This window comes from Furipterus horrens, unplaced genomic scaffold (assembly GCF_987537825.1).
Source record: "Furipterus horrens unplaced genomic scaffold, mFurHor1.1.pri manual_scaffold_12, whole genome shotgun sequence".
NCBI lineage: Eukaryota > Metazoa > Chordata > Mammalia > Chiroptera > Furipteridae > Furipterus > Furipterus horrens.
Window position 1 is genome coordinate 86190470 of NW_028327182.1, and position 288358 is coordinate 86478827.

Here is a 288358-nt window from a genome sequence, read left to right on the forward strand (position 1 = left end):
TCCAGCCTGAGAGGCCATCAGTTTATTTTCAGTTGTAGTGTATAGACTTTTTCTTTTCTCTTCCTTACCTGTTTTGTTACCTCTGTTTCATTAAAGGTTGATGCAGGTCCTGAGAGATATGAATGGAAGTAAAGAGGACACAAACTTAAAAAAAAAAAATCAGTTTGTTTCATGTCCTTGTTTCACTGACAAATGCTCTCTGTCATGGCAAACATCCAAAATGATTATTCATTTATGGGCTATTTGTGGGAGAGTTGGGGACCTTCACATCACGAACTATTTCCATTTACATGGACTGTGTACTCACTCTCTGCTGCTGTTTGGAGATGTCCCTCAGCTTTTGTCACTTGTCGATGTCAGGAGATCAGGCTTTCTACAGAAGTCACCCGTCTGTGTTACCTTTTCCTCTATTTTATGACTATAAGTTACATAAAATTGATAGCGATGCGAATGATTCATGTCCATAGAAATGCCAGCTGCGTTCAGCACAATGCAACTGATTATTGCCCTCTGGCTTGTGGCCAGTTTTGCATCTATTAAGAAAATGAATTTTAAAATTCCTGATGGGCTTATTCATTTGTTCTTTGGGTTATTTTTTAAACCAGTGTGACTACTTACTGATTCCCTCATTAGCAAATGAGCTAAAATCTTTGATAAGTGTATATTTTATTGAGGTATGATTTTACCTTTCTTTCTTTAATGTAATGATAGAACATTTCTTTTCCAGCATCTCCTTGTGCCAGCAGGAAGCCCTCTGTGGTGAGGGCTTTTCCCAGAAGACTGACTTAGTCGCATCTGTCGTCTTCCTTGAGGCCCATGGGAGTTCATCCATCCTTCACCCACCGGAAGGCAAGTGACAGCTGGCCATCACTCCTACTCTTTCTTCTCGTTCTGTTGCTCAGAACAGCTCCAGACAGGCATGGGCCAGGGAGATAGCTTCACCCCTTTGCTGTTCTTGAAGGCATGCATGATTTCCCAAGCTCTTTTTTATTATTATTTTCATTATTATTTAATCACCATATATCCCCCTCTCCCTGCAATCACCACACTGTGGTCCATGTCCATGAGTCCTTTTGCCTTTTTTTGCTCTATCCCTCCACCCCCTATCCTCCCGCTCACCAACAGCTGTCGCCCTGCTCTCTATCTATGAGTCTGTCTCTATTTTGCTTCTTAGTTCAGTTTGTTCATTAGCTTCCACATAGGAGTGAAATCATATGGTATGTCAGTCTTTCTCTGACTGACTTCTTTCACTTAGTACAGTGTTCTCCAGGTCCATCCATGCTGTTGCAAAGGGTAAAAACTTCTTTTTTATGGGAAAGTAGTATTCCATTGTGTAAGTGTCCCATAGCTGTATTATCCACTTGTCTATCGGTGGACACTTGGGCTGCTTCCATATCTTTGCGATTGTATATAATGCTGTCACGCTCTTTTATATTTTATCTTTTTTATCCAAGTTCTTTATTTTGGGTCCTTCTTGCATGACTTAAGGATATTAGAGAAATGATGCTTCTCCCTTCTCTCATGGAGAGGAAAGCAGACACATTGCAGTATTGTCTATACTTTAGATATTCCTGCAATTACCCCGCCTCAGCCCCCTGCTCCAATTACTTAGTCTACTCTTTGACTGGTTTTCTGGGATGGGCCGCTGACTGTGGCCGAATGAATTTTCTGGGAAGCAAGCTTTGATGGAAAGAGTAGCATGCAAGTGTTGTTAGTATTGATTTCAACATCTGTGGCAAAGGAAGCAGGGTATGGGACAGCTCAGTCTAGCTGTCATGCGGCCACAGCAAAGGCCTCAGCAGGTCCCTTGGAGCTCTGACTCTGGAAAGGCCATTTAGGGCTGTTTCAGTTTGATGCAGAGCGCGGTCCCTTTTCAATATTTCATCAGTAATTTTCCTCCATATATTATTGGATTGAATTTCCCTTTCTCCTAAATGTAATCTGAGGGAATATATATCTATAACAATGTACGATTACAAAAGCAAAAAATAAAAACTTATTTAATACTTTACAAGTGTGTTGGGCTTTTCATAGTATTTGGAATTATGGCTTTTTTTTTTTTTTTCTTTATCGTTTGCTTGAAGTAGTACTTCTTGGCTATTATCATAATGGAAATGAATGTTTTTTTAAAAAGTATAGGAAAGTTTTTCTACAACAAAACTGATATATGTATCCTTCTGCAAGGGCATCAGGCATCACTTTTATGGTCTAGAAGTAATACTATAATGTTTTTAATGTTTACAAATAGTGAAAAAAAGTCATAGAGATTTGAATCAGGGAATAACAGATTATCTGACTACTGGTTTTCCGTATCTTCAAAGTTGGATTTATCTTCATTTACCTTTTAACAAGAGAATATTGTCAAAGACTGCCTTTTTATTCTCATATATCTTTAACAAAAGCCTTTCAAGATCTAATAAAAGAAAATAAAATAAAAGGTGCTCTGGGAAAAATGTTTTAAATATATAAAGAAAGCATAGTATGAAGTAGCAATGGAATGACAGCATTGCTAGATCTATATATTATTAATAACGTAAAACTGTCACACTTCTGCAGAGTCTCCAGTCCTATAGCCTTAGCCCAGAAGCTGGCTGAGCTCTTGTAATGGGGAAATGATGATCCAGTTTCAAAACAATTTTTATGTAATATATAATTTTATATATTTGTCATAAATAACATCTGTCAAATATTTACAAGCAGGTATAGAAGGCTTTGTGACTATCAAAAAGGCAGTGAGATGAGAGAATCAGAATTTAAACTGGCTGGGTAAAAAAAAAAAAGAAAAATTCTTAGGATAAATTAGAAAGTCTTTAATTTAAAAAGAATTAAGTTACCTGAGTATGCGCTGGACAGGTGGCTAGAGAGCCTTTTTTTTTTTTTTTTGCACAATAATGTGAGTGGTTTATGTAAGCGGGCAGCATCTCTGTAGTACCACGCACTGCTGACAATCCACAGCCGCAGTTGCTGAGGTATTCTTCAGTACGATGCTTTCTGTAAGGAAACGTTTCTCTGGTTCAGTGATTGGGAGGCCCTGCAAAATCTATCTCCATCTTGAAGTTATTCAATATGCATTAAAGGCTTTAACAAGTAAAGAAATATGCGTGAATTTTCTTTTACAGTGTCTTCTGTGGTTACTGTTGTTATTGCTCTTCGGTTTTGTGGGTTTTTTTTTTTTTGTTTTGTTTTGTTTTTGTCCTTATGACTTTATTTCCACACTCTTGTTTATATTTTGTGGAAATAGTGTTCAATGAAACATACATTTGGAAACACTGATTCAATGTAATACATAATTGCATTAAGAGACATACCTGTATGATAAGAAGTGAATAAATATTATCTTCTTCTGCAGGCTGGTTCCTTACAGAAAAATTAATGGAAGAAATTGCATATTTGCAGAAGATTCTCACTTATGAAAAATAAAAGGCATACTATTGTAGAAGAAATAAAGGACCAGTTCACCTTCTGAATGCAATTATTTCAATCTGGCATTAACTTTGGTAGATGTTTTGATGTTTTAAAATATAATTTATTTACCAATATTTTCCCAGGTAATTTTTCTTGTAAAATAAATAATGTTATTACAATAGCAAAAACCTTCTATTTGAATGAGAGACAAAGTTATCACATTTGACTATAATTTTTACTAAATATTTTAATTTACATTTACTTAAAAAATTTCAGTGTAACGTACATTTAAAAATTACAATATATTACATGTATATATTTCTAATCAAATAAAACATATTTATAAAAGAATATATACATTATTTAGAAATTTAATAGAATGTAAATTTTATCATAACAATAAAGAACTAGAGTGATATTTTAAATTAAATTTTACATTATTATATATTTGGAAAATATGCTTATATACCTTAAAATTATATAGAGACATTAACTAAACAGATAAAAATTATATTGTCTCAGAAAATGTTATGTGGTCAAAATTTATTTTTTTATCATCCAAAATAAGTGACAATTATTAATTTTTTATTTAGATACCAAAATTCCAGTTTATTAAATGGTAATCTGTATGGTTGATAAATTTAAAATGAATCATGCTTTAAAAAATGGTAAGGCTTTGAAATAGGAGGTTAAAAATGAAACAAAGTAATACCACTAATGAAGAAAAAATATATGGTGTGATTCCAGCACATACTTAATATAGGCAATGTGTTTTTCTGCGAGCCAGACTTGTAATCACAAAATTCATAGACTTTCATTGATCTTTGTGTAGAGTTAACACACTGCTTCTAAATTTCTCAAAGGAATCTAAGGGCATGTGTGGTAGCTCATGTAAATTTTGGGTAACCATAATTATATTCTAAAAAGTTTCTTATATATTTTTGAATAGTCACAAAGTAATTTCTGTGAAAAACCATATAGTTGTGTTCATATCAGTGGTCCAATTTTGAAATGAAAATACAGCATATCTTTATCAGTGTAGGATCAAAATAAGATGCAACTAATGGGCTTTTCTGTGCTTAAGCAATTACTAAGGGAATTCTACTTAAAATTTATTCCAAAACTATTTAGAAAAATGCAATATTTTATTTTAGAAAGCAGTTTTGTTTTGTTGTTGTTAGTATTTGCAAATAAATTTGGGTGTTTTAGGTTAAGACCATTTTGTTGGATTTCTTGGGTAAAGAAAAACATCTCAATTATGCCTTAATTAATTTGATAACTGTATATGAAAAAAAATACAGAAAATTGAATGAAAACTATTAGGTACCAGATTATTATTAGCTTAAATACATCTTCAGATTCAGACATGCCAACTCATTCAAACAGTGAATGACTAAACTCTCAGCCATCTACTTTTCTTTCTGTTTGTTGATTTTTGAGATGGAATGAGAAAGTAAGCCTGTGGAAATTGTATTATTTTGAAGCATATCATCTGCCTCTTAGATATTATTCAACTTGTCGAAAACATTATAGAAGGCATTATATTTGCTATTAATGTCTCTCAGTTAAAAGTAAATTATGCATTTTTGTGAGAATAATTGCCTTTAATCCTTGACTTTTTTTGTAATTCATTTGCCTTTAATATTCAAAATATAATAGAGTTCCTGTAATTCATTCCCACTTTTGAATACTGATTGTGTTTTATAGACAATGGCTGATCATTCTTCTGAGGTAAGTAGTCACCTGAATTCCCTCTGACTATCAATTTGCACACATTACAAAATTTAAAGGTATGGGAGGACAGAAGCTAAACCCAATTCCCTATAACTCAGAACAAGTATTTGCCATTGCACAGAATGAATGAAATATATTGCCCCACACTAGCAGAACAATTTAACACACTTTTGCAGATGAAATGCCAATTTTCTTTACATTTTCATCGCAGCTTCTTATATTTGAAAATATGTGGCTGAACTATATAAGAAACATACATTTTAGACAAAGTAGCCACCACATTGAAATGTTGCTCTAATGTATCTTGCATCTCATCTTCTAGAGTTTATTACAATAATTATTTTATACTGGGAAAAACTTTTAACAGTTTTTGCTATTATTACATAATTACATTAATCCAGTTAGATCAATTTTACTTCAACTCTTAGGAGTGTGAAAAGTAGAATATAACCATATATAGGTATTTACTAAAGAAGAAGTAACATTTTGAATATGAATAACAAAAAAAAAAAACCAGAAAAATAAAGTGGGGGAAATAAGTTATATTAGTTTTATTTCCACTTCCTGATTTTCAAGGGGATGAATGACCTTTCAGCCTTGTGATTATGATCTGAATATGGACAGGTGATTATCCTAGGTCACTTAACAAAATGACTAACTCAAAATGAATGATCAAATAACACTGAAATGTTAGTTCTCAGAAGAAATGTGTATGCTTTTTCCACATCTTATTGTACAACACCAGAAAAGGTACTAAACAAAGCCTTTGTGACTTGAAATTATAAGATTTTCTTCCTAAAGTGTTTATCACGTGGAAGACTCACCCTGTCACTGTCTCATTGCTAGAGAATATTTGTGTTTATTTGGTTGTACATACCCACTCAGGGAGTGGTGAAACTATAGTAGGTCAGTAGCGTTTAAAGCCGTGTGGGAAGTGCCCGGATCAGTCTAGTGCTGAGAGCCTGGGAATCTATTTTGAGTGTCACCATTGAACTGAACTGATTCACCTGTTAAAGCAGAGAGTTACTGTACTGCAAATGGTCATCACCTCTAAAGTTGCTAATACTGTATTAGATACTGGTCCTCTGACTTCATTGTTTTTCTGTTTCAATTGTTTAATTAATAGGTATTTATCACCAGCATTTTTCTATGGTAATTATGTTAAGATAATGATGCAGCATAATAACAAGATGTATTCAAGGAAACAAGGTGCCTGTGCACTTTTTTAAAAGTCACAGAATCGAAAGTTTCTGAGTTGAAAAATTATCTGGTCCAAAACTCCCTATATAATTTGTGGAATACAGTTGAAGTTGAATATTGGAACTTCCAAGTACTATTCTGTATTTAAGCCAATCAATATGTTTGCTCATGAAGATTTACCAGACTGTACTCTGGGGGTACTCCAAAGAAGAAAACATTAGGATGTTCAGTTTTAAAAGAATACTGTATCTAAACTACTACCCCACTTATGTGATTCCAATATTTCTTAGGAACACAGGACCAGAGTATAGATTCATAATTTAGTGTGCTCAGTAATAAATGTTTTTAAAATGCCTCAGAGCAATTCAAGATACAAAGAATGATAATTTATTATTTATTCATTATAGATTTGTAGGATGGAAAATATCTTGTGTAACTAACCAAGAAAATCTAGCAAATTTATGTTAGGACTATACCTAAAATATTCTAGAATAATGTAGGAACACTGACTTAACAAATTCATTACAGAGACAAATAAAACTGCTTTACCTTTTTGATTTTTAGATTTTATAAATCTATCATGTAATAATATTCAGGTTAATTTCACAGCTAACTCATTCTAATATTCACATCAGAGGAAAAACAACTAATAAGTCATTTGACATAACGCGAACAACACCGAGGCTACTAGCATTTTGTAAGGGACAAAATCCAGAGTAAATATGGCTTCCTGGTAGAATGTGATTGCACAGTGAATTAATATGCTTTTTTCAGAACATCAAGCTTCTTGTTTCTTATTATTAGAATACCATTCTGAGATTTAGCTTTAGGAGGGAGTATTTCATAGTAAAAAACTTCTTGTAGCTGCTGGGTAATGTGTCTTATTCACACTCAAACAAGCATAATTCCCCACATGCAGCTGGGAGATCAAAAAAAACAAAAAAAAAAAACCAGGAATAAAGGACTGTGTTAAAAAAGATTCCATTTTGTTCCAGAGGCCAATAATGGAACCTCATATATGATTATGATTAAAATTGTGATTTCAGTTTATCACTAAGAATTCAGGTATAGATTGAACTGCAGTGAATGTTTGTTCTTGCTTCATATTTAAACTACAGCATTATTGCTGTCATTGAAGCCTAATGTAATTTTCCTAGTCATTGTCGCCATGGATATTTTCCTAATTGACACCTTGGTATACAAGTTGGGGTTGATACACACCCTACTGCGCAACACCAGAAAATGTACTAAACAAAGCCTTTGTGACTTGAAATTATAAGATTTTCTTTCTAAAGTATTTATCATAAGGAAGACTTGCCCTGTCACTATCTCATTGCTTATTTTCTTCAGAGAACTTTTCACATTATGACATTATCTTATTTACTTATTTTTGCATTGTTAGTGGTCTGCATTCCCCAGCCAGCCCAGAAGCTCTCCAAGAGTCACGGCCTTCTCTGTCTCTGAGTGAACACTGTTTGTTTATCAGTGATTAGAATGTAAAATAGTGGCTGACATAGAGATACTTGTTACCATTTATTAAATAAATGAGCAAATGAATTCATTAAAATCTAATAAACAAAAAAGTGTAATAGACTGATTTACTTAAGCTTTCCAAACACAGCTTTCTTGTTTATAAAACAGGGATGAATTAATCCAAAAGAGAGTTGAGATTATAATTTTAAAAGTAATACAAACTGTCTTAATTCAGTACAGAATTAACAATATATGGTTAACCCGATGTTACTTCATTTATCAGTAGACATCAAGTAAAATTGTTATCCAGAGCTTAGCTAATTACATAACCCAGATAATTCCATTATGTATTTTTAATTACATAATGGACCATGACTTTCCACTGTTATTACTTATTCCTTCAATTCAGTAAATTGCTCTATTTGTTATTTACTTCCACATAGCATAGAATTAAACACTAAAATTTTTAAAGAACAAGATACCACTAATGTATTTTAAAATATTTTGTATTTAACTCCATTTTGTATAATTCAGGAAACTGGCCCATCCTTGAGTAGAATTTCCTTGAGATCAACTCACTACTAAAATAGAGCAGATGCATTAAAATTAATCACTCCAGAACCTTTGCTATAACTAATGACATGCCACTCTTCCTGGAGAGCTCGAATTTAGTTCTAAAATCATTCTATTCTCAATACAATGTTTCATATTGGTAGCTCTTTTCAATTGGTCAGGCTTGGCTTGCATGATGAAACCCATGTGAAATCCAAGATAAAGTTTCAACCTCTCCTTTGATTAAGTTTATGCAGATTACTAAATTACATTCAAAGCAACTCAGGAATTAGAATCTGATTTTTTGGTTTTTAATTTACTGATACCCTTTTTAAAAAATCAAGTCCATTTTATTTAGGGGAATTATAATACTTCAGAATAGATCATGGATCACAGCAAAAATAATTTATAGACATCAAAAGTAAAATGCAAAAGAAAACTTATATTAATTCTTTTAACATTTTGCTTTGAAGTTTTAATTATTATTTAATAAATTTCCATTTTTATATTAGTGCTTTCCTTTGAAGCTGTGACTTATGAAGTTTATTTTTTTCTGAGCTCTCAGATTATCTTTCAACAGTGATTTCATATAGTGTGCTATTTATTCAAAACATAGTGGAATGCCACCGTCAGTTACAAATTCATGACAACCTATAAGATTCTAATTGGGTAATCAGATTGACCTAATAAAAAAGTACTATGTCTCTCTAGATTTTTGGTTAGGTATTTCTTTGGTTTTATATTTCTTTAAAATATATTTTAAAATAAAATTAATTGAGAACAATAGGTAAGTTTCTTCATGATGCTCCAAATAATTCATAAACTTCTATCAAGTTGTAAACAGAAAGAAAACACTGAGTTCATATTACTAAAGTATAAATGCTGTGGAGTTTTATCAAGATGTTTCATCGATAATATTTTGCAAATTATTACACTCCTACATTACTTAATAAATTCATCTATAGATATTTTTATATAAAAAATAAAAATTGTATAATAAGAGAAACTATGTATTATATACTAAATATACTATATATTTGAAAAATATCTGGCAAGTTTTCAAATGCTTATGTTTTAGACACTTAGAGTTAGATTATTCATATTTTAATGGTTTATAATCATGGATCAATTAAGAATCTCATATGTTGCAACATACTAAGCAATTTCAACATCTTGTCTTCTATAATTATTGTTTGTAGATAAAAACATTTTTAAATAAAATTATTTTAAGGCACATTTTTTTACTGATCCATAGATAAATATTAAAGCAATAAATATTTTAGATTTAACATAAAATATTTCTATATTATGAAGTGATATATTATTTTTCTCAAATAATGTAGCTATGCCATTTCCCTTTGCATATTTGGCTTTCAGGAAAAGTAATTGTACCTTTAATATTCAACATAGTAACTAGTTTTATTTTACTGATAAACCTTTTGGTTTCTTCATTTTTCTCTAGGGACTTCCTTTAATGTAATTCCATTTTTTTTTGTTTTACAGTACTCTGTATTGTAAGAAATCTAATATTCTTTCTGGAAACAGGTGATATATTAAAAATAAACAATTAGTACTTAGAAAACCTGACTAAAACAGCTAAAATTATATCTGTAAAAGTAATTAAATCTTATATTTAACTATAACACATAAGATACTAAGCATTCTTTCTAAACAAAGTCAACATATTCATTTTATTTTTAAAATTTATAACCACAACTGGAATAAAATGAGTGAATTGGCTGTTTCTGAGGACAAATTTAATATATATTTGCAAGATTCAATTAAATCTTTCTTTCATTACAGTCTTTCTCCTTTGAGTATCAATGGTACTTCTTTGATGAAAAATTGGGGCAGCAATTTATATTTTCAATAATTCAAGTAATTCCTTTTTTTGACTAAGAATAATTTTTTACTAGCAGAGCATATATGATTTTTAAAATCACTAGTGAATACTATAAAGCAAAATTTTTCCATTAGTATAAATCTTACTTTCATGGCAAGTATTATTTCTTATTGAGGAAAATAAAAATCTAAGGAAAATGTGTCTTCCCTATAAAATTTTTCATGTGACAAAAGGAGGGTAATCTACCTGATAGTTAGAAGAAGCTGCAGCAACATTTGCAGTTCACATAAGTGCCATTTTCTGTTCTAACAGTGATAGGTCAAAGCTTTGAAAAAACTAATATAATGTTGCATTGGAATTTTCTGGCTTATACCCACCCCAGTTTCTACTGTCTAATACGTGTGTTTAATAAGAAAAAAGTTTACCAAGAAGCAGGCGTTGCAATGGTTGGTAAGTGGTCTGAGGTCCTGTTGGGAATATGTATGCATGTGTCTGGATGCTTATTGGAACAATTCCAAACTTTGTTAGAGATTAAGGTCATATTATATATATATATATATATATATATATATATATATATATATATGTGTGTTTTATTTTTTTTCCCAAAATAAGTACATTCATTTCTTTTCTATTTAGAATTAACATTTGATAGCTCTTGTGAGAAGTGTTTATGATTCTGATTTTGTTTGCTTTTTTCCTACTAATAACTAGTTTAGTATATATTGATATTTGGGCAGTAAATAAAGAAAACAATAATAGTCTTAAAAAAAAACAGCTCACAATGGATACTGCTGCTGATTTGGAAACTCTGAAGAATAATGTCATTTTCAAAATGTGTGAGATACTGGACTGGGAATTCTACCTCCAAAAGGTAATGAAGTATAAGATATAGTCTTGAACTGTGCTGGTTCTTGATTATTGAAAGTAACAAGGAAATGGAGAAAAACAACATCATAAAAGTAAATACCAATTAATTTACAGTTGAATGGGTATGTGTATTTATGTGTGATGATATGTCTGTACAGAGGGGTGTGGTTGAGCAAATGTCATTTGTCTAGTGTTATCCCCAAAATAAAGTCATAGTTAAACCATTAGCTAATCATCTGATAAAAATATAGTGACTGACTTTTAAATCCCTTAGTTTCATTGGTCATATATCTAAAAGGAGCATATGTTCAGTTTTTCATAAGAGAAGTCTCTTTATCAAGAATAAATATATAAATTAAACTAAAATTTTAAAGTATACTGTATATCTTAACAGAGTGGATATTTAAAACAGGTAATTGAAAAATGTCTGTATTCACTACTAATACTCATTCCCCTCCTCTACAAACTATTTTCAATAAAATAAATGAAATAATAGCATATGAGTTTTGATCCTCTTGTTTTGACTATCACATTTAATCATGGTATCACAGTAGCACCAAAATTAGGACAAAATACAAGAATTACAGGAGAGATTTTAAATTAGATGAGCGCATTGCATGCTTCAAAGGTGTCATTTTCCAACTGCCAAACTTTGCTGCATTTTCTCCCAAAAGAAATATAACCCCCACCACCCCAAATTAAACAAAAGATACAATAGACTGATTTTTGAATAGATATGTTATCTACAGTTTATGGAACTGATAGTCTATTTAAATAGAAAAAGGTAGATTTTACATAAATAAAGCAAGATTGAGTACAAAAGCACAGCTTTTGTAATTTTGGTAATATTGCAATTTTACAAACATATTGCATAGTATGTGTAAGAAAATAGTTCCATTTGTCATATATATACAAGAGAACATTTACATGAAAATTACAAAACAAAATAAATGAGTAGTGGACCTGGTTTAAAGAATTGTATAAATAACGAGACACTCAAACTCAAAATTACACATCTCCATTGTTAGTGAATGTCCTTGCACATCATTAACCCTGTTTGGCTTTTATTTATAAATATTCAAACAAATGAGATTTAAGACTGCCAAAACAAAAAGAATCACAGTTCATTAGACCTCATTTCCTTTAATGTTTTTCATCGACTTCTCGAAGATTGGAACTGCTTCAATCAACACATAAGAAATAGCCCTGTGGTTCTAAAAGTATTTCAAATTAATTATATTCTCTAAAGAATTTTTTAGCAAGCAATGAAAGTGTAAACTTAGCTGAGTAAATCCATCCTGGGCCCATCTGGGAATATAGTCTTTACCTACTGGTTTTATGAATATTAAGGATTTTATTATGAATGTATAAAAGCTATGTGGACTACACTATGAAAGATTTTCTTCTAACACAAAAGCATCAATTAATCATCTACTGCTCAGAATCCAGCAAGGGGGATGTTTACTACTTCATGTTATAATTATAAGCCCTCCTATTCATTTGAATAAATTAGTAGAAACAGCAGTGTTTTAGAGTTAAATATAATAGAAATCCCAGTCTTTGGTCTCGGACATTTAAACAACTAATGAACTGCAGTATAGAACAATATAAATAACAGTGTTCAATGAGTTCATTCATTAGTTTATGATTGTTTCAAAAGAATAAAAGTACAATATTATTTTACTTTATAATAATGATACTTTGCAATAATCATTACTGTAATATACAAGAGTACATAGAGAAAATAATTTCTCCAAGTATCTTTAAATATTGTCACATGAGCAGTTCTAATTAGACCAAAGCTATTGAAAGAATAGGGTGACAAGACCACATTAATATGAAACTCAAATGTGAATTTTGCTTTGATGGCTGTATAGAGAATCTGGCCATTAAATATCTGCAACTACAATATTTAATATTTTGATATTGACATGATCTGCTATAAAATTTGGTCAATTTCAATGTATTAAACACTCTCTGGCCCTCTAACTATTGCTGCCTCATACAGAGATACCATTTTAGCAATGGCATAACTTATTAGGAGTTTTATTGTTTTAAATGACAATTTTGTAAGATGAGGCACTATCAAATTAAGTAATTCAGATGCCAGAATACAAAGGAACTTTGAATGGCATAACCTATTATTAAAAATTCAGCAACTGACCTTTGTGATCAAGTTACCTTTTCTTTAAAAAAACCAATGCTCTTCATTTGATGGACTAAATAATAATAGAAATATCAATAAGGTACTAATATTTGGTAAATATTTCTATTAATTTCCTACATAGTCATTTTTAATAATATCCAAATACATTCTTTTCCTTTTTAATGTCAACCAAATTACTGAAACCTGTGGACAAAGTATTATTTTCTAAAAGGGACATTAATGTTCAAATGGAAAGAGCAAGAAAGGGATACAGAAAAAGGAGTAGGAAGTGGGATGCTGGGAAGATTTGCATGTCAACATTTATAAGTAACAAGCCGCGACAGAGGAGATTAATAATGCTAGTTCAGACTGGGCTACCTAACTCAAGACTGATGAGTCATAAGTGAAGCAATGAAATTTAAAAATAAAAACAACCAAAACGTCTTCCAGTTTGACACATACCTCACAGAGATAAGTAAGCTCTGGCCAAGTTAGTTAATTATATTTCTTTAGGTCACAAGAGTAGGTAGGGGCAGCAGCAGAATTGAAACTCCTGGCTCCATTTTCAGAGATTTGGGCTACTGAACTCTAAAAGATTTTCTGGTTAATGTAAAATCTGGAGCATTATTGTAAGTTCTTTATTATATAATCTTGTACCAGATTACAAAGCTTATGGTTGATAATAAAACAAGATAAAAGGGCAAAGACGTATAGGGAAGACATTTTAGACATTGAGGGGAAAAAACATGAAATTTGGAAGTGTGTATTTTTCAGAAGTATCTTACTGACATATTCTGAAAGAATAAACTATTTGCCATCTTTGCTGCTCTGCTTTTAACCCTATCGCTGAACTCAAATACTTCTCAGTTACTCGTTCCTACCTAAAGATTTCAGTGCTAAGAGTAGTCTGTTCTCCTCCTTCCTTCCTCCTTTCTCGCCTGCTTGAATTCTTCCCTTTCCCATTCCCGCCTTCTCCAGCTAAACTGAAAGCAAAATTTAGGGTTCCTGTACTGCAGTTAAAGACCTTTCTTTCTGAGTTTGATTTAAATAAGGTGAAATTTGCATCTAAATAAACTGCACTATATTTATAGATGTCGTGATGTAAAATCGGTACTGTTAACACAGGTAATGAATCTGTTTGGGTAGTCTGCAAGGAAGGGGCTGCTGCGTTGTTAAGAAATTAAAGACTTTTAGGAGCAATCTTTCATGTCTTCAGTAGAAGCTCAAACTCCAAGAGGCTCAAACTCCAAGGCTGGGACTATTCTTAGATGCTAAGAAACCTAAAGCATCCCGTCAGGTATTTTAAAACGATTATTTAGTATTTGATCGAAAAGCCATCTGTATCACAATTTTTTTTTTTTTTACTAAATTGAACAGCTATTTTTACATCACTTAGACACAGTCTCAATCTCTTAACATACATTTCTTTTCATTGTTTCTAAGATGTTTCAGAATATATCTGAATTCAAAATTTGACAGCCCTCCCTAGATTTGGCTTTTATACGTTTTTGTCTCCTTGCTCTTTTTCATATTTTCTCCTCTTATGACATATAATTTAAGTTCTCAGTGGCCCCTTCCACCTCTTAGAATATTTGCTTTTGGAATTAGAACATGTTACAGCTGAAAGGACTTTCTGGAGACCATTCGATTCAATACTTTTGTTGCAAAGTAGAGTCAAGTGAAGCCTGGAGATATTCTCAGACTGCCCAAATCAGCTCACTGAGTACTTGAAGACAGAGCTGAGATTAGAAACACAGCTAATTACTAATAAAAAAAAATTATTCCCATTTGATTACAAAACTTACTAATTGTTTAAATTTAGAGATGTTTTGATCTTTAAATATGACAAATTAATATATGTTTTTCTAAAAAGTCCATAACAACAATTAGCATCCATAATTTCTCAAAACTTCTTGTTATACTTTGTATTAGTATTTTGCAAAAAACAATGCAAGGATTTCTCACGTTAAATCCTCATGTTTTAACTTAAATAAGTTGAACTCTTGTGTTATGGTATGACTTTTAAGCAATTGCATGTCTTAATTTTTATTCCAATATTGATTTAAATTTTTATATAAGCCCAAACACACATTCTATATTAAAAGTAATAAAACTGTACTAACTTTTTGACTCTTCTGCTAAATATAGGATGCACTTAATGAAATGGAGCTTTTTCCATTATTCGATATGATGGATTACCCAAACCATGTTACTGACATTACCTAATTTTCCTACCTGCACTACCCGAATAACTCAAACAGGTTCCAATCTCCCACTTCAACCTGTGCTGTAGAGGCCTGAACTCCAAAGTTTCCATAGTCATGACCCCCAAAATGAAGCTTCCTAGTAACAGTGCCCATTGGAGGGCAGAGGAAGATTGACTGACATGTGAAAATTAAGGACTTACCTTATAGTAATCAAGTCATTTTCCCATAATAGAAAATGTTTAAACAATTTTACATTCTTGGGTTCTGTAAGTTTCAAAACAATTCTGAGTTAAGGAGTGCTGTGATAAACAAATCTACAGTATTCTGGAATTATTTATTAGAAGAAAATTTACAAAAATAAGCAGTGGAGAATGGAAGGAACTATGATTTCTGGTAGTAGGGTAGTTTAACAGTCTGAGCAAAGGAACTAAATATTAAGAGTTGACAGAAAAAAAAAATCCTTAAAATGTAAATCTAATGGAGTAAAGACATTTTCAACACTTGTTAACATTTTATTTTTTTTTTTTTTACTTTGAGAAGGAATTTTGAATTTAATTTTTACTGTCCCTAAATCTTAATCTCCAATAAAAATACATAGATATGATTCTGAAGATGATATTCTGATGGAAAGTGAATCCATTCTTAGCATTATGCATCACATTAGTATTTATTTGAGAGGATGTTTGAGTTTCAGCAGACAGCGTCAAGTATAAAGTGAATGGAGCAAACAAATATTATACTATCAGAACGTAGGTGTAACGTATAGCATGTGGATTCTGCACCATCTGTATTTCCCTTTTAATCCTATCTTCCGTTGCAATAAATTAGGTATTTTGTTAAAAGTAAATACGTCACATGCAATAGCCAAGTAAATACTACATAAGGCCATTCTGATCTGACAAATGACAGCATAATGGCATTTTGTTAATTCTGGAAAGATTATATTGCTGAGTGCGTTCAAAATTACCTAATGTACAAAATTCTAGACTTAGTAGACAAAGAGTAACAACACATTGATTTTAAAGAAACACAACTCAGAGTGGGATTCTATCTTGTTTTGTTTTGTTAAAAATCATGTACTGAGTTAAATTTTTTAGTAAAGCAAGCATTACATAATGCTTTAAACTTTTAAAATTGGGGGGGGGGGACGTTTCCATCCAAAAAGATGAGTGGAAAATTGTGCTTTCAGACTGTAGTATTAGTTTTCTTACAGGGTTAATTACGCATTTCCTCTTGCCATTGGATACCGGGAATATCATCTATGTGATGGATGTGCAGTTCATATCCAGGTCCTGCAAAAATCTAAAACTGTGTGCTTCACTTCATGTAGCAAAGGCACCTATGTTATTCTCCCTTTTGAGCAAAAGTCATGATCCAGTTTTCCTGCTGAAGGTGAGTTTCCACTGTTCCGTCAGCCACACGGCTGTGCTGAGCAGTTCGGTAAACCACAGGAGAAGGCGGACGCAAATCCCTGCTTACGCCAGAAGCAGTCGCTCCGTGGGCCGTTTGAAGCAGCTCTGGGCTGATCGATCGCAAGGGAAACCGAGCAGAACTGTGAAGCAGACAGACAGGAACAAAGGCTACTGTGGTGTGAGGAGGAATCAGTCCCTTCAGCTCCACAAGCAGATGTTGCTGCTGGACTGACAGGTGGAACCCACTCCCGCTGGAGAGAGGTACAGTTTGCCACTGGGGCACACACACAGCTCGTACACTGTCTGTCGCGCGTGGGAAGAGCTGGGTGAAGACGAGAAAGAGCCGGTCGGCAGATTTCCCAGCCGAATTGTGTCCGCGTTCAAAAATATCTAGGGGGAAAAATTGCATTTTAATTCACTTTAGCAGGCCCCGTTCCTCAGAGCTTTCCAGCATGGCCCAATAAGAAAGGCTATACGACAAACAATTGTATTGGTTTAGCTGCCATGCTTTGTTGAACAAACAAATTACATTCCTACGGCGCAGCGCAAAAGCTCTACAGCCATCTTCTCCTCCGACACATGGAGAATTCTGATGCAAAGGCCTTGATCTGAAAAAGCAATATTATACAATCTGCTTGAGAAGTCAACCCAGCTACTCAAACACCACAGAAAACTCATGGTTTTGACAGAGCATCTCATTTTAATTTTTTAATCACGCCTAGTTTAAAGAATATACAAGGCACTTCGAAGTTTCTACTGTCACGGACCCCCGAATGAAGCTTCCACACATCTGTAATAGTGTGCATGGGGGGATGGGAGGTCTTCATGGAGGTGACATTACTGAAGGGGTGGGAAATTAATTTAAAAAATATGACTGTAGCTTTGTTTTTTAAAATAGTCATAAAATCATGTTGACAGACTTAAAGATATACCGAGCAGGTAATCTGCAGGATTAACAAAACATAACTGATATAACCAGGTTCAAAGTCTCCATGAAACATATTACTCAAACTCAACGCCTACTGTGCTGTATCCTCTAACTTGCAAGATGGTTCACTTATTCCAAATCATGGACTTAACACTTTTAGGGACAGTGATCACATGATTTTGACATGCATGGAGAAAGATCCAAAAACAGACAAAGTGGGTCATGAACTTGAATGAGCAAATCAAACAAACAAAAAACAAACACCAAAACAAACAAAAACTCTCTCTAGACATTCCTCTATTCTATTGTTACGTAGTAGATTATTGCCTAAGGACATCTTTAAATTGACAGAAGAATCAGAGGAGATACCATTTCTGACCTATTTATCCTCATCCAAGTTTTATTTATTTCTTACTAGAACTCTTGAAATAACTGCCTGACTGTCCCACACAACTGCCAATCATATTTTCCTGTAGTCTATTTTACGTATTGTTAGAGTAAACTGTTAAGCAATGCAAATCAAGTCACATGACCCCAGAGCTCAAAATTCCCTAATGGTCTCCACTGCGCTTAACATGAATCATGATTCCTTTCCATGGTTGACAAGCCCTACAAGACCTGGCCTTTCTCTCTAACATCATTCCCTATAATTCTTCTTGCTCCAGCTCTTACATTTCCTCAGATATACCAAAAGAACTCTGGCCTTATGGCATTTATATTCCTTATTTTTTTAGCCTGAAATACTTCTCTGCAGATATATATATATATATACAAATGGGGGTAGATATTAACTAGGTGGTTAGAGAAAAGGCATGGAGGGAGATTTCCACTGCCAGCCTCTTCCATACTCTTAAAATTTTGAAACACGGTAGTAACTAATTGCCTATGCAAGTGAGCCAGAAGAAGGATTCATATACTATGGTCATGTATAATTTAATTTGGATGTGAGCATGTTTGTTCAAGCGTCTGCTATATGGTCACCCTCTCACAAAGGACTTTCCTAGTTTTCCTACTAAAATAACACTAATCCATTCATTAATTTCTCCTTGATTATTTTACTTTTCTTTATAGTAACCAACTCTTCTTCACATTTATTGTATTCATTCATTTATTGTGCTTCTTTCACACAAGTAAGATCTATGAGGGCAGAATCTGTCTTTGGTTCATGGTTATAGAACAGTTGGTAGAACTGTGGTGGTACATGTTGTGTAAAATAAAATTCTTCCTTCACCTTGGACATGTCTCTCCACTCTTGGGTACAAATGTTACCCTCCACCAAAGTCCCTTCATCTGCTCTATCCTGCAGAGACCTTTCCCTGATGCTCCAAGAGGGAAAGACTCTGTATTTGGTTCTCCTGTAGCACCTTATTCTTATTAATATCTTATTTTGCTAATATTTTGCATATTATTTTATAATCATATTTATGCCTTATATTTCCATGAAGGTAGAATCACACCTAAGTATTTTTATAATGCCATAGTGTTTGACACTGCACATACAGCATCCACATAATACAAACAGTTGTTGAATAAATGAATAGATTGTAAAATAAATGAATGATTACCTTTATCAACAGTAGTCAAAGTTAAGAAAGCATCTTCACTCTTGGGTTAAGTGAGAGGAAAGTAAGGAGAAAAAAGGCCTTCTGTTTTCATTATTTTAAGAAAACATTTTTTTTTTTTTTTTACTGATTTGAAAGTTAGAAGTCCACAAAACCAGTAAAAGAAAATAATACATTTTTGGGTCTAGATGCTGGCCCTCTTTTCTCCTGGCTCTGTTTCCATGTTGAGGGACATCAATGGGTGTAACTCAGTGTTACACACTCTGGGTTCTTCGCTCATGTCTCCGCAGGGGAGGAGAGAAGAAGCCTCCTCTTCCTGAGTGTGAGAGCGAGTTTGAGAGAGGAACTGGGCTTGCAGAACTCCTTCCATTTCCTCACTTCTTTTTAGGAGCCAGCATGCTTGCAGAGCAGACATTCTTAAGTTTCAAAAATATTACAGGGGCAAGGCCTGGGTCTGTGGGATTTAGGTCTGCATATTTGGGGGTGAGTTCTCTGAAGAAATGATAGGTGTTGGTGTTTTGCCCAAGCAGCCTTGAGACACAGATGATCAACAGCAGGACACGGGAAGCAGAACACGCGGATCAGGAGGCTCACATGGGATCGAGGAAAGGACAAGGTACTGGGAATGGTTGACTATTAGGAAGCACAGAGAGAAATATTGCGGGTGAGCCATGGCAGTTTGCAGAGGCTTGCATCGCTCATTTTTATAGTTTGCAACTAATTGTCTTTGCATTGGTGTGGCCTGAGGGAATAAGTGTGGAGAGTAGCCATTGTGACACAGGTAGGGTGAACAGGTGGCAGCCTTGGGTAGCAAGCACCAATGTAGAGACCTCTTCGATGGCATTAACCTTGAATCTCATGCCGTGTGACCCGCTACAGCTTAGCTACAGCATGGGCCTCCATCTCTCCTAGCCATTTAGTGGCTGCCGTCACAGTATTTAGCCAAATGACAATACTTGATTCCATAAACTTCTATACCCAAACTGTAGCTTCCACTACATGAGGAAGGCGGATTTTATTAATGGGTACCTGAAAATGAACAGGGCCATTAAAAAGATAAAATGATACTTTCTTGGCTTGGGATGGAAACTGTCATGAGGTAAAAAGGGCTGATATACATCGACTCTTTCCAACCCAGCACTGCTCAGCCTCTCCAGGCCACTATAGCTTGCTGGGCTGGCTCTTTCTGTCTGCTAAAGCAGTGACGTCATACTCCTCATTTTCCAACTTCTAAAATTGGTCTTTCTATTCTATATTGTCCTATAAACCATACAATCCATTTGTTCTGGAAACTCTTCCTGGCACTCAAAATCACACCCCTGAGGTTTTAACTCATGGCTCATTGTCTTCTTTTCCCCACGAATTCATATACCGAATCTTACCTGTTGAAATGAGACCTATCACTATAGGAAAAAACCTTAATCACTTAGCAAAATAAAATTTGTTTACCCCTTCCTCTGTGATGTGGCATATGTTATGTTATTGCTTTGCATTTACTATTATACCGCCTTCAGTGGCCTTCTTACAATTATGATTCATGTTGTTTACAGAGCTACACTGGAATTCCTTGCAACATTATGTCAAAAATAACTGAATCTTCTGCAGTGTAAAATTTTGTGTGTAATTTCATTCTCACACATTTCGTTCATTATTGTGGTTACCTCAGTGTTATCCCTGTTCTGATTTTAACTAGTTTAAACCCTGTCTAAAGGTAAACTTTACATCTTTCTATATTGTTTAGTAAATGGTCAATCTGCCTTTCTGTGGCATGGTCGTTGAAACAAATAGAAAGATTTTATATCATTTCACATTTCTTTTTTGGAAAATTACATGTTTTTATTCTAAAATAAAGTGCTGTGCTTTTCTATATTTTTGTTTTATTAATATAAAAGCAACCATGGCTGAAAACATCTGGATATGATTTATTTATAGCATAAGCCTCAATTCACAATTAAATGACAACCTGTAATTGAATCCAAGGAATCTGCTGATCCTTTGAATAAAAGAACATCAGTAAAGTGGTGCGTAAGTAGGAGCAGAACAGAGATATATATGCACCAATATTTATTATGGAGTGATTCACTATGAATAATTTGAATGAACTGATTAGCATGATAAAAGCAACTCTTTAAAGAGGATATGAGATATTTAGAAAGGTTTTTGTCTTGCTGTGGAAGACCATCTATTATATGTAGTCTGTAATAGTAGTGGAAAGAAACTCTAAAAGGTGATATGAACATGTTTTTTAAATATTCTAAAGCATATTTGTAGATCATTTAACTTTTATTATCCACTGAGATGCTAATGTGGTCCTGAACATGATTTAGTTATAAAAAATGAGTCAAAATATATAATTAAAACTTATCTTGAATCAGCAACTGAGATAATGGCATATAGTTAAAAAAGAATGTCTCCCTTTGATTCTATTAACTTATGCTCTCATCTTTACATCTGAAGAGGAATAAAATGCTCCTGGAAATCTCTTCAATTAGCCTTCCATTCTTTTTTTCTCAATTCAAACTTTGTAAGCTCATAATAAAAAATAAATAAGCACACAAGGGAAGAAAATACTGAAGGAATTAATTGGTATAAACAGCAACACAAAAGATTAGAACTTCAAGGATTTTGAGAATTAAAACAAAAGTATACAGAATAGAGTATGTATTATGCATAAGGCTTTGAAATAATTAAGGTAGAATTAAAAACAAACAAACAAAAAAACAACTACCAAGATGACTGGGCATATTTGAAAAAAACAACAGATGAAAATCTTAGACATGAATAACATCATTACCAAAATTAAAAGCTCAATATAAGTATTAAATATGACATTAGATGCTGAAGAGGAATCTGGGCATGGAGACCAGAATAAATAAGCAGAGAGAGGCCCAGGTAGACAATGAAATAGAAAGTAAGGAGATTTAAGGCACCTGGAGGGCAAGACAATGAAAAGTATAGCATTTCTAGAGACTTCTAGAAAAAGGCCACAGAGAAAGTGGGGGGGAGATAATAGGTGAAGACATCTGCTAAGCAGTTTTGAGAATGGACAAAAATGTGACTACCGATACAACAATCACAATGTGTAAATGAAAAGTAAATGAAATAAATGTGTCTATTGCATTAGCATCCATGAGAGGAAGAACAAAGACAAAGGGTTTTTGGTTTTTAAAGGCATGGCAATAGACTTAAAGGAGGTTCTTGAGGGAAATAAAGTGAATGGAAGAAAATTAAGGCTAAGTAGTAAAATAACCTTTTGGTTTCCTTTTGAAAAGTATAGGCACTATTTTTACAGAAACAAATATCCAAGGTAATTTTTGGAAGAACAAAATAGAATTTTGAAAGCAAAGATTAATTTATCCTTGATATTACCTTGACATTTATTAAATTGTCTCACTCATGAGTGAATATCTTTCAGTAGAAAATAAGTAGAGCTTTGACTTAAGAAAATAAAATCAGGTTTACTAAATTTCCTATTCAAGAAGTAGTCATATATTCATAGTGAAGTTCACGTATGAGGCAGTTCTCTCTGTGTCACCTGGAACCACGTGCATATGCTTTGGGAGGAAGGATTCTTACCAGGAAGGAGCCACACGCTAGCCCTGGGAACTCACCTCCCCCTCTGTGGACTGCAAATGGAGCTCCTTCCTGCAGGTGGCCTTGAAGTCTCCTGCAGCAGCGCGCACCTGGACGCCTCGAGGAGCTTCCATTATCAAGGACCTGGTTGGTGATTCAAGCCTAAGGGAAGAATAAAAGAATCCTTAGAGTAAAAAAAAAAAAAAAAGAATTGTGACAAACTAAAAGATATCATCAGTCAACTAAAAACAAAGAAGCAGGTGGCTGTAAATTAAAATCCTTGCCATTTCAAAATACAGAGGGGGAGCAGAGTGATGTTTAAAATGATTTTTGATAATTTATTTTTTGCTCTTTAGAAAACTATTTGCTGGCAACAATTACTTACTCTCATTTGTATAATGATTTACTAAGTCTCTTATGTTGCTTCCCTTCACAATGCACATGAAAAGTAGGTCATCATGGTTACTTGTTTAAAGCTTTTATATATACATTTTCATATTAACGGTGGAGTTTTAATAAATAAATTTCCACATGGAGCATGTAAGTCTCCTTCACTAAAGAGTCCCTGCCTTGCGAAGATGAGAGAACTTTAATGAAAATCGTGAAATTTGTGAACTACCAGGCACGCACAGTAAACATTTTGTAAGCTTGAAAATTTTCAAAGTCCTCTTTATGCTTCTAGAAATTAATTAAAACAAAGAAATAAGGCATTTCCTCCATCAACTGACTTCTACCACTCGAGGAAAATGTCCGCAGAGTAAATGACGTTAGTCTGAAGAAGAAAAGTTAAAGGAGGGCTGATATACAAGTACAGATGTGATTAGAGGTTGGCTACATAAAATTTGAGAACAGAAGTGTTTAAGATAGTTGTGTCTGCAAAAAAAAAAAAGGAGCTGAGACACAGTTTCAAATGCTCTTCAAATAATAAACTAGAGAGAAGAACCAAAGGAGGCAGAATAAAGAAAACAGAACACGGGAGTAAAAAAGCACTCGTGTAAGGAGAGGTTTTACCCCTGAATCAGTGTCTTTGGGTAAGTGTTCTGCTCTGGGGCTGCAGTGGCCACAGGAATTCAGAGCAAGGGTCCCCTGAGGACCACATTCTCCATCACTCAGAGCAAGGAGCTTACTTTGAGGCAATAGACCCAAAGCTGTTTTTCAGAAAGACCCACATTGAACAGTGTGATCAGCTCTCTCTCTCTCAGTAATGAAATTCAAAGTGATATTGAAGGACTTGAGTCAGCATTTAGAAAAAATGATTTGGATACATTCAAATCACTTTTATCCCCCCACTCACAAAACCAACTTTGAAACGTTTATCTCTATGTGCCTCTTGGGTATCTTTATAAAATTGCTGGTGGGAGTGAGGGAGTGTAAGTTTTTGAATATAAATAATTTTAAAACTCTGTATTTTGTTGTTTTTAAAACAAAAATCACACATTTTTGAAGAATATTTGAAAATTTAAAAAAAAAATCACTCATTTTTTTTTTCGTTCATAAACCTTATACTTACTTTGACATGGTATCAAATTTCAAAACCTGAATGGTAAAATGTATATTTTAAATTAATTTCTCCAGATACACCTCCAAATCTGCACCACATTGAATAGTATATTTGTGACCACTACTATTTCCATCTCTTAATTATCCATAACATAAAATGTAATTCTTTAAGTTTGGAAATGATTCAACCATTTAGACAAAAGTCGCTTAAAAAGTTAAAATGGATTAAAGTTCTAAAACAGATTATAAATCTGACATTCATGGAAATGCAACTCAGTGATCTTATAAGTGGGAGGAAAAGCAGTTACTTTATCAAATAATTGATATGAGTTAGTTTTAGTTTGTTCCTGAGAATAAGGGGTTGCAGTGTTTGCTCATATATTTATTAGTAAAATATCCATATTAAATGTGCACATTTTTACACCATATTTCTACCATGTTTGACATTTGGGATTAGAGCATTATAATATATAAAGGATTTCAGGTCTCTTGAGTTTTTCCATTCTCATCTTTATGAATTATTTAATCAGAAAATTTTTATTATATTCAGGAATCCATGGCCACTGTAGCCACAGAATAGAGCGCTTTGCCAACAGACTGAGGATTCATCTGCAAAGAGGCGGCAAAGGTTGAGAGCTGGCTTGACCTGGGTCCAGGAAAGTCAGCTAGCAGCAGTAAGCCTCGGTTTTATCATCTCAAAATTGACAATTATGATGTTTTCTTGTTTGTGAGAAATTTCTTAAAAGAATTAGGGAAATAAGTATGTGGTGGAATTGTATTTTGAAATATTAATGGAATTTTCTCTCCTGTCCCATTCCTTTGGCAACCCCTTATTTCCCATTCACTACTCTGTATCCTTGCCACACACAAGTAGTGGTTGGTGATAGAATAGCAAAGGTGATAAAGATTCTTTGAGTTTCCTAATGTTACAGATATTTTGAGTTTTAAAAAACACTAACCATTTAATGTGTTGAAAATGATTCAGGACATAAAAAAGCATACCAGAAGAAAACCGTAAAGAATATTAATGGCATGTAGGGATACTTTAAAAAAAAGATTTTATTGATTTATTTTTAGAGATCAGGGAAGGGAGGGAGAAAGAGAGGGAGAGAAACACCTATGTGGGAGAACAACATCTAAATGGGAGAGAAACATCACCGGTTGCCTCTCGTAGGCACCCTGAACCAGGGATCGGACCTGTCACCCAGGCATGTGCCCTGACTGGGAATCAAACTTGCAACCTTTTGCTTTGTGGAATGATGCCCAACCAACTAAGCCACACCGGTCAGGACATGGATACTTTTAAAGTATATAATTCCTGTTGCTAAATTATCATATGAATATGAATATTATATTATTTAATGTCTGTATTTTACAATTATTTCAGGGAGAAAGATATATCAAAAAGACATCTGATAGTCTTTACCTGAAAATTCAAATATTTGAGATATTCTTGGATAAAAATAAACTCATACATGCATCATGTCATAAAACTGCCAGTATTTCAAAAAGTAATAAAAATATGTAATAAAACTCCAATAAGAATCTTAGTAGAATCTCTTGAAAGTTAAAACATTATGTCAAAATATTTGAGAAATAAAAGTACATATGGCAAGTAACACTTTTAAAACATAAAGGTAAAGTGGGAGATTTTTCATTTAAAATTAGAACTTAATATACAGTTATTTTAATAATATTAAATTAGAAATTAAAATTAGGTCAATGGAACACAACAGACTCTAAAATAAAGGATGAGAAACATCCAACAAATGCAGCAAATGTTTGGGTTGGAAAATATCAGGTTATTTAGTAAATATTAATAAATAATGCTTAATAAATTGACTGGCCATGCTGAAGAAAATAACATTAGATCCTTCACAAACTCTACAGGAATAACTTCCAGCTTCATTTATTCAAAATATAAAAATTTACAAGGAAATCAGACTCGAATATACAACAGAAAATTAGAAGAAAATTCAGAACATAATTTCCCATTTTATTTATTCAGAGTATAAAACTATAAAATATGAATGTGTTCATTTTGAAAGATTAAATTCACAGCAATGAATTTCAGACTAGTTTTCATAATGAGTACTCAAAGATTAGACAGCAGAGAAGGATTGCCTTGAACTCTAGTCACCCTACCTGTTTTTCCCAAGTGATCCTGTTTTTATGGAGTTTACATAGCAAAGGTGCAGTAAGATTTCATTTTGAAGGTGTTTTGCAATTCTCAAGTTTGAAAATGAGAGGCCTAGGTCTTAGCAGAATTCTCAACATTCTGAGAAAAGAATGCAGACTTCTTTAAAGTAAGTCCTAAGATGCCATTGCTAAATAGAAACTTAAGTAGAACTTAAGCATCGCATATCTTGTCCTTGCTAAATACTCAACACAGTGCCAGAGAAATAGTAGGCACTCATGAATTATTTGAGATTTCAATGATGGCATGAATGGAGAATTGAACAGAAAAGTGTGTCAAGATAAAAAGTATCAGTGCAAACTGACTTGAACATATAAGAAAGTACGCTGTCATCATTTTAGGGTACATCGAGTTTTCTTTAGATGCAAATGACATTGTTTTTGCTTCCCCCATTTTTATTGTTTTCTGCTCACTAACACGAGTCATTATGGTTTCTTCCTTCAAATCAGAGCAAACAAATCTCTAGGTCAGTTATCTTTCTGTGTTCCTAAGTTTTTGATCTAAAACAAACTTTTCAAAATGCTAATTTCTTACTAACTCTAGATAGATATATAAATACATATGAAGAATAAAAAAATGCAAGGAAAGAAAGAAGAAAGAGGGAGGGAAAATGGGGAGGAGAGAGAGGAAGGGAGAGGAGAAAATTTCCACTTAATTACTCTTTACTCATAGGTAGAAAAATAGCAGCAAAGTATTCTATCCCTTTATTGACAAAATGTCTCAGGGAACAATCCTTAACTGCTTAATAACAGTAGCTTTTCCTTGAACGCAGAAATTATGTGAATTAGCATGAAGTATTTCCACAGAGTAATTTGAAGCTTGCAAACCTCAACATTTCAGTTTTAAATTATATTCATACAAGAATGGAAATGATGAGAAGATGCCAATTACATCATTAAATATTAACTCATTTACTGATTTCAAGTCAACATTCTTGTTTTATTCTTGGAGGAGTTAATGGAACTTGGACTCAGACAAACTCTGGGCAATGGGCATTATATAATGGATTACATCACTTCTCAGCATGGAGTGCAGAAACTCTATAGAACTGTAATAATTTACTAATAAATCACCTTAATAAAAAAGGAAGAACATTCATATGAGTTATTTCAGGCAAAAATGCCATTATCCCCTTACTGATCATTCAGCATTCATTTTTGAGCTTTTTAAAACACATAGGTCCCTCTTGAAAGCCAATATCACCTTATGTAAAAAATTTTTTTTAAATCTACATGTTTAGGTTTAAAATGAACATGGAAACTAGCACAGATCTTGGCACATTTTAAGCACTCATCAAACTTTTGTTAAATAAATAAATTAAAGAAAGCTACTACATTTCCACACCAAACTATTACCTCTACTCTACAGCGAACTCCTGGAATGTTCCTTTCGAAAGCCTTTTATTTTTGACAAAAACAAAATCGAAGACAACATGGTTACTTACTCCGCCAGTTACCGTTTTATTTACTTGGCCAACCATTTCACCTTGTTGATTAGAATTAGGTGTCAGCTACAAGTACTGTTATTGCCCGGAAAGGACAATTGTCAGCAAAACTAGTAAAAAGCTCAGACGCCTTGATTTTAATCTTCAGTACACCAATAAATAATTGACTACCACCATCATTACTGTGCTCTGCTTCTGTTTCAGTTTTTGAATTTAGATTAATAACACTCATCTGGGAGTTGCAATCTGCTTTTAGCACCAGCAGATAAGCCTAGCTTAGTTCAGTGTTTAAATAATTGATGAATAATTGTAAAATTAAAAACTAGAAGCACTTACATACTAACTATGATTTTATCCACATTCACACTTATAAATTTTGATTCATGTCAGCAAGATAATTAAAATAGCAGTTGGTTCTTATTCCTCTTTTGGCAATATACTATTCCTAATAAAAAAATCATAAAATGAGTACATAATTACTACAATGTTAGATGTAACAAATGTTTCCTTTAAATCTTAGTAATTTAAACTTTTCATTGAGTGAGTCACTGAACTCTAATATTTGTATTAAAAGACAGTTTAAAAATGATTAGGATCAGCGTAAATTACATGTGCCTTAACAGCGTGACAACATGTGCTGCCACATTCTTTGTATTACATGCACTCAGTAGTGTCCTCATTATTCGGTTTTTCTAAACTTCAGTAACTCAGTTTAACACGTTTGTATCAGACGCTTCTCTATGTGGGACGCAGTGCTGGCTGCTGCAGCATTAAGGATAAGCAAGGAAGCTGCAGATCCGATTCTGATGGAGAACACAGCTTGTTAGGTGGTGAGGGATAAAATTAGCAATTACACAGAAATGTAAAGTTCCCGAGAGAGTCATAAATCAAGACTGTAACACACTATGAGGCACTAATTACATATATTTTTCAACCCTTTTAAATCCTTGGGGTTTTGCTGTAGAGTAAATAATTATGTTTATCTTATGAAAAAAAAGTCCTTGATCACAGGAAGAGAAGCACCTTCTGTTATTTTTCACTAGCTTATGTGAATCTGGGTTATTCTACTAGTGAGAAACAGACTCTTTAGGACATTTTATCATAAAACTATGAAGGGCTGCAAATTTTACACTTTTAAAAGTGTCTTTCTTTGGTGTTAACAAATTTCATCTTTATTTTTCTATTTTCATTTGAGCAGGTTTTCCATTCATCAAAATGGGAAAGGCTAAACTTGATATTTATGAAATAAATGTTTTTTTTTTGCTTACTATTTTGATTGTGTTTTCTAGTACAAAGACTCTCTCAGGTTGATATTTTGATTCAAATTTAAATATGATTTTAATATTTGACTTATTTTAAAAATATCAATATTATTGCCTTTTTAATGTCACAAGTGCATTTTAGAATATAATTTACCTATCTAAAACTAATTGCATAAAACATTTTAATGAATATAATATTGTATTAGTTTGAGGTATATGATATATTTTATATATATATATATATATATAGGCCCCTGGCTGGTTTGGCTCAGTGGATTGAGCGTCGGCCTGCGAGCTAAGTGTCGCTGGTTCCATCTTCCAGTCGGCACATCAGAGAAGGAAAACTCTGATTCCAAAAAACCTCCGCTGCCTTGCGGCATACCTCTTCAGGGGAAAGGCTAAGGGAGTAAACCCCGACAGAAAATCCGGAGCCGGAGTCCCTAAGGCGGTTTGACGTTGTAGTCAACACCGGCAACTCCTGCGGCGCACCTGAAGCCAAGCTGTATTGACTCCGTCTTTCCCTTGGATCCTTCAGCTGCGAAGAGAGGGGGGGTCTGCTGCATGGGCAACAGCAGACCCTCCATATCACCCTGCCCAGGCTCTGTAGCTTCAGCTTCACTGGAGAGGACACTCCAGCGTCATCGCAAGATGTCGATTCAACACGAGAGGAGACAGATACCGTGTCACTCCCGAGTCGGTCTGCACAGCCATTCTCAGCGGTGCAGATAGACTCTTAAGAAGCTACACCATCGTCTCTCGAGACGGACGGCTGCCGACGATATATATAGGATAAGAACACATTTTCTTGTCCATCTAATACTTGACTATCCACCATGTAACAGAAAATGTTAATTATTTATACAGGTATGTAGCATATTCTCTATTTTAGTTCTTTATATAACAAGGTTGAGCAACAGTCATGAAAACAGTGATACAGGCATAAGAGCCAGGACTTACCTGAGGTCTTGGGAAGGTTCTGCTCTGATATGAGGTGTCTCAACAGAGTGCCCAAATACTGCTCCTTCAGTGCCTGAGGGTAACATGAATCCCAAGTCAATATAAGCAAGTGGACAGATACATTGATATTCATTTCTATTTTTATGGGCCAAAATATGCTTCCAAAAATGGGATAACTGAAAACAAAAATACAGAAAATAAGGGGAAAACTGAAAAAAGAATTTAAGATAGTGCAGGGCCAAGGAGGTCAAATCTAAATGTCACTATGTTGACCACTTTTAAGATGATCTTATTTATAAAAATTCAGACTGAATTAGAGTTTTTATCCTTTTACCCAAGAACAAGACCCATCTCCTTCCCCTTTTTTATTTCCCAAGTAAGCGAATTTGAGGGAAGAATACGTCACAATACACAGTTCTGTGTTAATACAAGCAGAGCATGAATGGAAATGTGAAGGGTGAGCTCCAGGGTAGTATAGGTCTTATTGGCCTTTAGCATTTCTCCCACAGAAGCTCCCACCTTTGATGAGAGTGATGACTGAACAACGGAGAACTGGGCATCTTACTTTGACCTCACTGGAAGTAAGGCTCTACCTAAGACCGTGAACTGCTTGACTTCATTTCATTAGAGTTGACTTCATATGAGCTCATAGTCATCTGACGAAGTCATGCACTCCAACACTTTCTTTGGGCAACTGAAGCTTTCATTTATTAATGCAATTTGATTTTCCACGTTTCCAGAGCTTTCCCATAAGTTAACACAGAGCAAAATAAAATGACTTTCCTTTTCAAGAATTAAGTGTAAAACACATTTCTTTAAAGAAGATGATGAAGACAAAGTCTCTTTTTATTTTCTTCTGTAATGTCACATAAATGTTTCAGATAATTTCTTTTAGAATAAACTTTATTTTCTTTTGATTTAATCTTCAAATATCTTGGTGTAAGAGTGTTATGCCTGCTTCATCAATGGCCTCAACACTAGCTTAATAATACAATGCAAGTGAAAAGTAAAAATTTTAAACTTATCAAATAAAGCTGCTTCTGCTTATGGTGAAGAACAATATAAATATATTGATCAATAAGCAAAGGAGAAGTTGCCACTAGGAAATGAAAGCTAATGTTTAAATGCCTTGAAAATAAGTGATTATTTCAGGAAATACACTAAAATCACCAGGTGACCACTCTACATGTAACAACAATGCATATCTCGATCCTGAAGCACAAAAGGAAGGTTTTTTTCCAAAGACTATAATATGGTTTCATCTATATTATGGTTCAAAGGGTACATTTATAAGGGTCTGCTGCAGTAAATTTTAAGATTACTGAACTTTGTTTATAAGCTAGAAATCTATTGGTATTTTTTTTTTTTTTTTTTTTTTACTTCTTACTGGCTTTTCAGTGGTTTCTTTTCTTTTTTTCCCCTCAAAAGGGGATTTGTAGGGTATATGTTATTACATGAGAAACTACTACAAAACTACTTAAGTAGTTTATTCTCTTGATATTTTTAAGATATTTATTTGTGAGTGAAAAATTCTTAGAGATAAATCTTTGATAGTAAAGTGATAGTTTTATATAACACTTGAATTTCATGATTATGGTGGGAGGTTGGCATTTGAAACAACATTCCAAGATATAAATTTTCATATCTCAAGGAGAGACTCTCTTGGTATTTAAAAAATAAGATATAACTTCCAAAAAGGATAGTGTCCATGTGTAAAGTTCAAATATTAATTTTCACTGTTCTATGATTTTGAAAACTTCTAAGACAAGATGGCAGAACTATAATTAAAGTAGAGCAGCAATATTTAATTTCAAACATAAAATGACACACATAGTCATTCAGCGCAGAATGTATCAGTGAAAGTAAAAGCATGATGGCAGCAAAAGGTTAATTTACCAAGGAGGACTGGAAACTCATAGAGGTCTCAATTCTCACTCTCAATATAGAAAATTGTTGGTGATTTAAAAAAATTTATTCTTGAGGGAATAAATATATAATCACACCTCTTAAAGGGTTAAATTGAAAACTGAATAAAATAAGAAATATTTCGCTAAGTGTAGGCCTCCAGATAATGAGAAAATTACTCTCATCCTTTCTATTTTTGTCCCAGAGTGAGCCAAAGGGTAAAAATTAATAAACAAAAATGATAATCACAGAATGAATCAGTGAAGGAGGATAAAAACCATCTGAGCCAGGCACATAAAAAATCAAAAGTAAAAAGATATATGTCCCATGACTTGGGAAATGTCACACTATTAATAGGGCAAAGACTTAGCAATTAAAAAATATAGGACACTGAATTAATTTTAATTTCAGGTAAACACTAAATCATTTTAGCATAAATATCTAATATTTGAAGGAAACATTTTTATACTAAAAATGATTAGTTTTTTATCTGAAATTCAAAATTAACTTAATCATTAGTCAAAATTAATTTGGTACAATGAGTACTGATCTGACATTCTCACTTTAGGAAAAGAAAAAAATGTGTGATTTGTCTCACATTGTAAGTTATAGAAACCATGGAAACCATAAAGGAAGAGAATTAAAAAGACAAAATGGAACATAACAGACAATTATTAATATGCATATTTAAGCTTATTGACTAAATGAATATTTATTTTTATTAACGTTGTAAGGGTTTATTCCAAAGAACACAGTGCACAATTATGATTGATTGTATAGATGCTAAAGGATATTTCAGATAACTTAATGTGAGAGTGACGCTATAAAACTTAGGGAAAACATAGATTGTTAACTTTCATAATGGTTGGGGAAAATGAGGCAAGCAAGGTTCTGGGTCAAACATTATCTCAATCATGTGATAATTTCTGGCTTCAGAATAAAAGAATAAGGATGACAGTTTACTTTGCTGGAGAGAAGAAAGAGTATATACTGAATGTGTTTCTATTTTATATTTAAAGACAGTATAAGATATAAGCTAGGATGTTATTCTTTACAAATGCTTAACCTAAATGTCACCCCACGAGACATAAAAAAAATTATTAAAATTAAGTATATGAGGGGGGATGCCCCCCAAAATCAGAATAAACTTCTGGAGGGTGGGTCCCTGGTAGTACAGGCTTCCCCCACTTGGTGAGTGTTCTAGGAACCCATCTGTCCAGCTGGCATTGTTGTGAGAGGCTGTGTTTGGTTTCAGTGAAATTTTTTTGAAGACTCTTTCATTGAGTTTGCCCATTTTATGATGGGTGAGATTTACAAGTGCACTTACCTACAATGTGCTGAGTGTTCAACAGTATTTGACCAAAAATAGCATTGTCCTCCTGTTCCACCCTCCCTGTTCACCTGATCTTGCCCCAAGCGACTTTTTATGTTTTCCCAGATCAAAAAAAGTCCTCAAAGGGAAATATTTTGCTGATGTGGAAGAGGTGAAACTAAAAACATCAGAAGCACTGAAGTCAATGAGTTCAAAACTGTTTTGAGCAGTGGAAAAACCACCTCTACAGGTGTATTGCATCAAATGGAGAGTACTTTGAAGGTGACTGAAGTTTAAACATGTAAGAATAAATACACAATTTTTAATAAATAAATTCTGGGTTTTCTGGGTCCCCCTCTCAGATATATTCTTCCTAAGTGGCTATGTATGCTGTAAATGCTATACTCTAAAATATTCATTATGAACCCGTTGGCGTCCATATATCTTTAGGAAAACCATTTGCCTCAGAACAGGCAGTGTTAGAAATGAATATTAAAAACACTTGGTATTTCCAAGTTCTTTTTTAACTTATTGTAACTGAAAAAGAAAAAAAAAAATCTGTGAAATGTAGCATCTCTCCAGCCGCCAGCTTCATGAACTCTACTGCAGTTAATTTCAAGTAAAATTTTATATTATTGGCTTCGTGTGGAAGAACTTAAAATCAGTAATACACATGGAAGCCAAGAAAAGATCCCTCTGTGCTTTGAAATATTAGTTTTACATAAATTATCTCACTTTTTCTCACAGACCCTTTTTTTGTTGTTGCAAGATGGTTTATTTGTGTGGAAGGCTGCCCCTGTGTTTTCAATTCCCCATTTCCCTCTGTCCCCTGGTGGAAAAAGTCCGACCATGTCCTCGGCAAGGCCAAAAACAAAAGCCAGTGTCCAGAGTTTCTGCTTAAGGCTGTGCTTAGTCCTACAGCATGCACACAGGCTGCCACATGGCCCAGGTAGCTCACATGCTCCCAGGTGAGAGTGGGTGAATAAATGGGCGAGTCTGCATCACTAGTGAGAGAGAGAGAGAGAGAGAGAGAGAGAGAAAGCTCTCTCACACACCTCTTAAATACAAGTACGTAAGTGATATATTGTTTACATCTGAAAAAATGAGAAAGCTCTAATCAGATAAATTAAATACCTCATCGATGAGATTAGAATCTTGGCCTCCAGCTTTTCATATGTGTACACTGTGTGCTTTGAAATGAGCAGACTTAGGAAGCAACCCTGCTTTCTCATTCCTACTGTAGGGACCTTCAGAAGTTACTTAATAACTCCCAATGTCAATTTCTTCAGCTACAAATATAAATAGTAACACCAACCTTACAGTTTAAATTAGATTGTTCTTAAATAAAATATAAATATATCCTGGTTCATTCTAAGAATTCAGTTTCTCAATTTCCCCCCTCTCTCAGTTTTCTTTATGAAAATCAGCCACAGAAGTCACACACATTGTGTGTGTAGAGTTAATGGCTTGACATGGGTTCACTCATTAATACATGAAAGCTCTATTCCCAAAGGGTCATAGCCTCATGCTGAATTTTGAAATCTGAAATTTAGACAACGTAAGAGATTCTTGAATGTCAAGTAGTAAATACATTTTATTAAATAAGCCTCTATTCAGTAAACCAAGGAATTCCCCAATACAGCTGCTCAGGTGTCAGATAAGATGAATCAATTCTCAAATAAGTTCTGTGAAAAGAGCGTTTTTCTGAATAAAATATTCTGCCCAGTATAATCTTAATTGATCCTTATCGTAATGTTTAAAAAATATTGAGAAAGTATGAACACCAAAAAAGCTCTGACTTTTCTGTGTTGTATACAGATTAGGCCTCTGCGTAGGATATGGTAGAAATGTATCATTTCAATTACTGGACTTAGGGAAACAGTCCTTACTCTACCAGGGTTTTACTTTCCTTCAATATCACTTTTTTCCCCCCTCCAATTATTCCTCTATTCACCGTCAAATAATGTTCCAAACACAAAGCTGACTGTGTAATTCTCACTTAAAATACTTAAAGTATCCAGTTGTCTATAGAGGTCAAGACTACATTTCTTGGTAGGACTTAATAACCTCTTAGCAGTTTTATGCATTTTATACTTAAGTGAAAATAAAACTCTTGCAGATTGAAATGTTCGAGGATTGTCTGAGTATTACTGCTCAGCATACAGCTCACTCTTCCTCCCTTTTGATGGACATCTCTGTTCATTCTTCAGGATCTGATTCTACAGTATTTTCTCTGTGAAACATACCATGTGTCCTTATTGCAGTGCGTACCTGTGTTCAGCTTTCCCAGCTTGGTAAAAATTACTGGCACAACATTTATCACAATATGATATGATAAAGCTTTAGAGCCATACCTAGTAAATATGAGTTAGTTCATCAAACTCAAGGATTCTGTCTACACCAATTTGTATACTTAGTACTACTCTTGGATTCTGATAATTGAGGTCAGCAAACAAAAAACAGAAAGAATGGGAATGAAGGAATTAATAAAAGCAGAATACATTTAAAAGTATTGTTTTATAATTTAAATGTAAAACATGCTGTTTCTGTTTCTTGGTATATTGTTTAACACTTTAACACAAATCAACTTATTCTTTCCTGAGGGTGATGATGTGAATTTATTGAAACTTTTATTATAAACCCAGTCAATGTTAATTTTTCTAGTAAAATAGGGACACAATGTTGTTAAATTGTTCCTTCTGGTGAAAAACAAACCACCACGTCATTCATTTGAGACTGGAGAATAAGAGGCCAAGATTTTTGAAAAATATTTCAAAATCTGTTTTTACGTTTCCTTCAACATTTTTCATAATTATAAACACATCTCAAGGCATTTACTCTGAGATGCCAGATCATGTTCTCTACTAGGGGTTTCAGAGGATAAAAAGAGATAATGAAAAAGATACTTGCTGATCATATGGAACATGCATGAGAATAAATCTATTTTTTCAAGATGAAGATTATTTAAAAATCGTTTGAACTAATAAAGAAAATTAGACTTAAATTTAAAAGTATTAGAATGACACAGAGTCCCTTCTTGCTTATATTTTTTAACCTTCAGGTAGCTTGTATTTTACTAGCATTTTTTCTCAGTTTTCTAGGGGCAAAGAGTTCTTCATTTGTTCATTTTTTAATGTCTTTTGGTAAAGCAAAAATAAATGAAAATAAATTATTTTCAAATAGAATAAATATGTGGCTTGATAAAAACTCCATCTAGGAAAGATACGTAAATAACTCCAATTTCCAATTTCCACTTCTAGAAAAATTATAATGGTTAAGCAGAGATTTCTTCACTCTGAGGATATATATTTCCAGGAAATAATAAAAATCTAAGGTCTATAATCACCGAGGTAGTTATTTTCTTCACGACTTTCATGATTACTAAAGGACTAAGAAGAAATACACACCTGAGGCCTTTAGAAAATCCTAAATGGAAAAGTGCCACTAAGAACATATCTTAGGCAAACATAATCATACAATCCTATTGTTATGTATTTATTGAAAAGCAGGTGTATTTGAGTTGATTTATCACTATCTTATAAACATTCAAACAGAAATTGAAATTTGAAAATATGAAATAACTTAAGTAAACTACCTATCCTGCTAATTTTTTTACAGATTTCATAAGAGATTAATTCAAGATGAACTTTATAAAGTTAATAAGATGAGATTCCTAGATGAATTATCTGTTTATCACATTTAAATTGTCTTTTAATGCTTTGATAACACTTAACCTAGTATGTATTTTGTTTTGAGGTTTGGATACTGTACTTAACATATGGATAGTATAGCTCATACTTGTTTTGCTTCTTTAAGGTTGCATTCATTGTTATGCATATTTTCTGGATAACCCTTTCATTTATAAACTCCATCATTACTCAATCCATATGCAATATAAGCTTTTCTGATTATTGTGGAAACTCAATTCTAAAAATCTGACAGTTGCACATAAACTCAGATTTCTTTGGGAGAATAAAAGAATACCTTAATCCTGCCTCTTTTGTCTTATTTTATTCTGTAGTTCTTCACCCCTATTTAGATTTCTGAAAAGCAGTAAGATGGGCTTTCTATAGCTATTAATCACAGGCATGAAGATTGTTTTCATTACCAGATGGAATGCAAGAATAGGAACTTAGCTCAGCAACGCTTTTATTTCTTAATTATTTTTTCCCATTAAGACTTTTGATACATTGCCACCAAAATTCTTTCTATGGAAACATAAATCAGTAGGAAAGATGTTCAAAGAGTTGGTACCTGATTGTGCTCAGTGTCCACAGATACTACCATTTTTTGTTGATCTGTCAGAGACTTCCTAAAATATTTTTTCATTGTGTAAAAGTAAAACAAAGTTGTATGTTCAAAAGATGCTAATTATATAAGTAATTTTATAAGTCTGAGCTATAGGGTTAATATATAAAAATCAACATGTGAACACAGCTGAGACCTTTAACATGGTATCTTATTAAACACAATCAGTTTGACTTTTCTTCTCATTTCAGGATATCTAACTGATTCTAAAACATCAATTTTTGGAGCATCTCTGCAGATGCGGACAAAGTCAGAATCTGGAATCTTTGTACATTCAACATTACCTTTAAATGTGTGTTTTTGCCCATTTAGTAATAACAGATTTTTATAAAAATTCAGGTGAGAAATAAGTCTCAAAAACCTAGCCTCTATTAAGAGGATAGTGCGACAACAGAGAGAGAGTCTACATTGGAACGAGTCAGGGACGCAGACATCAGAAAGCACGAGGGATATGATTGCGGGAGAAGGGGTGGGCTGGGTGGGGGAGAGAAATGGGGGAAAAATGAGACAACTGTAATTGAAAAACCAAAAAACAAAAATAAAATAAATAAATAAATAAATAAAAATAATAAAATAAAATATATAATTAAAAAAAAAAAAGAAAAGAACGCACGTGTCAACGCCCAAATAAATCCCCTGCACCCTTTAGTTTTATGATATATTTTTTTAACCTCTTGTTCCAGATTGGTCCTGTGAATCCACTGTTCCGACTGATAAACAAAGAGAGCTCTATTTATTGGTGTTTGTTGTCTACCCACAAGAGAATTGGTATCATTACTTTTAATTACTTCAAGAAAATGGCAGGTTTTCACCAGAACGAACCTCCGCTTTCTTCTCCAATGACTTTTCTTCCCAGCTGTGATTGCCATGAACATCTTTCTAGCATCTTTAGAGCAATTCTAAGTGGAGTAAGTCATCACAGCTTTGTACAAATCCTAACTGGCCCAAGCATCCAGTTTTCAAGCAAGTGCAGGGATCTTCAAAGCGCTTGTGTTATCATGTCCCCCTGTATTTTATGTGTATGATCTGTTTTTGTGCCAAATCTACTATCTTACAAGACGGTGGCCCTCTGAGCACAAACAAAATGCTTCTGAGCTTACATTAGCCTTTTGATGTAAATGGTTCTGTGCTGAAAATTTGTGAGTAGTGTACAACAGAGTAATCAAGATTGTACTTTCATATTTCTGGAATCCCATGATATACTCAACAAATATCTCACCATGGACTGGTTAAGCAAGTATGCAGTATTTTTGAGATAAACTGTCCATCTCTCCCCAAGAAAGCATAAGTTGGGACACAAATGTATACATCTGTGAGTGGTGTGTGTGTGTGCATGTGTGTGTGAATGTAGATGATGGTATCTCACTGGGGAGTACCTGATTCAGATGTTTTAGTTCATGACTACTGTCAATATTTTCCCGCCACCCCATCAAATTTCAGTCTAATAGAACTTGTCTAGGGAACTGAAAAAGAGAAAAGATAATGCCCTAATATATCAAGGATACTCTCAATGCCCAATTAGACAGGGATTACACAAGATAGGAATTTAAAGGCTTACATTTATTCATGGGTATAGATACCAAAATCCTAAAGAAAATATTTAGGATTTTGCAACCAACAATACTTTAAAAATATTGGGAACATCTGTTTAAGATTCATCATGGGAATATAACTTTGATTTAACAGCAGAAAATTAATAAATTCTCTAGAGTTATATATTAATGGAGTACATTACATAGTCATATCAAAGGTTGTAGACAATCATTCCAGAAGTTCAAGACTATTTCATGATTAATAACAGCAACAAAAATGATCCCTTTTTAGAAAAACAGGAATGGGAATGAATTTATTCCCACTGATATGCGTCATCTACAACAAAACCGACAGCATCCTCAAACTTATTGGTGATGCGTTAAAACATTTCACTTGGGAACATCAACAGGACAAAGGTGCTATGTGGTTTACCTTTAGGTAAGGATTACTACTTCAGTTCCACTCATGACTTGTCTTACAACATGGTAGTAAGGGCATGAAAAATGCAGATATATGAAGAGCAGATTCTTTAGGAAGGTAGTAACAAAATTACCATACTTTCCACAAATAATGTTTTTTTTTTAATAGAAAATCTAAAAGATACTTAGAGATAATTTAATAAAATTCAAAAGAGAATTACTTTGACTTAAATTTCAAAAATTTCTGTGAACCCTTTCTAGATTGAATTATTAATTTTAATCAAAAGACATTAAAGCAATTTTAAATATAATAGGAGTATAATGGGATCATAAATAAGAAGTTCTTCACCTTTTTCTCCCCATCCTTAGCCAGGCAATGAAAGAAAAATACCATATGATATCACCTAATATAGGAAACTAATAAACAAACAAACGAGCAAAATTGAACCAGAGGCATGGAAACAAGGAGCAGACTAATAGTTATCAGGAAAGAGTTGGGGAGAGAGAGGAGGGGGAGAAGTAGGAGAAGAGTTAGGAAAGGAACTAGTATAAATAACCCATGGACATGGACAACGAGGTGGGACTGACTGTGGGAGAAGGGGTGGGAGGGGTGGACTGGGTGTGGGGGGAGCAATGGGGGAAAATGTGCAACAACTGTAATAGAAAGACAATTAAAAACAAACAAACAAAAAAACCAACCCTTTATAGTACCCCTCCCCCAAATCTTAACCTAAAGTTTTTAATATCCCCAAAACCTTGAATAAATTAATGTAATCTCAGATACCCAATGATATTTTCATGGAAACTGACAAGCTGATTCTAAGTCTGTACAGAAGCATACTGGACTAAGAATAATAAGAAAATTTCAAATCCTTCCAAAATCCGAGTGAGCAGATTTCCCCTACCAGATAACAGACCTTATGATAAAGTTGCAGTTACTATGTCAGTGTGACTGTGAAATGGAGTGAGATAAACCCATAGCGTAAAAGAAGGCCCCAGAAACAGACCAAAAGACTTACATCCACATGGAACCTAGATTTATGACAGTCACTATTGATTATAAGTGGTAAACAAATGATGGTAAAAATAAAATTGTATTTACCACCATACAAAAATCAGTTTCAGCTGGATTAAAAAATATGATGGGTAAAATAAAAAATATGTAGAAGATAACATAGAAGAATATCTTGTTGAATTCAGATGATGGGAGTTCTCATATAGTAAAAATTGATAGATTTGATATATAGAAATAAAAAAATATTGTTCAACAAACTACAACATAAGTTAAAAGGCAAAACCTTGACTTTGGAGAAGATATTTGTAACACATATAACTGACAAAGACTGATTTCCAAATATATAAAGAAGTTTTAAAAGTAGTCAGAAAAAGATAAACAAATCAAACAAAAATGATTAAGATCTTCAAGAGACACCTCACAAAAGGACCATAAATAGCCAATAAGCATTTGAAAAAAAAGTTCAATATATTAGTAATCAAAATAAAGCAAATTAAAATTCACAATGTGGTACAAAGTTAAATACTGGTTTTGCAGAAACTTTAATATCAAAATAATATTTCTTGTGGAGAGATAAGGATAAATTTTTAAAATAAAAATATACAAAGCTTTAAAAAACAATTGATAACTTTGACTGTTAATATAAAAATTTTCTTAACAATATAAGATACATAAGCAAAGTTAGAAACAAAAACTAAATATGTGCACAAAATCTACAGCAAATATAAATGACAAACAAATACTATCCATAAAATATAAGGAACTCCTATAACTCAATAAGAAAATCACAAACAACACATTAAAAAAAAGGACAAAAAATGTGAATGGGTAATTCACAGAAAAAGAAACCTGTGTAGTCAATGCAATAATAATAACAATACAAAAGCTCTGCATCATTACAAATCCAGACACTATAAATAAAAACAAAAATAATTTTATTTGAATCTTTTCTAGTGACCAAGATATTAGAAAAGTCAACCTGTCATTTGGTTTGTATATCTTCACAGCTGAGATAAACTGCTATTCACTATTTTCCACTTTAGGTTCAAACAAATAAATGTCATTATGTGGGAGCTTTGAAAGCTACTGCTTTAAAGTATTATCAGACTTATAGAAAGATCATTTATTCACTGAACAAAAAAATAATTTTTTGAAGTAATCAATTGTTTTAGACAGCTGCTTTAAAATACGTTATGTTTTACCAAATTTCATGCTTGTTTCAAAACATAAAGATTCTGTTTTATCATTGTTGTTAAGGTGACTAAAATCCTACACAGAATACGAAAATAAAATTCAGGATCAAAGTTAGAATATTTAAAGTTTTCTATTTAGTTAAATTATTGTGTGGCAACATTTACTTCTTCAGCTCACTACACAAACTATCGGAAAGTATGTAGCTTTTCTGTTAGAGTAACACTAGAGATGACACATGATATAACAGAAAACTTGACTTCCAGGTCAATTTATTGTCTTACTAGCAATGTGGCAATGGATACATCATTTAACTTTTTGAAATCTTTATATATATATATATATATAATTAAAACCTATGTGTTCTGTTCTTTTCATGGGGTGGTGTAAGATTTTTAAAAGATTACTATCTATATCTATCACCTGCATCTCTCTATATCTGTATATTACACTATAATGTGTGCTCATGATTGCTTAGCATCATTGATATGTGTCAAGTCAATTTAAAGGCAATGATCTTTGGTGGTTCAACAATATGGAAAGTTTCATTTATTTCTGATGAGAGGGAAAATAATAAATATTTCTGGGGTTCTTATACTTTAAACAAACAATTCAATTTCAAGGAAATTATCCTAAAGCTTAGTGATCTACATGCACAAAAATGTAGTTGCCAGAAAGGAGTCGATGACGGCTTTGTTCAGGTTTATTAGCTGTAACCCAAATTTCCCATGATGGAGAATTAATGAATAAACTACTGTGACAACAAAATATAATACTTTTAGCCAGTTAAAATCTTACAAAACACTACTACATGGCATAAAGGAAAAATTAATATTAGGTACCATTAAGCTATGCATAAATATCTATGTTGTTAAAGAGTCTCATCTTCACTGGTCACATGTCACTTGGCAGCCTACTTTTCAAGCTGTAGTCACCTTCTTTTTCTCTCCCCTGGTTTCTAGGCTCTGTTCTTTCTCCTGCATCCCCATTACAAACTCAAACATAATGCTTACTATGCAGAAGTAGTCAGGAGACATTATCTCATCCTAAAGGTTTCCATTTTAACACATAAAAGAACTTTTATTAAAAAGTGATCCAGGCATTTGAACACAACATACACAATTCTTCTTAAAAAGGAGCAATAGCTCAATGAGATGTCATCTTAAATAAAAGTATTTCACCTCCTTTAGAAAGAAATGACTTTTTAAGTTAATATTATCGAAAGATAAATCAGACTGTCTTGAGAGGTTCTGAGATTTTAGTCACCAAGTATTTAAGGGAGACCAACCATATTGCAAAGATAAAATAGAGATGATTCAAACGTGGTTGGAAAGTAGAATAATTAAAATCTAAGATTTTAAAGATGAGATTCCATGATAATTATTTCATACAGGGGTTGGCAAAAGTAGGTTCACAGTAATAATACAAGTAAATAATAATACAAGAATAAACTGTGTTTTGGGTACTCACACCTATACACCTACTTTTGCCCCATCCCTGTATATTAAAGAAGTGATGAGTACATAGACTGGCTTCTGAAAGGCTATTTTGATCCACTTGTTTTAAAGACCAGAACAACAAGGGTTATTATCAATAATTACTAAAAAATAATTTACTTGATTTCTCACTTAAAACCTTAAAGAGTCTAAGCAGTGAAACCTAAGTTATTCACCAAGGCTGTATGGGTTTTGGATTTGGATGTGGGGAAAGTAGTGATGTTAAAAGACTTGTCAGGTAAATAAGAAACTAATCATATAAGTGAGCAATATACTTAATAAAGAAGGATTGGCAACATTTATATTATAATTACATTATCCTGACACATCTTCCTCAGTTTTCTATGCATGTCATGAGATTAATAGCTCGTGTCCAGAATCATGATCCAAATCAATATATTTTATTTTCTGAATAAAATGGGCAGATGTCTTTGTCTCATGTCTGAATCCAGCCACAGATGTGGTGGCAGCTCTGAGGCACCTCAGACTAACAGTCACTACATCCCACTTGAAGCGTGTGATGAGCCCCTCTCTCTGCTTCTCAGAGTCCCAGGAAGCATGCTCAGCAAGCACCCAAGAATCATCCCAAAATGCTTTGCCAAGGAATTAACATGGCTGAGCCTACCTTCGATCAATGGGGCAAAGAGCTGATGATGAATAAACATACCAGCTTCATGCCTTTCAGTTGGACAGTTATGAGCATCATGTGACTGATGGCCACATTCTGAAGAGGAAAATACTTTGCCCTAATTCTAAGTCATTTGTATGGTTTTCTTTCATACATAACATCACTGAGTCTTAGATGAACCTGTAAGGAGATCGGAAACTAACAGATGAAGAGACTGAGAACACTACTCCTTCCACCCCTCCTAGAGATAATGATAATCATGGCTAACATTTATTGAACACTAAAACTACTCCAGTCATGTATTAAGCACTGGAAAACAATATCAACTAATATGATTCTCACAGTAAAACACAGAGCAATTAAAAAAATAATATCCCCATTTCACAGATGATAGAATGAAAGCACAGGGGGAATAAATAACTTGTCCAGAGGTATTCAGCATGGAGATGTCCCAGAATTAGAAAAAGTATAAATTAATTATGCTCTGAGTACAAACATGCTCCTTCATAGTTTCGTTTTCTTTTTTCTTTTACTACCAAATCTGAATTCAAGAAATTATAAAACCTATGCTCACTATTCTAATCTTTCTGGAACTCTCAATTTAGTGAGTAAAAATGTCTGATGAAATTGACCAATTACCAATTAGTGCAGTAGTAGTAGAAAAATCCTCTTCCTGTCCTGCCCCTCACCCCCAAAATCCACATCCTAAATCTATAAATATGTTACCTTAAAGCAAAGGAGAATTTAGATGACATATAGAAGATTCCTACTCTGATTACTTTAAAATAGGGAAATTGTCCCAGATTATCCACAAGGGTCCAAAATAATCGCAAGGATCATTAAAAATAAAAGAGGGAGGCAAAGAGGGAGAACCAGAGACATGATAGCACGAGACAGACAAGGCCTACTAGTGCTGGCTCTGAGGTGAAGTTAAAGGAGCAGAAGTCAAGGAATGTCAAGGGTCTCTAGAAGTTGCAAAGGGCAAGAAAATGGATTCTCCCAGGAAAGAACAGAGCCAGGCAAATGCCTTGATTTCAGCCCTGTGAAACCTTTTCAGATTTCCAACTTCCAAAACTATAGATGTCAAATTTGTATTGTCTTAAACCACTACATTTGTGGTAATGGCCATAACAAGAGAAATTAATGCAACGAGTCAGTAATTAGAAAATGTAGGCAACCCATTCAAACTTGTATTATTCTTTTCCTTTTTCCTCTGTATCTCTCTTCTTCCTGACCTACCTTTGTAGCGAAGCGAACGATTATTCTGCTTATCATTTATGGGAACACAGACTCTACCCACTTGTGCAGAGCACGCTTACAGAAAACTCCACAGGTAAAATTAGAAATAAAATTTATTTTGACATACTCTAGGTAAGGTCCTTTGAAAGACAAAGGTCAGCCTGATAAATGAATTTAAAACTAAAACTGTTCTTCCTTAAATTTCAATAGGCCTTTAAAATTGCAGACCGAGATTATATTACTGTTTTTCCCAAAGTGATTATAGCAGCAATCATTTATTTCAGTCTTTCCCTTGACATTATTGGCACATCCTAAGCTTTCAATTTACCTAGCTAACATGAAGACAGAGAGGCTACTCCAGGAGCTCTCTATAATGCAGTTGAGAAAGTCAGATAAATAGCATTTAAGTACACTCATTCCTTTTCACCTCTAACTTTTTCCAGCCTTCTCAATAACTCTGCTTGAAATAATGACTAGCTATTAATAAATAAGATCCCAGGGGCTCTGCTTCATGTTATAGGAATGCTTATCCTGGATCTCAATGTGTTATATACACATGCATGTATTGACACAAACAAAGTAGAAATGAGGCTGGACTATAGGGAAGAGATACAGATTTACTTTCTGGAAGGAAGGAAGGAAGGAAGGAAGGAAGGAAGGGAGGAAGGAAGGAAGAAAAGAAAGATGGATGGAGGGGAGGGAGGGAGGCAAGAAGGGAGGAAGGAAGGAAAAAGAAAATAAGTTTCCTGTTGATCTGCTGTCAGCCTCTTTGGTCATCCTTCTGCGTCTATAATTATAGGCCTTTGACCCATAAATGGAGATGAAGATACTTGACTGGTTTTTACCCTCAACACAATACAACACAATTATTTGTTTTTAACTTAGTTTCACACAGACTTTTAGCCATCCAGCTCTGAAATATCGTCTCCATCTCCAAATTCACCTCAGCCATTAATCTTCTGGACTTGATGTTTGTTTGTTATTTCCTTGGTATTTCAATGTCAGAATTCCTCTACTTATTTTCACTTGACTCCTTTCATTCAGCACTAGACATTCTGAGTTGCCTAAAAGTAATTTTCCACTTTAATTCTCTAGTACTCAATTCTTGACATCAAGCATTCCGCATTATAAAGGGATGGAAAACTCAGTGAGTTGACTGATGTAACTCGTGTGTATGTTGAAAAGAAATAAGAAAAGTACCATATTAAACTTTTTAAGAACCTGATACTAGAAGTGAGGTTTCAGTTTGATGAAGATGACAATAGGGAGTAAAGATATCGTCTTGATTTCCTGAATGACATGACAGCAACCATTTTCAGAAAATAAGTATGTCACAATTAACTGCACAGGAGTCTTCTGCAATAAGTATCTGCCTGTGTCTGAACTTTGATGTGAGAATATGTTACATGACAAGAGGGATTTCACGGATGTTATTAGGGTTACTAATTGGGTAACCTTAAAACAGAGAGATTATCCTGGATTATCCAAGTATCTGGATCATGTAATAAGGCAATGTGATCATAAGCTATTGAAAGCAGATAACTTCTTTCCAGCTGTTGGCAGAAAGGAAATAAAAGAGATGTAACAGTAGAGGATATCAGGGAGATTTGAATAATGAGGGCGACCTGACCCAGTGTTCCTGGAGGCAGGGCACTTGGGAAGCCTGAGAAGGAATATGGGTAACCTCCAGGAGCAAATGCCAGCCCCTGGCTGATGGCCAGCAAGCAAACAAAAAAACTCAACGTGGCTTCATGCACCATATTCTATAAGTAATGCATTTTTTGAACTTCATGATGATAGATAAGAAACCAGACAATTCATTTTACACAATGGCAAGATAAATGATGTCTTTGGGATATATTAGGAATTTCAGTCCCACAGCTGAAAGAAAAATTTTAAACATCGATGGAAAAATTTAAAGCCACTGTACAGAGATGTGATTTCAATGTGCCACCCTCTGTTTCGAACAGGCTGTGCTCTTTTAAGACATTTTTTCCACTTTTGTTATACAATTATATTTCAAGTTTTGCTTTAACAAAACTAGGAAACATTTAAATGATAGCTTTAAAAAAGAAGTCATGGAGAGGAAGGTCAGTAAGGCCTAGTTTATTATTTATACACTTCAATACCTGCAATCAGTTATTACCTGGGGATTCGCAGGGAAGATAGAGGGGAACTAATTTTCAGTGTCTCCAAAATTTTAACCTCAGTAAGTTTAAAAGGCAACTAGAAAACTAGGCGAGTGAGTTGAGTGATTTACTCTAGTCTATGAACTTGAAATGCCACCCTAGAGTAAACTAATGATTGCACAGTACTTTCCTCAGCACCTCATCTAATCATGTTTCTTCGAGTGCTACCCGGACCAAGGAGCCTCATCCTGCCGGCTGAAAGTACCACATTCCCGGCACTCAGACAGGCGGCAGGGACAATGCACCCACATAATAGAAAGCTTGATTCCAAAGCTGACCGTTCACTTCGTGCCGATTTAACAGACAAGAACAGGATGTGGAAGACTAATAAAAACAAACCAGAGACTATTGATTTAAACCCAGAAACATGGTGCTTAATTTAAAAGACAGCTCTTCAGAAAATCCTTTGTCCTGCTGTCAAACAAGCGTTGGGACTTGTCTCTCCCTCCAATCGCTCAGTTAGAACAGGGACGACGGCGTGTCGCGCTCGGTTTTTAAGCGAGCACGAGGGCACAGGGTGCGTGCGTGCTGGGATTTATTATTCTTCCTGATTGCCACTTTTAATTTCTAATGCCTGAAAAAAACAGGTAAAGCCTTTCTCCTCATACATTTAGCTCTGTTTTCCTTTTTTCTCAAAGGCGGAAAAGAGAGGTTTAAGGCCAACTGATAGCTTTTAATTTAACGTTAAGTTATCCTACAGGGCTAACGTCACTTTATCAAAGCAGATGACTCATACATGCATTTTGTTTTCTAGGTGAACATATTACTTGGAATACAAATTACAGTTGATCGATCTGCCTGAAAACACTAATTTTAAGACTCTTCTGAGTGTAAAGGTTTCTATCTTTGATTTCTTTACTCGGTCTCAAAAGATATCTTTAAGTGATGTATGTCATTGGCCAATATTACAGGATACAAAAATGCAAATAAAGTTTTCAAGTATGCATATGTGCACTAACCTGTAAAACTTCCATATATCCAAGAATACAGAGAGGGCCATGGTAAGGTCAAATACATGTATTCAAATTAAGATTTAAGTAAATAATTACTGAGCAAGTCAGGTAACATCAAGAACGAAAACTTACGAAGTTTAAGCCAACGCTTGCTCATCATGGTGATGAGGGACTGAGGGGTGGTGCCGTTCTGATAATCATTTGCCATCTTACTTTTATTCCCCTGAACACTGGGGGGCATTTAAATGCATCAGGGAAATTCCTGCTACTTTTTAGGTAGAATAAATGTTAAGTATCCTGAGCGATACTAAGTCTAATGAATAATTTTCATCCTAAATGATTTTGCCTCAGGTGTATAGCCATACTTTACATAAAAGCATCCACTTCTGTCATCCTGAAAGAGAAGTCCATGCACAAAAGCATATTGTTCATAAAGTACAAAGCTAGGGAGAGGATCTGTTTTCATTTGTATGAATATTCCTTAAATAGAAAAAGTTTGTCCCACAGATTTAAAATTCCAGAATAAATTTCACACAGATCTCTTGTCGCAGGCAGCTTTAAAGTCTCGTCAGCACAGCTAACTAATTATTAATACACGAAGCACCCTGGAGTCAATGTTTCTCTGTAGTGCGTGTCAGATACTTCAAGCACCGCTTTTAAGTACATGCGGGGTTACTAATCAATCCCGTTCTCCTGCGTTGCATGCTACGTGATGCCCAATGTTCTCCCCGAAGCATGTAAAATTCGAAATTACATTTGCCTCCGATATTTTTGTTTTTCCTTATTTTGGAAGTGTCACAGGAAGGGACAGAGCTAATATAAGTCAGCACGCAACATTCTGGTAAAGGAGTAAGGACTGGGCAGGAGTTTGAGGGTGCGTGTGTATGGGTGTGGGTTTGTGTCTGCGAGAAACAGAAGCGTGACTGGATACTGGGCAGTGGGAATTCGAATCAGGTAAAATGCTCCCTGCTTTGCATGCACTTGATAACAATGTGGCGCCACTTGTGTGTGGACCCAGGTTAAAGCGAGTCTATTTGTCACAGGCACGCTCATCCTTCCTTCCATCCGAAGTGCTATGCTTCAACCCCTTACAAACGTATGCTTGGATTCAGCAAATATGACCTCGAAATTACATCATTTTATTGCTTTGGATCTTCTGGAATCATAAGGTACATATATCTATTGTAAAACAGATTGATTTTCTGAGATAATTGGAAAATATAGATCAAGAGTATATAAAGAGTCATCTTAAAGTTCTGTGTATATTTTTGAGATAGAGAGAGAAACAGAAAAAGAGAACCAGTGTGAGACTAAATATATTTATCTATCCATCTCTACATATACCGACACACACACATATCTGTATGTATACAGATATACATGGTAGAGATGGATAAATACATTTAGTCCATGCATATGTCACACACATTCACACTTGCAAAGAGGAGGAGAGAGAGGGGAAATAAATGTACACGTTAGCAGAGATAACCGGCCTAAGGCAATTAACTGAAAAGCAGAAAATCTTAGATTTTTTTCCAGGAGGTACAGTCTCCCCTGACTTACTAGCCCAAATTAACAGCAGGATACCCAGAAAAAATTGAGTGTCCACCTAACTCAAGAAAAAAAAAATTAAAAAACTAGTTAATGTCTCTAACTTTGTGAAGAGAGCACTTCAGTGCAATTGCTATAAGTCACGGTAACATAAAGACCAGAGAAAGTTAAAATTCCATGAAACCTAAAAGCTATCAAGAGCTTTAGAACTTCCCTTCACTTACAAATACAAAGTACCCCATGGGAATATCTGAATATTGATCAAATAATTTGGGGGCCATTGTGTGATATCCTAAATGCTATCTCAGGGCTATGTTGGTAGCAAAAGCTGATAACCAGGAGCTACTACCAAGGTTCACAGACTGTTAAATATTGAAATTGCATCTGCCCAATCCCCCTGAGTGCATTTCCATCCTCATCCTCCACTTTTCCACCAACCAGCGACTCAAATGTTAGCACGGAGGGCCCTCAAGTCAATGTCCTTGCTGATTTGTCTGTGTTCTCTGAGAACCATGATCCTCATGCCTTTTTTATTTTTTTTTTGTTCCCCCAATCTCAGGATTTAAAAAAGTCAATCTGGTGAAGTTTTGCCTCCTTTCCTGACCTTTCCAAGGGGTTTTAAGAAGAAAAGGGAAATGAGCAGCTCAGCAGTCACAGTGACCACCCCCAAACACCAGCCCCCCATGTTACAGGCTCCAGCTGGCGTGCAAGATGCTCTCACATAAGGTAGGAGGACGTGGTTGTCAGTATGGATGGTGATGGTGGGTTATGACTAAGCCCAGGGATCCCATTGAGGATCCCCATTCAGCAACCCTTGTTGGATTTCATTGTCTTTTTTGAAATGCACTCTGGCACTCATATCTGGAACATTGACAATATTAATTGTATTTTTATTAATAAGAATAAAGAACTAACCTTTATAATGTTCATTATGTGTGGCAAACATTCTAAACATACACATGCACACATGGGTATGCAGGTGTGTGCACACACACAAATGTAATTGAACACTAAATTTATCATTGTCATTTAGATGAAAGAAAGAATATTGGAGGCGAAGAGAACTGATTTAAAATCTTGAATAGCAGAGGCAGGATTCATGGAGAGCAGAGGCCAATTACCATGCTAACTCTTCTCGCATGGCCCAGAGAAATCAGTTGTTCCTAACTAGAAATGATAGATACCCCATGAGCTGTTCTCAATTTCAGATTTGGGAAACACTAAGTCAAGCATATTTCATCTTTACTTTTCCTAAAAATAGCGTAGGCCTTTTTGACTGTTTAAAAATATATATTTCAATAACACATATTATTGTTGTAAATCAAATAATTCAATAGAAATTATGCTTACAACTGTCTTTATAAAATTCTTCCCCATGCCCGAACATGCCTTTGACTTTCTTTTTGTTTTTGTCCTTGCTTTTTATTTTCAGATGTTGATTGACTTATGAACCTACTATTAGAATAATGACTTTAAAAACTTTTAAGTAATATGTAATTAACACTTTTTCTTGATTTATATATTTTGAAGACAATTATGAGCCCTTAAAGAACAAGAATTTAGTTTATAACCTTTCCCCTTATCTCTTTTAAAGTTGGTATTTATATTTTAGTCTTTCTCTTGCTGATCTTTTACTTTTAAATAGTATCTCTAAATTTTATTTGTCTATCACCTTCAGATAGCTCTACTGTTTGACCTACACTTTCTCTCCCACCATCCATACCCACTTTCATGGCCCTGTCCCCTCACCCCCGAGACTCACACCTTCACTTATGTGTAAAGGCTAATATTTCCATGCACTTCAGCACCCACAACTGGTGCCTTCTGTCTGAAGCCTGTTGGATAATCAAATGTTGAGATACCATGATATCACGTGAGACTCAATTTTAGACACGGGGACCACACATCTCATAAAGTAGCTTTTTTTTTTTTCAGTTGCATATTCTTTCAAGAGGTAAACAACGTTCCAAGACCTCAATCTACAGTACCTGTAACTTTCAGCTTTTCAGCCCCAATGGTGATCTCATCTTCGTCTGCAGAAAACAGCACCCTGCCATCTTCGCTCGCTCTCACTTCAAATCTTTTACACTGAGCTTCCACAGCATCAGCTCCTACGGTCAGAGGAAAGGTTTAAAAATGAAACCAGTACGCAGGAAACCATTATTATGTATGTTCTTTAGAAAGGCAAGAGAAATACATATGTTATGTAGTTTATCTCTGCAGTACGTTTCTTAATTCTCATACTTTTCAGGAGGCTGGTTGGGTAGAATATTGCTGGGCTGGGATGGCTGGACAGACACCTGACATCTAAATGTCTGACAAGAGTACTAAACATGTTCGTGGGCTTAGCCAGTTCAAAACTCTGTGTATACACAAGGAGAGACAATGCCTCCTTTGTTGGTTGCAGCCTGAAGAGGGGGCATCCAACCTGCTGCATCTCAATAAATACTTGTGGACTGCTGACTCCCAGCTTGTCTCTCTACAAGCAGATCATAGTGCCCATACCTGCCACATCACACGGTACTTATAAGCATTACTCAGGTATGAACCTTTAGTTACTCTACATTTAGAGTAACTAAATATGTAGATTCTGACATTGAATTTTGTTCACCCTTGACTATCACTGGATCTGAATCCATTTTACAATTTTAGTGCTCCCCAGTGTGTCTTCTAATCAATACTTTTCTTGACCTATAAAATATAATATTAAATTAATACAATTAAATCCATTTCCATTTTTTGGGGATAATTTTGTATATTAATACATCCATAAAGTACAAAGCCAGCTCCATATTTGGAAGACATAATTAATTTGAGAATTTGGAGGGCTTCGGTAAAAAGATCAAACAGGCCTAGGGGGTGAGGAATTGTTATTTCCATAACATTCATTTCTTTTCACAGATGGATCTGTATCTTCCCCTCATGTTCATATTTGTAACATCCATCTTCTGCTATCTACCTACATCAGAAACTCTTGTAAAGCTCAATCCAGCCCAGTCAGGGACCTAGGCATATCACACTCTGTGTATACATCTTTTCATTTATTTTTGCATATGCTATAAACTTCATTTTTGTGTCTGCTCAAAATTCCTATGTTGTACTTAGGAGGTGGGGCCTTTAGGAGGTCATGAGGTCATGAGGGTGGAGCACTCACGAATGGGATTAGTATCTTTATAAAAGGGTACAAGTAATCTCTCTCTGTCTCTGTCTCTGTCTCTGTCTCTCTCTGTCTCTCTCTCTCTCTGTCTGCAATCTGCCAAGTCAGGACACAAAAGGTTCACTGTCTGTGAGCCAGTAAAGAGCCTATCATGAGACACTGGATCTGCAGGCCCCTGGATGTTGGGCTTCCCAGACTCCAGAACTGTGAGAAACACATTCATGTTGTTTAAGCCACCCAGCCTATGGAATTTTGTCATAGCAGCCTTGACTGACTAAGAAATGTATTGTCATTATTTGTTAAATATACGCCCCTCTGGAATTCAAAACATGAGATCCTCTTTGTATTCCAAAATATCCTCTGAATTTAAAATTGTGTCTAGTTCTAGTGAGCACTTAGTAGAAGAATGTTAAATGATTAAATTCTAGACTTAAACTTTCTTTCCCTCTCCTTAGTCCTCATCCCCACCTCAGCCCTCCTGCCAGTCCTAGTTCCCCAGCTTCATGGCCTCAGTGACTTAGGCCTTGACATCACCTTAACTTCTGAGGAACACTTAAGAGAAAGAAAAAGTTCATCCCAAACCCTGATAACATGTGGAATAGTTCTCTGAAAATAAGGTGTATATTTTTCTTATATTCTGTAACTACGTACATGTTTTTAGGTCAAAAAAGAACATTTGAAAAACGGCTAAGACAATGTTATGTCAGATAAAACTAGTGTTAACCTCATGTGCTATCATGTAAAAACAGCATGAATTACATTTTAAAATTAGTTTTCTTTAATCAAAGAATTTCCCTTATGGAATTTAATGACAATATTAGAAAAACCATGAAAGACATAATAGTCATTGCATTTTGTCTTGCAAAAATTACTTCAGCAGCCTGTAAACAGTTGAGTGTTTTCTTCTAATTAGGGTGTAATTATGCTATATTGTTCTTTTAATCATTGAACAGAGTGCTACAACTGGATGATGTTTCAAAAACTGTTTGAGGCTGATGTATTGATAAATGTGAATTCTGAGTTTTCAGGCCTCAAAGATCTCAGGCATAAATTAAATATGAATTGCCTGAAAGATATTGTAGATATTTTATGCAAAAAACCTTAACATATGCATTATGTTGCTTCCTTCAAATATACTTAACCATTGGGTGAATTGATCTGCACAATATCCCACTGACTTTAATGATACTGAAGTGAGTTAGATCACTACACAGTACAAACACACACATACATACTCAAACAATATATGAGGTCTGTCCAGGAAAAGTTCTACCATTGTCAATACAGTGAAAACAGTTTGTGTGACATCGATGTAACCTGGCAGTGAAGGAAAGTGGACTGGAATGTGCATGTGTGAACAATGATGACTTCACTGTACTAGTTTGTGGGGCTAGTAGACTCCACTGAGTGATCATGTGTACTGTGTGGTTGTTGCATTCAAAATGACTGAATGAGAAGAACAACACATATGCAACTAATTTTGCGTTCAGCTTTAGCATTCCTCTGGGGAAACTATTTGAATGATTCAGAAGGCTGAAGCCATGGGCAACTGGTGACTGGCAGCTTTGTCACTACAATGCTTCCACACGCATCACATCTTGTGTGGAGTTTCTTGGCAAAACATCAAATCACCTAGAGGACTCAGCCCTCCTATAGCACAGATTTGGCGTCCTGCAATTTCTGACTTTTCCCAAAACTAAAAATCTCCTTTGAAAGGGAAGAGATTGAAGACCATCAACAAGATTCAGGAAAATACAATGGCGCAGCTGATTGTGATTGGGAGAACTGTGTGAAGTCCCAAGGTGCCTACTTTGAAGAGGAACTGAGGTGTCATTGTCCTATGTACTATGTTTCTTGTATCTCGTATTTTCTTCAACAAATGTTTCTATTTTTCTTATTACATGGTTGGATACTTTCTGGACAGACCTCGTATATACATACTAGCAAAACTTTTCTTGGCATAACATTTATTATCATTATATAAGAGATAATTTATTAACATTAAAATGCTATATTGTGTGCCATAAACTATTAGTGTCTCATATAGGAAGGTGATTTGAAAGCTTAATTCATTAAATTTATATAAGCAAAGCAAGTAAGAAAATTCACTTGGAATAGAAGAGATGCATCTAGGTCATAAATAAATGCATGCCGAATCATCTAACTAAAAAAAAAAAAAATATATATATATATATATATATATATATATATACACAAATTATTACCGCAGACTACACTTCATTGAAGATATTAGTTTAATTACAAAGGGCAAAATTGCAAGCAATTAGCAATGCATTGATAATAAATAAACACTTTAAATCAGAATAATTTTGAATATATCGTGCTTCTGTGCATAGCTTTTATCTGCAAATGAAAAAGTTAATATATGTAATTGAGCATATATTGCATTGTTGTCAATATTTATGTCTTAAGTTAGTATATGAGGCTATATGAAACTAAACTCATTATATCCTAACATGGCTTGTGTTGCTATTCTGTTTTGCATGTTCCTGGCATCACGTGTTCTCTAGGATAGGTCCACTCAGGATCCAGTCATAGAGAGGGGAGGTGACATTAAGTTTAATTGTATGACAGCCCCTGAGGCCTCCAGCATTGCCAGAGAGGACAATCTGCCTGAGGACTCTGGGCAAGTCCTATATTTCATTAGTTATCCTAAACACCAACTCGTTAACTAAAATATCAAAACTAAATGTGTCCTTAGGTATATCTCTGAGGAAATTTATGTCAACAATTTCAAAATCAAAGAAAGATCAGTCAGGGACAGAACCAGTGAGAACCAGCGGGAAAATGAGAGAAAATATGTAGGTAAAATAAAGATTCCATAAAAGGATTGAAGAGTTTCATAATTCTCTAATCTTTTTTTTAGTTCATCGCTCATTTCATGTTCTATACATTCTTCAAAAGGAAGCACACCAACATACCAACTACATAATTTCTTGTTCTCAGAGACTGTCCCATTGCCTTTTAAACCATCTGCATTTCTATAGGTCATAGCCAATAGCCAAAGGCATGTTTGATGGCAAGTAGAGAGGCTCTAACAATTTATCTACTGTCTTCTTTTCTATATATGTTAAATCAGTCAAACACATGAACTGGAAAATGTTCTTTAATAAAAATCTGCAAAGGAGCTAAAACAATATATTACCATGGGTCTTCTGGTATGATTTAGTACTGATTCAAAGCAAACAAGGCAAAGATCAAAATGAGTATGTCTGATTATCCCTCGTGTGTTTTCCTCAAGCATATCATGATGGATTTTTTTGTCTATATAACTCCAATGTTATATGTCTGTCAGTACTTTCCAGGTCTTGGAAAAGATGATTAGAAATTCTCATGAGAAAAATAAAACCAAGATTCAATACACTCAACTAAATTCAGTGTTCTGAAATTCCAGATTTAGGATCATCATGGGCGAAAAAACAAAACAAAGTTTGAAACAAGAAAGAAGCTGCTTTTATGAAATATAGATATCAATAAGCACTGTATTCATTTCACACTGTGTGTGTCATTAAAAACTCACGTGTGACGTGCGCTCTGTACTCGGGGAGAAGAGAAGCAGAATGAGGGAGACGTCGCAAGGGCCAGGATGGAGGGCCTGTCTGGAACTTGAATTTCTCATAGGGTCCTGCCTGAGATCAATGTCACCCCAGTTCCGCAAACTGCGCATGCGCACACTCACACGCAAACGCACACATGTACACACACAGAAAGTGTCTTATGCTTTCACATTGAAGGAGGAGATGTTCTTCCCCCAGCAAGTCAGGTAGCTACAGGAACTCTGAGGTTACATCTTCCTGTATCCCTACCTGAGGTTTCCAACCCATGTCTAGACGAATGCATAATAGTTCCTCAATAAAAGTCTGTTTTTTTAAACTGAAATGAATTCCACTTTTCATCATTTGTACTTTGTGCCTTATTTTTCACTCCCTTGTCTGTCTATACTACCCTTAGGATTACATGCTATTGGTCTTCATCATTCTTTTCTAAAAGTTATGAAAAACTTACACATATAAAGATTATATAGTGGTAGCAACCACTCAGAAAGTTATAATTACCAACATAGATGTAATCTTCAGTGTAACCTTTCCTTAATCATATGTCCCCTCTCACTTGGGTGAGCTCCATATTTCAATATCATCTTAAAATGAGTTTGTATCACTCCCATTTTATTACTTTGCTACTTATGTATATATCTTTGAAACATTTTTTAAGTCCGGCATATTTCGAGTTTTATATATATATATATATTCAAGCACACACACACACACACACACACACACACACACACTCTTGTATTTTTTAGTAACTAGGCTTTTTTCACACAGTATTAAATGTTAGATTCATCTGTTTCAATACAGGTAGCTGTGGTTTCCTTGTGTTCACTATTTTATTCTGTTATATGCATGTATCACAAGTCAATTGTCCATTTTCCACTGATAATCTTTTAGGTTGTTTCTGGCATATCAGAATAAGTAACAATGATGCTGTAAATGTTTTTGTGTAAGAATCTTTCTATGCTTGGGTAAACTTTTTCTAGGGTTTACACCTAGGTGTAAGATAGTAGAGAATATACACCAAATGTAGTAGATAATACGAAACTGCTCTCTAAACTGGTTGTATCAATTTACATTTCTACCAGAGAATCGGAGTTCCTGCAGCTCCTCCTCTTTGCAAACACTCAGTGTTATCAGACTTTGTCATTTTTTCTAACCTGAGTGTATAGGAGCTATGCCACTATAGTTTCAATTTACAATTTCCCAATTACTGTTAGAAAAAGTATGCCACTGCTTTTCAGTCTTACTGACAATATACTCCTCACAGCCACTCCATAGAGGCAAGTGGGGCTGATTCACTTTCTAGAAGTTGACCGCTTCTTATTGACTGAATCAATTAATTCGTGTGTAAACACGTGACAAACACTCTCCTGATTCTGGCTTTAAATTTTGAAAGGGGCACAGTCTTCTTTTCAGATCACAGGCACTGACCGTGGTATAAACTTGAGCCTTTTAAATCTAGCTCCCATGTGGAAAAACTGTCTGAGAAAGAGAAGGACGGAGAGACACTCCTGAATAATTACTCAACCAACTGGATGCAGTCAGAGACAAACTAATCTACGCCTGAACTTTCCAATTATATGAATCAATAAATGACTCACTCACCACACCCATGTTGAACAGTTCATAAATTTGGATTTGGATTTATTTTAGTTGCACTTTTACTCTTTCTTTTTGTTATGATTTTATGCATTTGTTCATTCTAATATATTTTATGTACATCTCTTCTAAATAATATGTAATACGACTTGTTTAGATGTGATAGTATAATTAACTAATGTATTCAACTAATAATGTAATCTCGTAAGTGCCAATTAATTATCAGTTCCCTGATACCACTATTTTCAAAAACATACAACTTTGACAATTAATTTATCATTTAAAGATCACACTGAAAGTCATCTTCACAGTACATGTATTTAGTTTTTTAATGTAAGAGAACTTACACAGAAGCCATTCTAGAGAACTGCATTCTTGACAACACTATTAGAAAGTCACAATCTCTCTACAGAGTAACTCAATATTTTTACTTATACTGCCTTTTGCTCTGTAATAATAATATTTCAGGTGTTCGTGTTAACACATATTTTACATTGAAATTGTTTCATATTTCCACTTAATAACTGTCAGCCTTATTGTCTTGTCTATGAACTTATGCAAGATAATATATTTAAATGGAATGATATCAATAATTACATTTTCAGTACAAATGGGGAAACACTAAACACTACAGTAAAGTTTTTATAATATTGTCCACAGTAGATTTCAATCATCAGTGGGAGAAGCGATCCTCGAAGAGACTAAGAGGACTGATGGACCAAATGGAAACCTTCTTTAGAGACTCAACTCAAATGAGATATTGCTTGTGTTAATACTTAGATATTAGTATTCAGTTTTGATTATAAGAGTACTGACTTTCAGAAGAATTTTAACTTTCATCATGTAAATCAATAAACTTTTTCTTTTGCAGTTTTTTTTTGTACAGTATACTCTGGGAGACCTTCTCCACACAAGATCAGATAGCTCTTCTAATATATATATATATATATATATATATATATACATATATATATATATATATTGCATTATTTGTTTAAAATTTCCAATAAAACTGTTACATTACTTCATGGTCAATTCATTGTTTTATGGTAAAATGATGTAGAGATTTAACTCTTGCTACTAAACTGTTAAAAATTAAGTCAATCTCATTTGTTTAGTAATTCCCCTTCTCGTCCTCATTGATTTGAAAGGATGTATTTATCATATTGAATTACTGTAGATACATGGTAACTTGCTTAGTTTTCTATCCTATTCCTTTTATTGCTTTTGGTTTTATAAAATCATAAATTGTATTAGTTATTGTGCCTATAATATTCTATGTTACACACATTAAAATTCTCTTGGCTTCTCATCATACTATTTTAGAAATAGTTTATCAAGTTGTAAAATACCATTAGGATTTTCCTTTGAATTACTTTACCTTTGTAAGTTAATATGGGGAAAAACTGATAACTTTAGTAAGATATATATTCTAGAGTTCAAATTTTTAAAGTGAATTTTCAATAAATAACAATGTAAAACAATACAATTAGTAGAAGGCATTATTCACTATTCATTTTTATGTTCATATAAAACATTCACATCTAGAATGGATTATTGCTACCGGAATTAATGAGCTGTTGGAATGTCAGAGACAGATATAAAATATTACTGTCCTATCAGGGCCAGATGTTACAGGTAATTTAATTGTGATTATTGTCCGGCTGCAGTCCTGTGTATGTCATGACATGTGGAAGCACCTGCCTACATTGAGAAATCAAGTGATACCACTTAATAACCTTAAGATGCTAGAATTAAATGTTACCTTGAGTGATCACCATCCAATAAAAACTATGGTATGTCTGGTGGTTTCCCTATTAAGGCAATAATACTGCTATTACTATTAATAATGGCAGCTAGCACATCTGTAATGCTTAATATGTGCTAAGAACATCATTTACATCAAAATAGTCCAACAAGGCAAGTATTATCATTATGCCCATTTTACAGCTCTGAAACTCAGACACAGAGAGGCTAGCTTACTTGCCCAGATCACACATTTGGTAAATGCTTGCATGAGAATCAACTCCTGTTTATTCTCCAGAGTTCCTGCCTTTCACTCAGAGGCTTTTCTGCTTCCCGGGGCACTTAGAACTGATGCTGAACTCCCAGAAGCAGCTGGGTCCCTGAGAGCCTCCTAGGAGGACAAACTGAGGCTCAATTTCAGGGCTTTAAAGGTCAGTTCCCCTCCCCAGTCTTATCTTTACACCTTCTTCATTCTACTTGTATTCCCCTCAGAATCCCTCTACTATATACTTTCTGCACCCAGCTGGTCATCTGCTTCCAGGAATCCCAAAGGAAGACATGTTAAATACACCTTTGTCTTCTAGACACACCCTCCTTATTGTACACATTCATCAACTTATTGGCAATTTACATCACAAAGCATATCTTTAATACCACTGTGCCACTCGGAGTTGAGACTTTTAAAGTGATTCTTCATAACAAAACACTGTCCAAAGTTTTTGTATTTACACTGAAAACAGTACAATATAGACCCAGCTAGTTTTTCAAGCTTAAAACTAGTTCCTCCACATGCAAACTGCTTGTCCTAACAAAGTAGATGATTATTCAATTGAATTAAGTAAATGTTGCTTTAATACATCTAGAAATATATTTACAAGGGGATGGAAAGACCAAGGACAAAAGAGACCCTTGGTCACACTGAAGTAAGTTTTAGTGTTCTCCCTGTCAGCAGGTAAGACAGCACTAGGGACTATGTAAGTATAAAAGTGGTGGCAGGTGCAGAGGAAATAGCTCTAGCTCTGCAGCCAGAGGGACGCAGAAATAGTGAGCTGGAAAAGAATGTATACTGACTAATCACGCCTTCCGTGGCTTTATGCCAAAGCTCACATTCTATTTAGTATGTGTTATATATCTTTGTGTTGCTTGAAATTTATCCATATGTGAAAGCTCAAGTATGCTGAATAATATTTCTTTACTTTGAATGTGTCCACTATACATAAATAATAAAGAAAAACATAAATTCAGGTCTATTGATGTTCTGACATGGAAAAGCTTTTATTATGTTACCATAAAAATTAAAAAATGACCAAGAGGAAAGAGGCATGATAAGAGAGAAAAAGGAACAAGGCCAGAAAACCCATTTAAGATCATAATCATTATTAAATCATTTTCAATATCACATGATGTTCTTGCTTTGAAACACTTATTAGAATCCTTTTCAGAACTGTTTATTCTTGTTATTTACAGCATAAACCTACTAACGCTTTCCTTAATTTGTTAAATTTTCTACACGTAAGAAAATTCTTGGTATATTTTGAAAAGGCACATTTGGTATTGATCATTTTCTGCACTCAGCCAGTGGCCTTCTGGCTTCCCCTGGAGATGAAATCAGCCTGGCAGCCTCCCTTCCTTTTATATTCTAAACACTCTCTCCTTGAAAATTCCTTACCCCTAAGAACCATAAACTTTACACAATGGAGTCTGTTTCATTTTCAACACTTTTACAGTGTTTACATTCATCTGGTCCCTTTGTTACCGATGTGATTTTGACAAATGAATACCAAAGCTAATTCCTATTTTCACTGAGCTTTAAGGTGGTTATCCAAAAGCAGAGGTGACCTATTTCATGCAGCATTCAATGGGCGGTTCCAAATGATCAGTTGATTGTGGGTGAGGAACCAGAAACAGGAGCTGCGTTCTGAAGGGAGGCTGATTAGCTTCATTATTATTTTTTTAAGCCTCTGTGTGATCTTGTTAACTTCACAGGAAACAAGCAGACTCTTTCAGAGTGGCCTTTGCATTTTATATTCCCAGCAGCGGCGTGCATGCGAGTTCCAGGCGCTCTCATCCATTCTAGCACATGGTGCTGCCAGTGTCTTTTATTTTAGTAATTGTGGTTTTTACTGTTTATGATTTCTCGGAGCTTTTAATGTGAAAACATGTATAATTGATGTCTTAGTGTATATCATTGAAGGCTTTATTCTCCAGATATAATACCGAAGGCTTTATTTCCCACAATGCTCTGGTGTAGCTTAGATTGTGGGTACATTTAATGATTCGGTGAGAAGTAAAAATTGAGTGAGAAATGAGGCTACAGGTGAAGAAAAATGGGGACTAAATCATGAGGACTCAGGAAGAGAGAGTATGGGGAAAGTAAGCTTATTTTTTAGAGCCACATACCCCTTAGTCCCCCCAAATAACGTGCATCATGACAGGTGTGTGAGCTATTTCCAGTAGTCTTTGCAGAATAATACAAAATGGAAAAAAACAATGTAAAATTAGAAATGAGAGATTTTTTTTCTAAATATTGTAACATGAGAGAAGTTGGGTTTTAAATATTATGAGACATTAACATATATTAATTTCTCAGAGGGGTTGAAGGAGAACAGAATATGAAACTGGCATTAATCTGACATGTTTGGGAACATTTAGAAAAGAAAGCAGGAAGCAATGACCTCAGCTGAAAGATTTCAAACAAGATATGTCAAATTGGGTCAATATGTGAGGGAAGGTATAGGATTCAATATTCTTGATTTTAGGGAAATATATGACAAAACATTTAAGTATAATATGTTGCAAGTAAGTTCAGAGCTGATTAAATACTTTTATCGAGTAATTCAGATGAAAGTACTGACAGTAATTTGAAGGTAGTCTTAAGAAATTTGGTAATGCTTTTAGGGAGTCTGTTCTCAGGAGTCCAGCAAATACCTGGAATCAAGAATTGCTCTTGTTCATCCCCCCCACCCCCCCACCTATACTCAATTTTCTATTCCCGCTATTCCCACTGTGCTTTATTTTTCTGATGTATGCATTATCTGACTTGGAATTTCTCCAAAACTACACACAAGAACAGACACATACTCCAAAGTGAAATTTGAGAAAGAAGCTAATGTAGGTAATAGAACCAGACTATCATACATAATGGTTCCCACAGTTTATCTCCCTTGTATGCAGTGACCAGGCCATTAGTACTGTTCTTCAGTAGTCTGGCCTCAGATGCAGCCTCATCCAGGGCTCCTAAAACCAAAGTAAATAATCTTCTGTGTGCATATGGAACTCTAAGTTGTATTTAGCTTTCTACCACCAGATGTTTTCAGATAATTAGTCCCATAACCTTACATTTGTGAACAGTATGCCCCATTAAGCAAATTTCCAAAGACAAGTTTTTTATTAAGGCCAACGAAAAATTGCATGTTCAATAAGTCAATTATATGTGAAACTCAAATGCACCTGCATTTCTGAGGTCCCTCAAATGGAACCTCATTAAAAACAAAGCTTGGTTCAGTGTAAAAACTATAGACTCATTAATTTCAAGTAAGTCATATAGCTATAGTGCTAACTAAATATCTAAAATATAAAGTAAAAAAACACTCATGTTATTTTTTACTTTATTTTACTTTTACACTCTGTAGTTTATTATTTTTATTTAATTACAAACCTCTCACCATTAAAATTTAAACACTGAGCTATTGCCATAGCATATTTTTAACAATTTTATGCAATCACAGAATTAACAAAATAGCTATTTGTCTCTTTAGTGCTTTCCTTAGTATTATAATGTTAGAAATAGATAACAGGCTCCTATATCATATTTATTGAAAAAACGATATTATCTCCTTTTATCACCATTCAAAGAGATGAAGTGGCGGAGGTAACGCTCAGATGGGAGAGTATGGCACCTTTATAATATATCTTAATAGAATCACCATTTTTCATTCCTAAATGCTCAAGACCAGATTTATTTCTTTGACAACTAAAGGCATCACTACCAAAGCCATATTTTGAAATAGATATTTTGCCTGGGAGAAAGGACATTCAAAGGTATTTTCCTATCAATCAAAGCACTCGTATCCCTGACAATTTTAGCAGATTAGCTACCTGTGGTCCTGAGATGTGGAGTCCAACACCTTGTAGGCATGGTCTCTGGGACCATACGCCAGTGTGCTATTATGTGGGACTGGCCTCGCAGAACCGCGCTCATTGATCCCCGGAGAGGGCACGGGGTCCCTGATAGAGGCAGGAAGACAGACGCCAGCAAGGGCTGGAAGTGACCCAGCCAAGCCACCTACTTCAGAATTTGGTGCAGGTGCTCCAGGGAGAAAAATCCTCAGTGCTCCTTGATCCTGTACTCCTGACTCTACACATACTTCAGAATTTAATTAAATATTTGAGAGAGAGCATTTGTTTTGTTTTCAAGATAATAACAAACAGTAACTAACACCAACAAGGTAGTGTAATGACTCAGGATGTTATGACGATGACATGAAATAAAACATCTGTCATAAAACTTTCCAAAACTTGTTCATTATTGTCTTTCCTTCAGACACTGTAACTCTCATTATACCTGCGTACACCAATGTAGGGTCCTAATTACTAAGAATTCTACCCTCCTGTTTTCCTAAATGGAATAATTAATATGAATTTAATTAACAGTAGTTTAATTAATATGAATAAATAAATTAACTGATGTTAACAATGAACCCTCAAAATCAACAATGCATTTATTTAATCATTTAACATACATGTGTAAAATTAAACCTAAGTGTTTTGTTGATCTACTCTCCAAGATTTACACAGGCTCTTTTGCATAAAATATTCATTCCTATTAAGTGGTCCCAGACCACTACAGTTTTCATTCTTCTAACTTAAAAAAATGAGTCCATGTCAAAAACCATAAATTTTTGGTACGTGAGAATAATCTTGTAACCTTCTATTTTTTTAAATGTTCTACACCATCTGTAGTCAATTAAGCAGTTCCCAGGTGTTCACAGTAGTAATTGCTTTAATGCAAGATTACATGTCACTTTAGGGGTCTTTAAATATTTATTATAATTCCTCATCTACATTTTCTCCATTTATTTAAGAACAAAACATGCTCATGTTCAGTATTTACAAAAATAAGATGATTGGGCTTGTTGAATTATTTTATGTATAAAATTTCATTATAAGAAATTTATTCAAGGTGGCTAACATGTTGAAGGGCAATCATTTTGATGAAATTAACATTCATATTTTTAAAAACTACTCATGGTAGTTTGTCTTTTCTATTACATAAAATATAATGTTATTGGAAAATAAAAGATAATTATCCCAATGATATTGTGGGACAGATCACCATAAATTTGGCAATTCAAATTACTATAGATTTAATTTTTAGTATTATTAGTTTTATGAAAAAAAAAATGTATGTCAAAACTACATAATTTTCATATGCACTGCCCTAAAGAAATGACTTTTAGTCTGTATATCACATTGTAGAAGTTTCTGAAGAGAAGTCTGTATATCACATTGTAGAAGTTTCTGAAGAGAATATGATAAACTTCACAAAAATGGTGTATAATTGACACTTTTCCCATATTATTTGATGAAAATATCCTGAAAAATATGATATGCTATCAACACAACATATAACACCTAAAATCACACATCATTTTTGTCACTTATATAAAAAGGAATGCCCTGCTAATACAGTCATTATCAATTAAAAAATAGAAAATTTAACCTGGATAATAATTCTGACATGTGTTTAAGAAAGTTCTTGCTTTTTCTTTAAGAAATCTGACCTCTTAGGACCTTGTACTTTCTTTAACAGCTTCTCAACAACCTCATTCCTCTCTTCCAGCTTTATTCTAAGAAGAATATTTTGTATGAAGAAAGCTTAAATTCATTAACTTCCTATGAAAAATTGGAGTGTTAGGTGTCATGGGGAGAAGGAGTATTGTGGTATTAACAGAAGTTTAACATAAAGCTTAGAATTTTATAAGTGCACAAAAAATCTATCAATTGATTTTCTAACCACCAAAAATCTAAAAATGTTTATATTTAATTTTGAGTGAGCTGTCCTATGTATAAAATATTTTTCTTTACATTTATTAATTTAGAAATAATCTGGTTTTATAGTCTCAGTTAGGATTAACATGGCAGGTCTGTTCAGGCCTTCAGTTACACATGTCCCTTTTAAATTTAATCAGCGGGAGGGTAGGCTTGTATGAAAAAATTAGAAAGACAGGATATACAAAGGGAATGGATATTTACTTTGCTGACTAGTAATATACAGAATTTTGGGGAAAAATGATACAGGTAGCTACTGATAAGGGATATTTTTTCCCTTATATAATGGGAATAAAATGTAGACAGATAATTTAGTCTGTCACACTTTTCTAGTGGAAATGGGTAGATATAGCGTAGAAATTAGAATAGTCTTATTTAGAAAATGAAGAATAAATACATTTATTTTCCATAAATATTAGTCCAGTTTTGGAAGCGCATTTTTAAATATTGCAAAATAGTATCATGTTCATGTTTTAATCGAGACTATTCCTCTAAACAAAAGCTGAAAGAAATTAAAAAGCAGCAAGAGAAGCTTAAGACAACTAACTACTTTATGTCAATACAACTAAAATTAAAGCTCTTAAAATACATTGCTTGAAATCATCCTATATTCTCTTCAACTTCTACCTAAAGAAATATTTATCCTGATATGATTAAAAAGTTTTCTACCTGCCAGACACACTTACTGTGAAGTGCAACAGCGTTGTAATCCAACGTATGTTCATCAACTATCACAGAGATGCATCGGAGAGAGAGTCATTGTAGGACTTCTAAGTAATAGCAATGTATTTCTCGGTAAAGTGATATAATCGTTATAATCACCATAATCAAAATAATAACATATTTGTAATATAATTGTCTACCACTTGAGATACTGAAATTGCCCTAATTCTTATAAAGATTATTCTAAATAAGTGTCCTTATTTCTGCTTTAGAGATGAAAAAACTGACTCTCCAAGAGATAAATTATTTTTTGGTGCCCCAGATGGTTTGACTCCAGATGTGAGCACTTTGTTTCTTCCATACACCCCCTTTTCTACATCTTTCTTTGTTCTCTGTATGTTTATTGAAAAATCCGAAGCAATGAAGAGATGGAGGTCACCAACTGTAGACCCCTGTGACTAGGACATTAAATGGTTTTTAGTTTAAGCATCAATGGATTGAGTAGATTTCCACTCACAGAAATAAGCTGCTACATCATTAGCTTAATGATTTACTTCCATTTAAAGTTAAGCATAACCTTTCCCCTCTGCCCACCCTTTCTTGCTGTGACTTCATTCTTCTTTTTCTCCCTCATTTGGCAAATATTGATACTCTATTAAAATCGGTCTAGAGCAGTGGTTGAATATATAATGATGATACTATTATTCTTTATATTTCCTTCTGGAGAGAATACAACAAAATGCAAATGATATTTGATTACACCCTATATAATTCAACAGCTGCTTTGCTCCACAAGCAATAGTCATGTAGCTATTGCATTACAGAGGACACTGGGATATGTTTTTTTTGTGTGTGTTTAATTTATACTGAGGTATTTCCACTAGGGACCTTTTCATTTTTTAATCAGGAACAGAATGTAGAAGAAACTTTTATCTATCTAAAATCTTCTCAACATTAAGAAAATTATTACATGAAAAATCTGCCTGTTCCTGTTGTTTGAACATAACAATAATGAAATGGACTGGTCATTTAAATTGAGTGCCTGGTGCTTCTGAGCAGTTCTGTATCTATAGAAATATTTCTTTTCTCTAATTTTGAACACATTTGCATATATTTCTATGTATCACAGAATATTTTCCAGTTATAGTAATAATAGGTACCTACTGACAAACTCTTACACTTTACAGATGTAAAGTAAAATTTAATTATTATAAATAAAATATAACTATCTTTTTGGAAATATATGCTAAAATATAGTTCCACTTTTGGGTTCATTAAAATGAATAGCGTATCAAAAAAGTATTTCATATACTTACAAAGGAAGTAGACAGAATCAAACTCATGTTTATAAATCTCACACTTAAATGTTATTTTTGTGTTGTTTAATTAGAAATATTGGAAACATACATCTGCATTAAAATGATGATAAGCTTATTAATAAAAGGGTAACTCAGTCCTCAAAATTTTGACTTACAATTTGTAATATACTTTCATACACACACATACACAAACACAAAATACCAATAATTGGTAGGCAATTTTCCCACAGAAAATGTATTCACTTTTGGAATTTTAGCAATTATACACAAAATAAAACCTTTATATTACCTTAAATAATTAGAGTTGACTTTTAATTTGCCTTTCTTCTTATAAAAATTAAGTCAAATGACTTCTTACAAAAATTGAGTCAAATAATCTAGCCATTAATATGAATCTCTAAATTAAAATTTTACAATATGATAAAACACTAATATTCTATTATTAACTTATAATGATAAATTCTAAAGCCTATAAGCCTTAAATTTTAGATAATTCAACATTAAATTTATAAGTAATATTATAGTCAACTATTATGTCATTTCTGATTTATATAAGCTGATATTAATATTTATTAGTAAATTATTTGCCTAACATAAAGAATACATAGACAGCATAATTCAGTCCCATAATAACACATCGAGAACAGAAATAACTACCAAACAGAGGAAACCTGAACTAACCTCATGACAAATCAAATCATATGTGAGGTAATTGGTCTGTATAGGATGTCTAGTTATATATTAGATAAATGATATACATTTGCAATTCCCAATTTAAATGGAGTAAGATGGTACGAGCAATTTTATCCCAAAACACTCACCTACTGTCAGCTGTCCAGTTAACTGCCCCATGTGATTTCTTGCATTCACTGTTACATTCCTGTCAGACTGTAAGACCAGTGGACTATCCTGGGAAACATGTATAAAATAAAGAAATCAAATAAAAATAGGAATATAGTCAAAACTTAATATATAAAATTATATTCAATATTTTTGGGTATTATCAAAATTGCATTTCTCTGTCTTATACTGGTTGACTAATATAAAGAATATGAGTGCTTTATAATGACTACAGGAACAGGAATGTTTCTACGTTGGTAAATGGGCATTAACTACTGGATGTAAGCATTTCCAACTTTACTGATTACTGAACATCGCAGGTGTAATAGCCTCTCCCCTTTTCTCCTCCCAATGGCACAAATGCCTGCTTTTAGAGATGTAGTAGCCCTTATCCAACTGAGAACATCCTTTTCGAAGATGAACTTGCAACTTAGAGATCTCAGCTTACATGTTAACTCCTCAAAATTGCTTCTCCTGGGAACTAAAACTATAGGTTCGTTCAACTCCCATACTCCCAGTATCCATTTATTTTGTTCAAAACACTTATCATAAGACAAACTTACTTTGCTCATTTCTGTGTTCACTTTTTCATTTCAATTTGTTTCTGTTTCAAGAAAAACTTTCCACGGGACAGGGACCATGGCAGTCACGTGTACACAATTACATCCCCACTAGTTAGCATACTGCTGAAGGGAAGCATTTATGGAGTGCCTACTGAATGGACAGGTCAATCCTCATGACATACTAATAAAATGCTGCCTTATCTACCCCATGTAAAAGTTCTTTATAAATCATAGAATCATTTAACTAAAAGGATATATAGAATATAAGACTTTTGGGAATTCTTCTTCAGCATTTATAACCTTCGTTGATGTATCACTGCCTAAGGAACTGATACATTAGGCTTTTTCCCCCACTTGTTTCCGACAAGTAACTTACAACTGGCTACATTATCATTTTTATGATAAAAAACATAAGCAGCCTGATTATTTACGAACTGTCTATTCACTCATTCATTCAACAAATATTTACTGAACCTCACTGGGTATGATATAGTCCTAGAAGCTTGAAACACTTTGGTGTTCAAAGTGGAACAATACCTACCTTTATTTCAATATTCTAAAAATATCTCCCAATACTATCCTCACCATCAAGACGGTATATCACTTCTGTGTCAATATAAATATACAAGTGCTTTCATATATATGCCATATAAAAATTCTTTTGAGCTTAGCATCTGGAATTTGTGATTTTGATATACATAGACAGATCTATAGGCTTGTTTCTAAAGCTCTTTGTGCCCCTTCTGGTAGCTACAAAGCACTGGGCAGACATATACACACAAGCACACACACATTTTTCTCTTAAAAGTGTGCTTTGCTAATATACCTAAACTTAGACTTGAGTTTTAAAAATAATTTTTTCACATTTTAAGGATTATATTTATTCTGGAAATGAGGCATAATTATACAAATACCACTAGAGTAAAACTTCATTCCCTGCCTGTCTCTCATCACAACTCACTTCTTTTTGCGACACATCCAGTTACGCCTGCAGTTTTAAAAAATCTAATTGCTTTTCCATGGACATGTCTTTGCTTTGGGTATTCATCTTTGAAGCTATCTGAAGTATTTTAAATATATTTCATCATTCATTTTGAGTAATATGTTCAAATTCTGTTTACAATATGTCAATAAAATATATGATAAAAATGATAGCAACTCTTTCAATCGTGTAAAAAAGGATAATCTTAAACTATTTATAAATCTGATAACAAAGACATTTTTAGGTAAAAATCAGTACCAAGAAAGTACCTCTGACCCAAAAAGATGGACATTTAAGAATGTTTTATATCTTCATTCTTGTGTTCATTTCTCAAAAGGTCTTTATATAAGAAAATCACTTCTACTAATAAATCATAGGTTTCTACTCTGTTCTTTGTATTCTCTCTTCATGTTCCTTTATATTATATTTCTGTGTCACAAAACTTGGAAAGCTAGTCTAGCTTCAGATAGTAAAACAAATATAACAGTACTCCCTTCCACTTATTTTTGCTGAGAACATAACGGGGAGAAAATTATTTGGTGGTATTATCTCTAGGAGTAGGAATAAAACATATGTTTTTGTAAAGGTGAGTAGGTGACATCTTATTATGGACAATGTAGTAGTATAAATATGCTTTTTTTTTTTCCCTTGGAGGAAGAAAAGCTTCATGTCTAGATTCAAATATCTTCCTCCAAGCCAGGAAATCCTCCGCCAGCAGGACTTTCGTATCTTCTGGAGTGGACATGTATCTTGGCTGTGACTCCAGGAAATATATCTGCCTTTTTATGATACTCTTATGACAAAGCAGGTAGGAGACCCAGGGAGAGAGGCAATGGTACTATTAAATGGGTCTGGAAAACCTGCTTACATTTCCTTCACACATGCATTCGTTCACTGAGGATCTGGCTGTAATTTTGTTAATGGTCATGGAAAAGTAATGCAAAATGTTCTCATTGCAATGCCTTTGGGTTAGGCTGTGCAACTGACTAAGAAGGAAAAATGATTCTTTGTATTTCTGTTGGGTCTGCCTTGGTTTATCACACTGACTGAGCACCTATGGTGTGTCTAACTCTTTGCCAGTCAGCGGGTGTAGAACACAAACGAGACAAACTTTCTTCTCTTACCGGCGTTCATACACTAGTAAGCCAGACACACAGTCACCCAGATAAACAACAAACACAACAAACCAGAGAATGTCACGGTAACAAGCTGCTGTGATAGACACTTCTCTAAAAAACCGTAAGTTATATTGATGGGAAAATGTGTATATATGTGTATAAGGTGGTGTGTGTATACCACACTTCAGGTTCCTAGATTCATTCTCTTGATATTAACTATTAAATTATAGTAGGAATAGTTGTCGAAGCAGCAGCTAACATTTGCTGGCACTTAATCAGTGCCAGATCCTGTTCTAAATACTTTACATGTATGAGCTCATTTATTTATGATGCTTTTTGTAAAATTACCTGTGATTAAAATCAAGAAAGAAAGTGGCTGCAAGGCTGACAGTGGGCCCTGACTGATCCCAAATGAGTGCCAAATGCTGGCTGCTTGGCTTAGCCAGTCACACATCTCTCTGTACAATGATTTATTCATCTGTAAACAGGGTAATAATATATACTTTGTGTGGGTATTTTAAGTGAAATAATGAGATTATATATAATGTCCAGATGAGTGCCTAGCCTTTGCTAAGGGCACTGTTAATGTTTCCTTTTATTAATTATTCCCCAATGTATTTCCAGTACCCTGCTAATGATAGTACTGGCTCCTATCCTTACCGTTTTACAGTGAATACACATCAGCAAGGAAAGTATAAATCAGTTACTGTAAATTGTACAGCTAATAAATAACAGAGGATGTACTCAAACCCAGAAATCTGGGTCTAGAATCTCCCCTGTCAAACATTATGACACTGTCTCTCTGGCTGGTGATTAATTTCTAGGCTAACATGGCAAATCAAAATCTGAACATAAATAAAAAATATGGGAACAAAACACAATTTAAAATTGCTTGAAACATTCCAACCTCTAAGAAATATCTGATACACACACTGCCTGACCGAGTAAGATAGGACCTCCAGATCATCACCACCCAGGGGCTCATTTTGCTTCCTTGGCTTCCAGAGGAAGGAGTTGCTCCTGAAGTGCCCAGGGCACACGTGTTTCAGGACAGAGCCCGTCTGAGAGCTTCCTTAATTGCCAACCTGAACGAGACCATAAACTAATGATCCATATTGTTTAGTGGAGACGGTATATATCATTTCTGAAATGAATGCAATTTTACCTGAGTTTTACCAGGTATGCTCCCTCATTCTCACTGTCAGTAATTACACCATGTTGCAATAAACCTACATTATCTCTAAATTTTCTGTCTTCCTTTTCCTCAATATCGAATCAGCTGTGTCAGAAATGTTTCTTAAATACACCTTTTCCTGTGTTTCTTGTGACCACTATCCTATAATAGATTGGTAACTCACATCAAAATAACCACTTCTTCCTTAAATTGATATTCTTTATATCAACTTATATTTGTTAATTAAAAAAGTACTGCCATGCTTACATTACAGCAAAACAAAATATGTATTGATTCTTCATTCCAGCATGAAAAAAAGTCACATTCTTATCATCTAAGGCACTTTATAATGTCATGCCATTCGGCCTTCGTAGCTCCATTTCATACCCCTTCACCGTGCAAGAGCTACCTACACTTGCGTGCTTCTGAAAATATGCCACTTCCGTGTATTCTCTTCTTCTGTTCCCTGTGCCCGAAATCAATATCCACTTCTCCATCAGCAGGCAAAACTGGAGGTATATTTAAAGTCTCAGCTCACAGTACGTCCTCTGTGAAGCTCTCCTGCTTCTCCCAAGTTAAAATTCACCTCCCACGCTCCTGTGCCTCACTCAGTTGGGGTTGATGACAAGACCTGTCACAGAATTTTTTTGCCTGTTTTTTTTTGTTTATACCGTTTATTAGACTGGACTGTCCCAAAATCAGTGTGTTGTCATTTTCTTTTACACATACATACTTTTGAAAGTATAATTGGTACCATGCTTGGTACCGAGTTCATGTTCAATAGATGTCTGTTGAGTAAATGAACTGAACCTTACGCATGTATAACAATACACTCAGGCTACATGTGTTCACCTGGATTTATGTTCAGATCACATAGAATTTACCAGGCTCTTGTGACTTTTTTCCCCAGAGTAAGGTTAAAAAAAAAAGTTTTAAGTGGAACAAATTATATCACATTATGATTTGATTTATATTCAAGGCAGATACTTTATTCCTTTCCTGAACGTCTGACCCACTTAAGAAGTTGCAAAACAGGTAATTTTTAAAATCCTTTGGTTAATAAAACGATTACTTGAAATTTTGTTTCCTGCAGAATGAAAATTATTTAATTGTTGAAATACATACTTTAAAAGGCATCAGAGTACTGACCACAAAGGGGAATACATCTAGGGCTGTGAAATGGACCCTGCCACATTCTCAGCATCCACATTTTAACTGGAAGGTGAAGTGGCGCAGGGGAAAGAAACTTGTCCATCAGTCGCCTTTTCTCTACTTCTACTCTGAACAATTTTTTGAGAATTTCCTCACTTTGTTCTATTTTTTGTTATAAATTAACTTTTCATGGAAGTTACTGCTAAGAACAGATTCTGAGAATGTTCTGACTTCTGACTGCCCTGTGGCTCTTCCCTGGCCCTTTCAAGCTCTGTAGTAAACGCAGTCGTGCAGGCATACTCTGCCTGAGGCCCTCCTTATCCTGATTACTGTCCGTGACTGCTCTCCAGAGCAATGCAGGTGGCAAGGCTGCGCGTGTGGCATTCTATTTACAAGGAATCTGTGGCAATCTGGTACTTCCTGGAGGAATCATAATACTCCAACTCAACCTTGAACCATGGGTAGGCTTAGGAAATTATTGCTTCTTGAATTAATATTTTAAAAGGGAAAAGTACTATCTTTACCTAAAGTAATAAAGATCCAGATCAATAAAAGTCCACTATTGTTTTAGTCAGATACATAAAATTCCCAGAATTGTTTCTTGTTCTTTCAGATGACATTGGCAGCATCAGGGACACTGTCCCCTTCTACCACCCCCTTACTGGATGCTTTTGTGCCTTCCAGCAACCCCTTCAATCTTTCTTCAGGCTGCCCTTGCCCTCAGCCTAGTTGGAGGGTGCTCAACTGCTCACAAATTCTGGGACTCTGCTCATTATGGGGGCCTGGTTGAGGTATGCCTCAAATAATAGGGTAAAGGAGACCAGCTGTTGCTTTAGAGAGAATACATAAATTGTATCTGACTCTGGTGGACAGAAAAAAGCTTTATAGTTTATGTAAATATCTTTGTTTTATCCAGTGTGCATGCCCTGAAAAAAACAAATGAAAAATTCTCTTACATCATTTATTTATATGGAACAAAGAGCTAATTAAGTCTTCTAGAAATGGAACTATCCAATAGGGAGTTGGTAAATATTCCTGACCAAACACAGTAGAGGCCTTTTCTTCTTATTTTCTAATAAAATGCTAGAGTGTGCCAGGTATGTATTTGTGTATAAAATAGATTTCATGTTACATGACTGCAAAGGATGTGGATGTGGATGAATATAAAGTTAAGCAGGCAACTAAGCCTCAGATAATATTTTACTTTCCTTGAAATTGGTACTGGAGAAAGGATATGAAGCCCGTGGACTCTAAAATTAAAAAAAATCACAATATATTTTTAAAACATCATCTTTCTCAAATCAGATGTATAGAAATGTCTATGTTGAGGTAGGAAAAAGGGACAGGGAACTTAAAAGAAAAATCCCTTATTGCATTATTTTTCATAGGAATACCTTCATTTATAAATGTTTCTACTAGTGGGAAAAAAAATCTCCTTTTTGTTTGTTTTAAAATCTGGTTGGCTAATCAAAGGCTTAAATTTTCTGAAAATATTACAGTCAACATTTTTAGTTTAGGATATTTGTAGGCCTGGAGTATGTAAGCCTGCAATGTGCTGTCTTTTCAGTCTGAGGCCCCAGGGTGTCCTAGAACCACCTATAGAGAGAAACTGACTCTGCATATCTGCATAGATCTGAGCTATTAGTCCTACCAACACCATCAGAATATGAAGTGAGACAGAGATTATTTTTGTATTTGAGTTAACGCCTATGATACCAGAACTGTTTGCTACAGAAGTTTGCCTGTTCTGATAGAATACCCTTCCTTCTCCTCTAAAAGGAGCTGAATAGCCTAGTGTTTCTGGCCACCCAAGGCCCCCTCATGGAGATCCCTGTATAAATCTGTCCTCCGGCATTAGATTTTTTTCATACTTCTCTTCATTAATAATCATGCTGACATTTCTCATAACACTGTTCTACTTTCTTGAAGATCATTGTTAAATTAAGAGATTGAGCTGTGAAATGATATACTTAGAGGTGATGATATTTAACACTGTTTTTTTTTTCCCTCTCAGGAATGTTAATTAAATAGGCTTTATCTAGAGCAGAGGTCAGCTGATTTTATCTTAAAGGACAGATAATACATATTTTTGGCTTTATTGGCCATGCAGTTTTGTCACAACTATTCAACCCTGCTTTAGTATCTCATGAGCAGTCACAAGCAAGACTTTGTATTAAAATAAAAATTTACTTTAAAAAAGGAAGCCAGTTGCAAACATGGTTTGCTGACTTATGATCCAGAGAATGAATCTCTAATGGATTCCAGATCTCAAAGCTATAGCAATTATGCACCCAATATTTTTCAAAATAATGCTAATATTACATAATCATTTTACTTTTTGAATAACTTTAAAATAATAATACATATATATAGTGTTAACTTTACATATATTTTACTATAAGAATTCATATAAAAAAGGATTTCATTATGATAAATCTGGAAAATTTCTGTGTAACATTCTGCCTAGGCTCTTTTGTAATTTCAGAATATGATGATTCTTATCTTTTTTCAATTTTAGAAAATGATCATTTATTCAGTAATACCTCAACTTTACACTTTTCTTCCCATATGGAATTTACATTAGTTATGTGATATATCTTCTTCTTTTCTATCTCTCTGCATCCTTAACTCTCATATTTTGCATACTCCCATGTCTCTCTGCATATGCTGGTTTAGGGCTTCAGTTTTCATGTGCATAATTCTCTCCAGCTCAGTTATGTTAAATTATCCATTGAGTTATCAATTCATTGTTATACTTTTTATAACAAAATATTTTTGGTTATTTTTCACATATGACTAGTCAAATATATTAGAATTATTGCTATTTTTACTTTCCTTGTAGGATCCTACTATATTATATCCACTATTTTATACATAGTATTTTAATATTCTGCATCTGAAAATTCCAGTCACTGAGATAAATAAATGAACCTTGTTTCTGTTGCAGTTCACTTGTGCTAGCCCATTTTTTGGTTCTTTCTTTTTGTTGTTTATTGATTTAGCTCATAGTTAATATGCAGTGATTTCCAGGAGCGAAGATTTAAAAAGAGTGACTTTGCCTGTGCTCCTGCTAGGCGCTGGAGGACAGTGCACATCTGGGAAGATAACATGGATACAAAAGGGCAGGCCAAGGTTCCCAAATTCTCGAAGGGTACAGCAATGGCTTTATTGTTTGGCTGGCTATGAACTTCCATGGCTTCAGATTATAGGTATTGTCCATTGTCACTAGGAACATTCTGATTTCAACTTTCACATCCTTCTATTTTTCCAACTCACTGTTTTCTATTTATTTTGGACTTATGGTTTCTTCTCTAGTTTTTGTTAATTTAAAATTTAATTAAATGCATCTTTTGGTAATTTATGGCACATCTAGGCCTTCAGTGGGATTTTATTCCAGAATAAAGAGTGTGTAAATTTACTAAAAGCTGAAGTCCTCATTATATATACCATTTTAACATAAAAATGAACTTATTATCCCTCATAAATATATAAAAGAAGATTAAAGTGTCAATATAAAGGTTGAAGAGAAATAAATGGAAAATAAACTATGCTCATTTTAGGACAAATTAGTACCTAGAAACATATTATCAGATCCTTCTAAAAAAGTCTGTGTGTGTGTGTGTGCACACATATAAATTGCTAGAGTAGAGGTGAATTCATAAATGCCTGTGTCATATTGCTATATAATAATTGCATAGCACTTGTTCTGTTTGGTTTCTATTTAATGCCATTCTTAAAAATAGGTTTAATTACTAAAATTTTCAGAAAGACTAGTGGATTTCTTACATGAAGAAAGTAATCTTTATATGTATCCAGAGCTGATCAAGCGTTTTCATAAAATGTTACTGTCACAGAGGAAAAAAATAAGTTGTTTTACAAAACAAGTTATCTATTTCTTAAAACTGTAGAAATAGTTAGGGATTTCCAAATGTAATAAATGAACTAACTTAATATTAGTAAATATTGGATTTAAGGGATTTATCTGTTACAGCACGGAATTAGTAATACTTGAGAAATCAGTGAACACTCTCCTAGCTGATAAATTAAGATTTTTCAATTTTTTTATGCATAAAAAGTATTACAGCATTTCTCAATTGTTCTGTTTTCCATAAAAAAATAAGCCACCTGAAGAGCAAATACACAGAGGAAGAAAACATTAAGTATTTATGTTTTTATTAAAACAATAATTCTTATAAGCCCTGGCTGGTTTAGCTCAGTGGATTGAGCGTCGGCCTGCGAGCTAAGTGTCGCTGGTTCGATCTTCCAGTCAGGGCACATCAGAGAAGGAAAACTCTGACTCCAAAAAACCTCCGCTGCCTTGCGGCATACCTCTTCAGGGGAAAGGCTAAGGGAGTAAACCCCGACAGAAAATCCGGAGCCGGAGTCCCTAAGGCGGTTTGACGTTGTAGTCAACACCGGCAACTCCTGCGGCGCACCTGAAGCCAAGCTGTATTGACTCCGTCTTTCCCTTGGACCCTTCAGCTGCGAAGAGAGGGGGGGTCTGCTGCATGGGCAACAGCAGACCCTCCATATTACCCTGCCCAGGCTCTGTAGCTTCAGCGTCATCGCAAGATGTCGATTCAACATGGGAGGAGACAGATACCATGTCACTCCCGAGTCGGACTGCACAGCCATTCTCGGCGGTGCAGATAGACTCTTAAGAAGCTACACCATCGTCTCTCGAGACGGACGGCTGCCAACAACAACAACAATTCTTATAAAAATATTAAGTGTGTTATAAACTTAAACACAATGTGAAACTGGGCACGAAGATGTATAATCAGAATCAAAGGCCTTTTAAACTATGAGAAAGAAATGTTTCTGAGCACACAAAATGTTGCTTGTTGGCAACAAGCTTGTTGCTGGAGTTGAATCCCAAATTTTACTTTGACATTCTCAGCAGTTAAAGGAAATTAAAAAATGTTATAAAATTTTCATTGCCTGATAAAAGCAAGCAAAGAAATTTATAGGGGGAAATATTTCCCCCTATTACTAGCATTTAATCTCCTCTCTGTGAGAAGTTTAAATATGTTCACTTAAAGTATTTGTGTCCCAATTGAGGCAAAGCAAACATTTCACCTCACTGACTGCCCCGAGGCCTGCCTGACCCAAAGCTTTTGGGAGTCAAAGGTCAAACACTAAGGAAGGAGTCTGAATTCCTGCTTGTGTCAAAAAGTAGGTGAAGCTGGAGAAATACATGAATGAAAAAATTAACAATGTTAAAAAACAGATTTTAAAAATTAGATACAGCTGTTAAATTTTGCTTTATCTCCTCCTATTTGTATATAATAAAATATATATCCATGTGATTTCCATTAATGATTTATATGAATAACATACAAAAGGAAACTTTTTATATTTCATCTATTCTGCTGAACATATTTAGAAGTAGAATGACTGTATATATATACCATTTTTGAAAGTGAAAGATAGAATTTAGTCTTTTTATCTGTGAAAGGAATTTGTAATGCCTGCTAGTAAACTCAATTAGGTACATCTTCAATTTTTCAATAAACAACTAGTCAGAAAGCAAATAACTTGCAAAATATTGTCACTCGGCCATTAGAGTTATTATGTTTCTCTTGTTGGGGAGCGGGTCTAAAAGGCTTTCTAAAGCAAATTAAATGATTGTTTATTATATCTGTTATTCTCTCCCGAAAATATACATTGTTTAACTCACTATTCTTTGAAATGCATTGAAGTTGGTAGATAGTTGAAGGATGAGAGATATGTAAGATGCTTTTATTTGCCCTAAATATATCTTATCGTGGCTTTCTTTGCTTTTCTATTATATGATTCTCATTGAATCGATGCATTCAGTCTCGATGGAGGTGGCAAACCTAAGCTCTCTAAGTGGAGCTTGTCTGCACCGTTGTACAAGACACCTGAGCTCAGAACATCTCTGCTCTCTATATAACTTGCTTCATGCTTAACCTAGCGGCCCTCGTATACCTATGTCTCACCATGAGTTCCTGAAACCGTTTTTGAATCTCTCTCTCTCTCTCTTTCCTTTTGGGACTCCTTGAAGGATTTTAAATCTTAAAACAATGCCGCTTATATAAACAAAATCCATATTTATATGAAGAAGACCTCACTTAGTTTTCATCAACTCATAAGACTCTCCATTGAATGAGAATCCCTTATAAGTTTCCGCACTACCAAGTTAACCTTACAAACTACCTCATTTCTCATCCACATACATCCACTCAAAACAAATCTGAATTATCATCTTTCAAGGCTTACTAGAAGCTTTGCCATCAACTATCTGATATTGACTATTGCTATTGTCTCAGCTGAGAAATATTTATATGAGATTCTTTGAAAGATATATTCTTCTGGCTACTTTATATGTGTGGATCAAGTGAGACATATAGAAAATATTACTCCTTCATTAATCCTTCTCAAAAATTAAATTTTATTGACCTCCATTTAAAAATATTTCTCATAATTTTTTATGCATGATGTAATATAAAGCCCCAATAAACGTTGCTGCTTTTACTCTAAAGCTATTTAAAACATTACCTACTATTTCATTCCATGATCTCCTTATGAAACAGCAGCTTTTTTCTTTGGCAATGTTACTAAGAAGAGCTTTGTTTTCTTTAATTAACTGGTTATATTCCTTCATTTTAGAAATTAACATCATGTACCCAATTATGTTTCTTTCCCCTCTTTCTTCTTGAAGTCAAAGTAGAAGCTGAAGGATAAAAAGTATGTGAGGATGAGGTTTTGTTTTTTTCCTGATCTTGCCCTACTTGTATTCTAAGTTTTTTTGTTCAGCATTTGTTGCTATTTTTGTTTTTGTTTTGCTATATTTTTGTGCATTGTTTTTGTCATTTTCACTATGGTTTCTAGAATAAGTATAAATTATCTTAATATGCACATTTAATTAGCATGACATAATAAATGTTGTGACCATTTAAATTGATATCAGGTGACTAAAAGTCTAAATATAAGTATACTACTTAAAAATTCAAGATCAGTAAATGAATAATTTGCTTCAATATATTTTAAATAATAAACTGACAGAAATATGTTGAAATTAGAACTTTGCAGACATTTTCGTTGAAGCTATGGTTTTAACTATAAAACAATCAAAATGATAATGTGTTTTTTAAAAGAATTACAATTACTAGGTCAATTTAGATTTTTAGGAAAATTACTTTATAGCCTAGCAGAGAATATGGATATTAATCATATGCACATCTTAAGATAATTTAAACAAAATATTACTGTTTCCACATATTAAGATGAAAATGGACATAATTAAAAAGCAAGTGTGTTCTTGTGAGAAAGAAGATAAAAGTTTTTTTTTTCAATTCAGAGTTTTCCCTAGACACCAAAATTATACCATTAATCACTAGGTTGGAAGATTTTATTAAAGATATGGAGCAGTGCCTTCGTCCTCTGTACACATGCCCAATACGAGGTCTGTTCAGAAGGTGTCCAGCCATGTAATATGAAAAATAGAAGCATTTACAGAAGATACAAGATGCAAGAAACATAGTACAGGACATAGTACATAGGACAATGACTTCTCAGTCCCTTCAAAGTAGACTCCTTGGGACCTCAGGCTTCTCGGGACCTCGTATAGTTCTCACAATCACCATTAGCTTCCCCATCATATTTTCCTGAACTTCATCAATGGTTTGAAATCTATTCCCTGTCAAAGGTGAGTTTAGCTTTGGGAAAGGCCAGAAGTCACAGGGCAGCAAATCTGGGCTGTAAGGGGGCTGAGTCACCTGGGTGATTTGATGTTTTACCTAAAAACTCTGCAGGATATGAGATGCATGAGTGGATGTGTTGTTGTCATGAAGCTTCCAACCCCCAGTTGCCCATAGCTGTGGCCTTCTGAATCACTGAAATAGTTTCCACAGAGGAAATTTTGCTTAGCGCAAAATTTGATGTAGATTCATTCCTTTACTCAGTCAGTCATTTTGAATGTGACGGTCACATAGTACACATACTCCCTCAGTAGCGTCTACCGCCCCCACTGACTAGTACAGTGAAGTTGTCATTGTTCATGCATGCGCATTCCAGTCCGCCCTCTTTGGCTGCCAGGTTACATCTATGTCATGCAAACTGTCTTCATTATATTAACAATGGCTTGATTTTTTCCAGACACCCCCAATCTCTTGGAATCCTCTGACTGATTATTCATTAGAAAAAAGTAAAAAAAAACACTGAAAAAATAATTCAGAACCTGAGAGTAGCTCTAGAAATGCACTTGACATTTTGAATGAGCCAAGGTTCACAGGTTACAGGCTAACAATAAGTTCATAGGTTATAGGTACTATAAGCTAATGGACAGGATAAAAAGAAATATAATGGAAGACTTCTCGAATACAAAAAATGCTAAAATTATATTGACTTATAAAATCCACATTCAAAATTCATCTCTATACTATGTTGGTGAGCTCTTATACAGTGCATTCAATATGATAATATAAAATTTTCACTGGGTTAATGTGATATTTTTATGATTTGATTAGTTTACCTGCAAGCAGGAAAAACAGGCATTAAAGTACAGTTTGAACATGCTGAGATAGTTGAGGAAAACTTTTATGATCTTCAAGTGTGAAAATTATGTGCAGCTTGGTAGAAATAAATGAGAAATAGGGGAGTTCATAGAAATTATTGCAACATGTCCTTGCCTTCTTTATGCTGGCAACCTAACTTCTAGAAATCAATAGACATCCTAAATTATATAGCATAATGCAAAGGCAGAGAGCAGCTTTTTCACCTCACAAAATGTTCAATAAGCAGTTTAACCATCATCATGACATACATACACTTGGCTGCATCTTTGTGTCTGATTTCAGAGCGCCCTAAAACCTTACCTTCTATCCTTTAGTCACTTATCTCATGAAAAGACATTTAGCCTATGCAACCTCCAGCATATGATTTGAAATACTATATTTTACAATGCAAGTGCAATTTTCAATTTGTCATAGGCTGTTCCAATCATACTATATGGAAAAAATTTAATATCTACTGCGTTTATTAAAAGGGGCATAGGAAAAGAAATGGCTCCAGAGAAACATGGAATAAAAAGGTAAATTATGTTCCTCTTGAAAAAGCAACCGCATTTTTGCACAAAGAAATCATTTCATTAAATTCTTAAGCCATCGGAAACTATGCCCAAGCAAAATGACATTGCCTCGCTCTTCTTTAACACATAGTTTACATGAAACTAGTAAAACTGTGCTTAGTAAACTTTAGAAAAAAACAGAAGTTCCTTCTCTAAACACCTGAATTCAATAAAGGCAAATAACTACATTTTTTTGGACTGAAGGTCTATAATAAGTTTACTTTCTTAATGATTTTTACTGACATACTATTTTATTAACTTCTATAGAACAATGCAAAGCCAATTTGCTCCTTTGGATCAATGTCAGGTATAAACTGACTATTTGAGCTAACTGGATGTTTTATAGTCATTCTTAAATTTACTTCTCAATATATTGACCAAAGTATAATGTTGCGAATACCAATTTAGCAATTTAAAGCTAAATGAAAAGAGTGATCAAGCCATTTTCAAGTTGAATATTCACATTAGGCTAGAGTAACAGTCTCCACAAATTACCCAATAAATTAATTATTCTGGTTTAGAGGGGTAGAGACTCTTTCTTTAGGCTGAAAAAATAATCTTTTAAAAGTCAACTGAGAATTTTAAGACCATCAGAGGATCTAAACTCAAAAGAAAAATAAAAGTAGTGTAAAAACATCACTGAACTTTCAAGGTAAAAATATTACTGAAAGATTTGGTATTGTTAGATAAACACACTGAAAAATAAAGGGGGAAATTAATGATGACCTATTAATCAATTTAAACATGACAAAAGATGCACTCAGAGAGAGAACAGGATATAGTTTATGAGATCATTTAATTTGTGACTGCATTAATCCTTGGATGATCCTATGGTTATCAATTAGTAAAAGACTGCACTGAATACCATTAAGTCAGTTTTGTACTAAATAAACCTTAAGTCTGTAGAGTCATTAGTAATTAAAAAATATAGTAATAGGCTAAAATGAAAAACTTTATTAACAAGCTTAAATGTTATGAAAAGACACACGGTTTAATAGGTAATCTGTTCTTTGCCTCACAATCAGTTTTGTAGCCCCCCATCTCCTGCTCAGCACTGTTCAGTAGAGCTTTCTGTGATAACGGGAGTGGACTGCGTTAACCAATAGAGTATCCACCAGTCAGAGGTATCTGTTTAGCACTTGAAATAGAAACCAATTTTAAAGTTTATTTAATATTAATGAATTTAAATTTAATATCTGCATTTGGTTTGTAGCTATTGTATTGGAAAACTTAGATATATAGATCTGTTCAGTCCCATTAAAGTATCCTCTATAAAAATTCATTCCCTCTCATTTCTATATTCAACTTTCAGAACATATGCTTTCAAGTGTACATGGCTTTAAGTAACTTCTTACATTTAGCCTTTTGCCTTTTTATTGTATTTAAATGTTAAAGTTTCAAAAGCCTTCAATAAATAATACATATATTATTGCCACTATCAAAGCTATACCACAATATGTGAAGACAAATCTATAATTTTTAAAAACTTTGAAAAACTTAGTCAAAAGAAGTTTCAAACAATGTTTCAGAAAAAAAGAAGTACACACACAAAGCTTTCTAAATTAGAATAATTAAAATGTGAGAAGTGTAATCTTATACCCTTAAGTACTCACTATGTCACAACAGCTAAACAAACAAAACCAAAATTGAGAAGTCTTTTATCATCGTCTTTTATATGATCACTTATATGCATTTGTGGTTTTTTACATAAAATTTGTTTTTTCTTAAATTTTAAACTAAGTAAGCACTTTGGGAAGAATGAGAAGATAATAACTTTTGGAATTGCTTCATAATAAAACATGATTTTTTGCTTTAGTTTTTATTTCATTTCTATGTTTTTGTGTATAATGAAAGTAGAGGTATTCTTAAACACTATCTAGTAAAAAAAATACATTTTAAAGCTTTCCTTAAACCAATTCTAGAATGCAAATGAAAGTATAGTAGTTTATGAAACATAAAAAACCTAGAAGAGTTTGGTACTATATTTCAAGTCTATGAAAAAACTTAAAACTCATTAAAACTACCATTGTAAAGATTTGTATTTTGGTAAGTCTGTGTCCTATTTCTAACAATGTCCCCAAGACAAGAAAAGGATATTTCTTTTCATGTCAATTTCTCAGTGCTAGCAATTTAAGATAAGCCCAATCATTCCTTCCTTATTCAAAAGCATTAAAAATGTCTATTTTTAAAATTCAGTCTGTTAAAAAGAATCTCATTCCAAGTAGCACTTTTTTTATAAAAATTCTTTTATTACCATTTAGTCCCCTGGTATCCTCCTTCCACCAGCAAACACCACACTGCTGTCCGTGTCTGTGAGTCCTTTTTCCTTTTTGTTCTATCCTTCCACCCCGTCCCCTCCCCACCATAGCTGTCATCTGCTCTCCATCTAGGAGCCTGTCCCTATTTTGCTTGTTAGTTCAGTTTGTTCATTAGATTCCACATATGAGTGAAATTATGTGGCCTTTGTCTTTCTCTGACTGGCTTATTTCACTCAACATAATGCTCTCCAGGTCCATCCACACTGTCACAAAGGGTAGAAATTTCTCCTTTTTTAATGGCCGAGTAGTATCCATTGTGTAAATATCTCATAGTTATTTTACTCACTCATTGACTGAAGGACACTTGGGCTGCTTCCATATCTTGGTGATTGTAAATAAAGCTGCAATGAACATAGGGGTGCTTTTCTTATATTCTTTCGAATTAGTGTTTTGGGTTCCTTTGGCTATATTCCATGAAATGGAATTGCTGAGTCAAAAGGTAGATCCATTTTTAACTTTTTGATGTATCTCCATACTGCTTTCCACAGTGGTTGCACCAGTCTGCATTTCCAGCAACAGTGCAAAAGGGTTCCCCTTTCTCCACATCCTGGCCAGCACTTGTTTGTTGATTTATTGATCATAGCCATTCTTACAGGAGTGAGACCATATCTCATTGTGGTTTTAATTTGCATCTTTCTGATGATTAGTGACGTTGAGCATCTTTTCATATGTCTATTGGTCTCACGTGTGTCCTCTTTGGAGAAGTGTCTATTCAGGTCCTTTGCCTATTTTCTAATTGGGTTGTTTGTTTTTTTGGTGTTGAGATTTGAAAGTACCTTATAAATTTTGGATATTAACCCCTTACCAGGTGTATTGGCAAATATGTTCTCCCATTCAGTGGTTGTCTTTTTATTTTGTTTATTATTTGCTTTGCTGTGCAAGAAATTTTTAGTTTGATGTAGTCCCATTTGTTTATTTTTCTTTTGTTTCCCTTGTCTGGGGAGATATATCTGATAAAAAATTTCTATGGACAGTGTCTGAGGTTTTTCTGCCAATGTTTTCTTCTAGGATTTTTATGGTTTGGGGTCTAACACATGTTTTTGATGTATTTTGAATTTATTCTTGTATGTGGTGTAAGAGGGTGGTCTAGTTGCCTTTTTCTGCATGTACATGTCCAACTTTCCGAACACCATTTATTGAATAAACTATCTTTATCCCACTGTACCTGCTTGCTTCCACTGTAGAATATTAATTGACTCTAAAGGTGTGGCTTTATTTCTGGGCTCTCTATTCTGTTCCATTGATCTATGTATATGTTTCGATTACTATGGCCTTGTAGTATAGTTTGATATTAGGTAGCATAATTCCTTCTACTTTGTTCTTATTTCTCAGGATTGCTGTTGCTGGGCAATGCTTTTTGTGGTTCTGTATAAATTTTTGAAATATTTGTTTTAGTTCTGTGAAATACACCATTGGAATCTTGATAAGTATTGCATTGAATCTATAGATTGCTTTGGGTAGTGTGGACATTTTAATGATGTTAATTATTCTTATCCATGAACACATTATGTGCTTCCACTTATTTGTACCTTTTTAAATTTCTTCTTCAGTGTCTTATAATTTCCCATGTGCAGGTCTTTCACATCCTTGGTTAGGTTTATTCCTAGGTATTTTATTCTTTTTGAAGCAATTGTGAATGGGATCATTTTCTTAATTTCCCTTTCTGTTAGTTTGTTATTGGTATATTAAAATGCAACTGATATTAATTTTTTATTCTGCTATTTTGCTAAATTCATTTATCAGTTCTAGTAGTTTCTTGGTAGAATCTTGGGGTTCTCTATGTACATTATCATGTCATCTGCAGATAAAGACATTTTTACTTCTTCTTTTCCAATTTGGATGCCCTTTATTTCTTCTTCTTGTGTGACTACTGTGGTTAGGACTTCCAGTACCATATTCAATAAGAGAGGTGAAAGAGAACATCCCTATATTGTTCATGATCTTAAAGGGGAACACTTGTGGTTTTTGTCTGTTGAGCATGATGCTGGCAGCAGTTCTGTCATATATGGCCTTTATTATGTTTAGGTATGTTCCCTCTATTTCCCCTTTGCTGAGCATTTTTATTGTAAATGGGTGTTGTACTTTTATTAAATGCTTTTCAGCATCTATTGATATGTCATGTGATTTTTGTCTTTCATTTTGTTTATGTGGTGTATTACGTTTATTGATTTGCAAATATTATACCATCTTTGCATCGCTGGGAGGAATCTTACTTGATCATATTGTATGAGTTTTTTAATGTGTTGCTGGATCTGGTTTGCCAATATTTTGTTTAGCATTTTAGTGTCTATTTTCATCAACAATACTGACCTACAGTTTTCTTGTTGTGTCTTTACCTGGTTTTGGAATTAGAATAATACTGGCCTCATAGAAAGAGTTTGGGAGTCTTCCCTCTTCTTGAGTTTTTTTGGAATAGTTTGAGAAGGATAGGGATTATCTCTTTCCTAAATGTTTGATAAAATTCACCTTGAAGCCATCCAGCCCAAGGATTTTGTGTGCCAGGAATTTTTTGATTACTGCTTCAATTTCACTAGTTGTTATTGGTCTCTTCAGGCTTTCTGCTTCTTCTTGATTCAGTTTTGGAAGATTCTGTTTCTAGAAATTTTTCCATTTCACCCAGGTTGTCAGATTTCTTGGTGTATAGTTGTTTGTAGTAATTTCTTACAACCCTTTGTATTTCTGTAGTATCAGTTGTAATTTCTCCTCTTTTGTTTCTGATTGAATTACTTGGGTCCTCTCTCTCTCTCTCTCTCTCTCTCTCTCTCTCTCTCTCATGAGTCTGGTTAAAGGCTCATCAATTTCATTTATATTTTCAAAGAAACAGGTACTGGATTTATTGATCCTTTGAATTGTTCTTTTAATGTATATGCCATTTAATTCTGCTCTGTTCTTATTACCTACCTTCTACTCACTCTGGGCTTTGTTCATTGCTCGTCTAGTTCTTGTAGCTGTAGGGTTAGGTTGTTTATTGGAGATTCTTTGATCCTTTTTAGGTAGGCCTGTAGTGCTATGAACTTTCCTCTCAGGACTGCCTTCGCTGTGTCCCATAGGTTTTGCACTGTTGTGTGTTCATTTTCATTTGTTTCCAAAGGAAAAATAAAATAAATTATGAGCCAACATCAGAAAGACAGATGTGGCATAGACCAGTAATCACATGAGAGCCCTGGGATCTGTTACTGAAGCCACACAAAGTGGAGGATGGGAGCTAATGTAAGACACAGAACATGAAGACCTAGGCCAGGCTTCTTTCACTGACAATATATGTGACTTGTGAAAAGGGGCTGAGGAAAAAAAAAAGGAATTTAAATTCAGTCTTTATAAGTTGTAAGGCTAGTGAAGCTTGTCACTTTATGCTTGTGTTCTGCTTTATCTTATGATATTTTTGTTTTATTACTTAATTTGGAATTTAATGAGTATGTTAGAAAATAGCCTCTTTAGCTTTTTCAACTTACCAGGTAACTTTCATATTTTTTGATATATCATGAATCAAAGAAATATCCTTGACAATATGCATATTTGAGTATGTGTGTTTAGGAAGTTGACAATCCTGGTACTGATCAGTACTGAAATGACACTGCAAGTCATAAGATGATAAAAGGCCTCAAAATAAAGATCAATACTCAATAACTCCACTGGGAAAGATCATTGAAGCATGAGCAGTGGTATTTATGTCTTATTCATCCAGTCTGTCAATGGTGCTACTGTTGTGTATTGAAGGATGAGGTTCTGCTATGACATTTTAACAGGAGAAGCAAACACCGAACTGGAAATACTGATGTGGTATGGGCAGTTTGAATTACAGAAGCCATTTCCATTGTTTATGGCTTAGAGCTTATCCATTGTTAATAACATCTAGTCTCATGATGGTGTTATACCTAATAAATTTTCTGGTATTCACTAGTTACTGTAATGAGAGGTTTTTCTGTTGCTACAGTTTCAGTTCTGCTGCTCTACTTTGGAATGATGGGATTGTAAAGATGACACCTTTGTGAAAACCATTACTCCTTGGTACAGTAAGAAGGTTGGGTTCATTGATTTACAATGTTTCCATTTTAATTCTTGCATACACTTGAGTCCTCATAGCTTGTTTTTACATACTCAATTTGTATTTATATCATATTCTCTGCAAGAAGTATAGTTTTTTAAATTCATTTTTCTTAAACTGTTAGGACAATTAAATTCCATCTATTAAAAGTTGATCAAATCTAGCATTTAAAAAATTAACATACAATGGTTTATTTATATAAAATAAAATTATAGCCTAATTTAATTTTATTAGAAAATTCCTGGAAAATATATTTATAGATCATATTTTTTCAGATTTACTAAATTCCAGTTGTAGTATTTACTATGGTCCTTTGAAATGTTTAAAAATGAAATATGATAAAAATGAAAACACAAAAATACAATACTGGGTTTGATGTAGTCAATAATAAAGATATCACACACACATGCACACACATATCTATATTGTATTTAACTTCGTTTTGTATAATTCTTACATATGACTTTCCATATTTCAAGTTAAAATCTCACTGGCTTTGAAATAGATAATACTTGTTAGATTTACTATAGTTCAGTAGAAAGCTATTATATTCACTGACGACTTGCAGGTAGTTTTTTTATAAGGCATTTTTTTGCCTAAGAATCAAAGTTAGTAAGGATATTTTAATAAGTCTTGGTTATACCATATTTGTAAACCCCTAAATTGTATAATTGGCTTCTCAATTATTATAACAAAGATAAATACATTTTTATTTACAGTGGTATATATATGTTTTTAGAATATGGAGAAGTTGTTAGAACAAAGATTATTAAACTAATATTGTATGCACATTTTAATTTGTTAGTTTTGTATTGCTCATTTGTTTAACAGTAGTTATGTAATTAAATATTCTTGAACATTAAACTCTCATATAAATGCTTGAAGCATATTAAATTATGTATTAGGTTGCAACATTTGAGTATAACCTATAGGGAAGAATATTCATAATTAACTCAAATGTATCTTTTTATTTCAAATCTTAATTATGTACCTTAAGTTTAGTTACAGATTTGTATAATTTATACCCAGTGAATAGAAAATAAAAAGAATAAAATAAAAATAGGTATTAAAAATAATAATCACTCATAACCTAATGCTATAAGCACAGTGCTAATCATCTCATTTTAAATATTTTCCATGAATATAAAGTCAGAGATTTTATGATTTTTTTCATAAATACGGGTTTAATTTACATTAGAATCAGTTTAAGATTTTACCACAGAATTATATTATAAGCATTTTCACACTTAGCTCAAATATATTTTATGGCAATACATTTATTTATTGAATAATTCCAATGTTGAATATTAAGGGGTTTCTATTTTTGCTGTTAGAAGTATTTCTGTTACAAATATTATTATACTATAATCATTATGTAAATATTTCTTTAGGATAAATTTTCAGGAATAACACAGTATTAGTTCACTTATCTTCATGTTACTTTTAAATTTTTTTATTTAAAATTGTTTTCAATTACAGTTTATATTTAATATTATTTTGTTTTAGTTTTAGGTATACAGCATAGTGGTTAGATAACACTGGGGAACACAATTTTCATTGAGTTAGATCTGACACTTGTTTTTGACTAACTTTTGACATCTGAATCCAAAAATGACCCCAGTTTTTCTCTATCACATCAGCTTTTTAAGGTACAGGATACCCTCCATTTGTCCCAAAAATCATACAAAATATACATACAGAAGAAAATGAAGAGAGAATTACCTGAATATACTGTTTATTTAGAGTTATTTTATTCAGATATGCTATATATTGTCACTGTAAGTCAAATTGTGGACAAGTAGTCAAGTTCTGCTACCAAACATCCACATTAAGGTATATTATCTTTTCAAACGACAGGCTAAGAAATGCCAGAATGAGATACTTGAAACAGTCTCTTTCAGTAGGCAAAGCTTTAACAAATTGCTTCATGAGACCCAGTTTTATGTGCAGAGGTGGGAATATAATGTTCTTTCTGCCAACAATTGGGTCATGTAGAATGTTTGGATCATCAGGTTTGAGGTCAGATCTTGAAGGCCAATTCGACTCTACCTGATGCTTCTCATGACCTCTGCTGTACCACATACACAGAAAACAGGGATACTTGGTGTATCCACACTGCTGACCAAGAAGGAAGCAGACCATTTTAAGGTCAACACGGATGATCCAATCCAATTGTGCTTGTGATATTTCAACAGATCAATGACTCTCTTTATATCTTCATATTCTTCACAAAAACAAACTGAATGGCCAAATGGGACAGCACCAAATAAATTGCCATACTGAAGGAGGACACACTTCAAGCTCCGCTTTGAGCTGTCGATGAACAGCCACCATTCAGTTGTGTTATACACTGCAATTCCCAATCCCTCCATTAAACCATCTATGTTATGGCAATACACAAAGCCACCATCACTTCAAAGGTATTGCAGAAATGCTCTGGCTGCTGTGGCTCAGTGGACTGAGCATCGGCCTTTGAGCCAAGTGTCGCTAGTTCGATTCCCAGTCAGGGCACATGACTAGGTTGCACGTCAGGTCCCCAGTTGGGGGCGTGAGTGAGAGGCAACCACACAGTGATGTTTCTTTCCCTCTCTTTCTCCTTTGCCTTCTCTCTAAAAATAAAATAAATAAACAAACAAATGAATAAATTATTTAAAAAAAAAGTACTGCAGAAATGCACTTTCTCTTGATCCAAAGTAAGATGCCTTTGCTCCTTTTTCAAGCAAGTTTTTCTCATGCAGTCTTGATGCTAGGAGTTCTGAAGCCTTTTTGGATAGTCCCAAATCTTGTGCTACATCATTCAACTCATGCTGATCAAATAAATCCCTTACGAACAGAGTCATCTTCAATTTCAAAATCTTCATCATTGCTGTCACTTAGTTTTTCACCTATTTTTTGAAAGAGAGTAGTTCAATGAAAACTGGCACTGGGATTTCAGCTGAATGAGGCATTGGCTGTGTGGCTGATGGTAGACTAGGAGATTCTATTTTACATTTACTTTTCTTGTTATATCCTGACGTTTTCACTACACAAAAGTAACAGACACTTGAATGATCTCTGGTCTCTCGCCAAACCCTAGGTATACCAAATGGCAATTGATCACGTGTTACCTTTGTCCACATCTGTAAACTCTCGACACACTGCTTGCACACCTTGTCAGGGGTCCCAAGACTTATCTTGATCACCAAGTTTTACTTTAAAATATGCAAAATAGGCTTGCCTGATGAATGTGCTGATGTTTGTCCTTTGGGAATGGTGAAACTGCCACAGATATAACAAAATGAATCAGGGTTGTTTAGGCACTTACAATGAGAAACAGCAGAGGCAGACATGATCTGAAGGAAATGAAATAAGTATGGATGTAAATAAAAAAATCAATTCTGCTAACTCTTGTATACAGACAAGAACTCGGACTACACTTCGGAATACAATTCATTCTATAGAGTGGCACACAGCCTCTCACCACACTGTCTCATGTGTAACTGAATAGCTTAGACAAGTAGGAACCCGTCGCTGGTTCTCCAAGGTCGTCCCCCACCCCTCCCCACTCAAGGGAGGTTTGCTCTCAGCCAATAGGGGAGCACTAGGGCTTCCCTCCATCCAGGCTTAATCCAGCCTTGAGTTATTGTATTACGATAAGCTGTACAGAAAAAAACTTGACATGATAGAAGAAAACTACCTTCAGTTTTGAAATCAGAATGCCTGTTTAAGTCTAAAACAGCTGAAAAATCAAGCTCAACAGGAATTATGTTAAAAATTGTTCCCCTGTGTAATCACATACTTTACAAAGTGCTCCCTCTGATATTTTCGGTTCCCACTTGGCACCATGTGCAGCTACTACAATATTATTGATTGCATTCCCTCTGCTGTACTTTACATCCCCATGACTATTTTTTTAAGGACCATCGTTACTTCTCAATCCTTCCCCCTCTTTGTACCTCGTCTCCCAATCCCCTGTTCTTTGGCAACCATATCTAATCTAGGTGTTCCATTAGAAATCTCTGCAGACCTCAGAAGAAAATGCTGAGCTATGATATATTCACATTGTTCATAAGGTGAAGGTTCTGATATACCCTCCCTGGCATAACAGCACATTCAGTTTCCACCTACTTTTAGTTTATCTCCAGGACCCAGATTGCCTTTGAATCATTGATCTCTCTGACAGATTTTTTTTTTCTTTTTTCTTTTCCGAAGCGTTCCTACCATTTTACACTCTGAAAAGCAATGTCTGAGAGTTTCAATAGCTCTATGTTCTCATCAATACTTGGTATGGTTAGTCTTTTTTATTTTAGCCATTATAATAAGTATATAGGAGCATTTATTATAGTTTTAATTTTCATTTCCTTAATGCTTAAAATATTGAACATTTTTTTCATGACAGAGAAATTTCTGATGATACTGGAGAAAGTTCTTTAAGTCAAAAATTCTGGAGGACAGGTGCTATGCCATGTGAACTTGGCCATCCCCAGTGACTGTGCAGATCAGGTCAAATGAATAGGTCATCTGACTGGGGACAGTCCCCTGGTGTCAGCAGAGGTTTAACTAGGTCAGCAATCTTCAAACATTTTTGCTTAGTTATACCCTGAAATAATTGCGAAAAAAGAATGTAGTCTGTCATAAAGATTTATTTAACATTTAACTAACAGGAAAAGAAAAATAGGAAATATTTTATAAGGTAGAATAAAATAAAGATTGGCTATAGGTGGAATATTTGATGAATATTTAATGACATGATTTTTAAAAGTGTGTTTTTATTGAAATAAAAAATAAATCTGAAAAACGTAAAATTTTTTGCATGTGGATCTTTTTCCAAAGTATTTTGAAAAAAAAATCGATAAACCTGAGAATTATTCTAGTTACAACTTAAAGCTAACCTATATTGATTCCATTTTTCTGAATCGGGAACATCCTAATAGAAGCCAAGCCTCAGGCTAAACAAAAGTAAGTATAACAAGGGAAAAGAGAGGAGGCCAAATAGGTGAAGGTATCTTTATCAACTGATTTAAACTGTTTCCCTAAAACAGTATTTCAGAGTACCCATTTGGTTACTGTCTGGGGAGGACAGTGAACACTCCTGCGCATTGCGTCAGCTAAGGTTGGGTATATGAGGACCGTGATGTTCTTCAGTAAAGTGGGAATAAAAGGTGACCATGAATGTAGGCTTTGTATAGTGGTATCATGAGAAATCACATATGGATGCCAACTATTCAATAATTGAAAATATTCTTTGCATATTCCCAGTATTGTGTATACCCAAGTTTGAAAACTTTTAGATGAGATTAATTTCATTTGCTACTGATTGATTAATATGATGTGCTCCATCCGAACTTTAACATATGATAATAAGGTTTTCTCCATGAAGACATATAGAAAATTTCATATCCAGTTAATTTACAAAAACTGCACTTTGAGCAAGGTGCCTCATTTAACTGACACAACATAGTAATATTGCTCTACCAGAGGTAACTTCTGGAATCACTATTTTGACTTAAGTATTGGAGGAAAGCTGAGATTCATGCTCCTTTTACAGCACAGCTTCTTCTCTAACTTCTGACACGTTTGCCAGATCTGTGGATTGTGAATCTGATTGGTTTTCTGCTGAGGATGAAGCACACAGATCAGCCTGCCTACCAGGGGTTAGATATCCTGACTTGCTCTTTCAAGCATAAAACTCCTTTTTTTCCCTCTTAGAACCTCACCATCCTGAATTGCATCGGCTTTAGGGCGTTTTCGCTGCCTGGTGACACACGAACAGTCGCTGCCACTAGCATCCATCCTAGTTTGCAACTCTTTAAATCTGACATTGAGAAGACAAAGTTAAACTTTTCCATTTTCATTTTTCTTAAGTATAGGGTTGACGTAATTCCCATGGGTCCACGGAGAACTTTTGATGTGCTTCATGATTTAATTCACTTACTTAAACTTTAAATGAAATTGTGACAGCCGAGTTATATAAGTTTCATTTTTAAGTAGATTGGCCATATGTCACAGTTTGCCTGTGACAGTCCAAATTTGCACTCTTTTTCTGCATAAGCACCAGGGTTTTGGTAAAGTTTTAATAACTGGTTCCCCAGAAAAGAAAGCCCTGATTTGTAGCATTTGGTGATTTCTGTGGAGAAAATGATCCTTCCTTGGCTGATTACAAGCTACCAACCTGACACCATTTACCTTGGAGTTGGAATGAATGCACACACTCTTCTTCCTTTCCAGCTTTACAGAGGCAAAATGGACAGAATTTAGTGTATTTAACATGTACAACGTGATGAGTTTATATATATATATATATATATATATATATAAAAGAAGAAAAAAATGCCCCAGATTAAAATAATTAGCACATCCATCACCTCACAAGGTTACTTGCTTTTTTTTGGTTGTTGTTTGAGAATGCTTAAGATTTACTCTCTTGGAAAATTTTGATTATACAACAGAGTAATGTGAGCTATAGTCACCCTGATATATATTAGATCCTCAGAGCTTATCCACCTTACAACTCAAATTCATTACACTTTTATCAACCCTTTTCCATCTGCCCCACTCTCCCTCTAGCCCCTGACAATTACTCTCTGTTGCGTTGGGCTTGACTTTATGTCATTGTTTTTAGATTTCACCTATAAATGATACTGTATAGTATTTGTATTTATTTTTCTAGCTTTTTATGTTTAGCATAGCACCCTCTGGATTCATCTACATTGTCACCAATGGAAGGAATTTCCTTCTTTCGTAAGGGTGATTCATCTACATTGTCACCAATGGAAGGAATTTCCTTCTTTCGTAAGGGTGTGTGTACATTTTAAAAATCCATTCCTCTGTGGCAGGACACTTAGGTTGTTTCCCTGTCTTGGCTTATATGGATAACGAGGCAATCAACACAGAGGTGGAACTCTCTCTTTGAGCTAATGATTTTGTTTCCTTTGAATGTACACCCAGAAGTGAGACATGGCAATTCTACTTTTAACTTTTTAAAAAACCTCCATATCTTTTCAATTTGGCTGTGCCAACTTACATTCCCACTAACAGTGTTCAAGAGTTCTCTTTTCTCCACATTCTTGCCAACACTTATTATCTCTGGTCTTTTTGATGGTAGCCATTCTAACAGGTGTGATATGGTATCTTATTGTGGTTTTGACTTGCATTTCTCTGGTGATCAGTGATATTGAGTATCTTTTCACGTATTCGTTGGCCATTTGTATGCTATCTTTGAAAAAATGCTCAGGTCCTTTGCTCATCTTTTAACTGAATTATTTTGTTTTGCTTTTGAGTTTCTTTTACATTTTGGATATTAATCCCTTATTGAATATATGATTTGCAAATATTTTCTCCCATTCCACAAGTTGCCTTTTCATTGTGTTGATGATTTCCCTTGCAGTACAGAAGTGTTTTAGCTTGACGTAGTAGCATTTGTTTACTTTTGCTTCTGTTGCCTTTGCTTTTAATGTCAAATCCAAAAAAGTCTCACCAAGACCTGTCACAAAAAATTATCCTCCGTGTTTTCTTCTAGCAGTTTCACAATTTCAGGTCTTATGTTCTAATTTTTAATTCATACTGAATTGATTTTTGTTCATGGTGTGAAATAGGAGTCTGATTTCATTCTTTTTCATGTAACTATTCAATTTCCTCAATACCATTTATAGATGATACTATTATTTTTCTTTGCATATTATTGGTCCTCCTGTCAAATACTTGTTGACTGCATATGGCTGGGCTTATTTGAAGGCTCTCTGTTCTGTATTGATATATGTGTCTGTTTTTATTATAACATCATATTCTTTTAATTACTAGTACTTCGTAATATAATTTGAAATCAGGAAATGTGAGGCTTCTAGTTTTGTTCTTTTTACTCAAAAGTGTTTTAACTATTCAGTTTTTTTTGTGTGTGTGTGGTTCCATGTGCACTTTTGGAATGTCTTTTTATTGCTGTAAAAAATGTGCAATCATCTCTTAAAGTCCTTAGGAGTAGGCTCCCACACACCACCGTAGCAGTGGGATACCCTTTCAAATTTTAACATGTACTAGTATGGAGAAAAATTATATTCAACCTAATTTTAAACTACCAGTTGTCTTTGAGGCACTAAGTAAGACTCTAAATGCATTTCAAAATATTAATATTTCATTCATAATATTGGTGAAGAGCCTGCTGTAACCTTAGCTTTGACCTATGTTGGAAGAAACTAAGGTAGAAATCAAATTTTACATATGAATAATTATATTTTTACTTGAACCAAAGATCATATATAATAATTTTTATTACAGAAATCAGTTGGATTAGTTCTTAAATGAAGAAGATGATAACAATCTATTTTTCCTCTCTACAACAACTTATATATATTAGTGTCAAATTAAAATTAAACAAAGTTTACATTTAAGTAAAATGAGTGATATAACATTTTCAAAATTTACTCTTGGAATTTTTTTTCATCTAAGTCTCATAATGAAAAACTTTTCCTTGCCAACAATATTAAGGATGTTATTTTAAATAGGTACAATATATTTTAAAGAAATACATAATTAAAAAAAGGAATAGAAAATGTTTCCTCCTCTGTGTAATTCTTCTTAGTTGCTCAGTCCTAGGCTTGGTGTTTATATTTTAATGACAACAAATCACAGCACCTTGAAAATAACTTAATATTTCCTTCCTTTATATTCCCTTAAAATGTCTCTGGCTTTGCACTAAAGAAGTCCTCTCTTACTGTTCCTGCAATGACACTCATGCCACACATATCTTACACACAAAGAGCCCTGAGACAGGCATCCAATGCCATTCCTTGCACTCACCAGGGCATTCCAAGAAATTGGTGCTCACAAAACTTCCTAGTGAGGGTTCCCAACTCACATAGTGACATTTAAATGTGAATTTTAAATGTTATCAATCATAATGTTGATCTATACTATCATACTACTTCCAATCCTTATGTTTAAAGATTTAGAATATTTAGATATTCTGTCCTGAATCCTCAGCCAAGAAAATCCAAAGGGATGAGATAACATACATTATAATTTTCTATCATGTGTGCTGGTAAATGGTTTCAGTATTTGTCCTTAACAAAGAAAAGAAACACAGAGAATATTGAATGCTACCTGAATACTAAATATAAAAACTAATGAACATTGTAATAACCTCTCAAGGGATGTAGAACAAAACATTATATTTAATATTTTATTTCAGCTCACAACCCTATATCTTAGAAATTTGAAAGCTGTCAAATTCTTCTGTTATTTTACATGAAAGATGGGATGATTCTGAGCAAACATACCTGCATATTTCTTACAAGCAAACACTGAGACAGATGGCCTTGTCTCCTGATGGCATTTTTTAGAAACAGGTATCAAGGGGCAATTCTTCAGAGTATTTGTCTTTCTTCTATTAACTCTTCTTTCAAATATACTCTAATATTTATTTTTTTTAGATTTTATTTGCATATGTTGTATAGAATTTTAAGCACATAATTTCTTAAACTATTATTGTTGTTTTAATTTGTCATAAAGTAAATCTTTTTTCAAAAATTTGACAGAAAAAGGCATTAAACATAATAGAAAAAGGAGTTCATTAGATTATCTTTCAGCATTTTAAAATTTGTGATTAATTCTGCACAAGAGAAAGAGTTGGTTTATACAACTATTTCATCTTACCAAGATGCATATCTGTTTAACTTCCAATGGACTTTAGAAACATTTGATGAGACCAAATAAAATTTGTTTTTAGAGTACATGGTAAGTTATAAAAGATGAAAAAACTCTGTATACTATTGTTCCTTTTACCTTTAGTGTTATCAAGAGAATCTAGTCTTCTCTTAGTTTCAAAACATGTTATTATATATGACAATCTCCTTCAAAATATATTCCAAATGTACTTTTATTTTTAGTGATGTTCATCTGGAGATCTACCAAATGTTTATTTCAGCAATCTCAAATATGTCCTTTCTTTATACTTTTCATTTTTTATAAAAATGTACTGTATGATTTTTTCTATTTATGCTTTTCAGGCATTCATATAATGCATATCATTATATAAACAGCAGCAAGGCAATAATAATAATAAAAATAATAATACATCGGTCTGCGAGCCAAGTGTCGCTGGTTCGATTCCTAGTCAGGGCACATAACTAGGTTGCACGTCAGGTCCCCAGTTGGGGGCGCAAGTGAGAGGCAACCACACAGTGATGTTTCTCTTCCGCTTTTTCTCCTTTACCTTCTCTCTAAAAATAAAATAAACGTCGTCGTCGTCGGCAGCCGTCCGTCTCGAGAGACGATGGTGTAGCTTCTTAAGAGTCTATCTGCACCGCCGAGAATGGCTGTGCAGTCCGACTCGGGAGTGACACGGTATCTGTCTCCGCCCGTGTTGAATCGACATCTTGCGATGGCGCTGGAGTGTCCTCTCCAGTGAAGCTGAAGCTACAGAGCCTGGGCAGGGTGATATGGAGGGTCTGCTGTTGCCCATGCAGCAGACCCCCCCTCTCTTCGCAGCTGAAGGGTCCAAGGGAAAGACGGAGTCAATACAGCTTGGCTTCAGGTGCGCCGCAGGAGTTGCCGGTGTTGACTACAACGTCAAACCGCCTTAGGGACTCCGGCTCCGGATTTTCTGTCGGGGTTTACTCCCTTAGCCTTTCCCCTGAAGAGGTATGCCGCAAGGCAGCGGAGGTTTTTTGGAGTCAGAGTTTTCCTTCTCTGAATATAGTCAATAATACTGTAAAAAACGGTGTATGGTGTCAGATGGGTCCTAGACTTAATGGGCATGATTGCTTCATAAGGTATAAAAATGTTTTAATCAGTATGTTGTGCACCTGAAACTAAGATAATATTGTATGTCAACTGTAATTGAACAATAAAATAAAAGTAAAAATGGAGGCCCCAAATTGATCTGCTCCCTAGACTTTTGGTAGCTCACACTATCATTTCAGATTTGCATATTCATTACCATCTTATAAACAAATGAAACATATCAGAGTCAAATTATTCATTTTCTGAACTCAGAATTTTAGAATTGAATATAAGACATCACAGAGATCAGACTGCTTAACTCCTATATACATGTGAGGGCACAGAGAAATGGGGTGGGGTGACCATGAACCCTCAGTAACACAGGTCAGGGCTAACGTCTAGTTCTCCTGACTCACAGTCAAATTTCAGTAAACTTACCAAGGTCAAATATTCAAACATTTTTAAACTACAAGATTTCTAATCATTAGGAAAGTCAAATGTAAACCCATCAAGTTTACGTTCTAACCCACTCAATAAAACAACCTCTTCTTTATCATGTTGGATGAGATTTAGTCAAAGTCCAATGAAATTTTCAGGATACTCTCAGAAAAGTAGAAGTTCCCTTTGTAATAATGAATGCACTTATTCTACTGTACTACTCAGAAGTCTCAATCCTTCCCTCTTCTTCCTCACCTGGGGCTTGCTGATACTCACTACTTTTTCCTGAAGATGAGATGTCTTTCCATGCTCTCTGACTACTCAGAACTTCTACTCTTCCTATTCTTTCTCCACAGTATCAGAAAATGGGGGAGAAAAACAAAGAAAGAAATAGGGAGCAATGTTACTTCACTAATACTGTCCTGGGCTGGAGTTGGCACTTCGGGCCCATGGCAGGTGCTTATATCATCTTCCTTGTACTTTGGGGGGAAACTTTTCTTTGATTCAGTGGAGACACCCCCCCCCCCCAACTGCTGGGGATCCCTTCTTGCAGAACCCTTTATGAAGTGGAATACTTTTTCAGCTGGTAACTTAAGACTGTCTTCTTATCGCTGGGAATCCTGGGACCCACCTCTGTTCAGGCTACTTTATCCCTATTGATGATAAAGATGACCCCCAGCAAGCTCTCACTCACAGATCAACATACGGTTTAGGGGAACAATCAGCAAACTTTGTCTGCCAAATTCTGGGAGTGAAAGCCATTCAATGTGCCAACCCATCACCTTTAAAATCTCACAGGCCTGAGTTAAACACTGGTCCACTATGCATCCCAAGTTCTATGGTCATATAACACATCCCCCAATGGGAGCCCCCTCCTGTGCTAGAGGGGAGATGTTTCTCACTTGGGGAACAGCAGAGCACATATACATGGGAAGCTCTCTAAAATTCCTCTTCTTTACATAAAATCCTATATCTATGTATCCTCAGTTTCCTGGGTATGATGAGCAGTATAAATTATTTTCCTATGCTTCTTTGGCAAGTTCTATGTGACAGGCCATTCATCACTTTGGAATGAGTGTGTATTTTCTTGGAGTCTCAACTGAGACTGTGATTAAAACAATTCCATTTAGTCATCTTGTCATAGATTCCAGAGAACATATACTGTTCTTTTTATGTATTTATGTATTTGTTTATTTATTTATTTGCATTTCCAGTGCTTATTTCAGTGACTGAAACTTAGCAGGTATTCAATAACTGCTTGACTAATTATTGAAGAGACTGTTAATTTAGATCCTGCACCGTGTGTTCTCAGAAAGAAACACGTAATTCTTATTTTCTCCTATTAGTTCAACAAAACATTTTTCACCAAGTCTTAATTTCATACATTTTCTATTAATGAAAATGTTGACCCACTCCACCTTTTCTTTATCCACTGATACTTCCTTTTCCTTCTAATCAATATTTTATACCATCTTCAAGGTTAATACTCTGAAAATTCCAATTTCATAATTTTATTCTATCCCATTACCCTGCCTTCCATTTAACACACTTCTGTTTTACTCTCACACATTGAAGAGGGTCCAAATTCTCCAAAATGACACAACCAACTTTTTTCAATGTGACACGTAACTCCTCATTACAGACTTGGATCATCTACCATGTCTATCCTCTTGAATTTCAACCATACTCAACTACAGAGAGATTACGGATTGCATCATGTTTTCATAATTTCCAACTTTTGAAAATATATGTATTTTTCTTTGCAAGAAATACCTTTCTCTCTTGTTTATCTGGTGAACTTCAAGTTACAGGGCAAATAATATTTTACAGCTCCATTCAGAAATGCTCACTTCCTCATTTCTGCTAAATCCAGACCATATGTTATCAATGCATATTTCACTCGATATTACTTGTTTACATATCTGTCTTTTCAACTTGACTGAAAAGTAGTTTCTTTATTATAATTAACCAATAAATAAGAGATTTCAAAAGGCAATAAATTAAAAGTTGTTAAATTGCTAGTGTGCTGGTGGGAGAGAAAAATCATAATAAGCTTTTCCTCTAAATACAAATGGGGGGGGATGTAATGGATGGATGAACTGTGTAAATTACGTACTATTTATTAGCTCCATTATTTTCAAACAGTTTAATAGTCACTAAAATATTACAACATCTAAGTGCTCTGATTCTCCCTACTCAGACCTCAAAATAGTTTAGTCAAACTAAGACTACAGTGAGCAAAGTGGCCTTAACGGTAAAGTATGCACAGAATCAGTCTCTGGAGTGTGTTAGGATTCTCCTGATCCACTGCTCATAGTTATTGAGCAATTCATGTGCAACTACAAAGTTCTTAAAAGAGAATGAAAGATTGTGACATAGTGATAAACTTGCAGAGATTTCTGTATTTCCTAGACAGCAATTTTCAAAGCAGCATGCATTCTGCAAATGAACTAGGTATCTATTGGTATAATCTTCCCAGTGTGATGCTGAATCTCTTACATACAGCAGGGTTATTAGGCTGCTACCAGAAGCAAACCCCTATTAAAACTGAGTTCTGCTGAGATCTATCTCCACATGAGACTTTGTGTTCGTGATGTACTCAGAATATGCACAAGCCTCTGAGAAATACCCTTAATAATCCATAAGGTAGTGTAAATTCTCAGCCCACAAAAATAGGGAAATTGCTGTCATAAACTTTTAGAATGCCATGTATCTCCTCTGATAAATTGATGTCTGAAGAAAATGGCTCTAATTCTCAGTCTAGACATTTAATGAAGACATGTCTCTTTAAACTGAAATAATAGGAATATATTACTTCACTTCTGTTCTTGGTGTGAAATTTAATCTAATTACTTACCTTAGGTTGAATTCCCTAGCAATCAGAGTCTGAGGTAAAAGATCATGTGCTACCATTTTATGAAGGAGTTCAATCAGTCCTTGGAGATTAAGAGACAGGGGAGTAAAAGTCACTAGGCATAGAATGAAGAAGAATATATATATACTGAAAAGAGCTACCTAGATGGCCACTGGTAATGATCCATCATCAGAGAAGCTTTATGAGTAATTATATCTGAGGACAGTCCGTCTGTCAGAGGCAGTACCTATCTGGTTCCCTATCCCCTACTGATCTGAGGCTATGCCATAGTTATTTACTCTCCCCCCCCCCCCACCCCCAGACGCACACAAGGTCTGTGATACCAGGTTCCTTTAGGCCACTGCTAAGGAAACTAGAGCTCCAATAGAACCAGATAAGTCAAGTTCACAGTGATCTTTTGCTGGTAAATGCCAAGCATGGGGTTTCATGATGTCATATAAGAACAGTCGCAGCAGAAACTGGGCTGTGTAACTGGAAATGAATTCAACCCATTGCTAAGGACTGTCCAACAGTAAGGCAGACAAATGCATGGAGCCAAGCAGAAGCATAAACAGAATCCTTTACCTATATCTCCTGCCTTTTCCCAACACCAATGTGTAAAAGCCAGTGTTGCCTGAGATCTATCTAACTGCCTTAGATGGCTGGTTTCTTCATTTGTTTGTTCATGTTTGCTTGCTTCAGAGGAAGCAATTGTGTATCAGTTTTGAGTTGACCAATTATGACTAAACAGGTACTCAGCTTCCAGTTTAAGCAAAAAATCACTCTTGCACTGTTCCAAACAAGGAAACAAGCAAAATGAGTCACTGGAGTCAGAGAGCATCTCAGTGTCACCTCGTCATCAGAGCACCGGCCTGACTCAAGTCAGGGACAGTTAATGGACTAAAAACAATGGCCAAGGGAGAAGGGTGCAAAGTAGACCATCCCAACCTGATGAACCATTTCAAAGGGAGAGCACGCTTCCTAATGTTAATGATATTTGTCCGCTATGAGCATCTTTTTAGTCCAAATAATAAAATTTCTTTTCTTAATGACAAATGGTTGCTGTGATAAGTAATTGTTCACTTTGAGGGAAATAATCAATGCCAGCCTGTGTAGGGGATCATGTGCCATTTGGGGGACGTTTGGTGAGAATGACAATGATGTTGAAGAGCTCACCTCAGGGTCTCTAATGGAACTGAGAATCCATCATAGACATGTGCACTATTCAGGTTTTAATCTGAAGAGGCGCTTGGCTAGCCCACTAAATAAACAGCAGCATGATATGTTTTCCTTTTAGCTTCTGATCATCAAACCACAGCTACCTAATTCATTTTTGAAAATGCAAATTCAAGTACCTGATTGTTTAAACAGTATGGCTTTTGAGACAAAAGAAAACAGATGTGAGTATGTTCTATTCTTTTTTCTTCCAAGACCAATTTTTTTTTAATAAACAGGAAACAGAAAGGGTGAAAGGGTTATTTTTTTAACTTATAAAGGAAAAATTCAGAATGTTTTATTCTAAATGCTAGCACTTAGATTAAATACAGACTCAAGAGTATTTACTTGTTTTAAGTTTATTTTTAGTCTTTTAAAATATATTACACATGAGTGCTATATTATCTAAACATCTTCTGACTATGGCTAATTTTGAGATGCATTAGTCTGAAACTTTATGTTCCATATTGCTCTCCAATCTGATATAAAGACTGGTGGTAACTTGATATACATTAGGAAACAATGGGGAAGAAACAGGTATTAAATAATATAATGTTCAGGTTTTTTTTTTTTTTTGTTCTATATTTAAATGGTCCCATTGTCCCAATAATAAAAATATAACATGTTTATCATAGAAACTTTAGAAAAAGAACAAAAATAGCAGAAAAACTAAAGAGAACCCTAAATTCTTACCCCTGGAAAAAAATCACTGTATAAATTGGGGACATGTATGTACAAATACATAGGTAGTCAGATCACATGAATTTTTCTTTTTACTCCATATCTCAACTTTTTGTTATTATTTTTTCTTTTTCAATCATGTCTGATGACTTTTAGAAGACTCTGTAGACCTGGCCTTTTGCCTTTAGGCTTAGGGATCAACTATTACAGCTCACTTGACAAACTCTGCCCATTGCTTGTTTTACTATATTGCACAAATAAATAACAGTTTTTTCATCTTTAAGTAGTTTTAAAAAATCAAGGGAACTGTCTTTGGACCCAGCAATCCCACTTCTGGGAACATATCCTAAGATCCAGACACATCAATCAGAAAGAATATATGCACACATATATTCATAGCAACACTATTCACAACAGCCAGGATCTGGGAACAGCCCAAGTGCCCATCAGTAGATGCGGAGAACACTGTGGCACATTTACGCAATGGAATACTGTGAAGCTGTGTAAAAGAAATAATTCTTACCTTTTGCAACAACATGTATGAAACTGGAGATCATTATACTAAGTGAAACAAGCCAGTCAGAGAAAGACAAAGACAATATGTATGTGGAATCTAATGAGCAAAGTAAAATGATGAACAAAATAGAACATGGATACATGGAACAAACTGATGTATGTCAGAGGGGAGGCACAGGGGAAGGTATAGATAAAAGGAGGCACAGAGATTAGCCAAAGAATATCTATGCATGACTGTTGGCCACAGACAACGGTGTGGTGAAGGCCAGGGGCAGGGGCTAAGGGCTGGGTAGAGGTAGGAAAAGAGGGAAAAAATGGAGAACATCTGTAATAGTGCCAACAATAAAAAATCAAAGAGTAATATTTTATGGCATGTGAAAACTATAATTTCCTGAGATGAAATTTTATTGGAACATAACCATGTCATTTGACAACTGTATTACTGTGTTTTTTCAGTTATGAGATTCACAAACCTGTCTTGTTTCTGGAACCTCTCCTGGTTGATTTTTCAGAGAGTACCAGTAGCCTGTATTGGTTCATCATTCAATTAAAAATTGTACATATATATTTTAACTTAAAAATATTGAATAATTATTGGTATCAAAAATTCCTTTGTTTTTGCTAACATTTTATTCTAGAAACTTTAAAATGTCTACATAAAATCTTACAGCCATAAAATCAACATTAATGCTTATTGTAACAATGTCTTTGTAGTAAATGTTAAACTAATATTTATAGTATTTTAAGTGTATAGGTAATAATAATCTAAACTTTCACTGATCATCTGAAAAGGAACTGAAGAACAGCTTTGCTTATTTTTAATAAGTGATATATTTTATAAGAAGGTCAATTTATTCTCTTATTTCTATACATCACTACACAATTATTCTCCAAATTTCAATAAAGTCCAACTTCATGTTCTGATTTCAGACCTGCGAATGCTATATGCATGCTATAAAAATAACAGTAACTACTTCTATGACCAGTGCATTGAAATTTCCAGGGCATGTTGCATACAGATACAAACAAATGGTTCAAAAGCTACAAAGTATAACATGTTATTTTTTTCATGTGGAAATATTAAAAAACTATTTATATGAGTTCACCTTTGGTTTTCATCAAGAATTTAGTTAAAGATCATTACTAAAACGTACACTTATAAATTTTAGAAAACATTAAAAATTTTAGGATTCATCTGTATAGTGCTTTTTAAAACCTCTACTATAGACAACAGCTGTTCAAAAGTTACAGGTTCCAGCAATATAAATGCAAATTTTGAATTCTGCAGAAAATTTTTTTCTAGATTTGACTTCTTTTTACCTCATTGTATATCAAAGAGAACAAAAATACGAGTAGATGATTCCACAAATCTCTTCATTTCTTTACAATAAAAATAAATTTGAATCTACTTTATTAACAAAAAAAGAAAGAAAAGATACATGAAGACTTTTTTTACTATGGCATACATTATCATACCACAACATTAGATAAAGTTACCTTCACTGTATAAGCACTGGCAACATATTTTAACCCACATAGATGACAGAAGGTCTATCTTACTGCCTGCAAAGGAAATTTACAGCCTAACTAACATTCATTGTGATATTTAATAACTGAAATTTCAGAATTAATAAGCCAGTCAGAGAAAGACAAATACCATATGACTTCACTCATATTTGGAATCTAATGAACAAACTGAACTAACAAGCAAAATAGAAATAGACTTTTAGATAGACAACAGGATGACAGCTAAGTGGGGGAGGGTAGGGGTAAGAGGGATTTATCAGAAAGTATAAAGGACTCATGGACATGGACAATAGTGTGGTGATTACAAGGGTGTAAGGGTTAAAAGGGCACTAAGTGGTAATGAAAAATACAATAAAAAGAATAAAAAGAAAATAAAATGAAATAAAAGAAAAAGAGAACTTCTGGGAAGGAAGCCAGGATTCAAACCAATGATTAGGAACATAAGGAAGAGATCAACATTCATCAGAACAAAAAGAAGAAACAAGAATTCAAAAAAAATGGGGATAGGCTTAGGAACCTCTGTGACATCTCCAATCATGCCAACATCCAAACCATAGGGATGCCAGAAGGAGAAGAGGAAGAGCAAGAAGTTGAAAAGTTATTTGAAAAAATAACAAAAGAAAACTTCCCTCATTTGGCAAAGGAAATAGACATGTAAGTCCAGAAAGTATAGAGAGTCCCAAACAAGTTGTACCCAAAGAGGACCATACCAAGACACATCATAATTAAAATGCCAAAGATTAAAGATAAAGAGAGAATCTTAAAAGGAGTAAGTGAAAAGCACACAGTGCCTTACAAAGGAGTTCTCATAAGACTCTCAGCTGATTTCTCAAAAGAAACTTTGCAAGTAAAAGGGACTGGCAAGAAGTACTCAAAGTGATGGAAAGCAAGGATCTACAACCTAGATTACTCTATCCAGAAAAGTTATCATTTGGAATGGAAGGGCAGATAAAGTGCTTCCCAGACAAGGTAAAGCTAAAGGAGTTCATCACCACTGAGACATCATTACAGGAAATGTTAAAGAGGCTTCCTAAAGAAAAAGAAGAAAATCAAAACTATGAACATTAAAAAGGCAACAAATTCACAACTACCTAATTCACAACTGAATCTAAAAAGAAAGAAAGAAAAGCCTAAGCAAACAACCAGAACAGGAACAGACTCATAGATATGGAGATCATTTGGAGGGTTATCAGCTGAGAGGCAGAAGGAGAAATGGGGAAATGGTGCAGAGATTAAGAAGTATAATTGGTAGGAACAAAATAGACAGCAGGATGTTAAGAACAGCATAGGAAATGGAGAAGCCAAAGAACTTACACGCATAAATCATGGCCATGAACTAAGGGGGGTGACTGCTGGAGGGAATGGGAGTATTGGGTGAGGGGGTAAGGGAGAACAAATTGGGACAATTGTAATAGCATAATCAATAAAATATACTTTAAAAAAAGAAAAAAATATTTTTGTTATTTTTAATTGGAATGTTCATGTCATACTCAATTTTCTCTAATCTTTCCTCAGAGAAAATTAACAGTAACTAGTTTTCATTGAAAACTCATTCTTTAAATCAACCCGTTAATAACATTGATCTTGATTCTAAATGAACTATGTCTAAATATAAAAATTAATCAGCTTTGGGGCTTTGCTTTACTCCTTTTCCTTTTGTCAATGTCTTTGTAAATAGTGGAAATCAAACACAGACTTCTTTCTGAGCCATATAATTTGGGATTTTGTTCAAATGAAATTACTTGAATTAGGGAGTAGTTAATCTAATCTATCAGGCAAACAACTACATACACAGTCTTCCATCAGTGTTAACTATAACATGATGCTATGGATGATAACTGGGAATTGTTCTATTTTGAACCCATATAAATGAACAGTCTGTGTGTTATGACATAAAAAACATGGAAAACATCATATTAAGGATCACAGTTTCAAAGATAGGTAGGGATATATAGCTGTGTAATGTAATTTCTATTATAGCATAGTAAGAATCAGAATGATTAAATGTTTCTGTAATATCAAGGAAAGATTTAATTCTTTTATATAACTCTACTTACTATATTCTCTTTAAAATGAAGTAATGTTGCTATCACTGAATTTTCTAAGGGACTGGACTAAATGCAATTTCATTGTTAATATTATATCCATATGAAATATGACTCTAAGAAAAATATTGCTTTGACTTCTTTTAATACTTTTGTTACTGAACCCTTAAATCTCAAATCTCTAAGTGTCTTAATGGCACTTCAGACTGTACATATTGTTTTCTTCAATATTAGAAAACAACATCAGCAATCATTATTACTGTTAATTCCTTTGTGTTTGAAAAAGTTTGTGTGCAATTGAGTTTAAACATCTTTCTAACAAGAAAATTATGTCTTTACACTTCTGTTTCTATTAATAATTTCACCCTTTCTTCAGTGCTCTTAATCCATATGTTTTGACTTCTTCACTAAAGTTGTATCAAACATGATTTGCTTGGCCAGATATCATATACATGGAGGCAAGATTGAGAAGATGAGAAAGTGTATAAGAACAGAGAATGACATAAATTAATGTAAAAAATAAAAGTGGTTCTTATATTTTTATAATTATATCCCACTTTAAATGAAAACAATGTTATTCCAGATCACACAAAGTTTTCTTCTGCTACTGTGTATATTTTGCCAACTATTACAAATTTAGAGACTTTATGTGCTTTTTATTACTCTAATGAGAAATAAGATTTTGCAGTCATATTTTTGGGATAAAGTCCTAGTTTTATCGTTTTGTAAAATGAATCTATTCAAGATATTAATTTAAAGTAGAGAAACCATGAGGCAATTTTCTACTTAGTATAATTTGCATGAATATACATACCTCATTTTTATTATTAGGTGAGATAACAAATTCATATACTATTAATAATAATTTACTTCATAAGTTCTTATGTACCAGGGAATATCTCAAAGTGCTTTATCATGTTATTTAAAATAATTAATATGCAGTCTACCACTATTTCTTCCATTCTTCCCCACTATTTTGAGTTTTTAATGTTATTTTTAATTTTATGCAATATTTTATCCACTAAGGTAGATTATTAACTTTTTCATATCAAAAACCTTTGAGAATTCAATGAAAAGTATTGTTTCACAACACCTCAAAACCAAGTGGGACTCATATATTTATAGGCTACTTAGAGAGCCATAAAATCTAAACACTAGGTAAATGGAAACAAGATAACCATGGTCAACTCTCTCAACAAGAACATGCATTAAAAAAAAAAAAAAAAATTCAAACCCTGGCTGCTGTGGCTCAGTGGATTGAGTGTCGGCCTGTGAGCCAAGTGTCGCTGGTTTAATTCCCAGTCAGGGCACATGACTAGGTTGCACGTCAGGTCCCCAGTTGGGGGCGCGAGTGAGAGGCAACCACACAGTGACGTTTCTCTCCCTCTCTTTCTCCCTTCTCCTATCTCTAAAAATAAGTAAGTAAATAAATAAATAAACAAATAAATAAAAAAAATTCTTTTTTGCTTTAGAAACATATAATCTGAGAGAGCAGCAATGACTCTTAGGGTCAATCCAGCACACACAGAAGGGAATTGTGATATGACACTTTATTACAATAAAAATGAATATGCTTTCAAGAAATATGTGTATATATATCTGGGAGTATTGAGATATTAATCAGGATTGTCTTGAGTCATAAAAGTATTTTTACATCTCAAATTTAACAATTTCTCTTCTTTGCAACTGTTCTTTATTTCTAAAAGTCACCAACCTCTGCCTACAAACATTGGTATTACTAGATGTACAATGGGAGACCCCAAGAAACTGGAATTTATTCATGAAAAATTGTGTATTTATTCTTACATGTTTAAACTTCAGTCACCTTCAAAGTATTACCCATTTGATGCAATACACCTATAGAGATGGTTTTTCCACGGCTTAAAACAGTTTTTGAATTTGCTGATTTTGATGTCTTTTAGTGCTTTTGCCATTTTTTTGTTTCAACTCTTCCACATCAGCAAAACATTTTTCTTTGAGGACTTTTTTCATCCAGGGAAACAAACAAGCAAAAGTCACTCGGGTGAAATTCAGTAAATAAGGAGTTTGGGGTATGGAGGTCAAGCCTTTTTTTGGTCAAAAACTGCTGAACACTCAGCATGGTACGAGTAGGTGAACTTGTAAATCACCCATCATGAAATGGGCTAGTGTGTTGAAAGAACCTTCAAAAACATTCACTGAAGTCGAACGCAGCCTCTCACAACGACAGCTGCTACACTGATCAGATGGATCCCTAGAACACTGACGTAGCGGGGGAAGCCTGTACTACAAGGAGCCCACCCTCCAGAAGATAATTGTGTTTTTTGGGGGTCCCCCCTCGTACTCAGCTTAGTCTACATTAAACCAGTCTTAAGCCGTATTGGTTCTGGTTAAAGAGAGTCAACAGTCTTTTTTTCCTTCCATACTATCAAAACAAGGAATTCAGTAAATGTCAATTTTTACATCAATTATGTGAAGGATCAAAACAAACTCTTATGCACTGAACATTCTTCAGAATACTGTTCTCCTTTGCTTTAATTGAATTCTGATTAGCTCCTAAGGATATTAATCCCCTAGTATCTCTCTAAAAGCTATCGATACTCAGATACCATGTAGCTCAGATTCAGAAAGCGCACTGTATATCTGCTTCATATGCACACTATCATTCCTTTTTCTCCTAAAAACCATATGTTTTTGAGAATACTGTCATCAATTTATTCTGTTCCTTTCCTGGCCTCATTTATGTCATTGTAACCATGCCTTGGTCATTCCTCCTATGATTCCTTTTTCTCCTCCTCCCCCTTTTTGCCTCCTCCTTCTCTTCTCCCACACACACATACTCGTATTCAGGAATATTTCATAAACCAGCTCACTCTTGCCCTCTGTGTTCCTGTGAGCATTCTTGGTGTTCGGAACACTTAGTGTCTCATTGACTTTACCTCTTCACTTACACTTACTTTTCCTCAATTCTTCCTCAGCCACTAGCCTCTATGGTCACATAATGAACCACATTCAAAATTGTGAATGAAGACTCCCATCCCTTAATCATCCCCATCTCCCTTGCTCTGGTCCCCCTACGGCAATATTTCGTTTCACCTCATCAAGACCTCCAATCCTTTGAATGGCCCATCTCTTCCGACCCAGTCATCATTTCTGACCATGCTTCCTTTCGTTTCAAACCCATTTCCCTAGTTCATCACTATAGCCACTCACTTTTAAAATGCTGCTCCTGCTTTTGGTGAGTGAATACTTAGCTTATATTTCTCTGTGCCTTTCTCCACATAACTGAGAATTGCTGTAAATAGTTACACAGACAAGGAGGCTGATATCGGTTCACAATGACCCAGTCTCAGGCAGAGCCTCGACGTTACCAGTAGTAATTCTACTAAGTGTCCTCAGAAAGCCCTATTTCCCATTCTGCTCAATTTATTTTTAACCTTTTTTACTTTCAGAAACTGTCTATCTCTTTTCCTCTATCTTCACTCTCTCAGCATATAACTATAAGTCCTCTTTAAGGCAATTCAAGAGATGAGCGTTCTTAAGTTTTTCTTATTCAGCAGATTGTCTTCCTACTCAGAAAAATGCTAAGTCAACCACACGTGCTTGGATACCTTCCCTCTGATCTTCTCTAAAATTGTTCCCTGTATAAATAAAGATCGCTTTTCCGGAACCACCTGAGAGTACCTTGAGTATAGCATGTTCCTTTGTGCTAAATACTTAAGTGTGTATTTAAAATACAACAACAACATTCTCTTATATAACCATGGCACAATTCTCAAGTTCAGGATTTTTAACATTGCTTACATGCAATTATCTAACACAAGAATCAGCAAACTCTTTTGCAGAAGCCCAGAGAGGAAGTATTTAAAGGTCTGAGTGCCAGATGGTCTCTGTCACAGCTACTCAGCTCTGCTGTAGGAGCGCAACACTCAAATACCTCAACCAGTGAGTATGGCTGTGACTCACTGCAACTTTATTTACAAAAATAAGTAGCAGGCCCAGATAAACCACAGTCTGTATTCTAAAATTGTGGAAGGTGCAGCTTCTAAAAGGACTAAATGGTAGTGGAAAACACAAAAAATGAAAAATAAAAAAAATAAAGTCGTCAAATAAAAGCTAAAGTTTTCAAAATACTTTTTCTTGTTTATAATCTTTTTTGCTTATTTTCTTTTATTTTTTCAACTTCTGTTTTAGATATCTTGAAGTGTTTTTAGCCACATATAAGTTAAGAATTGCTAAATCTTCCTCTTGAATTAACCACTTTATTATTAAGACATGTCTTATTTCTACTAATATTATTCTTATGCTAAAGTTGAATTTGACTGATTTTTTAAATCCTCACCCAAGGACATATTTATTGATAATGGAGAGAAAGGAAAGGAGAAAGAAAAAGAGGGAGAGCAAGAGGGAGACAGAGAGACATTGATCAGTTGCCTCCTGTATGTGCCCTGAACGAGGATTGAACCCTCAACCTAGGAATGTGCCCTGATATGGGATTGACCCCACAACCTTTTGGTGTATGGGATGATGCTCCAACCAACTGAGCCACACAACCAGGGCATAATTTGTCCAATTTTAATATAGGTATAGTGATGTATTATATTATTATGTGCATTGTGTATCCTTTTCCTCTTTTAGTTTTCAGATTATCCATGTCTTTAGATTCAAAGTGTTGATGCTTTCTGCTCACTCTAATACTGAGATCCTCTGTATATCTTTCCCTTTTTTTATGTTAGGCAGATAAAATGGGAGACTTATTACATCAATCCTTTCAGAAGTTGATTTGGGTCAAGCTTGGGCTTCTTTTTCAAGAGAGCTTTCTGTATTTGAGGTATTAGTTGCTTCACTAATACAAATGAGATTAAAATATTCTTTAAATTGTTGTATATGTGAACAATAAATAAACAAAAAACAGTTTGTATCTTGGTTTCAGGATAATAATATTTTATATTCAACATGCCTCTAACTTATAAATTCTAACTTTGGAGTATCTCCCTTTTTTTGAAGTTACATGGTAACTCTTAGTATGCACATTTTCCCAACTCTCTCTATATTATAAGATTCAAAAAAATCTTGGCTACATGAAAATTATTTATCATAAGCATTTTGGGGGTATATATCGAGTGAGCCCTAACTTTGCTGGGCTTTTCCCACATACCAAGAGCAGGAACTGCATTCTAGGCCCTCATTTTCTCTGTAAAGGTACCAGCTGCTGCAATAACACACTCAGGCAGAAAAAGGAGATACTATTAAGCTTTTTCAATATTCTGTCCATATCAATATGTAACAGTCACTAAAATATTTAGTCACTTAGTACTGTTCTTGAGGCAAATTGCTGTAAAAAGGCAACAAGTAAGTTGGGGGAAAATGATCTTTTGGGGTTACTGTGAATTCTAACTACAGAGTGGATTGAGAGGTGCAGAGTTAGACCTCACAGAAGCAGACTTCGCAGCAGTGACAGTTTCTCTGAAATAAGAATAATTCTACTTGACATCAATTTATTTTATTGAAAACCTCTAGATATTCAATGTAATATCTCTGCCACAAAATCCATTTGACTAAATGTTAGAAAAGTAAAAATACACATTGAGGTGGATAATTTAAAAGTTCAGAGGAAAGAAACTGATTTTAATATTTTTAAAATGTATGTTTCATGTGTACTTCACACATTGTTTTTAAGTTACAACATTATTTTGTTGTTCATCTGTGTATCTATCAGAATCCTATTCCTAAATAAAATCTAAGTCACTTAAAGGCTTGACAAGTATCTAATGACTGTTTTTCAGTGTGTAAAATCTAAATTCTTGGTTCAGGTTTACAAGGACAACCAAGATGATCCCAGACTTTCTAGTCAGTCATGTTTGAACTTCTTACTCTGACCACTTGCTCAAGCTCACCCTCTGATTAGTACACATCTTTTATCTACCTATCACCTATCCATCATCTATCATTTATCATCATACAAGACCCACATCAAAGGCAATTAATCTCATGAGATATTCAAAGGCCACTTTTGTCTGAGATAGTGAGGGAAATGAAAATATCTTAAATATAAAATAAAACAACCTATTTAAAATTTCCAAATATATTCTGGAACCAGTTTCTACAAGGAATAATATACCTCAATGTATTCTCAAATAAGCTAAAGGGCAAAGTCATAATTTAAAAAATTACATAAGGGAAACTAATTACACATAGCTAAAACATATAAATAGCATAAATACAAAGAATAGATTTAATTTTAAAATAAAATATAACTCTTCACATCTCTCCAAAAATGAAATATCAAGATAGCAGTTTTATATATTACAAAGAAACAAAGAACATGGATTTATTACAAAACTAATCTCTCTCTCCTTCTCTCTTTCTCTCTCTCTCTCTCTCTCTCTCACACACACACACACACACACACACACACAAGCACTGACTACTCATAGGCTAGGAGTCCTCTATAATAAACTCCAAATACTATGTAGAAAATCATACATTGCTTCAATGAACAATGAGTCAGTGGATTCATAGACATGTCAAATTAAAATTATGTGCTGCAAATATATATTTTTGTTACAACTTACAACTGAATGATTCTAAAAAATTTCCAAAGAAGTAAAACCCATCAACAATGACATCAGGAAACATCAGCCTTCTTGACTGTCAGTGGAAATAATGGATAACCAATTACATTAAGTAGCAAGACATTAATCAATATATATTTTTACTCTAAAAATACAAAAGTATTGCATCATGGTCATTTCATTATTGACTCAATCATTTAAAGTAATTAAAGTAATGTTAGAAAAATTTATTTTTAGTACTAGAATAATAATGGAGTTGCATTTTATCTACATGAATTAGAAATTATTTCCTTAGTTGCCAAATATTTATTTTTTCCTAAAATAAATAAAATGAAGACATTACTAAGACAGAAAAAATATCATTTACACTCCAATTAATATTTATTCTTTTCCTAATTTATTCTTAGTATTTCTCTGAGACACTATAAGGCGAATGATGATTCTTACAGTCAACTATCATTTGAGCATAGTTTTACATGTTAAAGGAATGATAATATCATAAAATTTCCTATAAATAATGCCACAATCTCATTTTCAAATGGTATTAATGTGGGTGTTTGTAGTCCAGAAAAAACTAAACTATATATACCAGATATAGCTCTACACCCCATTGCTATGGCCATACATCCCCTCTTGTGATTTTTTTTCATTTCCTGAGAAAATGGCCAAACTAATAAATGTTCTCTGTGGCTACAATTTTAAAGTTTAGGTTGTTTTAACAGTGTAACATGAACACTGTAACCATTCAATTATAATTCCAGAAATAGCACACTTATCTCACATTAATTATGGATATAATTTGGTTGTATTATAACAGTAAAAAATTGCTTGATATAGAAAATTAAAAGATCAAAATTTAGAGATTTGTAGCCTTGCTAAAATTATCAGTTAATAATAACTTAGAGAAGTTAGACCATGGTGATTACATCAAAGCTGTAATTCACTTAATCAAGTATTGAGACCAACGGCACTTACAAAGCATTATAATAATGTATCCTAGCTTAGGGAGCTTTATTATGTAAAGATTCTAGATAAAATCTATTGAACATATATCTTACTTTCACTGGTATTTATCTGAATATAATATGAAGCCAAGCTATAAATCTTCATAGGGCATTCAACATTAACAACTAATCTACCAATATTGCTATCAGAAGAACAATATAATCACATAAAACAAAGAGATGAGTAATGTTTAGCATTATAGATGCCTCATAAGTCACAGTAATGCACATAAATTACATTTGTTGATATGGTCACAGCACCTGATATTTTTCATATTTGCCTTTCTTCTTTTAATTATAGGAAAGATTCTGTGCCCCAATACTAAAACTTTCAAACAACTCAGAGCAGGTTTTTCATACCTTCAAAAGCCATTGTTTTTGAGTTGCTTAAAAACGAAGCCCTGCTAGCCCTGACTGGTGTGGCTCAGTTGGTTGGGCGTCATCCTGCAAAGCAAAAGGTCATTGGTCTGCAGGCTGGTCCTGTTGGGGGACTTGTGAGACTTTTGGGGAATGTGTGAGACCAGCTGATGTTTCTTTCACACACTGATGTTCCTCTCCCTTTATTCCTCCCTCCTTTTCTCTGTCTCTAAGAAAAGAACATAAAATCATAAAAAAAAAAAAAAAAACCCAAAAGTTCTGCTATAGCCATAAAATAGCAAAAACTAAAAATTCTATCAATTTTAAGTGAAAAAATAATATGTGTGTTATTAAGTTTAACTAACAAATGTTTACTTCTTTTTAAATAAAGGCCTAAGTACATAATTCAGTCTTTCATGGAAAGTGCTACTCATCAACTATAAGATGGGAAAGTGTTACACAGTTTCTAAGACAAGAAGTAATGATAGCCTTTGTGGCAGCCTGCGAAGTGTCCACAGACCCCTGCCATTACTCCATGCCCCTTTGCAAAATGACTTTCCTGTTCAACCATCAGGAGGGAGAGCTGATGTTCAGCCTTGTGACTTGTATTGGCTAATGGGCCATTAACAAATCTGCCACAAGCAGAAGCTTGAGCAGCATTTGCACATTGAGGTTGCTGCTGGGGGTCATTTTGTCACCATGTTCTCAAGCTGGGACCAGCCTCCTGCAGGATTCAAGATTACATGGGGGCTATCTCAGTCATTACAGCCAGGGAGACACGACTGTGAGAACCCTTCAGATTATTCAGCTCCAGGGCAGTTAGTACACTGCCTGGTTAATGCACAAAATTGACAGGAATAATTAATGTTTATGGTTTAAATTTTGAGCAAAAGTACTTTTTTTATATTTTGCAGCAAAAGATAGCTAAGTCAATCTTCATATATTGCTTTTAAGCAATTAAATTAATTTTCATAACTATCATCACAACAAAAATAGTTAACAGAACAATAGGACTTAAGCAAAATGATCAGTGAAATATGATAACATTACAGTATAACATAAAAGGCTTAATTAATCAAAAATAATAGTTTATGTAATTCCCCATAGGGACTATGTCTATTAATATAAAAAATTTTGAAATAACCAAGGTTAGACGTTTAATGGACTATTCAGCTACTGAAACATCATTCCAAATAAAATGTAAAGCACTGAGACAATATTAGAATTAATTTCTCTGCAAAAGCCTTTCCCTGTATTGGATGATCTCCCATGGTTGCTCTTCAATAAACTGTTAATCTGGCGTGGTCAGGATATTTTGAATCTATCTTTCTGATTCAGCCTTTGATGAACAAAATAAGTTGACAACATGGTGTAAATGTAGTAGGTTGAGTGGAACGCAACATGAGATGCTCATTGCGAGCGTGACAGTGGCACGGTGTTATAGCGACACACACAAAAAAAGCAAAAAAAGTGCATGCATTTACATAACTTAGGTGAAATTTCTCTTTTTCTACTTAAAATGAAATTTTAAAATGCTAATTTAAAGTATCAGATTCAAATTAAATTTAGAAAAAAATCGAGGAGAAATAAAAAAAGAAAAAAGAAAAACAGTATTAAAAGGAGCACTCCACTTTTTCCTCTTCCACAAGTCCCAGAGGATAAAAGGCAGGAATTCACTTCACAAACAGCTCCTAGCAAAGAAATGAAATGACAGACAATTGCTAATTACACATAAAATTTATTTAAGGGAAATATTTGTACTGATTTACGTTTTAAGAAATGAGAGAAATATAAAGAGAGAAAATATTTTAAACAAATATTTCATCAGGAAAAAAGGATATGGCTAAAATAACTTTTACTTAACAAAACTGGGACATAGAAATGAAACGGTGAATTTAGGACATACAAAAGATATGGCCTTTAAATTACTGTTCTTCTTATTGTCTTCTTCCTTATATCCCAGTCATTCAATTTCTAAATTAATACTTTAGTAACCTGGTGAAAGACTAGAACTACATAATTAAGCTTCAGAGTGGTGTCAGAGTTGAAGAAACAATTCAGCCACACAAAATAAATTTTTACAATACAGAACATGTATTTGCATATTAAAATCAAATGAAAATATCTAAATATAATTTTTTCTGGTCTTATCCGCTTCTATAGAATATGACAAATATCTTCAGCAGTTCCCAGATTTTCTCACCCTCTCTTTTTCTCCTTTCCTGAACTGTATAGGTCAATCTAATTTTTCTTTGGCAAAAATAACTCTTTCCTCTTTGGGTCTGTAAAAAGAAAAAAGAAAGGAAATTATAGGATTCTCTTGGCCCTGAGGGACAGAGCATTAAAACGAGGGCCCTGGACTGAGTTAATATTTTCATCCTGTGATGCATACTTGTAATAATTTAAAGACACAAAAGTACCTAAATTAAAGTTGTAATGTAGGGGAAAAAGAATTCAACAGTGACAGAAACTTGTGGTCAGACAATCCGAGTCCCCTGGAAATCCATTTATTTTTTATAGCTATAATTGGGTCATCCATGGGACATAGAACAAGGATTGAAGCTATTTGTAAAGCATCCTCAAGAATCAACTAGAAAACTGTTGGAACTTATCAACAGAGGGTAAAGTTCTAAGATATGAATTTCTTAAGTTAAATCTGTGATAAACATTACATAATTTGTCAGAGATGCACTTAGAAGTAAGCTCTGATTTATGGAAGGCTGCTTACTGCTTCAAAGGAGATTTTAATAGCCACGGAGATGCAAAATTAAGAGGAAGAACATATACCTTCTGAAATGAATAAAGGAAACTTTATTAAAATTAAGGTCTAGAAGTCCTGAAAGCTGAGCTCTCAGGCACTACTACCCACTGTATTTGCAGACTCCAGCAGAAAGAAGTATATTTTGTCCTCCCCAACAGAAAGAAGTCTACTTTCCTACTCCAGCAGAAGGAAGAATTTTCTCCTCCTTCAGCAACAGCTCAGCCAATGAGAAACTGCTAGAACTCGGTCAATAAGAAACCATTACCACCCTGAACTTTCCACTTCCCTCCAATGGACTTTCATCCAAAGCAGCCCCTCCCAGCTTCCCCTTTTTCTTTATAGAGGAACTTTCCTTTGTTCTCTGGACAGGCCTCTGGTTCGCTGAAGCTCACATGTCCCAAATTGCAATTCCTGCGTTTACAAATGAGCAAATTTTTGCAGGCAAAATAATGGGCTCTTTTATGTTTAAAATTGACAACCCTAAATGCTTCAGGTGTTTTATTAATGTAAAGGGAAATCAGAGAAGTGTGGTGGGCATATGTGAACAGGCAAAATCATGACTATAATAAATTCTGTGCTTTACAGGGAGGAGGAAGTTTATTATGATAAAGTATTAATTAAAATGCTGTTATAGTATTTGTGATGAATTTCATTGTGATAGTTCTACTCTGTTTTCTAAACAGTGATTCTTATAAACTATTTTCTTGCTTACAAAAATGGATCTAATTTGAAATTCCAATTCCAATTCCAATCATTCTTCAAAGCCCAGCTGAAATTCTTTCACATGGAGGCATACCATCAGCTTGATTCACGACTTCTGATGTAGCGTGGAAGACCCAATCTAAAGTTAAAATAATCTCACTAAGATTACTGTCCATGCTCAGTTCCAAGGCCTGAACTCTGAGGACAAAGTTATAAATAAATAAATAAATAAATAAATAAATAAATAAATAAATAAAAATAAAAAAATTTAATGTATAAACAAATCAAAGGCATTTCGTCAAGAAACACGACAGTCATAGGAAAAGAAGGCACATCATGTTGTGGCTCAAGTAGCACTCTGGTGTGCCCAGCGTGTGTGACTTTTGGTGCCTGTGACTAACACAGGAGGCAGGTGATGAGCCAGCTCCATTTATAGTGGGAACATCAAAATAAATCCTAAAGCTCTGAAAACTCAAAGCTAGATCTTCTGTTCTAGGGCATGCCGTAAGAACTACTGTGTCTCTTTACAAATATAAAATTAGTATGACTACTTTGTCTTATGCAAGTTAAGGCAATTTTAGGATCTAATATTGGTAAAAACTGGTGAAACAAACATAAAAGGTAGGTGTAACAGAGTCACCTATTTCGTTTGTTTCATGTAGCATAGAAACATCTCTTTGGGTGGTTTTAATTTCTATTTTTGAATACACCAACCATCCATTTTTTCAGTAAAGTAAACCTATACTGAGATGTATGCACTTATATTGGAATACTGTGAAGAGTTAAATTGTTTTCACTGAGCTTTTCCACCCATTAGGCACAGTTGTAGAAAGTGATGAAAACGTGATTGCAGCTTTCATGGAATTTACACCTTTCGCACTTTGTCCTTTGAAATTCAAATAAAATGTTTCACATTCCCTTTAAATGTACTATTTCTATGATACCTGAGAGAAGAGAAAATATTTGGCCATAAATTTATTGAATGAGCTATTTGAGTTGCTCATCGCTAGGGCAGTGTTTTCCAAGTCAAACACACTGCAGGGTCATTAAGTCAATTTAGTGGATTGCAAATATATATGACGCCTCCCAAACGGAATTTATTCTTACATGTTTAAACCTGTCAAGACGTTTTTTCCACTGCTCAAATCAGTTCTTGAACTTGTTAATTTTGTTGCCTTTTAGTGCTTTCACTGTTTTTTCGTTTCACCCCTCCCACATCAGCAAAGCGTTTCTCTTTGAGAACTTTTTTCACCCAGGGAAGCAAAAAAGGTCTCACCTCCATTTGTCTCTATGTTAAATACTGTATATCCTTGTTTCGTTTTCCCTGCAATAGATTGTCAAAAAAATAAAAATAAAAATTGTAATACCATACAGAACAGCAACCGGAACAAATGGGCGCTTTCCTTTCGTGCTCGGTGTGCTATCTCATTAAATTGAACATGTTTTCTGGGAAAGGAATAAGTAAGTGTAGGGCTATGTGTATACCTGTGTTTGGATGTGTGCATGCGTGTGTGTTCTGGAGGAGAAAGAGAAGAAACTACAGGTAATTTGTTGACATTCTTGTTTATAAAAGCCATTAAATACAGGGCAACGAGGGATTCCTCACTTCAGCAGTGTCTTAGAGAAGACGGGAGTGAGGAGGCCCTAGTGTAATCTCTAGAAAAAATACACAGTAAGGCAGAACTCCTGGAGCCTCCATACAGTTTTGGAGTTCTTTTTTTTTTTTTTAATTTGATTTTAAATCCTAGGTATTTTATCTTTACAACTAATTCCACCTACACTTATATATTTAGCAACTTCAAACAGTCTCCTAGTTTAATGAGGATTTCCTACCATGGTATAATTATTTTTTTCTCATTTCTAAACAAAGTCTGCTGTGTGCAAACTATATACATACTTCTCCTAAGGGTCCAGCCCAACACATATGTAGAAATATAGATTTTTCTGGAGAATTATTTTAAAGATTAATTTGGAAAGTCTCATGCATTGCTAAAGAGCAATGAATGAACCTGGCACAATTTCAACTGTAGTCACAGTCTTTCGACTTCTAGGTTGTTATAAACTTTAAAAAGTGGAATCTAAGAAAAGAGATTATTTCATAGCAGCATATAATATGTATCCATACACTACTTTTGCCCATACCCCAGGAAGAAGAAAAAAGAGTGTTAATGTATTTCTGAGAAATCTAATTCAAATAAACTAATATGGGTGGAGGAAAGAGGGTGGTAAAATAGATAGTATGGAAAAGTCTACCACGAATGAAAAACTGCAGATGCCATGGGAGATATTGTACAGAGGCAGACAGGCCCACTAAGACCCAGAGATTTAAAATAGTCCATGCCTGGTTAGCAGATGCCATTTCATTGCACTTCGGATGAGAGAGAAGTGTTATATTCTATCTCCCAACAACGTCTCTTGTAAAACAAACAGAGTAGTTAGACTTTAACTCCTCTACCTCAAATTGTGATATATCAGGAGTATTTCATGCTAGGTAAAGGAAGTGCTTTCAGTTTTAGGGTTAAACAAATTTAATTTAATAAAACTGAAGATCCAAGACAGTAAAATAACAAGATTTACAAGGAGACTTTGGACCTAAGGAAAATTCTGAGATCAGAAGAGCATCCTAGAAATGATAGTTACTTGTATTCAGATGAAGAATATAGAGCTTAAAATAATTGGATAAATTATTATAGCTGTGGAGGACAAAGATGATCCAACACAAGAATTATTGCTTTCTCAAAGGTAAAGATTCAACAGATGGAACTGAAAGATATTGAATGATATAATAGAGAATTTTTCCCTAAAGGGCAAAAAGGTATCAGATATCCAGACAGAACATTCATGTCACCAAGAAGAGAAAAGTGAAAAGGATCAGGCTGCCTTTAGACACTTTATGGCAATATTATTGCCAGTATTTAATAGGATAGTGTATTAACAGGAAAAGAAGGGATGAACCATTCATAGTATTCCCCGGAAAGAATAAATAAAACAGACCTATTTAGCATGAAATACTTCAGTGGTTAACAAACATGAAAGCAAACAAACAAAAAACTAATGAACAGTGAATTACAAGTAAGGAGGAATGATTTGAATAACGAACTCGGTCACAGAGAAGCCTTGATATAATACTGGTGGTGAACACTGCAGCTGCCACCTATATGTGGAATTAAGATCAAAGTGCCAAGGCAATTAATGTTGCAGAACAGAATGCAATTAGTATGAACTCTGGCAAAGTTAAAAATAATATAATCGTCCGAAAAAGTGAAAATGAAGAAGGGTGAGGACAAATTGGAGAGGAGCTAATCACCTCAAATGGCACTGCAGGGAGTTAATGAACACTGTCTGCAACTGACACATACAGCTAAGGCATCCAGCTTCTTAATGGGATTCATAAACTTTTATTCTTAACGTAGGGACAAGCTTTAAAAAAATTCTTGTTGTGAAGAAAAATTATTTAAGTTCAGCAATTCTTTTTAATGTATTTCAGATTACATTTCTTCTACTAAATTAGTGTTATTAGAAATAGCATGTTTATATCTCTACATACTTATCTTTTTGTTTGTGCAGATGTACAAACATGTAACTGTGATGGTATTCAATGTATATTAACAGGTTTTTTTCTGAGTGTAAAGATTTTGGGTGATTTGCATTTTTTTAACTTGAATAAGGACATTACAATAAAATAATCAATTTCACTTGTATTAAACACCTACATGCAATACAAAATGCTAATGATGAAATGATTATAGAAGCCTGCACATATCTCTTTGTATGAATTTGTTTGTGTGGGAGGGATACACCTGCAAAGAGATTTATATGGGAGAAATGTACCTGAAAAAGACAGGATCAGGAGCTTAGCATGTTGTGTAACCAGGAATGAGGTTTGCTGAGCTTGTCTGACCCGTGGCTTTGTGTCTGAACTCTCTAAAGAAGTGCTGTTTACACACAGTAATAAACTGGCTGTAGCCAAGAACTGAGTTAGCATCCCAGCTCTGATATTGGGCAAAGGGGCTGGGCATGAAGGAGAGAGCAGAGGCTTCCTCAGCTCTGCTAACACAGGAATCGTAAAGAAGACAAACACCTTTGCTTTGCTGGGGTGTTATTGAAATTGGAATTATCTGGTGGTAACTCCCTGGCACAATTATCAATCTGTTATGCCGGGTGCTGGGATCTGAGGGCAGTGGGGAACTACTGCTGTAACGAAGGATTTTTGAACAGTAAATAGTAAGGAAGAAAGCTGTTTAACTAAATCAGGTGAAGTTACGTAATGCTTAAAGAAGTCCTAGAGATCTATGTGATGCAAAATTTCTGGTAAGGATCAGTGAAATGTGGCTAATTTAACTCCCTAGTACTCTGCACCCGTGAAACCCTGTGAAACATATTCATGTTACATTGAAAACAAAAAAGCCTGGGGATTAACATGTCCTAATCCCCTGCTATTTCAAAAATATTGACCTAATATTAGACCATGTGCATTGAAGATTGATTCAGATCATTATCATGTACTTAAGGTTGCCCCAAATCCCATATCCTTAAGTATTCCTCTTCTTTGAAGAAAACTATATCTAATTTCACAAATGTTTACTGAATGCTTAATCCTGGAAAATAATGTGTTAGTTTTGAAAGATGCATTGAATGCTAAGATATTTCAAACATACAATATGGTTTTCCAGGTAATGATAAGAATGATCCATTAGAAAAATTAGATTTTTTTAAAGGAGAAGAAGGGAGTAAATTCTAGTAGGTAATAATAGAACTTCAAATATAAGTTTAGTGGTGGGAGAAGGGCCAGTTAGCTTGTAGACCATAGAAACAGCCCCTGGTTTATTAGGTTGAGCCTGGAAGCGTGTGTTGGTGGGCAACTTCATTTTCTGACAAACAGAAACCTCTCTCATCCCATTTCCATGTGTAGGATTAAGTTCGTACACAACCAGAAGGTGACTCTAAATAAAACATTTATTGATTACAGAATGGAGTACTAGCTAAACATAAAGAAGGCAACCCGCCAGAATCAGTGCAAGAAAATGCACAAACCCATGCATGCGCGCACACACATGAGTACACACACACATACATACAGTACATCAAAACCGCCTAGAAAAAAATCTTTACAAATCAAAATTGTTGTACATAGTAGTATTCTCCTCAGCTTAATTGGATCTTTGTAAATGTCTTTACAACTTAATAAATTCGCTTGCCTTAGACCTACAGAAACTTTGACATTTTATCATAAAAATATCTGAATACAGAAAAATGTATCACAAGGCTGACATGCACAACAGAATTTTTGAATTTGAAATCTCATGTCTACTAGTATTGCTGAATTTCTTTATATTCTTTCGTAAGCTAAGAATTAAGTATATTGATAAGTTTCTACCAAACTCACTTTATTAATGGGAAAACGAAGGCTCAGGGAAATCGTGGCTGGCTTTTTAAACAGCGAAGAGGCCGTAGGGCATTCATGAACAAGAGATCCTAATGTGGGGACTGCTTATGAGAGATACCTTTTTCTCTTTAGGGTAACTATTTATTTTTGTAGTGTGCATGCAGAGAAATTTTCAAGAAGTAAATGGGTCTCTTTTTTCTAGTCTCAAGCCACAGCTCCTGCCTGAGTTCGGATGGAACGTGCCTCCTGCCTGTGCTGAGCCATGCACTTCAGCATTACCTAGAGGCAAATGGTGATAGGCAGGCACGTGGGGAGGACAAGCAGAAGGACTGGAGAGGTCAAAGGCCACATAGAGATTTCAGTCAATACAGTGGTTTTTAGAAATGCTGGGGAGCTGAGGTTGCAAACTTGCCCAGGACAAATGTTAGTAAGCGTGACTCCCTGACCTCACACTTTAATGTTATACAATCAGTGGGTTCTTTCTTATTAGGTCAATAGATGGAGTAAACATTCACCCCATTTCCCTAGGAGAATCCTAGCTCATACTCATAGTTGTGGTCTCAAAACTCTTCCAGCTGAGAAGGTAAGTTCTGTCTTTCCCTAAATTGTATTCCCAGGCAGCCACTGCCATTTGGGCTAAAATGGATGCATTTTCAAAGAAGTTCCTGCCTGTGATGACTCTTACCATCTTGCCATGCTAAGTAATTTCCTGATTTCCTTGTACAAGTTTGCATTTTTTCAAATATTAAATTGTTTAAGAGGGCCCAACGCAAGATGAAATCAGTAAATTACTGTGAGTGGTAGTGACTTTCAGTTACAGGGAAGACACTAACATGTGTAAGCAGGTTATTTTTCAATTTTAATAAAAAATAAAACAAAAAATGCCAATCAATTTTTAACTTATATGTTTAATTAGTTTTATAGTTAATCATGTAAGGTTAGGTATTCATACATGTGCCTATTGTGTTATTTGTCTGATCAAAATCCAGAAAATAATCTCAGTATAAAATGTCTAGTACCCAGAGAAGCAGTCAATATAGTTATTAGTAAAACTTAGCAAGTTCACATATAACATACAATATAAAGTTAATTATCCTAATTAAAATTTTATATAAAAGAATCCTCTGTTCTCTTTTCACTTTGATATTTAAGAAAAAGATGGCTTTGAAGCAAATGATCAAATTATGTCTTACTATGTAAATCATTTGCTAAGATATTATTATATCCGTGATATTGAAACATAATTCTCATTTAAAAAGGACTTGCATATTTATGAAATAAGGATAGCAATCTTCCCACATTTTACATAACACGCTTCCAATTTTTTCTGTCCTAATACATTTATTTCCACGCCTACACACATATCCCAGGGGAATGCCTCCTGAATCTAAAATATTCCTGTTAGATTTTGATGTACCCAAGAATACTTACTACTTTCTGAGAGGTAATACACTTAAGCCAAAATGAACACTAAGTTATAATTTTTTTTTAATTTTAACATGCTGCTAAGTGATAAAACACACATAGCACACACACAGTTGAAAGGATAATAGCCTTACTTTGTTTCAATAATGTTCATTCAGAAATAAATTTAATTTCTTTACTGAGATTCATTGTAATGCCTTAGAAAATGCATGTCCATTAAAACTAAGAAGATTTATAATATATCAAACTAAAATCATTTATTCAAGTCAATGCTTCCAGCAAAAAGTACTCAAGGTATACCAAATGCCCCTTTTGGAATTACTGTAAGTGTGTATTTTTAAGTTCCACTGAAAACAGAGGGCACATTTTATGGACTAACAAACATAACACGGCAGTTTAATTCAAAATTGTTCTCTAATTTGTTAGTTTAAAACTAACCCTCACTCTGTTTTTCTGTTATTTTCTTGTTTTGATTTCTTCCAGTAAGTCTTTAGCGTAAGGAAACTTAAATACATACTGAAGAGATAAGGGGGTGCTATCCTCCTATTTCAAGCTAAAACATCACCTCTACATTATCTTTTACAGGTAAGCCAAAGCCGGTATCACATACCTTTCGGGAATGAATTTCTTTCACATACAATGGAAGTAGAAACTCAGATATACCTTCAAGTCGGACTCCCTTCTTGGTGACTCTCAGATTTCCCATACCATCCTACAAGCAATGAAATATAGTTCACTTTTAGGTTAATTGGAGAATGAATAACTGGCCATAATTTTATTAGGCCTAAATTGAGAAAACAGTAAGCTCAAGTCAGTGAGGATTTAAGGAAAATGAGAGATTGAATCTACTTAATGAATGATTGCAGCAATTTGCATGCATAGAGAGGGGTCTGTTTAAAATGAACAGGATAAGAGGAGTACAGAGGACTTGGTATCTCCTCCCAGCTCTATCGAAGGCTAGGATTTATCTTGAATAAATCCTGTGATTTCTTCATGCACCAGCCAGTTTAACTATTTATTAGGTATAATGATACTTGTTACCTCACTATTGGGAACAACTTTATTAGCAGAGCTCTAATAATATTTTTACGTTACACTTATAAGCATATTTCTACAACATTCAAACAGTCGCATTTGTATAATTTCAATAAGTAATTAATGATTGACTTGTATAGGTAAGCATGGTGTTTGAGTATTCAAACAGTGAGTAAAGCTTATGTCCTCTCTTTTAGAAAATAATACTTTATGAGGAGGGTAAAACAAGTACACAGATAATGTTTATGAGACAGAGTAAAATAAACAAAAATGTAAGAATGGAATGCTAATTGGAATTAAGAAAAAGAGATTTCAAATCAGGCAATGTAGTATACAGTATCTCATGGAAGAAACGGACTATATGATAAAGGCCTTCAGAATATGGAATTTCAACAGGAACTCTCCATAGAGGGAGGGCCAAAATGAACATCTTGGTAACACATAGGAAATAACGAGGCTGTCCAGTCTGGATAATGAATGAAAGATGGTGAAAGAATACTGCTGGGATTATGTTTTGAAGCCAGAGAAAGGAAAACCTTAAATGCAAAGCTGAGGCGTCTGCACTCCCTTCAGCCTCCAGGATGAGAAACATAAGAAGTTCTTGAATAGCTCAAGCTATCAGTGTTTCAGCTTTAAGATTAATCTGGCAGAAATCCTATGTGGGGCTAAGTGACAGAGCATCAGTTAATAATGCACAGCTTGGCGAGAAGGGTGAGCAGCGAGGTGGGAAAACAAGTTACAGGGCCGGGTGACTAACTTTATCTGGAGAGACTGAAAAGGGAGCACTTACAATTAATCCAGGAGTTCACCGCTCTGGCTAAATAAGGAAATACAGTGGTTTTTACACTGGGATCCTGAAATTTGTTGGCTCAATAGCAAAAATAAGTTCTGTTTTGGACTTCCTAACTTGGAGGTGTCATTGAAAAATTCAGGTGTTTATTCATAAACCATCACGTCTGTAGGAAGTAGGTTGGGTCATGCCAACTACTTACGGCATGCTTGAATCCATCATGACGGATGAGCAAATGCCATGTGGAAAGATATATATATATATATATATAACTGAGGAGAAACTTTTAGATAATGAGTTGGTCTGTGGGTGGAAAAGAATTATTTTATACATTCTGGGAAGCTGTTATCATTGGAATAAGAAGAAAGCTAAGCAATTACAATGACCTCAGTCCTGAATGCCCTCCAAAAGAAAGCCAATCAAGTAGCATAAACACATGTTCAGTAAGAATTAAAAGACTTTTAAATTAGACAAAGAGAAGACTATTAAAGAGAGAAGTTTTTATATGTTGAGGTGTCAATCTTCTCATCAAAGGAGAAGGTAAGAGATTTTGTTGAATTGAACTGGGGATAGGAGGAAAGAATTCAACTCTTGAGGCTCCAACTTAAGCTGATGCTGGAAATGCGTAATAGGGAACTGACTACAGATAAAAAAATACATAAATATGAGAAATGTAAGCATCACTAGATGCTGATTCTGATGAGAAAACAGTCTACTTTTGTTGGGATGACCTCTCACCCTGGTTTCTTTGAGACGGAGCTGTTATACCAGTCTTGTAATATCCTGTTCACTTTCAAAAGTGAAAAGTGTCTCTGATTTAGACATTCACTACATAGTCACCAATAGACTGGCTCTGAATAGTGTGGCTTTGCAGCATTCTACCTATCTAGGATCACATAAAGGCAGAATTAAGTATGAGATTCAAAACTGGGACTGTGCTAGGCAGAAATGGCAGGAAGTCATGAGGATATGATGTCCTAAAGTAGCAAAAATGATGCCCCTGAAATATCTGGCCATTATTTTCTTGTTGGATAGGGACAAGTAAAGCCAGAACAGCAGTGTTGGGCTGCAAAATAGTATAGGGTCAAAGAATGATCACTGATAATAAATTAAGGATCAAGATCAACAGGGGTTAAGAAATGTGATATATGCTGACAGCTTCATCACCAGAAATCGGAGCTTCGGATGATGAGATCTTGATCGCGAGAGAAGTTCCAGATTGGAGGAGGCTTACAAAACATGGAACCGGGGGTGGCGGAAGTAAAGTGGGGACAGGATTCTCTATCATTCAGGAAGCTGGTAAGATTAGAACATATAGAGGACACGTGACTTTAAAGTATTACATTTTCTCAGAGGAATTTTCTTTTCTAAATCTCACACAGTGACTGTTCATATATTTTTTTAAATGCCTGTCGGAAGAAGTGTTCTGAAGTAGACTTCATGAAGTTGCTATGGAAACACCTAATGCAACAAACACATGGAAGTTTAAAAACTTCTATCATAAACATAATCCCCAGTTCAATATTAATCTTAAACATTATTTTCATAGCCCTGGCTGGTGTGGCTCAGTGGATTGAGCACCGGCCTGTGAACTGAAGGGTCACTGGTTCAATTCCCAGTCAGGGCACATGCCTGGGCTGCGGGCAAGGTCCCCAGTTGGGGGTGAGTGGGAGGCAACCAATCCACATATCTTTCACACACTGATAGTTTTCTCCCCCTCTTTCTCCCTCCCTTCCCCTCTCTCTAAAAGTAAATAAATAAAATATTTTAAAAATTATTTTCATGAATGGATTATAATTAAAAGAATTAGACACCTAAAGTTAAGTGTGATAATACTTATGTTATATGTATATCTAATTTTGGAAGGTTTTGAATCTTAAGCTCAGTGGTTTCTTATATTTTCTATATAACATATTTTTGAGCATGTCAATATTTATATTTCCTTTAAATTAGATGAAATACAAGTCCCCTGTATAAATGTAGAACTGTTATTAAAGTACTGTGCTGTGAATTTAACTTTACTCCAACATGTTCATTTTTTCCACCTTTTATTTCCTCTGTTTTGAATTAAAAAATAAATATTCAACTTTGTCCATGTCATAACCAGATGGTTATAAAATACATAAAGCTATATAACATATATCCATCCAGTATATAATCAACCTGATCCTCACATTCATAGACCAAGTCCACTAATAATTTATGAAATGATGAAATAATGTGGTTTTTCTTTTGCAGGAGCATTAGAAAGTGAATTTATTCCTAATTCACTATATTCTTGGTTCCTTCAACATCTAAAAGGGAGAAAGTAATTTCTGAATTTACTATTAAGAATAACATTGTCAAAATGTCAGAAAGCAACAGAATCTAGTGTGTTTATGTCCCAGGACTGAATCTGGACTCTGCCACCTTCCTGTATTAGCTTGAACTACTTAACTAAACTTTTTATGCCTTTTGTCATCTGAAAAAGGAATAAGATCAGAACTTATGTGTTTGCTGCAAGGACTACATGAAGATTAGAGAGCTTAAAGTAATTCCTGACTTATGTAGTGGTACTCAATAGTTTTAACCATTATTAACATTTTATTAAAATGATTTAAAATGTCATCTCATATCATTATAAAAATTCATATTGTTTATTTTCAGAGGGATTATCTTTGAACGTCAACACTCTACATCAACTTTATTATCACTAACTTACCATGCTTTTATTTATCATCTAGTAATCTCATAATCATTTACTTTTGACAAACGGTTTAGTGTTTTAGAAAAGAATGTGGAACCAGACAGATTGGATTTGAAACTTGACTATTATCTGTTAACTGTTGATTTTGGCATGTTGTTTAATCTATTTAAATCTAAATTGATTCTCTACAATCATCAGGAAATAATAGTATTCCTCACAGGGCTGTTGTAATAACTTAACAATGCAAACAGTTGATTACTAGATCTGACATATTTTTGATAATTATTCTCTTTAGTTGTTTATTTAAATTAATACTTCAATATAAAATATAATTAACCTCTAATCAACATGTGTGGTTTATATTGAATTTATTGGGGTGAATTTGTTAATAAAATTACATAGGTTCCAAGTGTACAATTCTACAATACATCATCTGCATATTGCATTGTGTTCGCCACCTAAACTCAAGTCTCCTTTTGTCACTGTTTATTCCCTCTTTACCCTTTACCCTCCTCTGCCTGCCCCCACCCACTTTTCCCACTGGTAATCATCACTCTGTTGTCTGCCTCTTTGAAGGGGTTTTTTTTTTTTTTCTTTGCTTAATCAAGTCACCTTTTCCACCCAGCCTCCCAACCATTACTCTGCTCTGACAACCGTCAGTCTATTCTCTGTATCTGAGTCTAACATATGTTTTTTAATCAATTTCTCCCTTTTTCTTTTCTTTTTTTTCCCATTCCCTATGGCACTATTAAAATTCAAGACCACTTCATTTTCAACCTGGTAATTGCCTCCAAACTTGCACTCTTTAGAGTGCAAGATAACATTTGTCCCACTGTTGGTCTAATGAAGTTCTCTTTATTCTTGCTCAAAAACCCATCACATCACCTCAGCCCTGAGATTTTAGATATATGTACTTTATTTTGAATGTTCAGTATGCTTTCTAATCTATTATAAGCAATGTCATTTCCACACTGAGGGGAAGGAACAAAGAACAATCTCCTCTATTGTAGCCCCTCTTTCTTTAGAAAAAAATTTCAAGATCCTTGAAATGTCTCATATAATCCTTCACTTTTCAGATTTTTTGCTCCTTTCTCATTATTACCCATCCTTTACACCCACTACACCGCTAGCATTTCTCCAGAAAGCGTTTATTTCACCATTAAATTTCTTAATTGCTGTACCTTATTTGCTTGAACTGATCTATTCCCACCTCTCCTTGATGTTGTTACCCATCAGTCAAGGTCCAGTGCAAAGAAAGCCATGGTTTATATCATACTCAGAAATAACATTTTCTATAACAAATGCTATATTTGTTTTTCTCACAACATGTATCATATTCTTATTATAGTCATAGCTGGGCATTCATTTTTATCTCTTCCTAAAAGTATATAATTTTATTTATCTATGTATTTACTCCCTCTTCCAGCATAGTCCTTCCAATAGCAGATTTTATGAAGTATATGGTCATTAAATATTTGGTTATTTAACTGATCACTAGAATTTCTATCTTTACTTGATAAAAAGTAAAAAAAGAATTAAACTGATATCTTTGTAAAAATCATGTTACCAAAATTCATAGAATTTGCCTTTAGAAACTGCAAGCAATATTTATTGTAATTGTCATGCATTTGATTTTTTGAACAAGGTGGACAATGCTTTATTAAGAAATATTTTTTGAAATTTATTATGGAAGACCAACTTTAAAATAAATCATAGCTATGAATGTAATGAAAAGAATGTTGATAGCCATACCATTTTAAATGTAAAATATGCACTCATTACTTTTCAATGATCTGCCCCAGTTTACTCTGTCCTCACTTGCATAAGGTTCTTTATTACCTTTAGCTGCCTGGTAGGTATTAGAAGGGTTACTTAAATGGTGGCTATGCTCAGGATTAGAATTATTCTATGGTAGGCAAATGTTTAATTGTCAGGGTAATGAGAGTGTTGACATGGAGTTGAGAAAACAATTTTTAAATGATGTCATCATTAAATTATATAGAATATCTGGTGTGTAATTATTTAAAAGAAAATGTTTCAAGAAAGTTGAAAGAATCCAGTAGTCAGGAGAAAATTAAATATAAATTTTATATATTGTTTCTGGTTAAAACCAAAAGTTAATTTCTTCCAAGTTACTAGCATCATATATTTTAAAAGAAATTGAATAAGGAAAAAAGGTAAATAAAGATTTCTATGGTTTTGATCATCTAATATACATTCTATACTTCAGTTTACATTAGGAAATGACCCTAAAGAGGCAATTTAGTGACAAGTGGAGCCTACCTAGTGGTTATTTGTGAAACCTTGGTAAGTAAATATTTTAATAAAATTTTTAAAAGTGCTAAAATAGGTGTTAGATTGTTTAAATGTAATTGCAAGTCATTTTATTTTTCTTGTTTATTCTTTAAGATATTGTAAATAAATGGAAAATCCATTTAATTTCCAACTCCTAATTTGGAAAAAATAAATTCTTTTAAAAATATCTAAGCATTTTCTCTTTCTTACCTGTTTCACTCTAATGATATTTATAATTTATCATGAGCTGTTTTCCCTGAAGTATAAGAGAAAGAACAAACAAAAGTATAAGTTTTCAGCCAGTTTTATGTGTGTTTTTATTATGTTGTTTGCTGTAAGTCTGTACTTTATTTTCATTTTAATTAGCCTTTCTTATTGCTGCCTATTATTAGAATATTAATTTTATAGTGATAACAATTGATACACCTATATATTTGACCCCTAATGCTTACATAGAAATATTTTTATAGATTTTTGTTAATAAGATAACTTTTATCATCTAGAGCATGAATTTTTACCTTTTTCTTAGCTAATATGATTTAAAGTTTCATAATTTATATATCACCAATTGCCAGAGCTGTGAAAAGATTTTAAGTGTATTCTTATATTGAATAAGATAATAAACACTGCACTTTGTATCATTTATTTGTTTTGGTATTCTATTAACTATGTGGATAATTTTTAAAAGTATAATAAAATAAAATTTAATGTTTTCCAAAATTTTCTCTAGTTAAAGCGTAACTTTCTGACAAATATTTTCTTCTTTTTCTAACAATCCACATATACTAGTTTCACAAAATGTATGTAATTGCTTAATAACAAAATCATCAGAATGAAAATATGCTGAAGCAAAGTGAAATAAAAAACAAGAATGTATTAAACTGACATGGTAGATATGATCACAATCATTCAGTAAAGAGTGAAAAAAATGGATGCCTTCAGTAAGTCTGATGAGACTATATATAAGGGATCAGCAAAAATATAAGCCTTATAAATAAGATTATACGTAAGCAACCAGCAAATGTTTATTTGAAGTAAACATTCACTTAAAAAAACGGAGAACAGATCATGGCTTTTCAATCCTGCAGGACCATTTGTAATACCTATTCACTTTATGTTCAGTACCCTTGAAAAAAATGTTTTCCCACAGGAATTACTGTCAGGAAAACCATGTTTGTGACCCAGCCCAATAGGCTGATATTAATTGTGTAAAACAACTTTAAATGTGCATGGAAACGCCGGCATTGTGCAGCTTTGACTTGACATTAAAGTTACACCTTAATAACGTGATAAGCCAGTGTGGCAGGAGACAGAGTCTTGCTAATAAAGAGTGCTGTAGGAAAACTAAGTGCGCCATTAAAAACAGATCATGTTTTTCAGTGGTAAATGTGACAACTGAAAAAACCCCAGGGATCTAACTGAAGACAATTATAAATAATAAATTAATGATAATGCTCTGTACCCTATAGACTGCCATCCACAAATGAGTGGCTGAGGAACATCCATAGTTTAATATTTGTAACAAGAGTATAAAGCCTGAAGGTTCATTATTAGCATACCTGTCTTTCTCAAATGTTTTTAATAGGTCACCAGGGTTATAATAAATCTAGTAAAAAATGTTCAGTTTTCAAGTAAATTTAGAAAGCTGGTACATGGTATATTCCCACTCAGAGATATATAATGCATGTTAGCATCCCAAATACTCTAGACGTCTAGAGTAAAGAAACCTATTTACTGTGTTCAGTAGAATTCTCCAGATATTTTGCCCAGTGAGTCCCGTACTCACTCCCCTGAATACATTGTGGAAAAACTGGATTAATCATTTGTATTTTACAAACTCTGTAGGAATACTTACTAAAAAGGAGGTGCATGGTTCAGCATGGAGGTTCTTAAAGAGTTAAAAGCTACTGTGTCTCCACAAATAGTGTTAGAGAGACTATGTACAGTACCACTAAATTCTGTTTATAATTTGATTTCCCAGCTATCTTTAAATACTGGAGAGAATATGCCGAACATTGCTAGACATCTGTTCTGCTTCATGGACATAACTTCTTATTGTCAGTAAGAACTGAGAAAGGGAGGTAATGCCAAGCTCTGGTTTTGCATATGATATCTGTCAGTTGTTATAATCGTAATTTAACTCCTAAAAGGGGGATTACTTATTGCCTTGAACAGAATCACATTTCTGGATCTGTAAATTAAGGATAAGACTTGAAGGTATCATCATTCTGCATAGGTAGTTCACATGTAAGGTCTTATCTAAGAAGTCTTTCTAAAGTCTCAAAACAACATTTTCAATTTCCACCCTAACTGTTATAAAATTAAGCATACTAGCTTGATTCAGAGAGCACTTCAGTAGAGAAAATGGCATATCAAAACAACTCTGTGAAATAGGTACTCTGTTGTCCTCATTTTAATTAAAATACCACAAAAAATAAATAAATAAAAGAGAGAGAGGCTTTAAGTGGACTTTATGCAGCTCATAAGTTAGCCTTAAGTCTAGTCAACCTAGGCAACTGTTGAGATACAAAATGTAAGTTCAATTTATTTTATTAGGTAATTCCTGTAGAAAATTCTAATATCTTAATGATTTCTTCTGGTTACTTTGTATATCTTCTTTCTCAAATGTTTTTCATTCTTTAACTTTTAAAATTTCCTTCTCTAACTGACTTCATTTACTAGTACCTACTTCTCTTTGGGCTCAGGTCCGCATCATAATATTCTTTAAAAAGTTTCTGGTATGACAAAACTCTTGATTCCAAATGATTATAAAATTGACCCTGGAAATGAAGCCCCTCAGAACAAATTATTGATATTTGTACAGTCTTAGACCATTTTAAAGGCATCTCAAAACAATATTACGTGAAAATAAAAATTCAGCATTTCACATTCTTTGTACGAGCTGTTTTTAATTATTCTCATCTTATCAGACTAAATTGTGTGTGTGTGTGTGTGTGTGTGTGTGTGTGTGTGTGTGTATGTGTGTGTGTACTTCAATGCATGTGTCCTGGCATGTGTGTACTTAGAAGAGGGGAGTTGCACAGGAGGAGTAGGTAAAATGAACTTGTTGAACTTGAAATTGCAGCTATCCTGCTAGTCAGGAACTTAGGGGATATTAGGTATATGTCATTAGAAACAGGACAGCTATGTCACGAAGACACAGGTGAGCAAGCTGATTTTCTCTGTGGGACTAGGCAGTGGGACTACTGATAAGAATGTTCTGACTTTGGGTTGTCCTGTGGTTCACAGATCTTCTAATCCCCATGGCACTGTGGCATGCCCAATACTGAGTTTATTAAGTTGCAGCATTGGGCTTCTTAAAATAAAGTAGTCTCTTGGGTTTTTAATATCTGAAGGTTCTTATCATTATCAAGGAGAACCTTTCATACAAAAATGCAATGGATCAGCTCTCAGCCAGATCTTAAAAGATTCTATTTGCTTCCTTAAAGGACACTCTAGATTTCCATCTATTTCACCCTTAAATTTTAAGGATGATTTTTTTTTTTTCCCTAAAGCATGTAGTCTAGAATCTCTTCTTTAATATAAGTACCATTTTGGGTACTAGTAACAACCATCCATTTGGAAAATATTTAAATGGCTTTCCTACATTTTAGCTATTCTACTTTATTATAGTTCCAAATGGCATCCTTGCCAAGATTTTTTGTCGTATCAAAGACAGACCTCAGCCTGTAATGGGATCCCTTTCTTTCTCCTTTCACTAACCCCTTCTCAGCAGCGTGGTTCCCACAGAAACTGCCATTTCGTTACCTGGTTCTGACATGCTTAAAATCCAGACTATTCAAGCAAGAGTTGATAACTAAACCCAGGTCAGTCAATCAAATCATTCTAATATAACTTGAACTCAAAACAAAGAACCACCAATTAAACAATTTCTCTTTGAATGTAAAACTGAAGTTATTTAGAGAAAGCCAGACTATGCGTCGGATAAGAGAGAGCAGAGAGGATAAAGGAGGCCAATTGCACTCAGCAAGCATACCGCTGTCTAGTCTTTCCTAAGGCGCAGGTTCTTGGCTGTCCTTCCTGAATCGTATCGTGTTTTTAACTCTTCTTTCAGTGTGATGGTACTGCAAACTCTCTCTCTTTCTGTCGCTCTCGTTTTTTCTCTCTCCTTTTCCATTGCATGGAAAAGCAATCTCCCATGTTAAGTAACACATGACCTAGATATTCATGGTAGATAGTGGAAGGTGGGGCCATACATCTCGGAAGTAGATATGCTTGAGTGGATAAACTGCTTAAGGGCCAGAAAACCCACAGGGGTACAAGACCTTCCTGTCAGACTTTGACAGTAAATAGACAAGTGTAGTTGCCTTATCCCGAGTCCCCTCAGAAATAAGGATTTTGGTCATTTAATTAGTAAGGCACCAAACCTAACAGAAGACAGGTCCCATTTCAATTTACGACTTTCCAATGGTGAAAAACAGTGAGCTGTGGACCCACAACTGTAAACTTACTTCTTCTCTACCCTCTATATTAATAGATTGTTTTATAAAAAAATTTTAAAATGCCTTGCAATGAAATTCTGGAACTAATTAATATTACTTAAAATTCTCATTTAACTTCTGTTTACTGACCAATTCTTAATACTTATATATATAAATAGTTTTTTCATGAAATAACATAAATATTATACACAATGTTATATCCAAATAATAAAACTTCTTTTCTCAAAAGCTGACGTAATTGAGTTGTAAGCATCTGGATTTATTCCAAGTTATCTGTAGTACTACATTGATAACAAAAATATTTGATGAATACTTTAAAAAATTACAGATATATTTCTATTTCGATTTTGCAAGATAGCATTCCACTGTTTACAAATAAAGCATTTGTCCTAACACTGTCCTTGAATCAAAATATGTGGTTATTATATCTAATTTATGATGTCAATCCCTTCAATTTTTATTGCAAATTTTATTCATTCCAAAGTTTTGTATACTTTGTTGGTTTATAAGCTACAAGCAGATGTTTTGCTATAATCATGTCAGGAATGCAACATAATTTATATATTCAATCAGCAGTAAAACAAGAATGGATTTTTTATTTGTACTAACAAACTCCAAGTCTATATTCTTTGTTTTCTTGATTCCAAATCAACTTATAATATAATTGCTAAGAAGAGTAACTAGAAGCTATAATTATTAGAAATAGTAACTATATTGAATGTCAAGAATAGTCTGATTTTTATTTGTGCAGGTAAAGTACACAAACCTAAAAAACAGAGAATTTCATTTATTTTTCAACAAAAAAATTGATGTATTTATTTGACTTCTATGCAGATTTTCTGAATCTGTAGGTGAATCACTTTAATATCTTGGTAAAGTCATTTAATCTAAGATTTAATTTAATACTTTATAGAATTCAATATTCATATATGTTCATTCTACTTGACAAATTTGATAAAAAGATAAAATTGGATATCATTATCAAAGAGTTTTGGAAACTATTGAACACTATAAAGGCTTATAAAAATAATAAAATCACTAACAAGGATTATTAATTAAATTACTCTTTGGAAGCTCTGGGCCAAGCAGCCAAAGTCTTGCATATTTAGTGAAGCCAGTTGAGGGAGGACTGGCGAAAGGTACATATTATATCTAAGAGTGAAAAAGAGGACATTGCCTGACTCCAGTGTCAGAGTTTCTCTCCCTTGACACTCGAGAAACTCTGAGGGTGTCACTAATTCTATATAATATACATAACATACATAACATATAATACCTTAAATATTAATATTATGTATATTACCTGAAATCCTTCACAAGCAACTAGTGTTTGTTAATAGAGTAATATAGTTAACAATATGAGTGAGCTATCAAAATTTTCTAGATACTGGAAGAAAATTAACAGACTATAAAGAAAAATAAAGATAAACTGCAATATTGTATATTAAGAAAAAGAAAATAACATAAGAAAATATCAATAAAATTAGAGGGTTAACTGCAGTGAATTCAAGAAAAAAAGTTTTATTTATCAGAGCATATGATATAAAAATATGGATGTTCCTGATGATGGGATATAATCAACTTTTTTTTCTCACAGAAATAAAGACAATCTGTGAAAAAATATTTGCATACTTATTAAAGCAAACTAACATAAGGCATAATTTTGAGCATTTGACAGAGTTTGTAAAACTTATTTGTTTATAATATTTTGAATACTTTTTTAAGTCGCACAATATTAATAAAATAGCATGGTTAATACAAATATACATGCCCAAAACCACTTGGTTTTGAATAAAAATTAACTATGTAAGTATAATAGTTTCCTCTATATTGCATTGAAATATTTAGGTTTGATCTAGAGACAATATAAACAAACACAAAATAAATATTGTACACTTTATCAACCCATATGTAATGTACTACTCAGCAGAAATGGGGAGATGAAGAATAAGTTAAGAAATAAATAAAATTAAAATTTTAGTGAATGCTTCATATTGCCTAGTAGGATATAAAGTACTGTTTAAAGTTGATGAATCAAGAAATAAGTATACAATTTACAGCTTTGGAGGTCAGTACTAGATAGTTTCCTGAGGTCAGTAATATCACATTCGTGCTAGTATTATATCTCTTTATATATCATATAATTACATTATAACTATGTTATAAATGTGACATATTTATTATAGAACCTATGGTCTAATCACTAGTAAATAACATAGAAGAAGTTTCCAAATGAGGGCAATAATCAACATTTATATCCATTACTTCAGACTCAAAGTCTCTGTAGAGTGTCCGAATGATGATTTCAGACTTCAACCTAATCCCTGTTTTAGCTCTAGAAATGATAGGTAATGACCTATCATTACTTTCATGCCTGTACTTATATAATATTTTTAATTTCCTCTGTTTATGCATTGAAATACATTACTTCATTCAAGGAAAAACATATCAATTAAGCTTGTTTAATATTTACCCTTCTTAAAATGCCATATGGGTTTGTGATATCAGTTCTAAAGGAGAAAATACATGTTACTTAAAGCCAAACAGATTCATTTCTTTCCTCGGAGTGTGATTTGTGTCTATAAGAGGATACAAGTCAGTGAAGGTTTACAACCCCCTTGACCGTATCTTTGTGTAATCGCTGAGAGAATGTAACTGACCTGCTTTGCTCAGACCACTGAGGACTTTGCATTTCTCCCATGAGCCCAATTTGTTTTTGAAGTAGCTATAGTTAAATTTTAATATGTTTGGTAAGTGGTTTTTTGTTACGAGTGTTACAGCACTCTTTCTTATACAGAAACATATCACTTCTTACACAGTACTAAGGATGTTGAAAGCAATCTCGGCAACTTTACCCATTGGCTAATCTGAGCAGCTATACTAGTGATGGCATTGAATACATTTAGTCAAGTAATTTCTATACTTTCAAAGACAGAGATATTCCCAATTAACATAAACATAATTGCAACAGCATAACTCTTGATATTAGCAGCTTGATTACCACATTTTCCTCCTCAGTGTTACTAAGGTGGATTCTAATAGAAAGTAATAAAAATAAAAATAGATGTTCAATTCAATTCATAAGAACCTAGGCCGTGTTACAAACTACCAGTGTGTACTATATCATTTAATATTTTAAAGAATGTAAACATTAAAGTCAAAACATGTAAATGATATCACCTAAATAATAAAGATAAAAAGTAGTAGAGACATTTGAATTTAAACCTCTTTAAATCCAAATACTGTGCAATTAACTGAGATGCTATATTGTATGAAGAAAATGACAATAACAAATATTAAATTCACAAAACAAGACACTATTCATCATTTGAATTAATCAAGATCTCATTATTTCTTAACTGCATTGGGTTCAACTGTCTGTATCAGACATTTGAGAATCAAAGGAGGATTTTACATATGCACACACACACAAAATTACACACATGAATCTATATTATTTATTTGAAGTGAAAGTTAACATAAATAAGAAAGAGTTAGACAACAGATGATGGCTTTTATGTCTGTATTTGATATAATGCTCTAGTGAAATTTCACAACAATAATCTTATTACTCCATTTTTATGTGTAGTTTTCTTTAAAGCCACTCTGATAACTCATAACTCATTATGATTTTAGTTTGCATTACCCTGGTAGCTAATGATGTTGAAAATTTTCTTCATGTGCTATTTTCCATTGGCACATCCTCTTTGATACAACAGCTCTTCATTTATTTTGTCCATTTAAAATGAATTGTTTACTTGTTATTTTGAAAATTATTTATATGTCCTATATACTAGGCTTTAATCAAACATGTGGTTTTAATATATTTTAGCCCACTCTGTGGTTTGTCTTATCATTCTTTTAACAGGGCAAAAGTTTCCAATTTTGGTAAAATCCAATTTAATATTGTTTTTCTGTTATAGATTATGTATTTAATGTCAAATCTAGTCTTATATCCCAAAGATACTATGCTTTTTTCCTAATGTTTTAAAGTTGTACAGTTAATATTTAAGTCCATGATCTATATTGATCTAATGTGTATATAGTGTGAGACTTGGGTGGAAGTTTGTTTTTGTGCCTATTAATGTCCAATTGCTCTGGCACAATTTTTGAATATGATGTCCTTTCTTCATTAAATTGCTTTTGTAGCTTTATAAAAATCAGTTGAGGATATTCATGTGGGTCTGTGTAGGGTTCTCTGTTCTTTCCATTGTTCTGTTTCCCTCTAGATTACTATAGTTATAGAGTAAGACAATATCTAGTAGGGTGATTTTTCCTACTCTAGTTTTTAAGATTGCTTAGCTAGTCTAGGGTCTGTGCCTTTCTATACAAATATTAGAATAGCCTATCTATATTTGCAAAGAGTCTTGATTGGATTTTTCATAGAAATTGCATTAAGCTTATAGATCAATAGAGCTTGCTCATGAGAGACATGAAAACTTAACGTTTCAATGCAATTCCTTTTAATGTATATATAAAACACTTTGTTTACATGTCTGGTATAATACCTACAACCTTTATATAGACTATTTTCTGATGTTCTATTATTACCAATGGAGCATTTTCTTTTCTACAGTGTCTCAAAGAGAGCCCTGTATTCTTGCTTCTCAGAGCTGGTTCAAAGGCCAAACAAAAAAAATTTATAGTCTACATCTTCTAATCTTTGTAACTAAAAAAACACCACATAGACACATTTTATTTCAGGAATCATTCTTTCTCAGTGTGAATTAACTGAACTTCTGAGTTTTTTGAGTTTATTTCCTAGCTTTATTATTTTGAATATCCCTGTTCTGAGCTTGTCCCTCATGTAGCTGAACAGTTGTTTATTTTGCTAAATTGTTGTTTTATTTTTTTAGTTTATGTCCTTTTGTAGTCAGACTTTTAGAGCTCAAAGTCTTCTCCCATTGACTATTTACATTTTCTTATTTTAAAATGTAACTTAAGAGATATACACAATTCCTTGAGCATACAAATTATACATAAAACTACTGTAATATTAAGAAAATGTTTTTTTGAGTCTGGCCAAGATGGAGGCATAGGGAGACAGGTTTTGTCTCCTTGCACAACCATAAGAAGGATTACATCCACCTTGAAACAAAAAACAAGCAGCACTGCCAGAAAATAAAACTGCATGGAAGTCTAACAAACAAAGATTTAAATTACTACCTACCCAGATGGGTGGGAGAGGCAGAGCCAGAGAGCCAGGTGGAGAGGATGTGGTGTGCTGGCAGCAGCAGCAGCAGCAGAGGCTCTGGTGGCAAGGCAGTGGCTGTGGCCAGCGGGCAAACAATGGATCACATATTATAAAAGTGAGGAGGGACACCTGGGGAGTGATCTCAACCCCAGGCCAGACCTGGCAGCTCACCATGATTCCAGCACCAGGAAAATAAAGCCTCATTGCTTATGGCTGTGAAAACCAGTGAGAATTGGGGCGATGGAAGAAACTGCCATCTCTCAGGTGAGTCTGTTTAGAGGGCCTCCATGGTCCTAGAGTGCATAAAAACCTACCCACTCTTGGAACCTTCACCAGGACAACAGCTAGAAGGGTGCCAGTCACATACAGGAAGTGGGAAAAGTTACTGGAAAAGGAGAAAGTGCTGAACAAGTCATAGTGTTCCTTCTCTGACCCCTCCCCCACATACAGCACCACAAAGTGGTGAAACAAGTCGCCCTGTACTAATACCTAAGGCTCTGCCCCTTACAACACAGCAGGTGCTACAACTCTACCTAAGACACAGGCAAGCACAGGAGGCTGTCAAGTTGAGGAGAGAGAGAAGTATGGCCCAAAGAAAGGAGTAGTTCAAGGCTCTAGAGGAAGAACTAAGCGAGGAGGAGATAGCCAACCTAACAGACACAGTTCAAAACACTGCTGATAACAATGCTCACAGAAGTGATTGAGTATGGGAAATGTACAATGGAAGAAGTGAAGGCTACACTAAGTGACATGAAGAAAAATTCACAGAAAACCAGTAGTGAAGGGAAAGAAGCTAGAGTTCAAATCAATGTATTGCAATATAAGGGAGAAATAAACAGTCAACCAGCACAGAGTGAATAAATGGGAGTTGAAATAAACAAGGAGAAGATTACAAACTTCTGGGACAACTTTAAAGATAACAACATCTGAATCATAGGGGTGCCAGAAGAGGAAGGACAAGAAATTTAAAACATATTTGAAAAAACAATGAGAGAAAATTTCCCTAATTTGGTGAAGGAAATAGACATACAAGTCCAGGAACCACAGAGTCCAAAGAGGACCACACCAAGTCACATCATAATTAAAATGCTAAACATTAAATATAAAGAGAGAATCTTAAAAGCAGCAAGAGAAAAGCAGAGAGTTCCCGTAAGACTATCAGTTGAGCTCTCAAAAGAAACTTTGTAGGCAATAAGGGAGTGGAAAGAAGTAATCAAAGTGATGAGAAGTAAGGACCTGCAACCTAGATTACTTTATCCAACAAATTCATCATTTAGAATGGAAGGGCAGATAAAGTGTTTCCCAGACAAGGTAAAGCTAAAAGACTTCAGCACCGCCAAGCCCTTTTTATATGAAATGTTAAAGGGACATATTTAAGCAAAAGATCAAAAGTATGAACAGTAAAATGACAACAAACTCACAATTATCAACAAATCAATCTAAAAAACAAAAACAAACAAACTAGAAGCAGAACAGAATTATAGAAATGGAGATCCTATGGAGGGTTATCAGCAAGGAGGGAAAGGAGGGGAATGGTGGGAAAGGTTCAGGGATTAAGAAGCACAATTGGTTGGTACAAAATAGACAGGGAGACGTTAAGAATAGTAAAGGAAATGGAGAAGCCAAAGAACTTATATGCACGGCCCATGGACATGAACTAAGGCGGGACTGCTGGAGAGAGGGCAGGTATGAGGTGGAGGGGGGCAAAGGGGAAAAATGGGACAACTGTAATAGCATAATCAATAACATATACTTAATAATGAAAATAAATTTTAAAATATTTTGGCATAACTCATTATATGTTGTACAACATGGTAAAATGTGAGTTTTTGAAATGATTTTATGAGTTAAAAAATTTTCATATATAGCTCAATTTGTTGGTGCCAATTTTGCATGTTATCTTCAAGGCTTCCTTCAAGGTGACAGTCTGGAGAAAGGAGATAATGTGATAAACTCTTCCGATCTGTAGGCTAAATGCAAAAGCATTTCTTTATGACCTTCCCACCGCCATCAGACTAAAGACATCTGAAAACATCAATGTGGCTGACAGCTGACAGGTTTTACCTTTGAAGTAGAATGGTTCTGTAATGACAATATGAAATATGTGAGAGCCCTCAGACCTTAGTCACTGGCAGTCTGTACACTGTGAATGTCCAGAGCTAGTCAATAGGAGAAAAATACTGACTTTCAGGCTGAGACTAAACTCCTAACAGTGACGATCTAGAGGTGACATCTTTCACATCCCGAAGTTATAATACAGCACTTTTTAATTGTGGGCCTGTTGCAAGCAAGACTTTGGTGTTTTATTTTGTCCCCACACATAACTAGCAGAGACATGCAGTTAGCACACAAGGGTATTTGTAGCCAGATAGCATCATTTTTTTTTTTCTTTTTCTGGTTTTCTTCCCTGCAAGCAAGTTTACTTTTAGCAATAAAAAACATGTGATAATTTGGTGCTTTTAACAAATTTCACCTTACCAATTGGCTAACCAAAAGTAGAAAGCACCTAATCACGCGTTCGTTTTTTCCTCAGCTAACAGTGACTGCGCGATTGTTGGGTGCCAGCCTGCGGCACAAGGTATTAAGTGTGCACAGGACTCACCTGCAAATGGCACCACGGATTCTGCTTATTCTCATTCTGAACACTTCCCGTCAGCAAACATCTAGATTTATCCGGTGCTCTAACTCCATGGACGCCATGTTTCCAATACTCTTCATGGCTGACAGATACATCTGCTCTTTAATTATTGTTTATTTAGGAAACTCTTATTCAGGTTACCTGCCACCATTCCTCTTTTTATTTTTCTTTTTGAAATTCAGTGCTGGATTGAGAGAATCACACTCCTAAATTTACGGCATGCTATCACCAGCCAACAGGATTTCCCCCTGTAAGCATAATCTCTTCTTTTCCCAGTCCATGGACACTAACTTATTGTCTGCAAATTCTTACAACACAGAAAGCACAGGTTTTTGTGTAAATGTGTGTTATAATTCATCACACACATCCTTCTTAAGCTTGCTCTTAATATCACTCCACATTATTTTGTGTGCAAATACGTTAGTACCTTTAGTATATTATACAGTTCTGTAAAAATACCAACATATTTTATCTAAATATTCCCATTTATGGACTGATGGGCTGTTTTTCACTGCCTTCTAACACAGACATTGTTACACTCACTCTGAAATTTTTTCTGGCTTATATTCATAAAATAGTGATGCTGGGTCATGGGGGATACACTGTAAAGTCGTATTCTTTGTCACGTTGAATATGTGCTCTCTGTTCTTCAGGTTAGTTCTGCCGGTTTTGATTCTTAGCATCGATGCATAAATGTTTTTATATTTTACTACCCCTCCATGACATTTTTTTTTTCTAAGCCTTTCAAACTGACAGATGTAAACTGTCATCTCATTGCTTTATTTAGCTTTTTTGATCACTTGAGGGGCTGTGTGCCTCATTATGTTTTCATTAGATATATAGGCTTTTACCTCAATTTCTAGTTTGTAGGAGTTTAGTATATTTCAGATTCTAATCTCTTGTCAGTTTTGATATGACATTTTCCCCACCTGTCAACCATCTGTTAACTTTGGTGCTCTTCATTGAAGAATTGCTTAAAATTCATCGAGTCTAAACTAAATATAAAATATATGATTCTTTGGAATCTTGTTTAAGAAGTTTTTTTTCCACCCGATTATCATGAAATACTGCATGTTTTACTCCCTTAGGCCTCAATTTTAATCTTTCAACCTTAGTTTATGCCTATTTGGCCTTCATCATTTTATATGGTAAAAAGTAGAGATGTAACATGAATTTTTCAATGTTGCAAGCCACTTTCTTACCTCTTTCTTCTAAATAACATACATATCTTTTCCATTCTACTTTATCATATATGTTTTAGTGTTTTTTATATACTCTAAATATCAGGTAGTATAAATACCTTCTCGATTTTTAATTCAAACTGGTCTTACCAGTAAGAGATTTTATACTTTAATATACATTTTAGAATTGCATTGAATTTCTCAAAAACATACATTCTCTTAACATCCTCCTGCTCCATTTTGGCCATTTCACTAACAAATAATTATTTTTGTCAAATAATCTTTAAATAGTGTACACAAAACGCTCTGCATTTTGCTTTATCCATTGAACAATGCCTTCGACCGCTCTAAACCCTCTAAATTAATTGACAAAGTTTTCATATATTTCTGTATATTGTTTGATTTGATTTGCTAGTATATCATGCAGAAACTTCTGCCTTAATATCCAGAAAGCAACTTTGCAATTGAATTTATGATGACATTTGTCACAAATTTTGGCAGCAATGTTATACTGGTCTCACGAAATAAATGGAAATTGTTTCTATGACTGTTAGTCCCTGAAAGAGTTTCTCTAAGTTGGTGTCATTTCTCACTTAAATATTTGGAGAAATTCACTAGGAAGTCTATCTGAGAAGGTTAAAAATAACATTAACTTTTAAATAGGTAATCATTTATCTTTCTTTAATTGCAGTTTACTTAGATTTGTATACTTTTGTCATTTTTGTAACTGCTGTTTTATCATGTTCATTTTATCTAAGCTGTCAAATTTATTGACATGATACTTAATAAAATCATCATATATCACCTTTTCTCTTTATGCTCATATTGATTGCCACATTTGATACCTGATATTAAAATTTTGAGATTTCCCTATTTCTTAACTAATATTGATGAGTTGTCAACTTAATTAATCTTTTCAAAGAACCAACTTCTGGCTTTGTTGACTTTCTGCATTGTCTATGCATATATATATGCACATATGTGCATATACATATGTATATTTTTTCCTGAACCATTTTATACTGAGTTGAAAGATGGTATTCCTTTGCCCCTATATAACTCAACATGATTCCTAAAAACAAGGTAATTATTTACATAGGTATATAACTACAATTATCTGAATCAGAAAATCAACATTGATAAAAATATAATTATTATCTAATCTACAAACTTGCATTAAGATTTTGCCACTTGTCTGAACATCATAGTTCATAGCCTTGCTTCTTCCCCAAATCTAAAATAATCATTTATAATCAATTGCCAATTATAGTCATATCTTTTAATCTGGAATAGTTCCAGCACTTCCTTTTTTATTTCATGCATCGATATTTTGAAGAGGACAGGTTAGTTTGTAATCTTTCCCATAACTAAGATGTGTCTCCTTCTCCCAGGATTAGAGTCAGATTACATACTTAGCAGGAATACACAGAAGCACGGTAGTTATTCTCAGTGAATCTTAATGTTTACTGAATACACGTGCTATTTTAGTGCTAACTTTGACCATTAGGTTTCCCCACTGCAGTGATTACACATTTTAATCAATCTTTCAAGGAGATATTCTGAGACTGTATAAATATCCTGTTATTTCTCAAACTTTCACTAGTGAGCTTTTTCACCTATTGATGATTCTTGCCTAATTGCCAAACTGTGAAATTAACTCTCTTACTCCTCTGTATTCCTTAGTTTGTGTTCCACTGTATGAAAGTGTTTCTTTCTCCAGCTTGTATTTATTTATGTGACTCTGGACTCATAAATTCCTACTTTATTTCATAGGTTATAACAGTCATATCATTATTTACTTTGATGTTCAAATTTTTCCAGATTAGGTGCTTGTAGTTGGATTCTTTGTCTTTTTGACAGGTTTCAATAATTCTGCTTTTTTGGCACAAGAAGACATTTCATAGTCACCTTGTACTTTCTTTGTCCAGGCTGTAAGAACAGCTACTTTTACTGAAAATCACATGAAGACTATCTGAGTGCTGGGTGTGCTCATTGCAACCAGCCCATCCATGCAGTGGACAGAAAAAGAAATAGATGTTTATACACATGAATACATACTTTGTGTGTGTGTAAAGAGGGAGAGAAAGGCATACACACACACACACACACACATATATATATATATATATATATATATATATATAGAGAGAGAGAGAGAGAGAGAGAGAGAGAGAGAGAGAGAGAATAATACTACTTCACTTTTGTGGTATGCCTGGCAAACCATATTACCTGACTGTGATCATGACGGAAGGCAGATGAATCCCAAAATATTGAAATGTTGGAACTTGGGTGAAGAATTCCTGGGTGTTCTTTGTACTTTATTCTTTTTTTTTAAATGTGTTTTATTGATTACAGTGTTACATTTGTTCCAATTTCCCTTCCCTCTGGTCCCCTCCACCCAATGGCCCCCCTCCCTCCCCTTGTCCCCCCCCCTTTTAGTCCATGTCCATTGGTTGTACATATAGTTCTTCTCAACCTCTCTCTGTCTATTCCATTCCCTCCTACGATGTTTCTTAATTTCTATACCATCTCCCTCCCTCTCCACCTTCCCATTCCCTGTTGACCTCCCCCAATATGCTCCCCTTACCTATAGTTCTTTTTCCACTCTCATTGCCTGTTTAGTTTGCCTTTGTTTCAGTTCCCTAGCTTCTGTTGTTGTTTCTTGTGATGCAGTTTTCATTTTAGTGTTCATAGTTTTGATCCTCCTTTTTCTAAACCAGTCCCTTTAACATCTCATATAACAGTGGTTTGGATCTAATGAACTCTTTCAGTTTTGTTTTGTCCTGGAAACACTTTCTCTGCCCTTCTATTCTGAATGACAGCTTCACTGGATAAAGTATTTGTGGCTGTAGGTTTTGGATTTTCATTGCTTTGAATATTTCTTGCCAGTCCCTTCTTGCCTGCAGGGTCTCCCTTGAGAAGTCAGCTGATAGTCTAATTGGGGCCCCTTTGTACATGATTCTTTTCTTCTCTCTTGCTGCTTTTAAGATTCTCTATCTTTAACTTTTGACATTTTGATTATAATGTGTCTTGGAGTGGTTCTCCCTGGGTCCAGTTGTTTTGGAACTCTCTGTGCTTCCTGGACCTGTCAGTCTGTTTCCTTCCCCAAGTTTGGGAAGTTCTGCTTTATTATATTTTCACTTAATTTTTCAATTTCTAGTTCTTTTTCTTCACCCTCTGGCAATCCAATAACTCGTATATTCAATCTCTTATAGCTGTCCCAGAAGTTTCTGACCCTCTCATCATTTTCCTTGCTTCCCGTTTCCTCTCTCTGCACTGGTTGACTGTTTGTTCCTTCTCTATGTTCTGGTTTGTTGATTTGAACTCTGGATTTTATTTCCTCACCATCTGTCCTGTATGTGGTTTTGTTCCTTTCATTATGAGTGTTTTTCAATTCTTTCTCATCCTTTTCCAGATCTTTTGTTAATTCTGTAAGCCACCTGATAACAATGGCCCTGAACTGAGCCTCTGACAGGTTTCTTATTTGTTTATCTGTCAGGTTCTTCATCTGTTGCCTGGTGAGCTGCGCCACTGGGATTTCTGTAGTTGTCTGCCTCACTTTGACACATGCGTTTTGTTTTCTTGGGCCAGCTATAGGGGGCAGTGCCTGTGTACTCCTCACAACCCAGCGACCTGTGTCGATCCGCAACCTTTTTCGCCGCGCTGTGGCCCTTTGTTGTCACAACCCAGCGACCGGTGGCGATCTGCAACCTATTTCGCAGTGCTGTGGCGCTTTGTGTGGGGGTGGGGGTCCAAGATGGATTCACACAGTTATTCCGCTAGGAGACCGGGATCCGTCCTCCCGCCCTCTGGGCCTCACTGTTCGAGGTGATGCGGTGGCTGCTTTTCCCAGCGTTGGGGTCGCGAGCTGCCGGGGTTAGACTGCAGCTGAGACTGTTCTCCCCGCCGCTGTCCCTGGTGCTGCCGCAAACAGCTCCGCCCCCTTTCGCTCTTCTTACCTGCCCAAAGGGCACCGCTGGTTTATAATTTTGTATGTTGGGCTTCCGTGTAGTTTTATTTTCTGGAATTTCTAGTTATCTTTTGTTTTGAAGTAGCTGTGTTCCTCTCTAGCTGTAGAGGGAGGCCGAGCATGTCCATCTAAGCCTCCATCTTGGCTGGAAGTCTGTACTTTATTCTTATGAAAGTTTGGAAGTATGAATCTAAGTTTCTTTTTCAAAATGGCTATCTATCTTTGTAATACCTGCATGATTCATTATTAAAACCTAATTTCCCACTGAGATTTTATATGCCACTTCCACTTTCATCATATAATGAATTTTCACACACACACACACACACACACACACATACACACACACACATACACACATATGTAGTCTATATTTCTCAACTTTTTATGTCATTACATTTTCTATTCATTCATTGTTATCCCTTGTAATTATATATAATGTGTTTTAACATCTAGTAGGACAATTTTCCCTTTAGACTTAATTTTCAATAATATGTGAATTTTTCTTGCATGCTTATTTTAACAAATTAACTTTACTAACATTTTGTTCAGTTCCATAAAAATGTCTGTTAAAATTTTTCTTGAGGTTCCATTGAATTTATAAATTAAGTCAGGATTAGTTCAGGTCTAATTTTGTGTCTTTAAGGAGCACTGAAAGTGTTCTACATATACCTTTTTTATATTTCTTATTTATTCATAAGTATTGTATCTTCATTATTATTATAAATGACATGTGAACTTGTATTAGTTATCTACCTATTTAGGGTGTAAGTTGTTCACTAAAAATTGTTATGCCAATATATCCCAGCTCACATACTCATCTTAAAATATTGACACTCATTTCCATGGAGGAGGCTTTCCTTCCCTTTGACTAGATGTACCTACAACTATGTCAGAAGTGATCCTATGTGTCTTCGTACACACAGGTTCTGCCTGAGACTGAGACTCTCAGAATACAAAACTTCAGACATCTGCATGGCAGGAATCCAGTGTTTCAGATTTTCACCATGTTGGAGAGACTATATGATGGGGTCACTGAGAAATAGAGAGATAGGAGGAGCTCATCTTTGTTAGGTTATTAGCAAAAATACCTCCATTATTTACCAAATGAGTAATCTGCTGACTTCAGGGATAAGGTATGTAGATAATGACAGAGAAAGAATTTGGGATAGAGGTAGAGAAAGATATACATCTGTGTGTGTGTGTGTAAATCTATGTATATATTCATCTTAACTATCCATTAAAACCTATTTTGAAGAGTCTCTTTTTTTTCTGAAATAGGTATTTAATATTGCCAAATCTTTTTCAGATCTCTCTTTTCTCCTTACCTAGTCTTCAATCAACCCTGCATTCCTAGAATAAGCTCTACTTGGTTATGGTGTGTTTTTTCTATTAATGTTTTATGATTCTATTTAATAACAACTTAGTATTTTTGTACAAATATTCATAATGATATCCATATATACTTTTAAAAACTAGTTTACTTCTATTAAAAGTATAAGTGCAAACTATTATAATGTATCTAGTGTGGTTTGATGGCTTTCAAATATTAAAATACATCATTAAATATTGAGTATTTGGCTCAGGATTACTAAAATATATATATTTTGTTGACTACAAAGCAGTAATATTAACCTTTTTAAATGTCATGAACCCATCTAATCACAAATTAATTTATCTAAACCATTTAAACCTTTTTCTCAACCAAGTTTTATCTTTAGTTTCATGTGAGATCTCTAACAGTAAACAATGAGAGCAAAAGTAACTGGCTATAATTTAGGAACCTTAAACTATAGATTATAGATTTTATCACTCACTCAAATTACTAAATTGGGGAATATACTTGAGTCAGTTAGCTATCTTGGCTTTATTTTATTAATAGTAAGCACTCATTGTAAAGGCACCATAGGCTAGTGGTTAAAACCAGATTTTGGAGTCACATGATACTTGCTCTGCATCATAGTTCAATCACTAAATGGGCATGTCATGTCACACAATTCAACTATCGTATCTCAATTATTTAATCATATACTTGGTAGGGCTATTTTAAAATTAAATCAAATAGTACACAGAAAGCATCTCACAGTGTCATATATATGGAAACCCTAAAACACTATTGTTACAAGAGAAAAAAAGGCAAAATGAAAAATCTCAAAATGTATTGCATTGGTTGAATTAATTATTTTTAAATTTAGACCTTAATGACTGTAGGTAAAATTTATGAGTAGTACATTGATCTAAATACGTTTCAATATTTTTTGAGAAGAAAGGTTACTTTGGACTCAGGGAATTAGTTCTGATCTGTTCAAAACAGGTATGATGTTTGAAACTAATAAAAAAGACAACTAAAGATAAAAAGCATGAAGAAAAGTTCAGAAAATATTCCTTAAGATGTAGGCCAGGCTTCAAATCTAAATTGCTGACATATTTTTGCCTTCATACACAATTAAGGAACATTACAGGGTAATTCAGAGGTAGTTCAGCTCCCACAGTTGTGGCCAAAATACTCATTTCAGAGCTCTGTGGGGAGTTAAAAAGACCTTTAGTGCTAATGAGGTGACAAGTTTGACACAAGAGCTGGCATAAAGGAGAAGAAAGGAGCATTTTTTAAATGGCAAGAGTAAATTGGCATAGAAACACAAACTTCTCATTCTCTGAAAGTCAAAAGAATTCTAGAGCTTAGTAGACGAAGACACCCCTAATCAAGTGGCTATTAAATACAAGGAGTTGCCAAGTCAGTCGTCTGTATTTCTCAATTAAATAGTCAGTAGTATATGACTAATCAATTTTTTCATACATAAAATGACTACTGAAACTCAGACATTTTGACAAGCACAACAGTAAAATTCATTCAATTATGTTAAGTTTCTGAAGCAAAAAGATTATACATAATTGATGAAATTCTAAATATGAAACATATAAACTTCTGAGAATTTATATGATTTAATGAAGACAAACAGATTTAAATTATCTGATTGTTTTACCAAAGATTTCTTTTCATAACTAATCTAAAATACCCTCTAATTATATGTATATTAAAATATGAGAATTTATTTATTAAATTCTTATACAATTAATTTAAAAAGAATATCTTGGAAACTCAATTAGACAGCAGTGATATAAGTAGAGTTCTTGACTTTTTCTGCTTATTAAGTAATAAATTTGTAGCTCAGGTTAACATATAGTGCAGTGGACCCAAAAGGGCCCACATACTAAACCTGACAAGTTCAGGGAGCCCTGTGTGGTGGCCTTCCAAACTGAGAGATATAATGTAACCACATTGGAGGGTCTGAAATTAAAACTTCCTAGTTTAGGAGTCCAGGCAGGTAGTCAGGTCATAAGCCGGTATCAGGCTTTACCTTAACTGAGCCTGTCTATTGTCTTTTTTGCAATTTAGATAACACATTTTTGAAATACTAATTTCTTTTATCCAGACCCCTCAGGGCACAATCTCCCACCAGAGCAGAGACCACAAAACCCCTGTTTTATACCCACCAATGTAAAAGAAGTATGCATCTAGTATTCTTTCCACTTTTTATCCAGTCCCAGAAATTTCCCTGTTTGCTTTCTCCCGCCTCCTTAATCTATCGCCAGGGGGTTTCATGTAGCCCCTTATGCACCCTCCTTTGACTGGAATGTATAAAATAAGGTGTAAAACTGCCATCCTCTGAATCATTTTCTCAATCCCTTGAGCTTCTGTTTCTGTTTCCCAGTAATAGTTGTCGGTTTGGCTCAAATAAACTCATAAACATTCTTACAGGTTTGGACATTTCTTACCTCAACAGCATCCACTGAATATATATATATATGTAATTGGTAAAACTCATTTTTATTGACAAAGTTAAAAAAATTTAAATTACCTAATACAAATATAGTTGGTATTTGTCATAACAGATATTTGATACACATGTAATACAGAAGTTCCACAGAATGAGAAACTTCAGAGTACATGTCTGATCACTTTTGCTACTGACAATCACGAATATATTGTTCCACAGAGGTCATAAATTAAACACACAAATAGATAATTTAGCATTGAAAAGGAGATGTACTTTTATATTTTGGGATTCTTCTTACTCTTTTGTTTCATATAAAATACCTTTAAAAAGTTAAAGACATAACATTTATCCCAGAGAGTAGGAACTTTGAGGAAATCTCAGGCATTTATCAGATTTGGAACTAAAAGTTAACTCTACAAAGAATCTAGATGACTACAAAAGAATATTATTTACTGTAACATATTTTTTGGAACAACTAGTGACTAAGACTCCTGAAAAAGAGATGAGGAAAGGTATCAGATTCATTAAAAAGGCTTTGTTAGATAAAACTTTCAAGGGAAAATAAAAGGATGATTATTTCACAAAGATACAAAATAAGAAATGACAAAGGAAAAATAAGTATTCGAACAACCACAAATTTATAAATAGGAAATTATTCTAAAGAGCCTTATGTAAATACATTTGAAAAGTTAGATGAAATATATAATTTCCTTGAAAAGCACAGTTTATGAAAATTAACTTCAGTAGAAATAGAGAATTTAGACCAATTTCCACAGAAGAAATAAAGATAAAATACCCCAGGCCTTGACTGTTTTACACAGGAACCTTCCAGGACTTCAAAAATAGTTAGTTTGCACCTAATGCTACACATATTGTTCCAAGCATGGAAACTGAGAAACAAATGTCAAATTCTTTTTAGCAAAAAATATAATATGAATACCTAACTTAGATAAAGGTATAACCACCCCATCCCCCCAAAAAGGAAAGAAAATTTCAAAACAGTATTGCCTGTGAATAGCAGGTAAGCACTCTAAATAAAATTTTAGCAACCAGAATTCAGTATCACATTAAGAAAATAATATATAAGCAGGTAGGATTTATTTAATTAATGAAATGTTTGTTAAATACTTAAAAACTCTTGATATAATATGTTAAGTAGACTTTAAAAACATTTTTACAGACTTAAAAGCCTTTGAAAAACCTATTTGTTTCTTTAAAATCACCTAAAAATAAAAATTAATGGGTACTTTTTTAAAAAAAGACACAATATATTTACCTTAATCCTTTGCCCAGTATTCAATGAAGAATAAATGAAGACTTTACATTAATATTTTAAAAAGGCAGGTATGCACACATTTCCACTACCATTTATAATTCATCTGAAGCTATCAGTCAATGCAAGCAGAACCAAATCAACTACAGTCTTAAGAACTAGGAAATAGATACTAAACCTCATTCTCTGTGCCATAGATATGATTATATACCTAGGAAACCCTGCAGAATCAATGAAAAAAACTTGCCATTTTAAGTTCAAAAGAAAATAATTTGGTAAGGTAGAAGGAGAACATGGATTTACAGACATCAAAAGTCTTCACAGGTTACACAAAAATAACTAGATAGTGGATATCAAATACTTAACAATAAAAATAAACTTTAAAACTGCAAAACCTCTATGAGGAAAACTGGAACGTAGTCCTCTAAGCCACAGGCATATCTTGAACAAACGGAAAGACATCCTCCGCTCTCAGGATAACTAAATATCATAAAGATGGCAGATGGTCTTGTGATAACTTATAAAATTTATAAAATCCCAATAAAAATGCACTATTTGGAGCCCAATCACTTCGATGCTATGTTTATATGAACAAATGAGCATGCATTAATAGCTAGGCAAATGCTGTAAGAGAAAAGCTGCAAGGGAGAGCTGTCCTGCCCTACCAGATATAAAGATATTATAACTAGAATGTTGTTTTAATCTTCAACTCAAATAATGTTGATATTTCTAATCTCATCAGCCATTTGCATGTTCTCTTCCACAAGTCCCTCATGTTCTTTAATTGGGACATGAGAATTTTCCTTATTAATATATGCAAGCTTTATATATTACATTAACATTTTATGTGCCAATTCATTGTGACTATCTTTCCAGTCTGTGGTTCACAGTTACTGTGTCACTGATAATGTCAAATTGACCTTTGCTTTCTCCCATCATTTTCATGTTTTTTTTAAAAGGCTTTCTTCAATCATTATCAGATAATCACCTATATTTTTCTATGACATTTGGATATCATCTTACTTTTAACTCTAATCCATCTAGAATTTATTTTTAGAGTATAATATGATGAACTGTTATCAAAATATATTTTCCAAGTAGCTAATCAATTTTTGCATTTTAATGTATTAAATAATTTATCAATTCTTTATTTATTTTGTTTGCATTTTACTTTAATTGAAGAACTACAGCCATGGAAATTCAAACAATAAAGAAATGCACACTGCAAAATGTAAATCTACCCTTCCTGCTCTCAATTCCAATCCCCAGAAGTAACCACTTTAAACATTTTAGTGTGTACTCTCAATGACTCTTGACACATTTTTTACTGCACATAAATTTTTAACCTCATAATTACTCAGTTTCTGAACCACATTATTTTTTTCATTTGACCTTGTTATCTGCAAAAGAGGTAAAAAATATAACTTATAGTATTTGGTAAAAATTTGAACCAGATTCATAGGATTTAGATATATGAGTGGTTGTATTAATTATAATGGTCAAGTTTGAACTTTAACATTTTTGATCAAGGCCATTGCAAAACTTCTTAAGCAAATATATACATAATTCAATTCTCAGGAAAAAAAAAAAGCTATAAAGGTTCAGAAAGACTTAGAAAGAGGTTCTAAGCATAAAAATATCACATCTTCTGCAATGAGAAATCAGTTAGGCCAAGCTGCCCTGATAGCTTAAATGGGGTCACATTATGAATAATAATCCCCATTATATCCTCTCTTGATCATTGATCCCACGTGATTCCCTGTCCTAGAACAGCCCTTCCCAAACACATGGAAACCCCAGAGTTCACACACAAATGCTATGGCTTCACTAGTCAGTTAATCCTGGAAAATGCTTCTACTTCTCTGCTAAGCAGGCCAGTTTCTGCTGAAACCTCACTAAGCCTTCTCCTACCACCTCTGGGAAGTTGTTCCTTCCTGGTCATGCATGCTCCCTGTACAGACTTGCCATTTCCTGAGCTTTACTGTGATAACTCTTTGACGAATTATCATACAGAATATTGAGTAAAGTGACAGGAGAGATGAATACTCCCTCCGGCTTATCTGACTACACACTGATAAAAGGGACCACAGGGACGCTTTGTGCAATGAATTGTTCCTGCTAAACCAGAGCTAGGTTTCTGCTAAATTGGCAGTGGATTAGATATCACTACCTCTTGAGGTCTTGTATGTATAGTCGCTGGAGCAGAACACCATCCTAATTTAAGAATATTTATAGAACTTATTTACATCCAAGAGGTTTATGTCTGTATAAATGTCAATTATTTTGAACAAAAACCAAGACCTATAGAAAAGAACTCAGACCCAAGACATAGGGTTCAGAAATATAAAAACCTGTCAGCCAGTCACCAACTAAAGACCAATCACAGCACATAGACCATTGCCTGGAATAGAGCAGATACACACTGAAAGAGATAAGTATGAGTTAGCTATGCTTCCTTGGACCTCCCGTGTGTATGTCAGCACACGTTAAGCCCCTTCAAGTGATGACAGATATGTGACACAGTCATTATTCAGAATGCTCAAGAGTATTTGTGGAAGAGGCTCCAAAAGGAAGTACAAACAAACTTTGTGCTGGGTGAAAGGATAAGTGCTCAGAGCATCATGCTTTATAAATATCAATACTAATACACACCTGGCAGCAAAGTACTGAATACTTAAGTGAGCTTGCTGGAGCAGTTTTGTGATGGTTACTTACGGCCCCTCTTTCCTTGGGACACACGGGGTGTCCAGGGTTCTTTACCTGAGACCACATTCAAACAGCTGGATTCCTGTACTATGATGGATCCCTGTCCTCTAGTGACTATGTTTTTGATATTGGCAATAAATCATCATGTCTGCTTCTTTCTTCTCATAGGATTATTTCTCTCCATGAAAGTTGCTCTATCCCCTGAGAGGAAACTTCTGTGGCATCATCCAACCACTTCATATACCCAAATATAGCCCAACAGACATGCAGCTATGTTAAATTCCCAGAATTGTCCCCCACCTTATGAAAAATGGTATCTGCTGGGTCTAGCCCAATCATCATCCAAATATAAAACTTGGAGTAGATGTGAGTAGGCTATAAATCAAGCTGAAATCTCTTTTATGTCTGAGCCACTTCAAAATTAATTATAAAATCAATTAATCACAGTAACAAATAAATGATATGCTTACAGATTCAAGGGTGTATTTAGGATCAAAGGTCAAGAAGTGTATATATTTTAATATTAAAATTCTAAAACTATGTTTTAGAATATCTTGAATTCTGGTTAGAATATTTTAATGAATCATGTATTTTGAATTAAATAAATTCATATTCTGTACAAGAATGAAATAAAATGAAAAAGATCATAATTTCAGAGAATTTAAACTTAGAGAAGTTTCAAAAATGCAAATAAATGATATAAGTTATGTGATGAAATTTATCTGGGGAAAAACGTACATTGAGGAAGGGTACTCTAAAGGAAATTTGGAGTGACATATTTACATTTTTAAATAAAAAACTGAAATGAACAATATACAGCAATATACACCGCACATACATCAATATATTCTAAATTATCAGTTACTTCAGAACCTTTAAAATTATCACTATACTAAAAATCAACTTAAAGTGTTAATAATTTCAATATTATTAATGATAAGTTAAAGTTTGAAATTGACTACAGGCAATTTTATAAAAAATAAAAATATACATCAATAATTGTCAGCTTTTATAACTGTTTAATTATACAGACAATAAAATTATGGCATTTTCATTTTGTTTTTATATACATATTTGTTAATATAATTTCTTTAAATGGTACTTCATTTTGAAAAATAGTTTCTAAATAAAAATATTATTTATGATCAAGAATACAATCAAATATATCAATGAACAAATTAATAGTTATTCTTAACTTATAACTTCATTTTTAACTATTATTTATTATCATAAATATTTGGTCACCATATCTAGATTACTACAGGTAATAGACTTCATCTATCTTTTTCATGTTTAGATATTTAACACAAGAATCATGTTTAAATGTATTTACTAAGGTAACCACAACTGTGAGAGGAAAGAATATGAGGATAGGAGCAAGAAATAAAATGAGAGCAATGGAAAGTTGGAAGAGGCATAATGAGGGTAGATCCACAGAACTCTGTACTGACCACATTCCATAAAATACAGGTAAGGAAAAGATACTATAAATTTAGATAAAGGAACGACTGGGTTCATTTTCCAAAAGAAAAGATGATGAATTTGAAGTAAAATGCATTGTTTAACAAGTGAAAGTGCAGGCTTGAATTTGAGAAAAATAAAACATAAAAAATAATATTTAAAAAATGCATTGCCTAGTTTGAAGGAAATAAGTAAATAAAATCACTAAATTGCAAAGATTAAAAAAAAAATCAAAGCCAGAATTTCAAGTATAACAATTCAAGGTTGCAGCCCTGTAGTGTTTGAGATGCAGATAGAGGTGCTAAGGAGTTGAGTAGCTAGTACCCACTCAAGAAAGCAGAATTGGCCTAGAGCCAATAAACTGAGAGTCTCTAAGTACTAAAGTACTTCCCTCTAAGAATAACAAGAAAAGATTACCAAGAAATGTTTCCCATTGGTCTAGAAAATGGTGATAATCTTCCTACCCATCTGGTAGCTTTAATTTAAAAATAAATGTATACACACATGCACACACACAAACACACACTGAGAAATAGAAACCACTAGTCTTAATAACGAATGACTGGAAGATCTGATTTTCCATAGAATGAGAATTTCAGATTGAAAATAAACATCAAAACTGGTCCAGGAGCATAAAGGTTCCAGAGTTCAGGAAAAAAAAAAAAAAAAAACCCTCCAGTTCTGCTTTCCAAAGTTGGGTTCAGGGATGGGCCATGGCATATCTTTCCTGAAAATAGACTAATGATAAAGAAGCTACAAATGACATGAGAAGATGAAACAAAATGAAAATGACTCAATTGATGTGACAAATAGAAGACAGTATGTAAAATATTTTAAATAATGTAATATTTTTTAAATTACATGAATGAATTTATATAATGTTATTTTTGTCTATTTCATCAACTAAAAAAATTAACACAAGCATACAAAATTGAAACTATGAAATACAGTCTCTGAAATATATAAAACACTATGAAATATAACAGGAGAAATTAAACAGATACAATTTAAAAATATACATGTTTATATTAAAGACTTAATGGATCAGATATATGGCAGATTAAGGAGAGAATCAGAAACTAGACAGTACACTTGGAGAAATCACCCAGAATGTAGTATAGAGATATAAAAACATATAAATGACCAACATTAATGGAGAATATAACAGGAAGGATCCTGATAAGGAGAAAATAGAGAAAATGAAAGAAACACAATATTTCAAAATAGTATATTAGAATTTTTCAGATTTAAACAAAAATACAAGTCTCAAATTAAAATTTCAAATCATGTTCAGAGAATGAATAACAGAAGCACATTCAAAGTAGATGTGATGATAAAACTGCTAAACTTTAAAGAACAAAAATTATAAAATTAACCTGGGAAAAAAAAGATGAACAAATATTATTATAATTACACAGAAGAAGACTTGTGATTACTGAAACACAATGGAATGCAAATTTCAAAGTTTTTGTACAAGAGACTGTTAAACTTCGAATTTTAAATCCATTAAAGTGAAACTCTATAATAATTTTGGAAAAGAAATTTTTAGACTAAGCCTTAGAGAATTTGTCTCTGTGGACCCTTATAGAAACACACAAGAATATACTTAAGTAAGACAAACAATATGTCCTGGAAAATAAGGTTAAGAAGTAAAACAAAATTTTCTTTTAAAATCAAGGCAAATCAAAGAATTTGTGAACATCTGGCTAAAACTGAGTATGCATTGAATGCAAAAATAATAAGTATAACTAATATATGACAGTGTTTTTAATTGTTATTCATATCTAGTGTCTTAGTTTACCAAAAATTGATCTCCCATATGTACTCAAAGTACATGGAAGCATTGTCAACTGCCCAGGACCCTATAAGGAATCAAGCAAGTAACAAGTTGAAATGGCGAAAGGCTAATGATTTTTTTACAGTTCATGTAGTTTCAATTCTTTCTTTAGAACAAAATTAAAGAAAGACCAAATTGAGATGTCAGTTTGTACAATGCTAAAAAATGATTTTGATGATAAATAGGTCACTATAAATGTCATCACTATTAAATAAAAATTATATTCTCATCTACTGATTTAGGGTTTAGGCAGCACTTGAGTCATAAAAACAAAGGATGTAATAAAATTGAAATTTATTTTATCCTCACCTAATATTCGTCCTTGGATAAATGGAACACTGTAGGGGCAATGGTATAATCTCACTAAAATACATTTCTAAGGAAATATTTTTTAATAGTTTAAAAATATATGTTTATACTATATTTCTCAAGTTTTAATCAACTATTTTAATTGTAATAATAAACCAACCAAGAAGGAAATATTTACAGCCTTATGTTAACAAAATATTAAACATTTTAAAATTCAATTTATATATTTGACAGTATGGCATGTAGATTCCATTACATACATTTAAAATAGGTTTTTAGTAATTTTGTGCTTACATAAAGTGTATCTTTTGAAGCCACTTAAAATTATGTGAAAATATTTAGATGCTCACTTAATATGTTAACAATACAATTCTTTTACCATTTTCTTAGCAGTATATTAGCGGAAGAATTGTTGAACAATTTTAAAGTCTATGTTTTTGAAGAAGATAGAGATATTCATTAACTTTAAACTTGTTAAGGGTAGCTATTGAAATAAAAATGCTGAATCCAACTTCCATACCGGTAGCAAGAAATCAAATTAATAAAGTTAGCACATTCAATTTAGAAGGAAGAGAAGGTGGAGGAAGCACACAATGAAAAGTCATGAAAAATAAAATAAACTTATGACCTACATTCACATGCATAGAACTAAATAGAACACGTGTTCCCATCTCCAAGACTACTCAATAACAAGTCTCTAGGGCCAAGAAATCCCAAGTATACATGCCCTTAATTGCGGCTCTAGGGATAATGAGGAAATGGAATGATCCAGTGCCTGGTTTGAGACTGAAAACAGTAGGACTAACCAAGCAAATTGGTCTTCTGTCATCGTCTTTGAAAACATTTTTTTCCCTAATAGGATTAGCCTCATGATAAAGAATGTTTAACTCTTTTTAATTTAAACTTTGTTTTTTTCTTATACATAGTAACATACAATTGTTGGGGATATTAAAGAACAATAAGCAAAAAAAGAAAAAGAAAAAAGTACATAACTCTGCAGTGTAGAAATAATCATTGTTAAGTCTGGTTTATATCCTACACACATACACTAAGAGATTCTTTAGATATCCAAACTGACACACTTGTCGTACAGCACACGGGGCGGTGCTGACGCATTTCAAGCACAGAGCACTATGCTCAGTGGCAGTACTGGGAAGAGTGTGCAGGAGAGCAGCTAGTCTCTGCTGGGAGCGTTCTGAGGCCCCTCCAGCACCGCAAAGGAACGGGTATGAGTGAGCGCAGTGTAAGAGACAGAGTGAACAGTACTTCGTGACTAATTTCAGTTAGAGCTGTAGTGAGGAATGTAAATGACTCCAGGAATCTGGCTTTATTTAATCGAAATTTTAATGTTTTAGGTAAATCATAGAAACAATTATGAGTAATATCAAAGCAGTAACAGGCATAAATTAATGCATATTCTCTTTGCCGATACTTCATTTTCTTCTATCATATCAGAGCCAGTTTTCTCACAAAAGTTTATCTTAGAATCCTTTTCTCTTACTCTAAATAGCTAGTCAGTCTTCTAGCTTTCAGATGATATGAAGAATTGATTCTAAAATCTAATAACATTGTCTAGATGGCAGACTGAATACTCACTCTAACTGAACTGAGGAAGTAGGTGACAATCAAAGTCATGTGGACGAGTTTAACATCTGCTATCATCACAATAGGATGAGTGGTAACAAAATATTTGTTGGTTTGGAAAACTGGAGGGCCCTGAGTTCCTAAAGCAAGTTGTGCTGCATGTATTTCAGATCTAAGAATTCACGGGGCACCAAACCTTAGATTCATCCTGGTTTGCACATTAATATTAGGTCTGTTTTTATTAGCTTAATAAAAATAATATAATTATTTAACTTACAGTAAAAAGAGAATAGTACTCTCTCATACACACACACACACACACACACACACACACACACACACACACATATATATCAGTTATTTTGAATTTGGGAAATTATACATTTATATGTAGCCTAATATCATGCATATTATTCATGAAGTTTTCAGGAATACATAGATATTAAATAACTTCAATCTTAAAAAATCTAACTCTACTATAAAAACATGTTTGATACTGATACATGGGCTCCACCTTTATAAATTATTGTCATGCTTTAATTTAAAATATATACATTTACTTGTGTTCTTTAAATTAGAAAATGATTTTTACATTTAATTGACTTTTTATTGTACTTTATACTTTGTGTTTTATCAGGAGTTATGATATTTAAGAACAAAACTCAAACAATATTTGTAATGACCTCAGAATGGTTCTAGACAGTGATATCTGTGAGGTCCCATGCAGGGAGGAATAGAAAATGCCTCTGCATTACCCTGACTTGGCTGACTTTCTAAACTTTAGTATCTTTGTTTTCTAGAGTTTAATATAAGTGTCTTCTGTGTACAAATGATACAGTAGTCCTATATCCTGTATTTGTAAACCAGGGCAAATAGCTCTTCTATATTTTAGATGCTCCCAGAAATTACTCCAGTAAGTACATTGATTTACAGATCCTAATGAACTCTGAACATTTTACAAACCATAAAATTTTAGGAGAGGACTTTTATTACCTCTGTATAAATTAACTTAGAATCTGGCCAACTTCTTATATACCTTAATTTCCTGGCCTCATGCTTTAATTAACATGTGAACTTAAATTAGAAGTGCCTTCTCTTTAAAGCAAATATTAACATATCCTGAATTACTGTTTTATTTTAAAATATATTTTACATGTTTAGTATAAAAAGGAAGTAAAATATAACTGGACTAGTTTATGCACTTCCTTACTTTCAATATCCTCAAAACACATACTGATATATAAAGAAAAACACTTTTTAAGATGACACATATAACCTGAGTCAAGTTCAAATACTTGAGCTCATGTTTGGCTTCTGTGGCTTGTCTAAAAGTCTCACCCATTTGCTTGCGTGGATTTGGAGCCTGTCATAGATAGATCTCTGTGGGTAAAATAACAAAGGCCTAAATTAGCACTGTGGTCATATAGATAGAGTGGAGAAAAGGAAGGAGTCAGGGTTTTAGTTTTGGTGATTGTGTAGAGACATCAATTTAAATACAGAATAAAGATAGACAAGACTAAATGAATATGTTAGAGCTGTCCATGTTTCCAGGTGTTCTGTAAGTGTATGGGCAGGATTGTGCAGGTGTTCAGAGCAAAACTGTCACATTGCTTGAGTTTTTATCATGGCTCCCCTATTTACTAGAGGGTGACAGGGACAGGCTGTTTAACCACTCAGTGCCTTCATTTTCTAACTTGTAAAATTGGCACAATAGTAGGACTTGCCTCAGAGAATTCTGAGGATTGAATCAAGTTAAATAGGAAAAAAAAAGTCCTTAGACAAATGTAAGGGACATAGAACATGTCCCCATGCTCAATAAATGGTAGCTATAATTATTCTGCCCTTAGTCATTCTGTTGTAGGCTGTATACTCTTTCTGGGTTATTTTATCTACTATAATAATTTCCAATTTCACTTGATGACCCAAAAATCTCTGCATCAAACACAGACCTTGCCTTGTGGTTTAAAATCATGCATTCAACTTGAAGTTATAGCATGAAAGTGACAAAGAAAAGAAAGCAAGGACAGAGAACAGGATTCTCAAAGAAAAGGGAATGCAGTGTTTATCAGTCAGCCTAGCAGAAGAAAACAGATGACACACTCAGATTAGAATGTTTGAGGACAATTTAAAATAGGGAGGGTTGCAGAGGGGTGACATTCTCCAGAGGGCTATTTCTTGTAAGATGAGGAACAGTGCAGCACCCTGGTGCTGAGAGGTGTGCAGCCTTCAGGTCTACAGGGACACCGGGAGGCGTGGTTACCCTAATTCATAAAGGAGAGAACTGAGCAGAAGGGGGATGTTGCAAGGATCGTTAATCTTCAGCACAGGACACAGCCAACCATTGGTGACCAGGAGACAGCCAGGGGAATAAATTCTGCAAAATATCTTGGCCTCATTTTCCTCATGTCCCCTGCTCTCCGAACAGGGCTCCCTGTTGGGTGAACGCAACCAGATATTAGAGGGCGAGGAGCCCAAAGCAAATATCAGGAACAAAGGGGGGAGAGTAAATCTGCAAAGACAAATGCATGATACCTAGCACATCATGTCCAAATGAGGGGCTATCAGCACAGGTAGGTATAGCAAATAAGACAACTGCAAAATATAACCGTAGGCTCTTCAATAAATTCTGCTGTGTTTGTGTTGGACTACACTTGTAGTTTGAAAAAGATTAAAATAAGAGTCAAAATAGACATAATTTACATTCAATGCATCTTAATGCATAGTTAAGAAAGAGGGTGAGTAAAAAGTAAATTTTTTAAAGGTAATAGAAGGATAGAAGTATCATTTGCTTGATTTTCCTGCCAATTTTTACCCCTGCCATTGTGGTTGCCTGTACCTTGCCAATATTCGCTCCATTACCCTTGAGGTCTGGCTGGAAAGATTACCTAAGATGTCCATGAATAACTTTACTCTCTGCTTCTTCTTTCCGTTCCTGGGCAACATATTTTCAATTTAGTGTAAGGTGAGGACTTCAAGTGGACATATTTCCTAAACAAGAAAGGTGGATGTTCTTGTGTTTTTCCTTAATTGCTCCAACTTCCTGTTGTGGTTTCTAACCTTTGACAAGCCCCAAGGAAATGATCGTGATGACTGGACAGTTGATTCAGTGAAATCTCTGATGGCAACTCATGGACAATGATGAGAATCAAACCAGTCATGTTTGGAGGACTTGGGAATATTACCTAGCTTATCACTTCTGCTTCCTAATATACTCACATTACTCAGCCACTCAATATTCAATGCCCACCCACTGAGAACTTTCTCTTTACTGCGCTCTTTTCTTGGTGCTGAGGAAACTGCAGCGGACAGAGCAGACAAGGCCTCCATTCTCACTAGATACTGCATTGAGAGTAGCTGATAGCTAATATAATGACAGACTGACACATCCTCCTTTTAAATTGCTCAGGGCTTTCCTAACAGCACTTGTCATTGTCAGGCTACTGAGAGGCTTGTTTTTGAGCTCGGGTGAGTGGAGTTACAAGGCGGTAAACTTCAGGTTGACACTGGTCATCCTGTCTCTACCCTCACGCTCAAGGTAAATCACAGCCCCTCAGGAACATTGGGAAGGGATGCAACAGCAATCCAGTGCTCTTTACAAAGCAGGTCTCTCACTTACCACGTGGTCACACTCATCCTTCATTACAAGGTTGTTGGGAATTAACGACAATATATGAAAGGGGCCCAAGAGACGTCGCTGGTAAACATTAACAAAGTTATTTAAACGTAAGACTCTACGTTCTCAGAGTTCATGAGAATAATGCTACTATCCTTATTCAGATTAAATCTCTGGGCTTTGGTGTATTTTACTAATGGGAGGTAAAATGTTTTGAATGGTTTTTCATTTTTCCTTGAGATATGTTTATTCCTCACTTCCTGTTAAGATATGTCAGATATATTGAACGCTATAATATTTTTAAAGTTGATAATAGAAGTTGTTAATATTAAGATAGCATAACATTTCTGGTGCAACAGGAAGCATGACAACAAAATTTAGATACTTTATAAGTAGGTCAAACTCCATAAATCAGTGTCTGTTTTACTGCTTTTATTCCCAATTAAAATAGTCATAACTATTTCTAATAGGCATTCACCATTGTAAATAGTGGAAGTAATTACTTCATAGGAATAATTTTTCTTCTCATTGATCCATAATATTTCTAATCAAGTTGTGATAATACTTATTTAATTTATTGTAAAGAATGACAATAACTACCTATTTCATGATATTAGAAGCCTGTGTTATTATATATAATAAATATTGGAGCAATTTTTAAAATTTTAACATATAAAATATAACGTTTTTTCAAATCGGGCAGTCAAGATAAGCATAATGCCATTTTTAATAAAAATGTTCATCATAATTTCTCTTAGTGATTAAATATAAAGAACACATAAAAGAATGTAGTATCCAAAGAAATCCTTCAAACCCCACAGACACTCTCCAGTGACCTCCTTCCCTGTCATCAGCATCTTCAACTGGGTTTATGGCTCATCGGGGCACTTCATTTAGGGTTGTCAACCTGAGCAGAGCCTTGGGCACTTCGGTTCACCCTCGTCTTCATCAAAACACCCTCACCCTGTATCTCAGTGCCATGAGCACTGCTCTCTGACTACTGGCAGAAAGCCAGATACACTTCTTTTGATTTAAGAAATCATCTATCTCTAAGAATGTCTGCGTAAGTTCATGCTTCCTACCACCAACTCAGGTGACAGCTTTTTGGGACCCTAGGCTGACATCAGGAGTGAAGCAAAAGGACAAGTGCTGTCGTCAGGCAGACCTGCTCCTCTTAGCTGGGTGCAGGTGCTCAAGTCACTTGAATGTTCTGAGACTCAATTTTGTCAGCTTTTAAATGAGATTAGCATTAGTTATTCTTTACAATTGCTTTTGAATTACATGAAGTTGTATCTTTAAAGTGCCCCAATTATTGATTAGGTCTCTGTCACTGGTGCATCTTTTCCTCCTAGATAGGAGCCCGCTGTTGTTCTTTTCACTTTTAGCAACAAACATCTAGCTTAGGGCCATTTAGTATATGCGAGGCTCTGGCCATCAGTTATGGAGCTTCATTTCTATAAGCCTAAGTGCTTACTGAAATAAAGGACAGATTTAAATTATAAGCTTGGATATTTACTTCTTTAAGACAGAAATATTTACTTGTGATTATTAACTACTTCCAAAAAGAAAATTTCTTTTTCTAAGCCCCATTTCCTAGACCTGTTGGGTTCAAAAAACTGGATTTGATCATCATTATTTTGAGATACAAGAAAAATGTGACACTATCATTTATTTGAGGGAGAATAACAGTATTTCATAATTTAAAATTATGTTGATTATAAATATTTCACTTATTATTTACAAGTTATGTATCAGACTTCTTTGGATGCCCTTTTTGTTGAGATTGTAATATAATACTTATTATTTGTTATACTATAATATGTCATCATAACTGTTTAGATGATTGGTATATCAGAATTTACTTCTTATCAATTTTTTACTTTACTGGTAGATGTTCATAGGTCTTGAGACCTACCTACTTCTATATAGTGCCTATGATGTATTTGTTCAATGATGCCTGATTGAAATTGACAGGCCAGATTTTTTTAACATCTTTCTCATGGGTTGATTCAGTCATGCTCTGGATATATAGGTTCTTTCCAACATAGTGGATGATTTATTAATATGAAGAAAATTTTTCTTAGTCTTTCTAGATGGAAGTTACAATGACATTTCAGAGAGACATTGTAATAAAGTTTTCAGAACTTCTCAAAATTACATATCCTTATTTTTACTGTATAATGAGCCACTTGAATACAAAAGCTTATTTTATTAGTTGTTTTTAATCCCTTTACAAGCCATCATCATGCTTTGAACTTAATCAATATTATTAAACTAATTGGTAATGTGTTTTGCATTTCTTAATCAGGCTATTTCAAGTACAAACAACCATATAGCTAATAATATTCATCTATAATTTAATTTTAATAGTTTCATATGTTACAAAATTTACCTCTTTGGAACAGGCAATTTGACATTTTTTAGTATACCTCCAGAGTTGGGTAACCATCAACATAATCAAATTTGAACATTACCATCACTCCATACAGAAACTGTGCCTTTTGACTATCACTTCCCGTTTCCTCTCCCTGTTTCTTGTACCCCCTCCTCCTTCCTCTGCCAACCAGTCAAAGAAATCACAAATCTACTTCATATAGCTCTATATTTTCCTACCCCTGACATTTCCTACAAGTGGTACCATATAATATAAGGTCTTTTATGACTAGCTCCATTCACTGAACATAATATTTTAGAGATATAACATCCATGTAATGGCCTGTATGAACACTTCATTCCTTTTTATTGTAAAATAATATTCCACTGTATTAATATATCACATTTAAGTATCCATTCATCAATTAATAAATATTTTAATTGTTTCCATATTTTAGCTATTATGAAACATTCTGCTATGAACATGCAGGTACAAGTTTTGTATAGATATATATTTGCATTTATCTTTAGTAGATACCTACAAGAGGAATTTCTGGTTCATATTGGGTCTTCCATTCCAAGTAAAAATTATCTATAATGTGTTAGAAACACTACTTTATTATCATATTCACTTGTTTTATATCATAACTATTATATTATATGACCAGACCATGTTCCAGAGACATGAACTTTGTGTGTCTTAATCAAAAAGTCATGCTTGTGCTGTCTTGTGGGCAATTATTTATGAGTGCCCATTCTCACATCTGTATTTTTTTAAATTGCAAGCTACAGCTTTCTAATCAATAGCTTATTTGCAGGAAGAGATGAAAAAAGGAGCGTACTCCTGGAGTGCTCAAGAATGAGGTAGTCTGGTTGCACAGCTTAATTTGTTTGTTGATCTTCAACAAGTTCAGAATAATTTATGTAGTTAAATATATGTGGCAATTATATTTCTGTTTTGTTATGTTAAATATGTTTCTAACAGTAAAAGTCTAACCATGCATTTACATAGTATCTAAAGTCTTGGCAGTCAGCTGAACATGATTTGAAAACCAATGATTCACCCCAAGCAAGCCAGTCCCCCCATACTAATTTCTTTCTATTATTAATGGCCCTTGCATAGTCTTCCTTCCACTTCACCAATCCTAGTCATTTAAGAGACAGCTCATTTCACACCTACAAGTAGCTTTTCCAGATTAATTTTGCCCATAATAATGCAATGGCATGTATTATTTCTTAAATTTATTTGCATTATCAATCATATCAATAAAACACCTGTTCATAGTAGATACTAACTGTAATGAAGAGGACACTGATTCTTCTTCTTATAATGCTTATTTTTTCAATAGATTGAAAGCAACATGTGTCAAAAATGAAGATCTTATGAAAAGTGTTCTTGTTTTTAAGTACAAAGTATATTCTTATACTGATGAGGGAGAGAGAAAGAGACAGTGTTTGGAGCTTGCAGAAACATGTCTTTTGGGGGGTCTGGGAATTACTATATATTTTAAAACTCTCCTTACTGGTAATGACCATCTTAAAATGAGTTTACAGTTATAAAATAAAACTACCCTTGCAGTGATAAATCATAATTCTAAATTACTTATCTAAGTTTCTATAGAAAAATTTAGTCTAGTGAGTCAATATTTTTCAAACAGTTATTCTTTTTTTCCCAAAGGAGGTCTATACATTACTTAAGGATGAGAAAAAAAGTATACATACAACATTAATATAAACTATATACACCTGCTACACCTGTCAATTATATACTTTTTAATTGTCAGAGCTTTAAAAATCATCAGGCATGTCGGGAAAGTCTAAGCTTCAGTTGGGAGAAGTATTTTAATAGGAGTTTAAAGGAAGAGAAATGAGTGTCCTGGCAACTGGGCATGTGCCGTGCTTAAAGCTCAAAGGTAAAGACACAGAAGGGGACTGAGGAGATGGATGGGGACACTAAAAAATGACACACTTGAGTATCATTAAGGAGAGAGGATAAAATGCAGAGATGAGAGGAGGGATGATACCAGAGGGGGAGATGCATTACTTTTAACTCCATTTATAAACTTACTGTCATGCTTTAACAATCATACACTTAGACCTAGCTACAAACACCCCACTTGTCTACACTTATTTAGTGCAATGTTGTTTTTCTTAATCTCATAAAAGGTCCTCATTGATCAGTGTGTGTAAACTGTACTAGACAATCTTTAAAAGTATACCGTACTAAGTAAATAACCTTGTAAACGCTAAGAAAACATCCTTTCTGTAAAATATGAGCACTAATGTAACAGCAACACATCCTCTAAAAGGAGACTGTATTTCAGAGTATGTAGACATTTATGAACATGGGAAGATGTATGTGGGGGAGGAGTTAAAAGGCAATTCAAATAATTTTAGAAGTTCTTTTCATACTCAGAAATAATAAGAAATGATTAAAATGACATTTAGATTTTCAGATTAGGTGAGAAAACTCAGACCTCAGGTTGTCATTTCAAATTGGATGGCGTACTCATTTTCTTTGATTATTAGGAAAGACCTTTCTGGCTTGGCACGCTGAGGATTCATGAGGGTATTTGACTTTTATTTTGAAAGGCACTGCAGATTTTCTGGCTGGTCCTGTCTCAACCCTGCACTCAAGTCGTGATAACCGACAGGGCTCCAATCAGTTTCCAGTTTGCTCTCAGATCCATGCCTTGTTCTCACCTTGCTCTTGCTCGTATCTCAAGGATCGGGAACCTGGCAATGAGATTGTCTAGGTTTCTTTGCCTGCAGTATTTTGAGCGACTTTTGGCCAGGTGGGAGGCACTGATGGGAGACAGGAGGGAGCGGGGAACATAAATCGTATTTGCTCCATCTTCCCAGGGGCTGCTGTATGGCAAATCTGGCAGTGGCTTTAAGGCCTCGGACTACAGATTTGGCCAGACGGTTTACGGTCCTCGGTTTCAGGTCCAGCCTTGTGGACCGAGCAACCTAACCCCTTAAGTATCCTTTCCTCCCATTCTCTTTTTCTGAATGCCACTGGTCCTCGAACGCGGGCATTCCCGCCTCCTTCCCTTCTGCCCAGCCCTAGACTTGATAGGGGCCGCCTGCGGTTGTCAGCTCTGGGTTCTCATCTGTCCCTAACTCCTCTCTTACGATTTCCCCGTGTTAAGTTCCCGCCGCTGAAACACAGGATATGATTTCAAGTCTTCCTGTCTGGGGGGTTGACAGATAAAATGCAGCTTGGCTGAATATGTAAGCGTTATAAATTATTTCACTATTTTAAGGCTATGATGTGAGTTATTGCTTCTTTACATATGCTCCCCATGAAACTGTTTTTCTCACATATTGCATTAAGATTCCAACTCAAATGCACACAAAATTCAACAATCAGGGAAGAGACTCGTGAACTGTTTTTTATCTACTTCGATGTGCACATTATTGGTTATTTAACTGATCTACCGTTTTCCACAGGTATCTAATGCGGCCAGCAGGCCCATTTGACTTTACTATACCTTTGAGAATCATGCCTGTCTACATTTTGGCTGATCTGTGCACTTAAAAACAGCTAAAGTATGGAACTTAGTGTCATAAAGATGTTGAAATAATTTTGTTTTAAAATTTTGTATGTGTCCATATCAAAGCCTTAAAATGACTGAATTTTAAGTCTGTGATTTCCAACCATATTGCACTGCACAGCTGTGGTGCCTGTCAAGTAATTTGCTACTTATAAGCATTAAGTCGGCAAATAATTAACTTCTTACTACATTAGAACATTTTCTGTATTATTTTTAGGACAGTTCCTCGATTACTAGCATTTCAGTAAGGATTTTGTTCTCAGTAGAGTGAAGTAGGTAATTTTGGTTGTAAGCGAGTTTGCATACAGACCACTTAAGGTCACCCTGTGAAACCTGCCTCCACGTGAATAGCTTTCTGTTAAGTCTTGGCAAATAACACATCAGACCTTTGTGTCACCTCCTTTGGCACAACCCTGTCCCTTGCTTTATAAATTACAGCCTCCCATCCTCCCTCTATTCCTTGAACCCAGCGAACTCATGTCTTCTGCAGAGAAAGGTTTGTCTCAGTCCCTGCACCTCACTCTGTATGTCTTTACAAAGCTGGTTCCTTCTCCCGACATAGAACTCAGCTCTGTCTCACACGGATCCTTGACCCTCCAATCTGAATGCGGTCCTCACACACCCATGCTTGTCACTACCTTACCAGGCTTTTTCCCCCATATCGCTGATCACCAAAATTATTCTTTAGAAATTATTCTCTAAAATATCTTTTAGTCTTACATCAGTATGCTGCCATGCACACACTGCAAAACGTATGTAGATATATACTAATTTGTGAAGTAGATTAGCAGTGCGGAAATACTGCTGTGCTATTTTCCAGTATGAACCAGTTTTATAGGCCTAACAAATATGACAGTATATGGGAGGGGCAAAAATAGGTGACTGACTCATTTTGAAAGTCATCCTATAACACTCCCCAGAGATAAAGTAAAATCAGTGTATTAACTAGAAGGTACTTGCTTATATATCCACGCTTTGCGTATATTGGCTTAATGACTCTCAAAGGCAAATCAACTTCTATTTATGCAACAATATCAGAAAAGATTAGACAGGGTTGATTTTTAAAAAACCCAAATGGCTCTCCAAGTATAACGTTCTACATCAAAATTCGTTTAAAAAATTATATTTGGGGATTGTCACATGGGTATTCTATGTAATTCTAAGTTAATATAAAATAAACAGGAATTTTAACAGTTTCAATTAAGCTTTCATTTCAAGCACACTTCTTTTCAAACCGAACACTGCTATACTATACTCCAAGGAAAAAATAAAACAAACAGAAATCTTTAGTTTGACAGTTTAAATCAAATGATGGTACTGACTTTTTCTTCAAGACTTTTCCTCTATTTTTTTTCTTTCCAAAGCAAATTTAAAAACAAAAAGAGTCGGGAAGTTTCTGTGTTCTTCAAATCAGTTATAATTCTTGATGAAAATGTTTTAAAAAGCTAAAGTTTATTTAGATTGTAAACCATAGTATTGTGGAAGTAAAATAGCATGATTATTGTGCCCACTAATGGGATTTGGTTTTTTTCTATCCTTCAGATTTATTTTATAAATTATAAATAGTGTATTTATAATACTTATTAAAAGAACATAAACATTTCCTCTTAGAAATAACTCCTGAATTCTTCAATAGCATGAAGAGCTCTTTTGTAAAACACTGTGCTCTTAAAAAAACAAAAATTAAAAACTTTTTGTGTAATGCCATAGAAAGAATTTTTAGTCATAAAACATAAAATGAATTAGCATTTCGTGACTTAGGGAAGTTCTTAAGTTCATGTCTACTTCAATTAAGAAAACTTTTGGTTCATTACACATCATGTCTAAATCTACTGAAGCCAGTATCAAGACTCTAATGACATTGTTACAGCCAAATTAGTAGCAGAGGGAGACACATCTTGCCCCCTAACTTGGCATCTTGGGCCTGGTCCCATAATATTGTCAGGTGTTCCAATATCACAAGAGACAGTATGTTATCATGGGAAAAAGAAAGTCCTTGGAATTCCATGTGTCCTTCCCACCGCCTGGAAGGAAAGCCTTTGAAACTGTCTTTATATCCTAAGGCCCAAAAGAAAGGAAAGGGCCCATAGTGCCTAAAGGAAGAAGCCCATTAATACCTTTGGGTACACGTGCCCAGTCCTGGAAAACTGGCACCACTTTTACCTGTCAATCAAAATGTAATGCCCTCACCCCCATCCCATTAACTATATAAGTTTTCAGAACAAAGGACTCACTCCCTTGGCCCTCATGGCGCTCTTGGCCTTCTGGCCGCAGGGCCTCTGGCCACCTAGGGCAAGCTTGCCACCCTGGCCTTTGGCCACCCTTGCTTTTGCTCTCCCACTCACTAATAAACTTTGCGTGCCCGCTAATAGGCTCATTGATCTGTAATTCTTTACCGTGTGGGGAGAAGAACCAGGGTTTCTCCAATAACAACATAACCAAGGAAGATGAAAAATGTAATATTGCACTTTGCTGCCTACAATATATAAGGTCCAAGCTAACATAAGAGTAATTATATATTTCCTAAATTACTTCCCCCCAAAGCTAAACTTCTAAGGTTATGGACCATATGCATTTATTATTGTATTCCATTGTATATTTGCCACCTAATAAAATATCTAACACATAATCCTCATTCAATATTTGTTTTATGAATAGGAGCATTATAGAATTACATGATTACATAAAAGACATTAAATATTAGTCATCACTGAAACATACTAATTCATCAAAGTCTTAGAAATGTGGTCTCTCCCCAGCACAAACAAACACTCCCAAACTTTCCCATGTGATCTGAAAGGAGAGATAGCAGGTATTTCAACCATACAGCTCCTCTAATGGAAACCTGGAAGAGGCCGACAGCGGGGAGGTGCACACTTGGGAAGAGAATGGCGAGTAAGAATAGACAGCGCTCTGCAGGGACGAACAACTTATTCATAGCTGTGGGTACATCCTTATCACCAAGCCAAAGTTGAGCTTAGAGCTGACATTCAAAAACTGATTTACAGAATAGGAGGACTTATGTTATCAAGTTCTGATTGACACTGAGGGGTAGTGATGATAAGAATACCACAGGTTTCATAAGCCTGGACTCACATTTTGACTCTCAATATTGAGAAACTGAACTTCAGTTTTCTCCTCTGTAAAATTCAAACAATAGCTCAAATCCTCAGGTTTTTCTTAGGCTTAAAAATAATATATGTGAAGTATGCAGTAGAGAATCTGGTACATAATTTGTATCCAATAAATGTCAGCTATTATAATTATGCTGTTTCCCTTTGGATCACTGGGTATGTGTATGTATGAATGTCTAATTGATATGGATAAAAAATGTGGTGAAATATTCAAATGAATTGCATTCCAAATTTAGAGAGATAATCTCAGTATAAATGCTTCCAGGCCTTGCCTTTTGCAACTGTTCTATTTAAATAATTCACCTAGTCATCAAGTAAAAACACATACTTTGCATTATCTTTAAAGATGTGCACAACAGTGAGCATCTTAATGAGTAACCTAACCTTTAACTCAGTCTCATTTTCTTGAGCTATTCATTTTAATCAAATATTACAGCCAACCGTGGTGGAAATTTCTCACAGGGGATAATGTATTCAACACACACCTATGCTGCATATTAACGAGCTCACGAGAAGTGAACACATGACAAGATATCAAAATAATCAGGCACAGCTGCAAGATGACATCATTTTAATTAAGATAGTTTAATTTGAAGAATATCTGATATCAGAAAACTTGGTGGATATGGGCCACATCTAGGAAATATTTTACTTTGTGAATTATTATTTAAGTGAGTGGCATTTAATCAGGTACATTACATGAGAAAAGTATAACGATAACAAAGAAAGGACATAAATTATATGTGACACTCTTACTATGAACTGCACAAGTCAAACTTTACTTCAAAATTTTAAGATGATTTTATAATTATTATGCTTTGCATAAAATCAGTACAATAAAAAATTGACTATATTCTTATCATTAATCACCATTTTAACTTTGGCATTCTTATCTGTTAAGAATTGGCAAGGTAGCATGAGGCTAGAGTAACATAATAGTATAAAGACATGCTTCTATAATATTGCTTTGACAATCTCTTAGGTATTGTTACTTTATACCAATCCGCAAAGGGTGCAGGTAAATTGAAGGAAGTCCAGAACACTTTTTGTGTAGGCAAGATTTGTTCACTTCTTATATCGCAAACTTACCCTTACTTTTTAAAGCTTAATAATGTTCATTTATCCTTCTACCCACTAGTTTGAAATTTTGTTGCTTTTAACTCTCTCAACTCTTTTTGTAAAAAAGATGAGTGCTTCCACGTTTTCTTTTAAGATTCCCATTGCAAGTACATTGTTCTAATGGATCCTGTTGAATGCAATAATCTTGTTCAAGCTAAATGAATGTTTCATGAGTGCATAGTAAAATGTGTTAGATCTTTGGATGTTGCTATATTATGTTGGTAGGAAAAGTACTTTTTGAATTCATGCTGGTGATGTTGATTCCTTAGATTTCACAGGTTTTTTATTGCTAAATGCTCTGAAGATAATGCTCACTACACCTCTCTCTGTCCATCCCTCTTTTTTTTTATTCTAGAGTACTAAAACCACATATCTCTGTATCCACCTGCTTAATCATTCTCTGCAACCCTTTAAGAGCATACCTGCATACCAAACACAGAACGGGTATTATGGCTCCATTCATATGTATATCTTCTGGAAAGATCATAAACCCTAGGGAAGAGTCTTTTCTTTGTTCTGTTTTGTTCCCTGATATATCCTGACTCCCAGCACTTTACAAATTTACAATACAAGTATGTGAAGTGAGTGAACAGATTATGTACTTTTCTCTAGTAGGACTGGTACCTACCACTATTGCCATTTAGATATTTAGTATAGTATTTTTCTCAATTCATAATCCATGGAAACAAATGAAGATGATTTGTATTTATATGTTTCACAACAGTTGATTCCCTATTTTTTAATATCAGTTAAATATCTGCAATCTTAGCTATTTAGTTGGAATTACATATACATTTTGAGATTTTACAAAATACCCAAAAGCAGTATAACACAGAGAAATACACACACACACACACACACACACACACACACACAGAACTCTATTAAACCAAAATGTGGTTTTTTTATTCCTACCTTTATCACCTTCTTATTTTGCTTATTTAGCTTGAATAGGTCATATAATCATGACAATCTGGCCCTCTTGATCTTACATTTGTGCTTCTCACATTTGAGTGTGCATAAGAACTCCCTAAGGAGTTAAAGTTGGATTTGTGGATCCCATCCTCAGAGGTTCTGACTGTGTAAGTCTAGGATGGGTCTAAGGGTCTTTAATCACTATGCTTTGAAATCTGCCTGAGATAAAATTGGGCAAATAAAAAAAAAGGTCATCAGTACTTTATATGTTATATGATAAACTTATAAACCACCTCAAGTATATTAATAAGTCATGGAATTAAAAATGAACTTACTTTAAAATCAGTAGAAAAAACCATGTGCTATAATACCTCAAATCAATGATATAGGCACAAACATAAAATATTATAATCTACTACAAGTGTATCATGAAGCACATTTTGGGAAATAGAAGGAGTGCATTCTAGTTAGTATGTGAAGAGGTAGGTGAATAAATACATATGTTACTACTTGAAACATTTCATAACAAAAGTGATAGTAAAACACTTTTGAAATTATGATCATAAAATTGAATTTGGAAGACTTAATGTAACTGACAAGCTACTTGGAAATTATTGTTTTGGAAAATGCTGATTAAATTAGACACTTAAAATTGGGAATGCACTTCAAGTAAACCAGTTATTCATTTCTTAGCTCATTTAACAATATTTTGGAAAATTGTGCTTAGTGAAGCACTTGAAGATTTTATAAAATTATCCTACTACTTATATTATTTTCTTGATTAATAGAAGTTCTTTTTAATGCCTGAAGTAGAAATTTTTTATAATTTTAGTGAATTTCAAAAAAGTTACACTTGATTCATTGGATCCTTTGCTATTGATGAAAAGGAGAATGTTAACTTATGTTTCATAAATGTTTATAATTCATTTAAATATAAATACTAGTTTTCAACCATATAAGTACCAAAATTAATACATTGTATTTGATGTCCTGCAATTAATAAAATAATTTTATTACAACAGAATATGAGCTTTTTCAGAAGTACCATGAATATATTACACTTAAAATTATTTTGTATTTATTTAGTTTTACAGAGCAGGGAAGGAAGGGAGAAAAAGAGGGAGAGAAACATCAGTGTGTGGTTGCCTCTCGCACACCCCTAACTGAGGACCAGGCCCTCAACCCAGGCATGTGCCCTGACTAGGAATTAAACCAGTGACCCTTTGGTTCACATGCTGGTAGATCAACCCACTGAGCTACACCAGCCAGAGCTATATTACACTTATTTTTTTTACTGTAAAATTATACAGAAAAATACTGAGAAATAAAAATTAGCCAGTGAGGTAACTATTTCAATAGGGAATATTTTTTGAATACATATTTGAATGAAAAAATAATGTGTCCTAGCTCCTGAAAATAGCAAAGATGAAATAAATAAGACATTATCAAGTCAAGAATATGTGCATACTGTCATAGAAATTGTATCACTCTACTTAATAAGAAAATTAATGTAAATAAATTAATTGACATTTTAACTGAAATCAAGGTTCAGCTGCCAGCTGCTATAAAAGCCAATACTCAAGAGACAGGTCCTGATGGAAAGGAAGTGGCTTATCGTCAGATGCCCGCTACTTGGAAGATGGAGGACTGAAGTCTCAAAGCCCATCTCCTGGGAAGATGGGGAACTCACATCTCAAAGCCCATCTCCGCCTCTCAGTGGAGGCAGAGGTTTTCATAAGGAGGGAAAGGCAAACAAAACAAAGAGGTCAAGGAAGGGAGCTGAAAAGTTCTCTACATGCAGACAAGCATAGTCCATTCCAATAATGGTCCAGGGTGCGTCACCCTAGTTCAGTCGTCCTGGCTTCTCGTCAGTCATCTCGGCTTCATGTCATCCTGGCTCTGCAGCTGAAGGTCAGCAAATCTCCCAGAGTTGGGATGCTTGAAGGTTCCTCGGATTCTTATACAAACATGCTGTTCATCTACAAGCTACATATTAGTCAGAGTCAGCACTTGCAGAAACAATGTCAAAAGAACGGTGGGGTAGGTTACAATTTCCCACTGTTAAAAGGTCCCATTGCAACATCTTCCATGGAATTTCACTTCCTCTGATTCAGGTTCAGTGTTAGGACTTTTGAATAGCTATTTAAAAAGAAAGTGGGCTTGCTACATATATATTTTGTTTGTTTAGATTTTCCCTCGGGAAATGGGTGAGAGAACACCTTGCAATTATAAAAGGCTCAGATAAACCACTTTTAATCTTGGAAAGAAATGAAAGAGTGCCTGAATTTGCTCACACTGCATTGCCCAGAGAAGCAGTGGACTGAGTGAATATAAACTGGCCAGTGTGGCTCACAGTAATTGGAATGGCCCTGGATGCCAACAACTATATCCTTTCCTGACTTGCTTCGATATAAGAACACTAATCACTACGGTCAGTTCTTTGCAATAATGGAAACATGCTTATTTATTTTACAGTTTGCAAGGAACTTTCTAATATGCTATTTCATTTTATCACCAGAAAGGCCTGTGAGTGAGGGAAGGCAATTTCAGTTAATATTCTAATACTACTTGGAGAGATTACATAGCATGTCCTTAGTGTAAGCATAGGGGTTGGCCTTACACCAGGCCTTCTAATTCAAACACAAACACACATGCCATACTTTTTTTTTTTTTTTACCTACACGAAGAAAACACACTATTTCTAGAAGGCCCCTTTTAAGATAGATATTTCTTGTGACAATTAGCATATCTAGAAATTGAATTAGAGATTAATGCATTTCTAAGATGAGCTCTTGTCCTATGTAGATAAACTATACCTAGTTTCTATTTCATGTTTCATTTCAACATCGAATTTCCATGTGCTGAATAATTAATCTCGTTATATTAGAAGAATAAACAAGAACATAGTAAAAACATGCTCTGGAGGAGAGAGTACTGGAGCCCACAGTGGCCCCCATGAACAGCTTCCTTTGTAAGGACTCTGAGTAGCCAGGAAGCAGGGTGAGGCTCTGGGTGACTGAGATAAAGGAAGGTTGAGATAAAAAGTCAATTTTCTCTCGTTTACACTTTTGCCCATTGTATTGGTCAAACATGGTAAACTTTAAATTGATGTTCATGATGCATTTACTTGAATTTAAAATCAAATTCCATGATTTCTATGTACCAAAATTATGCCTAGTAATTCTTTGCTACATGTTTATAACAGGCATTTTTTTCATCATTTTTGAAACAACCACTGATGTTCAACAAGAATATTTAATCGTGGGGCTGTTGGCACGTTTGGTGAATTTATCAGTTTGGTGGCATTATGTGTGCCACTTTGTTGTCAGTGGGATTCACACTCTTCCACGAGGTTATGAGAAAAGCATCCTGAGGACCCACCCACGGGAGACTGACGTGGCAAGGTGGTTTATTCATTAGAAAGGCTGCTTCTGAGTTTCCAATGTCCTATTTCCCTTTGTCTCGCCGTGGAAAAAGGCCAACCGTGTCCTCAGCAAGGCCAAATGGAAAGCTGGTGTCCAGAGTTTCCGCCTCATACTAAAACTTCGTCTTTGGAGCCCACACAGCTTGCTGCAGGCCCTGGAGGCTGCTAGACTCACACGGTCGAAGGCTCCTGGGCGAGAGGGCACACACCTGCTCAGGGCGAGTGTGTAACCAGGTGGGCAAGGGGGAGAGCAGCTTCTTTGCTCCCCTGGGATTATATTGATATTACTTTGGGTTTGGGGTGGACCAGGTGCTTTTTCAAAAGAACCAATCAACTTTCCAAGCTTTTGGGGGCTTTTGATAGGTTTACTGTACATTCCTTAGTTAGACTGATGGGCTAGAGCAATGGTATGATCCCCGGGGTGTGAAGCTGTAGCCTCCTGATGAAGCAAACAGGCTTTTGCTCCCCAGTTTATTAAGCTCAATGTTTAATTTCCTTTGCTCTCCTTATTAAAATTTAGTTAACTACCTATGGTAACAATTTAGTTTTTCTGGGCATCGGTTTCCTCTTGTAAATTGGTGAGTGTAATATCCATCTCACAGCTTAGAGAAAATTTAATAGATAGAATAATGGAAGTGAAAGTATTACATCTGATGGATAAAGTATTGTTATGAGAAGAAAACAGCATCTGATGACATTATTTTAATACCACCAATGGGGTCCACCGTAGGCGAGGGTTCTAAAAAGAAGATGGGGGTCTAGTTCTGTTTCTCTCATTCTCATCAACAAACTAGCTGCTTGGATTTCCTTAAGAAACCAGTGATGGGAGGACATGACCCACGAAAACGAGGAGAGCTGGAGGGTAAATCCACTTAGGTATCAGATGGTTGAATATTGACCTAAGGAACCTGTGACTCTATTTGTAGTACAACTGGGAAGTATAGGCCAAAATGGAACACATTAATTTCTTCAGTCACTCTAGGCATTGGGGCTTATATTGTTTTCTTTATATAACTTGTAAATATTTCAAGTTAGAATTCCTCCAGTGGTTATGATAGCATACTCAGAACTTGCTATTTTTCTTCATCAAGTACGGATATATCACTCACCATCACTCTTTCTGTCCATAATTATTTCTACAATGAATTTTATTTCTGTTGATCTTTTAATTATTTTCTCAACTTATATATATATATGTACATATATATATGCACACATATTTATATATATGTATATATAAAAATATACACATATATATGAAAGTATACATAAATGTGTGTGTGCAAGTGTGTGTATATACCTGCATTTTGTTACATCAACTGCAATCATCACCTTTTTCTACTCCCTCAATTCTACTTCTTATATTCTGCCAACTATAATTTATTGTATTGTCATCATCATAAACATTTACATTCTAAAACCATAACTAAACTGTGTGTTCTTTGTCCAATGTGTTGGCAGGAGAAGTTGGAAAATGGAAAAATTAAATTACGTTATTAGAAATATATAAAATTTGTTTAATGTTAAGTCATGTGTTCTGGCATGTATTCTTTTTTTTATTATGAAATATCACTTTTCTTGATCTGCTTAAGACAAAAATGTTTCCAGAATTAGAGACCAGTGACTTGTTTTCTCTTTATATAGTCAAACAATTATTTAAAGTCATCTCATGTTTGACTGTGCAGACCTCATCTACAAGTTTTAGTTTTTCTTTGAATTTTGAACTGGCATTATGTTTTTTAGATTTAACAATTTTAGTTATAGATTCGAATTTTTCCATCATACATAAAATACTAATTGTAAAAAATGTATTTTTCCATCTAACCCTGCTGGTGTCTTCTCTGAGCCTGATCTTTTAAATCTGTTGTTTACAGGCTCTGCATGCCACATGCTGTAAATTTTGCTAGAGAGCAAAAACATGCACTTCCGCCTTATAGCGAGGGGCCTTTATTTTAAGGGAGGAAGGGATTTAATATGTGGAGAAGAGCAGCTTGAGGGGATATACACAATTAAGGCCTTTGCCATCACATTAAAAGTATCCCTATGGGATGGAGAAGTGAGAGCTCATGTTTAACAACTGTGAAGAACAGAAAACTGGTGGATCTAAGGACCTGCGTGTGGAAGCATTTAGTGCTAAGAGATCAAAGCTATTCTAGAGAGGGACTCCTAAGAGATATGCACAAAACAGGATTACCCTGAGTGACAGTGACTTCCTGTGGGAGAATTACATTCATTAGGAGACATTTACACCTTCCTTCAAAAACTGCTTTTGCTGAAAGATAATAATTTCTATCACTTTTTCTTTATGAAATGATTTGTATCATTTCTTTTGTAGAGGTTAATGCATTTTTTATTAAATAAGAATTTATTGACCACCTGCCATGTGCTTGACATCCTCATAAGCATCAATTTTATAATTTTTTATTGTTGACACAGTTACAGGCGTCCCCCATTTGCTCCCCTTTTGCCCCCCTTCACTCACCTCTGTCCCCTCACCTCCCTTCACCACATTGTTGTCTGTGTTCAGGCTAATCATTTTTTTACTTAATACTATTCAGTGAATTGGTTCACAGATTGGTGTCAGTATTCAAAGACTGCACACTATTGCTTAATAGCCTACAACAAGATAAATATAGAAAATCGAGATTAATAATTAGGTACCTTATAAAAATTTGACCTTGCCAAACAAATTTATTGTGTTTTATGAAAGTGTCTAATAGTTGTAAATAAATTGTTAAAAAGAACAACGAAAAGCATTTTTCTTCAGCGGTAGTTTGAATAGCAGACCACTACCGCTGTATATTCCCAAAGACTTACTGAAATTGGTTATGCATATAATCAAAAGTTTTGTGGATTCAGATTACTTTAGACAGGAATTATCAGGCAGATATCCACTGGATACCTTCAATGCACACTTCCAGACCAGCAGGTTTGGAATCAAATCACCTACATTTTAATGGTAACAATCTACTAGTGCTCCGATTCAACTGCACCCCAACACCATCTGTATTGCAACTAAGAATCTGCTGGTGTGTATGGTTTTAACCCCATGGCAGCTTGAGAAGCCCATAAGTTGACCAAGATCAAATCATTTAAGGTTTGAGAAAAGTGTAATAAAACTATTTAGCATATTGCCAAACTCATAAAATAAGAAAAATAACTAAAATTTACTCGTTAGTTCAGAAGCTAAAATGAAATGGAAATCCAGAAGGTTTAGCAAGCTGAAGTGTCGACATCTGAGTTGTGAGACACAGAGAAACACCTTGTTAGATGGACAGTGTGAGTTGTGTAAGTCATCTTATCCCACTCATCGCTTTGGCTGCTAAGACATAATGTTCCGGAAGCCCTTCTTCATCTAGAGTTGATATAATTTTATCTCCACCTATTTACCAGTTGTTTCCTTTTTCAATTTTTATCCCATGTTGTAAATTTTTGTCTCATGATTATTTCGCTATTAATCGAAGCTGTCTCATCTCTTTCATGAACACAGTCGGCATAAAACATAGCACTTTGAGTTCTTTAGATGTTTGCCCGCTTCAGCGATACAGAAATTGCACATTTTTAACTATTTCCAAATATAATGGCAGCTGTAGTGCTGATGAAGACAAAATGTCAACCACTAATTTCTGATTCCCCCAGTTTATAACAACAATAAGGTAAACTTGCTTTTGTGTAATGTGTGTTCAATTTCCGTTTCTGTTCCACTTCTGATTTAGACTTTATGGGTATGTAATTTTATCAGATTGCTAGAATTAAGAATACTGAATACTGAATTTATTGAATTCAAAGTGTACTGTTATGCTAAAATAACTAGCATTTGTTTCCATAGTGGTAGAAAGTGTGTACCTTTCTTCTTATCGATATGATTACAAAACAACAGTTTATCTTTTGCTTCAAAATTCATAGGCCTGAGCACTGAATGTGATTTGCTGGAAGTATATTTTCTTTATTTGCTGTTAACAATTCTTTCCAGTATCACTTCCATAGAAATCATATTAATCTTATTGTATTGATTGCATTCACATTTTACATAATAAACCAGCCAGTTAAACTGTTACAGAATGGCTTATGATGTTGAACCATAATAATTTTACCTTTTTTAATCGTATATTAAGCATTCATTTTACTCTCTAATTAAAAAAAACAATTTTCTTTTCAGAATTCTCTCAAATATGGCTGAAAAAATACAACAAATAGAAATCTTTAAGCCACATATTATAGTTCACTGTAGCACAGAAAAGGTGAGTAACAGTTACTAATTACTGCTATCATAATGATCTCATTGCTATTTACAAAATCTTTGCTTACAGCTCAACACTTATCCTCCCTGCTTGGTGTGTTAATGTTTATTCGATTGTTTTCTTTGTTTTGGTTTCAGTGTATTTCATTTTTTTAGTCTGTATTCACTATTCATCAGAAGCTCTAATGTTTTCTCCAACATTTTTTTATCTTCTTCAATGCATGCCTTTCTTCATTCCACTGCCTGACAGATACCAAATTGATTGACAGACCTGAAGTGCTGACCCCAGAAACCTGTTTGCCCAACACATAGAGGTCAGGCCCCACTTAGCAAAAGAACCAGAAGAAATACATGTGATTGGCATGCTGAACATTATCAGTGCAACTTCCTCCCAAGGCCCTGGCTGGAGAATGTTGCACAACAACCTTAATGTATCTTTCTTTCCCTTAGTGAGTATGCTTCTCAGAAAGAACTAGTTGTTTTACACTTGTAGGTGATTCTTTCCAGATTCAATGAGATGGATTACAGATGCTCTTGATAATTTTTCCACTTTATGTCTTTTAGAGATGGATCACACTATTTCAAAAGATGTTTGTATAGTACTCGAGTTTTTGAAAGAAAGTTGCACTAAAATTAATAAAGTGACTTTATTCTAAATTATTATGAATTGTGATTTCCCCCCATTCTTTCCTCATTAAATTAATCAAAATGTATCTTAAAAAATGTCAGAGAGGACTTCCAGCCTAGATGGAGGCATAGACAGACACGCTGCATCTCCCTCCACAACTAAGAAGGAATACAACAACCTCAAAACTAGAAACAACCAGAAGTTCCAGAAAATTAAACTGCATGGAAGTCCAGCAAACAAAGATATAAAGAAGAAATACTCATCCAGACAGGAGCAACAACTCTACCTGGGATGCAGAGGCAAACAAACACAGGAGCCTGTCAGAATGAGGAGACAGAGAAATATGGCCCAAAAGGGGGAATGGATCAAGGTTCCAGTGGGAGAATTAAGCGACGAGGAGATAGCCAACCTAACAGATGAGAAGATAGACAACCTAACAGATGAAGAATTCAAAACACTGGTGATAAAGATGCTCTCAGGCTTGACAGATATGCTTGAGCATGGCAAATACATAAAAGAAGAAGTGAAGGTTATGCTAAGTGAAATGAAGGAAAATCCACACAAAACCAATGGCGAAGGGAAGGAAGCCAGGGTTCAAATCAATGATTTGGAACATAAGGAAGAAAAAAACAATCAACCAGTGCAGAATGAGGAAGCAAAAATTTAAAAAAAAAATTAGGAAAACTTCTCAAATTCTGTGAAGGTGATGGACACACAGGTTCGGGAAGTATGGAGGGTCCCAGGTGAGCTGGACCCAGAGGGGACCAACCACACCAGAACGCATCGTGATTGAGATGCCAAAGGTGAAAGATAAAGACTGAGTCCTGGAGGCAGCAAGAGAAAGGTGGAGAGTTGCCTACACGGGGGGTGCCTATAGGACTATCAGCTGATTTCTCCGAGGACACTTTGCAGGCAGGAAGGGACTGGCAAGCAGTATTCAATGTGATGAAGGCAACCTGCGACCAGGATTACTCTATCCAGCAAAGCTATAATTTAGAATGGAAGGGCAGATGAAGTGCTTACCAGACAAGGTGAAGCTAAAGGAGTTCATCATCACCAAGCCATTATTATATGAAATGTCAAAGGGACTTAAGAAAAAGAAGATCAAAACTATGAACATCAAAATGACAACAAACTCACAACTATCAACAACTGAACCTAAGAAATAAAAACAAAGTCCAACTAAGCAAACTAGAATAGGAATAGAATCATAGGTATGGGGATCATTTGGAGGGTTATCATCTGGGAGGGGGAAGGGGGAGAAATGGGGAAATGGTGCAGGGACTAAGAAGCATAATTGGTTGGTACAAAATAGACAGGGGGAAATTAAGAATACTGTAATATAGGAAAGGGTGAAGCCAAAGAACTTATATGCACGACCCATGGACATGAACTAAGAGGGGTGGGATTGCTGGAGGGAAGGCAGGTAGTGGACGGGAGCAAAGGGGAAAAATTGGAACTACTGTAACAACATAATCAATAAAATATACTTAAAAAATGTCAGAGAATTTTGTCAGAACACTTTCATGTGGACAGTCTAACATTCTCTTATCTGAAATAGTGTCATAAATACCAAAAGGCCTACGATACTTATCACTCTCTTCTTTCCTTCTCCTGTCACAGTACCACAGGCCAGCATCACTGCACACTGTCTTTTTAAATGACAATGTTCTTTGTTATGTCTTCCTCTCATTTACCCTCTACAACAAAACCAAGTAATTTGTAATGTTTTCTAAAGTTTTACTACATTTTTTTTTTCTAACAGAGGCATTTATTCACCAGGTAAAACTATGCACACAAACCTGGTCTTGGGATCCCAGAGCAAATACAACCATGTGATGTCAGTGCAACCTTTAAGACAATTTAAATTTAGATTTATAATTCCTGAACCTATCAAGTTAAGTCAACTGCATGATATCAGACTAAGATATACTGAATGCCCAGATCAATATAAAGTTTGGTCAGACAAAATACTGATTTGTTCTATTCAAGTTTCAAAATAAAGATACCTAGAGTTCTGGTCCAAAAAGGTAAATTAGGAGGCTCCTGTGCTCCCCCTCTCATGGATACAGTGAATCTATAGTTATTATTAAATTACAAGAGAACTCAATAATAATGTATCATAATGTGGCATTACATACTTCTCTATGTTAAAAGAACCCTTTTATACTGATCTCACAGAACACAGTATAACTGCTATTGAACTACAAGGAGAAATATATCAGCATTTGAATATTATTCCAATACAAATATAAATGTTCTTCTTATATAAATACAAAATCTTTGTGTTGCATGGGTGTATTATGGTTTAAAAATTAACATTGTTTCTGTAAATAATTCTAAAATAAAATTTTGTGTTTCATATTAAATACAAAAATAGTGATGGCATCAATGTTAAATAATAATCTCTTAAAAAAATGTAGTAAAGGTCTCACCCTAAATCACATTAGTAGCTCATCTTCTTAAGAATTGCAAGACCCTGTTGGAGGTAACTGGTTGTAAAGTAATAACCATGTATTTGCAAAATTAAATAGTATTTACCTTTTATATGTTTCTCTAATTCTGAATGGTATCTAAGACAGATGCTCAATTAAAATAAAACAACTGGGTCACTAAATAGGTAGTTTTGAATAAATTAAAATCTATAATAAATTCCACACCTGCATACATACATTTTAAAATACATTGCAGTGGTTTATGTACTCTTTTTATGTCTTATTACAGAAATAAAGTTCTGTTTCACTGAGTTAATAACTTAAAATTATTACTTTTTAAATTACATTTTATGTGTAAGAAAATTAAGAATGAAAAATCTTTCTCTTACATCTGCTACTTCCCTCATGTTAAAACAAAGTTTTTAAATTTTATTGTAATATTATACACATGAGACAATCTGATTTAAAAACCACTAATTTTCTACAATCAACCCTGGAATAAATATTAGGCAAGAAATTGTATGCAATATGGAAACAATTCACTGCATGAACAAATGATACCACCAAAAATAATATTAATTCTCCACTAGTATTTTCAGCTACATAGGTGTTAAGTGAAAACATTTGATAAAAATACATAAGTGAACAGAATTGACTGTTCATAGTATATTTCAACAGAAAAAAATAGCTTTCATAAAAATAATACTTTAAAATTATTTCTTCATCCATGGTAGCATTCATTGTCAAATTTTGAATAACTTACTGTGTGGGGAAAACTTACAGATGAAATAAGAAATCCCTTACTGAACAGAATAGAACCTTTACACTGATGAAGGGCTTCTGCTACTGGGAGGAGTACTTCCAACAACATAATTTATAATTTTCTAAAAAACCTATTTTGTACTCAAAACTGAAGTATTAAAGATACACTGTAAAAATGAATAAAAATATTCTGTAAAATACACGGGTTAGATAACCAGATTTTTTCAATTTGGACTATAATAGTATCCAATCTACTCCTTGCACATATAAACTTCTGAATTATTTTTCAGGTCTTACAAATTTAGTATAGAAGATTGAGATGCTCTTCTTACAGGGAGGGATATCATGTACTTCTAAATCTATAGGCACACAGACATGAATATACATAAACTTGTGTGTTCACCCAGATGCTAGAAATTAGTTAAGCCATTTTTATATCAGAATATATTTTGCAGTAATAGTCATCATAATTCTCTTTGAATGTTGGGTGCATATTTTACTGTATAGAAAGCTCTATGAATGAATTGCAAGAATGAAAAAGATAAATAATACTAGGTAACCCTTCATACAAAATTAAAATGTATCTCTCCCCATTTGAAAGAGAAAATACTTTTCTTAATTACATATTGCAGGCATTCTCCTCCAAAGAACTTTGAAATTATACTCAGAAGCTAAAATACTTAAATTCACTGTTATATTTTGATTCATATTGAAAAATCAATTACTTGCCCTTGACAAAACCCTTTATTATATCCAAATGAATTTAGCCACTGAAGAGATATTGAAAATTTTAAGTCACAGACAGCTTTAATCTTGTAAGTGCATCATTCCAAAATGTGTGAGCTAAATTTGAAAAGGTCATATCTGCTATAATTAAAGCTATTATTTGGATCTCTTTTGAGTGGAATCTGCCAAAAATCTATGTTGAATTCCCAAAGAGTAGCATATTCAGAAATATATTATTTCCTCGCTAATCTGACATGATTATGTGGACTTATTCAATGAGTTATGCTGTTTTAGAAAATGGAATACTTCAAATCATACAAGAACATTTTGGTAGAGCTGTATATCTTATAGAACAAACAACTTATACTTAATTTGTGGTATTAAAGAACAGAATAATCATATTTTAATATGATGCAAATGTGAAAACTTTTATTTTTATTTCATGTATATATCAATGTCTAATATTATCCCTTTATAGAAATGCTATGTTTTTTAATTCATACTACAAAAAAAATTGTGGATATAGTTGCAGAGTACAATTAAAACAACTGATAAGTAATTGCAAAAGTAATAAAACTGAAAAAAGCATTATTAAATTAATAATTGGTATAAAGAAATTCTCTTCTGTTGTTATTTAAACTGACATCTTCATAAATGGTTCATGTTAATAATAGTAATTGTTTTTAAGGCAGAAAATAATGCATTTAATTGAAAATGTATTAAGATTAAATTTTCATTGATGGCTCAAAGTAAAGTTAATATTTAACTTATTTCACATCCTTGGTTGGTTTCTATTTACAATAAAACTTTCTGCTGGAATGTGTTGGTACTACAATAAAACCAAAATCCCTATCCCAGCTTTCTAATAAGTTATAATAAGGATATTACAGCCAGTGGATAAAATAATCAGAAATAATTCCAAGTTATGGAAGTATAGTATATGTTCCATGTGGGTGACACACATACAACAAATATATTAGTTTAAATGGTGCAATATTGGATAGATAAGTATATGTATGTGTACGTGTAATTTATTTTTAAAATTAAAAAATTAATATCTTAAATAAATTAATAATTAAAACAAAACACACAGATACCAATTCTTTCTAACTTTTGAGAGAACTTCCACTTATCTGTGGCTAATCAGAGTTGAATAAGAGCAATATGCTTCCACTTATTATATATTTTCTATATTTTACACCTTCAACAAGTATCATTATGAATGCTAATGCACTGATTCCTACAGCAACTTGGTGACGCCGTGATTGATAACCCCCCTTTCAGGTGACAGGATGGGGTTGTACCAGTGAAGCCACTTGCCAGTCTCACACAGGTAACTGGCTAAGCAAGCAGTAAAGCCCAGCCTTGTTTGACTCCCACACTCAGATTTGCTGTGCTGAGCCCCACTCTTTGCCCTTCCAAAGAGGCTGAAACTCATATTTCTTTAACAAACTATTATTTCCCCCTAATTGTGCTTTTCAAAAAATATCCATGAACAGACGGTGATCCTACCTGGGAGCCACAGAACACAGCTATTTTGTTCCCTTTGGGGAATCTCTGAAGAACTGCTGCTAGAGGACGGATGTTCTTCCTCTAATGTGTAAGTTGGGTATATTCAGTTTACTCTACTTTATATACCATGTTCTTCCTTTAAGTCCACCTTTTATTTCTTTTCACTTCTGTAAATAAGTTACATGAATAATTATACACTTATTAACATTTAACTTCATAAAATATCTCTATAAAATTATATAAATTTCTATTGGCATACTACTTTTGCACATCATTAATAAGATGCCCTAATCTACTGGCAAAACCTTTAAAACTATCTTTGTAATACTGAAGTACTTTGGTTTTAAGCTTTTGATTTTATGAGCTCATTAATGAATGTTAATATTCCTCATTGACATTTACTATCTATATTTTTATCCGTTTTTTTTTTTTTACCACTGTCTATTGATTTACATATTAGTGATTTTATTACCCTATTAGTATTCTAAGTATTCTAAATTGAGTTTGGGTAGTAGTAATGACAGAATTATCTTATTTTTATTAGATACCTCCTCATAGTAGTTTTACAATATTTTATTTTCCTTCAGTCATTTATCATCTATTAAACCTGTCTAAAACAATAATCTTAAAAAAATTTAAAAAATCCTTTATTAAATCCAATCCAGCAATAAATAAAAATAATTATATATCATGAGCAAGTGGATTGTATTCCAAAATGCAAGTTTAGCTTAACTTTCAAAAGTCATTGTAATTTACTGTATTAGCAGATTTAAAAAATAAAACCATATGATATTCTTAACAGATGCAGAGAAAGCATCTGATGAATTCCAACATTCATTCATGATAAAAAATTAACAGCAAGCTAGGACTAGTAAGAAACTACCCAAATGTGACAAAGAATATCTTCAGAAAGCCTACAAGTAATTTCATAATTAATGGTGAAAGATTTCATGCTTTTCTTCTTGGATTGGGGATAAGGCAAGAATGTCTGCTCTCACCACTTCCACTCCACAGTGTACTTAGGGTCTGAGCCAGTGCCATCAGATTAGATTGGATAATGTGAAGTAAAATTGTCTATATTTGCAGATAACTATGTAACAGAATATGTTCATCTATTAAAACAATATCTAGTAAACATTTCTGTATAGTTAAATCTACTCTGGTTTAATAACCATAAAAACATTTGGCCTAAATTTCCTAAATTTTTAAACATGCGAGTAACTTTTCAAACTGTCTTTTCTCCACAACACAACATTTTAGACTCTCTTATTTTTTAAATTTAAAGCAGAAACAAATGTAGAAAATATGTAATAAAACATCACAACTCTTCTTCAACTATTGAAATACATCCAGCTAATAAAGTTGCACATCATTATGAATTTAGTATCATTTCTTTGCTCTAAAGTTTATAGCTCTTAGTATTTGGTTAACACATTTTCCTTTTTGTCTTATATTCCTGGAATTTTTTAGCTTTCAAGTAACTCACTCAAAGTCATTCATAAAAGAAGGCTCTGGGATGAGTTGAAGACATTCACTTTAAGAATATGTGAATAAAAATAACTGGCATAGAACCTGATGAAAATGAGGGCAGACAACTCCAAATGCTGGTGAGGATGTGAAACAACAGAAACCACTATCCTTTGCTGGTGGTACAGCCGTTTTTGAAAGACAGTTTGGCAATTTCTTACAAAACTAAACATACTTTTACCATACAACCCAGCAATTGTGCTCTTTAGTATTTACCCAAAGGAGTTGAGAACATACATTCACACAAAACCTGTATGTGATGTTTACAGCAGCTTTATTCATAATTTCCAAATGTTGGAAGCAACCAAGACGCTCTTTAATAGGTGAGTGGGTAACTCAACTATGGCATATTCAAACAATGGAATATATGAAGTACTAGAAAAAGAAATGAGCATCAAGCCATAAAAAGACAGAGGAAACTTAAACGTATATTACTAAGTGGAAGAAGCCAATCTAAAAAGGCTCAATACCATGTGTAGTAGTATTGTGACTATGTGAACTCTAGAAAAGGCCGAACTGTGGAGAGAGTAAAAACGTCCGTGCTGGCGAGTAGCTGGGGTTGAGGACAGAGCACAGAGGATTTTTAGGTCAGTGAAACTGTCCTGTATGACAGCATAATGGTGGGTACATGTCCTATATTTGTCCAAATCTACAGATGTATAGGAAGGAAGGCAGCCGTCCGTCTTGAGAGACGATGGTGTAGCTTCTTAAGAGTCTATCTGCACCGCCGAGAATGGCTGTGCAGTCCGACTCGGGAGTGACACGGTATCTGTCTCCTCCCGTGTTGAATCGACATCTTGCGATGACGCCGGAGTGTCCTCTCCAGTGAAGCTGAAGCTACAGAGCCTGGGCAGGGTGATATGGAGGGTCTGCTGTTGCCCATGCAGCAGACCCCCCCTCTCTTCGCAGCTGAAGTGTCCAAGGGAAAGACGGAGTCAATACAGCTTGGGTTCAGGTGCGCCGCAGGAGTTGCCGGTGTTGACTACAACGTCAAACCGCCTTAGGGACTCCGGCTCCGGATTTTCTGTCGGGGTTTACTCCCTTAGCCTTTCCCCTGAAGAGGTATGCCGCAAGGCAGCGGAGGTTTTTTGGATTCAGAGTTTTCCTTTTCTGATGTGCCCTGACTGGAAGATCGAACCAGCGACACTTAGCTCGCAGGCCGATGCTCAATCCACTGAGCCAAACCAGCCAGGAATTACAGATGTATAACCCTATTGTAACTATAGATTTGGGGTGATAATGGGTCAGTGTAGGTTCATTTATTGTAACAAAGATACCACCCTGGTGCGGGATGTTGATAGCGGGGAGGCTGGGCATGTGTGGAGGTAGAGAATACCAGGGAACTCTGGTAGTTCCACTCAGTTGGGCTCTGAACCTAAAGCTGCTCTAACATATGAAGTTTATTAAAAAATAAAAGAGCAAAAATTAAAGTATTACATTTTCAGGTCTCCAAGATTAGAAATGAAAATATCTTTAATCCAAGAAATAAGGAAAGAGTTCTTAAATCTTCCTTTTAGTGTCCCAGGTAGAAATATTCTTCTATTCCTTTGTTCTATTTCTTTAAACCACTTGCTTCTTTTGTTCCTATAATTCATCATCTTCACTTTCTTGTGAATTCTATATTTTCTTTAATAATGTGCTTCTGCTTAAAGAAGACTGTCAGTAACAAACACCTTAGGAAAAAGAAGTCAAGAGAAAAAGAATTTATCTTCACCCTGTGCTTCAGTCTGATACCAAGTACTACCCTACAGATTATAAATTGCTGTCTAGGGAAACCTCTTTGGTGTTTCCTTTTAGCAGCTCATCTTGAAGAATGTATTTGAGTGAATCATGTATCAGTTACATTTAAGTTTTGACTGATATAGAACTGAATTTTCTAAATGTGTCAGAAGGATATTATAAATCCTTTATCATCATGTAATAATAAAACTCTAGCCATTAGTTAGTTAGGAACTGCTCAATAAATCCAAGGCAATTTGGACATAAATAGTCATAAGTGAATATGACTCATCATTGATGTTTGTAAAAATTAGTACCATCATTTATGTATGAGAATGTAAAAAAAACTAGACATGAACTTACTTTAATAGAGAAAAGTAAACCGAGACCAAGAAAACCAGAACCACATAACCCCAATGGCTTATAATATTAATTGAATGATTTGTCATCAACATATCTTCCTATTTAATATTGATGTGTTTTTATGAATGATTATCAAAATTTAGATTTTAATGCAATATTGATTTAAAAAATCTCTCCCTTTTATTTATTGATTTTGAGAACAGAGAGAAAGAGGAAAAGAAAACATTGATTTGTTGTTCTACTTATGCATCCATTGGTTGATTCTCTTTTGCCATGGCAGGGGATGGATTCTGCGACTGTGGTGTATTGGGACAGCACTAACTAACTGAACTATAGCTACCCAGTTATATCATGTCCAATAATTGCAATTAATACAATATTGTATGTCAAGTGTAACTGAAAAAATAAAAGAAATAATTTTTAACAGGAAACATTTAAATTAAGATCAGTATATACTTAGTCCAACATATATGTATTCTTCATATTCAACATGTATAAAGACTTAACTATTTGCATTATTTAGATTTAATTATTCGAGCATTAGCTTTTTCCCTTCTGATTCTACGGCCATATGCTGAAGGGCAAGTAAGACACGTGGGGAAAGCCCACAACTAACTCATTTCAGCACACCTGCGTGGCTCCTTCTACTTACATATTCTGTATTCCTGCTGACTACAATTTTGCTAATCCTCTGACCTCATAAAGACTGCCAGGGGCTGGCATGCATGAGCAGCATGAAATCAAATGTGCCATATTGTTCAGCATCTGTTCCTAACTCTCCATGAAGTTTTCTTTGCAAATAGCACAGGCCTGTCAGCTTCAATCAGCTCTGTAGAGAACTTCACTAAGATGTATTAGCCTTCACCTAGGATTGCTCTTTACATGATCAGACCTACACATGAGGTACTTAAGTACACAATGGAGAGATTTAATGTTGCCATGCCTATACTACTAAAGGACGAACCTCCTAGCTTTTGCTCTAATATTTTTATGTGTTTTATGAGAACTGAATATTAAATATATCTACTGGGACAAATAGCACACTTTAATAAACTATGGTATGTCTGTTATTCTTCTTGAAATGCTTCTCTGCGGGTCTTGATAAACTCTTTTGACTTCAACTTTTGGAGCATTCCATTAATCTCATCATCACTGCGGACAATAATAAAATTTAAATATATTAGTGCCCATTTATAGAAACAATTTCTAAAATTTGTAGTGCACTCTGAAATTGGATCTATGGGTTTCCTATAAGGAATGGTAATTAAAGAAAATTTATTTTATCAATTAGGAATGCAGAAATGCAGCATAATGGGCAATGCCTGATTTTAGGTTTTCTACACATAAACACTTTAAATATTTAAGCATCTTTAATCTGTCTAAGTTTAACTAAAAGATACTAAATATCTCCACATTCTCCAATATACAAAACACGCATTTGCATATTGTGCTATTACAATTATTTGAAGTCATAAAAATTACATGCCCATTTTAAGATATCTAAGAAAAAAATCATTGTGAAGATAAAATAATATTTTTATTAACCTCAAAACATAGTAATGTCTTTTCTTCAATGAATCCTAAAATATAAGTAATCTAATATGTATTATTTATTTATAACATAGGACCTGTTCACAGATCATTCAACACATGAATGATAGCAGTACTATTTCAAATACAAAGATTTATTTATTCCATTTTTTTTGTAAGGAAGAATCAACTGACTCTGTTTGACCATGTTTTTGTTTACTTATTAACAGTTTAAGTTGAAATGATGAAATATTTTCTGAGCATCTTGGCCTTAAAATTTACATATCAGGGCATTATTAAGTATCTGGCATTTAGGACGTATCATTCAATGTATCAAATACAGAAGTGCTCTTGTGAATTATTTGAAGAGACAATGAGATTGGCATTCAAATATAACATTAAATGGTTCAATATTTAATATTTAATAATAAAATGAGTTATCAAAAATACTGAAATACCTTCAAACACTATAGGGTAAACTATTTTTTATCAAGAATGATTTTTAATATTATTTGAGTGGTAACTACATTATTAAGAAAATTCCTTTATATAGAAACATTCATTTCTTGACCATAAAGAATACGTGAAGTTCTACTACATGTGTATAGATGAGAACTGAGATTTTACAGTAGCTGACAGTTCATAGGCTCCCAAGAGTACAGGAACCTCAAAATCACCCTAATGGTTATGAAGGAGATACAAGGAACAGGCACGAAGATAATGAGAAGGAATTGAATGCATGTCAATTAGTAGTTTGCCTTTCTTTTCCTTCTATCCCATTCCCAAGTACAGTCTCCTTCCCTACGAGTTTATTCCCTCTCCTACTCATACTCCAATAATAGTCACGACTGCTAAGTACTATAACTTGTAGCTATTAGATTGCACTTTTATAAATACATTTAATATTAACATACATGAAAAGGCTAAAGGTTAAATAATCTTAGAAAGTATTTTGATCCCTAGAGAAAACTTACTAGGCCTTTTGAAACCACCCTTCATAAAACAGATATTGCAATTAAAATTTCAGGTATAAAACTTGATTTAAAACAGTTAATTTTATCACACAAATAAGCAAATATAAAAGTAATTAATAGCATCAATAGAAAATATCTTTCCTCTAGCAAACAGTATAAGTTACAGATCTTTTCAGGTAATTGTTTTAGTTAAAATTTAAGGAACATACTAAATTATTGCTGAAATACCTGAATGTCATTATATAAGAACCATGGAATCCCAGATATGCCTGTGTGCCAAGGTACAGCACTAAAGATCACAGAGGTGCCCAGATCATTGAGAAGAAAATTATTTGTGCCCCAGAATCTGAAAAAAAACTAAGATTTCCTTTGCAAGAGTACATTTACTTTTAAGCAGCAGAAGTTTGCTAGAGTAAACCTTTAACTTAAGCTAACTGGAGTATTAGTAGTCTTTAGTAGATAGTTTAGCAGAAAATGGACACCTGCAGGAAAATCACCTGTTACCTCCATAATAATGCTAAATGTTACTTCACTGGGTGAATGAGAGAGACCAGGAACTGGTTCGGGATTTTAAACTGTGCCATTTTGTAAGAAGAATCTGACATAAGACAAGGAAATCGAACAGGTGTTAAAATTCATGAGAACAAGTGGAAAAGCATCCCCATCTCATAAGAGATGGGAAGAAAAACATAAGAGGAAACCAGCTATGAGCGGACTTACAGTGCAAATTTGTTGTGTGTGTGTGTGTGTGTGTGTGTCTGGGTGTGTCTGAATCCATGAGCACTGCAGCAGCACATTGAATAGTGTAGTCAGACAGACATGAGCTGGGCTACACAGACCCCTATACATGCTGGACTATGGCCACTCACTTGGAGGATGTAGTGCAGATGTGGAGACCAGAGAAGTCTTCCAGGGCCAGAAAGTTGAACTTGTGAGCTAGCAGAAATTATGAGGGATGGGGAAAGCTTGTTGGTACAGAGCAGAGAATGAAGCAGGTGCATAGAGAGAAGTAGGGATAATTAGATGCCCATGAAAAAGACGGGAGAGAAGCTGTTTCTCAGACCCGTTTCATTTCTGACTGCCTAACTGCTGTTGAAACTTTTAACACTTGAGATGAGTTGAGTGATTTCCTCATATTTAAAAGTTTTTAAATTGAACGATTGTGCATTCAATTTTTGAATGGTCATCTTACATTGTTTGCTTTCCTTTCTTTGTTTTTCTTTCATCAAATCACAACTAAGTAGCTATTGATTACCTAGTGCATGAGGGCAACTTCACAGTAATGGGGAAAGTAATGCAGAAGTAGTATTTCTGGGGTATTCACTCTTCTCGTCCAGGAGACTGGTGAGCAAAGAACAAGGGAATAGTTAACCCCTGATGTAAAATCAACCATTTGCCTTCGTGGGAGGGGAATCATGTTAAGTGTCTATGCATGCAATTTTGCAATCTTCAAACTGAGGCAAAAGTCATTGAAAGAAAGCACAACGTTTATGTTTTTTTCCACTATCCATAGCATATCAAAGAATATTGAATATTTTAGGCTAATATGACTGAGAGTCATTGCAAAATTGAAATGTTTCCTCAGGCCACCTATTCCTGATCCCTCTTATGAATAAACACAGGGAAGGAATATAGCTTGTATGACCATACTCTTCTTAGTTATGTTACACTTAAAGATGAATCAATAAAGTAATAATATTTCTTCAGTTATGTCTGTGTGTCCCTTTGGTTTTAATCAGCAACATTCTGTGATTTGTCTTCGAATTCGACATAAAAACTTCATTCAATAATTTGTACCTGATCTGAGGCATCTTCCTAGTCACCAATTGTGCTGTGGGTTGCTCTCAACTGAAATGTCTGACTCACCTAAAGTGTTGTGAGTTTGCTTAGTGCTCAAGTGACATTATTTTAAAAAGAGAAATATAATTTATTAAAATTATGTAACTCAATTAACATTTTTTCATTTATAGCTATCATTAGATCATTCAGTGTTTTCAGGACTGCTCCAAATTACTTTAAGAAGAGTCTACAGTGACAATGGAATTTCAACATACTTCTTGGGACATTCAAGGGATGGTCTAAGAACATAAAAAAATTTAACATGATCCATTAGATAACATTGCAATAGTCTAGGGGAGAGAAATGTTCTTGATCTAAAATTAAGCAGGAAGATGGTTATGAAAATTGTATTGTTGGAGAAGCTCTGTGACAGGCACATGGGGATTCTGTGTTATTTTAAAAATTCTTGTAAGTCTTAAAATATTTCAAAATAAAAATTTACAATAAGCTTAATGATTAAGCAGTAAACTAAAATAGGGAATAACTTTGATATATTTTAATTAAAATTAACAAAAACTTATGAAGTACACTTAAACTTTAGTATTTTCTCGTTATCATAAATATAAATAGTAAGGGCACCAATTCATCACATATGTCAATAAGAACATATGACCATGCACTAAGTAAAAATATTATTAAATTATGCTCAAAGCTTCTATAAAGTCAGAAAAATGATATAAAATAATATTTAGGAAGAGTGCTTCTGTATCATAATGTAAACATATAACATAAAAATCAAATACTGTCTAAATTTGATCTAAAAATGAGGGTCTGCCAGTTGAAAACAAGATCTATATCTAATTTTCCATGATCCCCATTGAACACAATTGTTACCCTGGCTTATGGCAGTCACTAAACAAACTTCTTGAATAAGAAACATGAAAATCTTTCAAAGGTTTAAACTGATGATTTTTATCTTTGGTTAAAATACTGTATGATAAATAAAAACATAAAAACATTTAAGCATCATTTCTTTGACCTTAGTAGGAGCTAAAAGGATTGTGTGTGTGTGTGATATATCATAAAGAGCATTTTAACAAAACAAGAACATTTACTATCTTTTCCCATTTAATTTTAATACCATTATGGTTTAATGTAAAGATACAAATGCCACAGAAAATAGGAGCAATCTTTCTAACTGTTCCTCAATCTCCACTGTTGATGAGGAAGGTGACTCTCATATGCATTTCAGTTATTGGGAAGCTGTAAAAAATTATTATGTATGTCATAGTCAAAATCCTATAAGAAGAAATTCAAAATATCCTTATTGAAGTATGAAGGTATACAGTGATCCTTCTAAACAATAGGAGCATTGATTGGGCAATGATTGAAAATTGTACTATGTGCCTGTTCTTTAGCTATCAATAACTAAAGCTTAATAAACCTGATTGGACATCCATGATTTGCCAAGCACTGGAAGAAGCCCTTTCAATTAACATTTCATTTAGTACTGACAAAGAATTTATTAAGTATGAGATAACTGGGACTCACAGAGGCTAAGTAACCTGCCTCAGAGAGGCTAAGTAACCTACATTTATTTGTAATTGGATTTCAAAACAAAATTTGAACTCACAACTGATTCTTACAGGTCCAAACTCTAAAACAGCTATTTGACAAATCACTTGGAAGTAGAAACTATCTTAAAGATATCCTGGCCAAACTACTGTATCAGAAAAACCAAAAGTGTTCAGATTCATCATCTAAACATGAGAATGCACAGGATTTGAACTAATCATTTTATGTCTCTATTGTTACTATTATTGGTAATTGTACATGTTTAGAAATGATTTTCATTTTTTGGGGTCAAGAAATAGGTAGGAATGGGTTGCATTCTATGAGCAGTACTTTAGTTTCAGGTTTTCCCAGTCTAATCCCAAGATGATGACTCCAAATGACAATTTAAATCAAGAACTTCTAGGTTTATTCAACATAGAATCTAATATTTGTTTAATTAAAGGTTGTGCATGATACCAGCGAAATCTGAAGTAACTGAAACCATTAACTTAAGCCCAAGGTGATGGCTTCATGATATGTCAGCTTGCTTAACCTGAACTATATTTCTTCTAATTCTCTTTCTATAAGTTTCTGGTTAGAGTAGGCTAGAAGAAAACACAGTAGTCTCTCTCTATATCGCGGTTCACTTATCCTGGCCTCACTGTATTGCGGGATTTCCTAAAATGTTATATTTAATTATTTATCGCGGATTTTTCGCTTTATCGTGAGATTTTGCGGTACTGTACAGTAAATGCTAAAATAAATGTAAGGTCCCTACTTCGAGGATTTTCACCTGTCGCGGGGGGTGTTGAACGTAATACCCACGATAAGTGAGGGATCACTGTACTCTGAAATAGTTGGAGAAAAAAATGGGACGGTGGTCATTTATCTCAGTTATTTAATCAAACACTAATCTAGAGGCTTCAGTTGTAACTGGACTCTCTAAACATTTGGCTTTAAGGATATCAAAAGGAAGATTATCCTTCGTGTGCATGACTTAACCAGTTTAAAGCCCTGTAAAAGGGGGCTTATACACCCCTGAGGCAAGAGATTTCACACATATATACATACATACATATAATGACAAAGAGGTGTGTTATACATTATTGCTGTTTCTCCCCCCAGGTTTTGTTGATACTTGAGACAGCTGTCCTTATGTCTTCATTCTAAGGCTTCTAGCCTATGGTCTCTTTCTATCCTCTAGGCCAGATGCTTCCTAGTATCCGTGCTAATTGCAGAGTCTTTGACACCTCCATTGCAGTCTCTGATGTTCAATATTCAAGTGCAGAGATATTTAAGCTTTATTACCCAGACTTCTTTGACTACATCTCCATAGCTTTTCCTATTTTTTATTTGCTGTGTGTAAAAGTGGGCATTTGCAAATGTCTTTAATTGACAATATCCTATGGAAAATTTCATCATCTTGTGAAAGTCTTCCATAGAGGTTGTTGGACAGATCTCACTGGATTTAGGTGGAGGATGTAGGTAATTTCAGCTCATAGGTTGTAAAGAAGATTCTTTGTCTTTTGATCATTTCTCTGACTCTTCCTTCTTTCGCTTTTAATTATTGGTCTAATTTCTAAATCCCCCATTTTGTAACAAAATGCAGCATTCTGAGGCTTTGCTCATTTCTTATCTGCTCACTGGAATTAAAATAAAAAATGACAGACATTTAGAGAAAAAGAAGAATTAAATGGACAAATTAAGAGTATGAGCAGCAGATCCTTCCTTCCTTCCTTCCATCCATCAACAAACATTCAAGCTTCTAGTATAATCAGTCTAAATAAAACCATTTTAAGCAATAGTAATTTAATTCTACTCTCATCAATTATTAAAATAAATGTTTTGATGTATACACTTGATCAAGAAGAGAACATTTATTTAAGTTAAAAAGGGAATGAAACCCATGTAACCATGGAACAAAAAGATGTACCAACACCCACAAAATAGTCAGTACAGTCTTTATTATAATGTGTGTGACTATATAGAAATTATTTTTAATGATTTGTATATAATACCTAAGTTGAAAACTTCTGGTCATTTAATACTATAAATTAGTTTATTGAAAATAGTATTTTATATCTTTTTGCCAATTTTTAAACTTGACTTTGAAGTTCATTAATGTTGATTATTTGTCATCAAAATTTGCTCTCCTTAGGCCACCATTTGGATAGTGCAATCTAATTATATGCTAATGGTATAAAAACCAATTGGAACCAGAGTGATACAATGGTCTTAATGTTCTTGATTTAAAAATATGAAATAATGATTATAGTATTAGATTTTAAAAGTCATCATAATATGGTTTTTATTTGATTTGTGAATTGTTTAAGTATCTGATTTAATCACTAGTTATAATAAAATCAGAATGCAGTAATATTTTCTCTAGTATTTATCATTTTTGTTTTTCATGTAATTTAAATGCAGAGTTTTATTAAAAATTGAATTTATTGGAGTGACATTGGGTAACAAAATTACATAGGTTTCAGGTATATAAGTCAACAATATATCATATGTATGTTGTATTATGTGTTCACAGACCCAGGTCAAGTCTCCTTCCATCATTATTTGTCCCACCTTTACCAGAATGCAATAATATTGATTAACTAAAAAGATAATAACTGTAAATTGATTACAGATTTCCTTAAGAGTCTAAGCTGAACAACACTATGACAGTAAAAGTAATTTTAATGCATTGTTATTTTCTAAAAACACAAACAATCTGATTATAAGGAAAAAATGAAATCTAATAAATGTCCTTGGGGAATATAAGGTTTAAGGCAATTCTTCATAACCAGGGTAGTGAGACTTAGAATAAACAGACTTCTAATAGAAGTAATAAAAATTTTAATTTTAAATGTACAGTGGAACTGGAGTGGCTAAAGAAACTAAGCTCTAGTATAATTATCTAATAAATCATAAAAAACAGCAGATATTTTACAGAAATTTAAAAAATATTCTCTATTTAAGGAACTATACTTGGACATATTCATATATACCAATCTGTCAGCTGACTCAGTCATTCATCCTAAAGACTAATTATTTTTGTTAGTTTTCAAAAATTGGCATTATTTATCATTTTTACCATTTTATAGAATTACTGCAAAGACCTTTGGAATTAAGATATTGGAATATTTGGGTTCCAACTATTAGTCCCAGAAGAAAGTTATTTAGCTTGCATTAAAAATATTTTTAACCTTTTAATTATATTTGATAGAATTCTGATGAATTATCTTAACTACATATGTGTGTGTATGTATCAGAATACTTATTTTAAGATGACATAGATGTTTCAAGTGAAAGTAAGAACAGTATGAAATCTACATAAAAGTACATTTAAATAGCACAGCCAATTTTATTTTAAATCAAGAGGCCTTTTCAATATACTTTTTAAAACATTGTGTGACTCAATAAATCCCCAACAGATTAAGAAAAGGAAAGGTCACAGTGTACAGACCATTACACATTTGCTCAATTTTTAAAGCCCAAGGAAAGTTCCAATGGCCCAAGAAATAGCCAAATTTTAAAATCCCCTACAATCAAGGGGGAAAAAAACACACACACTTTAAAAAGAATATTAAATGGTTTTCCAAAGTCTTGGAATACTCAGACCATATAGAAGCAGCTTTTTACATTTCAGATTTCAGATGTAAAGAGCTCTAAAATTTTATATATTTTAAAATAGCAATGGCAATATTTTATTATACATCAGTACCTTATATGTCTTTATAGATGGTCTTTCCTGAGATGATATATATGTGCAATATCACATTCATAAATTATTGTTTTTTGTAATCATTGATTAGATAGTGGTTAGAAATGTAAACTAATATAAATATTTCTATATAATTGGAATTATGAAAATCTTACTAAAATACAGCAATATTTTAAAATTATGATCATAAATATATCGGTCATCATATACTATGTAATAGCATCTGTATGTTTTTATACATACACATATCTACATTGATATTTATGTTCACTCTTGAGAAGCATAAAAACAATCTTGAGGAAATTCTTTGCCTCTTCATTTCTGGCTAAGGAAGTATTAATACAATTTACCTCACTAAAAATAGAGCAAAAGTGCATAAAGCTTACATATAGTTTGTGAGCAAGAAACTTTGTTTTCCATGCCCTCCATGAAGAAAGATCAGTCGTCGTCGGCGGCGGCGGCGGCGGCAGCCGTCTGTCTCGAGAGACGATGGCGTAGCTTCTTAAGAGTCTATCTGCACCGCCGAGAATGGCTGTGCAGTCCGACTCGGGAGTGACACGGTATCTGTCTCCTCCCGTGTTGAATCGACATCTTGCGATGACGCTGGAGTGTCCTCTCCAGTGAAGCTGAAGCTACAGAGCCTGGGCAGGGTGATATGGAGGGTCTGCTGTTGCCCATGCAGCAGACCCCCCCTCTCTTCGCAGCTGAAGGGTCCAAGGGAAAGACGGAGTCAATACAGCTTGGCTTCAGGTGCGCCGCAGGAGTTGCCGGTGTTGACTACAACGTCAAACCGCCTTAGGGACTCCGGCTCCGGATTTTCTGTCGGGGTTTACTCCCTTAGCCTTTCCCCTGAAGAGGTATGCCGCAAGGCAGCGGAGGTTTTTTGGAGTCAGAGTTTTCCTTTTCTGATGTGCCCTGACTGGAAGATCGAACCAGCGACACTTAGCTCGCAGGCCGACGCTCAATCCACTGAGCCAAACCAGCCAGGGTTTGAAAGATCAGTATTGCAGCTATATCTGTGCACACCTCTCTCACTGACCTTTTGACAGCAAACTATTTGCTTTTACAAAGAAGTCTATATTCTAAACATGCTTTACTGCTATATTTATATAAATATTAATAGTAAGTGGCTTTAGAGGGAGGTAACACTTTTTCAGAAAAGGTTAATTGAAAACGTAACAATAAATCCATTATTTGGATTTCTTTTTTAAGAATCATAGCATATTAGAGTTACTTTCTTTTATTGGAATCGAGGAGTGGAGAGCAATTTACTGACACCATTGCAGTCAAATCCTTTGATGAATCCTGATTCCTGCTCCCTCATTCATTTGCTCTAGCCACTTAGTACTGCTTGCATTATTATCATTCCTATTTACATGAATGGGAACTAAGATTTGAAATGTCAAATATCATAGAAATGTCAAGACCAGTTAATGAATTGAGAGCATTGACTCCAAAGCTAGTGGTTTTAATGAGTTGGCAGTACTGCCCACAGAAATTTTTATTCTCCCAATTGCAAATTACCAAATTGAACATAATGACTATCTGAAAGAGTACTGGGTCCATGAGAAACTACTTTGCTCTGCTACGGAATAGCCCAGAGGTAAATTTGGCAGTACCATTCCATATAGGGGAGTATTAGCCCTCGTCAGTGGATATTTCAGGTAAATTTATCCTGATGGTCTTAAGCAATGAATTCATTTTACTCTCCTAATTTTGATCCTATCACCATTATATAACTTTTTGAGTATGGTTTGTATTATTTCCCTACTGGGAGAAATAGCAGTTGACATTGAGTCTCTGGTACCCAAGACAGTTATATTACTCATCTGTTAATAAGTTTGCATTTTAAGGCACCAGGTCATAAGATACTGAATGTGAGTTTAATATTGAGTAATGGATTCCCCGTAGGTGCGATATATATAACCGGTTTCTAAACTCACAAGGCTGAAGGCTGTAGCGTCGACTACTATTGACTTAAATGTTTTTCAAAGCTTTTGAACTTTAAGATCAAAATGTATAATAATCTGTCTCTTTTAGCTGGAAAGATCAGACTTTTTGCTTAAAAAGTGATTTAAATGTAATGTTATTATTTGATAATTTTACACAATTTGCCAACATGGCATGCAAAGAAGTAATTATAATAATTTCATGTTACTGTTACTAACAAATAGCTAACAATGTTCTTCATTATTAGCCTACATTTATTTTAGGAGCAAAAGTTATTAATCACTAAGCATTATATGTAAAATTATTAGACTGGATTTTCTTTAAAAAGTAAGAAAAGATGTCTCCCAACATATGTTGTACAGGATCCATTTAAATTACTTTAAGAAGTGGAAACATTTAGCAAAGTTGCCTTCATAATTTTAGGGCATTTTTATAAAACTTTCTGTATCTAATTCCATTCACTCCTAGGCCCTGAAGTATTAAGTATGTCATAATGAGAAAAGTTATGCATATAAATTGTCTGCCAAGTTGAATGTAATCATTACTAATTATCTCCTTACCCTGTATCAGATTTGGAACACATGTATATTGGTGGTTTCTTTTATTTATTTTTCTGAGTGAACTCTGTGTCTTATAATACCTATAAAGCCTATCAACCTAGCGCTCTGTTGTGTTCTGGGCCTTTTGTGAATAAGAAGATATGATCTCAAGCAGTTACTATATTATATGATAGTACATGGTTAAACATAAGCAGAGTAACTAACACAACCATTGAAAAAACTAAAAGTTGTCTTTCAGAAGGCTAAGATCATTTAACTCTTGTTATTCACTACTTTTCTAATAGATGTTTAAAGGTATTTTCTTAGGCTGTGCTTTATTGGCAAATATGATTTCTATTTATTTCTAATGGCAATTATCCTTTCATATTGAGTAGGTGAATACATTTGACTCAGATCTAAGTAAATATTTTTATACTAATTAATATCACAGTATATGTTATAATGACATTTTTGATATATTTATTACTAATCCTGTTAAAAACTTCAACAACACGTTGCCTAATATATTTCTAGAGAGCTATATATTTAATCTATGATTATTATAAAACTGTGATTCTTTATAAGTAGTGTGGGTGGCACTCTTGTAAGAAAAAATAAATATATTATTCAAGCACACCATCTTAAGGAGGAGATTATTGTAAATAGAATGACATCCTTAATTTAATCAGTGAAATGAAAATAATAAACTCTACGTCAGATGGCTCAGATAACTCCCAGAATGTTTCTGTAGGCAATCTCATTTGTATTATATCAAAAATAATGTATGTCAAAAAATAGATACAAATTTATAACACAGAGAAAAATATATTTTATATTTAACTATCAAGATAACATATTTCAAACTCAATCTAATAACCTCTAAGTAATATGTCAGTGTCATTATCGTAAGTACATCTTATCTATTAATTTCAGTTTGTAAACATTTTTTCAAAGGAATATTTTTAAAATTATTGAGTGACTATTTTAGAGTCATGAAATCTCAGATTTTGATGGTTGATTATTAATATTTAATACCAAAATGTTATCTTTATATTTGTATTGTTTTAATAGATTTTTGGTGAATTCTCAACGCTGTTCCTCAATGGATTTATTTTGTTATACTCTAAACATTTATTGAATTAATAATTCTACAACTAGGAATATAAAAATATAGGTTAATTTTATAACTATAATTATAATTATGTGAACCTACAGGCCACAGAAAGTAAACTCCTTTGAAATACTAACCATAAATCCAAAATAACAATGGGTACTTCCCTTTCCCAATTTGCTAATTTCATGGAGATGTTTTACATTCAAAATTTACTTTCCTCATTTTTGGACACTCAGCTTTATCTGAGCGCAAATTTCTGTTCAGGTTTTAATGTCCATAGAATAAGCAGAAAAAGTAATGAAATTTAAGGAAGATTTAAGGCACCTCAAGATTAGAACATACAGGTTGTATACTGTGCTTTTCCTTCCTTCCTTTCAGACACATATGCTAGCTAGTTAGTTCCTGTGTTTTATTTGAGAGGCCAAATAAAAACAGAAGGTCAGGAGAAGTCCTTTTTTTCTTGTTTTTTTTTTTATGTTTGTTTATGTGAGTATGACTGTGAGCACCCACTGCTTGTTTACTATCAAGAAGCTGCCACAATTGTGCTGGAATTCAAGGGTAGATTTTTTTTTTGCCATTTCAATTTTGCTACTCAAATATCCAAACTGTCAGTGCTCAGATGAGCATGCTTAAAAATAATGTTTAATATATAATCACCAATACCCTGAAGAACAGATGCAAAGAGTCATGGATATCAATTTTAGATGGATAATTCCTATATTTACTTATACATTTTCACAAGATGGAAGTTTTATTTAGGAGAATTACTGGTAGAACATTTTATAGACATTGGGATAAATGATAAAGGAGAAGAATTATTATCCACAATGTTAATAAAATAGACCATGGCTATTTATTTTTTTGGAAGGGAAAAATACAAATAAAAGTGTTGAGTTAAAGAATAATTTATCTTTCACTAATTTTATTTAAATAACATTATAATTAGAAAATTATTTCAGTGTAATAGGATGTTGCACTTATTTTAATTATGAAAAATAAGGCAAGACTTTTAAAAAATATATAATATAACATGTCAACTAATTTAAAAAGTTAAAATATTTTTAAATATATGAACTAACAAATCTGTACTTTTTATAACTTATTCAATAGTTCATTTTCTTAATCTTTTGTTTTCTCCTGCACAATATCTGGTATTCTAATGTACTTCATTTTGCATATATTACTTATAATTTGTGATTTATCGAATGCCACCGTGTTTGTAGTTTATTTCAGTAAAATAAACTACCACTTGGCGCTACTCTGAACTTGGGTAAAAATGACTAAATTTTTCTTTATAAAGTCAAAGAAAGAAAATGTACTGCTGGGCTAAGACTAAGCATGAAAGATTTCGTCTGAGTGGGACAATTTGTCAGAAAATTATGAGGAGGGGCAAACAGAGAGTTATAATGGAAGCGGTCTTGCAACATTAACTATATCATTCTCTCATAAACTCTGTAATAAATCCACACACAGCACGCTGAGGGGCGGAGCAGGCCTGCCGCTCTCCACTCTCCAGCAGGCAGGCTCCCACGGCGGGCACTCAGGGCGGACACGCACTGCGGGACGGTCATCGTCCCGCAGAATGCGACGGTGCACCTGCGCGTGGGGTGGGCACCGAGGTTCGTGCACAGAGGAGCTCATCGGGAAAATGGAGGTGGTGGCCCGGGAAAGTGGACACAACTCGGATCCTAAATCACCTTCTGTTTGGTCTGTTATCATGGCCAATTAGTTACTCCTCAGCAAAATATAGTTTACAAAGGGCAATACATAGATGGGAATCATAGGGATAAACTAGCCTTTATGAAAATCATTGTCTGTTTTATAAAGGTGCCATTAATAAGTGTCACTGCTCCATCAAGAAATTAAAGTCCAGTGTCCGCTCTGCCGAACTCAAAAGTGTAGTCATGCCTGGAACTCACAGAGGAGTTCTCTGTTCTGATTCCTCGCTGACTATGAGAGACAGGGTACCTTCTTCCATTACATTAATAATAGTTGAGGGGATTGAGGTATCTTTGATCCAATCAACTAAAAATATAAGTAAAAGGCAGTGATATCACAGGTAGATATTTAATGGTGGTGTTTGAATGTACTGAGCTATACAGGGAAGTAAGTAATTTATGAAAAATATTGAACTAATTTATTTTAAATTTAATTTTACTAATATTAATGCAATAAAATATGGTAGAAAAGGCATGAGTTTTAACATTTTACAGCCCTTGTACCCAGCTTTGCTCATTGGTGTGACCTAGGGCAGTGCATTTAACTTCTCTAAGCCTCCTGTCTTACGTTGCCAAAGGGGGATTTAATATTTACTTTGAAGTGTTGTTACAAAAGTCTATAAAGTCGGGTCTTTAAAGAACATAATCTTGCCGACTATAAACTACATGCTAAATAAAAATGGGATCCCAAGCATCATAAACTGCAATCTCATAACTAAAGATTTATAGTCTGAGGATTACAATTTTGGATGTTGTAAATATAATTCAGATTACAGCATCTCAATCCAGTAATAATTTAAAACTCGGAACAGTGAAGAACCTCGGAACATTTAGGGTCAAAAGTGAAAATCACACTCCATCATCCTGTCATTTTTTAAAGGACTATATTTTTCAAAATGGTTCAAGGAAGAGATTAGCACTTTTGGGAAAATGAGCTCTCTCCGTTCAGACAGGCCAGTAGGTTCTCTTTCAGGTAACGCAGGTTCTGAAAATAAACAGCTTAGGATCACCAAGAGTGATGATTTTGACAGCTGAACTGTTCTTAGAAGTTTTAGATAAACTGTTTTGTATCTCAGCATTAAATTAGAATTTTAAAATAAATCTTAGTGATCCTTTCATCATCTCAACGATAAAATACATTTCCTGTGACAAGATGTATCCCATAAAATAACTTTAATTATTAAGAGCTAACAATAAAGGAAAATCGCATTTGTCGCTACCCATCCCTGGCGCCAATTAAGTGTTTGCTGCAAGGGCTCAAATTTAAGCACTTTTATATGCGTTCAGTCATTTGATACTTTTAATGTCTCTATGTGTTACTCTTTGACCATTTTACAGATGAAGAAAGTGGATGGAATTAGAGAGGAAAGTAACTCACACAAAGTCATGTTGCTGTGCAGCTGGCGTTGAACCAGAATGTGCATCTGGCCACCTAGTTCAAACACTCATGCTTTTAACCTTCATATATATAATTAAGGTTAACATGATTATAAATGCCCTCCTTTACTTATAATTTGTTTCTGAATACATATATATTAAGATCCCTTTGTGTCTAGGACTATTTTATGCTCAACTTTATAAGATGCAAGTTAATTTACATGATGTCCGGAATAACTGTAAAGTTGGAACAGCAGAAAATAAGAGTAATAACAACAATTCTTAGCTAGCTATTAAGGTATGCCAGACACTTCTAAAATTTTTTATTATTTTGATTATTTTTATTTCTACAACAACCTAGTAAAATAAATAAAAACTTTTCACCCATTCTACAGAGTAGTAAACAGCCACCGTTTAAATAACTTGCCCTGAGTAACATATACCTAAGCAGTAAAACCAGGATTTGGACCCAATGGTCCACTGCTTGATGAAGGATGAGAGGTAGTTTGGGCAGGACAGCAATTCAAGAAAACCTTGCTACTGACAACAATTTTGTATGGGAAATACTTCAGTGGCAGGTGGTGGAGACTCAAACATTTTTCTTGGTAATATAATATTTATGAATATAAAATTAATTCATTTTATGTTTGTAAATTGTGGTATTCATGAAATACAGCCTGATATGTTTGTGGGGTTTGGGGAAGAATGTAGACATTTATTAGAAAGAGCAAGAGGTTCAGAACTTTTAAAAAAGTATACATTTGAGTTCATGTTTTATAACAATGCTATGAGAAATGCAATTTGAAGACCCTTATCCCTTATTGTGAATAAAATTCCTCTCCATTTCTAGTTTCTGCGATTATTGATCCCTTTCATCTTTCTTTCAGTAAAGGGGGGATACATTAAAACTAGTGAGGGCTTATTTTGTAGTGTGTTTTTATTTTGTTTTTTAATTAAAGTAAATTCAGAAAATCACAAATATGCTAAAGAGGAGACCAACCTGTGTCAACAAACTTCTGTAGAAAATCTTAAAATAGTTCATTGATTTCAATTATTAAAGGAAGAGGCAGTTGGGGAAGTTACGTGTGATTGCGGTAGACAGGCTAAAGTTCCCCAGTTGAGGGTGCCTCCCAAGAGAGGCTAGAAGTCAGGAAACACTGTTATTTTTTGTCACTCCTAAAGGCCAGATTGATTATTCTAGAGCAACTGTGAAAAAGTGATGGCAAAGAGGATTTGGGATTTGATGGTTATTTTCAAGTAATTGGCAGCCTGTGGCACCTCTTAATTAGCAACTGATCTTGCCTGAAGGAAGGTGAAGCAAGAGAGTATAGAAAAGGAATGTTTTTACATAAAATCCAAGAGTGTGTGTGTGTGTGAAAAAAAAATAACTGTGATTTTATTGAATTTATTACTGGAGAAGTCAGTCAGAGCTACTATCTGGAACTTCAAAGGACTATACTTTTTCACTGAGAATTGTACACAAGTGCTTTGGGATTCTGAGAGAAAGAGTAATATGCTTGTCTTCTGATGAGGGGAGGCCCCTCACCTTCCTGAATATTGTGAAAGGACTTGAGGAATGTGTCACCCTGTTAACTGGGGAGGATGAGATTTTAGCTAAAAACAGATGCCCACAACATAAAAATGGAAACCAACTGGAATCTGAAGCAGTTTCACAGAGAAAAGGGGTGGAGTATTTAAGATATTAAATTTGAGGCTCCCTCTACCAAAAGTGAAGCCAACTCACTGAAACTTATAAAGTCGCCTAAAAATAACATACCTTTTAGTAAGTGCTTGGACAAGATACAAAGATAAGTAAGACAATAAGACCAGCTTCTGCTCCTTGAGGAATTCCCACATTAAATGAGACAAGAAGAAAGTTGGTGGAGGAGAAAAATATATATTTAGGTAACCCATAATTATATATTTAATAAGACATAGTAAGTCCAATCATAGAGATACAGTATATGAATAAAGATAGATATAGGAATAAATCTGTCATAAAGGTGCATGAAGACAAACAAACAAATCTATAAATAAGGAGGATCTTCACTAGATAGCTGGATGTGAGATTTGTGGCTCATGAAGCAGAATTTATTTTAGCTGGCAATTCTGTGTGAAGAGTTTAGAAAATAAAAAAGTAACCCTTACAGGATACTGGTGGTAGTAAAAATTGATTCAGTCACTTTGGGGATTAATTGATATTGAAAGTCAATATTCCTAGAAATACATTTTAGACTTTAGAACTGAGAGAAACTCTTGTACATGTGCAATGACAATTGTTGATATATAAGAATGTTCAAAGAAGCATTGTTTGCGAGAGTAATTTAAATAACTCATTGGGAACAAATCAAAAGGAGATTGATAAATATATCAAGCATGCTCATCAATTAAATTTACAACAGTAAATAAATTTCAGCTACACACATTAACAGGAATAAATCTAATGAACACATTGTTGAATTAAGAACAGTATACTGTTGAAATTTATACACACATATGAGGTCTGTCTGGGAAAATGTCCAGCCATTGTTACTACAATGAGAACAGTTTGTGCTGCATTGATACAACCTGGCATCCAAGGACACTAGACTAGAATGCACATGCATGAACAATGATGACTTCTCTGTACTAGTCATTGGGGGCGGTAGATGCCACTGAGTCCGTATGTGCACTGTGAGGCCACTGCATTCAAAATGGCTGAGAGAGCAGAGCAATGAATCTGCATCAAATTTTGCATGAAGCTTGAACATTCCTCCATGGAAACTATTCGGATGATTCAGAAGGCCACAGCTATGGGCAACTGGTGATTGGCAGCTTCATCACAACAATGCACCTGCTCATGCATCACATCTTGTGTTCTTGTGTAACAGTTTTTAGGCAAAATATCAAATCACCCAGGTGACTTAGTCCCCCTGCAGCCCAGATTTGGCGCCGTGTGACTTCTGGCTTTTCCCAAAACTAAAATCACCTTTGAAAAGGAATAGATCTCAAATCACTGACGAGATTCAGGGAAATATGATGGGGTAGCTGATGGCAACTGGGAGAACTGTGTGAGGTCCCAAGGTGCCTATTTTGAAGAGGACTCAGTGTCATTGTCCTTTGTACAATGTTTCTTGTATCTTGTATTTTCTTCAATAAATGTCTCTATTTTTCATATTACATGGCTGGATACCTTCTGGACAGGCCTCATATTCTGATTTTTAGATATAAAAGAAAAATATATCTCCTTGATGCGTATATTTGTATGTGCACATATATGCATGTTTGTGTATGTATCTATGAGTCTATTAAAATATTTATGGTCCTTATAAATTAATTAATACATTTATGTCAGATTGATAAAATGTAAACTAGGATCTCATGATTAGTATTATATAAAGCGAGACTCCAACACAATAGGAATATATTAAATAAGAATAAAACCATCCAGTGATTTAATAAAATAGGTTGAATATCATTGAAGGAGTGTGTAAGCAGGTGCTGAATGACCAAATGGAGGAATTATTGTAGAGTGACCTCTAGCAATATGTGGACTGTTGTGGGATTTCTTTTCAGCCTTTATTCATTCTACCAATCAAACAAGTCTCTAAGAAAATTTTCCCATTTGTTGAAATAATTGTTTCAATTATTACCTACATCTGGTTATTCTTGACTTCTCAGTCACAATGTCCACGAGTGTCCTCTCTCTTTGCTTAATAAATGGCACTTTAGTTTCCATTCTTTCTTTTGATGTCTAGTTAACATTTCTAATCAATTAAGTTGCCCTTGAATGCCACCGACATTTACTTGGTGCTCTTGTGATTAAAATGAATATTTTAATATTGCATTAATTTCAGTTTTCAAATATAGAACTTATCTACTTAGAAAGAGTGCTTGAACCAAGAAAAGAATATTGTCTCACAGAATGCCTGGATTTGACAGCTCTCCTCGACTAGTCCATTTCTACTGACCCGCAAAGCTACACCAACCAACCATACAACTGCAACGGTAACAGCAGCAACAACATACGACTGAGGGATACTGGTTGAGGCAGAAAGGACTTTTAAAAGCTCCTCAACTTGTATTTATCAACTCTCATAGCCATAAAATTATTGTTTATGTCCGAAGTCTTTTCTTTCCTTTGCCTGAGGACATATATCAGAAAAAATATTGCTGTGAGAAATGTCCAAGGTTTTAGTGCCTATGTTTTCTTCTAGGATTTTTATGGTTTCAAGTCTAACATTTAGGTCTTTGATCCATTTTTTAATTTATTCCTGTGTTGTGTGGCGTAAGAAGGTGGTCTAGTTTCATTTTCCTGCACATATCTGTCCAATTTCCCCAAGAGTATTTATTGTATAAACTATCTTTAGCCCACTGTACGTGCTTGCTTCCTCTGTTGAATATTGCTTGACTATAAAGGCATGAATTTATTTCACTGCCTTATGACCCACCTAGCACTTCTACTTTTGGAAATTTATCTGAAGAAACCCAAAACACTAATTTGAAAGGATATATGCACCTCTATGTTTATTGCAGCATTATTTACAGTAACCAAGATTTGGAAGCAGCTCAAGTGTCTGTCAGTAGATGAGTGGATAAAACAACTATGGGATATTTACACAATGGAATACTACTCAGCCATAAAAAAGAAGAACATTTTATCCTTTGGAACAGCATGGATGGACCTGGAGAACATTATGCTAAGTGCACTGAGCCAGTAAGAGAAAGACAACTATCATATGATTTCACTTATATGTGAAATCTAATGAGCAAACTGAATTAACAAGCAAAATAGAGACAGACTCGTAGATAAGAGAGCAGGTTAACAGCTCTGGGTAGTGGCATGTTGAAGGGTGGGGGGATCGAGCAAAAAAGAAAAAGGACTCATTGACAACCGAGTGGGGATTGTAGGGGCGGGGGGAGCGAGATGGGTGGAGGCGGAAGATGATCTAAGGGGCATAAATGATAACGGAAAAAATACAATGAAAAAAGAATTAGGAAAAAAATTAAAAAATAATAAAGGCTTTCACCCTATAGTATAAACTCATTTCCTTTTTCTTCAATCTCTGCAGTTGACTATCTCAATAGCAGAATAATTTTATTTTCTAGAAAATGAGAAACAAAATAAAATCACATCAACCCTGCAGATCGTGTATAATACTGGTCATAATGAGGGACTCCAAAAGTACCATAAAACAGGTTGGCAGATACCTTTGCTGTGTCAAAAAGACAATATTTTAATAACAATAACATGCCCAGTTGGCTCAAATAAAAGATTTTAACAGTCACATATTTTTATGTATTAGATGGCAACAGCTAAAATAAAAATAATATGCATGTTGTGCAAATCAATAATAATCCCCAAACAATTTACACATCATTTACTACTTCTTCCTATATTATGGCTCGTAGTTTTGATATTCACTCTAGAGATAGATACAATCATAATGTACCAGGGAAAACATAAAATTGATTTTTTTTTACTGCTCCAATGTGAGAGGATTACAAATTATTTCACACTTTTCAAGTACATACAACTTAATCCAATGTGTAGTATAGAGAACTGCTCAATTCTGCAACTATTTAAGTAATTTTTAGATTTCTCTGAACAATGATGAATTACTGCTTTGATATAAGGAATATGTTACCTTACAAAGATTACCTTATGCAATAATTACAACTTTATCTTTTCTTTTACTTCATCTACATGCAAATAGCTTACAAAGGCTGGAGGAATGTTCATCTATTTTGATTATAAAACAGTAAAATTGTAATTTCAAAATAAGTAAAATATGCCCCAAATTAAAAATATATATATAAATCAAGACTTCTATGGAAATAAACTCCTTTTCATGATCACTGGGAATATAATGACATTTACTATTTTGCCAACTGAGGTTCAAATTAGAGAGCTCCACTCGCAACAGAAACCCTGAGGCCTGCGTGGATCCTGAGGACAAAGGTGATTATTTCAATTATTTTCCTTGAATGGCTTATCTAGCCTTGACCTCACCATGGGGCAAGATATTGGAAGCCTGATGCATGCAGCCATGTAATTATGCATTTAAGTCTATTTTCCTAATTAATTTAAATATGCATGAGAAGCTTTCATGGCTTGAATCTGAAAATTCCTGTGGCCTGGTCACTGGATAGAATTAAGGCTCCCTGATGTGAGAATTGATCACATTTTTCATGAGCTTTTGAAAGATGTCTTTTGGGAGAGGAAATGGAAGGCTCAAAAGTTCAAGCCTTGGAGAAAATTCTTCTCTTTATTTCTTTTTAATTTTTTTTTTTTTTAATTAAGAAAATGAGGTTAAAAAACTGCTGTCAGCAATTGCAAGTCTGACGGTCATAACAGCATAACAGAATCTGCAGGGTTATACACGTTGCCCCTACTAATGTGGTGAGTAAATCATTAATGAAACCCAGACACTAGGAAGGGAAGGTAGGAGCTGAGCTCAGAAAAACAAAGAAGGCGAGAGGTAAAATAGTGACATTTGTGCCAAATAATTCCAAGTGTGTGTAGGGGGACGAGCAGGGGGTGGGACTGACTGAGCCAACTCTCGAGACAAAGGGATGGTTCAGATGTATTACCAGAGAGTCTCCTAAAGCAATAACTGGCCTAGTGGCCCCAATTCTACCTGCAGTCACCCACAGGCTCGCGGGCCTGGATCAATGACCCTGAACATGTACCCATGTCTAAGATACAGGTATTTTCTCAAATCCTGGAACATATTGATCCATGCCCATCCTTTCTCTGTCTTCCATTTCTTTTTTGATGAATATCCTTCAAAAATGTGCACTGTACTGGATAAAATGGAGCCCTTGCTCAGCTTATTGCTCACTGTGAGCATATGCTGTTTTATCATGATTTGCGCAGATATGGTTTTTCCTCTCTGCACAGTTAGGCCTCCTGCCCTCTCGGCTCCTTCTGCGTGCGCTCTACACTATGGACAGATGCTGGCTTGCTCTTCCTTTTGAGACTGTCTTTCAACTTAGAGGTAGATGTTCCTGAAGTCAGAAAATAAAAACCTACTCTTACTAAATCAATACACAGCAGAGTTGTTTTTTATTTTAATGACATCCAATATAGGAAGACCAGCGAAGTTAAATAGCCAGCTTTACACTTGCCCCTGAGGATGCAGAGTGTTAAAGAATAATGGCAGTCTGGTCAGCAAGTGAAAGATATCTGCTTGGATGTGAAGATACCTGCTGTGGTCTCTAAGTAAAAGCCGAAATGTTGAAAGGCAGAGTAAAGAAATTTAAGAATGTAGACAGAAAATATAAAGTGAACTAAACTAGACTTTCCTGATGCAGCCAATTTTTCCAGATAAGTCATCCTACTAGGCTTATCGTACACATTCCAAATTTATCCATGAATTAGAAAGTTGTTTTGCTGTTGTTAATTTTCATAAAACTTTGATTCAGTTACTGTTTTTTTCTTCTGTTTACCACATCTATACTCCAAAAGGATGAGATTGCCATCTGATGACAATTATAGACATTGGCTCATGCAGCCCAGGCAAAATTCCAAGGTTTAGACTTGATCATGCAGTATGTTACATAGAAAGCAGATACAAAGAGGCAACTACTCTATACAAAGGATTTCAAATGTACTTTTGATTTCAGATGTGAATTTATTGTGAAATATCTGACTCATTTCTTTGATTCCCAGGGAGAACAAGCAATAGTTCCTGTGTACTGGTTAAAAGTTTTCTAAATTCCTAATGAATCAATGCCTAGTGCTGTCTCATTTTCTAAATTTCCCACACTTAAATAGCAGGTAGTGACATCAGAAGAGTTTCATGAATACACATATAGAATGCAGTCTTAAAACACTATATGAGAGCCTTTGAAATTTCAAGACACGTACATGAAAAAATTAAGATGAATAACTTTAAGTAAAAAAATAAAATAACAATTGTTTTGTCTTTGAACCAAAAGCAATAGATGTAAAATAGATTCATGGTGGTACTTACCACAGTGAAATTCATAACTTTCAATATCCATATTGTCATGGCTAAGTTAACTATCATGGTAACCAACAGCAGAAGGACAAAGAAGTATAAGCACCTCTTTCGCCATCCATAAATCCCCACTGGGTACAATTGTGCATTCTCAGCCTTGGGCAGGTGATTCTGTTGTGTTGCTAGTATGTATTGTTCTCGAGTCATCTGGGGAGAAAAAAAAGAAGGAGAGAAAGCACTCAAAATTAAAACTATATATATATATATAATTAATCAAAAGACACAACATATCTGAGAAGAGTGGGTATTGATTGCTCAGATAATTATTGCTATGTAATTAAAATTATGTAATTTATTTAATTAAAAAGAGTTCACATGTTACAAATCCCTTCAACACATTAACATCAATGTTGTTTTGGAGGTATTTAACTAACTGTTATATGTCTAAGATATAGATTGTTTTCAGGCAGATTTGCCTAACCCTACAGGAGTCTCTGTTTTTCTCTTTATTTCTTTCTTTTTTATTTTTTGAAAAGCTAAAAATTCAGTAAACATATCAAACTACTCCAACGATTTTGAAGAGCAAATTGGATAACAAAATGCCAAGAGAAAAGGATGTCAAGAAAACATGGAAAAATTGTTATTTAATGAAAGCTATTTGTAGCACCTCACCTTAAAGATGAATTTCACATTATTACCATCTTCATCACAAAATATACTTTACAGCACGTAAACTGCAAAAAGTGTTGAGTTTTCTTTAAAAAATTCTTTATTTTTTAAATCCCACAGGTTGTTTTTCACAATCACAAAAGCTTTCAGCAGCTGTTACAATGCAGTGATCAAGTATAACTCTAAGAGAGTAAGCAAACAATCCAAAACTGGAATATTTTACAACCTTTGCCTAAAATGTTAAATGTTAATTTCTTTGCAAGTATTGAGCATACTCTAAAATATCTTGGTTGTCTGGAATTGTGAGATTTCTATAATTAACATAGAAAATTGTTTCACTACATGCTTTTGCTATTCTAAAGGAACATACCAAACAAGCCTTCGATGCAGAGATACTTATTTTCTCAGAACAGCTAAGTAGGTCTCCTGAATGAGAGGAAGATGAGTACAATTTCCTGAGGAAAATCACCTGTACTGAGATCTCTCTCTGGCTTAATCTTCTCTGCTCCCATCTGCAATATGAATTCAACACCCTCCAACACCTCTCTTTGAAATTCTTTTCGTTTTCAAGGTTGTAGATGTTCCTCCTGGCTACTTAAAGGAATTAGGACCCTCTTCAGCTTACTTCTGCAATTCTATTTCATACCATATTTCATGTCAGCAAAGAATTCATTAGAATCAAATAACTTCTAAAGGACAGTATTTCTTAGTTAATAGCAAGGAAGTCTTCATCTTCTTGGATCAAAATGATTATCCATATTCACAATGAGGTAAATGGACTTACTTATGACCCCTTGTCATTCAGGGAAGGGCTGATTTAAGTTTGGACTTTGCATTTTTTTTTGAATGAAAAAACATACTCTTAAAACCCTGATAATGTGAATAAACTTTCCAACAAGATATTATGTGGTTAAATAAGAGGTGGACAAATAGAATTAGATCTTGTAAAATTTTCAACATTTCTCTCCAAAGATCTGGGAAGCCTGGTTTTCAGAAAGGGCTATTTTGTTCAGCAAATTTAATAACATAGCAAATAAAGACTAAAAGAGAATGAAACATTCTGGAATGACCTTAACACAGTTCATCATTGATAGTCCAGCCTTGGTAAATTCTGGTGAAGTCTACTGAGCTGGATGGAATGGCAGAGATACTAACTAGAGTATCAGAGACCATGTGCTATCATTCCCATACCTCACAGAAGGAGACAACAGTACAAAATACTAAAGCCAAAGAAATGAACTAATTATTCCAGTCTAGATGACATCATTACATATATATGAGTAGCGCATAGTAATTGAGACTCTAGACAAAAGTGGGTCTTCACTTGATAAAATATGTATTTAGTGACAACTGTGTGCAGGTAGAGTTCAAGATTATTACATTCATGAATTTCACATATTTGAGGAAAACACAATAAATAGAAAAATAACATATCACATAGCAGTATACTCTGAATATTACACATATAATAATAATAAATACAATAATATAAAATTAAAGATATTAACAAAAACAATATTATTATTAATATTAATACAATAAGAAATGCTGTCTGAAAGGCTGACCAAATGACCTGACCCTGTCGCAGGTTTGTATCCTCATGACCCTAAATGGGAGGGGATTTAAACAATTTTTAAATGGCAATAAGCTGAGAAATTTGGGGGCAAATTCTGGAGCACAGCTTTGTAAAATCTGAGCTTTACTAAGAATAGACTCTCCAATTTTGCACAAAAGCTTGTGGACATTAGACCTTTAGTACAAACCAGGTATTGAGAACCTATTATCTGCAGTCCAGATTTTACCACTAAATTGCCAATGTGATGACAAAGCTGTAAAGATAACCCAGTTTTATATCAGAAGTGATATAATTACAATAATTGTTTTTTAAATATCACACTTAACCATTTTACAATATTACTCACATAAACCCTGGGTATAATGCAGAGATGTAAGCACAGAGACTGAAAGGAAACGGTAAATTATTTATTTATTTCACTCAATAATCTGATTCTTTAATATTAAAATATAAATTGAGCCTCTAATTTCTGCTTAGACCTGTTCCCTGTGCTCCCTGTTATGGGAAATACGAATATAAAAGAGAAGCATGTGTCTTCTAGAAAACAAGCGATGCAATTGGAGAAATTGATTTTATTTCCTGATTATGGACCTAGCACTTGGCAGCAGTATGCCACATCCTTGTGACCAGAAAGATTGAATCTCGGCTCCAAGTTCCCTTCATCTCCTCACTGAGAGTAGTCACATTCCAGAAGCAGTGGTAAATCATGTTGGCATCGCTGTTCATTAAGTCGTGATCGCGCAGATTTAACACTGCAATGGTCTGCTTGTTGTTCAGACAAGGGATGGAGCACAACAGACTGAACACGGTCTCCGATTTGCAAGCTGAGCTGCAGCCCCAGCCTGGTCATTCCGTTCTGTACTCCTGGGGCAACTCACTTAGCTTTTCTCTGCCCCAGTTTTCTCAGCTCTCAAATGAATATTACACCGACTTATATAAGAGTAATATGGGAATAAGAAAGTAACATGTCGAAGTACCCTTTTCATTTTAAATGGTAAAAATACTTGTTTTAAAATTTATCATCCACCCCTTAGCTAATGGTTTCCTATTTAAGTGCTATATAAGTATTTATATTAGAATATTTTTAAAGATGTGATTGAAATATAACTTAAAAAACAAAATGCTTGAAGTATCCAAATTATACAGTGTGAATTTAACATAGCATAAAGGCAGGTTTTTCCTGTTTCCAGAAAATGAGTCTCTAAACAGATACTAATGTTGAGAGAGATTAAAAACATTATGGCCAGGTCCACTCTCCATGGCAATATAATCTTTCCCCTCTCTGTGGTACTTAATTCTCAATGATACATTCCAACATGACTGTAGTTAAAGTTTGCTATTTAAGAAAAATGTCTATTTGGCGTGCATATTTTTGCCAGTTGGTTTATGGAAAGTGATGTTGTCAGGTTTCAGAGTCTAGAAAAGAGGCAACCTAGCAACTAAATTTCAAGAATGATGAAAGGTATTATCTGAGTCAAATGGGCTGCCTTTTGAGATAGGAAACAGAGAGGATTCTAGCCAAGCCTGGCAGAAAAGGGAGCCTGAATAGGCATTAAAAGATAAACATATTCCTAGATAGGTAAAAGTTTTATTAAAACATGGTCATTTTAAGAGAGAATTTTTAGTGATCTAGGAGTCACTCTGAGCTTATTTTACATATGTCATGTACTCAAAAATTAAGCACTTTTATATAGGAAATAATTCTTCTGTACTTAATTGAATGATGCCTCAATCACAGTTTTTGGTCTTTACTAAAGCACATACTTAGATTTAGGTTCCTAATATTGAAGTAACTCAATCAAATCCTATCATGTAATATAGACAGAATAACTTAACCATTGAAGTGATTTTGAAGGAGGTTAAGAAGTCTTCTGCCCACTCGGGGATATATCAGCACTGAGAGATAAAACAACACAGACAGTCGTGGGTACCATATCCACTAAGATTACAAGCGTGAGAGCCATTGGCAAACACAGTTGCCCACACTCAGCATGGGGTAAAAGAAAAATCTTTAACGAAAAACAAATTTGCCAGAAACACAGCTGGGGAGCTTAACTGGGCAAGTGGAAAACCCACACTATTTAAAGGAATAAAGAGTAACAGGCAAATGTGTTTTAAAAAATGATAACAAAAAGAATCAGAGAAAGGCTAAGGATTACTGGCTGTTAAGAGCAAGCAGAAAAACTCAATGAGAACAAGAAAGATAGGGAGTATGGCTTCCAGAGCCTTGATGATTAATTGGAAAGTGTCACTGCTTATGAAAAAATTTGCAAACAAATTTAAAAAAAGGCACTTGATTGAAAGTCATTTTTTCCTACTTTGACAACATTAGTCACATTTCATCAGATTAATTTAAATCATTTAGTCAAATTTGCTTTGAAGTAAAATTTTCTAAAGTGTAATAAACTCCTAAGAAGAGGGTCATTTTGGTTATCTTATTTTTGAGAGATGAGGAAAAGAGAAGATTGATATAGACTATGTTTTAACTTAGAATTTTCTGCTTTAAATGAATTAAACAAAGATACCATATAAAGATCAACATAATTTAGCCAAAAGAAGTTTTTACTCCTAGTGTAACTGCATCTTGACTATCTGGATGAAGACAGAGCAGCTGGGCCAATAATTAAGACTTCAACTTTCTTGAATTGTTTAGGTTTTAAAAGGGAGAAAAAAGTTACAGCCCACTCTTGATGTAACAAGTTAAGGACAGAGAGGAAATGCGGACCAGTTCAGCACCCAGTGGAATGAAGGAAAGATGTAAACATGAGAATGAATGGTCATCAAGAAGGGCCCCGATCTTTAGCTCTCTCCCTGTCGCATCTTAGTCAGGGACCCACATAAGAACAGGAACCAAAGAAGCAATGAATGTTACACCTCTCATTACTCATTCTAGCCTTGGTGAGGCACACCTAAGTCATGAGTATACTCTGGCTTTCCACCAGAGGTGGAAAAAGGAAAGAGAGAAGGACTAATTATACTTCTTCCTATTGGTTTACATACCACACATCAGCCTGTTTTTAGTGCTGACGCCAAGAAACTGAACATTAACTGATGGTTCCTGTTAGCTGAGGAGTTTAAGGAGAATGTATATGTTGTGCCCTTCCTTCTATTCTTTTCTGCTGTTCATGGTTGTTTCTTGTCTGAGCTTTTGAAGAGTAGCAGAATATGCCACCCTGAAATCGACCACTTTGCCATTTTGATTACGTTGAGCTGTAGGCATTTGAAAAACAGCAAATGTAAGGAGAGGCTTTCTCTGAGCTCTCTTATCTGCCTACATACAGATCCTCCAGAAGGAACATAATTATCATAGACCCCCTCCTGGGGGTGTCATCAGCCAGGGAGGCCAACTCATACCATAGAAGAAGAGACTAGAATTTGACATCACACCTTGACACACATTGTCACAACCTATCATACCTCTCATCTATTCTTCCAAGGGCCCAATAATCTCTCCTAAAGATCATTTACTCTCCCATAAGAGGCCTACACCTCCCCTTCCCTTTTCCTTTAAAAGTAGTATTTAAGCCTGACATTAAAGCCAACTCTGGGAGCTAGTCTTTGTCCTTGGGTATCTCCCATGTATCTATTAGATATACACATTTATTAATAAACTTCTCTTTGCTATTCCTTTGTAATCTGTCCTTTATTACAGGGTCCTTAGCCAAGAACTCAAAAGGGTAGACAAAACTGTTTTCCTCCCCTACACTGTGAACACTGTCCACAGGGCAGAAAAGCAGCTGGCTGCACAGAGCTTGCTGTTGTGTTTCTAGCTGTGTAGTGAACAAAGTGCCTTCTCCAAAGATCTCATGATGAGGAGGTGAGGGGATGGAGGGATCAAGCAAAAAGGAAAAAATACTCATGGACATGAAGAACAGTGTGGCGACTGAAGGGGGGCGGGGGTATTCAGGGGACAAAATGGTAATGGAAAAACTATAAAAAAAGAAAGGGTTGTTTCACTTCTTGGAATAGATCCTAAGAATCCCAAAACACTAATCAGAAACAAGATATGCACCCCTATGTTTGTAGCAGCATTATTTACAATAGCTAAGGTCTGAAAACAGCCCAGTGCCCATCAATTGATGAATATATTAAAAAGCTGTGGTACATTTACACAATGGAATACTACTATGAGGCCATAAAAAAGAAAGAATTTTTACCTTTTGTGACAGTAGGAATGGACCTGAAGATTATCATGCTAAGTGAAATAAGCCAGTCAGAGTAAGACACAGACCTCATATATAAGTGGAATCTAATAAATAAAATAAAATGATGAACAAAATAGGCACAGAAGCATGGAGACATGGAACAAACTGAAAACCACCAGAGGTGAGGGAGGAGACTGAACAAAAGAAGGGGAAGAGATTAGTAAAAAAAAATATATGAGGTCTGTCCAGAAAAAGTCCAGCCATTGTTAATATAATAAAAATTGTTTATACTACATCGATGTAACCTGGCAGCCAAGTAGAGTAAACTAGACTGCACATGCATGAACAATGATGACTTCACTGTACTAGTCAGTGGTGGTGGTAGACACAGTTGAGTGAGCATGTGTATTATGTGGCTGTCACATTCAAAATGACAGTGAATAGAGCAATGAATCTGCATCAAATTTTGTGTTAAGCTGGAACATTCCTCTGCGGATGAGTCAGAGGGCCACAGCTATGGGCAACTGGTGAATGGCAGCTTCAACACAACAATGTGCCCACTCATGCATCACGTTTTGTGCAGAGTTTTTTTGAGAAACAGGAAATCACCAACATGACTCAGTCCCCCTACAGACCAGATTTGGTGCCCTGTGACTTCTGGCTTTTCCCAAAACTAAAGTCACCTTTGAAAGGAAAGATATTTCAGAATGTTGATGAGATTCAGGGAAATATGACAGGACAGCTGATGGGAATTGGGAGAACGGTGTGAGGTCCCAAGGTGCCTACTTTGAAGGGGGCTGAGGCATCACTGCCCTGTGTACAATGTTCCTTGTATCTTGTATCTTCTTCAATAAATGTCTCTATTATTCATATTACATGGCTGGAAACCTTCTGGACAGGCCTCATATACGTGAGCCACAGACACAAACAACATGTGGTGATGGCCAGAGGAAAGGGGGGACAAAGTTGGGGTGGATGTGCTCAAAGGGGGAAAATGTGGGACATTTGTAATAATGTGAACAATAAACATTTTTTAAAAGACTTGTTTCTAGATTTCCCAAAGGTATACATTGTTTTCTGATTGCATTTTACAAAATTATTTATTAAAAAAAAAAAAAAGAATTCTCTCCACAGTTCTGGAAGGCTATATTCCAGGCTGCAATACTTAATTTAGGCATCTACCTGACGATCTGTAAAGGACTTGGTCATGTTATAAATTGGTGATCTTTGTAAATTGCATTTAACTGGTTTAACAGTACCTATCTTACCATCACGAAACAGCACTGATAGGGATTTAACTAGATGAATATAAAATAAATATCTGAAAATATGTCAATTGCCAGTTCTAAGAATAACTGACAATATTAATAGCAAATATTATCCTTCTCATGTATTTATTTATGCATTTATATCTGTATATATTCATTTATTATTATTATTTTTTTTGTATTGCACATAGGACTTTAAAAAATAGATTGGAATGGATAGGAAAAGGTACAAAAATAAAAATCATCTACTTGTTTAAAACACTTAAAACTCTTCTGGTAATAAGCAAAAATTCACATGTTAAAATTCATTTGAAACATTATACAGATATAATGATACTACACAGTGTTTATTCATTACATTATTTCCATTATGCAATATTAAGGTGAAATTATATTAATGCATGTTCAAGTGCCAACTGCAGAATTTTGCATTTTAACAGTGTATTAGTCCTTCCTACTAGAAAGATTACTCTATCCAGCAAAGCTCTCATTTAGAATGGAAGCGCAGACAAAGTGCTTCCCAGACAAGGTGAAGCTAAAGGAGTTCATCACCACCAAGCACTTATATGAAATGTGAAAGGGACTTATTTAAGAACAAACAAGAAGACCAACAACGATGAACAGTAAAATGACAACAAACTCACAACATTCAACAACTGAATCTTAAAACAACAACAACAAACTAAGCAAATAACTGGAACAGAAGCAGAATCATAGACATGGAGACCACACGGAGGGTTATCAGCGGGGAGTGGGGAAAGGGAAGGAGGGGAAAAGTTACAGGGAATAAGAAGCTTCATTGGTGGGTACAAAACAGACAGGGGGATGTTAAGAATAGTAAGGGCATGGAGAAGCCAAAGAACTTATATGCATGACCCATGGGCATGAGGGAGGGATTGCTAAGGGAAGGAGGGTACTGGGCAGAGCGGGGCAAAGGGAAAAATAGTTGGACAACTGTAATAGCATAATCAATAAAATATACTTTAAAATAAAAATGATATGTTTATTACCAGATATATTTGGTTATATTTCTAAACTAAAAGCTAAGTGTTCCCATTTAATCTGAAAATGAAGAAAAATGAAGTAATTCATTTTCATTCATAGCCACTCAAATTATTTTCTACAACAAAATAGAAAATAATCCTTTTCAGTTAAAAAGAAATATTACTTTTAAAACTGATTGCTCTTTCATTCAAGAGGAAGATAGTGAATTAATAATAATAATAGCAGCAAACAATTGCACAGAGATTTTCATGTACCAGATACTAATACCCAGCAAGTGCTAACTTATTTAATCTTAACCACAGCCTAGAGGAGAAAGCTGTTATTATTGTCCTTTTTTATAAGTTAAACAAAATAAGCCTAGAGAGTCAGGAAATTCCTTCAAGAGCTACTAGGGGCAGGAGTTAGTAGGGGCAAGAAATGTAAGAGGCAACTTGTGATCTCTGAATTCATTTTCTCAGCCAGACCCTTCACTGCATATGGGCCAAGCACAGAGCCTCATTTATTCATCAACACCACTCTATAACAATGAGTCTTAAGAGTCCCATTTTAGTAATTAACAACCTAAAACTTAAAAAAGTCGGCATACTCAATGTTCCACAAATGAGTAAAAAATTAATTTTTAGATTTGGGTCTGCAGATTAACATGGGAGTTATTATTGATGTTTTCATTTCCTTAACTACGTTCAACTATTTCCAACCAAGTATTTACTAAGTACCTAGTACAACACATTTTAAATACATTTCAGTATAGACTACACCCTCTCTAAAATCCGTAAACAATTAGGCAAATGGATATAATCTGTGCTTCTCCTAATGTGAGATTTGTATACTAGTAGGAAAATTGTTTTAAGTGACAAGGGTAATCATTTCAGATACTTAATCAACATGACATTAAACATTTTTTATTTACATAAAGAGAAATCAATTTTTTTAAATATTTGTTTCCAAGCTTTCTTAGCATGTCACATAGAAAGTCATTTTCATACTAATAGACACATTCTTAATTTCTAGCCACCACCCCAAAAAATATATTAGAAAAGTTCTCAGTCAAACATTATCTCTGTATTTGGGATGTAATAACTCTGTTTTGTTTTCATTATATTTATCTTTCTTGTTACCTTATGGCAGGTGGAACTGGCCATAACTTTCCTGTAATGGTTTGGCAGACAGAACTGCTTTCCAATTTATGACATCAATCTAAAGTGTTCTTTACATATAGGTTTATTTAAGTAGCAATAGTAAGTTGATGCAAAGAATAATATTTAAAAAATAGCATACCTGCTATGTAGATGTGTGGAAATATTGTGAAGTTCGTAGGAAGTGGTTCACATTCGGACGATACCATACATAGGCTGTCACAAATTAAATGGGCTAACTATGCTTGAACTCAAAATGGTATATACATTTCTTAATTAAAATTTCCAATTGCCAAAAGTTAGTTAAATGAGGTCTATATTATTAAATTCATACTAAAAGCCTATAAATCATGCTAAGTGCATTTAAAATTAGTAATTGAGTAAACAAGGCTATTATACTGTATGGACCTAGTAGCCACTCAATATAAATAGACAAATGTACTAAAACAACTTACCACTATTCTTCCGCTTCCTTATAGAAATATCAGCTATATTACGGTTCTTGATCTCACTTATCTTCAACTTTATTGGAGTAACTCCACAACTAATTATTTTACGCACATTAAAGTTAGAAAGGAATTTTAAAAACACCATTCTCAATATAATTTATCAGTATTATCAATTAGAGTTACCATGTTTCACATTAGATCATCCGACCATATACCTGAAAGTTTGTACCCTTTTACCAACCTTCCCCTATCTCCCACCACCGCAGCCCCTGACACTGTTCTACTCTCTGTTTCTATGCATTACTAATTTTTATCCTTTGGTTTCTGTTTTCAGCACAATGACTTTAGTATGCACTGCAATAGCTGTACAGTGTGTAATGGGACCCGGAAATGATGACAGACTTCCGTAATCCTTGTACACCCTTCACACTATACTGCATCTTGAACATTGATACCTATTGCTATTAAAATGTGGAGGGGATACACATTTGAGAAAACACATGCAAGTGTGGTGCTATAAAGAGGACCGATGACAAATAAAACTCATGTAGAGTCACCAGGTGACTCAGCCAAATCCCACCTAGGCACTCCCTGTGTGCCCCCTCACCACAGATCACTCCTAGAACTCCAAAGCCCAGGCCAGGAAGGGAGAGCAGAATTCTCGTCCCCACCAGCTATCAGCCAACTAGACGGCTCCAGAGCAGGAGCCCCCCGCCCCCCGCCTGCCTCACCACTCCGCCAGTGGCCCCTCAGGTTTGGGTCCTGGCTACAACACAGCATCCTATTTCTCTGACAGTGTAACTAGATAGCAGAACAAAATCACTCCAGAATTTCAATGCAAAAGAAACATATTATCCCTCTTCAAAAGTAGAGAGACTTAGAAAAAGTGAAAGTGATTCCATTAGCCAACATTAATATGTATGTGCTAAAATAGTTGGAGACTTCTAGGAAACATAACTAGTTCCATTTCGGTAAATTCAGCGATAAATGAGGAGGTAGATGATTCTTTCAGTGTTTTTGCTTTTTCAAAAAGATTCATGAATAAGGGTGAAGAAATAGGGTTCATTGTCCCGCAAAAGAAAATTCCTGGTTTATAAGGGTCCAGCATATTCATTAAAAATTTATCTCTCTGTATGCAAATAGGATATGCCAAATATAATTGTTACTAAATAACATCCCTGGTATGATTTATCATTATTTGATCAATTCTTATTGTTGAATCTCTACCCCTTTTTTCATGATATTTTAAATTACCATTTTCTTTAGGATCTAGGATGGATATACCATCCATGTTTTGAAAAAGTTGTTCCGATTTAATATCTACAATTAAATGATCCATTCCTACCACTAGCAATGTCACTATTTACACATAGCAAGCTCACAGAAAATGTTTAAATAATTTATTTTGGTTTGCTCACCAGCAACAGGAAGAACAAGGAAAGTGTTTAGAACTTAGGACAACTCACCGTTTTTTATTTATACGTTATTAACTAAAATGTCAACAACCGATGTTACCAAAGCCATCTCGAGTGTGAAGTGCTTCCTGGAATAAGTGACCCCATCAAATACAAAGGAGTAAATGTGTTTGTATATGTTTCAGTACTTAGAAAAAAGAAAGAAAAATGGTACATGCATGTAAATCAACAGATGTTCAAAACGGAGACTTAACGCATGTGCACCTTTCCATTATTCCTTTCCAATACTATGCTTAGTCTACTAAGCTGGTGCCTTGCACATCTTTTAAATCAAATGATGTTTGCAAGCTCTTGCTTTGGGTATTTGCTGAATTAATTCACTGATTCTTGACATTATTTAAGTTAGGAAAACTTTAGGGAAATCACATCATATATGGCATTATGCAAATATGCAGTTTTCTGAGAATAATGAATTTCTAGCAATAACGTACTACCATCATATCCTATATATATCTTAATTATGTTAAATTGCACCAGTATGCTCTGTTTCTAAGGCAGTTTGATTAATGAGGATTTTGGACAAAGGAAATTAGTTGAGACTTAGGGAGTGGCTAGCAGTGGCATATAGTAATGTAATAAATGCATGGATTTTATGTCCATAGGTACAATAGATATTTTTCCCCCCTTGGTTCCTTTTGTATAGCTAGTTCTGCATCCAGACAGATATGCTAAAAAAAATTTCCCAAGGTCCCCTGAAACTAATCCATGCCAGAAAGTAGCATGGGTTAAGATGGGTACTTTGTCCTTTGAGTACTGTGGTTGTCTCTGGAAGTGATTTAAGGTGCAGTTCACCGTGAGTGGTTTTGAAGCACTGCAGGTCTACTTGGTGGGAGATTTATTCATGCATAACCAGTTTTATTGTCACCTGACGCAAAGTATAAAGAAAAAGTCCTAAAGAAGAATGGACCAAATAAAAAAAATCACAAGTACGGAATGCAAGAGCAGCCAAACAGGAAAATGGATACATTTTGGTCCAAGAATTTAAAAGGCAGTGGTTTACAAAAATAAAAATATTATCCCAACCATCAAAATATTTTTGAATAGTAATACTAAAATATATCATAGATTTGGGGCTAATTTCAATTATAAGTTTTTATGTATCTGAACAACTTTTAAGAAAAACATTTTGAAAATTTAAAAAAAACTTTAAATGGAAAGATCATTATAACAGAAACTTTCAAAAGCATGAAAAGTTAATGTATAAATAACAGATTGTAAGTGTAATCACTGTTATTAAAATAATTCTTATAATCATTTGAAGAAAAACTTTGCTAGAAATATTTAGAGAATAATGGCAGTATAAGTAAGTAAATATGCAAATAGATAAATAAACTGACAAATAAATAAATAAAATTAAATGGCTATAGAAATAAAACTATATTTATATAGAGAAAAAACTAAGAAAACAAAATATAAATCAGATATGTTTATCAATACATGGACTATAATAAAATAGTTAAAAAATAAAATAGTTTTTAAAAAGTTTTAAAATTTTGGAAAAATGTGTTGGTAAGTAATTATCTTTATGGTTCAGAAAAAGATGCTTTAAACAAGCTGTAGGAGTTGTTTAACCGGGGGGCTTGGTTACATCACATGTGCCCATTCTAATCTATCCATAGTAGCTGCCTGGCAGGATGGATTGGAAGGGCCTTTCCCAGGCTCCAGCGGGAAGGAATGCAATGATTAATTACTGTACAGTAGATTGATTCAGTTAAACACAATTTGCTCATGTGTATGGTCCTTTCTGTCTTTGGAAGAAGTTGGACATTGATGCTGTACTTTCGAAAGTAAATGTCTTTCTTGAGAATCATATCTACTTCACCACACTGATACATGTCCCCTGGGAGATACTCTCCTTTAAAACAGTAAAAAGTCCTAGGCTAGGGAATAAATTATCTCATACATTTGCTATTAGTATTTTTCCCCACCGTGCTCAGTGTTCATTATTGACTGAATACTTTATAATCCAAGTCCATAATAAATGTCCAAATCCCACATCATGAGGCAATAAAACTCATGGGAGAAGTACAGAGTGAACTACATTAGTTTTTGGAACCAGAAACAAAACAGAATCACTCATGTTTTGCATAATATTGCCTTAGAGTCGCGTTGGCTTTACCAAGAGTTAATATTCATAATTAAAGAAAAAATGCAAAGCACTTCCTACAGTTCCCCAAATTGTCAATTATGCCAGAACACTCTAAAAAAAGAAAAACGAACATTAAGACAAAGGAAACAAATAAAGAGAAATTAGTGAACAAAATGCAAAACTAGAATGTACTACTTCCAAAAATTACCTTTAGGCTTACTGCTTTTTATATATATAATTACAAAAGAAGTGCGTATATACACATATAGATATAGACACATATACATATATACTAATAGATAAGCATATATTTTAGGGTCTGTCATTCAGATAAAACTCTCCTGAAATTCACTGTACTTGTTAATAAGTCCAGAGAGATAAAAAATATTCTATGATTAATTTGTTTAATATTTTTCAGAGGAAAAGTGTCAACTGTTCATTAATAAGCATGCCTATCATCCATATTCAAATATTATCTTCCAAATGCTCTAGCTCTCTTTCCAAAATAATGTATATCCAAAAATTATATAATGAGTTATATTCCAAAATAATTATAATTTATATCAATAAACTATTTTGCTCTTAGTTCACTTAGGTATTTTCTTTCTTTTCTCTTCTAATTTTCCCATTTTGATGTATGCATATATGTAAAACTTCCTAAATTATTTCTGTATTGGGGCAGAGTATTAAATATAACTATTTTCTTGAGCATTACTTTGTTGGAAATGTAAAGGTATAACAGCCCATTATTTTTCTTAAGGACTTTACAATCTATTTGAATATTTAAATGTTACTATTAGGTGTAGATATCGTCAGGCCTTAAGGGCAAAAATAAAAACAATTATTAAGTATTAGACTTTGAGTAGAAGATGTGTTAGAATGTGCATTCAAGGACAAGTAATATCTGAATCAATTGTCAAGAGAGAAGATATCATTCACATGAGGCTGAAATCCTAGACAACATGAGAACATCATGGAAGCTGGAATATACAAGTCACTGTTGTAGCAAATTATCTGAAATTAGTATGAATGGTTTTTATGAGGTAAATGTAGGTTAGGTCTTGAAGCACTTATTTTTGGTAAAGAATTTGAAATTGTATGATAAAAATAATATGTAAAGAAAAAATAATGTGTAAAGAAGAACACTGGAGGAATTTGAGCTAATAATTAATGCATTATAAATATTAATATAAGGAAAGAAAACAGGACAATAGGTGTGAAATGATGATATATAGAAATAAGGTCATTATAAAACATTAGGTTATAAATTAAATGATTTTAAGTAATGAGAATAAAAGTGAAAATAAAATTTATGGGTCCTCTATGGCAAAACTATGTTAAATGTAAATATTTTCACAGTAACTATAATAGTGTCTGGATTATGGTAGAATTCCATAATATATAAAAAAAGGAAGAGATAGAGACATAGAAAACCAGTTATTGAATACATTCTGAGTTGGCATTGAGTTAGGCAATTTCATATACAATATTCATGGTATAATTATGTTAACCTCTAACATAAGTAGTATTATACCCATTTTTCTAATTAACAGACTAAATCATATTAGGAAATGTGTTCTAAGTCATTGGACAGGAAAATTATAAAACTTGAATTAGTAAGTAAATTTTCATAAATGTTGAGCGCAGATATTTTCAACCACATTGGGGAAAAATTTTTAACTTATTCAAGTTGTGAGTATGGATGCTTAAAGAATAAAATAAATATGAAGGAATTCCAAAAATGTAAATGCTGTAATGATCCCTTAAATTTAGATAATCTCTAACAAAACATTAGTTTTTAGTTGTGATGACAAGAAAACTATCAGTAAATTTTAACTTCAATATTTATACATTTTACAATAATTATATTCTTCTCTTTATACAGTTATCTTCCTCACTCAAATATAAAAATGTCAAAGATGGTTTGTGTTTGTATTTATATTATTCATTTTGAAGTCTCAGCTGTAGTTCCATGAATATTTAACAGAAATTTTGATCGAATAAAAATTTATAATATTTATTTTTTCTACCTCTGTAGTTCTAAACATGATGAATTATCATTTCTAGATTATTTGCTATCTTTTAACATTTTTGTTGTAGGTCTACTCAACTATTTAAATAAATTATAACTCCTATATTATGCAGATTGTATGCCCCCAAAGATTGCAATATTAATTATTGTTAAGAGAGTTGACATAGAACCAAAGCAAAAACAAACATTTTAGAGTATTTTAGAAGCCTGTAAAGTTTTACTTCTACCCTACAAAGGTTATTCTTTGATGAAAATATACATTCTCTCAACTTGAAAATATAATTATCATTAAAGTTAATAATGGAGAATTAGTTCAATAGTTAACAAAGAATCATGTACATATTATTACATATTTGATACTCAAATATTAATTGTTAATTGCCAGATAATAGATAAGAGGATTCAAGGAAAACAAAGTAAAGGATTTGTGTGATTGTCAATTCTGTGAACTAGCAAACCATGAGTATCCCAAGAAGAGAATTTAAAGTACCCTCAGCCAACCATGAAATAGTGAAGCTGACCACATGGTTGCTTTTATTATGAAGGATAAAATCCAAATAAGTCCTCATAAATGCAAAGTGATGTATTGTTAAACAAAGCCAAGTTATTCAATTGAGCATTTCAGAAAGTCTAATTATTGTGACCAATACAGCATATCCAGGTAAATGACTACAATTGTATTAGAAAAAAATACTGTATATTGCTATAATTTCATTTTAAATATCTATATTATAACAATTATACATGTTATTATTTCTAAATGATTTAAATGTTTTTTTCAACTATTTTAGAGTTCTAATTCTCACAAATGCTATCAAGAAAAAGGATAAAGAGAAAATTTTGACAGAATAAAATTGTTTGTTGAAGGAGATCACCTGCTTAAATTACAAATTATACAAGGTCATGTCTTTATGTTATGTAGAATAAAGTCATTAAGACACACGGATCAAACATCAAATTATCCTTACCTAATTCTTACATGAATAAAACAAAATGCATTTTATTTTTAATATTCATTTTACATTAAAATTGAGAAAGAAATTCTTAATGTTAGGTATAAGAATGAATGAATATATATGCAATTGCTAATAAATATTTCATTATGTGTCATGCAAAACTTTCTTATTTCATGAGATTTAAAAAATTGCTCAATGACATGGAATTCAAATCAAACTGTAATAGAGTGTATAGCAAAATTTTTAAAAAATATTATGGCCTTGAAAATCAAAATCTTATACTAAAAAAGGGAAAAGACATTAGAAAACATACAATGGATCTGATAAAATGAAACCACCTACACTTACATTTGGAGTTGAAAAACAAGAACAAGCAACAACACCCACTAAGGAGGGAGGCAAAAGCAGCCTGTGTTCTGCTTATAAATCCAGAAGACTTTCAAAATACCAAACAGGCAAATCATCGGTTACACTTTGACCATCTCCACAACTTGATTTTAAGATACACCTGAAATGTATTTAAATTTTTTAACTGAGTTTTAACTGTCCTTGCCATTTTAATTAGCAACAGAGTGAATATCTTATACCAGTGGATATCTTTCCTCCTCAATAGAATAAATCAATGTACCCAATCTAATAGGAAGTGAATCTTATACTTCATCTCTACTTATCGATTTGGTAATGCCTTATTAAATGATGTTGAATCCTAAGTATAGAACATAAGTCAACAAAATTGAACTAACAGAAAAATTTTTTTTCTTGCCCCAAACAACAAATATCAAAATAATCCAGCAGATTTACTATTTGGGTTAGCTAAAAGCATTGCGCTATAAATCGATTTATCAGCCAAGTTTGCAAGTCACTCAAAATTGTATCCATCTCTCTGTCAATTTTATAGAGTGCTTCACGGATCACATATTTCTCAGTGGCTCCTAATTTTAAACAAAGATGTTTAGAAAGCTGGATAATAATACTGTAGATTTATGTAATATGTTATACAGTAGTCCCTCTCTATATCATGGTTCACTTATCGCGGCCTCATTGAATCGCGAGATTTTAAAAAATATTATATTCAATTATTTATCGTGGATTTTTTGCTATGTCATGGGATTTTGTGGTACTGTATAAGTATGTTGATAAAGTTACGTAGGTTTAAGAGTGTAGAATATGTTTAAGAACAGAAGTAGTGTTTATAAAAGTGTGGAAAAGGTTAATAAGGGAGTGGGAAAGGTTAATAAGGGACTGGAAATGGTTCATAAGTGTGTGGGAAGGGTTTATAAATCCTTAAAATATATATAAATACTAAAGTAAATGTAAGGTTCCTACTTCGCATATTTTCACCTATCGAAGGAGAGTCTAGAACATAATACCCACGATAAGTGAGGGAATACTCTATATAATAATGTCAGAAGATGAAACCATATAATAGCATTGGAATCAGACAAAACTGAGTTTCAGACAAGACTGGCTTGGTCAGTCTTTCACAGTGAAATCTTGGACAAGTCATTTAATCTCTTTAACCTTCAGAGTTCTTATTTGTAAAATGAGGAAGAAGTATACTAATCTCAAACCTTAATAAATATTATTACTCTTAGTACTATTATTTGTTTTTAATTAGAAGGGGCATAAGTAGAAATTCTTTTAGTAAGACAGAACTGTAAATATTGATAAGAAGTGATAGGAGGAAAATACAATATATATAGCAAATCTATTCTACTAGGAAGATATATATGGATAGATTTTGAAATAAATTATCCAACTCTCTTATTTTAAATATATGAATATTGAGAGAAAGAAAAAGAATGTCTCCTAGAATTTGCCTACTTGGAATTGGCCCTTAAAGAACTTGAATGTTTTAGTCCAGTATTCTATCTGAACTCTTGTAATTCCTTTCACTCAGAGATAAGAGCAAACTAAGGTTACAATGGCCATCTCATTGATCACCAAAATCATTCATCTGATACATCAGGCTAGTCGCCCTTCTTCCTAACTACTTCATGTGTGTACTGTAGGGAGAACTACCTTCCCAAATACATGAGGAACATTCTTTAATAAAAATACACTACTGTTCAACAAGGTGGAGCAGTTACGTATTTTTATTTTATTCAATGGTTACCTTCTATTATGCATTCTGTGAATCCAAGAAGTATCTGTATTATAATGCTTTTATATAGAAGTTAGATGAATAAATAAGCAAGAATAAGGTGGTAATTTCTTCATATATAAATAGATTAAGAAAAAGTGATGAGGGAGTTTAAGAGAGAGCAATTGCTACTATTTTGAAAAATCAGGAAGGAGTTTCTAACTGATGTAAGGGATAAATTTTAATTGGTCAAGAAGTATTGTTTTCTGTGTTCTGTTTTATACACAGTATTTTAATGTGCATTATGAAGATTAATTGAAATCAGGAAATAATTCTTTTACCCAGACACATTATCACATTTATTTTTTTCAAATTATAATTTTTATTTTGTATTTTATACTTTATTCTATATTTTTCTATTATATTCTTAATTCAAATAGTGGACCAGAGTTTGTTTTAAAGTTTAACTTACGCAAATGAAACATATGGCAAAGCTAATACAATCTTTCCTTGAGTTGTGTGTTCTCTTTGTGGAGATTCTTATACACACACACATACAAACACACACAGCTTTATTTAACACAGTTTACTTTACATACATATTGTGTCATCAGTTTGAGACTGGGATTCGAAGAGATTTGTTCAAAGTTGTGCAACAGGAAATAAGAAATAAGAACCACAGGCCAAAGTCACCTGATAAATCTCATGTATTATTTCAATGCTTTATATTTTCATTTTTTCCTAAATAATGGCTAAATAATTGAAGCAAGTACATTTATTTTAATAATAACAAATAAATTATCTATTAAATTGGAGCTCTATGGTCCTTTTTTATGTTTGAGCTTTAACTATGTAACTCCTCTGAAGATTGAACAGCAGATCTATTTACAAACTAAACACTATGTTTAACAGAAATTGTTATTTTTAATAATCCATGCCCCTTTTAAGTTAAACCTCATCATAGGTTATTCTTCTTATATTTCATATCATAATGCTGATTTACAGAGCATCCATAGCCCATCCTAGCTATTAACTGGGGTATATAAGCTTAATTTTAAAGGTTCAAGAAATAGTAATATATAGAATATATATTCAGAAAATAAAAAAAATATTTGTTATCCTTCAAAAGGAAATAATATAAAAATGAAATCATAATCTGTGATGCATACTTTTCCATAATTAATTTTCATCCTTGAATTCATATTTTATGGATCTTATAAGATGTTAGCTTAAATGGATATGGATAAAGTACATCAACATTATCGTAAATCATGGATGTTTGGCAGTGAAAATTAAAATAAAATGTTTTAACTCAAAACGTAAAGCTTCTTGCATAATTTGGAAGTTGAGTAATTTAGAGAAAGCAAACTTTAGCCATTATAAAAAAAAAGAACTTTTGACATCAGTGTCAACAGGGCTTAAGTCAGCACTTCTTCTCTGATAGTGCAATTTGCTTGGCTTTAGATTGTCAATTATAATTCCAGTTTCTTGCTAAGTCGATACAATTACATTTCTACAGGGACTTCATTACAGCCACAGGGAGGCAGCAGCTGAGGTACACAATTTTCTTCCTATGATGCCAACACTACTAGACAGTTATTGGAATGATGGTCTGCAAAGGGGCAATAAAAGCTGCTGTCTTAAATACTGTTATACCATTATATCATCTGACAAGAGATAACCAAAATTTAAAAAATGTTAATGCAATAGAAATTTTGCTTTTACCATTATTCTGATTGAGGGAGGTTACTACATAGCAGTTATTTCTCATGCATTTAAACATAATTCAGATTACTTATTATCTCCAGGCCTTAGATTCCTAGTGTGAAATTTGAGAGATCTAGAATATATGGAATCTGATATGCCCCAAATAAATGTGTTACAGTGAAGAATAATGGAATTATTCTTCTTGATTAGATTATAGTTTGCTCACAATAATACCAATTTCAGAACTAAAGCTTACATTTTATGTTGATGTAGTCCAGTATTTTTCTTACCGCCATAACTTTACACTATATATGTTGGGATTTATATTCATAATTCTGCTTTCAATTGGCATACTAATTGATTCCTTTCTTTCTTAATTATAGAAAGTATCTCTTCTGAGTTTTATGCTTTAATATCTTTGCCTTGGTACAAAATATGTCAGGCACATGACTGAGTCTTAAAAGCCTTACATATTTTACAACTGTCCTTATTCTCAATAAAAGCAAGAATGGCTATAAAATAAAACACTTTGTTACAGACAAGTTCAATATTAACAGTCATTAAATTTCCCTAACAAAAGTCCAGTATGTGTTACTAGAAAATTTTTGTTTCATATTACATTGATATTTGACTAAGTTTTACTAATTTTACTGCTGACTATGTGTCGGGCACTGAGATGGGCCCAGGGATCTCAAAATTACTGAAGGAGATAGGGTTGTCCCTTAATGGCACTCAGAGTTTAGTAGACAGACCGGTAGTTATAATGTCAGTACAATGCAATGTCTTTCTGTAATCCCTAGCCCAACGATGTTTATCAATTTATCATTAGGTAATTTAACGAACAATTTAACCTAAGTACAAGATCTGTAATGCCTGAATCTAATAAATTTTTGTTTGTTGCCTCTGGCATAATGCCTATAGACAGTTTCTGAATTATATTGACCAAATAAATCATTTTAACCACATCTGTCCTTATATGGTAGGCTGAGTAAGGCCCTTTTGCCCCGAAGATATCCATGTTTTAATCCCAAGAACCTATGACAATACTGCCTTCCATGGAAAAGAGACTTTGCAGAGGGGATTAAATTAAGCATATCGGGATGCAGAGATTATTCTGCATTAGCACAAAGCTCCCAATATAAGGGAAGAAAGAAGTTCAGCATCAACAGGAAGAGATATGGGGCGTGATAACAGAAACAAGTGATTGGAGTGATTTGAGCAAAAGACCACTAAGTAAAGAATGCAGGCTGGCTTCAGAAGCTGAAAAAGGTAAGCAAAGGAATTGCCCCTTAGACGCTCCAAAAGGAACACAGAATGGCTGGCATCTTGAGTTTAAATTTGTAACTCCCAGGACAGTAGGAGAATAAATGCATTGTTGTTTAAGCCACGGAGTTTGTAGTAATTTGTTGTAGCAGCTATAGGGAGCTAATATACCTGCTTAACAAGAAATTGCAAAATTATTTTCTTTGGTCTCCACCTTATAAGTATTGATTTGTAACTTGGAAAGCATGGTTACAGTAGTGAAATTATAAGAATTTCCAAAATATTGAGACATCTCTTACATGAAAGAAAAGCTACAGAAGGCAAATGATGAAAAATAGTATCATGTTGTTTCTGAGAAATTATCCTATTTTGGAATCTGTTACATATTGCAAACTATAACATGTTAGAATATTTTACACTGGATTGTATTTATCCCCAGAGTCATTGCCTACTCCTTCAGAGAATCAGGCTAAATTTTAATACTGGCTTATCTGATAGACTGCAGTTTTCAAATCTGCATGTATTAAAATCAACTAGAAAGCTTTTTAAAAAGTTGAATGGGCCCCACTCTCAGAGTCTGGGGTGAGAGTCCAAGAATTTGCACTTTTAACAAGTTTTTCCAGGGACCAGAACCTAATGTAGTAAAAAATATGAAACACAGAAGATCTGGATTCACATATTCATTACTTTTTAGCTATGAAATTGTTTGTTTAACTCCAGTTACATTCAGCTTCATTTTTTTTTTATACAAACAATCTCATAGATCTGTTAAGATGATAAAACAATACAGTATTCATAAAAATGTAAGCAAGACTGTAAGGTCATATAAAACATAGTGACTGTAGTTAATGAAAGCAAGCAGTTTATGCCTATGGTAGTGTTATTTAATATTCTCAATGGCTTTCTGTGGATGGATATAGTAAGTATTTACTTACCATTTTTTCAAGCTTTCTATATGTATATTGGTTACTTTTCAAGTTAAAAAGAAAATAGGCATAAATATTTGTATGTGTGCATGAAGGTATATGTGCATGTACATTGTGAAGGTTTGTTTGTGTAGATATTATAATAAATTAAGTGGACTCACCTAATTTCTTGATTTGAGAACCAGATCTTTTAAGTTCTGATTTAAGTATTCTTTTCTTTAAAAAAGTTTGTGTACCCATTATTACAACAACATCACTATTTCTACATTGCTATATTTCATTACTGAAAACTCAATAGATACTCATCATTGAGAAAATGAGATATTTATTTATCCTGATTCATAAAACATTAGTTAACTTACTTTAGACTTTTTCTATAATAAATTACTATATAAAATTGATCTCATTTAACATTTTATATCATATAAATGGCTTTATTGTGTGTGATTTGCTTTCTAATTTATTATCACCTTAAATTTTAACATCAACAATCATGATGAATGCAACTAGGATTAGCTCCACTCTTTCACATTTCCCATTAGGCTATTTTCTCCTGAAGAACCACTGTCATTTATTAGCCTTTGTTTAAAGTCCTTCAGGCAAAATTAAATACAAATCATTTGAAAATAGCAGTGACTTTTTTAAAGGAAATGTACTAAATATTTCCTCAAAGTCAACATATACCTACACCTGGCAAGCTCCAAAGCAAGTATATACAAGTATCCATGTCTTTATGTACATGTGTGTGTACTCACACATGCATAAAAATATATAACAGGCACACACACACAATGTACTGATAGGTAGCTAGAGTGGGCAAAGGAATTGATCCCTAAGTAGAAAATGACAGGGCATGTTTTAATGACAGAACAGTGGATTGTATACATGGCTACGCTCAGACCAAACAGAGCTCTGCCAATGAGTAGCTGGCTGCCCTTGAGCAAATCCCATCCATCTGCAGCCTCATGTGTCTTCTAGAACAACTAAGGTATCAAAATGCTCAACTTCTCAAGCCCCTTCCATTTTATATATCCTGTGATTTGGTCTTGGGAGAATGCCTTCAGGAGAAAGGTATAGAGTAGCTTAAAAGAAAACCAGAGTGGAGCCTCCCCCAATGAAGGGTCAATTAGGTTGTTCCGGTAATTTTCACATTTTTAAAATACAAGTTTGCCATGTTAACATAGCAGATGGCCTGAACTCTATATCAATTTGACCAAACGAAAACTCTGAGGTTGTTTAGTATTTAGGAAAAATAACAGACCTACTCAAAATGAATGAAAAATGTGTGCTCAGGAAAACACCTCAAAAACAGACAGCTCTTGGCCCTCTAGCACATCAATTTATGGTGTTAAATAATGAGAGGAATAAAACCTGCCACCTTCAGACAGATGGACTTGGAAGCCTCGGGACAGGTTGTGGTCTTTATCTTATTTAGTATCTGTCATAATGATGGGTGAAAATATATTCTGCAGTGTTTGTAAGCCTTTCATTTTAATGGGTGGATAGCCCCAGATGTGGCACTTTATGACTGGCTTCCAGCAAAATATCTTACAGAGCTTCCCCAATTAGACCATGAATTCTTGGCAGAAGTTGAAACCTTTGCATTAACCTCCTTCTACCCAGCTCATAGGATAACACTGCTGTAGAAATTATTTCAGACTAGGTACGACTGAACAGTAAGTTCACTTGTATGTAAGAAGATTTGGTAAAAGATCATTTTATCATTCCATAATAAACATATAATGTTACCTTTAAACTAGGATGATTAGCATTTTGATGTGCCAAATATATATTTTACTATAATTTTTCACAAATAGATATGCCCATATGATGTAACGAGCACTAAAGGTTATGGGATTTTTTTTTGTAATATTGTTGCTTTTTTTATTCTTTAAAATTGAAGCAGTCTCCTTGGACTGCAGTAACTGCAGCAACTTTGAAAACATTAAGTAATTGGTGCAGAATTTTCCTTGATGTGCTTCAGTTAAAAATAAAAAGCAGGAAACACTTTCATCAAGCTTTTGGAAACCCTGAAACCTGAGAGTAGTAGTAGATTACAGCGTTCAAAACACCTCAGAGCTGCCACTAAATGCCTGAGGTCAGGTGTTCTTTTTTTTCAATATTACAGAATTTTCAAAGGTTCAACAATAAGCAACTATGAACTGCTTATAGACATGCCTTGTTTCAGCTATATTTAGACTGTGTTAAAAGATTTTTAATTAAACAACCTGCAAGTGCACTCTTCTAACACAAACTGGCTTTATGTGAGGGCTCTTAGTTTATTTCTTCACCCAAGGCATTCAGCAGGTGCTTCTAGAGGAATCTGTGGTGTAGAGCACTGAGCTAGGCCCTATCTAGAGGACATAAAAGAAGTTCAAGGCTTTTAAAAGTGAAGTGAGAGTAAAGGTAGTAAGAATGACAGTAGATATAAGTAACTCAGTCACTAGATTCTGTAGATACAAGTCTATTCCCAGGAAAATGGGCTCGAAAAATGTGATGTCTATTTCTCTAAATTTTACTCTCTCCTTCAAGGTTGGAGTATCACCAAGTATAACAGCAAGACTGTACAGTCACATTTCGTTTTCTCTAACGTAGTGGCCTGAAGAGGAAATACTCAAAACAAGGTACATATATCACTGAATATTTACATTATTTCCAATTATTCTGCATTGCAAATAATCCTCTGAAGAATACATATGAACATAAATATTTGTCTGAAACCACTGATTTTTTTAGGAGATATTATTGGAGAAAAAACAAGTCATGAATCTACTTCATGTTTTTACTATATATTATTAAATTAATATTCAAGAATGTTATACAATGGCTGGTCTCAGAAAATAGTGTCCATTTCAGTTGCACATGCAAAAATGTTGAGAATTATCCTTTTAAATATTTAGCTAATTTCATAGGTAACAATACTTACCTAATCTGATTTGAAGTAAGCCATTATCTCATATATTTATTAGCAATTTATACTGCTTTCTTGATTTATCAGTTTAGTTCTGTTCATTTTAATATTGGATTAAATGTTTCTTTTTGCCAGTTTGCATATGCCCTTTATATATTTTTATCAATGTTTCATTCTTATTCTCTCATTCATATTCTTCTAATTCCATAGCATTTTATTTGTTTTTTTAAAGATATTAAAAAAAAAAAAAAGACTATGATCGCCCCACTGTCGCAATTATCCAGGGAACTCCAAGCCATGAACCCCTCCCGCCATGTCTCAAAGGTTTCAGCACCAGGCTCACTTTCTCTCTGCCACTGTTCTGTTGATTCTTGATGACTTCAATATCCACAGAGAAAATTATCACAGCACCCTGGCATCTCAGCCCTGCTCTCCTCCAATGATTCTGGGCTCTACCTTAACTCCTCCATTCATGAATGTAATCATATGCAAAATCTTGTTATCAACAAAATCTTCATCCTCTGTATAATTTGGTTTCAAATGTTGTTCCTTTTGCTCATTTCTTCTTAAAATTTAAACTATTTCTCATCAATTTTTCACTCTGGGGTTCCAATCCAGTGATTAAACCAACAACTCACTATTTCTTCTTATCCATCCTCACCTGTATAAATCTCCATATAGTCCTTTGAAATCTGGAATATATCATCTTTATTTATAAGAGTTAACTATTCAACATCCTCACTGGGAACCACTCCCACAAAGATTGTTGCACCCAAAACAGAGAAAGTTGGATTTCATACTTTATGGCAACTGTCTGTCAGTTATTAGTTAAGGGCTGTCCCAATTTGGGGAACTCAAACTTCCCAGGGATTTCCTGGAGGTGGAGGGTTCTTTTAAGTCAAGGCAAGTCCCCTATAGAGGGAACAAATATGCTACATTTTCAGTCAACATAGACAACACCTGGGGGATGAATAAACCAGCTAGTACAGAGTATCATGGCAAGACAACTGTGTAGCACATCCTGCGCTCTAGAATACGTATGGTTGTGTCATGAATTTAATTAAAAAATGTATGAAGTTACCTTTTTACATTTAAGGTGGCCTTGTACTGTACTGTCTAAATATGAAGTGGCCTTGCACTATATATACTGTCTAAGCATGAAGTTTTAAAAAATGAATGAAATTAACTAAATTATTGTGCTTAAGTATAAGTTGGATCAGCATACACAAAATTAAGGATAGCATAACCCACCAATTTGCTTTGAAAATAAAGCATTAAAATGGCACCTTCTGATGACCTTTGTCTAGTCACTTCAACCTCAAACAAATTGTATTTATAAGTTGAGTTTAAACTTTTCCATGTATATCTTTATACTTTCAGTATATGTGAGGTCTGTCTAGAAAAGGTATCCAACCATGTGATATAAAAGATAGAGACATTTGTTGAAGAAGACACAAGATACAAGAAGCATTGTACATAGGACAATGACGCCTCAGTCCCTTTCAAAGCAGGCACCCTGGGACCTCACACAGTTCGCACAATTGTCATCAGCTACGCCATTGTATTTTCCTGAATCTCATCAATGCTCTGAAATCTCTTCCCTTTCAAAGGTGATGTTAGTTTTGGGAAAAGGCAGAAGTTGCCGGGAGCCAAATCTGGGCTGTAGGGGGGCTGAGTCACCTGGGTGATCTGGTGTTTTGCCAACAAAATTGCATGAGATGTGACGTATGAGCAGACACAATGTCATGATGAAGCTGCTTTAGAGAAGTAGATAATAAGTGAAAACAATTCAGGATTCTAATTCAAATTCATCTCACAATGTAGTTATGAAGTTGACTTGTATGGATGACATTTAGGTAAACTTAAATAATAATGCATATGGTAAGGCATAGCCTAAATAATTAGGGTAGGTTTTGTATATTAAAGTCCCAAGTTCAAACAAATTCTAATTGCTTTTGGAAGCCAGTCTCCATATGTAGACTGAATTTTTTCTTCTTTTATGCTCCGGTGGCATCATTTTACACCCTATGTACTAGTCCACAGTTGTCTGTTAAAACCATGAATATAATATCCCTCACTAGAACTTAAGCTTCTTGAAAGAAGGAACCTAAACTGTACATCTGTGGTGTCTCTCAGTCCCCACCTTTCAGCTAAAGGTCCGGTGCCTAACAGGTGGACCTAGAGGTCCACAGCGCAAAGGGAAACAAGGACATTTGCTGAGGAAAGGACAAGTGGGTAAGCAAGGCGTGACTGTCACAAGTAGGAAGTCATGTAATAGGCATAAAAAAATAGAATCAGAAGGAAAGGAAACAGTACGTAAGCCAGAAAAACATTACAGTCATGACTTCAGGAGAATTTGGGGAAAATACAGGGGCCAATGTCATTTGGAGTAGCAGGTGAAGCCCACTCTTGAACAAGGGGCCTGAGATTATACCCACTGACCATGAGATAATGCCACCCTTGGGACAACCCAAACCTTGGTTATTGAAGACAATTAGCTTTGGACATAAAAGCTGGGCATTTTGATCCAGAAAAATACCTTGAAAATAATAAACACTCAGCAATGAATTATTATTTTTTGTTTATCATTTCAGTTAAGAAATAACACAAAGAGAACATTTCATTTTACAGTTAGAAACACTGAGAACCTGATAAATTGTTTCACTTGAGCATAGTCACACAGCAAATTAAAATTCCAAGGAATGGTTGTCATCTATGTAAATATTATAGTTAATGTTCATTCAAAAAGAACTTTTACCTTTATTAAGAATACTGCTAAAGAAAGGTAGGCACACAAAGATATAAAAGAAAGTTTCTGCTTTCAAGTAGCTTTAAACTAACTATTTTAAAAATGATGGGATTTTAAACATGGTCATAAAGAAGATTTTAGGTTGTTTGTTTAAGGTAAAATTGAAATCTTCATTTAAGTTTATATTGTGAGCTAGAACAATTCTTAAATGGAATTTACAAATGATTGATAATTTTTCCTGCCACAGACAATAACTTGAGTTTTGTTCTCTATAAGGTATACACATCACCTTCTTCCCATGATAGCATCTTTTATTTGTCACAGACTTGAAAGGAGAATGAAGTTGCTGCTTTCTTCTGAGAAATTCCACTATCTGGTAATCCAGCTGCTTGCGGTCAGGCCCCCATGTCTTACCTTTGTTTTGTGCTTTTCTGAATGCTATGAAATTATTTACTACATTGTAAGTATTCAAAACTACATGATGAAATGATTTAGTTACTCACGACCTGCTATTGCTGAATTGTGTTGTCAAAATAAGATTGCATGACAATGTAAATCACATTGGTACCATGGTTAACATGTTTTTAAATAATTATTCAATTTTCTTTACAATGTAGCCCCACTAAAACTCAGATGTCACACTGCTTATTCCCAGAGAAATTATTACCGGTTACTTAAAATATACCACTCTCATTTCTTACTTTTTTTTACACCTATGAAACATATATCACAGTGTTCATGTAATGTTAGGATGCCATTTTCTATATTAAGCAAGGTACAAATTGACTCCTATAGAGGAGAAATGACAAATCACTTTCATTCCATTGCCAGCCTCAATCGATTGCCAGGCGCTGCCTGGAGTGTCCTTTGTTTCATAGGCATTGTGAGGCCAAGTGTAGGCTCAGCAGGAAAGCATGCCAAGATCAATTACTGATGTCTGCCGTGGGCATGCAGGAGAGTGAGTGACAATACATGAGCCATGAACTTTCCTGTCTGTGCAATAGAGCTTAAAATATGTAGTCATTTTAATTATTAAGAGAGAGGCATATTCTTGCCAGATGAATGTCATGACAGGTTCAATAAACTCTAAGATCGTACCCTGACTTTCAGGAGGCTTGTTTACTGCATGTTCCAATGAAGTAATACTAGACTGATCATCATTCCCCAGGATGTCATTGTCAAAGTAATGGAATGTCATTGTTCATGCTATTGTATCCAGTAGCAAGCCACTCTGCTGGTAGACTGTTATAACTGTCTTACAGACATTCTTTAAAATAGCCAAGAGAGAATTATTTGTTACCTTTATTAAATGCATTCTGATGTGTTCCTTGAGGTCAAAATGAAAATCCCCATTTTACAAACCTTAATCTCTTCATTTTGGACTATACTCTGGCTCCAATTAATTTGCCAATAAGATTCAACAGAACACTAATCACTTAACCCAGAAAAATGTTTCCTTGAAATGTAACAATCCATCAATAACAAGAAAATCGTATCTCCATTGGAAATAAAAGTCTTTGGTAAATTATAGAATTTTACTCATTCATGATCGGTACCAAAAAGAAATAGTCATAAAGATAATTTCATTAATTTCCTATTTGCAGATATCGGCAATGTCCCCTTAGGAATAAGGTAATATCATTTTTGAAATAGGACTCAAGATTAACACGCTCACATTAGAAACATTCTGGAATTTTTAGTAGCAATTAAAAAAAGTAAATAAGATGAATTTCGTGCTCAAGTAAAAAAGTGAAGTGCCGCGCCCTAATTCTGTTATTTTATTCCCCTTATGTACAATTAAATGAACAATTATGTTTCTATAAACATTCTTATGTCAAAAAACTAAGAATCATCCTTTATCCCTTCTTCTACATTAGGACTACAGCTAATAATTCATCAACAACTTATGCCAATTATACCTTTAAAATATATCACTAATTCATCTGTTTTTCTCCAACTTTTCTAATACCAGGTAGGTGTAAAATAAAATCAAGCCACATTAATATTCCTAAAATCATCTCTCTCTTTCCAGCTGTTTTACACATTGTACCATCACCCCCAGTTCATCACTTAGGACTTGCTTTTATCATATATCTGATTATGCCATTTTCTTGCCTCATATTTACCAACAGTTTCCTGCTGTAGTCCTCATTTGATTTCTAAACCCCTCAGCTCATACCATGTCCTCTCTACATAAGTTCTAGCTCCAATGGTCTTGTAGCTCTCCCAACATCAACAGACCTTTAAATCCTTGAGGACTTAGCTACTGCCCGTTATGTTCCTGCCCTGACCTCTGAGCATTCTGGTTCCTTTGCATCCTCCGACATTTTCAGGTATCAACATACCTGTCACATGTTATGCGACCATGTCACCTAAATTACCCCCATTTTTATCTCTTAGTAGTTTATCTAATTTGTCATAGGTCCTCAAGAAAAAAAAAAGGTTTGTGTATTATTTCTCTCCATTAAACTAAAATTCTGAATGGCAAGGTGCAGAAATATGTTATTTACTACAGCAGATGCAGCATCCAGCAAAACATCCGACATATATTGAGAAATACATATTTGTGGACAGAGCGGATAAGAAGGAACCCTATGATGTGGCTGATTGTTGTTACCGTTGCTGTGGTTGCTGTTGTCACTGTCACTAGTGATGGGGATGGGCTGTTTGCTTACTTGTGAAAAGTTTTTCTTTTTACTTTTTAATATTTTTTCCATTACCATTTAGTCCCCTTGTATCCTTCTTCCACCAGCGATCACCACACTGTTGTCCACGCCCACGAGACCTTTTCCTTTTTGCTCGATCCCTCCACCCCTAACCCTCCCCCAAACCACTAACTGTCATCTGCTCTCCATCTATGAGCCCGTCTCTGTTTTGCTTGTTAGTTCAGTTTGTTCATTAGATTCCACATAGGAGTGAAATCACGTGATATTTTTCTTTCTCTGACTGGCTTATTTCACTTAGTATTCTCTAGGTCCATCCATGCTGTTGCAAAGGGTAAAATTTTATTCTTTAAAAACAATTTAATTGTTTTTCTATTACAGTTGTCCCATTTCCTCCCCATTGCTCTCCCCTGCCCTGCCCACCTCCTCCCTCTCCCACAGTCAATCCCTACCCATTGTCCATGTTCACGGGTCACTTATACTAGTTCCTTGACTAGATCCTTCCCCTTCTTTCTCTCCCTTTTACAGTTGAGGCTATTAAGTATTAGACTCCTAAGTATTGAGTAAATTACCCAGTAAGCAGAGGAGCCGGAGTATAATTCACTGTGTAATGTCAATATTGTTGGTTCTAATAGTAGATGATACTGTTCTGATACTCATGATATAGTCAGGGAGCGTACTAAAATGGGAAAGCCATTGGCTGAGGATCCAACAGCCCTTGATTTAAATCCTGGCTCCCCTACTCATTGACCATGTTTCATTCCCAGGGTTGGTTTTTGCTTTTGTTTTTCTAATCAATAAATTGGGTCTATGAACTTACTTTGGATTTTGACCCAAGTGGTAAATATATACATACATATAAAGCAAGGGACGTAAGACAAGAATTAATGAAATTAGATTTTGTGTCTTCTCCTCCTTAATGATTACCTGCATACAGTTAGTTGCTTTTGGTTGCCAAAGAGTTAATTGTCCTTCAGATTGCAAACTTCCAGCATTGATATGTTTTCTTATGTAGTAAGATTGCTTAAACATAACTTTCATGAAATGTCCTTACCTTTCCAAGTCTATGATAGGTTTGTCGCCTACACTATCAATTCATTCAATTTGATAATTTCATAACACTTAATGTGCTAATTTAAAACAGTCCATTTTAAAACATTTCCCCACCAATATGGTACATTGATTCTTTATAACATTTATGCAAAAAAATGGCATCAGTTTTAAACCACATGCACTCTTGAATGCCACCCAAATTGACAACAATTTCAACCCACTATCCAAACTGTGCATCCCAGCAAAATGCACAGGGCACATAAATAAAGTAACAATTACAAAATAGCTAGAAAGAATTTTTTATCTCAAGTTGTGGGATTTACATGATCAAGAAAAGAGAAATGGGAAATGGAAAGCATCCAAGCAAACAAACATTTCAGGCTTATCCAGGCCATTATGTCAACACAGACAGCTGGAAGTACCTATACAAACTGTACCTTGTGAAAACTCATATATTGTCATAATACTGTCAAAAAGATTTCAGAGTATTACTCTAGAACACATTTTAATTGTAGTTAAAAACCTAACTGGATCACTTGTGAAAGAATAATTGTTCCTTATGTAAGGAATGAAAACTAGATTTCAGAAAGTTTCCAGTGATTGATAAGAAAAGTTATATGCTCCTAACAATGAAGACTAAGATTGTAGTGTGATCAATTATTGTCAGCAGGAGAAGTACATCCTACTCCTTTGTCACTTAATTGCTATGAACACAACAAAAAGATAATTACAATACAAAGATTATAAAAAGCTGCTTTTCAAAAATGAAGTGCCAAAACTCTTCTCAAGGTATAATGAAAATAACCTATAAACACAGCTTTTTACAAATTCATTTCGACGATGTGCTTTATTTGAGGCTTCCTTTATAAGTGTGGAAAATAGAAGCATAACCTTTCAAAGTTTTGTACTTGAAAAACGGCAAAAAGGAGATCTAACTTTTCCATCATCATTCATACTCCAAAGTAAAAACAGATCTTTTTGTATGATTTCGATGCAATTAAACTTACATGATTGCACAGTAGTAAAACACATCTGGAACAAACAGTTATGCATTTAAAATGCTTTACAGGTGATAGAGGGATTTTTACTGGTGGTGTTTCATTTGTTTTGTTTAATAAAGTGATCAAATGTTTGTTTCTGTTATTAAATGTTTTAAACCTTTAAATTAATTATGTATTATTTTTTAGGAAAGACAGTTTAAAGTATTTAGCTAAATGTAGGTTCCATTTAAGATTGTAATAATATAGATATAAACTCATCAGTACTTAAGAATAAACAGGTTTTTACCTGTGATGACATTTAGTTTATTAACTTATTTATCCTCTTAAATAACGATGCTTGGGTTATAATAAAATGAAGTCATTTCTCGGTTGACAGTTACCTTGTAATAGTACCAAATGATGTCAACAAAAATTTTCAAGTGACAATATATACCACCAGATATAAGTCACTTTGAGATCCCTGGAAGGAAGATGCTAGGTAAATAATAGCATAGGTTTCTTTCAAAAAGTCTTAATTAGGCTTCCTGAGATAATGAGAAGTACCTCATGAAAAAGTGAAATCAAATTGAATATATTGAGGTAAATTTCTTCCACTGATTAAGACTCTATGATGTTTAGCTATCAGAAAGGCACCATGCTAGTCCAGGATTTAAAGACCAGGATTTCTGACACATCATTTTAAAACCTGGTGCCCAGAACTGAAACTAGAGCTAAATTTGTTCTCTAAGGGTTGATAAAATGCTTGCTCAAAGAGTAAAGACTCATATATATTTTTATTTCTTTTTATATATTTTTACCCTTAACTGAGGACTTTTTTCTCATGGTCTTTAGAGAGAGAGGAAGGGAGAGAGAGAATATTGATACAAAGGAGAAGCACTGATTGGCTGCCTCCTATATGCACCTGGACCGGGGACCACACACGCCCAGACCAGGAAACGAACCCGCAATCCAGGTATATGTATATGCCTCGACAGGGAACTCAACTTGCAACCTCTTGCCATGGGAGTGCACAGGAACTGATTGAGTCACAATGGTTAGTGCCACTTTCATTTATTTTTAGGTAGTACAATAAAGAAAATAATCAGAAGGAGAAAAAGAGGCAGCGGGAACACGATGAAGAAGAGTTATTCATCTATATATAATATTATTATTTTATTTATAATCAGTATAATAGATTTGAGCACCCTAATTTGTTTAATGAATCAGTAAATAAACTCAAGATAAGTAAGAAAACTTTGTACTGGAAACTTACACGTTAGCTCATTGTGGCTATTTCACTGCTACATATTTAATTCAACAATATTTATTAAAGATCTACTAGGTATAAGGCACCGACTCAGTTGCTGCAGAAAATCCACAATGAGTAAGACACATCTCTGGTTGCAAGACAGGGGCTACTCTTTTAAGTGGGAAAAGAAGATTCGTAGAACTGACCATATATAAGGTAGAAATGTGTTTCATAAAAGATAAGATACAACTGCCATAAGGCCTTCTAATGTACAGCCATTGCCACAAGTGAGGGAGGACTCAAATCTGAAGGAATTACTGGAGAGTTAAGTAAGTGTTCACAGATGCACACACATGAAGACACGAATATGATTGTGTCTAGAATGCAAGAGTCATAATTAAATACTCAGATAACATTAGTGGGGTTGCAACCCAATAACATTTACCATACATACCAAAACCTCAAATCAGTTATTTCTTTTAAAAATTAAATTTACTGATTTGTTTGTCACCATCAGCCACAAAAGACTAAAATGTATTTTTTCCTTTTTTATTGAATTTATTGGGATGACACTAGTTAATAAACTTATACAGGTTTCAGATGCACAGTTCTACAGCATATCTGTACACTGTATTCTGTGTTCAACACTCCAAATCAGGTCTCTGTCCATCATCATTTAAATGTATTCTCAACAATTAATAAAAATAAGCAAATATTAGGGAACAGATCTTTTGTTTTTAAATAGTAAAAAGAAATAATCATCACCTTAATAAAGATCCAGGGATTAGAATAATCTAAAATACCTATTTTTTTACTATATTTTAATAACTTATTTCTCATTTAAAAGTCTTTGATTCCAAAGTGATACTTACTGCAAAATATCTAAACACTGATTTTTCCCAAGTAGCATGTTTATTGTCATTATTTTGGGGGGGAGGGCAATTTTTACTACCTCAAACGGATAGGTTAAGGGAGTATGTGTGTGGATCTCCGTGTATGTGCAAGTATGAGATGCACTGAGGAATTCTTTTTGGAAAAAAAAAGTCACTTATAGATCACTAATTTTTAAAAATTGTTTCTGGGAATAAGGTTATTGCAGACTTGTTTTAAATTCCATTTTTATTGATCTCTGTTAAAATTTATACAAATAAAGTCATTAATACATTAAATCAACATGAATTAATAGAGTTACACATTGACTCAGGTGATTCGTCCTTTGCTAAGAAATATTTTCAACCTAAAATTCTGTAAACTGCTAATGAGAATATCTTTTTTTGAGTAGAACTTCCATTTCTGGAAAAAAATTCAATGAAATATAGCTCATAAAGAAATATTTCAATATGTAGCTAAAATGCTAATATGACCAATGCTAACAATAGATTGGAAACAAATTAATATTAGGAGAGTGGTTTTAAAAATATGTCTTATCAATACAATAGGTTATTAAGTAGCCATTGAATAACCAGAAACAAATTTGTTTTGATGCAAGGTATGTCATTCATGAATCAAAACAGTAAATATAGCTAACATACGTACTATGCAAAATGTATTTAAGTATGGTATGTAAATATATGGTAAGTCATTTGGGCTATGTTTTTTTAATTCTTGGTATCTTGCTGACATAAGCCAAAGCATTATTTCTTAAAGAGCGAGAAGGAATAAGTCACTAAAAGTAACCACCACCACAATAAAAAGAGGATTCAGCTTTTTCTCCAAGTTAAGATTTCAGGGAACATTAACTATGAAAATTTGTGGTTTCTTATGCAAGAGTAAGGTTGTTTGCTGTTGTTCTTCTTGTTTTTATATGCTAGAAAAAGAGGATTTAGGATTTACAGTTACAAAGCTTGAATTAGTCAGAGCCTAGAGTTTTTTGTTTTTTTCCAAAAGCCATAGATTTGGAAGAGTTCAGGCTTTTTATGAGGACGGTTTTAGGACAAAAGGAATATTAATGAAACAAAAGAGCCTTTCAAATATGAGGAGAGGAGACTGTTTTCATGGCAGGTGCACACAAGCAGAAGGGCCTGAGCTTTCACCTGGTCCCCAGAAGCGACCCTGCTGGGAGGTACACACTGAATGAATTCCGCCCACAGAGCCCTGGAGGACATTGCTCAGAATGCAGAGCAGTTTTAATAATGTTTGTAACTAGAATCTAAATTTAGAATTTAACATACACCATTACTTCCCTGTAGAGATTTTTTTTCATAACAAGAGAATCTGGACTTTCTAGTGTATTGCATTAAATAAAACTAGTAAGTTACTAAGTTTGTGATCAGAATCATACTTAGGTGGGTCATTAACAGAAGAAATGGTAAAATATCATGTCAAAAAAGTCTTTTTGGGTAAAATTTATAAAGCCTGATCATTGGGAATCATGAAATTTAGGGTAGCTTGAATTGAAATGTATTGAATGACAATTTTAAGATGACACACTCTTGCAAATAGCATTTTGTTTGTCACTTGTGTGACAGGAGCTAATGAGTTATTTCATACTACCCTGATCGTTAGTGCATGAAGAATTTGCAAAGGTGAAACGCCATTGGGTGGCATAAATGATATACAGACCGAACTTAAAATAGTTACATCCCAAGGCCAAGATAAAGTTTAACTGTGTAAGAGTGATTAACAAAAAGGAATGCAACAGCATTAAAAACCTTAAAATTATTCAGTTAAAACCTAATTATAATTATGAAATTCAGCTGAGGGGGAAATCTAAGTAGCCATTACCCCCCAACATAAAGGAATAAAAAAGTTAATGGTATATTAAACCAACGTATTAAACAGAAACCCAGCACTCTACAAGAACACCAGGCACTGAGAGATCAGGGAGATGGAACTGAAGTCATGTACTGGGCAGCTGGCTCTAGAAAGGAAGAGCTCTCAGAGATCAATGGAAAAATATGAACTGCGTCTGCTCAAATCACTATGCATTTTACAAAGGTTCAAAGGCATATGTTTTGGAAAGGGTTGGGATAATATGGGAGGGTTGAGCAGGAGATGAATAAAGTTGGTTTTCCATAGCTAGGAAGAAAAGTGGAAATGAAAATGGCAACCAACTTACATGATTTATGTTACATCAATTGATGCTATGAAATGAAGTAGAAAGTGAAGCATATCTACCTATCTAAGTATCTGTCCACCCTATGATCCAGTAGGGTTTAAAAGAGTCCAAGTGCAGGACTTCTTCCATCACAAAAAATGAGGCTCTAGGAAAAGTGCTATCAGAATACACAGAGGATCAATTAGTTAGATCATGCACGTTTTAAATAATGAAAAGCAATAAACAGGTGTTGCCTCAAAGTGTGTTGGTAAATGTGTGTTCCTTTATTTTTTCTTGTTTTTAAATAAAATATTTAGTATTTTAAGATAGATTGAAAGTCAATAAAAAATATGGGAAAAATGAATGTGACTGTTCGAAATAGACAGGTGTTCGAGTTAACACTTTGATGAGAAATAACGATGTGATGGGAGAACAGTGTAACAGATGTGCATGAGAAAATCAGAACACTAAGGGTACCAGCAATAAATTAGAGTCACTTATACTGATGTAGTTAAGGCCTACAAGTCAATTTTTAAAATTTAACTCGTTAGTTAAATAACATGAGACACGTCTTTATTTAAGGTTAGTTAGCTACGAGGAGAACTGCAATAGAAGCAGGTCATGCTTCCACTTTCTCCTATGTTCAGGCTAAATCCTATGCACCAGAGATGAAAGAGCACGTATGCCCTAAAATGGGTCCTGATGTTTCTGATACCTGAGAGGACAGAATTGTCTTCTACAACACCGCAGAACAAAAACCACCCTCCCAGGCCTTATCAGAATAATCAGTCTGTTTGAACTTAGCAATGTTTACCATAAAGTTACTTAAAATAAAAAGAGTGCAGGCACAAGAAGGCAAAATAACAGGAAAAAAACAATAACCGAGAATATCACATTAATGCAAAAAAAAATTAGAAATTAAAATCAAGCTCGAAAAACAAATAAATAGTGGGAACACAATACTCTTGACACATTAGTTTGCACCAAAATATAATTAAAAAGAAAAAGTACAGAAATAATAATACTTGACTATATTTGTAATTAAAAGCAACATTTCTTTGCATGAGCTAAAAAATTTGAGAAGCATAAAGCCATCCCACTGTGGAGCACATAACAGGCTAAGGAGGCAGATTCCTTAATATACCTTATGAGGGTCACAGTAAGAAAAAAAAATCGCCTCATGTGCCTTTAAATAGAGACTTCAATATTTTACCCAAAATATACACTTCTTTGTTTCCTTTTAATAGAATTTCAGCCAAATATGATATATTGCGGCCTTCTTAGCCCCTGGATGTGGCCAGTGGGTTATAAATGGGAGTGATGATGATGCTTACAATTTTTAACCCTTTTCCATGAAGAAGCTGGTGTCTGTCACTCCTTTTTCCCTCCCCTGGGATTGGGATATGGTCATGGTGCTGAGAGCCTGCTTTCACATACAGGATCTGCCAATAATTTAAAGGAGAGCAGTGACACAGACGAGACTTGAGTTCCTAAAGGTCATGGGGGACAAATATGCCTCCCCACCCTCAAAGGCTCACAACATCCCACTGTTATATTTGGCCGAAGCACTAATTAATTTCTCTGTTACTGTTGTTTAGCATACACCCTAAGCAATTCACCAAGTCCTGGCACAATTTTCAGCACATAATATATACAACACTTACCATTTTATTTAATACATATTCAACAAATGTTTACTACATGCCAGATTATTAAGTACTTCATCAGTCCTTAAAATTTTTAGCCTTTTTTACATATGCATATTGAAATTCTGAAAGAACCAAGGAAGAAACACGAATAACATAATTTTCTTAAATAGCATACACTCTCAGATTTCATAAAAGAAGTAAATCAGCCTTAGCTGAATGCTCACGTCTATTGAAAGCCTTAGGAATTCTCTATTGACACATATTTTACATGCCAAGAAAGTGACTTTTTTTAGGGTTCTAGTGTCTGTTGTGCCAAGTTCTTTGCAAACACATCAAATGATTTGGCAGTAGAAAATATGAAATTAGTGAATTTGCAAATAACATTAATGACAGAGGAATTGATTAAAGATAAATGCATTCAATGGGAACACATATCAATGAGGCCAATAGTTTTTTCAATGTGGATTTATAATAAAATAAAAAAATGTAAGAAAATATTAATATCATCATGACGACCACATGCCTGACCTGACATCAATTTTTGTAAAAACAAAATATCACAAAAGGTATGTATCCTACTTTATATCTAAAATTCTTCCTGAGGTATTTTCATTCATTTTACATGTATCTTGTGTGTATTAATATATGTTTTAAATGTTTAAAACTATTTGTTTTACACTTATGTTTAGTAAACATACAAATGTTGCCACCTTATCTGACAGTTAAACTGATAATACTGTCGTTGCAATATAATGCATTGCTATTTAAATTTGTTCACTTTGTTTAGTGCTCAGTAATTTAAGCATAAATTACTCTTCTTTCAGGAGAACTGAAATGTTTTTGAACACACTACAATATGTCTTGATTAAATTGCATACTTTGATATCTTTATAATTGATTATCGTTTTCTCTCCATGGATCATCCATGACATTTTACAGTAGCAGCTTTTGCTGACGCCTGGTCACTGAGTATGAAGACAGGCTTTCAGGAGAACAGGCGATCTCTACTCCACTGCAACTTATGATCAAGCCTGAAGAAAATATCCAGTGTGATGCTGCTCAGGCTTCACTGAATAGCGTTTTTATGGTCCTGTGAGCATGATATATGCAGACTACATGTGGGGTTTAATCTGGCTGGGGTTCATTCCCAAAGGATTCTTTATCAATAACTGACCAGTATTTGAAGGTAAACTTAAAGTAGTTCCCCAAGTTTCAATACTTGGGCATATAATATACAGCCTCTGCATTAATGATGTAGATCAACAATTTTCCACTGCTGTGCTATGGCACAGTGGTGTGCCGCAAGAATTTTTAAAACATGCAATCAATACCTGACTCTGTAGTCAGGGCCACTGACCTCTTTTCCCTCAGATTGTCAAGTAAAAAAAAATGACAACAGCAAACACAAAAATAGTCATTTAGTGTGAATCAAGATTATACCTATATTTTTTGGTCTGCTGCAGAATCTCAGTAATTAGTGTGTGTGCCAAGAGATGAAAAAGGTTGGAAATCATTGACATAGATGAGAATTGACTCATTAAATCTGAAGATGACATTAAAGGCAACAGAATTACCATTACCTTGAAAGGTCAAAGAGGAATTCTGAACTGAGAAAAATATGGTGGGGTCCTAAATAAATGAATTTAGATGGCCAAGTTCCATGCAAAACCAAAGCCCATTTATAAAAAAACAAACAAAACTGCCACTTACTATTGCTATAGTCGTCTTCTGAGAAATAGCACTTTACCTTCTAAAAGGCTAAATGTAAGTCTGCAAAATGTCAAATGATTAACATAGTTCAGAAGCATAAGTTCTTTGTTATCTCACACTCTTCCCTGAATCCCCTAAAACTCTCAAAGAACGTCATAATGCACCATTCCCTTCTTGCGTTTACATAACACTGGGCTTATTAGTATCTGCTTCTGGACGGTAGGGGTTGAATTGTCCTCACACAACCAATTTATCCATTGAAATCCTACTCTTTAGAACCTTAGAATGTGAACTTATTTGAAAATAATGTCATCGTAGATATCATTAGTTAAGCTGGACTGAGGTCATACTGAAGTAGGGTGGGCCCTGAATACAGCAGAACTGTTGTCCTTATGAGAAAGGGAAATTTTGGACAGAGAACAGAGACACAGGGAGACTTGAGTTTATGCAATCACAAGTGGAGAAGCAGTAAAATGAATGGCAAGCCACTAAGAAACAGACATGCAATAGATTCTCCCTCATAGCTCTCAGTAAGAACCAACTCTGTCAATACCTTGATTTTTGGACTCCTAATCACCAAAACCGTGAGATGACAAAATTCTGTGGCTTAAACCACCCACTTTTTGGACTGTGTTCTGATAGCCCTAGCAAACTAATGCACTGGCTCATATTCTTTACCTGTAAGTTGTGATCGGTCCAGGTCCTTGTAAAGACTGAATTAAATACGTTTATAAAGAATGGAATATGGTACAAAACATAAAGTGGCTGCTCTCCAAATTATAGTTCCCATTCTCTTAGCTACATTTCCAATCTTGAACCTAACATTTGGAAAATAATCTAATAATATTTAGAAAAGAATTAGTTCCCATTAATATACAAGTTACCGATATATTTTATTAGCAAGATCTCTGTTATTTGAAAATTATTTCCAAATTACTTGGATTATACAAACAGAACATGAACTCTCTACATTGGTCTTGCCCGTCTACTGAACACCGCTCTAAACATTCCCTTAGCACATCTTCTGGAGCAAAATTAACAGTATCATCCCTAAGCTGAATCTGCTGAAATGTGCCTTCAATTCAGTGGGATCACCAACTGCCCAAACCCGTGTATAGACTGCAGACAGAGAACAGCTAATATATAAGTTTCAAGACTGAAACATTTTTGACTCATTCTCTCCTTCATCCAATGTTGTTGCACTTTGGAATATTTTCCTAGTGTTAGTTTAAGAAAACTTCATTTACTTTTGAGCTCTAATATACTAACTATATTTATTTAAAGTCAAAATAAGTCAGTCAATATTAAGTCTAAAAACAGTGTTATACGGCACTCTACATAGAGAAAATGGAAATGTGGTGATAAAGATAAATAAATTACATCGATTAAGTTCTTTCGATTTTATAAAAAGGAGCACTTGGAAGCAAATATTAATTCAATAAGAGCAAATATAAAAACAATGTTTGCATTTGTTTTAAATTGTCAATAAGTGTATTATGTGTAACATTATTTAAAAATAAATTTTTGTTTAAGAATTTGGTTCTAAATAAGTCCAAGAAGCAATCAGCACAAATTCCCTCCCTTTACCTCTCATGTAACTGTGATAATAATGATGTTTGCAATATAATGTTTGTTGAGTTGAATTACATTAATATTTCATGAATGAATACATCCTTTAACATTTATATTCTGCATTATTCATCTGGCATTATTCGACGTCTCTTGCTCTCCTTTTTTCCCCTGTTCCTTGGAAAAGGAGTTGTCTTTGGAAATGAGATACACTGTGGTCTGGATTCTAGTGCTCTTTACAGTAGCTCTATGAATTTGAGCAAGTTACTTGTTTTGCATGATGTTCCATGCTTTATAAACAGTTTTCTCTTGGCTAAAACAGACATACTTATGCATAAGATGTTTTGATTAAATTTGATTAGCACACAATAAACATAAAATAAATAAAACTTATTACAACAAAATAAATAACATTCATAAGTAAAACCATTTATTATTTATTATAATTCATATTTCCTTAACTAGAAAAAATGTTGGCAAATGATTATAGCAATGAAGTTGCGCACATCTGTGTGGATGTAGGAAAATGCGTTGTTCATAACGGGCAGCTGTTTTTCTCCACTTGGGGCCATCATAATTTACTCACATCCCTCTAATTTTTGGTTTACTCTAGTTTTTGCCCTGTGGTTTCAAGGGAAAAAAAATAGCTCCAAGGGAGGTAGAACTAGCAGAAATGTACAACTTTGTACTTTTAAAAAGCCCCAATGCTAAAGTTACATATGAAAGAAGCTGAATTCATTAGTTTGCTTTAATTAACATTCACTTAACTTCACAAACATACTTTGTTTTCCGATTATTTTACCATTAAAGAAAATAATTTTTAAATACAAGGGTCAATTTTGGTAGTTCAGAAGTAGATACTAACAGTGCTTTTTCGGGTAGATGGGATCATAGGCTATCAGCATAGATAATTCTAATATATTTTTCAGAAATGTCAACAAAAAGGACACTGTGTAAGTTAGACAAGATGATATGTAGTTTAACATTTCATATATTTTCAACAAAGAAAAACAGCTATTTTACTGAGACATTTCTTTTTCAGAAAGTATTTTGAAAGCCCTGAATAAATTTTTATTTCTCAGCTCCAATTTCTATTAAGTTTGCATAGAAATAGTTTTATGAGTTATAATGAATATATGTGTGTCCAGAATATAAAATTAAATCTGAGTTGAAGGAGAAATAGCGTTTATGTTGTTTATTTAAGAAAACAAAATGATAGTCATTTTTAAAGGAATACTGTTTCAATTTTAATGTCTTTTTTAAGCATTTAATTATAAATTAAAAATTACCTAAAGCCATAGTATAGCAATTTCAGAAAAATACTAAAAGTGTTTTTGACTAGAACTCCCTGTGGCTATGACTCTCAGATACATGTGGAAAAATAAAATTTCATAAACTTCTATTATCACTAAGAACAAGAAATACTGGTCACTAAGTCAAGAAAGGATTGCTAAATTAATAATTCAGAAATAAATTAAATGTTAATAAATCACACCAATACATATTTCTTTTATGAATATTACCTATGATAACATTTATTTAATTAAAAACCATTTACATACATAAGTACTGATTAAATTGTTGAGAGATTTAAAGCATCGTTATATTTAAATGACTCATTGGAGGAAAAATTAAAATTTACACCCAAGTTTTTCTTAGTATTACATTTAAGTAGTAAATTTAAGTATTATATTGAGTTAAAATATTTTTATTATAATAAAAATTAGGTAGAAAGTTTATGGTTAAGGCAGCAGTTTTACGTATATTTTCACATTAAACTTTTCATATATTAAGCTATCCTAGCACAGCTGCTGGGAAATCCTATGAAGTAAAGTAGATATTTATTATAAATCAATCCAAATCACCTTGTTCCAACTCAAGAAACTAAATATTATATATCAATTTCAATTTACTTGCTCAAAATTCTTCTCCTCTCTTAAAGGGTCACTTTCTCAACAATTAGAAATATTTTTCTCTACGTGAATTTAAAGCCACTCTCATTTGACCCAAGATCTTGCTTAATCTATTATTCTTCACTTCGTATCATAAAAATATCTCCCTCATTTATTTACTTCATTCATGGAATGTGTAGAGACCAAGTATTATTTGCCAACCACTGTGATGACTTCCAGGCCTAAAGTGGAGGAGAGATGGGCACATTTCCCGCCTCACAGAACCTGCCGGGGGCTGCGCGTACCAAAGCGACACTGGGGACACGGGAAGGCAGCAGCGGTCCCGTCCCGTCAGCTAAAGACGGCGTGCAGGAGGGAAGGACCCTGGAGACGGAGGACATATGAATCGAGCGCCAGGAGTGGAAGATGCAGTAACTGGGACATCTCAGACAAACATGTAGAGGGGAGAAAAAGGATGAGACGTCAGAGGACCTGAAAGAAGTTCCGTGTGGCTGGAGAGGAGATGCTGAGATGAAACGCAGTGACAAGGAAAGCTGGGGCCACGGCGGAACCTGAATTGCTCCGTGAGAACGCATTCTCGACAAGTCACCCTGTATAAAGCAATGTCCTTCCTACACACCGTCCTTTTAATGGAAGCCAAGGTCGTTTTTTTATTTTTTATTTTGAATGCTGACCCTCAGAGTCCCCCATTCCCCACCGTTTCCCCTCCCCCAGACCCCATCTCCCACCTTCACCGCATTGTTGAGCGTGCCATGGAGTACGCGTCCATGTGCGTTTGTTCTTTGGCTAATCTCTTCCAGTTCCCCTGACACCCCTCCCCTCTGAGACCTATCAGTCTGTTCCATGTATCCGTGCCTTTGGTTTAATTTTGTTCATATCATTTGTTCATTAGATTCACATACGAGTGAGATCGTATGGTATTTCTCTGACTAGTTTATTTCATTTAGCATAATGTTCTCCAGTTCCATCCATGCTGTCATAAAGGGTAAGAGTTTCTTTTTATTAACAGTTAAAATTATTTAGTTCAATCAGCAACTTAAAATTAATCAGTATCTCCCCACTCTTACAACACAAATGTAAACTTCTTAGCTTTGCCTCCTTGGACCACCTCACTGAGTGCTACTTCCAAAATCCTCTTAACCTCTTAGAATGAGAATCTCCTCTTTATTGTCTGGTGAGCTCATTTCTCCTCAGTCTCAGCTCAGCTGTCACCTCTCCTGAAAGATATCTCTGCCCTTCTACACACCTAAAGAGGTAAACACTCTTCTTTCGTGACTGCAGAGATTTTAATGCTTAATCTGTGAATCTCTGTCACCTTCAATGTGAATTTTATGCAAATATTATTTGTAAATTTATTTTTGTTTTCCATATTTAGAGCAGTTACAAACTCATGCTGGGCTCTCAATATATGTTGGCATAGTAAAAAAAAAAAAAAAAATATATATATATATATATATATATATATATAACAATATAAAAAGTTCATAATTCACTCACACCAACAATAGTATACCAAAAGTAAGACAATGATATTGGAATACAGAAGAAGTATTTTTAGTAATACTACTTCAAAAAAGTGAGACCAATATTAAAGAAAGGCTGTAAAAAACTAATCAGAAGAATTCTGTTTAAAGTCAGAATAGCAATCCACTTGTGTTATGGCTTACGGCTAATATTCTTCCTAAGAGCCATCTGAGAACTGCCATTAAGAATGACTTTTCCTCAAGCTCCCTCCATTAGTAATGAGCTCATAAAGTCAAAGAGCAAAGCTTTTAAGGGCCTTATTCTTTAACAAGGGAATAGAGTACTTCATAACGATATTAGGAATTACCAAGGGGATAAATCAAATCACTGTTACTGTACTTCTTTTTTTTTTTTTTCAGGAAAATCAGCAGATTTCAAAATATATCAGAAAGCTAATACTCAGTAGTATTAGTTGTTAATATAGTATAGGATATTTAAAAGCCTATTTAATATGTATATATTCACATTTGCAGTACTTTTACATGTTTTAAAATTATACTAAGATGGAAAATCAACTTCATGTAACAGGCTATTTTCTTAGTTCAGATAGGAGAATTCCAAGGAAAGTGAATTCATGTGTGTCATGTGCTTCTACCAGGCTCAACTTGGTACAGCTTTTCTCTGAGATCCTGTACCAGAAATTCAGATGCTGTCAAAAGATGACAGTGAGTACTTAACCTAGAACAGAAAAACAATGCCACAGATCTACTCAATCAAGTCTTTACAGCCGCTGAGAATAAAATGTAGGAGATCTGTCCAGAAAGTATCCAGCCACGTGTCACAAAATATAGACAGTTATTGAAGAAGATACAGGATACAAGAAACATTGGACACAGGGCAATGACACCACCACAGTCCCCTTCAAAGCAGGCACCTTGGGACCTCACACAGTTCTCCCAATCCCCATCAGCTGTCCTGTCGTATTTTCCTGAATCTCATCAATGCTCTGAAATCTCTTACCTCTCAACAGTGATTTTAGTTTTGGGAAAAGCCAGAAGTCACAGGGCACCAAACCTGGACTGTAGGCAGACCGAGACACCTGGGTGATTTGATGTTTCACCAAAATACTCTGCATGAAATATGATCCATGAGCGGGCATGTTGTCATGATGAAGCTGCCAGTCACCAGTTGCCCATAGTTCTGGTCTTCTGAATCATCCAGATAGTTTATGTGGAGGAATGTTTAAGCTTAACTTCAACTTTGATGCAGATTCATTGTTCTACTCGCTCATTTTGAATGCAATGACCACACAGTATACATGCTCACTCAACAGTGTCTACCACCCCCACTGACTATTACAGTCAAGTCATCATTGTTCACATCGATGACACCAGGTTATATCAATGCCGTGCAAACCATTCTCATATTAACAATGGTTGGACTTCTTCTGGACAGACCTTGGCATACGCTCTTGTATTACATCGAAATGGTTTCTTAATAAAAGCCCTCTAATAAAATGTTAATAAATGTTTTAGCACATATTACTCCTATTTACTATTTAACTTGATTGGATTTAAATCAAGGTATTAGACAAAAAATTGGACAGAATAGTAAAAGCTATTAAAATTGTTTTACCTTTGAGTTTAAACTTTCACTTAGAGTATTTCTTGCTATTCAAGATCGTCCTGCATCTTCCTATCTAAGAAGCCCTCACAGAGCTCATCTTCTGTCAAGAAAGTCAAGGCATGCCTCATCACTGCTGATACATAAAGTCCCGGCAACCTTTGCATCCTTTGGGTGTGATGGGCTAAATTGAAAGCTCTAACCAAGGGGGAAAATGTCCTATCTCAGATAAGATCTGGAGACATGTGGCTAGGAGTCATTATAATATATCCCTCATCACTGAAGGCCACAGGGGTAATAATTTTTAAAACCACTTCTTTTGTTTGTTTGTTTTTTGTGGGGTGTATTTTAACATATTTATTTAAGTTTTTTTTATTATAGTTTACCTTCTGTATATTTTGTATTGATTTCAGTGATTAGATAATCATATACTTTACAAAATGTCCCCCTTGATATTTCCAGTACCCACCTGTCACCATACATAGTTACAGCAATATTGTTGACAATATTCCCTATGCTGTACTATACATCCCCATGACTATCCTTAAACTACCAATTTTTACTTAATCCTTCACCTCTTTAACCCAATCCCCAGACACCTCTCCCCTCTGGCAATCACCAGTTTGGTCTTTGTGTCTATGAGTCTGTTTCAGTTTTGTTTGTTCATGTATTTTGTTCCACAGAGGCAATATTGATGTGAAATCTTGCTCTATGCAACGCAGGCAATATAAAATTGAGAGGTTATTAGGAAATTATAAACAGGCGAATATACTCTGTTCCTATCTTCTCCTATAGTTCAAACTGAATTAAAACTTCCAAAAGGGTAAGAGGAAGAAGAAATCTAAGGACACCTCCTAAGTGTCTTTCCTCAACCAGTATCAAATGTGCTTTGTGTGCCACGCATGACAATAGGCTATCAATTCTGTTTTGACTTGAGTCTTACACCCTCACAGCATTACTACTAATCAGTTCACACCAGCATAACCTTTAAAACACACACACATATGTACATATAATACACAGGTACAACACACATGGCACATATTTAAACCACACACATATCTTACGATTCCAAAGTGACCCCATTATTCAAGCTCTTCTCATATATTTTGTATTTTTAAAGAATTTTAACATTACTTTTGTAGAAGAAAACAACTAACATTTAAAAGAGCAGAATTATAGCAAACACAGTTATTTTCTCCGAAGCGATTCTAGGACCCCGCAAAACTGCTAAATGCTAATCTTGTATTTAAAACAGTATGAGAGTTCCCAAGTCAGCAGTCTTTCATTCCACTTTGTCCTTTGTTCAGACACAAGAAAAACTGTATTGTGTCTGAGGTAATACATAAGTGTTACATGGCAATCATTTAATCAGTCTTTAAAACACAATATATCTTGTTTAAAGTACACATTTTTCTATTCACCTTGGAGAATATTGGAATGATCACTTCTTCTAGGAAGTTCCAATCACAGATTTTTTTTTTCTAAATTGTAAACTCATTTTCTAGACTGTGAACCAGTGAAAATCTAGAGTTCTTTTCCCAATTCTAGATTAGAATTTTATCTCTATTGGAATACAAAGAATAAAAGAGTCATTTTCATGTAATTCTACTGTTCGTAGTTGTTGTAACAAAAGTCAGCAGAGTCACATAGGCTGACAAAGATAATAATGACATATAAAATTACTTTGAAACAAAAGCTGCCTGCTTCCTAAAGTTGTATCACTCTGGGGATGAAACACCTCAAAAGTTCCTTGATAATCTACTATTTTACACTACAATAAATCCACTTATCTATGATTCTTTAGTACTTAACAAAATGAAAGGAAATTTCTTTCTTTTTTTTTTTTTTTGGTACAATTCACCTGTTTTTTGTTTTTGTTTTTTTTTTTAAGATTTTATTTCTTTATTTTTAAGGAGAAGGGAAGGATGGGAGAAAGAGAAAGAGAAACACCAATGTGCTAGAGATACATCTTGATGTGCGAGAGATACATCCATCAGTTGCCTCTCACACACCCCCAATAAGGGACCTGGCCCTCAACCCAGGCCTGTTCCCTGACTGGGAATCAAACTGGGGACCTTTGGGTTCACAGGCCAGCACTCAATCCACTAAGCCACACCATCAAGGGCTTGTATTATTATTTTTTTATGTACGTACTGAAAGTCTTAGACCCTAACATTTCAGCTCAGTTAAATATCTAAGTCATGGGTAATGAAAACACTCAAATGTGAATGTTTCCTCGGTCTCTGATAATAAGAGAATGTAATGAAAAAAACAGAAACAATAACAACAACAACAACAACAACAAACCACCGAATGGGATAAAATCATTTAAAAACTGGGGAAAATAAATGGAACAACATCACTTTTATTTCCATTACTTGTGTTTATACAACTGGTATAAAATTATAGAGAAGGTATACCATGTGCTTGATAATTCAGAATAAGCTGTCTCTCCCTCATACCTATTCAAGAGATAGAAACCTAAAAGAAGACATATCCACTTGCATTGTCTGTAGACAAGCCCTTTCCTTTTGAAGACTAGAAAGATCCTGTTCCAAAGAAAGTTTCATAGAGCATTATTAGTTATATCACACAGGTGCTCCTTCTGATACCTTGGTTTTGTGCTCAACCAGATGAAAATGATATTTGTTATTTATTTTCTTTATGGTCTATTTTTAATAGTTTATTTTTATTGTATTTTTTCCATTACCATTTATCCCCCTTAAGCCCTCTTCCACCTTCACCCCCTCCCACAATCATAACACTGTTAAGTGTACATGGTAAATACTTTATTCCAACTGCTATGTGGATGTTCATAAATAGCTTCTTTTTTTATTTGCAATGCTGTTCCTATTTAAAATCAATATAGACATCAGAAAACTGGTCTGTTTTTTAATATTGTTAATTTCTTGCCCAGATTTAGAAATTTATCAGTTTTAAGGAAATAAATAACTTGGCATATCTAAGAAAACAAAGCAAGGTTTTTCAATAAAACAAAGGAGGATTTATATTGCCTTGTAAAGTGTAGAGCAATAAATTGCTTGGACTTATGTTATTTAGTGTACACTGAAATGTAAGCCTAGAAGTGTAAGAGGTTTCTATTTCATTCATTGATGTATTCAAAGCTCCTGGAAGGAATGACTTGCACATAGAAGGTGCTCAATATTATTTGTTAAATAAATATATTTTGACTTTGATATTCTTTTCTATAAAGCAAAGATGTTATACTAATGCACTCAATTGAGTTTTTCTCATTTCTTTATATAAACTTCTTCTAAAAAATAAATTTTTAATAAATGAGTAGTAAATAGACTAAGGAAAAAAGCAGTGAAAAGTAAGAAAGTTGTTCCCTATTAGCATCACTGAACATATGAGCATCACTCCATCATTAAGCCCATGGGCCTCAGAGGTAGCAACATTTGCTCACATGGAATGCAGGTTATATTATTTTTTCAGTTTGTTTTGTCACTGTACCTGAAATGTTGTCTGATTGATACTTATTTGGATTCATGAATGCCATTGTTGTAAATGCAAATAGCTCAGAAGATTAGGAATAATTAATAAATTAGCTTAATTAGATTATTTAGAACCTAAAATTTATTTGTCATCACTTTAATAAAATAGATAAAAGGATTTGTTCCATGAGAAATATAAGTGAGTGCAGAACATTCTGTTTAGGAAGTCAGTCAGAAAAATACAAGATGATCTGGGTTCAGTTGGATCTTGAGATTGTGGGAAATGCTCCAGGAAACAGAATAGAGGTGCAAAGGGAGAGAAAAAATGATAAGCATTCCATTTTTAATATTTTCTATAATCAGCCCTGTGCCCAAAATTTGTGGCGAAAAGACTTGTGTTTGTGCTTTTACTGTGAAGTTCTCGGCTTCCAGAACATCAGCAACAAGATCTCTGAAATGTGCCTGATTTGAGGAGGTGCTGGTGGCCTAATTTTTCATTATTTGAAGAAGTTTATATTGGCAATGGAAGGACCCGTTACCATCAGTATTTAGCTAATTATTAATAAAAGAAACGGGCACAAAAAGAACTAGACATTGAGCTTAATAAACTGAGGAGCATAAGCCTGATTCCTTAGTCAGGAAGCTGCAGCTTCACATTCCAAGGGGTTACATCATCATCAAGTTTACCATGGAACCCCATTCTCCCCATGTGGGTCTCAAAAAATTATTTTCCTTACAACACAGCAAGAAGTCCACATCCATGGATAACAGACCTGGATACTGATATGTGTGCTAGATTGTTTCACACACACACACACACACACACACACACACACAGAAACCAGAGCATTAATTTTTCATTTAATCTAATTCTCTGTCCAGAGTAAGTTTCCATAATATGTTCCTTGTTGCTTCTACAGGAAATGCTTTCTTACTTTCTCAGTGGATTACAGTGTTACAGAATTTAAGATAGCAGATGTCAACATTGAAAAAGTAGCCAAATGCAATGCAATATAAAGTATAACAATTATTTTACAATGTAAATGTTGGCACATATCACAATCAAAGTGCAGTAAATAATTTCAAAATTAAGATTGAGTAGAGCAGATTGAGTGACTAAAACAATTAGAAGCAGAGCTTTATAAATAAATTTCATATTTAATGAGACGGTAAAAAGAAGGAAAGAGCAGAGAGACAGGGAAACCAGTATTCTAAAAAAAGAGAATATTAATCCATTGCAAAACAGGGATTGTGTGATAATGGCTCTGCCTTTGACTTTTTTTCCCCCATAAAGAATACTGATAAAGTAAATTTAACAGGGCCATTGTAATACATGTTGATGACAGAATCATTTCAAGGCACCGAAAGATTAAAGCATGGAACTAACTGAAAGACAAACTAGAGCTGTCTTGAACAATATAATATGTTTTCCTTTGTTTTTCCTTCAAACAAATCACATCTTGAAACTGAAGGATGCTTCTATTATGAGCCACAGAAACCTGCTGTTAATAGCACAAGCTGATGAATAAATTAAGATAGAGTTGTAATAACCAACAGCTAATAAATAAAAATACAGTTTACAAATTAAAATATATATTTTATATATATATATATATATTAGAAGGCAATGTGAGTAAAGAAAGATCAACATTTTCACAATCCTTAAAAATAGATTTGTCACCCAGTAATATCCCTACATATAAGGTTTAACAAAAATAGCTTGAAAAAAATTAAAATCTCTTTCAGGAGTTATTACTAATTAAATATTGTTTAAGTTACAGTGATAGTTAATGTAATGTGTCAAATTCGCTAGGCTATAGTTCTTTGCCAACATCAGTCTAGATGTAGTTGTGAAGGTGTTTTTTTTTTTTTTTTTTTGTAAGATTTAACATGTAAAGCAGTCGACTTTCAGTAAAGCAGATTATTGTTCATAATGTGGGTGGGCCTCATCGAATGAATTGAAGGCCTTACGATCAAAGACTGAAGTTCTCCAAGACAGGAAAAAACTTGCATCAATGCTACAACACAGAAACCCAGAATTCAGACTCAAGGTGGCAACATCAACTGTTACTTGGGTTTACAGTCAGCCGGGCTGCCCCACAGATTTCACACATGCCACCCTTGGCAAATGTGTGCTAATTCCTTTAAATCTCTCTCTCTCTCTCTACTATTTCTCTCCTTCCCCTCTCTCCATTTCCCTCGCTCTCTGTATTCTTAGGTAGCTAACAACACAAGTTTTACTTCTTGAGTAAACTTGCAACTCATTCAAGTAACTGGGTAATTATTGTTGACCGAGTTGATTACTAATAACACTAGACATCTATTTCTCAGATTTAGATGATAAAACTTTGACATATATATATATATATATATATATATATATATATATATATATATATATATATATATATAAAGTCATCATGTAATTACATTAAAAAATCTCAAGCAGTAGGTCTTAGACTATGAACTACAGTCCTAATATATTATCCATGTGAGAATTACCTGAAGTATCTATCTATTAAAAAACAGGTTCTTGAATGCATTTTAGCTTTATAATAAAGCAAACCTTTTGGGAGAAATTTAATAATGTATTGATTCGACCAGCAGCAACCCAGGGCATTCTTATGGGTCCTGAAGTTTGAAAACCACTGATCTTTAAAAGTTCTTAAATGTAGTTGAAATTGCAATTTAAAGTACAAAATGACAAAACTATATTTAAATAATTATTAAATTTATTATACAAAAATTTGGCTGTAAAAACATTTTTATAATAACTATAAATTGTTTAAAGTTTCAATGTAACGTTATCTTTATAAATGTGAATTGCACCTTATACTTAAGAAATTATCATGCAAATGTTTTGGCAATTTAAAATACAATTGGAAATACAATTTTCATTAGCTTTATGTAGAATACATGCCGATAATCCTCAAAACACTTAATTCCCCCCAAATTTGATTGCAATATTCACATACTTCTGTATGATCACTTATAAAATTAGTCTTGGAGTATATATATGCACCATTTTCTAAGTAAGCAGATAAAAGTAAATTCCTAACCTCCTAACGTCATCTTGGAATGATTCTTTTCTCACTTAAAACCTGGAAAAGTGCTTTGATTAAAGTGGATACTCAAGAAATCTCTGACTCAATTATATTTCCTCCTCTAACCTTGGTAACATGTCATCCGCACCTGAACCCCTTCTATCTCCATTCTTAGCCCAAAGGAAAAACAAACCACCTGCCATGAAGGAAGGAAAGCAGGACATTATCTTAGAGTACTAGCTGCCTGGGCACGGAGGCCCAACCCGCCCTCTTTCTTATTCTGCTGAGTCAAAGCAATAGAGCCTTAAGGAAATCGAAATCTACGCCAATTATTTTGGGTTACTCCAAGACTTACATCTAAACATTTCATAGTTACATATAAATGGGGAACAAAAGCAAAATGGTTTTAAGTAACTTTCACAAATTCTGCGAATCTACATTCATTTCTGTTTTGACGCTGGAGAAGACAATGCACTTCCCTGATTCTCAGCACACAAGGGGCTGCCTCAGTGAGTGAATCTGGGCCGGCTCAGCACAGGCCTGCCTCACCGAGTCAGCGACAGCCCTCCGCCGCCGCAGCGCGGGTGTGCACCTTAACTATGATTACATAGACTGCGTGACAACAAAGGCCATATTTTACTCATCCATTTTCCTGTGCTTAGAAGAGCATCTTGAAAATGAAAGAAATTCCAAGACTGTTTAAGTTGCATGGATCGAAATGCTAATCAGCAGAATAGATAAGGGTGAAATAAAAATATGGGGATTCAACAACGGAATCAAGATTTGTATGGAGAAGCAACCATAAGACTTAACACTTACATTATCATCCCTTGAACAAGGACAATTAGAATGCTTTTCATTAAAACCAGGGTTGACCAACTAGTGGCATTACATTTTTTAAACGACTTGCTTTAGGATATTTCATTTTTCCTTTGTCTCAGTTAGTGTACGGTTTACCTTTATGTCTCCAAAATTGCTGTTCTTAAAAACCAGCTGTTGATATCACTTGCACTAACAATCTGGATTCTGTGAGAAACATGTTCAAAGGAAAGTAAGTAGCATATGTTGTTAAATATCTTTTGTTTTTCTAAAACTCTATGATACAGATTGTGATTAGAGGAGCTAGCTCTCCAAGGAAGTACCTAGTCTGGAATTTGTATTGGGACCACGTGACTATGCGAATCTGGTCAAGTTATCTATAAATTCCAGTTACATTTTTTTAGAAGTAATGTAAAGAAGACAAGGAAGATAGAGCGCTTAGCACTCTATCTGCCCTACATTTCATAAATGTCAGTTATTTGTATTCCCATTTTTGAAAAAAGCAATGTTTTCCTTATAATTTTACCCAAACCATTTTTACATGGAAATCTGCACATTGCCTTTATCATCTTTATAGTATTGAATACACCCAACCAAAAATAAAAGGTGTGTTTATATCTCCACTTCCATTGATTTAATGTCTATGTACAAGTCTTTACCAGTTGCCATGAAAAGGTAAAAAAGTCCTATGTTAATTCTGAAATTAAATAAAAGGAATTCAAAAATTAGTATTTTGTGTGATTGTATGAATTGAAAAAATATGTTTTCCTGTCTTTTTTTGAGGGGGGTGAATTTCAGGTCCCCAAGTCAAGTAACCCTAAACGAAGAGCTCTGGGAGAAGGACATGGAGAGCACCCCCACCCCCGGGGCAGCATGGGACACTTGCAACATCAGGCCCTGGACTATAAGCCTGGACAAGAAACTGGTCCTGGCAAGGGAGTAAACACGTGTTTCCTCTGAGTGTTTAAACATTAGCCTCTGCATGTCTACCATAATCATGTAGCTCCTGATGTTTCTGCCAGGTACCCACCTGCCTTTCAAACGTCCTAAGAAATGCTTCCATTGCATCCACATCCCATGAAGCACCCCATACTGAAATGTAGGTAGGGCATACAAGAAGATACTGGCAGGGCATGAAGTACTAAATGCCCTTTACGCTATTGGTGACTTCCACGTTGCTATTTTCATCAGTTACTCACCATCAGGGGCTCAGGGTACGGAAGAACTCATGTGCAAGTTCTTTGAAAAGCTGTCTGGCAAATGAATTAATATGTTTCCCTTTATGATGATAATTGGTGACTAGCTGCAGCAAAAGAGGAAAATGTTAGTGTCCTTTCAACCTCACAATCTTTTTTCTGCTAAACAAACAGGGGGTTAAAAGCTGCAAAAGGACATCAGACCTAATGTGTCCATTATATGTTATCAGCACACAGATAAATGCATAACTATTTTGCTTAGTTTTTTTTTTTTTTTTTTTTTTTGGTAGATAAATCACAGACTTATAAGATTTTGGAACGGAGAAGAAAAACACACTTTCCTGATAGAGAGACAATGTCATATCTTTTGATTCTAAGATTTGCAAAAACAAATTGAAGTATAAGTTTCTAAGGAAAAAAAGATAAAATCAGGGTACATTTAATCATTCTCTTATCATGTTGAGAGAAATCATATCTGTCATCACTTTGCTTATATCTACAGGTTTGGGGGAGTGCAGTAGTAACTCCCTGGCCTTAGTAAAAATAGTTATAATTTCAATCTAAGTAAATAATAAGGCAGTATATAAAAATTAATTACAAAGACAGGTAGGTAGATATATAGATATGCAGACAGACAGATAGATAGATATTATAGTATTATCTTTAGTACTCAATTTGCTTGAAAGCAGGTATGATATCAACGGAAACTTAAAATTTTCCAGGACCCATTTTGAAATCATTTTCTTATGGTAAAAGAACTTAAAAGTAATTCATCTGTCTCAAGGGTGTACCAGTTTCTTAACTAACCATGCATGATCCCTCTGGCATGTATGACTCATGAGTAAGTCTAAGATACAAAATTACAAAATTTATAAAGACACTAGAGATGTGGATTGACAAGCTGCATTCACAAGCCTCTCACAACATACTTCTAAAAGTATCACCTCCTGATGCATCACGTGGCATGCTGGGGCCCACGTATAAACAACATGGGAGGTCCCAGCCGCCACAACACCTGGCCAGTCTTACGTTGCCATGAAAACTCTTTTCACCAGAGTACACACACTTCCAGAGAGCTATATCTGAACCTTAATTGTTAAAAACAGGTAATAGTAAAATAGTCTTACTATATATTTGATGTACTGAACACCAGCAAATATATATCACTTTTTGACACTGCATTGAATACTGTTCATTTATATGCAGTTTAGACCACAAAGATACACAAAAGTTTATGATTAACACAAGCATTTATGATTATTTTAGAACAGTAAAATCATAATATTTAGAAGTATCATTATTGTTGAATATTTGTTGTTTTTTTATGCTTATGCATTTTGTTTTATTGTTATTTCCAAATGATTAAAACATGGCCTTTAGAATCAATGTGATTGAGAGAGGTCATAAAAATGGAAAAATACATGTTAGTAAAAAATAATGAACAGAAAATTGTTAAAATAAATATTTTCTTGTACATAAGGTGCACAAATTTCCTAAGGATATTTAGGGTTTGCATACACCTCTTCAAGGAAATCTGAACTGTGATCCACTAAGCAACCTAGATTCACTTCAAATAAATGCGTATCATGCTGAGAGACAAACATTTTTGTTATGATCTACCCAGCACTGGAATATGTATTTTTTTCTGCCTAATCACACCCCTGACTTCAGATTATACTTGGTTTGGTTGCTTAAAAAATAAGACCTTAGGCTGTTTCAATCTCTGAAGTTTAAAAAAAAGGCATGATAAATTGGGCTGTTGCCTATCCAGGTAAAATTTAAAACCTGAAGTCTACCCAGATTTATAATAAAAATTCACTCAGTTCAGTTTTGAACTTCATAACTTACTTTAAAATCTGAATTTTGACTACTCTTTCCTCATATGTCTTATGAAAAATAGCCTTTGTCCTAAAGCAATAAATTCTGATATGACCCTGGGCTGAAGTTATGAGAAAATATGGAGGCACTATTTTGTCATAGAACAGCAGACGGTAACTTGAAAGAATTTATATGAAGGGTGTGAGTCAAAATGCCAGCACAAGGCAGACTCATTATCTCTGCATTCTTCTTTAATTCACATAGAAATCATGACAAGGAATACAAGATCCACGTATGGGAACAGATTTTTCTCCTTGTTACTCATTAATGACACATATACATTTGGTGTGCTATTTTGAAAGAAATAACAAATTTGTCCTTCTTAGCTAAAATAGTTTGTCACTAGTCAAATTCATCCTTAGGTATATTAACTCCAGAAGGAATTTAAAAGTACTTGTCTTTGGCAGTTTTGGTAAAGCAATCACAATGTGTTCATGTATCTTCATGAATTTATCCAGCCTATATTCCATGTTCTAGACTTAGAAAAATGAGAAGCTGTGTTTCCAAATACACTGTAGATGCAAAAAATTTCCATTTTAAATATAATGCATTCATTACTTTGGCGATTTAAGTATACTAGCTTGTAGAAATAATAATTATTTAAAACTCCCCACCAAATCAGAACAAAATAGACTGCACATGAAGTTTTATTTAACACTGTCTTAATTGTACTGCATGTTAGTAGAAATTATCATCAGTCTCTCAAATTGGTACTTTTGATGAGCCTGAACAAATGATTTGTATGACAGAGTTAAAGCATTTTCATAGATCTTTTAGCCTGCAGTGAGAATAACAATGACCAATGAGGTTATATTTGAGACCAACAAAACATTAACAAATATAAACTACTGAAAATTCTTATACCTGAGGAAAATAATCCAACTAATATATCAGAACTGAAACACATTCTGTAATGATGAAAGCAACAACAGAAATTGGTACTCTCAAAGTTCCGAGCCCTGTTCTAAGTTCTTTGCACATTTTGACTCATTTACTCTTTAAATAACCTATGTGGTAGGTGCTACTGTCCCCCATTTTAAAGAAGAGGAAACTGAGGTCCGAAGAAATTCAATAACTTGCCCAAGTTTACACAGCTAGCAAGTGGCAAAGTTAACATTCAAACCCAAGCAACCTGGCCGCCCCACACACACTTCTCACGTCCTGCACTGAAGGGCTGGTGATAGTGGGCAGGATGGAGTCCGGAGTGAGGAAGGCTGAGAGGAGGAACTGGTTGGTTTGTATGTGTGTAAAGAAGCCATGTTTCCAGCCTTCAGGCTTCCTCCATGCCTGACAAGGGCGGGGAAAGCAGTGGCCCGGTAGATATTCCGCTTTCTTTTCTTCAGTTCTTCTGGTTTATACAAGTCACTGGTCCTCTGTACTTCAAATTCAGAGAGGACAAGGATGAGTAGTCCATTATAGAATTAATTTGTTCTCTGACCTCTCAAAATACTATAAATGTGCATGTATGAGCACCTGGCTGAGGCCACGGTGCCGCACTGATGCTGGTGTCTCTCATGACCTGTCCTGACTGTCGCTGCTCCGGCTTTGCACAATCGGGCTTCCACTTCACGGGCCTAATTTACTTAGAGTAAGTATTTCTTCAAGTGTTAAAGTAAGATTCCATGTATGAGTAGAGGGGATGATATGACTTGATTTTAATTTTTATCCAGAAAAGAAAAAAGCCAAGTTTGAGAGCTTTTTTGCATTTAACGCTACCAATTTTAACTGACAGTTATGTAATTCTTTGGAAAGGCATAATTATAGGCTAGCACAAACACAATTAAATTTCCTCAAGAAGGAATTATTGCGTAACTTCCTATTACAAGAGCACGGATGAGAAAGACTATAATTCAGAAAGCAAAAAAACAAACAAAAAATTAAAAACTCATAAATTAAGCATGAGTAGTTTATATTTTTTATACTCAAATCCTTCATTTTCACTTATATTACCAATTACACATTCTTTGTATAAACTAGTAGGAATAAAAATATGAACAACTTCAAAAATACAAATAAAAGAAAAAACCCAAACAAATGTTTTAATCTTCTACTAATAATAAATATACTGTTGAGGCCTTTTCTCCATAAAGTTCAGTTTTACAATATGTTTTTGTCCAGTACAAATACACTAATATTATGAATTACAATTACTCTAACATCTTTTACCAGTTTTTTTAATCTCATGAGAAAAAAATTCTAAAACATGAAGATAGAGTTACATTAAGAACAATCACGCTTTTCCAATTTTAGAATAAATATTACAAACCTTTCCTACAGACCCCAAAGTTATTTTGACTCCTTTCCTTTGAAAATAAGAAAATAGTACTGAGAATAGAAAACGCTATAGAAATTTTTAAATGCTTAAAAAGTGTTCTGTGCCTTCTAAATCCTTTGGACAGGTATTGTACTAACTATACTATATTTGTCAGTTAATTATAATCTCACTTTTGAAAGCTATTTTGTTGATCTAGGACTTAAAATACCTTTTGGTCATGAAATTAAAAGTACTGTGTGATTTCCTAAACATCTAAGGCCCTATATCTATACTCTATACTAGAGAGGACAGCTGCAAACATTTGTTAATTGCTCAGATATGTTATTTAAAGACAATTCTTGCAAGAAATATCATAAGGTATTCAAATTATAAAGCACTGGTAAATTTTTTAAATTCATCTATGCATTTATTCAACAATCATTATCAAAGAGCTACTATATGAAATTACTATTCTATCAAAGAATTATCCTTGGGCCATAAATCATACCTTAACACATTTAAAAGAATATGGAATAATGTTAGCAAAATGGCAGAAAAGTTATTTTTTGCACCTGGGTCTCTCTCAGAAATATCAATATGAACCTTTATCCATGCACCAAAATGATCTCATAAGAATTAAGGTTTCCATGTCAGGGATTATAGCACCTGGATGAAGCACATAAATAATAAATTATGCACCAATAAAGTATGAAAGCTAGAGTCACATTATCTATATTATACATACTTCAAGCCAAGGCAGCCCAATATGGAGAAAAACACTCTCCCCAATGGAGGCAGTACAATAAATGGTGTTATCTGCTTAAAATAGATGCTTTGTTATACTTATAATATGTCTAATGTACACTGTATGGTGACTAAAAAGCAAAACCTATAGTAAATTAACAAAGGATTTTAAAAAGGGAAATCAAAGTATTAAAATAATCATCAAAAACAGAAGAATGGAACAAGAGAACTATGAAGCAGTAAGAAAAGTTAAAAGATGTCTCTCTCTATATATACGTATATATGTGTGTGTGTTTGTGTGTGTGTGTGTGTATATATATATATGTTATATATATAATAAAATGTTTATTTGCTGCACACCTAGTTTACCCATTGTTTTCCACCCCCAATTTTTAAACTCAATAAATAATGTATTTACTAGAACTAAAATTTGTTTAGAATTTTTTTAGAATGCAGAACATATATTTGCTGCTTCAGAAAGGTTTTCTTTAGAGGTAGATGATTCACATACTAAATACAGAGAAGATATTCTATAATACAAATTCGGAAACTAAAATCACACTTAAGACAGTATTTTTGCTTCTTTTTGTTTGTTCCCTTAAATAGCATCATTGTTTAGATAGCGTCCTCCATTCACATGAACACACATATCATCCATTGATTTAATAAATGCATATTGAGCCCATCTTGAGTGTCAACCAATAGGTCAAGCACTGAGAGGAATGTAATAAGCAAAACCAGAAATTTTCTCAGTCTAGTTAGGGGTGGTGGAGGAAAGGAAGAAGGAAAGGGAAAAAAAGAAAGAGGTGCAAAAGAAGGACTAGGTGAAGGAGGAGGAAGAGAACAACGGAAACAAGAGCCGGAGGGAGGGAGGGGGGGAGAGAGAGAGAGAGAGAGAGGGAGAGAGAGAGAGAGAGAGAGAGAGAGAGAGAGAGAGAGAGAGAAAGGGTGAAAGGAGAAAAGGGAAAAACATGGCTCAGTTTTCCACAATGACTTAAACGACTGTCACCCTTAACAAAATATCTTTAATATCAGCTATACAGGTACTGGGAAAGCCAACAGAGAACAGGGATAACTAAGATAAGCCCGCTGTGAGCTCTGAGTACTCTAGCTCACTGACTTGTGGAAATGTCCACTTTGCTACCCGGATTGTGGATGCCCGAACAGCCTTTTTTTTTCTTGTTGAGTTGTGGAGACATGTTTGAATTGGGGGAAGCCAAGGTGGGTAGAATTTGAAGACAGAACAGAAGCAAGTTTCAGATATGTGCACAACGGTCCTCCTAAATTGGGGCTATATTGACCCATGCATAAATAGAGAAAACTACTGAGGTCAGGGGAGAAAAACAGCATCATAAAGAAGTAAGCAGAATAATCCTGGGTCTCAAACAAAATCAAGAATATTTTGTATTTCCAGGTGGAATAAAAATTTCCTTACATGTAGAAACAAAATTGACCCGGATTAAAGGCTTTTGTGAATTTAGACTAAAAAAAGCATAAAAGGCTCAAAATATATCACAATAATTCAACTGTCTCACAGGACAAAGTTTAAAATTATTTAAATAAAAACAAAAATATTGTCTAAAAATGTAAATAAAGATGTCTGGCTTCAAATTATTAAATTACGTGCTATGGAAAGAAGTAGGAAATCACGATTCATAACCAGAGCAAAAATTAACTTAAAAAAGCAGAGTCAGAAATATCAGATATAAATGGTAAACACAGATATTAAAAAAGCTTATTATAAATGTACTCAGAGCATTCAACAGTAAAGGAAGTCATGAGCATCATGAGGACAGACATAGAAGATATAATAAAAGACCAAATTCAACCTCTAAAGAAAAAAAAATGCAATGCCTGAGATGAAATATACACTGGATATTATTAATAATATGTTAGACTCTGAGAAAAAAGAAAGTTGAGTAAACTTGAAGATATAGCAACAAATTATCCGAATGAAAAGCAGAGCAAAAGACTGGAAATACTCCAGAGCATCAGAAAACTCTGGGACAACATAAGGAGACCTAACATACATTTAAACTGAAGTCAGTAAAAAAGGCAATGAGGTAGACCATGAATATCTGAAGAAACAGTGGCAAAAACTTGCCACTTATAAATTTAAAGATCCAAGAAATTCAAGAAAGCCTTAACCAAAGAAATGGAAAGTGACCCATTCCAACCTATATCATATTTTTCTGAAAATCAGTGATTAAGAATCTTAAATCATCTTGAAGGAAGGAAAAAACCTATATTATGTATAGAGAAAGAAAACTAAGAATTGCTGTAGATCTCTAATCAAAAAAATATATATAATCCACAAGGTAATAGAGGAACATCATTAAGGAATTCAAGGCAGGGCGGTGGGATAGGCAGTGCAGGGTAGTGGTAGAGGGGAGATGTCAGTCCAGAATTCCACACCCCCCAAAATGAATGTATAAAAAAATAAAGATAAATAAAAATGTTTTTTTTCAGATAAAAATATTCTAAACCATCACATGTTCAATTATAGCTTTGTTTACCTTGTAGTTTCAGGTGTTTTAAGGGCTACAATTTTCTAAGTGGAACATAAAATTCTGAAATTTGCCAAAACTTGCTATTAACCAAAATTAGACTCACATGACATGAAAACCTGATGTCCTTCGGAAACAGTGATAAGCACTCAAAGGTTCTGTACAGCTGTTTACTTCATTTCTATTTGAATACCCCCAATCTCTGAATGCTTCACCCCACAAAACAAAAATACACTAGGTAGCTACTCAGAAATAGAAATGCCCGGTTTGAAATAAGTCATCTAGCTTAGAAAAATAGTAACTATGAGTTAGGGTTTAAATAAATTATATACAATTAGCCCTGGCTGGTGCAGCTCAATGGATTGAGCGCCAGAATATGAACCAAAGGGTCGCCAGTTCGATTCCCAGCCAGGGCACATGCCTGGGTTGCAGGCTGGGTCACTAGCTGGGGGCATGCAAGAGGCAACCAGATATTGACGTTTCTCTCCCTTTCTTTCTCCCTCCCTTCCCCTCTCTCTAAAAAATAAATAAAACCTTTAAAAAACAAATTATATACAATTAGATAAATAAAATACAATTAATTCAAAAGCTTTTCTTTTTTACTTAATAATTTTATTGTATTTTTCATTACCGTTTAGTCCCTTTATATCATGTCCCCCCCACAATCGCCACATTGTTGTCCAGTCCATGAATCTTTTTCTTTTTTGCAAAAACCATTCTAATTTAATTCTTCTTATAAATGTTAAAAATACATACATTCATACATACATACACACACACACAGTCCAAAGCCTAAAATGAAGGTGTTTGTCCAAATAACACAATATTTTTATCTGAGTAGCAATGACTGGATAAATAAAAACGTAATACTACTACTTTTATGTATAATACCTACTTTAAAGAAATAAAAGGTAATGGCTAAGTACAAAAATATTTATTTGTATCACTTCAACACAATTTAAAGGGAAGAAACATCATTTGATGCCAAAACAAAAAACCTATTTCTGCAGCACTTTCCAGCTAAAAGAGGACAAGCCAAAATAGGCTACAGTCAGTGTTAATATCTAGTTTGGATCGTAGTGCTTAGACTTCAAAGACAATGAAGTCGAGAGATAAAGTTGTGATATGTTAGAGAAATGCCTATTTTAGCTAAGTAATAGAAATAGACAGCAATGCCTAAGGTGATATTAGATCTCAGAAGGGAGCAATGAACAAATATTACTCAGATTAAAATGGTAACATTTCAGATTATACATTTCACACTTTAGCCTCAGTTTCAGTAATCTTCTTCTAGTGACTGAATTTTCTTAGAGAGCCCTGCATGTTTCCTGCAGCCCAGTTAGTGAGTAAGGAGATGGCTCCGGGTGGCACTGATGATGTCCTCTGGATGATACAAAGGATTTCAACAGGCATTTTAGGGGGAAGTAGTTTAGCAACAGATGGAGATGCTGATAGCTAATGGCTATATATAAATGCCCTAGATAACTTAATATTCATAATATGAATTCATAATAATCATGACTTGAATATACATAATAGCAGAAGAAATTCAAGACACAGAGAAAAAAAATACCTGCCAAGAGATCGAAAAGAGTTAAATCCAACTTTCCACACCAGCAGTCTGATTCCAGAGCCCAGGAATGAGTGCAAGGCATTATGCTGTGAGGCTTCAAATGCTGATAGAAAAGGTAGAAAAGGCTCAGAGAACAACCAACCCATTTGTTTGACTAAAAAATATTGGGAGGCACTTTAACTCTCCAGAGCATGCCAACACCTTTGTCTTCTCCTGCTTCTTCTCCCAGGTGAATTTCTCTCTCTCTCTCTCTCTCTCTCTCTCTCTCTCTCTCTCTCTCTCTCCCTCTGTAAATACAGGGCCCTACTCTGATTCTGTAACTTGTTTCCTAAGCCCACACAGCCCGCCAGCTCACTTCTATTACCTCTAAAACTTTCTAAATAAACTTTCTCTTATAATTGAAAAAATGTTGGAAAATACAACAGAAATATATGTCAATAATATAAAAGATTTTAGCATTATATTATGGGAAACTTCTAATTTGAGAATGCAAAATTGTACAATAATTAATTTGTTTGGATGTAAAAAGTCATTAAAGGTCAATGTCAACCCCCAGGTGGTGCTAAGAATGGTTATAATATTTAGGTCATATACTTTGCATATAAAACTTCACTAAATATATACACACATCATATAATCAAAATTTTAATACTAATCACATATTTCTAAAAGAGAAAGATATATCTTTTAGTACATATAATACTTCATCTTATAACTTCCTTTTAAAATATAGAATAAACACTCTTGAGTCTTAAAATTCAGTGCTTAAATCCTAATTGATTGATTCAAAAGTAGAAAAGGCCAGGTTCAGTATTACTTAACATTTTATCCATAACTGCATAGGTGACATTAGCTGACAGATGGTGAAGGTCAACACCTCTGATTCTGTGATTGGAATTCAGAATGATCGTAATACAACAGAAGATAGGAAAATAATGCAATATAATTCAATAGGACCAAGGAGAAAAATAAACTAGTTGTGCAAATCCATGAGGAGAAATGCCTATATATTGGTGATAATGACAAGAACAGATCAAGATTAAGGGTGTCTCAAAAACAGAAAGCTGAATGACTCAACAATGTAACGGAGCACAAAAAATGCTTTAATTCCATATAGAAATGTTGAGAAAAGACTAACTCATAACAATAACTGCTTATAATTGCACTTCAGTTAGTACCTAAAAGATCCCAGTAGTTTTGTTAATATTAAGGAATAAATAACATTAGCACTATCTTGGAGTCATCAACCATTTACATAGCACTTAGCAGTCTTATGGATTTCAGAAGAAATTCAAGTCTCAGAAGGGAGATATACATATGATAGAAATGTTAGAGGTGAAAAGGGTACATACCTAAAAATTAAATGATTTATTTTAAATGGCACATATTTATCTTAGGAAATAAAAAAACAGATATGGATTGCTTGTTAAAATTAACTTGAAATAGAAAATCTACATGACTCTTCCCAAATGCACCAAATTCCCTTAAACATCAGAAACTGTGTTTAGGTTAGCTCTAATCAAGTTTCTTTCATTTCCAAATGGTACTAGCTAGCAACCTGGATTTATTTTACTTTGAGAATTTTAAATAAGATAAATACACAACAACAAAATAATATAAGTGTATAATTACTTTTGTAAAATTCCATGGTTTCATTATACCTTTAGACAGGTTAATAAGAATAAAAATATTATTCTTGTACAGACTATCCAAAATATATCAGAATATACCTCTTCTTGCTATCAATGGTATACTATACTTTCATCAGTAGTTATAGTAATATATACAGAAATGTGTGTCTTCTAGTCTTAGAGATAATGAAATATGACAAACCATTTTACATGGATAAATTAAATGCTTTTCTATTGCTGAAAATATCTTCAAATCACTTTTTAAGCTTTTAAAAATGATTCATTTCTAACCAGTAAAAGTATAAATGTACTCATTCCCTTCATAATACAATTTTTAATTAGAGTTGGTAGATCTTAAATTATGTCTTATCCCATTCAAAGAAGAAATATTAATAGAAATTTAAAAAATAGGGCCAGTCAAAGAAATAGTATAAATGACTTATGGCCATGAACTACAGGGTGGGGTTGACTGTGGAGAAGCGGGGGTGGGTGGGACAGGAGACAGCAACAGGGGGAAAATGGGACAACTGTATTAGAACTACAAAAAAAAAAATTTCTTAGAAAAAAATAAGTAAATATATTTTGAACTAAATTAAAATAAAAATACAAGTTATCAAAAAATATGGAAACATATTAGTGAATATATATATTAGAAAAGAAGTAACATCTCAAATAACTTCTATCTTAGGAAGGCAGAGAATGAGAAAGTTAAATAAAAATAAGCATAAGAAAAATAGTAAGAGCAGAAATCAACTAAATTAAAAACAGAAATTCAATAGAAAAAAATCAATAAAACCAAATTTTGATTCCTTAAAATAACCAGATCAATAAAATCAATAACCTTTCAATCAGACTAACTAAAAATAAAGAAGAAAAGACCGAAATTACTAATATCAGAAATGAA

The 288358-nt window shown here is 34.1% G+C and overlaps 1 protein-coding gene across 1 annotated transcript; it reads right to left on the reverse strand.

Annotated features, from left to right (window-relative positions):
• Positions 1 to 17031: 17031 nt before the first annotated feature.
• On the reverse strand, positions 17032 to 221208 carry SGCZ (sarcoglycan zeta). The gene is made up of 7 exons (XM_090258154.1): positions 221014 to 221208; positions 128168 to 128269; positions 68936 to 69023; positions 51993 to 52115; positions 30266 to 30338; positions 22944 to 23067; positions 17032 to 17232 (listed from the first exon to the last, which is right to left on the reverse strand). The coding sequence occupies exons 1-7, from the start codon at positions 221206 to 221208 to the stop codon at positions 17041 to 17043; spliced, it is 897 nt and encodes a 298-aa protein (XP_090114280.1). The 3' UTR covers positions 17032 to 17040.
• Between the last annotated feature and the right edge of the window lie 67150 nt (positions 221209 to 288358).

Bases quoted from the DNA above. Each gene is read 5' to 3' on its own strand.
- SGCZ (XM_090258154.1), bottom strand. From the start codon at position 221,208: ATGACTCGAGAACAATACATACTAGCAACACAACAGAATCACCTGCCC. The intron at 52,116-68,935 runs GTGAGTGTTTTG...CTCTGACCGTAG, and splicing joins AACTGGACAGCTGACAGTAG to GAGCTGATGCTGTGGAAGCT. The intron at 30,339-51,992 runs GTACTGTAGATT...TGTTACCCTCAG, and splicing joins TGAAAAGCTGAAAGTTACAG to GCACTGAAGGAGCAGTATTT.